At 44.7% G+C, this 288,358-nt stretch overlaps 1 protein-coding gene across 2 annotated transcripts; it reads right to left on the bottom strand.

The window, feature by feature from the left end:
- Positions 1-80,052: 80,052 nt before the first annotated feature.
- Positions 80,053-236,868, bottom strand: cfap161 (cilia and flagella associated protein 161). 2 transcript variants are annotated; one of them, XM_068017589.1, is made up of 7 exons: positions 236,765-236,868; positions 108,777-108,866; positions 103,108-103,343; positions 94,948-95,029; positions 94,515-94,673; positions 83,490-83,563; positions 80,053-80,618 (listed from the first exon to the last, which is right to left on the bottom strand). In XM_068017589.1, the coding sequence occupies exons 2-7, from the start codon at positions 108,819-108,821 to the stop codon at positions 80,408-80,410; spliced, it is 807 nt and encodes a 268-aa protein (XP_067873690.1). In that variant the 5' UTR covers positions 108,822-108,866; positions 236,765-236,868; the 3' UTR covers positions 80,053-80,407. The 2 variants fall into 2 exon arrangements, with proteins under 2 accessions (XP_067873690.1, XP_067873689.1); XM_068017588.1 differs by lacking the exon at positions 236,765-236,868 and adding an exon at positions 150,957-151,421.
- Between the last annotated feature and the right edge of the window lie 51,490 nt (positions 236,869-288,358).

Genomic DNA, 288,358 nt, shown 5'->3' with positions numbered 1-288,358 from the left:
ATGTATTACAGGAGTTGAAGTTATTTAATTTTGCATTTTAACATTGACTGCACCTACAGTACCATTAATAAGTAGAAGCTCTGTTCAATGGAGATTATATTCTTCAACCGTAACTCAGTGATCAGACAGAGTGAATTGGATGAAACAGAACAATAAGTGAAATGTGTACTCCGTAAAATAGACCTGGGTCTTTCAATAGACTTGATGCTCAGAACGTCTAAACATTAAACAGCAGCAATCAATGAACCAAGAGGATGTTGAACTATATAGTCCCACTGTTACGAGACAAGTCAGAGGAAGCCATGTTCCAATGGCATCTGGTCAGGCCACACCTTGAGTACTGTGTCCAGTTTTAGTCATAAAGTAGATATTCCACCAGGAGGCTGTGCAGACAAAAGTTGTGAGGCTTGTGGAAGGAGCAATGCATTTATTGTGGCATTTAAAGTCACGGTAATTACTGCAGGCGTCAAGTTTATAAATCTCAGTATCACATGACTTTTCAGCTTCTACCCTGCATTAAGACTGGAGCCCTAACTGCATCATAACTGTAACAGGAGCCTATAAAATAACTAATGATTCATCCAGTCACAAGCTCACTGCTGTCTCAATGAAACACTCTGGTTGCTTAGGCTTGTCTCCACCCAAAATTGTACTTCCTGGAAAATTCTACTTTGATTTATTTAAGGAAACACACATCAGCATTCCATTTCAGGTATGTTCCATTCAAAAGAGAGGGCTGCCTATTGAAAGCAAGGCTTGTGTTTCCAGTTTAAAAATAGAAGTGCCTTTTGCCTGCGATATAACTTTGCTGATTCATTGAGCTGGAGAATGTGTTCTTCTCTCACAGTTAGCAATTGTGTGTCCTGGATGTTAAGTTCACTTTCATGATTTAATGTGTTGTGGGACACTTTTCAACTGTCAATGTCTGCAACTGCACAGTCACCTCATATCACTGGGGGTGCCTTTGGGTGCATTTTGAAAACAAAGCATAGACATGTATTTATATGCTGCCTTATCACGTCTCCCAGAGATGTCTCAAGGCACTACAATGTTGTTACCTAGGCAAAACATGGCAACCAACTTGTGCATAGCAAGATCCCAGAAGGTAAAGTGAGATGAATAACTGTGCAATCCATTTTGTTTAAGAGATAAATGGTATCGAGAACAAAAGCAGCAGAACTACTCAAGAGTCAACTCCTGATCCATCTTTCAGATGAGGCATTAAACCAAGGCCCCGCCTGCCCTCTCAGGTGGATGTAAACGATCCCAGGGCACTATTTCGAAGAAGAGCAGGGGAGTTCTCCCCAGTGTCCTGGCTAATATTTATCCCTCAACCAACATCACTAAAAAGCAAATTAACTGGTCATTTGTTTTATTCATTCATGGGATGTGGGCATCGCTGGCTAGGACAGCATTTAATGTCCATCCCTAATTGCCTCATTATCACATTGTAGCTGTGCAAATTGTTTCCTACCTTACAACAGTGATTGCAAGTCAAAAATACTTTGTTGGCTGTAAAGCACTTTGGGATGTCCTGAGGTTGTGAAAGGTGCTATCTAAATACAAGCTATTTCTTCTTTCTTTTCTGATCCAACCCCAGAACATACTAAAGTCAACTTGTCTGCTGTTGCTTCACAGAGGCTATCTTACTCAAGTTTGGTCCTGTTTGCAGTGTAACTAAAGTTTACTGTGATGGGAAAATAGATGCTGCCACCTTCATTGCCCGAACTAATAAGTTAGCCACGGGGATGAGTGGAGCTGTGTTTGTTTGTGTATGACACATAGACATGGCCAGGTACAACCCACAGTCCATGGAGTGTGCTCCCAGTTATGCCATTTATTCCACAGCTCACTGTTTCACTCAGTCTTACATTGTTTGGGGTAGATTTCAACTTGCTGCACGGGTGAGGAACTGGCTTTACAGATCGGCCACCCCTTACAGAAAGCAACAATTTTCCTTCCCATTGATTCCAATGGAAGTGAAGATCGGGCAGTTCCTGTAACAGGTGGGCAATTTGCAGTGCGAACTTCACACCCGGGCATTAGGATGAACACAATCCCGTAGTGTAGCAAACTGTAGTCTTTCCTAAAGTCTTGTTAGTTGCTTAGTCCTATCAATTAACACTTGCACTCATCTTATTACAGTGCTTCCTCTCAATTAAAATCTTTGTCGCCTCCAGACTTGATTACTTCAATGCTGTCCCGGCTAGCTCCATTCACCACCCTCTTGAGCTTATCTGAAACTTTGTTGTCCATATACTATCCTGCTCAGCAATCCTGTTCTTGTTGATTTACATGGGAACCCCTTCCCCCAATGCCTTAAATTAAAATTCTTGTCCGTGTTTTTGTGTCAGCCCTGGCTCAGTTGGTAGCACTTGAGGTTCTGGGTTCAAATCCCACTCAAGGGCTTGAGCACAAACATAAAGGTTAACTCTTTAATGCAGTACTGAGGGAGTGCTGCACTTTTGGAGGTGTAGTCTTTTGGATGAGACATTAAACTAATGCCCCACCTTGGGTGGATGTAAAAGATCTCACGGCACTATTTTGAAGAAGAGCAGGGGAATTATCCCAGTGTCCTGGACAATATTTATCCCTCAACCAACATCACATAAACTGATTATCTGGCCATTATCATGTGGGTGTTTGCTGTGTGCAAATTTGCTGCTGTGTTTCCTCCAACAAAGAACAAAGAACAAAGAACAGTACAGCACAGGAACAGGCCATTCGGCCCTCCAAGCCTGCGCCAATCTTGATGCCTGCCTAAACTAACACCTTCTGCACTTCCGGGGCCCATATCCCTCTATTCTCTTCCTATTCATATATTTGTCAAGATGTCTCTTAAACGTCGCTATCATATCTGCTTCCACCACCTCCCCTGGCAGCAAGTTCCAGGCACTCACCACCCTCTGTGTAAAAAACTTGCCTCGCACATCCTCTCTAAACTTTGCCCCTTACACCTTAAACCTATGTCCCCTAGTAACTGACTCTTCCACCCTGGGAAAAAGCTTCTGACTATCCACTCTGTCCATGCCGCTCATAACTTTGTAAACCTCTATCATGTTGCCCCTCCACCTCCGTCGTTCCAGTGAAAACAATCCGAGTTTTTCCAACCTCTCCTCATAGCTAATGCCCTCCAGACCAGGCAACATCCTGGTAAACCTCCTCTGTACCCTCTCCAAAGCCTCCACGTCCTTCTGGTAGTGTGGCGACCAGAATTGCACGCAATATTCTAAGTGTGGCCTAACTAAGGTTGAGTACAGTGATTATATTTCAAAAGTACTTCATTGTAAAGTGCTTTGCGCTGTCTGAGGGTTGTGAAAAGCAGTATATAATTGCAAATATTCCTTTTTATAAAATCACTACATGTCCTCCCCCCTAACTCTTTAACTTCCTGCAGCTCTACATATCTCCCCTCCCCTCAAACTTCCCATTCCTTTGAATCGGTCCTCTTATGCACCCACATCTCCCCTCATGCTGACCCCCTTTTAGCTGTCTAGGCCCCACGCTCTGGAATTCTCTCACCAAGCCATCCCATCTCTCTAATTCTCTCTCCTCCTTTGAGACCCTTCTTAAAACCCACCCCTTCTTGGCTTAACATTGTTTTTTGCTTCAGCACCTTGGCACACTCTTCTATACTGAAAGTTCCATAGAAATACAAGCTGTCATAAAAAGTAAACACACAAAGTTAACACAATGTAGAGTGGAAATTTAAGTTCAGTCCCTGCTATGAGCACAGCACAGCTGCAAGTCCCATTTCTCTGTAAACTGCATATCATTTTGGAGTATTGACATGATAACCAGCTGAATTCAAATTTTGTTTCTGTCAAGTGTAAATAATGCCAGTTCTGAGTGTAACATATGTAACGTAGATTAAACATGGCTATAGTACCGTGATAGTTTTTGGCTAGACTAGTAATCCATAGGCCTGGACAAATAATTCAGAGAATATGAGTTCAAATTCCACAATGGCAGTTGGTGAATTTGAACTAAATGTTAAAAATCTGGAAATAGAAAGCTGGTGTCAGTAAAAGTGACCATGAAACTGTTGGAGTGTCAAAAAATCCCAACTGGTTCACAATTTTCCTTTAGGGAAGGAAACCTGCCGTCCTTACCCGGTCTAGCCTATATGTGACTTCAGTCCTGTATCAACATGATTGACTCTTAACTGCCCTCTGAAGTGGCCTAGTAAGCTACTCAGTTGTACCAAATTGCCTATCAGGCTAACTAGGGATGGGCAATAAAGCCACCCTTACCAGTGATGCCCAATCCTGGGAATGAATAATACTCAGAGTCATTTATGGCAGAGAAGGAGGCCATTCAGCCCATCGAGTCCATGCCGGCAATCATATGGGATCTTGAGCTTCATAAATAGAGGCATGGAGAACAAAATCAGGGAAATTATGCTGAATCTTTATAAAGCTCTGGTTAGACCCCAACTGGAGTATTGTGTCCAGTTCTGGTCAACACACTTCAGGAGGAATGTGAGGGACCTTGAGAAGGTGCAGAGGGGATTTACCAGAATGGTTCCAGGATTGGAGGATTTTAGTTACAAGGTTAGGTAGGAAGAGCTGGATCTGTTCCCCTTAGAACAAAGGAAATTGAGGGGAGATTTAATAGAAGTGTACAAGATTATGACAGACTTAGATACGATAGTCAAGGAAAAACTGCTCTCATTAACTAATGGTACAAGAACTAGGGGACATAGATTGAAAGTTTTGGGCAAAATATGAGGAAGCACTTTTTTACGCAGTGGGTGGTAATGATCTGGAACTCACTGCCCACAAGGATAGTGGAAGCAGAAACAATCAATGACTTTAAGAGGAAGTTGGATGGCCGCTTGAGAGAAATAGACTTGCAGGGCTACGAGGATTGAGCTTAAGGGGTATATCTTGACTTTGTGTGATGGGTTATTTCCATTGGCTTGATGTAAAACATAGTCAAGATTTACCCCTATTAGTTACACTCTAACAAATGGTGTCCTGGGTTGTATGTTAATGTTTGCTCAGCTGTGCTTATCCATCAGTTGGCTGTGATTTGAATAATGAACATGGTAACCAGTTGTGATTCAGTAAACATATGTTAAATATCAATTTGAAAAGTTAAGTAAGATAAAACCAAATGATCCTGCAATAACTTATAAAGATTTTCTATTCCATGTTACTTCAATGATGGCATTAACAAATTTAAAACCAATGGTTTATTGCCACTTTTAAACCAACATCAAACATAAGTTGATTAAAGGATTTAATAGGGTAGATAGAGAGAAACTATTTCCTTGGGTGGTGGAGTCCAGAACAAGGGGGAAAAAAACCATAAAACTAGAGATAGTCTTTTCAGTGGTGATGTCAGGGAGCACTTCAAGAAAATGGCAGTGGAAATCTGGAACTTTTTCCCCCAAAAAGCTGTTGGGGTCAACTGAACATTTTAAAACTGAGATTAATGGATTTTTGTTCGGCAAGGGTATTAAGGGATATAGAACAAAATCAGATAGATGGAGTTAAGATCAGCATGTTCTAATTGAATGGTGGAACAGACTCGAGGGGCTGAATGGCCTACTTCTGTTCCAATGTACCCCAGAGATCGGTTCAAAATGAAGAGCATGCAAGTTCCTCAGTCACTCAAAGAGTAAACATGAACATACAAACATATGAAAACTGTCAGACATGAAAAAAGCAGCTGGTCCTGTACAGTCATGAGGCCAGTGCATAATGATACAAGCACTCTCTACCCACAAAACATAGTGTGGGTGGTGCTGATCCACACCGATGAAAAAGAAAACACGACAAGCATTTATATAGCGCCTTTCACAAGCTCAGGGCATCCAAAGGAGCTTCGCAGCCAATGAAATACTTTTGAAATGCAGTTCCTGTTAAGCATGGAAAATGTAGCAGCAAATGTGTGCACAGCAAGAGTCCACAAATAGCAAAGAATGAAAGACTGGTCAATATGTTCCTAGTCGCGTTGATTGAGGGATCAATATTGGCTGGGGCAGTAGGAGAACTCCCTCCTCCTTAGAAACCTTTTGTGGAATCTTTTATATCCAGCAGAACAGGTAGATGGGGCCTCAATTTAACAAATCATCTGAAAGACAGAAGAGAAGCAGAAAAGATTGCAGGGGGAGAGAGCAAAACAGTGCAATTCAATATCTGAAAAGAGAATGATTATATTTAATTTTCATTGAAAGCACTGAAAACAATTCTTGGATAGACAGTTAAAAGAATCAGGAAAGTGCTTGGTGCAGCCTTTGCTCCTAACTTAGACTCAATACATTTACACAGGCATCAGTTACAAGAAAGCAGACGTTGAAATCAGCCTTTCTGACCCAGTCCAATCCTATTGCTCATCTGATCTGTAAATCTGCCACTCATACCACATTTGTACAGTTTACAATAAACCAGTTTTGCGCACTCAGTTTCCACAGCAAATAGCTCACAGTAAATATAATACAATAACATTGAGAAATGACTTACCCTCACAGAACTTGAACTTAACCAGCTCCTCTCTTTACCATCGTTTGGATAATCTCATCGACTATCAGCAGTAATTCCTCTCCTGCTTCTGTTTGGCCCCCGTTGCAGCAGATCTGAGGGCAACGCTAAAACTTGCTTTTCTCTGGCCAAACTCCAGTTAAGAGTGATGGTTGCAGAAGCCAGTCTCACGCCTGAACAGAAATTGAGGCTTTTTTTCCTAGTCAGAGGTCTTGTATGATTTAGATTGGGCTGTTCCAATTTCCACCCTCCCCACTTAACAGCTGTATATGAAAGAGCTCTGTTATTTTACAGTTCCTGGGCTGAATTGTGGCCCTGTTTCTACAACACAAACGAATGGGAGACCACAGTCTCTGCCTGGAACTTACCTTAATGTATATCTGACTCCAAAATATCAAATGCTTTAAGTCTGTATTGTCAGATCGGGAAAAGTTTCTCAACCTTCTCAGAATAATCCTAAACTTTCTCTCCTGTGCATCAGTCACTCCCCATGTTGGAGGGGGTGTAAAAAGCTCACCTACGTTCCTGGCTTAGAATCATTCACCTGGGAATTTGAAACACTCCCATCAACTGGGCTTGTTTCACACACAAGTAAATAACGCCTTTCATAGAGTTTGCCAGAGCACTTCTGGGCAGATATTTCTGAATAAATTCTATGTAGTGGTACGCCTGCTGTGAATTACAGCACAGAAAGACAGCCCAAAGCAAACAGACCCGACACAGAGGTGTGATTCAGTCAGCCTGCCACATGCAGAGGGGAACACTAAAGCTAATCATGTACCCTTAGTGGAAAAATGTCAAAGTATTGAGAAGGCAAAATGATGTGCCATTGCTAACCTAAGACACAATTTGTGATGTATTATTCCTTGGAGATGTAATTTTAAAAAAGTTATTTCACGGTGTACAATATTATTTAAATTTACATCAGTGGCATACTGTACCTTATAAATTCAACCACAATTAACACGATATTCTTGTCATATTTAAAATACAAAGGTAGACAGGGCAGCACAGTGGCGCAGTGGTTAGCACCGCAGCCTCACAGCTCCAGTGACTCCGGTTCAATTCTGGGTACTGCCTGTGCGGAGTTTGCAAGTGCGCCCTGTGTCTGCGTGGGTTTTCTCCGGGTGCTCCGGTTTCCTCCCACAGCCAAAGACTTGCAGGTTGGTAGGTAAATTGGCCATTATAAATTGCCCTAGTATAGGTAGGGAATATAAGGAAGGTGGGTATGTGGTAGGAATATGGGATTACTGTAGGATTAGTATAAATGGGTGGTTGATGGTCGGCACAGACTCGGTGGGCCGAAGGGCCTGTTTCAGTGTTGTATCTCTAAATAAATAAAAAATTAAATAAATAGATACAACATCAACATTTTTTTCCCTGCACATATTTAAGTTTCTGCAGGCCAAGGGTTATCCTTAAGAGGAGCTCACATAGAAATATATAGAAGTTATGTCATGGATACAGGCCACTCTGCCCAACCAGCTCATTGTTCACCCTCCATGTGTGCAAATGGTTCCAATCATATTTACCTCCCTGTTTCCTATCCTTTCAACCCTTTTTCCCTTATCCATTTATCCAATCTAATCTTGAATGCTGACATTTGGGGGTGAAATTGATGTTGCCAGTAGAGTAAATTGGTCTCATAACCTGAATTGGCTTCAATGGGTAAGAGAATGGAATGCAGTGTAAAACTGGCGGTGATTCATTATTGTTCCAATTCACACTACTGTTGAAAGTCAATTTCCCGCCAGTTTCTGCCTCAGCTGCTAACCCTGGAAGTGAATTCCACAGCCTCATGACTCTCTGTATAAGGAAATTCTTCAACAGCTTGGGATGTTTCCTAGGTTATGCTTTTTAAATGCAAGTTGCTTTTGTTGTTGTTTCTATTCCAAACCTCTTATGTTTAATCTTGTATCTATGGTCCCTCATTCTTCGCCCTTCAACCACTGGAAATAATCCACTTCTGGCTATCCTGTGCCATTCTTTTCATAACCGGTTTGATTGCTTTTGTGTCCTATATTTAACCTGGTGCTATGACAGGCCAGACAACTTGTGGGTTGCCCAAAGCTCACTTCAAGGATGCTTGCAGGCATGACATGAAGGCCCTAAATGTCAACTATCACACATGGGAGTCACTAGCTGGTGAAAGAGGGAAATTGGAACATATCCTATGGACTGGTGTGCACTACCATGATGACCATTTGCTACAGCAGCTTGGCAACAGGTGCCAACATCAAAAACAACAACTCACAGTGTCATTTGACAGCTTCACGTGCAGCACTTGTGGCAGAACCTGCCTCTCAAGGATTGGCCTTCACAGGCATCAGTAAAGGTGCAGCAAGAGAAGACACCCCACCTAAATGGATTGTTTGCAGCGTGACCATCATCTTTCATAGATGGAAGAATGTCAACCAACCATGACTGTCAACTTCTTTATCTGAGGTCTCTAGATATCTTGCCTGTGCTGGGCCATAGAGGTGTCAGCCATGGAGTTGCGAGGGCCATATAAAAGGGGTGAATCTCAGACTCTGAGCTCCTGGCTGGGAGCCTCACCACTGGGACAGCAAAGCACAAATTCAGGTATACACTGCCAACAACTGCCTGACCTTATGGGGCAGTCAGCTGCCCAATTTCTATAAAGATTCTCAGCTGGAAATGTTATCTTTAGAATTTTAATCCAACGTTTACCACAAATTTTCACATATGTTCACAACCTGGTAACCTTGGGGTTCTGATTTAGGATTTATCCACCAATGAGGCAATTACACTAAGAACAACCAGGCTCACAGCATTTAAACAGGTCAGTCAATAAGAAATAGGAGCACACATAAGGTTAAAAAGGCTGGATTTCCAGGGTCATAACAATAACAACTTGCATTTATATAGCACCCTTAACATGATAAACAATTCCAAAACACTTCATAGGAGCATAATGAGACAAAAATTGACCCCAAGCTATAGAAGGAGATATTAGTAGGAGTGTTTGATCAAAGCGGCAGGTTTTAAGGAGCCTCATACAGGAGGAAAGAGAGGTGAAGAGGTATTGGGAGAGATTTCCAGAACGTAGGGCTTTAATGGCTGAAGGCTGGGCTGCTAGTGTGGGGTGAAGGGAATGGGGGATAGACAAGAGGTCAGAATTGTAGGAACACAAAGTTCTCCATATGTGGCTTACAGGTCTCAATTAAGAAATCCCTGCACTATAAATATTTCACTATAATGTGCTGATGGAAAAATTCTGCAACAAGCTAATGACTGACCTATGATTATTTTGGGGGGGAATAGCCAAGCAACAGGAAGTAGACCTTATCGATAAAATGCTTTCACTAACTCAGTAACCCTGTTAGAAGAAGGAATGTACAGAGCAGTTCTGTGTGTTATCATTGTCGAGATTGGGTACCTTGCATGAGTGAGCAACAGTCAAATTGGGGAATAGACTTGCTGCTTATCTAACGTTCACTGATTATTCTGTAGCTGCTCTCACATGGCAATGAACATGGACTGGTTGGGGGCATCTAAGTTTTCCTAATCAGTTGCAGCAGTGCACAGTTAGGGTGCTGGAATCATTCCAGAGGTCATGAGTTCAAATCCTAACTATGCTAAGTTGTGAAATTCAATAAATTCAATAAATCTGTGGGCTGGTGCCAGGATTAAAGGCCATGAAGCTGCTGGATTGTCATTAAAAACTCAACTGGTTCACTAACGTCCTTCAGGGAAGGGGACCTGCCATCCCTACCCAGTCTGGCCTACATGTGACTCCGATCCTATGGCAACAAGGTTTTCTTTTTCTGCCCTCTGACATGGCTCGATTATGCATGAATTCATAAAAGAAAGCCCACCTTCAGATATGGGCAATAAATGCCAGCCTAAACAGCGATGCCCACATCCTAAGATTATTTTTTTTTAAACTGGTATGAGTTACTCGGTGCATTAAATTTCATAATCAATTCCTTCGACAGCCTTTCAAACCTGTGACCTGTACCACCTAGAAGGACAAGAGCAGCAAATGCATGGGAACATCACCACCTCCAAGCTCTCTTCCAAGCCGCACACCATCCTGACTTGGAACTATATCATCGTTCCGTCACTGTCACTGGGTCAAAATCCTGGTACTCCCTTCTTAACAGCACTGGTTGTTCCTGCACCCAAAGGACTGCAGCGGTTCAAGAAGGCAGCTCACCACCACCTTCTTATGGGCAATTAGGGTTGGGCAATAAATGCTGGCCTAGCCAGTGATGCCCACATCCCCCAAACGAATAAAAAAAACATACGAGCATACAAAACAGATAAAAAAAGGCTTGCATTTCTATAGCGCCTTTCACGAACACCAGACGTCTCAAAGTCCTTTGCAGTCAATGAAGTATTTTTTTGAAGTTTAGTCGCTGTTGTCATGCAGAAAATGTGGCAGCCAATTTGCACACAGAACGCTCTCACAAATAGCAATGTGATAATGACCAGGTAATCTGTTTTAGTGAAGTTAATTGAGGGATAAATATTGACCAGGACAACTCGCCTACTCTTCTTCTAAATAGTTCCATGGGATCTTTTAGGTCAACCTGAGAGGGCACATGGGGCTTCAGCTTAACGTCTCATCCAAAAGACTGCACCTCCAACAATGTAACACTTCCTCAGTACTGCACTGGAGAGTCAGCCTTGATTTTTATGATCAAGTCTGACCCAGAGGTGAGAGTGCTACCCACTGAGCTATGACTGACACACTGATGGCCAGGAAAAGACCAGCTAGCCAAGTAAGCCTGCCCCCTACACCATGGTAGCCAGAACATCACCACTGGCTACTTCTTCCCTTCTCTTCCCACACCTCTCACTTGTGCCCGCTTTCCCCATCCACTGTAACCATGTAATCTCCTGAGAGAGGGAAAAAAAGTGGGAAAAATCCCAAGGCCAATAAGGGAAAATTCCTACTTTGGAAAATTCCTCACTGTCCCCCTCTGGCAAAGGAAACCAGTCCAGGAGAACACATAAATCAAGAGTTTTATATATATATAATTGATCCGGATGAAACTGACGAGCACAGCTGCCGATACTTTAATCTCCGATCCTGCTGTCTTCACAGTCCAGAGTGTCTGCAGCCACGGCATGCGGTAAGTCCATTGAGGTGAAGAAGGAGCTGCGGGACCCGAGAGAAGTCCTGTGAAAAGGTGCCCCGAACACCCAAAACATCCACGAGCGGCCCCCCCCGGCCGCAACTTCAAAGCGCCCGCGGGAGATGGCTCGGAGAGCATCTGCAGCGCACTGTCGGCAATGCTGCATGCCTTTATTTAAACCACTGCAAAAAAAAAAAACCCTTAGCAAATGTAACCACCTCTAAGTCTGCCAAATGATGCTTCACCTCCCGAAGGACGTAGATGAGCTTTCCGGACGTCGATGGTGGGCACTGAGGAAATGGCTTATTACCTGCACCAGATTCCACCCCCCCTCCCCCCCCCCTTTACCCCCCTTCCACCCCCCCCCCCACCCCCGTCCCCTTCCCTGCTCCACCCTCTCAGCTCACCCCCTCACAACCCCGTCCCAGCCCGCCACCCCCCGCACCATCTTCACCCCGCACCCCCTTCCCCTGCACCCCCCCCCCACCCCCTCCCTCTACCCCTCCCCCTTGCATCCCCTCCTCCCACCGGCACCATCCTACACCTGTGTAGGGGCCCCAACAACCCCACTGCCTTGTGGGCGTCTCGGGAGAGACCAAGGCTAAGGGAGTAAACCCTAACAGAAAATCCAGAGCGGAACCCCGTAGGCGGTCATGTGTCACCTTTGGCATGTTTCCGGCAGTTCCTGCAGCCATACTGGTGCCAAACGTCGTGTCCTGCACTCCTTTGGACCCCACCAGAAAGGCCGAGAGGGGGGTTTTGACGACTGGGCAACTCTCAACCTCCATAAATTTGCCCAGGCATGCGCCATGGAGAGGTCACTCCATAGTTGCCTCACAGCGACTGAAACAACACGGAAGGCAGCAGTTACGGGTTATAAGTCCAGATAAATTGGCGTAGAAACTGGGCACCACGGGTTGCCTTTGTCGGTGGGAGAGGTCGTTGCACCTCACTGGACAGCTACCGCCCGCCTCAAACCGGGCAGCCCCCGGTCAATAAGGTTCTGTCCCGCCACAGTCTGCCTGCTTCAATGGGTGCTTGGAGCTCAGGGTCATTGCCCGAAAGGTGGACTGATACACCGCACCAAACAACATGAAAAAAGGAAAGAAGGTACCAGCCCTTCGCTTTGCAAGCTGGAACGTCAGAACTATGTGTCCTGGCCTGTCGGAAGACCTTACACAAATCAACGATTCTCGGAAGACCGCCATCATTAACAACGAGCTCAGTAGACTCAATGTGGACATTGCAGCACTTCAGGAGACTCGCCTCCCCGCGAGTGGCTCTCTAGCAGAGCAAGACTACACCTTCTTCTGGCAGGGCAGGGATCCTGAAGAACCAAGACAGCATGGAGTGGGCTTCGCCATCAGAAACTCCTTGCTCAGCATGATAGAGCCTCCCTCAAATGGCTCGGAACGCATACTGTCCATCCGACTGCTCACCACCTCTGGTCCAGTACACCTACTCAGCATCTATGCTCCAACACTCTGTTCCGCACCTGAAGCTAAAGACCAGTTCTATGAACAACTCCATAACATCATTAGCAGCATCCCCAACACCGAACACCTATTCCTGCTGGGGGACTTTAATGCCAGGGTTGGGGCCGACCATGACTCATGGCCCTCCTGCCTTGGGCGCTATGGCGTTGGAAGGATGAATGAGAACGGGCAGAGACTGCTTGAGTTGTGTACCTATCATAACCTCTGCATCACCAACTCGTTCTTTCACACTAAACCCTGTCACCAGGTTTCATGGAGGCACCCAAGATCACGTCGTTGGCACCAGCTAGACCTCATTGTCACAAGGCGAGCCGCCTTAAACAGTGTTCAAATCACACGCAGCTTCCACAGTGCGGACTGCGACACCGACCACTCCCTGGTGTGCAGCAAGGTTAGACTCAGACCAAAGAAGTTGCATCATTCCAAGCAGAAGGGCCACCCGCGCATCAACACGAGCAGAATTTCTCACCCACAGCTGTTACAAAAATTTCTAAATTCACTTGTAACAGCCCTTCAAAACACTCCCACAGGGGATGCTGAGACCAAGTGGGCCCACATCAGAGACGCCATCTATGAGTCAGCTTTGACCACCTACGGCAAAAGTGCGAAGAGAAATGCAGACTGGTTTCAATCTCATAATGAAGAGCTGGAACCTGTCATAGCCGCTAAGCGCATTGCACTTTTGAACTACAAGAAAGCCCCCAGCGATTTAACATCCGCAGCACTTAAAGCAGCCAGAAGTACTGCACAAAGAACAGCTAGGCGTTGCGCAAACGACTACTGGCAACACCTATGCAGCCATATTCAGCTGGCCTCAGACACCGGAAACATCAGAGGAATGTATGATGGCATGAAGAGAGCTCTTGGGCCAACCATCAAGAAGATCACCCCCCTCAAATCTAAATCGGGGGACATAATCACTGACCAACGCAAACAGATGGACCGCTGGGTTGAGCACTACCTAGAACTGTACTCCAGGGAGAATGCTGTCACTGAGACTGCCCTCAATGCAGCCCAGCCTCTACCAGTCATGGATGAGCTGGACATACAGCCAACCAAATCGGAACTCAGTGATGCCATTGATTCCCTAGCCAGCGGAAAAGCCCCTGGGAAGGACAGCATTACCCCTGAAATAATCAAGAGTGCCAAGCCTGCTATACTCTCAGCACTACATGAACTGCTATGCCTGTGCTGGGACGAGGGAGCAGTACCCCAGGACATGCGCGATGCCAACATCATCACCCTCTATAAAAACAAAGGTGACCGCGGTGACTGCAACAACTACCGTGGAATCTCCCTGCTCAGCATAGTGGGGAAAGTCTTTGCTCGAGTCGCTCTGAACAGGCTCCAGAAGCTGGCCGAGCGCGTCTACCCTGAGGCACAGTGTGGCTTTCGTGCAGAGAGATCGACTATTGACATGCTGTTCTCCCTTCGTCAGATACAGGAGAAATGCCGTGAACAACAGATGCCCCTCTACATTGCTTTCATTGATCTCACCAAAGCCTTTGACCTCGTCAGCAGACGTGGTCTCTTCAGACTACTAGAAAAGATCGGATGTCCAGCAAAGCTACTAAGTATCATCACCTCATTCCATGACAATATGAAAGGCACAATTCAACATGGTGGCTCCTCATCAGAGCCCTTTCCTATCCTGAGTGGTGTGAAACAGGGCTGTGTTCTCGCACCCACACTTTTTGGGATTTTCTTCTCCCTGCTGCTTTCACATGCGTTCAAATCCTCTGAAGAAGGAATTTTCCTCCACACAAGATCAGGGGGCAGGTTGTTCAACCTTGCCCGTCTAAGAGCGAAGTCCAAAGTACGGAAAGTCCTCATCAGAGAACTCCTCTTTGCTGACGATGCTGCTTTAACATCTCACACTGAAGAATGCCTGCAGAGTCTCATCGACAGGTTTGCGTCTGCCTGCAATGAATTTGGCCTAACCATCAGCCTCAAGAAAACGAACATCATGGGGCAGGATGTCAGAAATGCTCCATCCATCAATATTGGCGACCACGCTCTGGAAGTGGTTCAAGAGTTCACCTACCTAGGCTCAACTATCACCAGTAACCTGTCTCTAGATGCAGAAATCAACAAGCGCATGGGTAAGGCTTCCACTGCTATGTTCAGACTGGCCAAGAGAGTGTGGGAAAATGGCGCACTGACACGGAACACAAAAGTCCGAGTGTATCAGGCCTGTGTCCTCAGTACCTTGCTCTACGGCAGCGAGGCCTGGACAACGTATGCCAGCCAAGAGCGACGTCTCAATTCATTCCATCTTCGCTGCCTTCGGAGAATACTTGGCATCAGGTGGCAGGACTATATCTCCAACACAGAAGTCCTTGAAGCGGCCAACATCCCCAGCTTATACACACTACTGAGTCAGCGGCGCTTGAGATGGCTTGGCCATGTGAGCCGCATGGAAGATGGCAGGATCCCCAAAGACACATTGTACAGCGAGCTCGCCACTGGTATCAGACCCACCGGCCGTCCATGTCTCCGTTATAAAGACGTCTGCAAACGCGACATGAAATCGTGTGACATTGATCACAAGTCGTGGGAGTCAGTTGCCAGCATTCGCCAGAGCTGGCGGGCAGCCATAAAGACAGGGCTAAATTGTGGCGAGTCGAAGAGACTTAGTAGTTGGCAGGAAAAAAGACAGAGGCGCAAGGGGAGAGCCAACTGTGCAACAGCCCCAACAAACAAATTTCTCTGCAGCACCTGTGGAAGAGCCTGTCACTCCAGAATTGGCCTTTATAGCCACTCCAGGCGCTGCTTCACAAACCACTGACCACCTCCAGGCGCGTATCCATTGTCTCTCGAGATAAGGAGGCCCAAAAGAAAGAAGAAAGAATATATATAAATGGATTATTCATCCATTGTAACAAATACAGAATACTTCCACTGATTCTCACTCACCTGAGCAATCTGGTTACCATTCGTGTGTCATCATCGAACAATCACTGGGAATATCCTTGGAGCTTCTCCTGATCTGTAACTGGAACTTTGGCAGAATTTCAATGCAATACCCATTTCCAATGCTGTAGCAAAATATTCCCAATGTATTTTAGCCCCATGACAGACTATGAACAGCATAATAATGGACCAATTTCAATGCCCTGTCAATAGGACTGCAGGACGGTAATGCATAGTGTTTCCATAGGAAATGATGGCCAGGAAAAGACCAGCTGATCCATCAAGCCTGCCCCACACTCGTGACAGCTGGAGTTGACTAAACACACTGGCTGCATAATTTGGATGAATAATGCCCGGTTTCTCGGCACTACAGGCACCATTTTGCCTCAAAATAAAAGCAAAATACTGCGGATGCTGGAAATCTGAAACAAAAACAAGAAATGCTGGAATCACTCAGCAGGTCTGGCAGCATCTGTGGGAAGAGAAGCAGAGTTAACGTTTCGGGTCAGTGACCCTTCTTCGGAACTGACAAATATTAGAAAAGTCACAGATTATAAACAAGTGAGGTGGGGGTGGGGCAAGAGATAACAAAGGAGAAGGTGCAGATTGGACCAGACCACATAGCTGACCAAAAGGTCATGGAGCAAAGGCAAACAATATGTTAATGGTGTGTTGAAAGACAAAGCATTAGTACAGATTAGGTGTGAATACACTGAATATTGAACAGCAGCAAGTGCAAACCTGAAAAAAAACCTGAAAAGAACAGTGGGTAAGCAAACTGAACAAACTAAGATGAAATGAAATAAATGCAAAAAAAATTGTAAAAAATGTAAAAAAGAATGTAAAAAAAAGGAAGAAAAAATAACTAAAAATGAAAGTAAAATGGGGGGCTGTCATGCTCTGAAATTATTGAACTCAATGTTCAGTCCGGCAGGCTGTAGTGTGCCTAATCGGTAGATGAGATGCTGTTCCTCGAGCTTGCGTTGATGTTCACTGAAACACTGCAGCAATCCCAGGACAGAGATGTGAGCATGAGAGCAGGGGGGAGTGTTGAAATGGCAAGCAACCGGAAGCTCAGGGTCCTGCTTGCGGACTGAGCGGAGATGTTCCGCAAAGCGGTCACCCAGTCTGCGCTTGGTCTCCCCAATGTAGAGGAGACCACACTGTGAGCAGCGAATACAGTATACTACATTGAAAGAAGTACAAGTAAATCGCTGCTTCACCTGAAAGGAGTGTTTGGGGCCTAGGATAGTGAGGAGAGAGGAGGTAAATGGGCAGGTATTACACCTCCTGCGATTGCAGGGGAAGGTGCCCTGGGACGGGGATGAGGTGGTGGGGGTAATGGAGGAGTGGACCAGGGTGTCGCGGAGGGAACGATCCCTTCGGAATGCTGACAGGGGAAGGGAGGGGAAGATGCGACTGGTAGTGGCATCACGCTGGAGGTGGCGAAAATGGCGGAGGATGATCCTTTGGATATGGAAACTGGTGGGATGAAAAGTGAGGACAAGGGGAACCCTGTCACGGTTCTGGGAGGGAGGGGAAGGGATGAGGGTAGAGGTGCGGGGAATGGGTCGGACACGGTTGAGGGCCCTGTCAACCACAGTGGGGGGAAATCCTCGGTTGAGGAAAAAGGAGGTCATATCAGAAGCACCGTCATGGAAGGTAGCATCATCAGAGCAGATGCTTCGGAGACGGAGAAACTGGGAGAATGGAATGGAGTCCTTACAGGAGGTAGGGTGTGAAGAAGTGTAGTCGAGGTAGCTGTGGGAGTCGGTGGGCTTATAATGGATATTGGTAGACAACCTATCCCCAGAGATGGTGACAGAGAAGTCGAGGAAGGGAAGTGTCAGAGATGGACCATGTAAAGGTGAGAGAAGGGTGGAAATTGGAAGCAAAGTTGATAAAGTTTTCTAGTTCGGGGCGGGAGCAGGAAACGGCACCAATACAGTCATCAATGTACCGGAAAAAGAGTTGGGGGAGGGGGCCTGAGTAGGACTGGAACAAAGAATGCTCGACATATCCCACAAAAAGACAGGCATAACTAGGACCCATGCGGGTACCCATAGCGACACCTTTTACTTGAAGGAAGTGCGTGGAGTTGAAGGAGAAGTTGTTCAATGTGAGAACAAGTTCAGCCAGGCGGAGGAGGGTGGTGGTGGATGGGGACTGGTTGGGCCTCTGTTCCAGGAAGAAGCGGAGAGCCCTCAAACCATCCTGGTGGGGGATGGAGGTGTAGAGCGATTGGACGTCCATAGTGAAGAGGAGGCAGTTGGGACCAGGAAACTGGAAATTGTCAAAATGACGTAGGGCGTCAGAAGAGTCACGGATGTAGGTGGGAAGAGACTGGACCAGCGGAGAAAAGATAAAGTCTAGATAGGAAGAAATAAGTTCAGTGGGGCAGGAGCAGGCTGACACAATGGGTCTGCCGGGACAGTCCCGTTTGTGGATTTTGGGAAGGAGGTAGAAGCGGGCTGTCCGGGGTTGTGGGACTATGAGGTTGGAAGCCGTGGAGGGAAGATCTCCAGAGGAGATGAGGTCAGTGACAGTCCTTTTGCCTCAAATTGGGCATCCACAGTGCATGGGCACACCAGGCACTATTTTGGCAATGGCATCATCCCGTGCACAGGCAATATCTATGGAAATATGCAGAGTAAGCAAATCATGACATCAATCAGTGAATAATGCTGATTTGATGCCAGCACTGCCATTTTGGAGCTCAACGCACCAGCTAATACCCTCTCTTAACCTCACACAGCTGAACACACATTCAGCAACAGGAAGGACCCCTCACCAACACTACTTTAAAGGGATCACCAACATTGCATACATAGGGTTACATAGGATTTATGGCACAGAAATAGGCCATTCGGCCCAACCAGTCCATGCTGCCTTTTATGCTCCACTCGAGCCTCCTCCCATCTTTCCTCATCTAAATCTATCATTGTAACCTGCCATTCCCTTCTCCCTCATATGCTTGTCTAACTTCCCCATTAAATGCATCTAGAATATTGGCTTCAATCGTTCCCTGTGATAGCGAGTTCCACATTCTCAACACTCTTTGGATAAAGACGTTTCTTCTGAATTCCTTATTGGATTTCTTGGTGACTATCTTATATTGATGGCCTCTAGTTAGGTTCTTCCCCACAAGGGGAAGCATATCCACTCTATCACAACCTTTCATCATTTTAAAAATTCCAACAGGTCACACCTCAGCCTTCTTTTTTCAAAAGAGACCCAACCTGTCAATCCTTTTTTTCTCCAAAAATATACTTTATTCATAAAAATTTGCAAAAATACATTACAAAACATTTAAACAATTCAAATCTCACATTTCGGAAAGTACAACAGAGATATATTCTTCGATACAGAAAAACATGAAGTGCCTCACAATTCTTGCCATTCCATTTTAAATGCAGTTTACATTGGCATTGCATAGTAAAAAAAAGCATTTTGGTGCATATGGCCCGAGGGGTTTTACACAGGTTCCAGCCCCTCAGTTCACTATGGCGGGAGGACCTTACACAGTGGTCTTTCCCCATTTAGCCTTTGCGGCGTCTGCCCCAAGCTTTAGTGCATCCCTCAGCACGTAGTCCTGGACCTTGGAAGGTGCCAGTCTGCAACAATCGGTTGTGGACAACTCTTTTCGCTGGAAGACCAGCAGCTTTCAGGCAGATCAAGTTCTTCACCAAGTTCTGGTCCTCCAGCAACAGTTGGTGTTTATCTCGGTGTGCGTCCCTGGGAACAGCCCGTAGAGCACGGACTCCTGTGTTACAGAGCTGCTTGGGATAAACCTCGACAAGAAACACTGCATCTCTTTCTACACCTGCTTTGCAAAGGCACATTCCAGAAGGAGGTGGGCAACAGTCTCTTCCCCACCACAACCACCTCGAGGATAGTGTGCGGAGGCGGTGAGATGCCGGGGGTCTAGGAAGAATATGACGGGGAGGGCCCTTTTCACCACCAGCCAAGCTACATCTTGGCGCATGTTTGAAAGTTCTGGTGATGAGGCATTCTTCCAAATGACTTTGACAGTCTGCTCAGAGATCCGACACGATCCACCGTCTCCTTTTCCTGCAGGGCCTTGAGGACATTCCATGCAGACCACTGCCTGATGGATTGGTGATCAAAGGTGTTTTTCTGCACAAACCTTTTCATGACAGATAGGTGGTGCGGCACGGTCCAACTGAATGGAGTGTTCCGCGGCAATGTGGCCAGACCCATCCTCCGCAACACCGGGGACAGATAGAACCTCAGCACGTAATGACACTTGGTGCTTGTGTACTGGGAGTCTACGTATACCTTGATGCAGCCACACACAAAGGTGTCCATCAGGATGAGGGCTATGTTGGGTACATTTTTTCCCCTTTATCCAGAGGTTTAAACATTGCATCCCTCCGGACATGGTCCATTTTCAATCTCCAGATAAAGCGGAAAATGGCTCAGATGACCGCTACGGCACAGGAGTAGGGTATGGGCCAGACTTGTGCCACGTACAGTATCAACGTGATCGCCTCACACCTGATGACCAGGTTCTTACCTGCAATGGAGAGAGAAAGCTGATCCCACATGCTCAGTTTATGGTGTAACATTGCTATATGCTCCTTCCAGGTTTTGCCACATGCCCGGCCACTCCGAACCAGATCCCCAGCACATTCAGGTAGTCTGACCTGACAACAACGGGTCCCAAAGAACATGGCCTTGCTGTGGCCACGATTTACTTTGGCTCCCAACGCCAAAGATGGCTCAACAGCCTGCGAACGGACAGCAGATCCAACCAGAAGACAGCGACATCTTCCATGTACAGGGGGCTTTGACCTGAGTGCCTCCACTGCCTGGGATTGTCACTCGTCTAGTGCCCACATCGTTCCTAATGGACTCAGCAAAAGGGTTCGATACAGCAAACAAACAAGACAGGGGAGAGAGGACAGCCTGTCTGACTCCAGATTGGATCGGGAAATATTCTGATTCCCACCCATTGATTGAGACTGCGCTATTGATGTTTGTGTAGAGCAGTTTGATCCAATTGCAGATTCCCTCCCCAAACCCCATTTTGGAAAGCACGTCCATCATGTAGGTGTGCGATATCCTGTCAAAAGCCTTCTCCTGGTCCAGGCTGATGAGGCAGGTGTCCACCCCTCCCCCCCCCCCCGTCCCGTACATAGGCGATCGTATCCCTGAGTAGCACGAGACTATCAGAGATCTTCCTGCCGGGTACAGTACAGGTCTGATCGGGGTGAATCACTAATTCCAGAGCAGACTTGACCCGACTGGCGACGACCTTGGACAGTCTTCATTAAGCGGTGAGATGGGCCGCCAATTTCTGATTTCCTCCTTCTCCTCCTTCCGCTTGTAAATGAGGGTGATGATGCCTTTCCTCATGGATTCTGACATGCTGCCGACCAGAAGCATACTCTCGTATACTTCCAGCAGGTCCGGGCCGACCCAGTCCCACAGTGCCAAATACAACTCAACCGGTAAGCTGTTACTTCCGGGAGTTTTACTTGTCTCGAAGGACCTGATGGCCTTTGTCAGCTCGTCCAGAATTAGCAGTTTGTCCAGACTCTCCCACTTTCTGTCACCTCCATGATAGATGACAGGAAGGACTGGGAGGCCGTGCTGTCCGTGAGCTTCATGAAATACAGCCCAGTATGAAAGGATTAGCTGATCCTTAGTATGTCAGACTTCAATGATGTTACCGAGCCGCCCTCTTCCTTCAGGCTGCTGATCACAGAACTCTCTGTGTGTACCTTTTGGAAGAAGTAACACGAGCACGTCTCATCCTGCTCAACAGAGCAGACACTGGACCGGAAGATGATCTTGGAGGCTTCCGTAGCAAAGAGCGAGGCCTGCTGGCACTTCACCTCTTGGAGATCCTCCTTGACCTTGACCCCATCGACTTCAGCAGGCGCAGATTCTGCATTCTTTTCTGGAGTCGGGACATTTCCCTCTGTCTCTCTCTCACCTTCTGAACACCTTTAAGAATAAAGAACCTCTTGATGTTCACCTTGATCGCTTCCCACCAGTGAACTGGAGACTCAAAGAGGAGTTTCACGGTTCTCCAACCTTTGTAATCCCTTTCGAGTTCCTCAGTGTTCTCTGGGGTCAGCAGTTTTACATTCAGCTTCCATGTGCCCCTGCCAACCCGCTGGTCATCCTGTAGGTGACAGTCAGCCAGCAGGAGGCAGTGGTCAGAGAAGAACATCGGCTTGACGTTGGTGGATCTGACTGTGAATCACAGGACACAAACAGGAAATCAATTCTGGAACGGGCAGACCCATCCGATCTCTACCAGCTGTATCTACGCTGCGCTCCGTCTGCAGGTTTGCTGAAGACATTGTGCAGCTTGGCATCTTTTGCTTTTTCCACTAGGAATCTGGATGTAACATCCAGTTTTCTGACGTCACTGCTGGATCATCCAGCTGCATTGATGATGCAGTTGAAGTCACCGCCTAGAATTACCAGCCTGGATGTCGCCAGCAGCAGTGGCAGCTGCTGGAGGATGGTCAGCCGCTCGCTGTATTGGACCGGGGCGTACACGTTGATTAACCGGAGTTGAGCATTGCTGTACATTACGTCTGCTACAAGGAGGTGACTGCCCACCACCTCCTTAACTTCGGAGATGGTGAAGTTGTCTCATCGCAGCAGAATACCCAGGCCAGTGGAATGGGAATCATTTCCCCCTGACCAGATCGATGGCCTGTGGGATCACCATTGTGACCATTGCCTATAAATGCTGAGGTGCAGTATCCCACACTCCTGCAGAAACAGTAGGTCGGCTTTGACCTTGGAAAGGTAACCCAATGTCAAAAAACATCGCGTAGTGGATTTAACGCTACGCACATTAATGGAAGCACTCTTTATACCCATTTAAAGCTGGATGTTGCTTACCACACGAGGTGTCCTTACTAGTTCCAGTCCTTGGGGGTATTTTCCTGTATACCCATAGTGTACACAAGCTGTTGCACATACGTTGGGCTCAGAAAAAACTCCCGGTCACTCACCGGGGTTTGATCTGCTGGGGTGACATCGGGGGGGGGTCTTGTAGGCAGCAAGGTTTGGTCTGTCCTCTGCTGGTGGTGTCTTTCCTCTCTGTTCCTCCTCGATGACGTTTCTGCTCCTGGCTTCCCGGAGCTGGAGTGCGCTGGATGCTTCGCTGCTCTTGGTCTCCCGGAGCTGGGGTGCGCTGGGCATCTCGCTGGGTTCAGGACATGGGGTTGTGTCGCGCTCAGTCCATCGCTGCTTCCAGTGCCACGGAGCTGGGGGCTTTCTCTTCCAGCTTCTTTGCGTTCTGTTGTTTCTTTTGAAGGTGCTGTCCTTCCAGCCCTTCCTCGTCCAATGAGGAGCAGCTGCCGTACTCTGTCTCAGACAATAGCCTCCTCTTGCCACTGGTTTGGGAGGTGACCTGTTCTGTTTTTTGGGGGGCCTCTTCTTTGTGGTTTTCCTTTTGACCACTTCCCACTCATCCGATTGCCCCTCTGCTGCCTCCTCCTCCATTGATTCTGTCTGTTGAGGAGGAGTTTCCGGGCACAGGGTAGGTGTTGGTTTGCTTGTTGCAGCTACCTCTCCTTACCTCTCCTTCTTAGATGGATTTTCCTCGCTGAGGGGAGGGTTGCTAATCTCCTTCGCAGCACGAGGTGTGTTCACCGTTCCTTCTTCCAGCCTTTCCTATGACCTTGCTGCCTGAGCATAACTGAGGCAGCGTTTGGAGCAGGTCTTGTAGAGGTGGTCTGCCCCACCACAGAGGGTACAGCAATTGCTCTGTTTACATAGAACATAGAACATTACAGCGCAGTACAGGCCCTTCGGCCCTCGATGTTGCGCCGACCTGTGAAACCATCTGACCTACACTATTCCATTTTCATCCATATGTCTATCCAATGACCACTTAAATGCCCTTAAAGTTGGTGAGTCTACTACTGTTGCAGGCAGGGCGTTCCACGCCCCTACTACTCTCTGAGTAAAGAAACTACCTCTGACATCTGTCCTATATCTATCACCCCTCAACTTAAAGCTATGTCCCCTCGTGTTTGCCATCACCATCCGAGGAAAAAGACTCTCACTATCCACCCTATCTAACCCTCTGATTATCTTATATGTCTCTATTAAGTCACTTCTCCTCCTCCTTCTCTCCAACGAAAACAACCTCAAGTCCCTCAGCCTTTCCTCGTAAGACCTTCCCTCCATACCAGGCAACATCCTAGTAAATCTCCTCTGCACCCTTTCCAAAGCTTCCACATCCTTCCTATAATGCGGTGACCAGAACTGCACGTAATACTCCAGGGGCGGTCTCACCAGAGTTTTGTACAGCTGCAGCATGACCTTGTGGCTCCGAAACTCGATCCCCCTACTAATAAAAGCTAACACACCGTATGCCTTCTTAACAGCCCTATTAACCTGGGTGGCAACTTTCAGGGATTTATGTACCTGGACACCAAGATCTCTCTGCTCATCTACACTACCAAGAATCTTCCCATTAGCCCAGTACTCTGCATTCCTGTTACTCCTTCCAAAGTGAATCACCTCACACTTTTCCGCATTAAACTCCATTTGCCATCTCTCAGCCCAGCTCTGCAGCCTATCTATGTCCCTCTGTAACCTACAACATCCTTCGGCACTATCCACAACTCCACCGACCTTCGTGTCATCTGCAAATTTACTAACCCACCCTTCTACACCCTCATCCAGGTCATTTATAAAAATGACAAACAGCAGTGGCCCCAAAACAGATCCTTGCAGTACACCACTAGTAACTAAACTCCAGGATGAACATTTGCCATCAACCACCATCCTCTGTCTTCTTTCAGCTCGCCAATTTCTGATCCAAAGCACTAAATCACCTTCAACCCCATACTTCTGTATTTTCTGCAATAGCCTACTGTGGGGAACCTTATCAAACGCCTTACTGAAATCCATATACACCACATCCACTGCTTTACCCTCATCCACCTGTTTCGTCACCTTCTCGAAAAACTCAATAAGGTTTGTGAGGCACGACCTACCCTTCACAAAACCGTGCTGATTATCGCTAATGAACTTATTCTTTTCAAGATGATTATAAATCCTGTCTCTTATAACCTTTTCCAACATTTTACCCACAACCGAAGTAAGGCTCACAGGTCTATAATTACCAGGGCTGTCTCTACTCCCCTTCTTGAACAAGGGGACAACATTTGCTATCCTCCAGGCTTCCGGCACTATTCCTGTCGACAATGACGACATAAAGATCAACAACAACGGCTCTGCAATCTCCTCCCTGGCTTCCCAGAGAATCCTAGGATAAATCCCATCTGGCCCAGGGGACCTATCTATATTACAGTCCTTGGTCTGCTGGCCTTCCTGCTTACAGTTCTTGCAGACGACCGTGCTGCAGTTGGCTGCCACGTGACCAAACTTGCCACAGGCACGACAAACTCTGGGCTGCCCTGCGTAGACCAAGAAGCCTCGACTTCCCCCGATAGCGAAGCTGGAGGGAGGATGGATGATGGCTGCATTGGCATCGACCTTCAAGGTGACCTTGACTTGCCATTTGCTGGTTCAAATCCCAAACCGGTCTTTGACCTCGGTGCTGCTCCCGGCCACCTTGACCTACCTGGCGGGGAAAGTGAGTGCATCCACGACAGGAACATGGGGGTTGTAGAGGTGGATTGTCACCACCCAGTTCTGTTGTGACGGCAGCATAAAGAGCAGCTCTGCCATGAGGATTGACGGTGGCGCCTGGTTTCCTCTCTCCTTGAACATCTTCAGGAACTTGATGCATCCTGCCATGTTCTTAAACATCGAAATATCCACTGCTGGGGAAGTCCTGCAGGCAGCAAATGTCCGCAGCTTGGAATCCACAGCAATCAATCAGGATTTTCTTAATGAAGAAAGCACGGTCAATGGGTGCTCCTCCTTCGCTATCTTTCACCGCCACCCTAATGGTGTTACGCACCGCCTGGCCTGGAGCTTTGATGTTGACCCTGCAGCCATTTTTTGCTTGAAGCTTTCCTGGGACAGGTACTAAAACCCCAACCAACAGGAAAACAACAACCACAGTAGATGTACAATCCCAAAGGGTGAAATGCCACAAAAACAGCGCTGAAATCCCTCCAAAAGAACCCCCCCAAAAAAACTCAAAAAATGCCACCTGCAGGGTCAAAGCCCACTGATCATGTTCTCTCGCCAGCCAGGTAAGTAACCTGTCAATCCTTTCCTGATATGTATACCCACGTTTTTCTGGTATCATCCTTGTAAATCTTTTCTGCGTCCTCTCTAGTGCCTCTATATCCTTTTTATATGGTGACCAGAACTACACACACTACTCCAGGTGTGGCCTAACCAAGGTTTGAATCAGGTTTCGCATAACTTCCCTGCTTTTAGTTCTATCCCTCTAAAAATAAAGCCTAGTGCTTAGTTTGCTTTTGTTAAATGGGCTTGCCATAAGGCACAACTTTTAGTGATTGGTGTATTTGTACTCCGAGATCCCTTTGTTCTTCTATCCCACCTAGACTCGCACCTTCCAAGTAATAAGTGACCTCCCTATTGTTCCTACCAAAATGTACTACCTCACATTTATCCATGTTGAACTTCATTTGTCAATTATTTGCCCATTCTGCAATGTCCTCCTGTAATTTGCATCAGTCCTCCTCGTCATTGACTATCTCCCCCACCCCCACCCACAATTTGGTGTCATCTGCAATTTTAGAAATTGTGTTTTGATTCCAAAGTCCAAATCATTAATGTAAATTGTGAACAGCAGTGGTCCCAGCACTAATCCTTGTGGAACACCACTTCCCACCTTCTTTCACTCAGCAGGCACAGTGGCGCAGTGGTTAGCACCGCAGCCTCACAGCTCCAGCGACCCAGGTTCAATTCTGGGTACTGCCTCTGTGGAGTTTGCAAGTTCTCCCTGTGTCTGCGTGGGTTTTCTCTGGGTGCTCCGGTTTCCTCCCACAAGCCAAAAAGACTTGCAGGTTGGTAGGTAAATTGGCCATTATAAATTGCCCCTAGTATAGGTAGGTGGTAGGGAAATATAGGGACAGGTGGGGATGTGGTAGGAATATGAGATTAGTGTAGGATTAGTATAAATGGGTGGTAGATGGTCGGCGCAGACTCGGTGGGCTGAAGGGCCTGTTTCAGTGCTGTATCTCTAAAAAAAAATAACTACCCTTTACTCCCACTCTCTGCTTTCTGTCTTGAAACCAGCTAGCAATCCATTCTGCAACTTGTCCCCGACCCCACATTCTCTGACCTTATTCATTAGTCTATTATGGAGCAACTTATCGAAGGCCTTTTGAAAATCCAGATAAATTACATTTCCTGAATTACCATTGTTTACTCTCTCTGTCACCTCCTCAAAAAATTCAATAAATTGGTCAAGCAAGATTTTCCCTTTTGAAATCCATGCTGTCTATTCATTATCATATTATATTATAACTACTTACTATTAGCTGCTGATTGTTTTCTCCTAGCTCCTGCTGTGATTGTAGAAGTGTTTGATGGTTCCAGAGTTCTTTAAAGTTGTTGAAGTTTACAGGGAGTGGTGTGGCACTTGCTGAAGGACTTTGTCCTGACTTCAAGCATTCTGCACAGATCAGTTGTTCATAGGTGCACTTGTTTGCATCCTCCTTGGATGACAGCAAGACAGGGAGAATGAGTGGAGGCAATACAGAGCAGGACAAGAGGGAGGAAGAGGAAGGGAGATGGCTCTCAGCGGAGATACTTTATGCCCAGAGTGCTCAGGGTGCAATTCTCCAACCTCAACTTCAGCAAGGAACAGTGTGTCTGATGCTTCCATTTCATTAAGGATGTCCTCACTAAAATCTGCCACCTGCTGCAGCCACAACTGCAACCTTAGAGCAGGGTGAGGACGGTATTGCCAGTGGTCGTGGAAGTGACCGGGGCCATGAACTTTTATGCCATCCACTGTTGCCTAAGGGAGGTTACTGAGGGTCCGTATTCCAAGTGAGCTAAATACATTTTCACTCTCTCTTGTCAGAAAGAAGCAGGTGGAGCCAGCTTGCAGCTTCACAAGGATTGCAGGCTTTCCCATAATGCAGGGTGCCCTTGACTGCATGCACATCGCTTTGCAGGTGCTGCATGTCGACTCGAAGATGTATCACCACTAGAAGAGATTCCATTCCCTCAATGCCCAGTTGATGTGTAACCATATTCACTATTTCAATGCCTGGTATCCTGGCAGCTGTCATGTTGCCTTATCCTGCAGCAATCGCTGTGCCATCTGCCTTTGAGACACCATAAGAAACACAAGTGGCTACTGGGAGACAAGGGCTATCCACTGACCACATAGGTCATGACTCGAATGCACAACCCACACACACATGGGAAGCATATATATAATGAAAGCCACGTCACCATGAACAGACCATTGGGGTGCTTAAGCAACTCTTCCACTGCCTGGATCGCTCTGGAGGAGGCCTGCAGTAATCTGTGGAAGGTGTGTCCAGGTTTGTGGTAGTGTGCTGCATGCTGCACCATGTCACTATCATGAAGGCACAGGTCTTGTCACTAGGGGTAGGATGACCAACTGAGCAGGGGGAGAAGGCAGAAAGGAGAAAGCAACCAACATATTCTGTTCACTGCAGATGCTGGAAATCTGAAACAAAAGCAGAACTTGCTGGAAATATTCAGCAGGTCAGACAGCATCTATGGAGAGAAAAACAAAGTTCACGTTTCAGGCCGATGACCATTCATCAGAGTATTTCCAGCATTTTCTCTTTTTGCAACATATTCTCTTTCTGGCCTGGCAATCCGTGATTGACTCATTCCACTATGGTACCAGTGCAGGCAATCCCTATTCCCCATTCAACAACAGACCCACACCTATCTTTCCTCTGTCACTGATCATCACCACGTTCTCTTGGCTACAATGGTGAAATAAAAGCCACGACAAAACAGACATTGAAAACGTAATTTATAAATCAAACATACAAGAATCAACTAATCACCCTTGTGCATGCCCTTAGTGCTGGTCTTCCGTGGGCCTTTGCCTGCCCTAATTCTCCGAGGCACTGCTGCCACAATGGCTGGAGTATGGCTACGACTGTGAGAGTGAGTGTTTCTTCTTCATCACTCTTTTCCTGCCATTCCACCACTACCTGGCCAGGTTGTAATTCTTGGCTATTTGAAAAGATAAAGGCACAAGTTGTGCTGAGGGGCAGAGGGGCAAGCAAGAGGTGTATGCTTACACTGTCTGTAGCCTGTAAATCAGAAGAGATTGTGGAATGGAGAGGGAAGTGGGATGTGAGAAGAAGGATTAAGTATGAGACTACTGTCATTTTCGATAGTTTCAGCCCACCGCTGGTTATGGCCTCAACAATGGCCACTCCAATGATTTCTAACACCATCTCCTCCGTGGAGGTAAGGACATGCAGCCCTGCCTGTCCCCAGCTGGTTAGCTCCTGCTGCCTCTTGTTATGTATCACCTTGTCCTACAAAAGAGAGGGAAGTGTGTCAGTGAGTGTAGTGCAATGTTTGGGAGATGTGGCTTTTGTGGTTGAATAGCTGGCAGTGTGGGCAAGCTGTGAGATGTGCTAAGGGTGTCAGGATGAGGTGAAGCTATGAATGTTGGGTATGAATCATGATTGATATTGTTTGTAAGCAAGTGATGTGGATATGGTGCATTGAGCACTATATGAGGCTAGTGATGCAGTTGGTATGATGTGACATTTGAAGATACATTCACTGACCTTGACCATTTGTGTGAGGTCATTGAACTTCTTGCAGCTCTGCATCCAGGCCCTTGGGGTTAGATTCTTAGCATTGATCGCTGCAACTATCTGGTCCCATTACCTTCTGAGAGTTTGTCTGGAGAGTCTCCCGGCCCCTTGTGGATAGATGACATCTCTCATCCTCCACACCTCATTGACAACGTCAGAAAATCTTGGAGCCTGTTCTCTGCCATGTGGTGCCCTTCTTGTGTCTTTCCCAGGTCAAAATCACTTTTACAATTCTGGCACATGCTCCAGCCAAGATGTACCTTACCTTTAAGAGATGCAGGCTGGGTTTGAGTAGTGCAGGGCAGCTTGAATTCATGCTCGCCTCTCACAATTTTGCATCCCCTGCTCAAGCATGCAGCTACTCAACAACATGCTTAACACAGGCTGCATGCTACAATCATTTAAATAGGCAGGCAGAGGTTTGCGAGCTGACTGCATCAGAAGCAACAGCTGCCCATTTTTGGATCTTATCGGATTTCATGGACTTTGTATCTATCCTGTTGAATCCTTCATTTGACCACTCCTCAACCTTCTAAACTCATGCAAACACAAACCAAGTTTATTGCAATCTTGCAAACAAATTGGACTCCTTTTGTGGAAATGTTGCAGAAGGGGAAGAGTAAGACTGTGTGCTGGAGTGATGTAATTAAAATTGCATTTGTATATTTCCAAAAAGTGACTAACTCAAGCCTATGGTTTTCTTTCACAGATCTATGGATCAATGTAGCTAATAAACCTGTTGTCCAGCCTTTACCACCATTTCCTCTACCTCACCACCACCTCTCTTGATCCCTCCACTGTCTGTAAACTGTCAGGCTAATTGTCTGCTATCCAGTATTGGATGAGCAGAAATTTCCTCCAACTAAATATTGGGGAAAAAACAGAAGCCATTGTCTTCAGCCCCGTCACAAACTCTGTTCTCTAGCCACTAACTCCATCTTTCTCCCTGGTAACTGATTGAGGCTGAACCAGACTGTTCGCAAGCTTGCTCTTATATTTGACATGGGAGATGAGCTACCGACCACATATCTGCACCATCGCTAAGACAATCTAATTCCATCTTCATAACATCGCCCAACTCTGGCCCTGTCTCAGCTCATCTGCTGCTGAAACCCTAATGCATGACTTTGTTAGCTGTAGTTTATTCTACCCCTGGCTGGGCTCCCTAGTTTTACCCTCCATAAACTTGAGGTCATTCAAAACTCTACTGCCCATGTCTTTAATCGCATGAAATCTCACTGACCCATCTTCCCTGTGCTCACTGACCGACATTGGCTCCTGGTTAAGCAACACCTCGATTTTCAAATTCTCATGCGTATTTCCAAATTGATCCATGGCCTTGCCCCTCCCTATCTCTGTAATCCCCTCCAGCCCTACAACCTTCCGAGATATCAACGCTCCTTCAATATTGGCCTCCTAAGCATTTACAATTTTAAATGCACCACAATTGGCGGCCGTGCCTTCAGCTGCCTAGGCTCCAAGCTCTGGAATTCCCTCCCTCAACCACTGCTCCTCTCTATAATAAAAGCAAAATACTGCGGATGCTGGAAATCTGAAACAAAAACAAGAAATGCTGGATTCACTCAGCAGGTCTGGCAGCATCTGTGGAAAGAGAAGCAGAGTTAACGTTTCGGGTCAGTGACCCTTCTTCGGAACTGACAAATATTAGAAAAGTCACAGATTATAAACAAGTGAGGTGGGGGTTGGGCAAGAGATAACAAAGGAGAAGGTGCAGATTGGACCAGGCCACATAGCTGACCAAAAGGTCACAGAGCAAAGGCAAACAATATGTTAATGGTGTTTTGAAAGACAAAGCATTAGTACAGATTAGGTGTGAATATACTGAATATAGAACATCAGCAAGTGCAAACCTGAAGAAAAACAACCTGAAAAAAACAGTGGGTAAGCAAACTGAACAAACTAAGATGAAATGAAATAAATGCAAAAAATGTAAAAAGGAATGCAAAAAAAAGGAAGAAAAAATAACTAAAAATGACTAAAAATGAAAGTAAAGTGGGGGGCTGTCATGCTCTGAAATTATTGAACTCAATGTTCAGTCCGGCAGGCTGTAGTGTGCCTAATCGGTAGATGAGATGCTGTTCCTCGAGCTTGCGTTGATGTTCACTGGAACACTGCAGCAATCCCAGGACAGAGATGTGAGCATGAGAGCAGGGGGGAGTGTTGAAATGGCAAGCAACCGGAAGCTCAGGGTCCTGCTTGCGGACTGAGCGGAGATGTTCCGCAAAGCGGTCACCCAGTCTGCGCTTGGTCTCCCCAATGTAGAGGAGACCACACTGTGAGCAGCGAATACAGTATACTACATTGAAAGAAGTACAAGTAAATCGCTGCTTCACCTGAAAGGAGTGTTTGGGGCCTGGGATAGTGAGGAGAGAGGAGGTAAATGGGCAGGTATTACACCTCCTGCGATTGCAAGGGAAGGTGCCCTGGGACGGGGACGAGGTGGTGGGGGTACTGGAGGAGTGGACCAGGGTGTCGCGGAGGGAACGATCCCTTCGGAATGCTGACAGGGGAAGGGAGGGGAAGATGCGACTGGTAGTGGCATCACGCTGGAGGTGGCGAAAATGGTGGAGGATGATCCTTTGGATATGGAGGCTGGTGGGATGAAAAGTGAGGACAAGGGGAACCCTGTCACGGTCCTGGGAGGGAGGGGAAGGGGTGAGGGTAGAGGTGCGGGGAATGGGTCGGACACGGTTGAGGGCCCTGTCAACCACAGTGGGGGGAAATCCTCGGTTGAGGAAAAAGGAGGTCATATCAGAAGCACCGTCATGGAAGGTAGCATCATCGGAGCAGATGCTTCGGAGACGGAGAAACTGGGAGAATGGAATGGAGTCCTTACAGGAGGTAGGGTGTGAAGAAGTGTAGTCGAGGTAGCTGTGGGAGTCAGTGGGCTTATAATGGATATTGGTAGACAACCTATCCCCAGAGATGGAGACAGAGAAGTCGAGGAAGGGAAGGGAAGTGTCAGAGATGGACCATGTAAAGGTGAGAGAAGGGTGGAAATTGGAAGCAAAGTTGATAAAGTTTTCGAGTTCGGGGCGGGAGCAGGAAACGGCACCAATACAGTCATCAATGTACCGGAAAAAGAGTTGGGGGAGGGTGCCTGAGTAGGACTGGAACAAAGAATGCTCGACATATCCCACAAAAAGACAGGCATAACTAGGACCCATGTGGGTACCCATAGCGACACCTTTTACTTGAAGGAAGTGCGTGGAGTTGAAGGAGAAGTTGTTCAATGTGAGAACAAGTTCAGCCAGGCGGAGGAGGGTGGTGGTGGATGGGGACTGGTTGGGCCTCTGTTCCAGGAAGAAGCGGAGAGCCCTCAAACCATCCTGGTGGGGGATGGAGGTGTAGAGCGATTGGACGTCCATAGTGAAGAGGAGGCGGTTGGGACCAGGAAACTGGAAATTGTCAAAATGACGTAGGGCGTCAGAAGAGTCACGGATGTAGGTGGGAAGAGACTGCACCAGTGGAGAAAAGATAGAGTCTAGATAGGAAGAAATAAGTTCAGTTGGGCAGGAGCAGGCTGACACAATGGGTCTGCCGGGACAGTCCCGTTTGTGGATTTTGGGAAGGAGATAGAAGCGGGCTGTCCGGGGTTGTGGGACTATGAGGTTGGAAGCTGTAGAGGGAAGATCTCCAGAGGAGATGAGGTCAGTGACAGTCCTTTGGACGGTGGCTTGATGTTCGGTGGTGGGGTCATGGTCCAGAGGGAGGTAGGAAGAGGTGTCTGTGAGTTGGCGTTGAGCTTCTGCAAGGTAGAGGTCGGTACGCCATACAACAACAGCACCACCCTTGTCTGCAGGTTTGATGACCATGTCGGGGTTAGACCTGAGAGAACGGAGTGCCTCAAGTTCAGAGGGGGACAGGTTAGAGTGAGTGAGGGGGGCAGAGAAATTGAGACGACCAATGTCTCGCCGACAGTTTTCAATGAAGAGATCAAGAGCGGGTAAGAGGCCAGGGTGAGGGGTCCAGGTAGAGGGAGAATACTGGAGGCGGGTGAATGGGTCTGCTGGTCGGGGGGAGGACTCCTGGTCAAAGAAGTGAGCCCGGAGGCGGAGGCGACGGAAGAAGAGCTCAACGTCATGCCGAGCGCGAAATTCATTGAGGTGGGGGCGTAAGGGGATAAAACTGAGTCCTTTGCTGAGTACAGAACGCTCAGCATCAGAGAGGGGGAGGTCAGAGGGTATAGTGAATACACGGCAAGGGGTCAGATCAGAAGGGGTGGGGTCAGAGGGAAGTGAAGCGGAAGGAGGATCTGGAGGGGCATTAGTCCCCATCAGCTGCTGGAGCTTGCGATCCTTAACACCTGAAAGGAAGAAAAAAAGTTTTTTGTTAATGCGTCGGATGAGACGTAAGATGAGATGAAACTGCGGAGTAGAACAGATTTGAGATAAGGTGAGACGGTGCTGCTGGAGAGAGAGGTCCAGTGTGTGCATATGGCGGCGCATAGCACTGAGTGTAGATCTCAGGATGCGGCGAGAGTAGCAGTCCGAGGAACGTTGTATTTCTCGGAGATACCTGTGATCCTGGGTGGTTTCAAAGCATGATGGGTGAAACTGCAGTTGGAATCCACGTGGAATCAGTCGGAGCCGGAGACAGTCACTGAGGAAGGAGATGTGGCTGTGAAAACGAGTTTTGGTAGATACCTTATCAAACACCAGGAGGGAAATAGAAAGCAATGAAGGTGAACAAGGTAAAAGAGACAAACGAAAATCCCGTCGGAGAGAAGAGCAGAACTTCTTCAAGGTAGGCATTCCTGGAAGAGAAGTGGCAGTGAATTAAACACTAAAATAAAAGCAAAATACTGCGGATGCTGGAAATCTGAAACAAAAACAAGAAATGCTGGATTCACTCAGCAGGTCTGGCAGCATCTGTGGAGAGAGAAGCAGAGTTAACGTTTCGGGTCAGTGACCCTTCTTCGGAACTGACAAATATTAGAAAAGTCACAGATTATAAACAAGTGAGGTGGGGGTTGGGCAAGAGATAACAAAGGAGAAGGTGCAGATTGGACCAGGCCACATAGCTGACCAAAAGGTCACGGAGCAAAGGCAAACAATATGTTAATGGTGTTTTGAAAGACAAAGCATTAGTACAGATTAGGTACTGCTCCTCTCTATCTCTCTTTCCTCCTTTATGACGCTTCTTAAAATCAACCTCTTTGACCAAGTTTTTGATCATCTGGCCTACTATCTTCTGATGTCGCTCAGTATCAAACTTTGTTTGATAATGCTTGTAAAGCACCTTGGGAAGTTTTATTACATTAAAGACACTATGTAAATGCATGTCAGTGTTGTTGTTCTGAAGATGCCACCTTCCATACCAGTGCTTCCAGTATGTCTTCTTTTTTTCCTCAACCGAGGATTCCCCTCCTCCATGGTTGGCAGAGCCCTTGACCATATAAGTTCCATTTCCCATACTTCTGCTCTCAACCCTTTCCCTCCCATAACCACAATAGTGTTCCTCGTATCCTCACCAGCCTCCAGATACAATGGATCATCTGAAGGGATCGTTCACTTTGCGACTCCCTGATCCACTCCTCAATCACCTCCAATATCGCCTTCCTTTCCCACAGCACCATCCCACACAAGCGCAGGATATGCAACAGCAGCCCTTTTACTTCCTCCCTTACAACCGTCAAGGCCCAGACACTCCTTTCAAGTGAAACAGCAATTTATCTGTAGTTCTTTCAATTTCGTATACTGTATTCATTGCTTACGATGTGATCTCCTCTACATTGAGGAGACCAAACGCAGATTGGATGATTGAACATAAAAACATAAGGAATACCAGCAGGATCAGACCATACAGCCTCTCGAACCTGCTGCACCACTCAATATGATCATGACTGATCTTCTGCCTCAACCTCACTTTCCCACCTGCTCCCCATATCCCTTGATTCCCTGAGCGACCAAAAATCTGTCTATCTCAGCCTTATATATACTGAACGATGGAATATCCACAACGCTCTGGGGTAGAAATTTCTCCTCATCTCAGTCCTATATAACCAACCCAGTACCCTGAGGCTGTGTCCCCGTGTTCTAGATCTTGCATTCAGGGGAAGCAACCTTTCAGTGTCTACCCTGTCAAGCCCCTTCAGAATTTTTAACGTTTCGATGAGATTACCTCTCATTCTTTCCTTTAATTTGTTCATAGGATGTGAGCATCGCTGACAAGGCCAGCATTTGTTGCCCATCTGTAACTGCCTTTGAGAAGGTGCTGATGAGCCACCTTCTTAAACTGCTATAGTCTGTGTGGTTTAGGTACACCCTCAGAGCTGTTACGGAGGGAGTTCCAGATTTTTGATCTAGCGACCGAAAAGGAGTGACGATATAGTTCCCAGTGAGGATGGCGTGTGTCTTGGAGGGGAACTTGAGGTGGGGGTGTTCCCATGCTCCTACTGCCCTTGGCTTTCTAGGTGGTAGAGGCAGGTTTGGAAGGTGCTGTTTCGTGGCTTGGTGAGTTGCTGCAGTACATCTTGTAGATGGTATATGCTGCAGCCACTGTGCGTCAGTGGTGATGGGAGTGAATGTTTAAGGTGGTGGATGGGGCGCCGTTCAAGCAGGCTGCTTTATCCTGGATGGGGTCGATCTTCTTGAGTGTTGTTGGAGCTGCACTCATCCATACCTGCATGCTAACTTTGTATATTCCTTGTATGAGTACGGCCAAATCTCTCTGAATATCAACATTAGAAGTTTCACGCCTTTTAAAAAATATTCTTCTTTTCTATTACTACCTCATACTTTCCCGTATTATACTCTATCCGCCATCTTGTTGCCCACTTATTTAACCTGTCCTTATCTCTTTGTATCCTCCTCACAGCTTACATTCCCACCTAGTTTTGTATCAACAAACTTGGATATATTACTCTCAGTCTCTTTGTCCAAGTCATTAATATAGATAGTAAATAGCTGAGGCCCCAGCATTGATCCTTGCGGCACTCCACTCGTTACAGCCAGCCAACTTGAAAATGCCCCTTTTATCCCTACTCTCTGCTTCCAGTCCGTTAACCAATCCTCTATCCATGCTAATATATTACACCCAAATCCATGAACCCTTATTGTGCATATTAACTTTTTGTGTGACACCTTATTGAATGCCTTTTGGAAATTCTAATTTATATTACATCTACTGGCTCCCCATTATCTACCCTGCTAGATACGTCCTCAGAAAAACTCTAATAAATCTGTCAAACACGATTTCCCTTTTGTAAACCCATGTTGGCTCTGTCTAAGATGCATTGTTAAGACTTGCTTAACGATAAATTCCAGTGTTTTCCTGATGATTGATGTCAGGTTTACTGGCCTGTAGTTCCCTGTTTTCTCTCTCCCTCCTTTCTTGAATAGCATTATTACGTTCGCTAATTTCCAATCTGCTGGAATTGTTTTAGAATCTAGGGAATTTTGGAAAATCATGATTAATGCATCCACTATCTCTGCAGCTACCTCTTTCAGAATCTTAGGATGTAGGCCATCAGGTCCTGGGGATTTGCTGACTGTTAGTCCTTTAAGTTTCTTTAATGCATTTTCCTTGCTGATATTAATTACTTTAAGTTCCTCACTCTTATTGGCTCTTAGTTATCCTTTATTTCTGATATGTAATTAGTGTCTTCTACGTGAAGACAGACACAAAATATTTGTTCAACATCTCTGCTATTTCATTATTTCCCATGATAGTTAAGTATTAGTAGGGTTTATCAGTATTAGTAAGGTTTATTAATAGTAGGAAGATTTATTAATAGCAGTAAGATATATTGGTGTTGGTAAGGTTTTTCAGTCGTAGCAAAGTTAACTAATAAAGAAATGGCAGGGCTGCTCCAACCTCTGCAGTGCACAATCTGTGCTGTGTGGGAACTCCAGGATGCTTCCCGTGTCCTGGATAACCATTTGTGCAGGAAGTGGCATCAGTTACAGCAGTTTGAGCTCCGGTTTTCAGAACTTGAGCAGCAGCTGGCATCACTGCGGTCCATCCATGAGGTTGAGAGCTTCGTGGACAGCATGTTTATAAATGTGCTCATCCCACAGCTTAAGAATATTCAGGAAGAGAGGGAATGGGTGACCACCAGGCAGTCAAAGAGGAACAGGCAAGTAGTGCAGGAGTCCCCTGAGTATATCCCACTCTCCAACCAGTATTCAGTTCTGAATACTGATGAGAGTGATGGTTCATCTGGGGATTGCAACCAGAGACAAGTCTATTGCACCACAGGTAGCTCAGCTGTACAGGGAGGTTCAAGGAAGACTGGAGGAGTGATAGTGATCGCTGATTCAATAATTAGGGGAATAAACAGGTGTTTTCAAGACTGTAAATGTAAATCCAGGATGGTGTGTTGCCTCCCTGCTACCAGGGTCAAGGATGTTACTAAGCGGCTGCAGAGCACCTTGAGGGGGGAAGGTGAACAGCTAGCAGTCATGGTCCACATCGGTACAAACGACATAAGTAGAAAGAGGGATGTGGTCCTGCAGTCAGAATTCAGGGATTCTAGGTAAGAAATTAGCAAGCAGGACCTCAAAAGTAGTAATCTCCGGATTACTCCCAGTGCCATGCACACATGAGTATAGAAACAGGAGGATAAAGCAGATGAATGCGTGGCTGGAAAGATGGTGCAGGAGGAAGGGCTTTAGATTCCTGGGACACTGGGGCTGGGTCTGCAGGAGATGGGACATGTAGGTGGAGAATAGCACGTGGTGAATTGCTCATTCGGAGAGCTGGTGCAGACATGATGGGCTGAATGGCCTCCTTCTGTGCTGTAATAATTCTGTGATTATATGATTTTAAGTGATTTTGGTTGGGGGATAAATATCAGCCAGGACACCTTGGAGAATTCCCCACTCTTCTTTGAGATAGTGACACCTGTCTACCTGATAGGGCAGATGGGGCCTTGGTTTAACTTCTCATTCAACCACGTGTATTATTTGTTAGCTGGTTGCAGCAGACTATAGCCCACAGATACCAGTCATATCACTTTGCTCCATGGTAGGTTTTGGAACTGCAGAGTACAGTTACATCATTTTTCAGTATATTTATGGGTTTAACTGTGTTGTGATGTTATGTCACTGCCAGACCACACTTGGAAAACCATATTTCTATCAAAATGTTATTAACACTTGCTTCTGCTCTGTTAAAAGTTCATTATCCTTTGCCCAGGTGGTTCCTCTCACATCAGCCCCTCTGGTACCGATTGCACAACGTTGTCCACCAGACATTCTGAGGCTCTCAGCCTCCTGATTTACAGCCTAGTTTTGAGCCTCCTCATTATTCATTGTAGGAATGTTTCTACAGCCTGACTGTACACTTGCAAGTGTAAATTTGGCAGTAAAATAGCATGAAATGCCTGTCCCTGCACTAATATTTATCCCTGTGCTTCAGGTTAAAATCACATTTAGGTGGGCTTGCTGTCACTGTCTGTGGGGTCTATATACTGTGAGACTCTCCAGTCAAAGAGAAAGCATTTCACACTTCAGGACGAAGCAAGACACATTCCTGTTTCTCACTTGCTGTCTGTAGTGTGTTAATGCCAGGCCAGCTTCATCTCAGTCTGAATAGAATTAGATTTAGAACAATTAGAACATTACAGTGCAGTACAGGCCCTTCGGCCCTCGATGTTGCGCTGAACTGTGAAACCATCTGACCTACACTATTCCATTTTCATCCATATGTCTATCCAATGACCACTTAAATGCCCTTAAAGTTGGCGAGTCTACTACTGTTGCAGGCAGGGCGTTCCACGCCCCTACTACTCTCTGAGTAAAGAAACTACTTCTGACATCTGTCCTATATCTATCACCCCTCAACTTAAAACTATGTCCCCTCGTGTTTGCCATCACCATCCGAGGAAAAAGACTCTCACTATCCACCCTATCTAACCCTCTGATTACCTTATATGTCTCTATTAAGTCACCTCTCCTCCTCCTTCTCTCCAACGAAAACAACCTCAAGTCCCTCAGCCTTTCCTCGTAAGACCTTCCCTCCATACCAGGCAACATCCTAGTAAATCTCCTCTGCACCCTTTCCAAAGCTTCCACATCCTTCCTATAATGCGGTGAACAGAACAGGTGCGGCCTCACCAGAGTTTTGTACAGCTGCAGCATGACCTTGTGGCTCCGAAACTCGATCCCCCTACTAATAAAAGCTAACACACCATATGCCTTCTTAACAGCCCTGTTAACCTGGGTAGCAACTTTCAGGGATTTATGTACCTGGACACCAAGATCTCTCTGCTCATCTACACTACCAAGAATCTTCCCATTAGCCCAGTACTCTGTATTCCTGTTACTCCTTCCAAAGTGAATCACCTCACACTTTTCCGCATTAAACTCCATTTGCCATCTCTCAGCCCAGCTCTGCAGCCTATCTATGTCCCCCTGTACCCTACAACATCCTTCGGCACTATCCACAACTCCACCGACCTTCGTGTCATCCGCAAATTTACTAACCCACCCTTCTACACCCTCTTCCAGGTCATTTATAAAAATGACAAACAGCAGTGGCCCCAAAACAGATCCTTGCGGTACACCACTAGTAACTAAACTCCAGGATGAACATTTGCCATCAACCACCACCCTCTGTCTTCTTTCAGCTAGCCAATTTCTGATCCAAAGCTCTAAATCACCTTCAACCCCATACTTCCGTATTTTCTGCAATAGCCTACCGTGGGGAACCTTTTCAAACGCCTTACTGAAATCCATATACACCACATCCACTGCTTTACCCTCATCCACCTGTTTGGTCACCTTCTCGAAAAACTCAATAAGGTTTGTGAGGCACGACCTACCTTTCACAAAACCGTGCTGACGATCGCTAATGAACTTATTCTTTTCAAGATGATTATAAATCCTGTCTCTTATAACCTTTTCCAACATTTTACCCACAACCGAAGTAAGGTTCACAGGTCTATAATTACCAGGGCTGTCTCTACTCCCCTTCTTGAACAAGGGGACAACATTTGCTATCCTCCAGTCTTCCGGCACTATTCCTGTCGACAATGACGACATAAAGATTAAGGACAAAGGCTCTGCAATCTCCTCCCTGGCTTCCCAGAGAATCTTAGGATAAATCCCATTTGGCCCAGGGGACTTATCTATTTTCACACTTTCCAAAATTGCTAACACCTCCTCCTTGTGAACCTCAATCCCATCTAGCCTAGTAAAATGACAGCCAAGATACAAATCCTTATGATTCCTTGACTTGCCTTTGCTAAATCTGACAGGACACTACCTCTTCCCTTTCACACTCCTTCTTCTCTTCCCTCTCCTGCTCCAGAGGTAGGGTCACCAACTCTAATTGGACATAGTCCTTGAGGTGTCATCACATGACCTCTCACCTCCCACTGGCCCACCCCCATCTTCCAGCCATTGGTCACCCAACATGTTGATCCACGTGACACTCTGTCTTCCTATGGTCAATTGGACAGTGAACAGATTCTTCAGTATCCGATTGGATGATGCTTGATTATCAGTCAAACAGCCTTTATTCCCATCTCCAATATTTTTAAACCTGTAGTCTGAGTGCCCATGACTGTTCGAACTCGGCGATCTAATATTTTGCTCCTTTTTCATCCTGAACCCAGCCATACTGTTCCCTTCTGTCTCACGCCTAGCTGGGCTCTTCATCTGCTGGCCAGGCCTTGCTGCTACCGACATACATTGGAGAACTCTATAGACCTGGATTTTGTGATAGTGATGACGCCAAAACTATCAGCGTTCACTCGGTGTTAAATTTTGTTTGATAACTCTCCTGTGAAGTGCCTTGGGAAGTTTTATTATATTAAAGACATTATATAAATGCAAGTTGCTATTGCTGTTAAATATCCAATTAGGTGAATAGAGCTGAGGACTGCTGCCTCATTCAGACCATACACATTTACCGTTTTAAATTGTGTTTAATGGTGTAAGATTGTAGCAGAAAAATAAACCTTTTATTTCACCCTTTAGAATCATACATAGATACAGCACAGAGGGAGGTCGTGCAGTCTATCATGCCTGTGCTGGCTCTTTGAATTTGTTCAAGTATATCACAATCCCCCTCCCTGATCTCGACACCTACATCGTCCTTCTCCATAGTGAACACAGATGAAAGTAATCATTTAAAACCTCACCTATGTCCTCTGACTCCACATACAGATTGCCACTTTGGTCCCTAATGGGCCCTACTCTTTCCCTGCTTATCCTCTTGCTCTTTAGATACTTATAAAACGCCTTGAGATTTTTCTTTATCTTGCCCGCCAGTGTTTTTCATGCCCTCTCTTCGCTCTCCTAATTACTTTTTTAAGTACCCCCCTACACTTTCTATACTCTTCTAGGGCCTCTGCTGTTTTCAGCGCTCTGAATCTGCCATAAGCCTCCTTTTTATTCCTTATCCAATGCTCTATATCCCTTGACATCCAGGGTTCCCTGGACTTATTGGTCCTACTCTTCACCTTTACAGGAACATGTTGGCCCTGAACTCTCACTATTTCCTTTTTGAATGACTCCCACTGATCTGATGTAAACTTTCCTACAAGTCGCTGCTCCCAGTCCAATTTGGCCAGATCCTGTTTTATCATATTGAAATCGGCCTTCCCCCAATTCAGTACCTTTATTTCTGGTCCATCTTTGTCCTTTTCCAAAACTACCTTAAATCTTACAGAGTTATGGTCACTATCCCCGAACTGCTCCCTCACTGACACTTCCACCACTTGTCCGGCTTCATTCCCTAGGATTAGGTCCAGTACTGCCCCTTCTCTTGTAGGACTTTCTATGTGTTGGATCAAAAAGCTCTCCTGGATGCACTTTAAATATTCTGCTCCGTTAATCCTTTTGCACAAAGACTATCCCAGTTAATATTGGGGAAGTTGAAATCCCCTACTATTATTACCTTATTTTTTTTACACCTCTATGTGATTTGCCTACATATCTGCCCCTCCATCGCTCCCTGACTGTTTACAGGCCTGTAGTAAACTCCCAGCAAAGTGATTGCCCCTTTTTGTTTTTAAGTTCTACCCATATGGCCTCATTTGAGGAACCTTCTAAGATATCATCCCTCTTTACTGCCGTAATTGTCTCCTTGATCAACAGTGCAATGCCACCTCCTCTTTTACAGCCCCCTCTGTCACGCCTGAAGATTCTATACCCTGGAATATTGAGCTGCCAGTCCTGCCCTTCCCTCAACCATCTCTCTGTGACAGCAATAATATCATATTCCCATGTGTTAATCAATGCCCTCAGTTCATCTGCCTTACTTGTAAAACTCCTTGCGTTAAAATAGCTGCAATCCAGCCTTGCACTATTCACTTGTGCCTCAACAGGTCTATATTTGCTCTGCCTTCCACACTTAATTAATTTCTCTTCTGTGCATCACCGCCTACTGTACCTCCACTCTGTATCCCACCCCCCTGCCAAATTAATTTAAACCTCCCCGCCCTCCCCCGAACAGCAGTAGCAAACCTCCCTGCCAGGATATTGGTCCCGTTCCAGTTCAGGTATAACCCATCCAACTGGTGCAGGTCCCACCTTTGCCAGTAAGAGACCCAGTGATCCAGGAAACTAAACCCCTCCCTCCTGCACCATCTCTTCAGCCACGCATTCATCTGCTCTAACCTCCTATTCCTATACTCACTTGCACATGGCACCGGGAGTAATCCAGAGATTACAACCTTTGAGGTCTTGCTTTTTAATCTGATACCTTGCTTCCTAAATACTTGTTGCAGGACCTCATTCCTCTTTCTACCTATGTTGTTGGTACTAATGTGAACCACAACCTCTGACTGTTCATCTTCCCCCTTCAGAATGTCCTGCAGTCGCTCTGAGACATCCTTGACCCGAGCACCAGGTAGGCAACATACCATCATGGAGTCACATTTGCAGCCACAGAAATGCCTATCTGTACCCCTGACGATAGAATCCCCTATTGCTATAGCTCTCCCACTCTTTTTCTTCCCCTCCTGTGCAGCTGAGCCACTCATGGTGCCACAGACTTGGCTCTTGCTGCATTCCCCTGAGAACCTATCTCCCTCAACAGTATGCAAAGTGGAAAATCTGTTAGAGAAGGAGATGGACCCAGGGGACTCCTGCACTACCTGCCTAGTTCTTCTACTCTGCCTGGCAGTCACCCCTTCCCTTTCTGCTGAGCAGTCTTTACCTGCAGTGTGACCACCTCCCTGTTCATACCATCCATGATGATCTCAGCCTCGCGGATGCTGCGCAGTGTCCCCAGCCGCTGCTCCAGATCCGAAATGCGGATTTCGAGTAATTGCAGCTGGAGACACTTCCTGCACACGCGTTCGGCCTGGACACTGGAAGTGTCCCTGACTTCCCATATTGCACAGGCGGAGCACTCCACATTGCTGAGCTGCCTTGCCATGTCTTACCCTTAATTTACTCCCTTAAATTACTCAAAAAGTAGAGATTATTTACACTAGGGACCTTGATTCCCTAAAAAAAAACTACATACTATATATATAAAAAAAACTGTAGACCTTACCTTTCTCTTTACTTTAGTTACTAACCCAGCTATGGGGTGGCACAGTGGCGCAGTGGTTAGCACCGCAGCCTCACAGCTCCAGGGACCCGGGTTCGATTCCGGGTACTGCCTGTGTGGAGTTTGCAAGTTCTCCCTGTGTCTGCGTGGGTTTTCTCCGGGTGCTCCGGTTTCCTCCCACAAGCCAAAAGACTTGCAGGTTGATAGGTAAATTGGCCATTATAAATTGTCACTAGTATAGGTAGGTGGTAGGGCAATATAGGGACAGGTGGGGATGTTTGGTGGGAATATGGGATTGGTGTAGGATTAGTATAAATGGGTGGTTGATGTTCGGCACAGACTCGGTGGGCCGAAGGGCCTGTTTCAGTGCTGTATCTCTAATCTAATCTAATCTATTCACAGTTACTTACCAACCAATCACCTTGCAGCTTTCCTGTGATGTCACTGTTCAAATTTTCTTTTCCAAACTCAAACTCAGTCAGTGCGCGCTAACTCCTGAAGAGGTCCGACTGCTGTCCGCTCCTGATTAATCTCTCCTTGAAATTTAACCCTCGGAGTCCAGTATCATTCTGGTAAATCTGCGTTGCACTCCCTGTAAGGCCAATATATCCTTCCTAAGGTGTGGTGCCCAGAACAGCTCACAGTACACCAGGTGTGGTCTAATCAGGGCTTTGTATAGCTGAAGAATGACTTCTACCCCCTTGTAGTCTAGTCCTCAAGATATAAAATCCGGTATTCCATTAGCCTTTTTGATTATTTTCTATATCTGTTCATGCCATTTTATTAATCTATTTACATGGACCCTTAAATTTCTTTGGACCTCCACTCTTTCTAGATTTTCTTCATTTCGATAGTACCCTGTTCTATCCTTTTTAGGTCCAAAGTGGATGACTTCACCTTTACCTACACTGAAATCCATTTGCCACAGTTTTGCCCATTTACTTAATCTATTTGGCCTACTCATGCTCCTATGTCTCTAAGTTCCTATTAATATCTCTCTGTAATTTTATGCTTCCATCTATACTGCTTATAATGCCACCTAGCTTTGTGTCATCTGAAAACTTGGATATGTGGCTCCCTATCCCATCATCTAAGTCGTTAATAAATACAGTAAATAGTTGTGGCCCCAACACAGATCCTTGCGGGACACCACTAGTCACATCCTGCTAATGACAGTATCTGACCATTATCCCAACTCTCTGTCTCCTGCCGCTCAGCAAATTTCCTAACCAGGTCAATGATTTGCCTTCAATTCCATGACCTTTAACTTTAGCTAACAGTCTCTTATGAGGGACTTTATCAAATGCCTTCTGGAAGTCCATATAAATAATATCCATCGACATTTCCCTGTTCACTACTTTAGTCACCTCTTCCAAAAATGTAATCAGATTCTTCAAACATGACCTACCCTTTACAAATGCACGCTGGCTCACTCTGATTCTGTTCCGACACACTATCCTTAATTATAGATTCTAATAATTTCCTGACAAGTGATATTAGGTTAACTGGTCTATAACTCCCTGGTTTCTCTCTGTCACCTTTCTTAAATAGCAGAGTGACATGTGCAATTTTCCAATCTAAATGAATGGTTCCTGAATCGAGAGAATTTTGGAAAATTATAGTTAGAGCATCTGAAATGTTCTCACCTTCTTCCTTTAAAGCCTGGGGTGGAAACCATCTGGTCCTGGGCATTTGGCAGTCTTTCTTTCGTGGGAAGTGGGTGTCACTGGCAAAGCCAGCACTTGTTGCCCATCCCTAATTGCCTTTGACAACTGAGTGGCTTGCTATGCCATTTCAGAGAGCAGTTAACCACATTCCTGTGGGTCAGGAGTCACCTGTAGGCCAGACCAGGTAAGGACAGAAGATTTTCTTCCCTAATGGAGATTAGTAAACCAGATGGGTTTTTACGACAATCGATGATAGTTTCATGGCACCATTACTGAGACTAGCTTTCAATTCCAGATTCTTTTTTTCTTTACTTAATTGAATTTAAATTCCACCAGCTGCTATGGTGGGATTTGAACCTGCATCACCAGGACATTAGCTTGGGCCTCTGGATTACTAGGTCAGTAAAATTATTACTATGCCATCGTCAACCCCCTGTGTCAAGTGCCATTATCTTCTTCATTACTGTCATTTTGCTAACGTTATTTTGGGTGAGTCCCCTTCTTTGGGTCTCTGGCTATTCGTCTACCATAAATACTGATGCAAAATATTTTTCAACATATCTGCTATTTCCCTATTTTCATTTATAATATCACAATAATCATTTTTAAGTTGTCCACATTGCTCCTGGCCACTCTCATTTTTGCTAAAATAATTGTGAAAAATTTTGTGTTGATATTGACATCCCTTGCAAGTTTATTTTCATACTTCCTTTGTGTAGCTCTTACTATCTGTTTTGTCACCTGTCTGTAAATCTCCTGTGCACCCTCTCCAAGGCCACAACATCCGCTTTCAAGTGTGGTGCCCAGAAATGAACACAATACACGAGCTGAGGCTTAACCAGTGTTTTATAAAGATTTGGCATAATTTCCTTCCTTATGGATTCAATGTCTCTATTTGTAAAGCCAAGGGTTCTGTATGGTATGTTGTATGTGAGCAAGGCTATAGTGGTCGGGAGGGGATGGATTTAACTCTTTCTGCCCAGTGGAAACTAGGTGGAACAGGAATTAATATCTAGGAGCTATTCTTGCAACTCGTTTCCACCCCTTAGGAATATAAGAGCATAAGAAATAGGAGCAGGGGTAGGCCGTTCAGCCCTTCGAGCCTGCTCCACCGTTTAATAAGATCATGGCTGATCTGATTGTGGCCTTAACTCCACTTTCCGGTCTCCCCCCGCACCCACCCATGCCCCTGCCTCCATAACCCTTGACTCCCTTGTCGATCAAAAATTTGTCTAATTCAGCCTTGAATGTATTCAATAGCCCAGACTCCACTGTTCTCTGGAAAAGAGAATTCCAAAGATTAATGACCCTCCGAGAGAAAAAATTCCTCTTCATCTCCGTCTTAAATGGGAGGCCCCCTATTTTGAAACTGTGCCCCAAGTTCTAGATTACCCCACAAGGGGAAACATCCTCTCAGCATCTACCCTGTCAAGCCCCCTCAGAATCTTAAATGTTTCAGTAAGATCATTGCTTATTCTTCTAAATTCCAATGAGTATAGTCCCAACCTGTTCAATATTTCCTCATAAGACAACCCTTTCATCCCAGGAATCAGCCTAGTGGACCTTCCCTGAACTGCTTCCAATGCAAGTATATCCCTCCTTAAGTAAGGAGACCAAACCTGTATGCAGTATTCTAGGTGCGGTCTCACCAATGCCCTGTACATTTGTAGCAAAACTTTCCTACTTGTATACTCCATTCCCCTTGCAATAAATGCCAACATTCCATTTGCCTTGGTAGTTACTTGCTGTATCTGCATGCTAACTTTTTGTGATTCATGAACAAGGACACCCAGATCCCTCTGTACTGCAGCATTCTGCAGTCTCTGCCCATGTAAATAATATTCTGCTTTTCTATACTTCCTGCCAAAGTGGACAACCTCATATATTTCCACATTATATTCCATCTGTCAAATTTTTGCCTACTCACTTAACCTATCTATATTTCTTTGCAGACACTTTTGGGTCCTCCTCACAACTTGCTTTCCTACCTATCTTTGCATCATCCTCAAATTTGGCTGCAATACACTCAGTCCTTTCATCCTAGTCATGAATATAGATTGTAAATAGTTGAGGCCCAGGCACTGATCCCTGTGGCACTCCACTACTTACAGTTTGCCGACCTGAAAATGCCCCATTTATCCCGACTCTGTCTCCAGTTAGCTAACCAATCCTCCATCCATGCTAATATATTACCCCCAACAACATGAGCTCTTATCTTGTGTAGTAACCTTTTTATGTGGCATCTAATCGAATACCATTTCGAAATCTAAATACACTACATCTACTGATTTCCCTTTATCCACCCTGCTTGTTACATCTTCAAAGAACTCTCATAAATTTGTCAAATGTGATTTCCCTTTCATAAAACCATGTTGACTCTACCTGATTGCAATTAGATTTTCTAAATGTTCTACTATTACTTCCTTAATAATGGATTCTAGCATTTTCCCAATGACAGATGTTAGACTAACTGCCCTAATGTTTCCTGCTTTCTGTCTCCCTCCTTTCTTGAATGGAGGTGTTACATCCTGAATACTGAAGACAGGTGACTGAAGCGCCCCTGACAGCCCACTGGGTGGGGCATCTGTTGTGGACACTCTACTCAGTAAAAGCTAGTGGCTTTCCAAAAGAGGTTAAGTGCAAATTTTATTTTTATGGGATCAGAAAGAGCAGGATTTGGGCTACTCCCACCCTGGAATCTTCCCCTTCTTCAGTCCTGGTCCCCTCTCAATCACCTCTTACCAATTTACCCGACTGCTGGTCAGGCATGTTCCAGGCCACCCAATATTGCATAGGTCGGAGCCCAGTGAGTGGCTATGGATGCCTGCTTTGGGCAGGCAGCTTATTGACTGCAGTCAAATGAAGCCCAGCCATTAAAATGGGTTAAGATATCATAGAAATAACTCTCAAGCAACTGGTCAGCTGAATGCCTGGACAGATTGTCTGGGGGGTGTAGTGGGAAGCCCAGCCATTAAAATGGACTGGCTTTCCACCCCCCCACCCCCCAGACAATCTGTCCGGGCATTCGGCTGACCAGTTGCCTGGGAGTTATTTCTATGATATCTTAAGCATCTTACATCTGTGCGCACTTACTGTCTGCTTAAAGTGACTTCCTGTTGTCATGTTTTGGCAACACTTCCTGGTGTCAACTTCCTCCCATTATAAATTCTAATGTGATCATTAATACTGGGTTGGTCCTATGTAAACTTTATCCTGCCATTACACAATCTAACCACTGGGCTCCCACAAATCACTCAAAATGATTTCTGAACTTTTTTTTAAATTACCATTTCTTCTCCCAGTAAGTGAAAGTAATTTAATGCCCAAAGCAAACTAAAACAAGAAAAAAAAATCATATTTCACAGAAAAATTATTACATTTATCCACTGCCCTTTCTCTTGTGTATTTTAATGCTCTCTTTAATGTTTTTTAATTGAGGGCCTCAGCCTCTTCCAAAACCCTTGGCCTGGACATGATGCTTTTGTTCAGAGCTGTGAGTCTGTGAGCTGAATTTGGTTTGTTCAGTCTGCGCATGTGCAGTCTACTTCATTTCCAAGGACTCAATTAGCACATCTAGGCTGATATACTAGACCTAATCCCCCACATCCCCCATTCACACAATCTCCTAGGTCTCCACACAGAATTTATTCCCATCATCATTCTACAACTTCAATCAAATCTCTTCTAAGTATACAGTTCTCCAATGTAAGAGCCTCCATACCTTTTATCCTGATACCCGAAGGCCCTAAGACTTGAAATCATTTTGTTTGCCTTTCTCTGGATGTTTTCCAGGGTTGATCCCCCATTCCTCCTGCTGATTACCATCTACCACCCTCCCTCAGCTGATGAATGAGTGCTCCTCCATGTCGCACACCACTTAGAAGAAGCACTGAGGGTAGCAAGAGCACAAAATCTACTCTGGGTAGGGGACTTCAATGCCCGTCACCAAGAATGGCTTGATAGCACCACTGCTTGCCAAGTCCTGAAGGACATATCTGCCAGACTGGACTTGCGGCAGTCGTTGAGAGTACCAACAAGAGGGAAAAACCTAGTTGACCTCGTCCTCACCAATCTACATGTTGGAGATGCATCAGTCCACATCAGTATTGGTAGGAGTGACCTCTCCACAGTCCATGTGGAGACCTTCCATCGTGTTGTGTGCCACTAACACCATGCTAAGTGGGATAGATTCAGAACAGATCTAGCAGCTCAAAACTGGGCATCCATGAGGCCCTGTGGACCATCAGGAGAAGCAGAATTGTATTCAACCACATTCTGTAACTTTGTGGCCTGGCAGATCCCTCACACTACCATCAAGCCAAGGAACCAATCCTGGTTCAATTAGAAATGTGGGAGAGCATGCAAGGAGCAGCACCAAGGGTACCTAAAAATGAGGTGCCAACCTAGCAAAGCTACAACACAGGACTACATGCTTGCTAAACAGTGGAAGCAGCATGCTATAGTCAGTGATCCCACAACCAGTAGATCAGATCAAAGCTTGGCAGTACTGCCACATCCATATCGTGGAGCCTTGATGGTTATGTGCAAAGTTTAAATCATTGCTCACAATAAATTCCCTAAGTTCTGATGCTCGCAGATCTTGGTGTCTGATTTATGAATTAACCTTCAATACTGCTATATACAGCCTATTTCAAACCTCCCAGCCCATGAAACTCAAACATGGAAAACCAGCATATAAGATATATAAGAACAAATAGGACTTCAAAGGTCAGAGGTTCGGCCTCCTACAGAATGGCTCCTGACCTGTAGGGCTCATTGACGTGTTGTCTGTGGTGTACAATAGGTCTGAGTTTAATAATGCTGGTTGTAAGATTAAATTATCACTCTTTGAGTGAGGGGGCAGTGGAATTTCAGAGTTTTCATGCATGGCTATTGCCTCTCTGAGGAAGGTAGAGTGGATTGGCTATCATTAATGAGAGGGCAAACTGTACATGCTCTGGGCAGAGAATGCGATTGCCAGGCCACGTTGCACTTTCTGGTCAATTTGATAGAAATGCTCTTAAACAAGTACAGCATGAAGTCTGCTTTTATCTTTTTTGTGGAAAAGATTGCCCAAGGGAAATTTTCCAGATTCTTGTTTTCCCTTATTGGTCCTAGTTTTTCTCTGTTTTCCCCCCTCTTTCAGAAGATTACATGGTTACTGGGGTAGGAGCTTTACAGTCATGATGCTTCAGCCATCATGTGAGGCAGGCTTGATAGACCAGCTGATTGTTTCCTGCCCATCATTTTCCTATTTTCGTAAATTAGGCACCAATGTGGATGGGCGCGTGAATTTCCTCATGGTGATTTACACCACTTTTACATCAGTGGTAAAAGACTTCGAGCTGCTGTTGTTCTGGAGAGGTAGTTACATGGGTTTTCTGGGCAGTTCATTTGCGTATCCAATTACAACGGTGATTGGCGTAAATTCCATTTAAATAGTTGTAATCTGCTGGATTGTGTGGAAATTAGAGCTCGGCCTTTACAAAGATAGGTCAGCCTTCACACGTTACTAAAAGCAGACTGGGGGACAAACAAGTAAGGAAGGAGCAGAGCTTGTTGCATCCACCTGACTCTCAGCTAACTTTGCTGCATGTCTCGTCAATCTTTTAATCATACTTTTCAAAAATATCAATGGAAATGCTGGAAAAAGCAGCCAAATAAGACAATAAGAGAATGCACCCAGCAGAAGACTGAGTGAGACCGGCAATGTTTAAAAAGAGCAGAGACAGCAGGAAAGAAGGAGACTGAGTGAGACCGGCGGTGTTTAAAAAGAGCAGAGACAGCGGGAAAGAAGGAGGCTGAGTGAGACCGGCGGTGTTTAAAAAGAGCAACGACAGCGCGCCTGAGTTTTGAAAAAAAAAGCCAACAGTGACATCACAGGAGAGCTGCAAGGTGATTGGTTGGTGAGTAGCAGCTGTTAGAATATCTTTAAAAAATAAGGGGTAAGTTTTTTTTGTTGAAAAAAAACCTCTGGTGATAAGGCGAGTACTACTAAAGTGTTTTTTTTAAGGACTTTAGATTGGTGTGAGTAGAACAAGGCCCCTCGTATAATTAGTATTTTTTTAATTAAGGGAGTAACGAATTAACCTAAGGGTAAGTCATGGCAGGAGAGCTCAGCCCCGTGATCTGTTCCTCCTGTGCTATATGGGAAATCAGGGACGCTTCCAGTGTCCCTGATGACCAGGTGTGCAGGAGGTGTATCCAGCTGCAGCTACTGTCTACCCGCATTACGGAGCTGGAGCTGCGGGTGGATTCACTGTGGAGCATCCGCGATGCTGAGGAAGTCGTGGATAGCACATTTAGTGAGGTGGTCAGACCGCAGGTAATGGCTGCACAGGCAGAAAAGAGATGGGTGACCACCAGACAGAGTAGTAGGTGCAGGCAGGTAGTTGGCAGGAGTTCCCTGTGGCCATCCCCCTCTCAAACAGATATACCGCTTTGGATACTGTTGGGGGGTTGACCTCCCAGGGGAAAGCAGGAATAGCCAAGTTCGTGGCACCACGGAGGGCTCTGCTGCACAGCAGGGGAGGAAAAGGGTTAGAAGAGCTATAGTGATAGGGGATTCTATCGTAAGGGGTGCAGATAGGTGTTTCTGTGGCCACAAATGAGGCTCCAGGATGGTATGTTGCCTCCCTGGTGCTCGGGTCAAGGATGTCTCGGAGCGGCTGCAGGACATTCTGAAAGGGGAGGGTGAGCAGCCAGAAGTCGTTGGCCATATTGGTACTAATGACATAGGCAGGAAAAGAGATGAGGTCCTGCAAAGTGAATATAGGGAGTTAGGCAGAAGGTTAAAAAGCAGGACCTCTAGGGTTGTAATCTCAGGATTACTCCCTGTGCCACATGCTAGTGAGGGTAGGAATAGGAGGATTAGGCAAATGAATGCGTGGCTGGTGTAGGCGGGAGGGTTTCAGCTACTTGGATCATTGGGATCTATTCTGGTGCAGAGGTGACCTGTACAAGTACAATGGGTTTGCATCTAAACTGGAGGGGGACCAATATCCTTGTGGGGAGGTTTTCTAGCACTACTCGGGAGGGTTTAAAGTAGTCTTGCAGGGAGGTGGGACTCAAAGTAGTAGTCTCTCAGATGCGATAGTTGAGACAAATGTAGAGGTTAAAGCAAGCAAGTCCAGTAGGCAGACCGGGCAGGGGCAGGACAGGGAGCATGCAAGGTCTGGTAGGCTAAACTGCATTTACTTTAATGCAAGAAGCTTTACAGGTAAGGCAGATGAACTCAGAGCATGGATCGGTACATGGGATTGTGATATTATAGCTATTATGGAAATGTGGTTAAGGGATGGGCAGGACTGGCAGCTCAATGTTCTGGGGTACCGATGCTTCCGGCGTGACAGAGGTGGAGGTAAGAGAGGAGGGGGAGTTGCACTATTGATTAGGGGAGACATCATGGCAGTACTTAGAAAGGATATCCCGGGGGGAATGTCCAGCGAGGCCATATGGGTAGAACTTAGAAATAAGAAAGGGGTGATCACTTTGATGGGATTATACTATAGGCCCCCCAATAGTCAGAGGGAAGTGGAGGAGCATATATGTAGGGAAATCACAGATAGGTGTAGAAATTATAGGGTTGTACTATTAGGTGATTTTAACTTCCCTAATATTGACTGGGACTGCCTTAGTGCTAAGAGATCAGATGGGGAAGAATTTGTTAAGTGTGTCCAGGATAGTTTTCTGAAGCAGTATGTGGATGGCCCTACTAGAGAAGGGGCTACACTCGACCTCCTCTTAGGAAATGAGGATGGGCAGGTGGTTGATATGTCAGTGGGGGAGCACTTTGGGACCAGTGACCATAACTCTATTAGCTTCAAGATAGTTATGGAAAAGGATAGGACTGGTCCTCAAGTTGAAGTCCTAAATTGGGGGAAGGCTGATTTCAATGGCATCAGACAGGATCCCTCAAAAGTTGAATGGGAGAGGCTGTTTACAGGTAAAGGGATGTCTGGCAAGTAGGAGGCTTTTAAAAGTGAGATAGGAAGAGTTCAGTGCCAGCATGTTCCTGTTAGATGTAAGGGCAAGGCTGGCAAGTTTAGGGAACCTTGGTTGACGAGGGATATTGAGGGTCTGGTCAGGACAAAGAAGGAGGCATATGTCAGGTATAGGCAGCTGGGATCGAGCGAGTCCCTCGAGGAGTATAGGGGATGTAGGAGTACACTTAAGAAGGAAATTAGGAGGGCGAAAAGGGGCCATGAGATTTCCCTGGCAGATAAGATAAAGGAGAATCCTAAAAGATTCTATAAGTATATTAAGAGTAAAAGGGTAGCTAGGGAGAGAGTAGGTCCCCTTAAGGATCAGTGTGGCAATCTATGTGTGGAGTCACGGGAAATGGGCGAGGTCTTAAATGAATATTTTTCGTCTGTATTTACTGTGGAGAAGGTCATGGAAGCTAGTGAGTTCAAGGGAGGGAACAGAGATATCCTGGAGCATATCAACATTACAAAGGAGAAGGTGTTGGAGGTTTTGAAGCGCATTAAGGTGGATAAATCCCCAGGGCCTGGCCAGGTGTATCCTAGGATGCTATGGGAAGCAAGGGAGGAGATTGCTGGGGCCCTGGCAGACATTTCTGTATCATCGTTAGCCACGGGTGAGGTACTGGAAGACTGGAGGATAGCTAATGTTGTGCCTTTATTTAAGAAGGGCAGCAGGGATAAGCCAGGGAACTACAGGCCGGCGAGCCTTACATCAGTGGTGGGAAAGTTATTGGAAGGGATTCTGAGAGACAGGATTTATATGCATCTGGAAAGGCATGGTCTGATTTGGGATAGTCAGCATGGTTTTGTGTGTGGGAAATCATGTCTCACGAATTAGATTGAGTTTTTCGAGGAGGTGACCAAGAGGATTGATGAGGGCAGGGTGATGGACGTTGTCAACATGGACTTTAGCAAGGCCTTTGACAAGGTCCCGCATGGTAGGCTGGTCCAGAAGGTTCGAACACATGGGGTCCAGGGTGAGCTGGCAAATTGGATACAAAATTGGCTTGGAGATAGGAGGCAGAGGGTGGTAGTTGAGGGGTGTTCTTCAGATTGGAGGCCGGTGACCAGTGGTGTGCCGCAGGGATCGGTGCTGGGCCCTCCATTTTTTGTCATATATATTAATGACTTGGATGTGAATGTAAGGGGCATGATTAATAAGTTTGCAGATGACAGCAAAATTGGTGGTATAGTGGACAGTGAAGAAGGTTGTCTAAGGTTACAACAGGATATAGATCAACTGGGAAAGTGGGCAAGGGAGTGGCAAATGGAATTTAATGCAAACAAGTGTGATGTGATGCATTTTGGGAAGTTAAACCAGGGCAGGACATACACAGTGTATGGCAGGGACCTGGGGAGTGTTGTTGAGAAGAGATATCTTGGGGTGCAAGTACATAGTTCCCTGAAAGTAGCAACACAGGTAGACAGGGTGGTGAAGAAGGCGTATGGCATGCTTGCCTTCATCGGCCCAGGCATTGAGTACAAGAGTTGGGACGTCATAGTACAGTTGTACATAACGTTGGTTAGGCCGCATTTGGAGTACTGTGTGCAGTTCTGGTCGCCGCACTACAGGAAAGTTGTGATTAAGCTAGAGAGGGTGCAGAAAAGATTCACAAGGACGTTGCCTGGTTTGGAGGGCTTGAGTTATAAAGAGAGATTGGATAGACTGGGTCTGTTTTCCCTGGAGCGAAGGAGGCTGAGAGGGGACATGATAGAGGTATATAAAATTATGAGAGGCATAGATAGGGTAGATAGCCAGAGTCTGTTTCCCATGTTAGGGCTGACTAAAACTAGAGGGCATAGATTTAAGGTGAAAGGGAGGAGGTTTAAAGTGGACCAAAGGGGTAAATTTTTCACACAAAGAATAGTGGGTATCTGGAATGAGCTGCAAGAGGAGGTGGTGGAGGCAGGAACAGTAGCAACATTTAAGAGGCATCTGGACAGGTACTTGAATGGGCAAGGCATAGAGGGATATGGAATTAATGCAGACAGGTGGGATTAGTTTAGATAGGCATTATGGTCGGCATGGACGCAGTGTGCCGAAGGGCCTGTTTCTATGCTGTACTACTCTATGACTCTATGACTCTAAGAGCACACCATGTTACTGATTCTGACTTGCAATGCTCCCTGGAAAAAACTGAGCTAAGGAAACAAAGACACCTGAGTATCTGTGCCAGCAAAACTGCCAGAAATATCATTTATGTCACCTGAAGGGAGGTGGTACTGGCACAGAGTGCTAATTCGATCACCCCCTAGGACTGCAGCCCAGTGCCGTAAGAAGTTCAATAACCTCACTAGAGCAGGCAAGGTAACACCATTGGGCACTCTCCCTTTCCTTTGTTGACCACCGGGAGCAGCAGTGCACTCTTCAGCCTCGTAAAGGAGAATTTGAACAAGTAATTTTTCACAATGAAGGCAGGTTAAGAGGAGCTTGAACTCAGAATCTTGCATTAAGGTTATCCATCTTCCCGTCGCACATGACCCTAAAATCCATTCCTCCACTTTAACAGCCACATCACTTACTTCCACGCTCCCATGTCACTTGGCAAACACTGCTCAAATATTAGCCTTCACCTCATTTACTCTACCTTCTTGCAGAAGAAATTGGTGCTCAATGCTTGAGAAAGGTAGGTCAGCAGAGGGACAAACCCACCTTAAAACTCATGCCCTCGGAAAAAGCTCACTGCAAGATACTCTGCTCTTACCATTCGAGAGTTCAGCAACATATTGCTGGCACCAACACCTGCACTCTCACTCTGGCATCCCTGTGGAGATCCATACTGGCTAAAGCTTATTCAATGAATGGCCTGACACTGGGAAGTTCCGAGGAACAAAGGGACCTTGGCGTGTTTGTCCATAGATCTCAGAAGGCAGAAGGGCAGGTTAATAGGGTGATGAAAAAGGCATATGGGACACTTGCCTTTATCAATCGAGGCATAGATTACAAAAGCAGGGAGGTCATGTTGGAGTTGTATAGAACTTGGTAAGGCCACAGCTGGAGTACTGTGTGCAATTCTGGTCGCCACATTATAGGAAGGATGTGATTGCATTGGAGGGGGTGCAGAGGCGATTCACCAGGATGTTGCCTGGGATGGAACATTTAAGCTATGAAGAGAGGTTGGATAGGCTTGGGTTGTTTTCACTCGAGCAGAGAAGACTGAGGGGTGACCTGATCGAGGTGTACAAGATTATAAGGGGCATGGACAGGGTGGATAGGGAGAAGCTGTTCCCCTTAGTTGAAGGGTCAGTTACGAGTGGTCACAAGTTTAAGGTGAGGGGCGGGAGGTTTAAGGGGGATTTGAGGAAGAACTTTTTTACCCAGAGGGTGGTGACGGTCTGGAATGCCTTGCCTGGGAGGGTGGTGGAGGCGGGTTGCCTCACATCCTTTAAAAAGTACCTGGATGAGCACTTGGCATGTCATAACATTCAAGGCTATGGTCCAAGTGCTGGCAAATGGGATTAGGTAGACAGATCAGGTGTCTTTAATGCATCGGTGCAGACTCGATGGGCCGAAGGGCCTCTGCTGCACTGTATTATTCTGTGATTCTGTGATTCTGTGAAAGCTTCAGTCCCCTTCTCTGTCCCCTTAATCCAAGGGGGTGATGCTCACCAGTTCTTGGCTTGCGCACTCCTTCCTGCAGATCCATCACTGCAACTGGAGGAAGATGAGGAGGAACAACAGCACAGACATAACTACCACCTCGCCAACTCTGATTCTGATGAGGAGGAAGACAAAGAGGATGATGATGAGATTGAGGAGAATGTTACCACTGGCTTCAGAATTGTGGTGCCCTGAATTCCTGTTTACTCTCCTGAAAAAGAAAGATGCTTGAGGAACAGTGGGGCCAAATTTAATCTAACCAGACCATTGGAAAACTGAAGAGATTGGGTATAACACTGGCTTTATATCTCACCCGATTTTACTTTCCATTAAAGTCAACAGAAAGTAATGTTGGGTGAGGTGTAAAACAGGCATTCCATCTGGTCCCATGGGTTTCCTGCCCAGAAAGGTAGGTTAAAATGATGCCCATTATATCTATATACAGGCTCTGAGCTCAGTCTCCAGGGATATGCAGCAACTGGCAGCTGTGACTGTTGCCTCTACAGCTCCCATGTTTTGGCAACTACAAGTAGGATTTGCCTCCATTGTAGGCACTAGTACAGTGTGTGGCAGCTTCATTCAAATCTGCAGCAAATTGCCATTCAACCAGCAGCCAGACACTAACTGGTGTCTTCACCTCTGCAGAATCACTGATGGCAGCTCTGGTGGCACAATAGAGAGAATAGAAAGCAGTCCGCATGGCTGATTCCAGGAAGTGGTGGCTCATGACACACGCTAATGTCTCTTCGGGCATTCAGGATTTGATAGATGTTGTTTGACCAGTCAAAACGCTGATTAGTGGGGATGCAGATCCAGGGACCTGTGGTAGGTGAGTGCTGGAGTCAGCACCATGCCTGAGGATCCTGGTGGCTGATACCAGGCGCAGGAACAAGCTCCAGGGATGCAGCAGCTCCCTACCATGAGCAAGCTGCCATGAAGAAAGGGCCACCCTTTCCTATGGCCATCTGCTGAGCATGAACAGCCAACTGCCTCTCACAATCCTGGCCCTCCGGTTGTACCTCGGAGAAGTACGAGAATAGGTGATAGAAAGTACAGTGTTAGGAAAGAATAAGTTGGCTTCTGTTAGCTTTGGCCTTCATTGTACTAATGTAGCATGTGCTCTGACATGCCACCATGTAATTCGTGAAGGTTAGAGTTATACCAGATAGTTATCACTTATTTTGTGCTGAGTTGTTCACTCAACGATGATCACTGGCACCTATATAAAGATAAAGAGTTCTGATATGTTGTCATGGGTACTGGATTGATGTCTAAATGGGCACGAAAGATGTGTGGCACTGGTATCATAGATACACTTTGTTATACAGAAGGGAACACAACAGGTAACCTAATGGCTTAGCATATTCCTGATGCTACCATTACCATCAAGGCAGGGGATCAACCCTGGTTCAATGGGGAGTGCAGGACTGCCTGCCAGAAGTAGCACCAAGCCTAAAATTGAGGTGGCAACTTGGTGAAGTTACAACACAGGTCTACGTGCATGCTAAACAGCAGAAGCAACACGCTATAGACAGAGCAAAGCGATCCCACAATCAATGGATCAGAGCAAAGTTCTGCAGTCTGGCCACATCCAGTCATGAATGGTGGTGGACAATTAAACCACTAACCAGAGGTGCAGGCTCCACACACAACCCATCCTCAATGATGGCCGAACCCAGCACGTGAGCGCAAAAGTCAAGGCTAATATATTTGCAACCATCTTCAGCCAGAAGTGCCGGGTTGGTGATCCATCTCAGCCTTTTCCTGAAGTTGCCACCATCACAGATGTCAGTCTGCAGCCAATTCAATTTACTTTATGTGATATCAAGAAATGGCTGCAGGCGCTGGATATTGCAAAGACTATGGGCTCTGACAACATACCATCTGTACTACTGACGATTTGTGCTCCAGAAATAGCCACGCTCTTAGCCAAGCTGTTCAAGTACAACTACAACACTGGCATCTACCCAACAATGTGGAAAATTGCCCATGTATATCATGTTCTCAAAAAGTAGGACAAATCCATTCCAGCCAATTACAGCCCCATCAGTCTACTCTCAATCATCAGCAAAGTTATGGAAGGTGTCATTGACAGTGCTATCAAGCGGCACTTACTCAGTAATAACTTGCTCACTGATGTTTAGTTTGGGTTCCTCTCAGATCCAGACCGCATTATAGCCTTGGTCCAAAGATGGACAAAAGAGCTGGATTCAAGAGGTGAGGTGAGAGTGACTGCCCTTGACATCAAGGCAGCATTTGGCTGAGTGTGGCATCAAGGAGCCCTAATAAAATTGAAGCCAGTGGGAGTCAGGGAGAAAACACTCCACAAGCTGGAGCCATATCTAGCAGATGGTTGTGAATTTTGGAGGCCACTCATCTCAGCCCCAGGACATTGTTGCCAGAGTTCTTCAGGGTAGTGTCCTCGGCCCAACCATCTTCAGCTGCTTCAACAATAACCTTCCCTCCGTCATAAGGTCAGAAGTGGAGATGTTCACTGATGGTTGCTTAGTGTTCAGTACCATTAGCGGCTCCTCAGATACTGAAGCAGTGTGTGCCCGCAAGTAGCAAGACCTGGCCAGCATTGGGCTGATAAGTTGCAAGTAACATTCATGCCACACAAGTGCCAGGTAATGACCATCTCCAACAAGAGAAAATCTAACCATCTTCCCTGGATATTCAACAGCATTACCATCATTGAATTCCCCACTATCAACATCCTGGAGGTTATCATTGACCAGAAACTTAACTGGACCAGCTATATGCAAGTGCAGGTCAGAAGCTAGGAATTCTGCGGTGTTACCTCCTAACACCCCAATGTCTGTTCACCATCTACAAGGCACAAGGGCAGAAGTCAGGAATGTGATGTGAATGTGACTTTCCATTTGCCTGGATGAGTACAGCTCCAACAACACTCAAGAAGCTCAACACTATCCAGGACAAAGCAGCCCGCTTGATCAGCATCCCATCCACCACCTTAAACATTCAGTCCCTTCTACCATCAGCACACACTGGCAACAGTGTGTACCATGTACAAGATGCACTGCAACAACTCACCAAGCCTCCTTCGACAGCACCTTCCAAACTTGTCACCTCTACCACTAGAAGGACAAGGAAAGCAGACACATGGGAACACCAACACCTGCAAGTTACCTCCAAGTCACTCATCATCCTGACTTGGAACTATATCGCTGTTCCTTCACTGTCGTTGGGTCAAAGTCCTGGAATTCCCTTCCTAAAAGCACAGTGGGCGTAACTGCAGTGGTTCAAGGCAGTGGCTCACTACCACCTTCTCAAGGGCAATAAGGGATGGGCAACAAATGCTGACCTAGGATGTGATGCTGACATCCCATAAACAAATTAAGAAAAAGCGGTGCTGAGATGTACTCTGATGTCACTTTGTAACAGTTACTGAGGATTCCTCTGAGTGATGTTCATTGTGATGTTCTCCTTCACTTAGTTTTGGTTCTAAGAGCAGTTCACCTTGCCAGAAATATCAATCTATCCTTTCTGAATGGAAAAGTTCTGAAGGGCGTGATAGATTGCAACTACCTGTTAAACATATATTGCAAAGCCCCTCCCATCTGTGCAAGCATTCAAGACCCCATGGTATTTTTGATAATCAGATTTCCACTAAACATTTTCAAAAGGTTCCTCTGAAATATCCTAGCTCCAATTTTAAGTTTGTACCCATTTGTTCTGGATTCCCCACCAGATGAAATTGATAATCTGTATCTACCCTATCGAATGCCTTGAATAATTTAAACATCTCATTCAGATTGTCCCTGAACTTTCTAAACTCAAAGGAATACAAACCAAATTCCTGTAATCTGTTCCCATAATTTAATTCTTTAAGCCTCTGGATTATTCTCATGAATCTGAATTGTACCCCAATCCAAGGCTAATATATCTTTCCTGACATGCAGTGTCCAAACTGAACACAGTTGTTCCATATGAGGTCTGACAAAACCATGAACAATTGAGGCACCATTTCCTCACTTTTATATTCCAGCCCCTTGAGATAAAGGCTAGCACTTCCTTGGCCTCTTTGATTATCTTTTGTACCTCTGCATGAGCTTTTATTATTTTGTGGAGCTCCCCTGCATCATTTTGGGCCACTCAGTGAGGATATTGTCCATGGGAGCCAGGGATATCTTTTGACACTCAGTTCCTCTATTGACCTGTATTTTCCCCCATAAAGAATTTAAGGAAGGTTGCACTTTGAAGGATAAATGTAGCACCAGCATACCAGGCATTGACCTGCAGAATCTTTTGCATATTGTCACACATGATCTGACTTTGAGGAAGCCCCGCCCATTGAACTAGTTGGGGTGTTTCTGCGGGAGTTCCCAAAGCATCATGACTGCTATCAATTGCGCCCTTTGCCTTGGAGATGTTTGCAACTCCTAAAACTGGACAGGCACTTGCACTGTTGCCTTGCTGTGGTGCCAAAGGTGATGAAGTCCCCATCTCTCCGGTAATGTGCAACAATGACCTGATAAATGATTGAACATACTGCAGATGTTATAGTGATCCCTTGTGACTGTCTGAAATGAGCCAGTGTCATTAAGGTGGAATGAGGTGCTCGCCTTAATAGCCACAGAGAGCACGGTTGGTGGATGACCAAAGCTGCAGGTCCTCATGCAGTAGGTGACAGTATTGTCCTATTGCCTTTTTGGTGATGCGTACTCATGCATAGGACAAGTGTAGGCCATCCCACCCTTGAACCTGTCCCACCATTCAATTTGATCATGGCTGATCTGTACCTCAACTCCATTCCCTGTTATTGCTCCAGATCTCTTGATAACTTACTCAGCAAAAAACGATCGCTCTCAGTCTTGAAAATTGCAATTGACCCAGAACCCATACTCTTTTGGTGGAGGGAGTTATAGTTTTCCACTACCCTTGTTGTGAAACAGTTTGCTTCCTAAATGACCTAGTTGTAATTTTAAGATTGTGCCCCCTTGCTCTGAATTCCCCCACAAGAGAAAACAATTTCTATGCACCTACCCTGTTGATTCCCTTATTAATTTAAACACCTCAAATGGCTCATCCCTCAAATATATAAGCACAAGGAAATATAAACCAAATTTATGCAAACTGTTCTCATAGTTTAACCCTTTAAGCCTTGGTATCATTCTGATGAATCTGTGCCGTACCTCCTCAAAGGCCATCATATCCTTCCTGAGGTGTTTTACCCAAAACTGAACACAGTCCTCCAGATGGAATCTGACAGAGGCTTAGCACAAATGAAGCATTACTTTCTCTCCTTAGTATTCCAACGTCCTAGAGAAAGGCCAACATTCTTATTGAGCCATTTTTTTGATTACTTTTATTACCTGTGTACTAGCTTTTAGTGATCTGTCTACATAGACATCTATGTTCCACCACTGTTCCTACTCTCTCACCATAAAGAAAATATTCCAAATTGTCTTTTTCAGATCCAAAAGTGGATGACCTCACACCTCCCAACGATGAACTCCATCTGACTTAGTTTTGCTCACACACTGGCCGGAATTTTATTGGCCCCCCACCCCCACAAGTTGTAATGAAAGGCGGGGGTGGGGGACAGTGGGTTGGAGGGCCCGTCACCCAGCGATATTCCGACAACGGCCTTCCTGCCCAGAGGCCAATTGAGGCTCTGAAGTGGCCTATTAAGGGCCAATTAAGGGCCTCTTCCCGTCACCGCTTGGATTTTACCAGCAGCAGGGGGACCGGCCTCCACCAAACAGGGTGTATGCTTTATAAAATGAGGCGCCCTCACGTGGGGCAGGGGGGGTCCCTCCTTTGTGGGCAATTTGAGGCCCATGGAGGACACCCACCGGGAAACAATTCAACCCTTCTCCCTGGACCACAAGATCACACCCCCACCCCACCTTGCCAGGGTCTTCTAGACTGGCCCCAGTGACACTGTCTCACCTATCTCTTCTCCGGGGTTCCAGTTCTGGGCCTGGGTCCAAGGCCACTGTAGTACCGTCAGTCTCCAGCACTCCCAGTGGCGCTGCCAATACTGCTAAGCTGCCGGCCCTGTGATTTGCCGGCAGCTCTTGGAGGCAGGATCCCCGTCCCTTTAAAGATTTGTAGAGTTCAGTGCAGGGGGCCATGTGACCACTACTCTATTTTGACTGTTGTATAAGTGTCCATGTTTTGTTGAACAGTTGTCTTTTTAAATTCATTATTCTTCCATTTCATTATTTATTTCATCACGATTCCTTCCATGCACACAGGGAATGCCAAACCTTCTCCTGAGAAAAACAGACTTGCACTTATACAGCATCTTCCATGACCACCAGATATCTCAAAGCGCTTTACAGCCAATGAAGTACCTTTTGAGGTGTAGTCACTTTTGTAATGTAGGAAACATAGCATCAATTTGCACACAACAAGCTCCCACAAACACAATGTGATTATGACCAGATAATCTCTTTTTGTGATGTTGATTGAGGGATAAATATTGGCCAAAACTCCAGCGATAAATCCCCTGCCCTTCTTTGAAAATAAGGCCATGGGATCTTTTACATCCACCTAAGAGGGCAGGTGGGGCCTCAGTTTAATGTCTCCATCTCCAAGAGTGAAACACTCCCCCAGTACTGCACGGGAATGTCAGCCTTGATTTTTGTGCTCAAGTCCTGGAGTGGGTCTTGAACCTGGAACTGTGTGACTCAGAAGCAAAGGGCTACCAGCTGAGCTGCAACTCTTATTGTATATAGGGGTTGAAGGAGGGGGAAAGATATGGATAAAGCTGTCAGTGATCGAACTGATCAGAGGCAGTGTGAAGCAGCTCCAGAAGTGTGTGGACAGAATGCAAAACAATTGCTGCCAATATCTGAGGCATGCTCTTCACCTCACTTCCAACTGTCAGCTGACCCTGACAGCAGTTGTGCCTTTGAATTCTCAGTCTAAGTTACCCTGATTACATCACAAAAGCAGGAAAGTTGCAGCTGCAGTACCACTGAGCCTCAGTGCCATATAAGTAAATGAGGACACTCAGGACTCAGTAAGCGGATTGCAAGAAGGGCCAATGGTGCAAACAGCTTCTGCCTGAGTTTGCTGCCACAGAATTTATCTTGCCCTGATTATAGACCAAAAATGCACCATGGAAATTCACTCCCCAAATGTAGTTCTTGCATATTGATTGGAAACAAAGCACCATTTATCATAATATGGTACTTTGTCAACCTTTTCCTACATGATAATTCCCTACATCATTTATAGCCCATTTCTAGTTGCTCTGAGAGCATTTAGAGTCAATCACATAGGGTTGGACTGAACCTACATGTAAGCTAGACCAAGTAATGGTGGCAGGTTCCTTTCTCTGAAGGACCTTAGTGAACAAATTGGCCCTTTATTACAATCCAGAAGTTTTCAATGGTCATTTTCTGACACAAGTCTACAAATTTATTGGGTAACATTTAAATTCACGATGGGTTCTTAGTCCAATACCATAAGCACTAGGCTACCACAACTTTATGTTTAATAAATTTAGCCAGAAGAAAGTTCACTCCATACAGATAAAAATATTTAGGTAATAATGAATTCTTATCAAAGAATCAAAGCCCTTTTCAAACAAATTTAATTAACTATTACAACAACAATGCATATTTATATAACTTCTTTAACATGGAGAAATTACACCAAGGCGCAATCAGACCGAAGTAAACACTGAACCGAAGATAGAAAGATTAGGAGTCAACAAAAAAGTTTGGTCAAAGAGATGGGTTTTAAGGAGAATCTTAAAGGGGAAGAGGGAGTTAGAGAGGTGAAATAAGAAGATAAAATGCTGGAACTACTCCGCAGGTCAGGTGGTATGTGTGGCAAGAGAAACAGAGTTAACCTTTCAGGTTGATGACCTTCCATCAGAGTTCGAAATGTTATCTCTGTTTCTCTGTCCACAAATGTTGCCTGGCATGCTGAACGTTTCGAGCATTTTCTGTTTATATATCAGACTTCAAATCTGCAGTATTTTGCTTTTGAGTTGGAGAAGGGGAGGGGGTTTGGGGAGAGAATTGCAGAGCAGTGGGCCAAGATGACTGAAAGCACAGTCACCAATGGTGGGATGAAGGGAGTGAGCATGCACAAGGTGGCAGAGGCAGTGTTTAGGAGATTTGTAGGACTGGAGGAGGTTACACAGGTGAGGAAAGGGCAAAGCCATAAAGGGATTTAAACATGAAGCTAATAGTTTTAACTTGGAAGCATTGGGGAACTGGGAGCTAAAGTAGGTCAGCAAGAACAAGTGTGATGGAGATACAAGGTGCAGAATAGGATATGGGCAGCAGAAGTTAATTACACCTAATTTAAAGATGCCTTATATAATGAACAGCACAGGATGATCATAAAGACTTCACTGTTTAAAAGTACAAAAAGTGCCTCAGGTGAAAGTTAACATATGGCCTTACTTCATGTTAGTTTTCAGCATCATGTGTGTTGTTTGTGATAATATTCTTAGAGCACTGTGTGGATCTTCATGTACTGAAGCAAGCGCACAGTGTAAATCGTCACACACAATGTTCCACTTCTTAAAGGAATGACGAATTTTAATTTATAGAATAAAGCACACAGTCAAGTGGAAAAATGTCATTTCCTCTGAACTCCTTTCATTGGTAAATTTACATTCTGTCTATAGAAATGCTTATGCTAGCCAAAGGTTTATAAAGGAACAGTATTGTGTAGTACAGAGAAAGAGAGGACCAGTACGGTGTAGTGGGGAGAGAGAGTGAGGAACAGTATTGTGTAGTACAGAGAGAGAGAGGACCAGTACTGTGTAGTGGGGAGAGAGAGTGAGTAACAGTATTGTGTAGTACAGAGAGAGAGAGGAATAGTATTGTGTAGTGGAGAGAGAGAGAGGAACAGTATTGTGCAGAGGAGAGAGAGAGTGAGGAACAGTATTATTTGTGGAGAGAGTGAGGAACAGTATTGTGTAGTACAGAGAGAGAGAGGACCAGTACTGTGTAGTGGGGAGAGAGAGTGAGGAACAGTATTGTGTAGTGGAGAGAGAGAGAGGAACAGTATTGTGTCGTGGAGAGAGTGAGGAACAGTATTTATAAAGGTTTAACTGTTATTAGATTTCTGAATAAGCTGTATCATGTAATTAACCCCTTGAACACCAAATCTCTTTCGATTGCCATTGCTCTCAAAAATATGCCAGCCCTGGCTCACTCTCACCTCTGAGGCAGAAGGTTGTGGGTTCAAGTTCCAGGCAAGATACTTGAGCGTGTAATATAGAACATAGAACATAGAACATTACAGCGCAGTACAGGCCCTTCGGCCCTCGATGTTGCGCCGACCTGTGAAACCATCTGACCTACACTCTAGGCTGACACCACAGTGCACTACTGAGGAAGGGAAGTGGTGGCAGAGAAGCAGTCTTTTGGATGAGATATTAAACCAAGGCCCCAACTACCCTTCAGGTGTACGTAAATGATCCCATGCCACTATTTTGAAGAAAAGCAGGGGTGTTTCCCCCAGTGTCCTTGACAATATTTATCCCTCAACACACATCACCAAAACAGCTTATTATCTCATTGCTGTATGTGGAACCTTGCTGTCTGAAAATTGGCTGCTTTGCTTCCATACATCAAAAGAGTGATTTCACTTCAAAAGTACTTAATTGCTTGTAAAGCAAATTGGAATGACCCAAGGCACTGTATAAGTGCAAGTTCTTTCTTTTATCTATTCTTAGCAAGTGTTAGACTTTGGTTATAAATACTCGAGTGGGAAGCCAAGGGCAAGTTCTCATATGATTGTACCACTATTCTGTGTCTTTCTGGCAAACTCTGAATATAACTCACTCAGTCTGAGCCTGTTTTTTCCCCCCAAAAAATGTCATAGAATGGTTACAATGCAGAAGGAGGCCATTCAGCCCATCATGTCCTTGACGGCTCTCTGTGAAGGCAACTCAGCTAGTCCCACTCACCTGCTTTTTCCCCATAGCTCCGCAAATCTTTTCTCTTCAGGTAATTATCCAATTCCCTTCTGAAAACTATGATTGAATCTGTCTCCATCACACTCTCAGGCAGAGCGTTCCAGATCCTAAACACTCATTGCTGGAAAAAGATTTTCCTCATGTCACCTCTGATTCTTTTGCCAACCATCTTAAATCAGTGTCTTCTGGCTCTTGGCCCTTCTCCAATAGGGAGCAGTTTCTTCCCAACTACTCTATCTAGATGCCGCAGAATTTTGAACATCTCTATCAAATCTCCTCTAAGTAGAACAACCCGAGCTTCTCCAATCTATCCATGTAACTGAAGTCTCTCAACCCCAGAACCATTCTCGTATATCTTTCCTTGACTCTCTCCAATGCCTGCACATCTTTCCTGAAGTGCGGCACCCAGAATTGCTCACAATACTCCAGCAGGGTCCACAACAGTCTTTTATACTACTGGAACCTTCCAGGCTGCCACAGGTGGTACCAATTACAAATCACAATCCTCTGCACTTCTGCATGAGGGAGATCTCTGAAGATCAGTAAAGCGAGGAAGGTTAGGGCCACTGCAACAGGGTGTGTTGCTGCCTAATATTGTTATAATTAGCCTTCCCCCAATTTAGCACCTTCACCCGAGGACTACTCTTATCCTTATCCACAAGCAGTTTTAAAACTTACGGAATTATGGTCACTGTTCCCGAAATGTTCCCCTACTGAAACTTCGACCACCTCGCCGGGCTCATTCCCCAGTACCAGGTCCAGTACGGCCCCTTCCCTAGTTGGACTATCTACATATTGTTTCAAGAAGCCCTCCTGGATGCTCTTTACAAATTCTGCCCCATCCAAGCCCCTAGCACTAAGCGAGTCCCAGTCAATATAGGGGAAGTTAAAATCACCCACCACAACAAACCTGTTGCTTTTACATCTTTCCAAAATCTGTCAACATATCTGCTCCTCTATCCCCCGCTGGCTGTTGGGAGGCCTGTAATAAACCCCCAACATTGTGACTGCACCCTTCCTATTCCTGAGCTCTACCCATATTGCCTCGCTGCATGACCCCTCCGAGGTGTCCTCCTGCAGCACAGCTGTGATATTATCCTTAACCAGTAATGCAACTCCCCCACCCCTTTTACATCCCCCTCTATCCCGCCTGAAGCTTCTAAATCCCAGAACTTTTAGCTGCCAATCCTCCTTCCCTCAACCAAGTCTCTGTAATAGCAACATCATAGTTCCAAGTACTAATCCAAGCTCTAAGTTCATCTGCCTATACCTCACATTGAAACAAATGCACTTCAGACCACCAGTCCCGCTGTGCTCAGCAACATCTCCCTGCCTGCTCTTCCTCTCAGTCTTACTGGCCTTATTTACTAGTTCCCCCTCAGTTATTTCACCTGCTGACCTACTGCTCCGGTTCCCACCCCTTGCCACACTAGTTTTAACCCTCCCGAGTGACGCGAGCAAAACTCACAGCCAGGATATTTGTGCCCCTCCAGTTTAGATGCAACCCGTCCTTCTTGTACAGGTCCCACCTGTCCCGGAAGAGATCCCAATGATCCAGATACCAAGGGGCGGCACAGTGGTGCAGTGCCTAGCACCGTAGCCTTATAGCTCCAGTGACCTGGGTTCAGTTCTGGGTACTGCCTGTACGGAGTTTGTATGTTCTGCCGCGTGGGTTTCCTCCGGGTGCTCCGGTTTCCTCCCACAGCCAAAAGACTTGCAGGTTGATAGGTAAATTGGCCATGGTAAATTGCCCCTAGTGTAGGTAGGTGGTAGGAGAATTGAGAGAAGGTGGGGTTGTGGTAGGGAATATGGGATTAATGTAGGATTAGTATAAATGGGTGGTTGTTGGTCAGCACAGACTCGGTGGGCTAAAGGGCCTGTTTCTGTGCTGTATCTCTAAATAAAATATCTGAAACCCTCCCTCCTACACCAGCTGTTCAGCCACATGTTTAGCTGCACTATCTTCCTATTTCTAGCCTCACTGGCACGTGGCACAGGGAGTAATCCCGAGATTACAACCCTAGAGGTCCTGTTTTTTAACTTTCTACCTAACTCCCTGAACTCCTCCTGCAGGACCTCGTCACTCTTCCTGCCTATGTCATTAGTACCAATGTGTACCACAACCTCTGGCTGCTCACCCTCTTTCTTCAGAATGCCCCCTGTCCGTTCAGAGACATCCTTGACCCTGGCATCGTGGAGGTAACATACCATGTTGGAGTCTGTTTCACGTCCACAGAAGCGCCTATCTCTGCCCTTGACTGTAGAGTCCCCTATAACTATTGCTCTTCTGCTCATGCCCCTCCCTGCTGAACAACAGAGCCAGCCTTGGTGCTAAACATGCAGCAACTCACCACGCCTTCTTCGACGTCACCTTCTAAATCGTGACCTCTTCCACCTCGAAGGACAAGGGCAACAGGCACATGGTAACATCTCCATCTGCAAGTTCCCCTCCAATCCAAACACCATCCTGACTTAGAAATATATTCTCGTCCTTTCACTGTTGCTGGCTCAAAATTCTGGAACTCCCTCCCTAACAGCACAGTGTGTGTACCCGCATCAGATGGACTGCAGTGGTTCAAGCCAGCGGCTCACCACAACCTTCTGAAGGGCATTGAGGGATGGGTAACAAATGCTGGCTTGGCCAGTGATTCCCATATCCGATGAAACAAATAAAAAAAGTGCTGTCACCTCCTGGGCGATCTCACCCTACATGTGCCACATTAGCTGCATTTCTGGCTTCCTTCCCCCTTGAGGTACAAGATATCCCTTCTAGAGTCATGGGAAACAGACTCTGGCTATCTACCCTATCTATGCCTCTCATAATTTTATATACTCGATCATGTCCCCTCTCAGCCTCCTTCGCTCCAGGGAAAACAGACCCAGCCTATCCAATCTCTCTTTATAACTCAAGCCCTCCAAACCAGGCAACATCCTTGTGAATCTTTTCTGCACCATCTCTAGCTTAATCACATCTTTCTTGTAGTGCGGCGACCAGAACTGCACACAGTACTCCAAATGCGGCCTACCCAACGTTATGTGCAACTGTAACATGACGTCCCAACGCTTGTACTCAATGCCTGGGCCGATGAAGGCAAACATGCCAAACGCCTTCTTCACCACCCTGTCTACCTGTGTTGCTACTTTCAGGGAACTATGTACTTGCACCCCAAGGTACCTCTGCTCAACACTCCCCAGGGCCCTGCCATTCACTGTCCTGCCCTGGTTTAACTTCCCAAAATGCATCACTTCACACTTGTGTGTGTTAAATTCCATTTGCCACTCCCTTGCCCACTTTCCCAGTTGATCTATATCCTGTTGTAACCTTAGACAACCTTCTTCACTGTCCACTATACCACCAATTTTGCTGTCATCTGCAAACTTACTAATCATGCTCCTTACATTCACATCCAAGTCACTAATATATATGACAAACAATAGAGGGCCCAACACCGAACCCTGCGGCACACCACTGGTCACCGGCCTCCAATCTGAAAAACAACCCTCCACTGCCACCCTCTGCCTCCTATCTCCAAGCCAATTTTGTAACCCATTAGCTAGCTCACCCTGGATCCCATGTGTTCGAACCCTCTGGACCAGCCTACCATGCGGGACCTTGTCAAAGGCCTTGCTAAAGTCCATGTGGACAACGTCCATCGCCCTGCCCTCATCAATCCTCGTGGTCACCTCCTCGAAAAACTCAATCAAATTCGTGAGACATGATTTCCCACGCACAAAGCCATGCTGACTATTTCTAATCAGACCATGCCTTTCCAGATGCATATAAATCCTGTCTCTCAGAATCCCTTCCAATACCTTTCCCACCACTGATGAAAGGCTCACCTGTAGTTCCCTGGCCTATCCTGCTGCCCTTCTTAAATAAAGGCACAACATTAGCTATCCTCCAGTCTTCTGGTACCTCACTCGTGGCTAACGATGATACAAAAATGTCTGCCAGGGCCCCAGCAATCTCCTCCCTTGCTTCCCATAGCATCCTAGGATATGCCTGGTCAGGCCCTGGGGATTTATCCACCTTAATCCGCTTCAAAACCTCCAACACCTCCTCCTTTGTAATGTTGATATGCTCCAGGATATCTCTGTTCCCTCCCTTGAACTCACTAGCTTCCATGACCTTCTCCACGGTAAATACGGACAAGAAATATTCATCTAAGAGCTCGCCCATTTCCCGTGGCTCCACACATAGATTGCCACACTGATGCTTAAGGGGACCTACTCTCTCCCTCGCTACCCTTTTACTCTTAATATACTTATATTCTACTTTGTAACTTTTCCACCAAAACCTTCAGTGCCATGTCTGGAACCTGTGTGCCCTCTTCCTTGGTCCCTGAGCATTCCTGAAAGCTCTTTAGCAGGCAGTGCACTCCACATCTTTAGTGTAAGTGTGAGCATGGAGGATACATATACTGCTACAGGAAAATTGCTCCGAGTCAGCACTTGAGTGCAAAATGCGTACATGTCCATTTTAGTGCCTGCAAGCACATTTAAATCACAGTAATCATCAGTTAGACTCAAAATCCATACTTTCAAACAGGCGCATCTTATAAATGCAGGGCCCATTTAGTGCCTGTTTTCTCCCTTTCACCAATGCAACCCACTGCCCCCTCCCGCCAAGGCTATTCAACAATTTGCAGCATCACAGCAGAGCAAGTTTATATCCTCATCTAATGTTCATACATGCACCCTTCCACCAGGGGTCACTGGATGGTGATCAGACCTGTTCTTTCTTTTTCTTTTTTCTTTTGGGCCTCCTTATCTCGAGAGACAATGGATACGCGCCTGGAGGTGGTCAGTGGTTTGTGAAGCAGCGCCTGGAGTGGCTATAAAGGCCAATTCTAGAGTGACAGGCTCTTCCACAGGTGCTGCAGAGAAATTTGTTTGTCGGGGCTGTTGCACAGTTGGCTCTCCCCTTGCGCCTCTGTCTTTTTTCCTGCCAACTACTAAGTCTCTTCGACTCGCCACAATTTAGCCCTGTCTTTATGGCTGCCCGCCAGCTCTGGCGAATGCTGGCAACTGACTCCCACGACTTGTGATCAATGTCACACGATTTCATGTCGCGTTTGCAGACGTCTTTATAGCGGAGACATGGACGGCCGGTGGGTCTGATACCAGTGGCAAGCTCGCTGTACAATGTGTCTTTGGGGATCCTGCCATCTTCCATGCGGCTCACATGGCCAAGCCATCTCAAGCGCCGCTGACTCAGTAGTGTGTATAAGCTGGGGGTGTTGGCCGCTTCAAGGACTTCTGTGTTTGAGATATAGTCCTGCCACCTGATGCCAAGTATTCTCCGAAGGCAGCGAAGATGGAATGAATTGAGACGTCGCTCTTGGCTGGCATACGTTGTCCAGGCCTCGCTGCCGTAGAGCAAGGTACTGAGGGCACAGGCCTGATACACTCGGACTTTTGTGTTCCGTGTCAGTGCGCCATTTTCCCACACTCTCTTGGCCAGTCTGGACATAGCAGTGGAAGCCTTACCCATGCGCTTGTTGATTTCTGCATCTAGAGACAGGTTACTGGTGATAGTTGAGCCTAGGTAGGTGAACTCTTGAACCACTTCCAGAGCGTGGTCGCCAATATTGATGGATGGAGCATTTCTGACGTCCTGTCCCATGATGTTCGTTTTCTTGAGGCTGATGGTTAGGCCAAATTCATTGCAGGCAGCCGCAAACCTGTCGATGAGACTCTGCAGGCACTCTTCAGTGTGAGATGTTAAAGCAGCATCGTCAGCAAAGAGGAGTTCTCTGATGAGGACTTTCCGTACTTTGGACTTCGCTCTTAGACGGGCAAGGTTGAACAACCTGCCCCCTGATCTTGTGTGGAGGAAAATTCCTTCTTCAGAGGATTTGAACGCATGTGAAAGCAGCAGGGAGAAGAAAATCCCAAAAAGTGTGGGTGCGAGAACACAGCCCTGTTTCACACCACTCAGGATAGGAAAGGGCTCTGATGAGGAGCCACCATGTTGAATTGTGCCTTTCATATTGTCATGGAATGAGGTGATGATACTTAGTAGCTTTGGTGGACATCCGATCTTTTCTAGTAGTCTGAAGAGACCACGTCTGCTGACGAGGTCAAAGGCTTTGGAGAGATCAATGAAAGCAATGTAGAGGGGCATCTGTTGTTCACGGCATTTCTCCTGTATCTGACGAAGGGAGAACAGCATGTCTATGGTCGATCTCTATGCACGAAAGCCACACTGTGCCTCAGGGTAGACGCGCTCGGCCAGCTTCTGGAGCCTGTTCAGAGCGACTCGAGCAAAGATTTTCCCCACTATGCTGAGCAGGGAGATTCCACGGTAGTTGTTGCAGTCACCGCGGTCACCTTTGTTTTTATAGAGGGTGATGATGTTGGCATCGCGCATGTCCTGGGGTACTGCTGCCTCGTCCCAGCACAGGCATAGCAGTTCATGTAGTGCTGAGAGTATAGCAGGCTTGGCACTCTTGATTATTTCAGGGGTAATGCTGTCCTTCCCAGGGCCTTTTCCGCTGGCTAGGGAATCAATGGCATCACTGAGCTCCGATTTGGTTGGCTGTATGTCCAGCTCATCCATGACTGGTAGAGGCTGGGCTGCATTGAGGGCAGTCTCAGTGACAGCATTCTCCCTGGAGTACAGTTCTAGGTAGTGCTCAACCCAGCGGTCCATCTGTTTGCGTTGGTCAGTGATTATGTCCCCCGATTTAGATTTGAGGGGGGCGATCTTCTTGATGGTTGGCCCAAGAGCTCTCTTCATGCCATCATACATTCCTCTGATGTTTCCGGTGTCTGAGGCCAGCTGAATATGACTGCATAGGTGTTGCCAGTAGTCGTTTGCGCAACGCCTAGCTGTTCTTTGTGCAGTACTTCTGGCTGCTTTAAGTGCTGCGGATGTTAAATCGCTGGGGGCTTTCTTGTAGTTCAACAGTGCAATGCGCTTTGCGGCTATGACAGGTTCCAGCTCTTCATTATGAGATTGAAACCAGTCTGCATTTCTCTTCGCACTTTTGCCGTAGGTGGTCAAAGCTGACTCATAGATGGCGTCTCTGATGTGGGCCCACGGTCTCAGCATCCCCTGTGGGAGTGTTTTGAAGGGCTGTTACAAGTGAATTTAGAAATTTTTGTAACAGCTGTGGGTGAGAAATTCTGCTCGTGTTGATGCGCGGGTGGCCCTTCTGCTTGGAATGATGCAACTTCTTTGGTCTGAGTCTAACCTTGCTGCACACCAGGGAGTGGTCGGTGTCGCAGTCCGCACTGTGGAAGCTGCGTGTGATTTGAACACTGTTTAAGGCGGCTCGCCTTGTGACAATGAGGTCTAGCTGGTGCCAACGACGTGATCTTGGGTGCCTCCATGAAACCTGGTGACAGGGTTTAGTGTGAAAGAACGAGTTGGTGATGCAGAGGTTATGATAGGTACACAACTCAAGCAGTCTCTGCCCGTTCTCATTCATCCTTCCAACGCCATAGCGCCCAAGGCAGGAGGGCCATGAGTCATGGTCGGCCCCAACCCTGGCATTAAAGTCCCCCAGCAGGAATAGGTGTTCGGTGTTGGGGATGCTGCTAATGATGTTATGGAGTTGTTCATAGAACTGGTCTTTAGCTTCAGGTGAGGAGCAGAGTGTTGGAGCATAGATGCTGAGTAGGTGTACTGGACCAGAGGTGGTGAGCAGTCGGATGGACAGTATGCGTTCCGAGCCATTTGAGGGAGGCTCTATCATGCTAAGCAAGGAGTTTCTGATGGTGAAGCCCACTCCATGCTGTCTTGGTTCTTCAGGATCCCTGCCCTGCCAGAAGAAGGTGTAGTCTTGCTCTGCTAGAGAGCCACTCGCGGGGAGGCGAGTCTCCTGAAGTGCTGCAATGTCCACATTGAATCTACTGAGCTCGTTGTTAATGATGGCGGTCTTCCGAGAATCGTTGATTTGTGTAAGGTCTTCCGACAGGCCAGGAAACATAGTTCTGACGTTCCAGCTTGCAAAGCGAAGGGCTGGTACCTTCTTTCCTTTTTTCATGTTGTTTGGTGCGGTGTATCAGTCCACCTTTCGGGCAATGACCCTGAGCTCCAAGCACCCATTGAAGCAGGCAGACTGTGGCGGGACAGAACCTTATTGACCGGGGGCTGCCCGGTTTGAGGTGGGCGGTAGCTGTCCAGTGAGGTGCAATGACCTCTCCCACCGACAAAGGCAACCCGTGGCGCCCAGTTTCTACGCCAATTTATCTGGACTTATAACCCGTAACTGCTGCCTTCCGTGTTGTTTTAGTCGCTGTGAGGCAACTATGGAGTGACCTCTCCATGGCGCATGCCTGGGCAAATTTATGGAGGTTGAGAGTTGCCCAGTCGTCAAAACCCCCCTCTCGGCCTTTCTGGTGGGGTCCAAAGGAGTGCAGGACACGACGTTTGGCACCAGTATGGCTGCAGGAACTGCCGGAAACATGCCAAAGGTGACACATGACCGCCTACGGGGTTCCGCTCTGGATTTTCTGTTAGGGTTTACTCCCTTAGCCTTGGTCTCTCCCGAGACGCCCACAAGGCAGTGGGGTTGTTGGGGCCCCTACACAGGTGTAGGATGGTGCCTGTGGGAGGAGGGGATGCAAGGGGGAGGGGTAGAGGGAGGGGGTGGGGGGGGTGCAGGGGAAGGGGGTGTGGGGTGAAAATGGTGCGGGGGGGGCGGGCTGGGACGGGGTTGTGAGGGGGTGAGCTGAGAGGGTGGAGCAGGGAAGGGGACGGGGGTGGGGGGTGTGGAAGGGGGGTAAAGGGGGGGGGAACATCTTGCAATTAAACCATAAATAATTTTCTCTTCCCCCAGACAGCTGCAGAAGCCAATGTAGTGCCCTACGTGTATCATAACTGAGATTGGTAATGGTGCTTGGAACCTTTTTGATCTTCACTGGACTACTCTGAGCTTTCTGGCCTTTTCTAATGCATAATATCAATTAGAAAAAATTGAGAAATGTTTAAAAACTGTCAAATATTTTACTGCACAAATTACTCGAGGGCAATTTGTTTTAACTGTATCGTTCTCCTCCTGTAACTGTCTCTTTGCTTCTTTCCTAGTTCATGACACATTCTCTCTATTTTTCTTTTTGTCTTCCTATTTTTTTTTTCTCTCTATGCCTTCAGAAATGGTCTCATTTCCATCTTGGAATCATAAAACAAGAAACTGGCAACATCCTGTGGCGAGCAGCAGAAACTGCAGGAAGCATTTCCACCCTGGCCATGTTTCTTGGCCTGTATTGTAACCTTAGCTGTGACTTGTTTTGGTGTTCGGTGTTGGTGCAAAGTGAGACATGAACCATCACCATTCAGGTATTTTGACCCCATTAACAGTAAAATGAGTAAATCTTGCAATTAAACAAAGCTTTCCTCATTTCCTATTATTTGTAATAGGAAAAAGTATAGAAGAAGTGTTACCAGCATTATTAGTATAACTGTTACCACAGTTTCGTTAATCAGTTGTTTGCTATGTCGCCCGAGACGGACAGTTATCGGTTCAAATACCACTCCAGAAACGTCAGCATATAATCTAGACTGACACTCCAGTGCAGTACTGAGGGAATGTTCCCCCTCTTGCGTGGGAGACCAAATCTTGCAGCCATAAATATTAGATAGTTACTGATAAATCCAATAGTGAATTCAGGAGAAACCTCTTTACCCAGATAGTAGTGAGAATGTTGAACTTGCTACTCCAAGGAGTAGTTGAGGCAAATAGCATAGCTGCATTTAAGGGAAAGCTGGATGAGACAGAAAGGAATAGAAGGTTATGGAAGGGTTGAATGAAAAAGGGTGGGATGGTGCTCGTGTGGAGAATAAAAACTACCACGGATCTATTGGGCCAAATGGCCTGTTTTCAGGCTGTACATTCTATGTCATTCTATGCAACTGGGAATGCAGGATCGATGGATCAGGCAGTGGGATTCTTATTTTGTCTTTGTTTCTCCCAGTCAATTCTACCTTCATCTGAGACTGATGCAATTTCCATCAGGGGGAGGGGCTATGTTCACTCAATAGCAATCAGTGGTGGGGAACATAATTGATTATTTACTCTTAAGAGCTCAAGGCATCCACACTGACAGGTCATTACCGATAAAGTCAAATCCCACAACCAGGACTGAATTTTACTGACCCCCCCGACATCCGATTTTGTGGCGGGGGATGGGGGGGGTGGAAAATGCCTCCAGCAGAGGACCGCTATGCATCCCGATGCTGGGAGGGCCTAGCCCGATGTTACTGACAGCAGTGAGGCTTCGTGGTGGCCCCCTGGCCGCGCGGCGACAGGACCCAATTTGAATATTTAAATAAATTAAAATGTTGATTCAATTAAGCTCACGTTGCCACCTGATGTCCCGCTGCGATCTTCGGCCCGGTGGCCGGCACTCCCACTCCTTCAGATCCCTGTTCAGGGAAACAAGGTGCAACATTGTTGGGGGGGAGGGGTCGGGGAGGTCAGTTTATGAATGCGTGGGTGGGGAGGTTGGGGTCAAACTAACTTCATGGGTGTAGGGGATGGTGGGAAGGGTTGTAGTTTAAAGTTTCTGCAGCATGGTGGGAAGGTCAGATGGTAAAGGTAAGTGTTTTGGAGGGAAGAGCAAATAATAAATGTTATTGTTATTGCGGGGTGGGAGAGGAGCAAAAGAAATGTATTTATTTATTTTAATTCAATTGCCCTTTAAATATTTAAAGTAGCCGGTAGGGCTGACAGTCTTTTATAAATGGTATTACGACTAGGTGTGAAAGGTGTCTAAGAGTCTTTTGCTGTCTTTACCTGGTCTTATTGTAACAGGGTTTCATTTTAAACACACTGTGTTTTGAACTCCCCCTTTGTGAATCCTTGTTCACAACTTTCCAATCATAAGGCAAAGAAATGAGCACAAGATTAAAGTTTAAAGAAGAAAAGTGAAATTTATAAAACCTTAAACTTAAACTCTAATACGGTTCACGCCTACGGATATATGACGCACCCACGCTAGCATGCACACGCAATATGAACATGTAGACAGGGACAGAAAAGAGTAGAGGAAAAGATAAGTAGAACAGTTTGAGGCAATTTCTTGTTACTGTTGCGCAAGCTGTCTGTAGTCCTTGATCTTGCGTTTCATTGGGGCCCAGTAGTCTTCTTAAAACCTTGTTCACGTAGGAAACCTTTCTCTCTTTGAGTTTCACGTGTTTTCACAAGATTCAGTTCTGTGGGAAGAGATGGAGGCAGGCAGACAGGAGAGATGTTCTCAGTCCATGAGCACACAGTGTTCTCTGTTCAAAGAACAAAGAACAGTACAGCACAGAAACAAGCCATTCGGCCCTCCAAGCCTGCACCAATCTTGATGCCTGCCTAAACTAAAACCTTCTGCACCTCCGGGGACCGTATCCCTCTATTCCCATCCTAGTCATGTATTTGTCAAGATGCCTCTTAAACGTCGCTATTGTACCTGCTTCCACCACCTCCCCTGGCAGCACGTTCCAGGCACTCACCACCCTCTGTGTGAAGAACTTGCTTCGCATATCCCCACTAAACTTTGCCCCTCGCACCTTAAACCTATGTCCCCTAGTAACTGACACTTCCACCCTGGGAAAAAGCGTCTGACTATCCACTCTGTTCATGCCGCTCATAACTTTGTAAACCTCTATCGTGTCGCCCCTCCACCTCCATCGTTCCAGTGAAAACAATCCGGGTTTATCCAACCTCTCCTCGTAGCTAATGCCCTCCAGACCAGGCAACATCCTGGTAAACCTCTTCTGTACCCTCTCCAAAGCCTACCCATCCTCTGGTAGTGTGGCGACCAGAATTGCACGCAATATTCTAAGTGTGGCCTAACTAAAGTTCTGTACAGCTGCAGCATGACTTGCCTATTTTTATACTCTATGCCCCGACCGATGAAGGCAAGCATGCCGTATGCCTTCTTGACTACCTTATCCACCTGCGTTGCCACTTTCAATGACCTGTGGACCTGTCCGCCCAGATCTCTCTGCCTGTCAATACTCCTAAGGGTTCTGCCATTTACTGTATACTTCCCACCTGCATTAGATCTTCCAAAATGCATTACCTCACATTTGTCCGGATTAAACTCCATCTGCCATTTCTCCGCCCAAGTTTCCAACCGATCCTGCTGTATTCTTTGACAATCAAATCTGTTCAAATCCCTTCGTTGGGAGTTCAAATTCAAAAAAAACTCCCAGGTCGCCCAGCAGCTTAGTCATGTGACTAGCTCCTTATATGAAACAGTCTCTTCAAAATCCTTTGTTGGAAGTTCAAATTCTCTGCAACAGCCAGTTAGTCATGTGACTAAAACTGGCCTGACCAGTTCTGTGTATTGGGGAAGCAACTGCTGGCTCCCCATTGTTTCACCATTGTCTGGTACTATGCAAATGTCCTTCCAGTCAGGTCTTGCAATTTTAAGTTTTTGTTCATGTGGCGAAATAATGTGTGCCTCAGTCTTGGCAGGTGGGGGGGTTTCCTGATAATGGTGTCAGCGCCTGCATATAGGCTGCTGATGCAATTGCCGGCGACGGAGGGACAGCCCGCCCCGGGGATACAAATGAGCTGCCGCACGGAAGATTGCAGTGGCTCTCTGGTGCGCAGCCTGTGTGGGCCGGCTGCCGTTTTTTCATGAGATTATAAAATCCAGCCCCCAATCCCATTTTACTCCATTTCCTTGGTGTGTACATAGCTATTCAATTTGCATAGAATGAAGAATGCAAAACAAACCACAATTTCTCTTGACAAACTAGCTGATTTATTAAAAGAATAAGTACAATCATACACTCCTACATTGGTCAGTATTTAATCTTTGCCTGTCATTCCCTGTATTTTGCTGCATTTCAATTATTTTATAAATGTTTTACATTGAACACGATGACATTTTGCAAGAAACTGCAGAAGTTTCAGAAGTTACAAATATTTTATGATTGATAATATTCCTTGCTAGGTGCAAACGAGGCTCATGTATGGAACTGCCAATGTTGCTTACAAACTTTCAGGCTGGGACAGTGAGGAGGAGGAATTGATGTTTTTCTATTTAGATCAGAAGGTGCATTAGCTATAGCTTGTTAAATTAACAAGTGGTCTTCACTTTTGAGTTAAGCAGTCAGGTGAAGCCGTTCTGTGCTTTTTCTCTGATTCTTCATCTTCGCAAATAGGTGGAGGTGCCTGAAACAAGGTGCCATTTGGGACACTGGGATCACCAGTGACAATAACCCAGTGGTTCAAGTCTACTTCAGCTCGATGGCTATCATAGAAAGTGTTGGCAGCGATTTCATGCTCTCTTCCAAATGCTGTCCTGCAAATAGTACATAAAATATTTTTGAACAAAGAACAGTACAGCACAGGAACAGGCCATTCGGCCCTCCAAGCCTGTGCCGATCTTGATGCCTGCCGAAACTAACACCTTCTGCACTTCCGGGGACCGTATCCCTCTATTCCCTTCCTATTCATATATTTGTCAAACGTTATTTTAAACGTCGCGATCGTATCTGTTTCCACCACCTCCCCCGGCAGCAAGTTCCAGGCACTCACCACCCTCTGTGTAAAAAACTTGCCTCGCACATCCCCTCTAAACTTTGCCCCTTGCACCTTAAACCTATGTCCCCTAGTAACTGACTCTTCCACCCTGGGAAAAAGCTTCTGACTATCCACTCTGTCCATGCCGCTCATAACTTTGTAAACCTCTATCATGCCTCCCCTCCACCTCCGTCGTTCCAGTGAAAACAATCCGAGTTTAGATTGGATCATTCAGTCCTCTATCGTGAGCTCAATGGCACTGATTTTCTTCTTCAGCAAAACATTAACAGGGATGAAGCCTTTATCACAAAATTGGGCTTGCGTGGCTCCTCCATTCATTTGAATGAATGGACAATCAGGAGCAGTCCGGGACAGATCATTATTTTCTGGATTTCTGCCCCGTCAAGCTGTTACACCCCATGCTGAAGAGGAAAACCTACCTGTAAATTATATCCATCAGACTTCAAAGTGTTGAAAGTGTAGTTAGAAAAGAAAAAGTTAATTATCCAGGGCCTGATATCTAGGTCAGCGAGTGCATTTTGCACATGCGCCTGCCCCCACTACTGCCCATTGCAAGAACTGCCGCTCCCCCCCCCCGCAAACTCCACCCACCTAAAACTCATTCCCAGTTAAAATTAACATCTAAATGTTAAGAGTAATATTACAGACAGAGTGACTGAGCATTTGGACATACATGAGCTGATCAGGGAGAACCAGCATGTATTTATAAAAAGTAAGTCATGTCTAACAACCTAGATGAATTTTTTGAGGAGGTAACTAACATGGTAAATAAGGAGGCTGCATTTTGTGGACGACATTGAAGTCCAGCCACCAGAGCCAAAAGCGGGAGCCAGCCCCACCTGGGCCAGCAGCGGGACACAGGGCGGCATATTGCAGCAACAGCCAATTAAATCTGCCATCCAAATAAGGACAGCAGCCCACCTCCAAGAGCTGCTGGCCCAATCAGAGGGCTGGCAGCTTGGCAGCCACACCGGCACCACTGCAGTCTAAGGGAACAGGGAACCTCAATGGCAGGGCACCCTTGATGACAGGTGAGTTGGAAAGGGGGACACAGGGCCAGACAGGCTGGCCCCGACTATCGAGAGTGCCTTTGACGTGAGGGCAGCTATTGCTGCTGGGCAAGGGGGGAGGGGCGGGACAATGGCCCTCCATGGGCTATGGATTGTTAATGAAAGAAGGCCCACCCCCACCTCCAGAACCCACTGACAGACACCAGGTTTTATGCCCACGGAGGTGGGAAATGGCCCTTAATTGGCCACTTAAGTGCCTCAATTGGCTGGCTGTGGGGGGTGTCTGAGCAGTCAAGTTTCCCATTGCTAACAAAATTCCACGGTGGTGGGAAGAAGTCAGGCTCCCCTCCTGATACCTTCCCCCACCATTTTGCCAGCACTCCCTCTTCCCAGCCCATCGCTAATGGGCTGGGAAAATTCAGCCCAGTAAGTGTCTATGGATGTTATTCCAGAGGCATTCGATAAGGTTACACACGAGACTGGTAGCAAAAATGAAAGCACTTGGAATTGGAGGTAACCTGTTGACATGGGTAGGGAATTGGCTCGAGATAGGAGGCAAGGAGTAGGGATAATAGGTATATACTCCAATTGATAGGATGTGACTGGCAGTGTCCACCCAGGAATCTGTACTGGGGCTTCAGCTTTTCACGATGATGAAGGAGAACTGTATATCATGACGTTGCAAAGGGAAATTGATAGATTCAGTGAGTGGGCAAAACTGTGGCAGATGGAGTTCAGTATAAGGAAACGTGAGGTCATCCACTTTGGATCTAGATAGATCAGAGTATTTTCTAAATGGTGAAAAGCTAGGAACTGTGAATGAGCAGAGAGATTTCAGATCCATGTACAGAAACCATTAAAAGCTAGTGGGCAGGTATAAAAAAATATTTTAAATGCTAATGGTTTGCTGGCCTTTATCTTAAAGGGACTTGAATACAAAAGTGTAAGTTATCTTACAGTTATATAAAAGTCTTGTTAAACCCCATTTAGAGTATGATGTTCAGTTCTGGGCACTGCACCTTAGCAAGGATAGAACTGGCGGGGGAGGGTGTGAAGCACAGATTCATCAGAATAATGCTGGGGCTAAAAGGGTTAAATTATGAAGAAAGGTTTCACAGGCCAGGCTTGTCGTCCCTTGAGCATTAAAAAAAAATTAAGGGGTGATTTAGTTGAGGTGCTTAAGGTGATTAAAGGAGTTGACAGGGTAGTTAGAGAGAAACCATTTCCCTTGGTGGGGGAATCCAGAACAAGGGGCATAACCTTCAAATCAAGAACTAGGCCGTTCAAGGGTGATGTCTGGAAGATTTCTTCACATAAAGGGTAATGGAAATCTAGAACTCTTACAACAAAAAACTGCTGAGGTTAGTTCAACAGAAAGTTGCAAAATTGAGATTGATGGATTTTTGATAGCTTAGGGTTATGGAATCAAGGCGGGTAGATGGAGTTAACAGACAGATCATCCATTATCTAATTGAATGGTGGAACAGGTTTGAAAGGCTGCATGCCCTACTCATTTTCTTATGTTCTTATTGACACTGCCAGTTAATGCAAATGAATTTATAATGGAAACATCACGAAACTATTACTTATCATTTGGTCTTTAATAAACAAATACTTACCAGAAGGCATACTTCAGAAGAGCTGCTAAAGCCTGGTTCGTACGGGTATGGTTGATAAGTACTTTTACATTTGCCTTGAAAAGTCAGAAGTAATACAATCACACAGGTTAATAAGGACATAACAAAAGCAAACACAACCCTGTGGTTCATTTTTGGAGGGATAGAACTGAAAAGCAGAGAAGTTATGTAAAAGTTATACAGAAGCTTGGTTGAACCACACTTAGAATTATAGAATAGAATAGTAACAACACAGGAGGCCATTCAGCCGATCGAATCTATGCCAGCTTTCTGCAAGAGCAATTTTGCTAGTTCCACTTGGAGCACTGTGCATCATTCTGGTCTCCCTGCTATAAAAATGATATAGAGGCATTGGAGAAGATTTACAAGGATGATATCCAAACTTAAAGGTTATTCCCATCAGGAAAGGTTCAACAGGCTGCAGCTGTTTTACTGAGAAAAGAGAAGGCTGAGGTGTAACTGAATCGAGGTCTTTAAGAATATGGATGTGTTTGATAAGGTAGAGGTAGAGAAGACGTTTCCACTTGTGGGGATGGCCAAAACTAGGGGCCATAAATAAAGTAACTAATAAATCCAACAGGGAATTCAGGAGAAAATCCATTATCCAAAGAGTAGTTAGAATGTGGAATGTGCTACCACAAGGTGCAGTTGACATGATTAGCATAGATGCATTCAAGGGGAAGCTGGGTAAACACATGAGGGAGAAAGAAATAGAAAGATATACAGATAGGGTTAGATAAAGTAGATGACAGAAGGCCAATGTGCAGCTTAAACACCGGCATGGATGAGTTGGGCTGTGAGACACTCTATAATAAATCTAATATATAGTACATTGTGTACTGACAACCAAGTAAGATATTTTCTTATTCGCAGGAGATTATCCATTTAACTGAAACCATGAGCATTTCCCATAATAATGAGTTTAGAAAGGCATTTCTTCATATATTCTATGAGACCTTGAAACTATGTCAATACACTGCATGTCTTAGATGGGATGGTATTTTTATTTCTTTTAAATTAAGGGATCTTAATAAATCCTTTCATGACATAGCATCTCAAGTGTTAGATTAGCACACTTGCCAGCATACTCTCTCAAAGTAATGTGGGTTCAATCCCGATCAACACATACAATCTACTCTTCTTCAATAATGCAATTCTTTTGGCACTAAATTCCAACTCTACTCTGCTATTTGCAATGGTTAATTCAAGTTACTGGATAATTCCATTTTTACCACAAAAATGATTTTGAATTATCATAAGTAGACTGTAAGCTATTCTTCATAGGGAAGATGTTAAAAGCTATTATTAAAAACGTTATAGCAAGGCACTTAGAAAAGTTCAAGGTAATCAGACAGTCAACATGGTTTTGTGAAAGGCAAATTATGTTTAACCAATTTATTGGAGTTCTTTGAAGAAGTAACATGTGCTGTGGATAAAAGGGATTTCCAGAAGGCATTTGACAAGGTGCCACATCAAAGGTTATTGCGGAAAATAAAAGCTCATGGTGTAGGGGGTAACATATCGGCATGGATAGAAGATTGGCTAGCTAACAGGAAACAGAGAGTAGGCATATTCTGGTTGACAAGATGTAACGAGTGGTTTGCCACAGGGATCAGTGCTGGGGCCTCAACTTTTTACAATTTATATAAATGGCTTGGATGAAGGGACTGAAGGTATGGTTGCTAAATTTGCTGAAGACACAAAGATAGGTAGGAAAGTAGGTTGTAAAGAGTACATAAGGAGGCTACAAAGGGATATCGATAGGTTGAATGAGTGAGCAAAGATCTGGCAAATGGAATATAGCATAGGAAAATGTGAAATTGTCCATTTTGGCAGGAAGAATAAAAAAGAAGCATATTATCTAAATGGTGAGAGACTGCACAGCTCTGAAATGCAGAGGGATCTGGGTGTCAAAGTGCATGAATCGCAAAAGGTTAGTGTTATGATCGAAATATTTTTTTTTCAGGGAAGAATGCAGTGTGCCTTTTAAGGCTGGGAAAAGAAGCCATACTGCTTTAAGGCAGCAGGCTCCAGAAGCTGAGTAAAAGAATGCATTTTTGTTGCGATTGGTTACAGCAATTCAGAGACTGCGATTCAAAGGGTGCACTCTCGTTGCCTTGGATATAGCCACTCAGACTGAGCATCAAAAGATACATTTGTTACAATTTAATTTTGAATTGGCTTATAGTGGGAAAACAGCCTGCTCAAATAGGTCACAGACAGACAGCTGTGTTTTAGTACCTGAAAGGAGTGCTCTCAGAGCATTTAAACTGATGGAAGAGAATTTAGTCTGCTTATTTTAGGGCAGCACAGTGGCGTGGTGGTTAACACCACAGCCTCACAGCTCCAAAGACCTAGCTTCAGTTCTGGGTACTGCCTGTGTGGAGTTTGCAAGTTCTCCCTATGACTGCATGGGTTTCCGCTGGGTGCTCCAGTTTCCTCCCACAGCCAAAGACTTGCAGGTTGATAGGTAAATTGGCCATTGTAAATTGCTCCTAGTGTAGGTAGGTGGTAGGAGAATGGTGGGGATGTGGTAAGGAATGTAGGATTAGTATAAATGGATGGTTGTTGGTTGGCACAGAGTGAGTGGGCAAAAACTTGGCAGATGGAGTTTAATGCAGGAAAGTGTGAGGTCATGCACTTTTTTTTTATTTGGTAGGAAGAATCAAAAGGCAGACCATTATTTAAATGGAGAGACTCCAAAAAAGTGCAGCACAGAGGGATCTGGGAGTTCTTGTGCATGAAACACAAAAAGTTAGCATGCAGGTGCAGCAAGTAATTATGAAGGCAAACTGAATTTTGGCCTTTATTGCCAGGGATTGGAGTTTAAAAATAGGGAAGTCTTGTTACAACTGTACAGGGTGTTGGTGAGGCCGCACCTGGAGTACTGCGTACAGTTTTGGCCCCCATATATAAGAAAGGATATACTGGCATTGGAGGCAGTTCAAAAGAGATTCACTAGGCTGATTCCTGGGATGAAGGGGTTGACTTATCAAGAACAGTTAAACAGGTTAGACCTTTATTCATTAGAGTTTAGAAGAATGATGGGTGATCTTATTGAAATGCCCAAGTCTCTGGGGGGGCTTGACAGGGTAGATGTTGAGAAGATGTTTCCACTAGTGGGGAAATCTTGAACTAGGGGACATAGTTACAGAATAAGGGGACATTCATTTAAAACTGAGATGCAAAGGAATTTCTTCTCTCAGAGGGTAGTGAATGTCTGGAATTCTCTATCCCAGAGAGTTGTGGAGGCTAGATCACTGACGTGGAGGTAGATAGATTTTTGAAATATTGGGGAGTTGAGGGCTATGAGGAGCTGGCACGAAAGTGGAGTTGAGGTCTGGGTCAGATCAGCCACGATCTTATTGAATGGTGGGGCAGGCTTGAGGTGCCGAATGGCCTACTGCTGCTCCTATTTCTTATGTTCTTATGTTCTAAAACTGAGACCTCTGATAATTTAAACTTAAGGAAGGGAAGTTAGATGTGACAATCTTTTATCCCTCAAAAATTCTAAAGCCAAATTGATTCATGAAGAAGTGTTTGCAAGTTGTTAATTGTTGAAATCCATCACTGGAGAAGGAAAGCAACAATTTCGACCTCTGGATTAGACTACGGACTGTTCTACTGTTGAAGGACCTTTTTTCCCCATCGGATGGCTGTGAGGTCTTCAAGCAACCTTGGACTGTTCCACATCTGGCAGGAGCGTAAATCTGAAAGGACTTTAATTTTTTCTATTTTAGATGTTGCGTATATCTTCGTAGTGTTTAAAAATTTAGTTTTTCTAATTAAACAGTTAATTTGTTGATTTAAAGACACCCGATTTGGTTAGCCTCATTCGGAGGTTAATAGATGGTGCAATTTGGCTGGGTCCTTCTTTAATTTGCAAAGTTTAAAATGATATGATAGGCGATCTGTGGAGGAACAGGATTGAATTAACAGTGCGTTTCTCCCACCATAATCAGAATCATATATTTTGATTGGGGGCTTTGGCTGGAGCGGTCGGTCATAACAGTTAGTATGCAGGTACAGCAGGTAATTAGGAAAGCTAAAAGAATGTTAGCATTTATTGCGAGGGGAATTGAATATAAAAGTAGGGAGGTGATGCTTCAGTTATACAGGGCATTGCTGAGACCACATCTGGAGTACTGTGTACAGTATTGGTCTCCTTATTTAAGGAAGGACGTAAATGCATTGGAAGCAGTTCAGGGAAGGTTTACGAGACTAATACCTGGAATGGGTGGGTTGTCTTATGAGGAAAGGTTGGACAAGCTAGGCTTGTATCCGCTGGAGTTTAGAAGAGTCAGAGGCAACTTGATTGAAACATATAAGATCTGGAGGGTTCTTGACAGGGTGGATGTGGAAAGGCTGTTTCCTCTTGGAGAAGAATCTATAACTAGGAGCTCACTGTTTACATATAAGAGGTCACTCATTTAAGACAGAGATAAGGAGAAATTTTTTCTTTCAGAGGATTGTGAGTCTTTGGAACTCTCTTCCTCAAAAGGTGGTGGAAGCAGGTCTTTGAATATTTTTAAGGCAGAGGTAGATAGATACTTGTTAAGCAAAAGGGTAAGAGGTTATCGTGGGTAGGCGGGAATGTGGAGTAAAGGCCTGCTACCTGACCCGAACCCAACGGGACCGGGTTGGGTCGCTCTTCCGGGTCCGGCTTTCAGGCTTGGGTCGGGTCGGGCCGGGTCCAGGTTGGGTCAGGTCCGGGTCAGACACACAGCAAGAAGTGTTAAAAGTAAAACACCTATCTGAGCTGGGAGTCCAGGATGTCAAAGAGGGAAACTCTGAGTCTGCGCAGTGAGCGAGTGAGCGTCTCTATGACGCCATTACACTCATGCTGCAGCTTCCTACAGATTGGGAGTCACAAGGTAGGTAAAGGGAACATTCCGGTGGTCGGGTCGGAATCAGGTCGGGTCGGGCTCGGGTCAGGTCAGGCGCGGGAAAAAAATGGAGGGACTCTGGCCAGGTCGGGCTCAGGTGCGATGTGGTTCTGACGGGTTTTCATTTTCATTGACCTGAGCAGGCCTTTAATGTGGAGTAGTCAGTTCAGCCATGAACGTATTGAATGGCAGAGCAGGCTCGAGGGGCTGACTGGCCTACTCTTGCTCCGAGTTCATATGTTTGTATGTAACACATAGTGCAATATTGAGGGAACAGTGCATTGTCAGCTGCTGTCTTTTGCTGAGACATTAAACTGAAACTTCATCTGTCTGTTCAGGATGTAAATGTTCGCACAGCATTATTTATAAAAGAGCAGGGAGGTGTTCTGGTTAATACTTAACCTATCATCATCAAAACCAGCTCAATTGGCTGTTCATTTTATTTGCTGTTTCAGGGACCTTGCTGTGTGCAAACTGGCGGCTGTGTTTGCCGACATAATAGTGACTACACTTCAAAAAGTAATGCACTAGGTTCGATGCTGAAGATACAAGTGCAATATAATTTTTTTGCCTAAAGATGTTCGGTCTGAGCATGTGCAGTCTACCTAATTTGCCAATGTGTATCAGTGCTGTTCAGTCAGCTGTACTGATGGGATTTTCATTTTTTGCCTTTTCTACTCAATAGATTTTCTTCAAATAATTCTGTAAACAAGATTTCAAAAACTTTATTGAGCTATTTTAAAAAAACGTTTGTGTTTATTTGTGTGTGAGACAGATTCAAAAATTAGAACGTACTGATCACACACATTTTAGCTTTTGTTTGGTGTTGCATAAACTTGAGAATGTGTTAAAATTGAGGAGAGGATGAACCCAGGCAGAGGTGTTCTAACTATTCCGTGTGGGAGCAAGAAGAGCAGAAGAGAGGCAGTTCCTTTGCTCACTCTAATTTGATTTTTAAATTATGGAAGTAAACAAAGCATCTGAGCTAATGGATAAGAAGGCGGGGAGGAGGGATAGGTGAGGCTGAAAAGTGGCTGAGGATGAAGGGGCCCCTGGCCTTTAGCCATTTCCATGGGGGGAAGCAAATTGAATTTGGCAAAATCAGCCAACAGCAGCAGCGCAAAATAGGTACGATGAATCAGCACCCCAACTTGCAATGTGCACAATTGTCTTTTCCATTAAATCATGCCAAGGTATAGGAACATATAGGACCATAGGAGCAACAGTAGACCATTCAGCCCATCGAGCCTGCCCCGAAATTCAATATGATGATTTCAATGCCTTTTTCCCACACAATCTTCATATCCCTTTATGTCATTTGTATTTAGAAATCTGTCAATCTCTGCTTTAAACATACACAATGACAGAGCTTCCACAGCTCTCTGGGGTAGAGAATTCCAAAGATTCACAACCCTTTGACTAAAGACATTTCTCCTCATCTCAGTCCTCAGCTGCTTCTCCATTATTCTGAAGTTGTTCCCTGATTCTAGACACCCCAACCAGGAGAAACATCTCAGCTGCATCTACCCTGTCCATCCCTTTAAGTATTTTGTAGATTTCAATGAGATCACCTCTCATTCTTCGAAACTCTAGAGAGTACAAGCCCAGTTTCCCCAATCTCTCTTCATAGGATAGTCCCACCATCCCGTATGATCTAATTGCCATAACAGAAATGTGGCTACAGGGTGTCCAAGTCTGTAAACTGAATATTCAAAGATATTCGACATTTAGGAAGGACAGGCAAAAAGGAAAAGGAGGTGGTGTTGCTCTGATAATAAAGGTTGGGATTAGTACATTAGTAAGCGAGGATCTCAGATCGGAAGGACAAAATGTGGAATCTGTTTGGGTGGAGCCAAGAAACAGCAAGGGGCAGCAATTGGTAGGAGTTGTTTATAGGCCACCAAACAGTAATAGTAGTGTGGGGCATGGTATTAATCAGGAGATTAGAGAAGCATGTGGCATGGGTAATACAGTAATCATGGGTGACTTCAATCTGTATATAGTCTGGGTAAACCTAATGAGCACTAATGCTGTGGAGGACGAGTTTCTGGAGTGTGTTAGGGATGGTTTTCTAGAGTAGTATGTTGAGGAACCGACGAGAGAACAGGCTATTTTAGATCTAGTTTTATGTAATGAGAAAAGGCTAATTAATAATCTTGTTGTAAAAGAATCTTTAGGGATGAGTGACCATAATATGCTAGAATTTTACATTATGTTTGAAAGTGAGGTAGTTCAACCTGAAGCCAGGGTGTTAAATTTGAACAAAGGAAATTATGAAGGTATGAGGGGCAAACTGGCTGAGGTGAATTGGGAAAATACATTAAAAGGTATGGCAGTACATAGGCAATGGATAGTCTTTAAGGAAATATTACATAGTTTACAGCAACTATACATTCCTTCATGGCACAAAAACCCCAAAAGTAAAGGCAGTCAACCATGGATAACAAAGTAAGTTAAAGATTGAATAAGATTAAAAGAAAAGGCCTGTAAAGTTGCCAGAAATAGTAGTAAACCTGAGGATTGGGAGGATTTTATAACACAGCAAAGGAGGATAAAGAAACTGATAAAGAAAGGGAGCATAGAATATGAATGTAAGCTAGCAAAAAATATAAAAACGGACTGTAAAACCTTCTACAGGTATGTAAAAAGAAAACATTTGGCTAAGACAAGTGTGGGTCCATTACAGGCAGAGTCAGGGGAATTTATAATGGGGAATAGAGAAATGGCAGAGAAGCTAAATGATTACTTTGTGTCTGTCTTTGCTGAGGAAGATACAAGAAATCTCCCAGAATTAGAGATCCAAGGGATTAGGGGAATGAGGAATTGAAGGAAATTAGTATTAGTAAGAAGATTGTATTGGAAAAATTAATTGGGCTGAAGGTTGATAAGTCCCGAGGACCTTATATTCTACATTCCAGAGTGTTGAAAGAGGTAGCTATGGAGATAGTGGACGCATTGGTGATCATCTTCCAAAATTCTATGCATTCTGGAGCAGTTCCTGCAGATTGGAAGGTCGCAAATGTCACCCCACTATTTAAGAAGGGAGGGAGAGAGAAAACAGGGAATTACAGACCTTTTAGCCTTACATTAGTCGTTGGGAAAATGCTAGAATCTATTCTAAAGGATGTGATAAATGGACACTTGGATAATAATGATCTGATTGAGTATAGCTGACATAGATTTATGAATGGGAAATCATGTTTGATGAATCTGTTGGAGTTTTTTGAGGATGTTACTAACAGAATTGCTAAAGGGGAGTCAGTGGACGTGGTATACTTAGATTTTCAAAAGGCCTTTGATAAAGTCCCCCACAGGAGGTTGGTTAGCAAAATTAAAGCACATGGAATAGGAGGTAATATACGGGCAATGATTAAGGATTGGCTAACAGGCAGAAAGCAGAGAGTAGGAGTAAACGGGTCATTCTTGCGTTGGCAGGCTGTGACTTGCGGAGTGCCGCAGGGATCAGTGCTTGGGCCTCAGATGTTCACAATATATATCAATGATTTGGATGTAGGGATCAAATGTAGTATTTCCAAGTTCGCAGATGACACAAAGCTAGATGGGAATGTGTGTGGTGAGGAAGATGCAAAGTGGCTTCAAGGGGATTTGGACAGACGTAGTGAGTGGGCAAGAACATGGCAAATGGAATATAATGTGGAAATATGAGAGATTATCCACTTTTGTAGGAGATGTGCAGAGTATTTCTTAAATGGGAAGAGATTAGAAAGTGTAGATGTACAAAGGGACCCAGGTGTCCTTGTCAATAAGTCACTGAAAGCTAACATGCAGGTACAGCAAGCAATTAAGAAGGCTAATGGTATGTTAGCCTTTATTGCATGAGGATTTGAGTACAGGAGTAGTGAAGTCTTGTTTCAATTGTACAGAACCTTGGTTAGACTGCACCTAGAGTACTGTGTGCAGTTTTGGTCCCCTTACCTTAGGAAGGATATTATTGCCATAGAGGGAATGCAATGAAGGTTCAGCAGACTTGTTCCCAGGATGGTGGGACTGTCCTATGAAGAGAGATTGGGGAAACTGGGCCTGTATTCTCTAGAGTTTCGAAGAATGAGATGTGATCTCATTGAAACCTACAAAATATTTAAAGGGATAGACAGGGTAAATGCAGGTATGATGTTTACCCTGGTTGGGGAGTCTAGAACCAGGGGACACAATTTCAAAATAAGGGGGAAGCCACTTAGGACAAAGATGAGGAGACATTTCTTTACTCAGAGGATTGTGAGTCTTGGAATTCTCTACCCCAGAAGGCTGTGGAAGCTCAGTTATTGAGTATGTTTAAAGCAGAGATTGATAGATTTCTAAATACAAATGATCAAAGTCGATATGAGGATAGTGTGGGAAAAAGGCATTGAAGTGGATGATCTGCCATGATATTGAGCAGGCTCGATAGGCTGAATGGCCTACTGTTGCTCCTAGGTTCCTATGTTCATATGAGAGGGCTCATCTACAAGCAAAGATAGAATGGGCCTATATTCGCTGGAGTTTAGAAGAATGAGAAAGATCGCATTGAAGTGTATAAAATTCTTAAGAGGGCTTGACAGGCTAGATGCGGAGAAGCCGTTGCCCCTGGGTGGAGAGCCTAGAACTAGGGATCAAAGTCTCAGGATAAGGGTTTGATTATTTAGGACTGAGCAAATGAGGAATTTCTTCATTCAGAAGATTGTGACTCTTTAGAATTCTCTACCTCAGAGTGGTCTGGATACTCAGTCATTTCATATATCCAAGACTGAGAAGAATAGATTTTTGGATACTAAGGAAGTCAAATGATATGGGAACAGGGTGGGAAAGTGGAGTTATGTAGAAGCTTAGTCATGATCTTATTGAATGTTGAAGCAGGCTCAAGGAGCTATACAGCCTACTCCTGCTCCTTGTTCTTATGTTCTTATTAGCTTTGGATCACTCTTAGAATCAGCATAGATCCCTTCTATGGTTCTAAGTGCCTGACATTATATCCCTATAATGTTCATTTCAAAAGCATTTGGGAGATCTAGAAATTTTTTTTATTCATTCATGGGATGTGGACATCGCTGGCTAGGCCAGCATTTATTGACCATCTCTAATTGCCCTTCAAAAGGTGGTGGTGAGCTGCCTTCTTGAACCGCTGCAGTCCTTGGGGTGTAGGTACACCAAGAGTGCTGTTAGGAAGGGAGTTCCAGGATTTTGACTCAGCAACAGCGGAAGGAACGGCGATATAGTTCCAAATCAGGATGGTGTGTGGCTTGGAGGGGAACTTGCAGGTGGTGTTGCTGCCCTTGTCCTTCTAGGTGGTAGAGGTTGTGGGTTTGGAAGGTGTTGTTGAAGGAGCTTTGGTGAGTTGCTGCAGTGCGTCTTGTATATGGTACACACTGCTGCTACTTTGCGATGGTGGTGAAGGGAGTGAATGTTGAAGGTGGGGCTGCTTTGTCCTGGATGGTGTCGAGCTTCCTTAGTGTTGTTGGAGCCACATCCAGGCAAGTGGAAATATTCCATCACACTCCTGACTTGTGCCTTGTAGATGGTAGACAGGCATTAGGGAGTCAGGAAATGAGTTACTCACTGCAGAATTTCCAGCCTCTGACCTGCTGTCGTGGCCACAGTATTTATGTGGCTTGCCCAGTTCAGTTTTTGGTTAATGGTAACCCCCAGGATGTTGATAGTGGGGGATTCAGTGATGGTAATGCTATAAAACATCAAGGGGAGTTGGTTAGATTCTCTCTTGTTTCAGATGGTCATTGCCTGGCACTTGTGTGGTTCGAATGTTACTTGCCACTTATCAGCCCAAGCCTGGATGTTGTCCAGATCTTGCTGCATCTGGACACGGGCTGCTTCAGTATTTGATGAGTCGCAATTGGTGCTGAACATTGTGCAATCATCAACGAACATCCCCACTTCTGACCTTACGATGGAGGGAAGGACATTGATGAAGCAACTGAAGATGGTTGGGCTTATTATGATTGATCACCTATTATCAGAGCATCTTATAGAATAATCTACTTAGGAATCCTAAAATACAAATTGCAAATCATAGAAAATGATTACTCTTAATAATATTGGAGCGAATTATAAAGATTAATTTAAAGAACAATCCTCAGTAAAACACAGCACAATTTTAAAAGGTCCATACTTGCACTGGGTATCCATCATATTCAAGGCGCATCTGTGGTTCCAAGTATAGAACCTGCCAACAACTTAGGAATGAGAGCTGGTCAGTCAAATTCACTAGCTGCATCCGAGATCTTTTGGCAAACTTCAGAAACAATTTGATATCACTCGTCAGGTACAGCTGTTAAAGGAAACCATATATGGGTTAGTGCAATGATCATGAGGATAAGTAATGAAGCAAACATCCACAACTGGATTAAAAACAAGAAATGCTGGAAATACTCAGCAGGTCTGGCAGCATCTGTGGAGAGAGAAGCAGAGTTAACGTTTCAGGTCAGTGACTCTTCTTCAGAAGGATTCTCTGTTTATTCTTACAGGCAACAATCAGTTTGTTGTAAGAATGATATATTTTGGAAACAGATCAGAAATCTACTGTAAATCATGAGTTAATGTACCTGCCCAGTAACTCCTTCCAATGTTCTGAGGGCAAAGCTCTGTCCATATCGGAGAGGATCACCAACACAACTGCCATCAACACTAACAAAAAGAATGATTCGTGTGAGTGAATGAAATGTAAGCATTGTGCAAAATATTTCATAAAGCCAATAAAAGTATGATGTTACGATGAATTCCGACACACTCTTAGCTGGCATTACACATTCTGTAAACTTGGGGTCATCGAAATCTCTGCTACATCTCTGGAGCTACGCAGATTTTAATTGCTCCTCCAATAGTGACCATGCCTTCGGTTGCCAAGGCCCTAAGCTCTGGAATTCCCTCCCAACCTCTCCACCTCTGTTACTCTTTTTTCTCCTTTAAGATGTTCCTTAAAACCTACCTCTTTGACCAAGTTTTTGCTCACCTGCCCCAATACCTCCTTATGTGGTTCAGTGTCAAATTTGGTCTGGTAACATAGTTGTGAAGTGCCTTGGGATGTGTTACTATGTTGAAGGCTCTATGTAAATGCAAGTTGTTGTCGATGTTTATCAGTTAGCTCAGGATTTTACTTAAAACTATTATAAACTAAGCAATATTATTCTACAATCTAGAATGTTTCTGCTGTTATACACACCACAAATATGTTTTCATTTTAAAAAGTGACAATGCAACTCACAGTGGACTGATCAATACTGACTCACTTATCCAGTTTGCCCAATGACTGTTGAAGCCAAGAAAAGTACATGCCCTGTAAGTAAACCTGGATAGCACGTTTATAGATGTGGTCACCTCACAGCTTAAGAGTATGTAGGCAGAGAGGGAATGGATGACCACCAGGCAGTCAAAAAGAATCAGGCAGGTAGTGCAGGAGACCCCTGAGTGCATCTTACTCTCCAACAGGTATTCAGTTCTGAATACTGAGGAAAGTGATGCTTCACCTGGGGAGTGCAGCCAGAGCCAAGTCCATGGCACCAAGGGTGGCTCAGCTGCACAAGGGCGTACAGGAAAGACTGGAAGAGCCATAGTGATAGGTGATTCAATAGTCAGGGGAACAGGCAGGTGTTTCTGTGGCCGCAGACGTGAATCCTGGATGGTGTGTTGCAACCCTGGTGCCAGGGTCAAGGATGTCACTGAGCGGCTGCAGAGCATCCTGAAGGGGAAGGTGAACAACCAACAGTCGTGCTCCACATGGGAACCAACGACGACATAGGTAGAAAGAGGGATGTGGTCCTGCAGTCAGAATTTAGGGAGCTAGATAAGAAATTAGCAAGCAGGACCTCAAAAGTAGTCATCTCCGGATTACTCCCAGTGCCACATGCAAATGAGTATAAAAATAGAAGGATAAGACAGATGAATGCATGGCTGGAAAGATGGTGCAGGAGGGAGGGCTTGAGAATCCAGGAACATTGGGACCAGTTCTGGGGGAGATGGGACCTGTACAGGCCAGATGGGTTGCACCTGAACAGATCCTGGACTGAGTTCCCTGCGGAAAGTTTTGCTAGTGCTGCTGGGGAGGGTTTAGACTAGTTTGGCAGAGGGATGGGGACCTGAAGGCAGGCTCAGCTGGGACAAAATCAGAAATGAAAATGGAAGGCAGAAAATTAATGGATGAGTCTTGAAGACAGAGGAAACAAAGAACTTGGTAGTGCTCAAGGATATCTATTTCAATGCAAGGAGTATAGCAAATAAAGCAGATGAGCTGAGAGCACAGATAGACACTTGGGAGTATGATATCATAGCTATTACAGAAACATGGCTTAACGAGGAACAGGAATGGCAGCTCAATGTTCCTGATTACAGGGTTTTCAGGCGCGATAGGGAGAGGGATAAGAAAGGAGGGGGAGTGACAATTTTGGGCAAGAAAACTATTACAGCTATGAGGAGGGATGATATGTTGGAAGGTTCATCAAATGACGCCATATGGATTGAGCAAAAAAGGGATAATCACACTGCTGGGAGTGTACTATAGACCCCCAAACAGTCAGAGGGAGATAGAAGAGCAGATATGTAGGCAAATCTCTGAGAAGTGCATGAACAATAGGGCAGCGGATTTTAACTACCCCAATAATAACTGGGATAGTTTTAGTGTGAAAGGAATTGAGGGAGCAGAATTCTTGAGGTGCATTCAGGAGAACTTTTTTGCCCAATAAGTAGCAAGTCCAACAAGAGAGGGCGCAGTTTTAGACTTAGTTTTCGGAAACAAAGATGGGCAGGTGGAAGGAGTGGCAGTGGGAGAGCATTTTGGTGGTAGTGATCATAATTCAGTCAGTTTTAACATAATTATGGAAAAGGACAGAGATAGAACAGAAGTTAGAGTTCTCAATTGGGGCAAGGCCCATTTTACTAAACTGAGGAGTGATTTAGCAAAAGTGGACTGGAAACAGCTACTTGAAGGTAAATCAGTGTCAGAACAGTGGGAGGCATTCAAAGGGGAGATTCAAGGTGTTCATGGTAAACATGTTCCCACAAAGAAAAAGGGTGAGACGGCCAAATCTACAGCGCCATGGATGTCAAGGAGCCTACAGAGTAAGATAAGGCAGAAAAGGAAAGCTTATGTCCGACACCGAGAACTCAATACTACAGAAAGCCAAGAGGAGTATAGAAAATGGAGGGGTGAAATCAAAAGGGAAATTAGGAAAGCAAAGAGAGGGCATGAAAGAATATTGGCAAGCAAAATCAAGGTGAACCCAAAGATGTTTTATCAATACATCAGGAGTAAGAGGATAGCTAAAGAGAGAATAGGGCCCATAAGAGACCAAAAAGGTAACCTATGTGTAGGGCGGAAGATGTTGGAATGGTTCTTAGTGAATACTTTGCGGCACAGTGGCGCAGTGGTTAGCACCGCAGCCTCACAGCTCCAGCGACCTGGGTTCAATTCTGGGTACTGCCTGTGTGGAGTTTGCAAGTTCTCCCTGTGTCTGCGTGGGTTTTCTCCGGGTGCTCCGGTTTCCTCCCACAGCCAAAGGACTTGCAGGTTGGTAGGTAAATTGGCCATTATAAATTGCCCCTAGTATAGGTAGGTGGTAGGGAAATATAGGGACAGGTGGGGATGTGGTAGGAATATGGGATCAGTGTAGGATTAGTATAAATGGGTGGTTGATGATCGGCACAGACTCGGTGGGCTGAAGGGCCTGTTTCAGTGCTGTATCTCTAAACTAAACTAAACTAAACTTGGCGTCTGTCATCACAAAAGAGGGGACAATGCAGATATTATAGTTCAGGAGGAGGAGTGTGAAGTATTGGATGTGATAAGTATAGGGAGAGAGAAAGTATTAATGGAATTAGCATCCTTGAAAGTTGATAAATCACCAAGGCCAGATGAAATGTACCCTAGGCTGTTAAAAGAAACAAGAGAGGAAATAGCAGAATGTCTGACCATCATTTTCCAGTCCTCACTGCATACAGGTGTGGTGCCGGAGGATTGGAGAACTGCCAACGTTGTACCTCTGTTTAAAAAGGGAGCGAAGGATAGACACAATAATTACAGCCAGTCAGTCTAACCTCAGTAGTGGACACATTATTGGAATCTATTCTGAGAGACAGGATAAACTGTCACCTAGAAAGGCACAGGTTAATCAAGGATAGTTAGCATGGATTTGTTAAGAGAGGATCTTTGTTTGACCAACTTGATCAAATTTTTTGAAGTAACAAGGAGGCTAGATGAGGGTAGTGCAGTTGATGTGGTCTACAAGGATTTTAGCAAGGCTTTTGACAAGGTCCCACATGGCAGATTGTTTTTTTAAAAAATCCCATGGGATCCAGGGAAATGCAGCAAGGTGGATACAAAATTGGCTCAGCGGCAGGAAACAAAGGGTAATTGCTGACGGGTCACTGACCCGAAACGTTAACTCTGCTTCTCTTTCCACAGATGCTGCCAGACCTGCTGAGTGATTCCAGCATTTCTTGTTTTTGTTGTTGGTAATTGTTGACAGGTATTTTAGCGACTGGAGGGCTATTTCCAGTGCCGTTCTGCAGGGCTCAGTACTGGGTCCCCTGCTTTTTGTGGTTTATATTAACGATTTGGACGTAAATGTAGGGGACATGATCAAGAGGTTTGCAGACGACACAAAGATTGGCCGTGTGGTAGATAATGAGGAGGATAGCTGCAGGAAGATATTGATGGTCTGGTCAGATGGGCAGAAAAGTGGAAATTGGAATTCAAACTGGAGGAGTATAAGGTAATGCATCTGGGGGAGTCAAACAAGGCAAAGGAATACATGATTAATGGGAAAATACTGAGAAGTGTAGAGGAAGTGAGGGACCTTCCAGTGAATGTCCACAGATCCCTGAAGGTAGCAGGACAGGTCGATAAGGTGGTTAAGAAGGCATATGGAATCTATTACAAACAAAAACAAGAAATGCTGGATTCACTCAGCAGGTCTGGCAGCATCTGTGGAAAGAGAAGCAGAGTTAACGTTTCGGGTCAGTGACCCTTCTTCGGAACTGACAAATATTAGAAAAGTCACAGATTATAAACAAGTGAGGTGGGGGTTGGGCAAGAGATAACAAAGGAGAAGGTGCAGATTGGACCAGGCCACATAGCTGACCAAAAGGTCACGGAGCAAAGGCAAACAATATGTTAATGGTGTGTTGAAAGACAAAGCATTAGTACAGATTAGGTGTGAATATACTGAATATTGAACAGCAGCAAGTGCAAACCTGAAGAAAAACAACCTGAAAAAAACAGTGGGTGAGACTAAGATGAAATGAAATAAATGCAAAAAAATATTGTAAAAAATGTAAAAAGGAATGTAAAAAAGGAAGAAAAAATAACTAAAAATGACTAAAAATGAAAGTAAAGTGGGGGGCTGTCATGCTCTGAAATTATTGAACTCAATATTCAGTCCGGCAGACTGTAGTGTGCCTAATCGGTAGATGAGATGCTGTTCCTCGAGCTTGCGTTGATGTTCACTGGAACACTGCAGCAATCCCAGGACAGAGATGTGAGCATGAGAGCAGGGGGGAGTGTTGAAATGGCAAGCAACCGGAAGCTCAGGGTCCTGCTTGCGGACTGAGCGGAGATGTTCCGCAAAGCGGTCACCCAGTCCGCGCTTGGTCTCCCCAATGTAGAGGAGACCACACTGTGAGCAGCGAATACAGTATACTACATTGAAAATATGGAATCTATTCCTTTATTAGTCGAGGTATAGAATACAAGAGCAGGGAGGTTATGTTGGAAATGTATAACTCATTGGTAAGGCCACAACTTGAGTACTGTGTGCCGTTCTGGTCACCTCATTACAGAAAGGATGTAATTGCACGACAGAGGGTACAGAGGAGATTTATAAGGATGTTACCAAGACTGGAAAAATGCAGCTATGAGGAAAGACTGGATAGGCTGGGGTTGTTCTCCTTGGAACAGAGAAGGCTGAGGGGAGATTTGATTGAAATGTACAAAAGTTTGAGGCACCTGGATAGAGTGGAGGTCAAGGATCTATTCACCTTAGCAGAGAGATCAGTGATGACTGGGCATAGATTTAAAGTGATTGGTAGAAAAAGTAGAGGGGAGATGAGGAAAAATGTTTTCACCCAGAGGGTGGTGGGGGTCTGGAACTCACTGCCTGAAAGGGTAGTTGAGGCAGAAACCTTCAACTCATTCAAAAGGAGTCTGGATATGCACCTCAAGTGCCGTAATCTGCAGGGCTACGGACCAAATGCTGGAAGGTGGGATTAGAATAGGTGGATCGTTTTTCGGCCGGCACAGACACAACGGGCCAAGCGGCCTCTTTCTGTGCCTTAAACGTTCTATTATTCTATAAGTCAGTACAATGTGAGCATCTTTAATGATACATACCATCAGCAAAAGAAATTATACCAAAGAGGAAGCAACTAATATATTCACAAAATACCTGCACTCATAGATCCCATTATGTCATTCTCGACTTGTTTATCTAGCAGTATTCTGTGGAATTGTCATTGATGGGGATAAATAAGTGTTACACAAAATCTCTACACCTAACAACTTGAATCTTTTTTTATATATCCATTGATGCACCCTCCATGGCTAAGGAAGTTAAGGCTGGTATCAAATTGAAAGAAAATGTGCACAATGCTGCAAAGATTAGTGGTAAGCCAGAAGATTGGGAAATTTTTAGAAACCTGCAAAGGATGACTTAAAAAAGAGAAATTAGAGTATGAAAGTAAACTAGCAAGAAAAAAAAAGAGTAAAAGCTTCTACAAATAGATAAAAAAGAAGAGAGTAGCTAAAGTAAGTGTTCGACCTTTTGAGGATGAGACTGGGGAATAAATAATGGGAAACAAGGAAATGGCAAAGACTTTGAACAAGTATCTTGTATCTATCCTTACAGTAGACATAAAAAGCATCCTAGGAATAGCAGAAAATCAAGAGGCAAAGGGAGGGAGAAAAAGTACTTGGAAAACTAATGGGAATAAAGGCGGACGAGTCCCCTGGACCTGATGGCCTGTATCCTAGGGTCTTAAAAGATGTGGCGACAGAGATAGTGGACGCATTAGTTGTAATTTTCAAATTCCCTAGATTCTGGAAAGGTCCCTGCGGATTGGAAAACCGCAAATGTAACACCATTAATCAAGGAAAGGGGGCAGGGCACAGAAAGTGGGAACTATAGGCCATTTGTCTGAACATCTGTCATTTGGAAAATGCTAGAATCCATTAAGAAAGGAAGTAGTAGCAGGACATTTAAAATATCATAATGCAACATGGTTTTATGAAAGGGAAATCATGTTTGACAGATTTATTAGAGTTCTTTGAGGATGTCACAAGTAGGGTGGATAAAGGGGAACCAGTAGATGCAGTGTATTTGGATTTCCAAAAGGTATTCGATAAGGTGTCACATAAAAGGTAACTACACAAGATAAGAGCTCATGGTGTTAGGAAATAGAGGCTTGGCTAACTAACAAGAAACAGAGTCGGGATAAATGGAGCATTTTCAGGTTGGTAAATTGTAACTAGTGGAATGCCACAGGGATCAGTGCCTGGACCTCAACTATTTACAATCTATATTAATGACTGGGAAGTAACCAAATTTGCAGACGATACAGATAGGTGGAAAAGCAAGTTGCGAGGAGGACACAGAATGAGTATAATGTGGAAAAATGGAAGGTTGTCCACTTTGGCAGGAAGAATAAAAAAGCAGAATATTAATTACATGGAGAGAGACTGCAGAATGCTGCAGTACAGAGGGATCTAGGTGCCCTTGTACATAAATCACAAAAAGTTAGTATGCAGGTACAGCAAGTAATTAAGAAGGCAAATGGAATGTTGGCATTTGTTGCAAGGGGGATGGAGTATACAAGTAGGGAAACCTTGCTACAATTGTACAGGGCATTGGTGAGATAACACCTAGAGGGCTGTGTACAGTTTGGTCTCCTTACTCAAGGAGAGATATACTTGCATTGGAAGCAGTTCAGAGAAGGTTCACTAGGCTGATTCCTGGGATGAAGGGGCTGTCTTATGAGGATAGGTTCAGCAGGTTGGGCCGATATTAATTGGAGTTTAGAAGAATGAGAGGTGATCTTACTGAAACATATAAGATTCTGAGGGGGCTTGACAGGGCAGATGTTGAAAGGATGTTTCCCCTCCTGGGGGAACCTAGAACAAAATAAGACAGAGATGAGAAGGAATTTCTTCTCTCAGAGGGTGGTTTATCTTTCAAATTCTCTTCCCCAGAGGGCATTGGAGGCTGGGTCATCAAATATATTCAAGGCTAAGTTAGACAGATTTTTGATCGACAAGGGAGTCAAGGGTTATGGGGAGGCAGGCAGGAAAATGGAATTAAGGCCACAGTCAGATCAGCCATGATTGAATGGCGGAGCAGGCCCGAGGGGCCAAATGATCTACTGCTGTTCCTATTTCTTATGTTGGGCATCACTGGTAAAGCTAGCATTTATTGCACGGCCCTAACTGTCCTTGAGAAGGAAGTTGTGAGCCACCTTCTTGAACCATCTGGCTTCTAAAATTTTTAAAAATTGTCTGGATCAAACCAACAAAGAATTAAATCTAATGCATCGGATTTGGACAGAACTGGCTTACAGTCTATTCATTATATCCATATATATTTCTTAAATTTAAAGAAGAAAAGTGTAAAAAGATTAATAATATGTTAATAAAATAGCAGATTTTCTTAATAGCAAACAATTGTATGACATTCATTCAGAAGAAATTCTCTTAAAGCAAATTAATAACCAGGTCTCCTTACCTCGTAATAACAAAAGTATTTCTAACAGTGGGGTCTAAGTCCTGGCTGCCACACACTTCACACGGTGCATCAACTTTTGTACTTGCCATGAATCTGCTTTGATCGACATTCATAGTCAATGCCAAGGGGTGACGAGGATGGCTGTCAGCTGAATATTTGTTCACAGTACCAGGATTAATAAGTAACACTGAGTCACCAAAATGAACATATCCATCGCAGCTTTTGACAAGCTCGGTCTAAATAAGTTAGAAGAAAACTACTTGTTAATGCAAGCAATAATGTCTAATGTGAAGCAAATCTAAAATAATTGCTGCCTGGAACTTATTACAAAGATTTAATGTCACATGAAGTTAGGAATTGTAGAAGTTCAACCTGGGCTGTTCATGGGGTTATTTTATTCACTTCTGAATCCTTTGATTCCCTGGTTGCAGTGGGAATGGTAGAAAGTGATGGACCAGTAAGTACCCTTGTGCTATTGGTGCATGATAATGTCGGCCATGAAGGATTAATGATTGTGATCATTGCAAGTTTATTTACTTTATTTATCATTTAACAGTCAATTACCAGGTAATGCTACTACAGCACAAATAATTTGCATTGCATTTAAAAGGTGCTTATAAAAGCAGAAAAACATCCAACACACTTCACAGAGACATAATAAATAATTAATCAGTCTTCCATGACAATGCTCCCCAATAGTCTGCAGTATGGAACCTGCAGTTGGCAGGAAAAAAGACAGAAGCGCAAGGGGAGAGCCAACTGCGAAACAGCCCTGACAACCAATTTTATCTGCAGCACCTGTGGAAGAGTCTGTCACTCTAGTATTGGCCTTTATAGCCACTCCAGGCGTTGCTCCACAAACCACTGACCACCTCCAGGCGCTTACCCATTGTCTCCCGAGACAAGGGGCCAAAGAAGAAGGAACATGGTTACAATGCTTAAAGTTAATCCTTTGAGATCATGCTCAGGTAGTCTCTGTGGGCTAATAGGCCCTGAGTCAATTGTAGAATACCCAGTCTCTGATCTGCTTGAATAGCCATGGCATTTGTACGGCTGGTCCAGTTCAGTTTCTGGTTAATGGTGACCCCCCTAGGTTGTTGATGGAGTGGGGCCCAGTGATGAAAAAGCCATTGAACGTTAAAGGGAGGTGACTGTACCCTCTATTGTTGCAGACGGTCACTGCCCAAATACTGTGTGCCATATGTGCTACTTACGTCACTTATCAGCCCAAGACTGGATTCTGTCCAGGTCTTTACTGTGTGCTGAAGAATGGTGAATGGTGAACACTGTACAATCATCAGTCCCCACTTTGGACCTTATATAATAGAGTGAAGGTCATTGGGGAAAATTGTTGGACTCGGGCGCTGCCCTGAGAAACTTCTGCAGCAATGTTCTGGGGCTGAGAAAATTGGCCTCCAACAACCTCAACCATACTCCTTTATGCCTCCAATCGTTGGAGAGCTTTCCCTCAATCCTCACAATTTTCCTAGGGCTCCTTGATGCCATACTTGGTTGAATGCTGTCTTGATGTCAAGGGCAGTCACTCTGACCACACCTTTGGTCTCTACTAACCTAGCTAATGTCAGCCATGATGATACAGCCACTACAATTAGTCTCAGATAGGAAGGGGTAAAATAGCCATGTTTACCATTCCTGATTTGCCATCTAATAATGTATGTGGATACTTGTAGACATTGGGCAGGACCAAGATCAAGCTTGGTTCTAATGCTTGATGGGTATGCTGACCTTCATTGTCATTTGGACAGGGTACCTAATAGTCAATGCTCACAGAACCAGATCAAAACATGCCACAAAGGGCAAGGAGATTCAATTCTATCAGCATACCCTCTTTGATTTGGCTCCTGGTTTAATTCTTCGTGTTCTCTAAGCTCCCGAATGCACCAGTGTCATTTTGCAGATAGGGTTCCCCAAAGCATGGTGTTAGCATGGTGTAAACATGTTCACTCATCTGTGCCATGTTCTCCATCTGCAGGCCAGCAGAGATTGCACAGGCACTCATGATTTTCCACAGTGCTTCACAGCCAATTGATTCTTTTGGAAATGTAGTCACTGTTGTTACATAGGCAGATTTGGCAGCCAACATACACACAGAAATGTTCCATAAACAGCAATGACTTAAATGACCAGTTAATCTGTTTTTGACAGTGTTAGTTGAGGAATAAAGTTATTCAGGACACTGGAAGACCTCCCATGCTCTCATTCAGAATCTTTTATATCCATTTGATTAGACAGACAGGGCTTCAGTTCAATATCTCATCTGAAAGGTCATGGGAACTAAATCGGGATTTACCCTGCAATTGCCCTGTGCTTGTTCAAAATGATGCAAGCAGTACACAAACAGAAGGTGAGCATGCCCAATGGTCTCAGATGCTATCCTCGAGGACCTGGTGCCGGAGTGGACAGAAAGAGAGAGGTTCTCTTCCCTCAAGGGGGGCAGAAGGCACTCTAGACAAGTGCTGAGATGGTAGTGGGACCAGATAGCTGTAGTGGTGAGTGCCAGCAGTCTAGCCCTGAGGACCTGGATGCAGTGTCAAGAGAAGTTTAATGACCTCACATGAGTGGTCAAGATCAGCCATATCCTAACAACTGCACAACATTGCTCCATTCACCACACCCATAACACTCACCTATCAACATTTTATGGCAACCATGACTGATACCTCACATTCATATGCTTCACCTCACCCTCACACTCCTTGGTGCCTGTGATTTAAAATTGCAGTTGGTAGGAACGGGACAGGAGGCTAGCGGGTAAGTCGCCTGTTCCATTTTAACTGTCTCCCTGTCCAGTTTCCGCAGTGTGGAGTTAAAATCCACTTCCCATGCCTACCACCACCACTACACCAGCAGTGGAAGACACAACTGATGCATCCTCTTCCTAACCCAAGGATGGAAAGTCCAATTTTAGCATCCTGAGACAAGTCGTCTTGGCATAGAGCATTGATTGAACCTGGGGCCTATCTGGTCTGTTAGCTTAGTTGCTCACACTTCTTTACACAGTTGAGCTATCAAAACAAAGAACAAAGAACAGTACAGCACTGGAACAGGCCATTCGGCCCTCCAAGCCTGCGCCGATCTTGATGCCTGTCTAAACTAAAACCTTCTGCACTTCCGGGGTCCGTATCCCTCTATTTCCATCCTATTCATGTATTTGTCAAGATGGCTCTTAAATATCGCTATCGTACCTGCTTCCACCATCTCCCCTGGCAGCACGTTCCAGGCACTCACCACCCTCTGTGTAAAAAAACTTGCCTTGCACATCCCCTCTAAACTTTGCCCCTCGCACCTTAAACCTATGTCCCCTAGTAACTGACTCTTCCACCCTGGGAAAAAGCTTCTGACTATCCACTCTGTCCATGCCGCTCATAACTTTGTAAACCTCTATCATGTCGCCCCTCCACCTCCGTCGTTCCAGTGAAAACAATCCGAGTTTTTCCAACCTCTCCTCATAGCTAATGCCCTCCAGACCAGGCAACATCCTGGTAAACCTCTTCTGTACCCTCTCCAAATCCTCAACATCCTTCTGGTATGGCGACCAGAATTGCACGCAATATTCCAAGTGTGGCCTAACTAAGGTTCTGTACAGCTGCAACATGACTTGCCAATTTTTATACTCTATGCCCCGACCGATGAAGGCAAGCATGCCGTATGCCTTCTTGACTACCTCATCCATCTGTGTTGCCACTTTCAGTGACCTGTGGACCTGTACACCCAGATCTCTCTGCCTGTCAATACTCCTAAGGGTTCTGCCATTTACTGTATACTTCCCACCTGTATTAGACCTTCCAAAATGCATTACCTCACATTTGTCTGGATTAAACTCCATCTGTCATTTCTCCGCCCAAGTCTCCAACCGATCTATATCCTGCTGTATCCTCTGACAATCCTCATCACTATCCGCAACTCCACCAATCTTTGTGTCGTCCGCAAACTACATTTTCCTCCAAATCATTTATATATACTACAAACAGCAAAGCAGCAGTCAAAAGGCTGTCAAAAGGGCTTATCTTTGTTTCCCATTGTCTGCCTTCAAATAAAACTACATCTCAAAAGGACAAGGAGGCTGACCTTTTTGGCATAAACACAAACCACTTTAACGGTCATTCTTATGAACACTGTCTTATTTATGAACAATTATGGTAAACATTTCATCCTTTTATGGTGTGTCGTGTGCTTTAATTATGCCATTCTTCTCTATTCCCTCATAAAATATATTACAACTTCAAAAAAACCATGTTAGATCCAGATGTAAGATGTCATCTATCTAAAACTTAGGAGATCCTTTGCATGATATAAGCTAATTCTAAAATATAGATATAAGACACAGATGGCTGAGTTCAATATAAAGTAAACAAAAGGTTTATGATCATAAAATTTCATGCTTCATCTTCTATTAGACAATAGGAAGGGGTAAAGTTTGGAACCGAAATTGCTCCAAGTATTTCAAAAACATCTGAAATGACTCCCCACCTCCCCCCACTCTCCAATTTGGCATATGGCACCTATTTTTCCTCCTACATCAAATAGGAAATATTTCTGTATTTTTTATATATATTTTTTAACCCCATGTGAACCGATTCAGTTTTTGTTGCTTTCTAAGTATTTGTACCATTAGTAACTTGTTGGGACAGAAAATCTTTGACCCCAACAGGAAATTTCTGGCAGAGGTTGTGCAGAGGAAGCCCAATGACCTAAAAACAGCAGGTTTCTGCCACAAGTGCTCTGTGTCAGTAATTCCCAGAGGGGATTGTGGTGAACATAACCTCATCTGCCCCAAACATGGCCCATGATATTGGACAAGGCAGGCGGAAGGTTGAGGAACTTCCAAAACTATGAATTTCCTTGGCCTAAGCATCCCAATTGCCAAGTAATCTGAACACTGAGATGAAGCATGAACGGCAGCCCAATGACAGAGATGGGACCCTCTGCTGGGCCCTGGGGAGTGACCTCGAACGCAGTAAGAATATTGGCATTGTGAATCATATCACCTTTCACCTTTATAATTCTTCAAGCCTGTGGCATCAGCCGATTAATGAGTGGCTTGCCAGCACCACTTTCCTGTTAATGTTAATTCCCAGGCAAGTGCATTGAAAGTCTACAACAGTGTGCGTATTTACACCTTTTGGGCAGGAGAGGAGGATGGGTGTCCCATGTGGTGTTTGGTATACTGTACTGCAAATTAAGGGTGAATGTTAGTTATGGGATGGTATATCTTTCATGGCACAGGTTTCAGTTCACAAGACTTTTGATCAGCTCAGAAAACTGCCTTTGTGCTGTGAACACAAGCTTAAACTATTGGGAGGAAGCCCAAATTTTAAAAAGGGGCACAATCATGCTATTTAGGATAAATATAGACTGATCTTAAACATTTTAAAAATATAGGCATTCATCTTGGACCTGCCAACCTATAATGCCAATCAATGGCCAGCTGGTAAATAACTGCCTATTTTAATACCTCCAAACCTAAATGGATTAAATAACAACTTGTTTCAGTGAATATTACTGAATCATACAAACTGTGCAGTTACAAAGTACAATATAGATTATTTATGCTGTATTTGATACAGGTACCAAGAGATGATTCTACAGCAACTGTGGTCAATAGCTGATGGAAACAAAAATCTTAATGTTTGGAACAGATAATTCACCTTCTCCAGTAGAGATTCTTTATAAGATCCCATCTTCTGTATCATAAGCTCTCCACGTTCTTTCCTCTCAATAAAATCTTTAAGTACATCCTGTAAGATAAAAGAAAAGTTGTATTTTGAGTTTTATGGACTCACTTGGATTTCTTCGCATAACTTTGCACACCGTGCCTGGATTTCTCTCCCATTGGCAGGTTTGTGGAGCACCTGTCCATTTGAAACTGCCGCTAATCCCTCCCAAATCTTCATTAGCCATTCAGGGTAGTTTGGGGACCGTGTTGAATGAGGAATTGAAGGAAATTAGTATTAGCATTAGTAATAAGGTTGGATTGGAGAAATTAATTGGGCTGAAGGTTGATAAGTCCCTAGGACCTGATATTCTACATCCCAGAGTGTTGAACGAGGTAGCTACAGAGATAGTGGATGCATTGGTGATCATCTTCCAAAATTCTATGCATTCTGGAACAGTTCCTGCAGATTGGAAGGTCGCAAATGTCATCCCACTATTTAAGAAGGGAGAGAGAGAGAAAACAGAGAATTACAGACCTGTTAGCCTTATATCAGTCGTTGGGAAAATGCTAGAATCTATTCTAAAGGATGTGATAAAATGGACACTTGGATAATAAGATCTGATTGGGCATAGTCAACATGGATTTATAAATGGGAAATCATGTTTGACAAACCTGTTGGAGTTTTTTGAGGATGTTACTAACAGAATTGATAAAGGGGAGTCGGTGGATGTGGTATACTTGGATTTTCAGAAGGCTTTTGATAAAGTCCCCTGCAGGAAATTGGTTAGCAAAATTAAAGCACATGGGATAGGAGGTAATATACTGGCATGGTTAAGGATTGGCAGGCTGTGACTTGTGGGGTACCACAGGGCTCAATGCTTGGGCACCAGCAGTTCACAATACATGTCAATGATTTGGATGTGGGGACCAAATGTAGTATTTCCAAGTTCGTGGACAACACAAAACTAGGTGGGAATGTGTGTTGTAAGAAAGATGCAAAGCGGCTTCAAGGGAATTTGGACAGACTTAGTGGGTGGGCAAGAACATGGTGGATGGAATACAATATGGAAAAATGTGAGGTTATCGACTTTGGTAGGAGGAATAGATGTGCAGAGTATTTCTTAAATGGTAAGAGATTAGAATGAGTAGATGTACAAAGGAACCTGGGTGTCCTTGTCAATAAGTCACTGAAAGCGAACATGCAGGTGCAGCAAGCAATTAAGAAGGCTAATGGTATGTTTTGAGAGTTTTGAAGAGTGAGAGGTGATCTCATTGAAACCTCCAAAATACTTAAAGGGACAGACAGGGTCGATGCAGCTAAGCTGTTTCCCCTAATTGCGGAATCTAGAACCAGCAGACACAATTTCAAAATCAGGGGGAATCCACTTAGGACCGAGATGAGGAGAAACTTCTTCACTCAGAGGATTGTGAATCTTTCGAGTTCTCTACCCCAGAGGGCTGTGGAAGCTCAGTCATTGAGCATGTTTCAAGCAGAGATTGACCGATTTCTAAATACCAATGACATAAAGGGATATGAGGATAGTGTGGGAAAAAGGCATTGAAGTGGATGATCAGCCATGATTTTATTGAACGGCGGGGCAGGCTGAATGGCCCAATGCTGCTCCTATGTATCATAAGGTTTAGGTTGGCTATGGAAAAGGAGAAGGAACAATCCAGAGTGTAAATAATTAACTGGCAGAAAGCCAACTTCAATGGTGTAAGAATGGATCTGAGCCAGATAAATTGGAATCAAAGGTTGGCAGGTAAAACTGTAAATGAACAATGGGCTACCTTCAAAGAAGAGATAGTTTGGGCACAGTCAAGGGACATTCCCACGAAGGGGATATGTAGGACAAACAAATCCAGAGCTCCCTGGATGACAAAAGAGATAGAGATTAAGATGAAGAAAAAGTATGCTAATGACAGATATCAGGTGGATAATACAAGCGAGAACCAGGCTGAATATAGCAGGTTCAGAGGGAAACTGAAAAAGTAAAGAAAAGAAGCAAAGAGAAAGTATAAGAGACTGGTAGCTAACATAAAAAGGAATCCAAAAGTCTTCTATAGGCATATAAATAGTAAAAGTGTGGTAAAAAGAGGAATGGGGCTGATTAGGGATCAAAAAGAGGATTTACGCACGGAGACAGGGGCATGGGTGAGGTATTAAATGAATACTTTGCATCTGGCTTTACCAAGGAAGATGATGCTGCACAGGTCATGGTCAAAGAGGAGGTAGTTCAGACGCTTGAAGGGTTTCAAATGATAAGGAGGAGGTATTGGATTGGCTGTTAAAGTTGATAAGTCATCAAGACCAGATAAGATGCAGTCAAGGATACTGAGGGAAGCGAGATTGGAAATTGCAGAGGCACTGGCCATAATTTTCCAATCTTCCTTAGACTCGGGGTGGTGCCAGAGGACTGGAGAATTGCAAACGTAACACTCTTGTTCAAAAAAGGGTGGATAGGTAAGCCCAGCAACTACAGGCCAGTCAGTTTAACCTCGGTGGTGGGAAAGCTTCTAGAAATGATAATGCAGTACCAAGTTAACAGTCACTTGGCAAATGTGGGTTAATTAAGAAAGCCAGCACAGATTTGTTAAGGGCAAATCGTGTTTAACTAACTTGATTGAGTTTTTTGATGAGGTAACAGCTAGGTTGGATCAAGGTAAAGCTATTGATGTGGTGTACATGGAGTTCCAAAAGGCATTTGATAAAGCGCCACATAACAGGTTTGACAGCAAAGCTAGAGCCCAAAAGGGACAAAAGGGACAATAGCAACATAATATAAAATTGGCTGAGTGACAGGAAACAGAGTGTAGTGGTTAATGGTTGTTTTTCAGACTGGAGGAAGGTTTATAGCAGAGTTCCCCAGGTGTTAGTGTTAGGCCCATTGCTCTTCTTGATGTCTACTAATGACATTGACCTTGGTGTACAGGCACAATCTCAAAATCTGTGGACAATACAAAACTTGGAAGTATTATGAATTGTGAGGAGGGTAGTGTAGAACTTCAAAAGCACATTGTCAGGTTGGTGAAATGGGCGGACAAATGGTAGATGAAATCTAATGCAGAGACATGTGAAGTGATTCATTTTGGCAGAAAGAACAAGGAGAGACAATATAAAATAAAAGGTTCAATTCTAAAGCGCGTGCAGGAGCAGAGGGACCCAAGTGTACATGTGCAATAATCACTGAAGGTGGCAGGACAAGTTGAGAGAGTAATTAATAAAGCATACAGCATTCTAGGCTTTCTCAAAAGGGACACAGAGTACAAAAGCAAGGAAGTTATGTTAAACTTGCATAAAACACTGGTTTGGCCTCAACTGGAGTATTGTGTCCAGTTCTGGGCACCACACTTTAGGAAGAATGTGAAGGCATCAAACGGTGCAGAAAAGATCCACGAGAATGGTTTCAGGGATAGGAACATAAGAACATAGGAGCAGGAGTAGGCCATTTATCCCATAGAGCCTGCCCCGCCATTCAATATGATCATAGTTGATCATTCACTTCCATGCCTATTTCCCACACTATCCTCATATCCCCTTATGTCATTTGTATTTAGAAATCTGTCAATCTCTGCTTTAAACATATCTAATGACCGAGCTTCCACAGCACCTCTGGGGTAGAGAATTGGATGAGAAACTTCAGTTACGTAGATAGATTGGAGAAGTTGGGACTGTTTTCCTTGGAGAGGAGAAGGTTGAGAGGGGATTTGATAGAGGTAGTCAAAATCATGAGGAGTCTGGACAGAGTAGATAGGGTGAAACTGTTCCCATTGCTGGAAGGACTGAGAACCAGAGGGCACAGATTTAAGGTAATTGGCAAAAGAAGAAATGGCGACAGGAGGAAAAACTTTTTCACGCAGTGAGTGGTTAGGATCTGGAATGCACTGCCTGAGAGTGTGGTGAATGCAGATTCAATTGAGGCATTCAAGAGGGAATTCGATCATTATCTGAAAAGAAAAATGTGCAGGGCTACAGGCAGAAGGTGGGGAGTGGCACTAAGTGAATTGCTCCTTCAGAGAGCCAGCACAGACATGACAGGCTAAATGGCCTCCTTCAGTGCTGTAACCATTCTATGATTCTAAGTTACTCTATCAAAATCTATCGGAATTGCAAACACCTTTATTAAATCATCCCTTAACCGTCTCTTCTATAAGGAGAACAATCCCAGATTCTTTCATCTCTCCCTCTTTTCTTCTTAGGCAGTCCCTCGGGAACGAGAATGACTTTCTTCCACTCTAGGGTTGTGGGTCCTTAGATGATTGAATAATCCAATTCTGGATCCGCACACTCCACCACAGTTGGGGCAGGTGGTGTTTGGTGAGACGAGCAAATGGGATGCTTGAAATTCCAAACTCTCCTTCCGCTGTTTGCACTTGATCGCTGCCTGGGCATGAGAACGTTGTTCGAACTGGCGAGCACCGTCGCGGGTGCTTCTTCTCCATTTTGGGTGGTCTCAGGCAAGAAATTGCCACGAATTGGTGGAGATGTCACATTTTTTCAGGGAGGCTTTAAGGAGATCTTTGTAGCATTTCCTCTGCCCTCCTGGTAGCCTCTTGCCGTGACAGAGCTCGGAGTAGAAAGCTTGTTTTGGGAGTCTTGTGTCAGGCATGTGGACGATGTGGCCTGCCCAGCGTAACTGACTAGCTATGTCCAGTGTCTCGATACTGGGGATGTTGGCCTGAGACAGGACACTGATATTGGCGCACCTGTCCTGCCACTGACTTTACAGGATCTTGTGGAGGCACTGCTGGTGATATCTCTCCAGGGCTTTAAGATGTCTGCTGTACAGTGTCTATATTTCCGATGTATACAGGAGGGCGGGTAACATTGCGGCCCTGTAAACCATGAGCCTGGTGCCAGGTTTGAGGTCTTTGTCGTCAAACACTCTTTCCCTCAGATGACCGAAGCCTGCGCTGGCAAACTGGAGGCGATGCTAAGTTTCATCTTCATGTTCAATGTCTGCCCTTGCTGAGGCTTCCAAGCTTTGGAAAGTGATCCACGTTGTCCAGTCATTTGTTGGGGGAGGGGCGGTGTTGCACTGCGGAAGCAGGCTGGTAAAGAACCTTTGTCTTCCGGATGTTTAGCTTAAGGCCCATTCTTTCCGTGAATGCATCGACAAGGGTTGGAAGTTCGGCCTCTGAGTGTGCTCATATGCAAGCGTCGTCAGCAGACTGCAGCTCGATGACAGAGGTTGGAGTGGCCTTGGTTCTGGACTGGTGGCGACGTAGGTTAAATAGTTTGCCACTCATCCTGTAGAGTAGCTCGACTCCGGCAGGGAGCTTCAAGGAGATGAGATGGAGTGTTGTAGCGCGGAAGATGGAAAAGAGCGTTGGTGCAATGACACAGCCTTGCTTGACCCCAGTTTGCACTCGGATTGGGTCAGTGGCAGATCCGTTTGCAAGGATTACAGCTTGCATGTTGGCATGCAGCAGGCAGAGGATGGTGATGAATTTCTCTGGGCAGCCAAATTTGAGGAGGGTGTTCCATAATCCCTCCCGGTTGATAAGAATCAAAGGCCTTTGTGAGGTCAAAGAGGCCAAGTATAAAGGTTGCTGCTGCTCCCTACATTTTTCTTGGAGTTGTCTTGCTGTGAAGATTATGTCCACTGTGCCTCTTGATGGACGGAATCCACACTGTGATTCCGGTAGGAGCTCTTCATCCGAATGGGGAGGCAGTTGAGAAGGACTCTTGTGATGACCTTCCCTGTGACAGACAGCAGGGATACCCCTCTGTAGTGAAGTAACCAAGATCCCTCATAGCTGGTATAATTCTGGTAAATCTCCTCTGTACCCACTCCCATCTGAGGAGTGAGGAGGACCTCATGGAGATATAAAAATTAACAGTAGACTAGGTGAACCTAGAATATTACTCTTAGGTAAATCAGGCCAATGGGACCTCAGGACATAAGTTGAAATTAATGGAAAGGAACATTTCAAAAATGTTGGAAAGATTTTCCTTTATTGTCAGCTTGGTTCAGTGGTTGTGTTTTTGTCTTTAAGTCAGAAGGTCATAGGGTTAAGCTCCAGTTTAGGAGCAAAGCATCGAAACTCAATTGACCAGTGCAGTATTGAAAGGGTGCTGCATTGTCTGAGCTGCATTCTTTTAGATGAGACATTAAACTGAAGCCAAATAAGCTTGTTCAAGTATTTATAAAAGATGTCATGCTCATTTTCAAAGAAGAACAGGAAGCTCTCCTGATGTCCTGACAATATTCCCTCTAATAATCAACAACGCCAACATAAATGAACCGGTCATTTATCCCATTCGCTTTTGCAGAATCTTGCTGTATGCAAATTAGCTGCTGCATTTGCCTACAAAACAAAAGTAACTACATTTCAAAAGCAACCCACTGACTGGAGTACTTTGGGATGAGCTGAGGATGCAAAAGGTGCAACAGCCAAGTTCGTCGCACCATGGAGGGCTCTGCTGCACAGCAGGGGAGGCAAAGGGGTGGAAGAGCTATAGTGATAGGGGATTCTATTGTAAGGGGTGCAGATAGGTGTTTCTGTGCCCGCAAACGAGGCTCCAGGATGGTATGTTGCCTCCCTGGTGCTAGGGTCGAGGATGTCTCAGAGCGGCTGCAGGACATTCTGAAAGGGGAGAGTGAGCAGCCAGAGGTCATAGTCCATATTGATACTAACGACATAGGCAGGAAGAGAGATGAAGTCCTGCAAAGTGAATATAGGATGGGCAGGACTGGCAGCTGAATGTTCTGGGGTACCGATGCTTCCGGCATGACAGAGATGGAAGTAAGAGAGGAGGGGGAGTTGCACTATTGATTAGGGAGGACATCACGGCAGTACTTAGAAAGGATATCCCGGGGGGAACGTCCAGCAAGGTCATATAGGTAGAACTTAGAAATAAGAAAGGGGTGCTCACTTTGATGGGATTATACTATAGGCCCCCCAATAGTCAGAGGGAATTGGAGGAGCATATATGTAGGGAAATCACAGATAGGTGTAGAAATTATAGGGTTGTAATAGTAGGTGATTTTAACTTCCCTAATATTGACTGGGACTGCCTTAGTGCTAAGGGATCAGATGGGGAAGAATTTGTTAAGTGTGTCCAGGATAGTTTTCTGAAGCAGTATGTGGATGGCACCACTAGAGAAGAGGCTACACTCGACCTCCTCTTAGGAAATGAGGCTGGGCAGGTGGTTGATGTGTCAGTGGGGGAGCACTTTGGGACCAGTGGCCATAACTCTATTAGCTTCAAGATAGTCATGGAAAAAGATAGGACTGGTCCTCAAGTTGAAGTTCGAAATCGGGGGAAGGCTAATTTCGATGGCATCAGACAGGATCCCTCAAAAGTTGAATGGGAGAAACTGTTTACAGGTAAAGGGACGTCTGGCAATCGGGAGGCTTTTAAAAGTGGGATAGGAAGAGTTCAGGGCCGGCATGTTCCTGTTAGATTGAAGGGCAAGGCTGGCAAGTTTAGGGAACCTTGGTTGACGAGAGACATTGATGTCAGGACAAAAAAGGAGGCATATTTCAGGTATAGGCAGCTGGGATCGAGCGAGTCCCTCGAGGAGTACAAGGGATGTAGGAGTACACTTAAGAAGGAAATTAGGAGGGCGAAAAGGGGCCATGAGATTTCCCTAGCAGATAAGATAAAGGAGAATCCTAAAAGATTCTATAAGTATATTAAGAGTACAAGGGTAGCTAGGGAGAGAGTAGGTCCCCTTAAGGATCAATGTGGTAATCTATGTGTGGAGCCAAGGGAAATGGGCGAGGTCTTAAATGAATATTTCTTGTCCGTATTTACTTTGGAGAAGGTCATGGAAGCTAGTGAGTTCAAGGGAAGGAACAGCGATATCCTGGAGCATATCAACATTATCAAGGAGGTGGTGTTGGAGGTTTTGAAGTGCATTAAGGTGGATAAATCCCCAGGGCCTGACCAGGTGTATCCTAGAATGCTATGGGAAGCAAGGGAGGAGATTGCTGGGGCCCTGGCAGACATTTCTGTATCATCGTTAGCCACGGGTGAGGTACCGGAAGACTGGAGGATAGCTAATGTTGTGCCTTTATTTAAGAAAGGCAGCAGGGATAAGCCAGGGAACTACAGGCCGGTGAGCCTTAAATCAGTGGTGGGAAAGTTATTGGAAGGGATTCTGAGAGATAGGATTTATATGCATTTGGAAAGGCAAGGTCTGATTAGGGATAGTCAACATGGCTTTGTGCATGGGAAATCATGTCTCACGAATTAGATTGAGTTTTTTGAGGAGGTAATCAAGAGGATTGGCGAGGGCAAGGCGGTGGAGATTGTCTACATGGACGCAAAGTCTTTGACAAGGTCCCGCATGGTAGGCTGGTCCAGAAGGTTCGAACACATGGGATCCAGGGTGAGCAAGCCAACTGGATACAAAATTGGCTTGGTGATAGGAGGCAGAGGGTGGTAGTGGAGGGTTGTTTTTCAGATTGGAGGCCCGTGACCAGTGGTGTGCCGCAGGGATCGGTGCTGGGCCCTCTGTTGTTTGTCATATATATTAATGACTTGGATGTGAATGTAGGGGGCATGATTAGTAAGTTTGCAGATGACACCAAAATTGGTGGTATAGTGGACAGTGAAGGAGGTTGTCTAAGGTTACAACAGGATATAAATCAACTGGGAAAGTGGGCAAGGGAGTTGCAAATGGAATTTAACGCAGACAAGTGTGAAGTGATGCATTTTGGGAAGTTAAACCAGGGCAGGACATGTACAGTGAATGGCAGGGCCCTGGGGAGTGTTCTTGAGCAGAGAGACCTTGGGGTGCAAGTACATAGTTCCCTGAAAGTGGCAACACAGGTAGACACGGTGGTGAAGAAGGCGTATGGCATGCTTGCCTTCATCGGCCCAGGCATTGAGTACAAGAGTTGGGACGTCATGTTACAGTTGTACATAACGTTGGTTAGGCCGCATTTGGAGTACTGTGTGCAGTTCTGGTCGCCGCACTACAGGAAAGATGTGATTAAGCTAGAGAGGGTGCAGAAAAGATTCACAAGGATGTTGCCTGGTTTGGAGGGCTTGAGTTATAAAGAGAGATTGGATAGGCTGGGTCTGTTTTCCCTGGAGCGAAGGAGGCTGAAAGGGGACATGATAGAGGTATATAAAATTATGAGAGGCATAGATAGGGTAGATAGCCAGAGTCTGTTTCCCATGGTAGGGGTGACTAAAACTAGAGGGTATAGATTTAAGGTGAGAGGGAGGAGGTTTAAAGGGGATCAAAGAGGTAAATTTTTCACACAAAGAATAGTGGGTATCTGGAATGAGCTGCCTGAGGAGGTGGTGGAGGCAGAAATGGTAGCAACATTTAAGAGGCATCTGGACAGGTACTTGAATGAGCAAGGCATAGAGGGATAGGGAATTAATGCAGGCAGGTGGGATGAGTATAGATAGACATTATGGTCGGCATGGACGCGGTGGGCCGAAGGGCCTGTTTCTATGCTGTACTACTCTATGACTTGATATATAATTCTTTATTCTTCTTAATCAAAAGGTGACAAATGCTTGGAATAATATACCAGGTAAAACAGTGGATTAAAATACATTACAGGTGTTCAAAGTGGAGTTGAATGCTAGGCTAGGTGAAGCACTGAAGGCGACTTTAGGTGGGCCAAATGGTCTTTTCTCTGCCTTTGCTCTACAATTTGTTAAATGAATCACATGAGCAATTGTGCTCATAGTCTACAGCTCAATATTTTCATTAACAAAGGCCAAATTCAGTAGTTATTCAGAATGTTAATAACAGTCCTCAGATAGCTGAGGGCTCATCACACCTCACCTGAATGTAACAGCTTTCAAAGCTGTAATGATGTAATCAAAACCCACCACACAATGTGGTTGAACTTGACTTTGTGTGATAGTGTAAAACTGGCGATTGCGAGTCAGCAGCTAGTTTTGCAACTGTCTCAATCTTTTTTCATTGATAGGATACAGGCAGCACAGTTTTGGTTGAGCTGACATTACAGAGGATGGGAGGGCATTGGAATCATCAAATTTAGAGGTGACAAAGGCACAGGATAGGGTTTCAGCAGTAGATGGGCTGAGGTCAGGGCAGAGAAAAGAAGGTAGAAGTAGAAGCATCTCAATAACACAAAAATGTCTTTCCCAGAACAAATCATAGTGGAAGGTGGATTTGTGCTCTGAGTAGCCCAGTCCAAAGCATTGACCTCTCTGCTCTCTGCATAGATGCTAATTGACCTGTTGTATAATTCCAGCATCGTCTGTTCCACTTTTCAGATTTCTAGCATTTACCGGGTTATGTTTTGCTTTTTGTATGGAAAAAATAATAAAACAGGCAATTTTAAAAGGGTACCATTTCATCTCAAGAGAGTTCATGCAGTTCAAAGGCAGTGATACAACAGTCACACAAAGGGATTCACTATGAACAGAGGAGGTAACAAGTATAAAGGGGGGGGGATGAAAAAGTTCAAAGGAACATTTTGAAGTGATCAATCTATCCATAATTATTCAAGCAATCTCGCCAGTTGATGATGATAGACTTTCTTGCTTCTATCATTCTTGGATTATGCATATCCTTGTATTGTGATTTAAGAATGTCAAAGAAGTACCATTGTTCACAAATGCAGCCAGAGGCCTTCATTAAAGAGTCTGTTCTTTTTTGGCTTTTCATCAGTAGAAGGCTGTTCACAAATTAAATAATAGCAGCACATTTACATTTAAAAGGCTGCATTTCTATCCAGACTCAGATGAATGACTCGTGAGATTTTCCTCCAAGGAAGAAATGCAATCAATAATCAGAGCATTGTCAACTTCCACAGAATTTGGTTTAATAGTGAGCAAAGACTAGCTCAAGTAGGTATTTTTACAAGGCCTCAATTTCATCAAGACAGACTTGTCGGGAATGCATATCTGCAAAAAGAGAGATTCTGAATATCCAGAAACACTGGCCTGGAAATTGGATGATGCTGTAATTGGACACACGTAAACTGCCTAATATAGTGGAAGGTTACACACATTCTGAGACGGCAGTGCACCTATAGTAATATAGGCATCAAAAAAGGTGCCCAGGGCCTGCACCTGAAACAGGCGTTAGGCCTTTTGCATGCGCCGGTTGCACTCAGGAAAGCCAGTTTACATTCGGCCTAACCTGTGGTCCTTAAAGGGACCACTGCAGTCCGCACCCAAAAAGGTATTTGCTCCTTCCAGCTCCACATTAAAACCACAGGACACTGCAGGCCCACCACCACCCCCATGCCTCCCCCCCCACCCTCCCCCCAACATTTGTCTCTGTGTCATCCATGGCTCAGTTGGTAGCACTCTCACCTCTGAATCACAACATTCTGGGTTCAAATCCCACTCCAGGGCTTCAGCACAAAAATTGAGTCTAATACTCCAGTGCAGTGCTAAGTGTTGCGCTGTCAGAGGTACCCTCTTTCAGATGAGACGTCATACCAAGGCCCCCATCTGCCTGCCTGCTTGGGTGGATGTAAAAGATCCCATAGCACTAATTCAAAGAAGAGCAGGGGAGTTATCTGCAGTGTCCTGGCCAATGTTTATCCCTCAATCAACATCACAAAAACAGATTATCTGGTCATTATCACATTGCTGTTTGTGGGAATTTGCTGTGTATAAAATTGGCTACCACAGTACTTCATTGGCTGCAAAATGCTTTGCACTTTACATCTCAGAGTCTTATATAAATGAAAGTCTTATTTACCTGTTCACTACCTCCAACCACACACTCCCCCCTCCCCCCTCCCGTTAGCTGCCCTAATACCCCCTCCCGAGCACTGTACCAAACTCCTCCTGGCCACTGCCTCCCACCCTGATCACTACCTTGATACCCGACATTCCGGTCACACCCAAATGCCCCCAAATTACAGCCTTTACATCCTCCGATCACTGCCTTGTCCTCAATCCCCTCTGATCAGCTTGACCCCATCTCCCAGTCATTACTTCGACTTGGATTCAGAAGCTCACTAATAATTGGTTAAATTTACAGACAGGATTAAACTGGATGAGAGCAATCAAGTTGGAGGAAGCAGTCAGGGCCCAACAAAAGGAGCTAAGATAAAATTTGTAAATAGGTGGAATAGAGAAAATGATAGCCAACTAGATATGTCCACTAATGATTTTTATTTTTTATTTTATTTAGAGATACAGCACTGAAACAGGCCCTTCAGCCCACCGAGTCTGTGCCGACCATCAACCACCCATTTATACTAATCCTACATTAATCCCATATTTCTACCACATCCCCACCTTCCCCCTACCTATACTAGGGGCAATTTATAACGGCCAACTTACCTATCAACCTGCAAGTCTTTGGCTGTGGGAGGAAACCGAAGCACTCGGCAAAGACCCACGCAGTCACAGGGAGAACTTGCAAACTCCGCACAGGCAGTACCCAGAATTGAACCCGGGTCACTGGAGCTGAGAGGCTGCGGTGCTAACCACCGCGCCACTGTACTGATGGGGTTTTTCTTTTGGGCCTCCTTATCTCGAGAGACAATGGATACGCGCCTGGAGGTGGTCAGTGGTTTGTGAAGCAGCGCCTGGAGTGGCTATAAAGGCCAATTCTAGAGTGACAGGCTTTTCCACAGGTGCTGCAGAGAAATTTGTTTGTCGGTTCTGTTGCACAGTTGGCTCTCCCCTTGCGCCTCTGTCTTTTTTCCTGCCAACTACTAAGTCTCTTCGACTCGCCACATTTTAGCCCCGTCTTTATGGCTGCCCGCCAGCTCTGGCGAACGCTGGCAACTGACTCCCACGACTTGTGATCAATGTCACACGATTTCATGTCGCGTTTGCAGACATCTTTATAGTGGAGACATGGACGGCTGGTGGGTCTGATACCAGTGGCGAGCTCGCTGTACAATGTGTCTTTGGGGATCCTGCCATCTTCCATGCGGCTCACATGGCCAAGCCATCTCAAGCGCCGCTGACTCAGTAGTGTGTACAAGCTGGGGATGTTGGCCGCCTCGAGGACTTCTGTGTTGGAGATACGGTCCTGCCACCTGATGCCAAGTATTCTCCAGAGGCAGCGAAGATGGAATGAATTGAGACGTCGCTCTTGGCTGACATACGTTGTCCTGGCCTCGCTGCCATAGAGCAAGGTACTGAGGACACAGGCCTGATACACTCGGACTTTTGTGTTCCGTGTCAGTGCGCCATTTTCCCACACTCTCTTGGCCAGTCTGGACATAGCAGTGGAAGCCTTACCCATGCGCTTGTTGATTTCTGCATCTAGAGACAGGTTACTGGTGATAGTTGAGCCTTGGTAGGTGAACTCTTGAACCACCTCCAGAGCGTGGTCGCCAATATTGATGGATGGAGCATTTCTGACATCCTGCCCCATGATGTTTGTTTTCTTGAGGCTGATGGTTAGGCCAAATTCATTGCAGGCAGCCGCAAACCTGTCGATGAGACTCTGCAGACACTCTTCAGTGTGAGATGTTAAAGCAGCATCGTCAGCAAAGAGGAGTTCCCTGATGAGGACTTTCCGTACTTTGGACTTCGCTGTTAGACAGACAGTGTTGAACAACCTGCCCCCTGATCTTGTGTGGAGGAAAATTCCTTCTTCAGAGGACTTGAACGCATGTGAAAGCAGCAGGGAGAAGAAAATCCCAAAAAGTGTGGGTGCGAGAACACAGCCCTGTTTCATGCCACTCAGGATAGGGAAGGGCTCTGAGGAGGAGCCACCATGTTGAATTGTGCCTTTCATATTGTCATGGAATGAGGTGATGATACTTAGTAGCTTTGGTGGACATCCAATCTTGTCTAGTAGTCTGCTGACGAGGTCAAAGGCTTTGGTGAGATCAATGAAAGCAATGTAGAGGGGCATCTGTTGTTCACGGCATTTCTCCTGTATCTGACAAAGGGAGAACAGCATGTCAACGGTCGTTCTCTCTGCACGAAAGCCACACTGTGCCTCAGGATAGATGCGCTCGGCCAGCTTCTGGAGCCTGTTCAGAGCGACTCGAGCAAAGACTTTCCCCACTATGCTGAGCAGGGAGATTCCACGGTAGTTGTTGCAGTCACCGCGGTCACCTTTGTTTTTATAGAGGGTGATGATATTGGCATCGCGCATGTCCTGGGGTACTGCTCCCTCGTTCCAGCACAGGCAAAGCAGTTCATGTAGTGCTGAGAGTATAGCAGGCTTGGCACTCTTGATTATTTCAGGGGTAATGCTGTCCTTCCCAGGGGCTTTTCCACTTGCTAGAGAATCAATGGCATCACTGAGTTCTGATTTGGTTGGCTGTATGTCCAGCTCATCCATGACTGGTAGAGGCTGGGCTGCATTGAGGGCAGTCTCAGTGACAGCATTCTCCCTGGAGTACAGTTCTAGGTAGTGCTCAACCCAGCGGTCCATTTGTTTGTGTTGGTCAGTGATTATGTCCCCTGATTTAGATTTGAGGGGGGCGATCTTCTTGATGGTTGGCCCAAGAGCTCTCTTCATGCCATCATACATTCCTCTGATGTTTCCAGTGTCTGAGGCCAGCTGAATATGACTGCATAGGTGTTGCCAGTAGTCGTTTGCGCAGCGCCTGGCTATTCTTTGTGCAGTGCTTCTGGCTGCTTTAAGTGCTGCGGATGTTAAATCGCTGGGGGCTTTCTTGTAGTTCAACAGTGCTATGTGCTTAGCGGCTATGACAGGTTCCAGCTCTTCATTATGAGATTGAAAGCAATCTGCATTTCTCTTCGCACTTTTGCCATAGGTGGTCAAAGCTGACTCATAGATGGCGTCTCTGATGTGGGCCCACTTGGTCTCAGCATCCCCTGTGGGAGTGTTTTGAAGGGCTGTTACAAGTGAATTTAGAAATTTTTGTAACAGCTGTGGGTGAGAAATTCTGCTAGTGTTGATGCGCGGGTGGCCCTTCTGCTTGGAATGATGCAACTTCTTTGGTCTGAGTCTAACCTTGCTGCACACCAGGGAGTGGTCGGTGTCGCAGTCTGCACTGTGTGATTGAACACTGTTTAAGGCGGCTCGCCTTGTGACAATGAGGTCTAACTGGTGCCAACGACACGATCTTGGGTGCCTCCATGAAACCTGGTGACAGGGTTTAGTGTGAAAGAACGAGTTGGTGATGCAGAGGTCATGATAGGTACACAACTGATGGGGTAGAACCAGTTAAAGATAATGTTGCAAAAAATCTGGGATTGATAATACGTTAGCGCTGATTTTCCAGGGGATACATTACTCAGGGCAATGTGAGTGGAAAAAACTGGCACTCGTTGGGATGGAAGGATGGACTTTGTGCACTTGTGAAGGCACACAAATGGAGCAGGCCACTGAGGTGACAGGAACTTTAAGCACACCTCAGGCCTTAAATGTTTCCAGGCTGATTAAAGCGGTGCGGAGCAGAAGGCAGCAGCAAGAAGGTACAGCAGAACAATCTTTGCTGAGTGGTCCTGTGATTCCTGCAAGAAGTTAAAGGCCTGTTTCGACTGCAACTGTTATTTTTATACTTTAAAACTTTTTGTACTTAACTAAAAGGTTAGCATAAAATGTTTCCAATGTAAACAAATTCTTCCCTGAATGTAAATGCTTCCACTGTTTTTCATGTTGCATCTCTTGGTAACATTTTTCTGCTGGGTCCTGGAATTCTTCTTGCTCAACTCCAGATAGCCCCACAAGCCAACGTTCTCATGGCGGGTGATGCTAACTGGCAAGCGGAGAGCTGTCAGTGCTTTCTGATGGCTAGGAGCACACAGTTAGCTGGTTAAATCCCAGCAGTACCCATGCACTTATTTAGTGGTCCCCCAGCCTTGATTTTTTTGCAAACCAGCACCTAACACATCTGGGCTTCAGTTGGTTGGAGTGTGTTCCCCTGAGGTGACAGTGTGCTCCATAATGAGCAAACAGAAATTCTTCCTATGTAGATTTCACAGTCGATCGGTTTGAAGATGCAGTGTGTATCTGCAGCCCAGCTGACCGAAACAAATTAGGATTAAGGAATTGCTCTGTTTGAATTTTCTATCCCAATAGGCATTCAAGATCTCTCACTTAAATCACAAGTGCTTATAGATTCAGACCAGCAAAGGTATTTGATTGGTTCCCTCGCTGATCGGAAACAAGTTAGACAGGCATCAGCATGAACATTACAGTAAGTGATGTTACGTTATACGCACTTAATGTATTGCTATCAAATTCCTCTTTCTACTAATTTACCGTAAGCATAATATATCCATTTTCAATGGAATTATGCCTCTGTTAGAACAGTGGAGAGAAAAATTTAATAGGAATATATTAAATATTTGTCTGATAATGGTAGTTTCCAGGCTGTAGTTTCTATAACACTGTCCAGCTGGAAACCGTTCTGAATTACTTCTCCCAGTGTGGATATCAGTAATCATTGGTTATATTCAATCTTCAGACAAATCATAATCAAGTATGTGTAATGTACACATCAGTTGTGTATCAAAAGCAGATGGGGAAGTTTTCCAGAGTACCTGGGGGCAGTGGGAACCTTGGCTGTACCAGCGCATATTGGAATATCTGGGGCAGCGGACCTGAAAGATTCCGCTAACTGTTGGCAGATAGTAAGGTTCCTATCTGGCAGTAAGTGCAGTTGGAGGTGCTGCCGTTGGAATGAGACATTAAACCGAGGGCCCATATGCCCTCTCTGGTGGGTGTAAAAGAACCCATGGCACTATTTTGAAGAGCATTGGAGTTATCCCTGGTGACCTGACCAATATTTATCCCTCAATCAATGCCACAAACACAGATTATCAGGTCATTATCTCATTGCTGTTGTCATGCTAGACCCCCACCTGCCAAGAATGAGACATATTAATTTTGCCACATGGACATTAAATTTCAAATTGTTGCTGGGAATAAGAGAAGGCCTGTTGCAAGGGCTGCCAGAGACTTGGCTGCAAGACATCTACATACTAATAAGGACAAGAGAGGTAACTCCCTTTATCCATTTAACCCACAATGGACTTTGAGCACCAGACATTGAAGGCAGGGAAGTGCATTCCAGGCCCTTCTAGGATGATACAATCAGAGCCAAGATGCGGTCAGACTAGTTAGTCACATGATTAACCTGCAATGGCAACCTCGGGTTTTCTAAATGGTACGAACAGTTTGAACTCGAAAAGACTATTTGCTCCTGAGAATATCTCTCCTGCATGCTCCCATCTCTTTCTCACAAGCCTCTGAGTCCACTGAAGACACATGAACCCAAAAGAGAAAAGTCTCCTCCAGCGAACAGGGTTCAAGAAGAATACTGGGCCCCAACGAAAAGCAAGATCTACCTACAATCATGGACTCTACAGTGAGCTCAAAGAACTGGAGCAAAAACTCTTCAGATATTGACTCAAACTTTTCCAATTTGTTTTTCTTCTGCTCTTTTCTGTCTCTATCTGCATGTATGTATCGTGTATGCATGCTAGCGTGGGTGCGTCGTGTATCCGTAGGCGTTAACCAAATTAGAGATTAAGTTTAAGTTTAATAAACGTCAACCTTTCTTCTTTAAACCTAAGAAAACCTGCTTGTGCTGGTTTCTTTGCCTTATAATTGGAAAGCAGTGAACAAGGATTCACCAAGGGGGAGCTAAAAACACGGTGTGTTTAAAATTAAACCATTTTACGGTAAGACCAGCTGAAAGCTGAGAGGGAACCCTAGACCCCTTTCTCACCTGGTCGTACCACTGTTTGTGGGAGCTTGTTGTGCGCAAATTGGCTGCTGCATTTCCGACGCTGTAATAGTGACTACACTTCAAAAGTATTTCATTGACTGTGAAGCACTTTGGAATATTCTGTGGTCATGAAAGGCACTACATTACACAAGAACACAAAAACAAGGAGCAGAAGTAGACCATATGGCCCACCGAGCCTGCTCCGCTATTCAATATGATCAAGGATGATCTTGGGCTTCAATTCCACTTTCCTGCCCATGTCCCTTGAATCCCTGCGAGACCAAAAATCTATCTATCCCAGCTTTAAAAGTATTCAATAATGGAGCATACACAACCCTCTGGGGTAGAGAATTCCAAAGATTCACAATCCTTTGAGTGAAGTGATTTCTCCTCATCTCAGTCCTGAATGATTGACCCCTTATCCTGAGACTGTGTTCCTGAGTTCTAGATTCCCTGACCAGTCGGAACAATCTCTCAGCTTCTACTCTATCAAGCCCTTTCAGAATCTTGCGTGTCTCAATTAGATCACCTCTCATTCTTCTAAACTCCAGAGAATATAGGCCCAATTTACTCAGCCTCTCATCATAGTACAACCCCCTCATCCCAAGGACTAATTTAGTAATTCTTCGCTGCATTGCCTCCACTGCAAGTATATCCTTTCTTAAATGTGGAGACCAAAACTGCACACAGTATTCCAGGTGCGGTCTCACCAAAGCCCTGTACAATTTTAGTAAGACTTCTTTATTCCTATACTCCAATCCCCTTGCAATAAAGGCCAACACGCCATTTCCCTTCCTAATAGCCTGCTGCATCTGCATATTAACTTTGTGCGTTCCTTGTACGAGTAGCCCCAAGTCTCTTTGAACATCAACACTTAACAGTTTCACACCATTTAAAAAATATTCTGCTTTTCTATTTTTATGACCAAAGTGAACAATTTCACACTTCCCTACATTATACATCATTTGCCATCTTGTAGCCTACTCACATAACCTGTCTATATCTCTTTGCAGCCTTTCTACATCCTCCCCGCAGCTTACTTTTCCAGCGAGCTTTATATCATCAGCAAACTTAGATACATTACTCTCTGTCTCTTCATCCAAGTCATTAATACAGAGTGTAAATACCTGAGGCCCCAGCACTGATCCTTGTGGCACCCCACTATTCACTACCTGCCAGCTTGAAAATGCCCCATTTATGCCCACACTCTGCTTCCTGTCTGTTAACCAATCCTCTATCCACACTAATACATTACCCCCAACACCATGAGCCCTTATCTTGCCTATTAACCTTTTGTGTGGCACCTTATCGAATGCCTTTTGAAAGTTCAGGCATACTACATCTACTGGTTCCCCTTTATCTACTCTACTAGTTACATCCTCAAAAAACTCTAATAAATTTGTCAAACAGGAGCTCCCTTTAGTAAAACCATGCTGACTTAGATTAGATTAGAGATACAGCACTGAAACAGGCCCTTCGGCCCACCGAGTCTGTGCCGAACATCAACCACCCATTTATACCAATCCTACACTAATCCCATATTCCTACCAAACATCCCCACCTGTCCCTATATTTCCCTACCACCTACCTATACTAGTGACAATTTATAATGGCCAATTTACCTATCAACCTGCAAGTCTTTTGGCTTGTGGGAGGAAACCGGAGCACCCGGAGAAAACCCACGCAGACACAGGGAGAACTTGCAAACTCCACACAGGCAGTACTCAGAATTGAACCCGGGTCCCTGGAGCTGTGAGGCTGCGGTGCTAACCACTGCGCCACCCTTAGAATTAGAATTAGAACATTACAGCGCAGTACAGGCCCTTCGGCCCTCGATGTTGCGCCAACCTGTGAAACCATCTGACCTACACTATTCCATTTTCATCCATATGTCTATCCAATGACCACTTAAATGCCCTTAAAGTTGGCGAGTCTACTACTGTTGCAGGCAGGGCGTTCCACGCCCCTACTACTCTCTGAGTAAAGAAACTACCTCTAACATCTGTCCTATATCTATCACCCCTCAACTTAAAGCTATGTCCCCTCGTGTTTGCCATCACCATTCGAGGAAAAAGACTCTCACTATCCACCCTATCTAACCCTCTGATTATCTTATATGTCTCTATGAAGTCACCTCTCCTCCTCCTTCTCGCCAACGAAAACAACCTCAAGTCCCTCAGCCTTTCCTCGTAAGACCTTCCCTCCATACCAGGCAACATCCCAGTAAATCTTCTCTGCACCCATTCCAAAGCTTCCACATCCTTCCTATAATGCGGTGACCAGAACTGCACGCAATACTCCAGGTGCGGTCTCACCAGAGTTTTGTACAGCTGCAGCATGACCTCGTGGCTCCGAAACTCGATCCCCCTACTAATAAAAGCTAACACACCATATGCCTTCTTAACAGCCCTATTAACCTGGGTAGCAACTTTCAGGGATTTATGTACCTGGACACCAAGATCTCTCTGTTCATCTACACTACCAAGAATCTTCCCATTAGCCCAGTACTCTGCATTCCTGTTACTCCTTCCAAAGTGAATCACCTCGCACTTTTCCGCATTAAACTCCATTTGCCATCTCTCAGCCCAGCTCTGCAGCCTATCTATGTCCCTCTGTAACCTACAACATCCATCCACAACTCCACCGACCTTAGTGTCATCCGCAAATTTACTAACCCACCCTTCTACACCCTCTTCCAGGTCATTTATAAAAATGACAAACAGCAGTGGCCCCAAAACAGATCCTTGCGGTACACCACTAGAAACTAAACTCCAGGATGAACATTTGCCATCAACCACCACCCTCTGTCTACTTTCAGCTAGCCAATTTCTGATCCAAAGCTCGAAATCACCTTCAACCCCATACTTCCGTATTTTCTGCAATAGCCTACCGTGGGGAACCTTATCAAACGCCTTACTGAAATCCATATACACCACATCCACTGCTTTACCCTCATCCACCTGTTTGGTCACCTTCTCGAAAAACTCAATAAGGTTTGTGAGGCACGACCTACCCTTCACAAAACCGTGCTGACTATCGCTAATGAACTTATTCTTTTCAAGATGATTATAAATCCTGTCTCTTATAACCTTTTCCAACATTTTACCCACAACCGAAGTAAGGCTCACAGGTCTATAATTACCAGGGCTGTCTCTACTCCCCTTCTTGAACAAGGGGACAACATTTGCTATCCTCCAGTCTTCCGGCACTATTCCTGTCGACAATGACGACATAAAGATCAAGGACAAAGGCTCTGCAATCTCCTCCCTAGCTTCCCAGAGAATCCTAGGATAAATCCCATCTGGCCCAGGGGACTTATCTATTTTCACACTTTCCAAAATTGCTAACACCTCCTCCTTGTGAACCTCAATCCCATCTAGCTTAGTAGTCTGAATCTCAGTATTCTCCTCGACAACATTTTCTTTCTCTACTGTAAATACTGACGAAAAATATTCATTTAACGCTTCCCCCATCTCCTCTGATTCCACACACAACTTCCCACTACTATCCTTGATTGGCCCTAATCTAACTCTAGTCATTCTTTTATTCCTGATATACCTATAGAAAGCCTTAGGGTTTTCCCTGATCCTATCCGCCAATGACTTCTCGTGTCCTCTCCTTGCTCTTCTTAGCTCTCCCTTTAGATCCTTCCTGGCTAGCTTGTAACTCTCAAGCGCCCTAACTGAGCCTTCACGTCTCATCCTAACATAAGCCTCCTTCTTCCTCTTGACAAGCGCTTCAACTTCTTTAGTAAACCACGGCTCCCTCGCTCGACAATTTCCTCCCTGCCTGACAGGTACATACTTATCAAGGACACGCAGTAGCTGCTCCTTAAATAAGCTCCACATTTCGATTGTTCCCATCCCCTGCAGTTTCCTTCCCCATCCTACGCATCCTAAATCTTGCCTAATCGCATCATAATTTCCTTTCCCCCAGCTATAATTCTTGCCCTGCGGTATATACCTGTCCCTGCCCATCGCTAAGGTAAACCTAACCGAATTGTGATCACTATCACCAAAGTGCTCACCTACATCTAAATCTAACACCTGGCCGGGTTCATTACCCAGTACCAAATCCAATGTGGCATCGCCCCGGTTGGCGATGCCAACCAGGTTCTTGTTCTAATCATACTAAGCTTTTCCAAGTGCAATGTTAAGACTTCTTTAATAATAGTTTCCAGCATCTTCCCAACAACTGATGTTAGGCTAACTGGCCTGTAGTTCCCCGTTTTCTCTCTACCTCCTTTTTGAAGAGCGGTGTAACATTTGCCATATTCCAATCTGATGGGACCATTCCTGAATCTAAGGAATTCTGGAAAATCATAACCAGAGCATCCATTATCTCTGCAGCTATCTCTTTTAGAACTCTAAGCTCTAGGCCATCTGATCCCGAGGACTTGTCAGATTTTAGTCCCTCAAGTTTCTCCAATACTTTTTCTCAACTGATATCAATATCCTTAATTTCCTCACTCTTTTAGCCCCTAGGTTGCTGCCTATTTCTGGTATGGAACTTGTGTCTTCTACTGTGAAGACAGACACAAAATATTTGTTCAATGCCTCTGCTATTTCCTCATTCCCCATGATGATTTCTCCTGTCTCTGCCTCTCAGGGACCAATGTCGACTTTAGCTACTCTCTTCCTTTTTATGTACATTTAAAAGCTCTGACAATCTTTTTATATTGCTGGCTAGTTTACTCTCATAGTCAATTTTTTCCCTTTTTATCAACTTTTTGGTGGCCCTTTGCTGGTTTCTAAAACACTCCCAATCCTCAGACTTACTACTATTTTTTGCAACTTTGTAAGCCTCTTCTTTTAGTCTAATACTCTCCATAATTTCCTGAGTGAGCCACAGATGGGTCTTTCTGGACGAGTTTTTGTTTTTGAACGCAATGTACTTCTGTTGAACCCTTTGAATTGTTTTTTTAAATGTTTCCCACCGTTCATTTACCGCCATACCTTCCAGTCTATTTACCCAATTAACCTTAGCCAGTTCTCTCTTTATACCTTCGTAATTGGCTTTGTTTAAGTTTAAGATTCTTGTTTGTAATTGAAATGTGTCACTTTCAAACTTAACATGAAATTCAATGGTATTATGATCACTATTTCCCAGTGGATCTTTTACTATGACATTGCTTATTAACCTTGCTTCATTACACAGTATGAGATCTAAGATAGCTTTATCCCTAGTTGGTTCTACAATGTATTGCTCCAAGAAACTGTAATGAAAGCATTCTACAAATTCATCTTCTCGACCACTGTTGCCAATTTGATTGTCCCAGTCTATATGCAGATTAAGGTCCCCCACAATTAATACATTGCCTTTTTATATGCTCCAATAATTTCCCATTTAATGTTCAGTCTAATAATATAACTGTTAGGGGGCCTGTAAACTACTCCCACCAGTGTTTTCTGATTCCTGCTATTCCTAATTTCCACCCAAACTGATTCTACTTCATGATCTTCTGAGGCCAGATCCCTTCTATTAATGTCCTTATGTCATCCTTTACTACCAGGGCTACTCCTCCTACTTTGCCATTCTGTCTGTCTATAATATTGTGTACCCTGGAATATTTATTTCCCAACCTTGATCTCCTTGTAACCATGTCTCAGTAAAGGCAATTAGATCTAGATCATTTACCACTATCGTGCCACTAGTTCATCTATCTTATTAAAGATCATTCATGAATTCAGATAAAGGAACTTCAATTTCATTTTTTGCCTCTATTCCCTGCAATGACCTTATTTGCCAATGTACAATTTTTGTTTAACTCTCTGTCCCTTCCTGTGCCATTCTGCTGGGAGTTACCCACATCACTATCCTGCTCTTATGCCCTGACCTCTCTCTTTGAATTTCTAAATTTCCCTTTACCCAAACCCTCCCCCCACCCCCAACTCTGTTAGTTTAAAGCCCTGTCCACACCCCTAGTTATGCGATTGGCCAGGACACTGGTTCCAGCCTGGTTCAAGTGAAGCCCATCCCAACGGAGTAGTTCCCTCTTCCCTGAGTACTGATGCCAGTGCCCCAAGAATCAAACGTCCTTCTTTTCACACCACTATTTGAGCCACACATTTAGTTCTCTAATCTGCTTGACCCTGTGCCAATTTGCGCATGGCTCAGGTAACAATCCTTGAGATGATTACCTGGATCCGCCCCCTCCCACTCCAGGTTCCTCTCCAGTCACGAGGAGGTGTCCTTAACCCTGGCACCGGGCAGGCAACACAGCCATCGGAACTCCTGGTCGTGACTACAGAGAACAGTATCTAAGCCCCTGACTATACTGTCTCCTATCATGACCACATTTCTCTTCACTCCCCCAACAGGAATGGCATCTTTCACCATGGTGCCATAGTCAGTCCGCTCATCCACTTTGCCGTCCTTGACTTAATCCACATAGCACCTCGTACCTGTTGAACAAGGTCAGGAGCTGAGGCTCCTCCATCACTACATGCTGATTCCCCTACCTTCCTCACTTGCAGTCTGTCCCTCCTGCCCTGACCATTGGCCATCTCTAATGTTCTCCCTACTCTAAGGAGTGTGACTGCCTCCTGGAACAAAGTGTCCAGGTAACTCTCCCCCTCCCTGATGCTCCGCAATGTCTACAGCTCAGTCTCCAGCTCAGCAATTCTGAGCTGGAATCGTGCAAGCTGCAGTCACTTGCTTGCCCGGGATTGCAGTGCATTCCACAGATTCCCACATGCTGCAGTTGCAGCATTCCACCAGCCCTGCCATCTCTGTACAATCTTTTTTGAGTCAATTAGTTAATAATACAAGCTGAAGTAATGGAAAGTTGCACTTACCTACCTTAGAGTGAGAGGAAGAAGACTCACCAACTGCTGGAGCTGAAAAAGATAGGAAAAGGAGCCCCTCTTCCCCCTCTGCACCGAATTCCCACATGCACCAAATTTCCAAATGCGCTCTGGCAAATGTCTCACTAAGGCAAACTGTCTCTTCTCAACTGCGTACCCTCACTGCAGGTCTTTCTTGTTGCTTTTAAGTGCTCAGAAAATGACTCCCACTAAATCATTTTTCATGATGCTATAATGTAAAGTAACAACAGCCACTAGATGGAGTCTGTGTGCAAATCATTAAATTCTGATTAACTGCCACATATGAAAAAGTTTTAAACAACTTAAAAGATGCGCAAACATTGGTGATTTTAAAAGTTTCTATGCACAAGAAAAAATGGCATGGATAACATTTTACAGAGAGCATCTGCTAGTTAAAACTAGCCATTAAGCTGGAAGTGCAGCTTTGATCAGTTAGACAGGTGGCAGATGAAGTTCAATGTAGAGAAATGCGACGTGATTCATTTTGGTAGGAAGAACATGGAGAGACAATATAGAATAAGGGGTATAATTCTACAGGGGGTGCAGGAGCAGAAGGACCTAGGTGCAAATGTGCATAAGTTATTGAAGGTGGCAGGACAGGTTGAGAGAGCGGGTAATAAAGCATACAGTATGAGCGAGAGTATTAGCGAGAGGCAGCATGGTTTTGTGAAGGGGAGGTCATGTCTCACTAATTTGATTGAGTTTTTTGAGGAAGTGACAAAGATGATTGATGAAGGAAGGGCCGTGGATGTTGTCTATATGGACTTCAGCCTTTGACAAGGTCCCTCATGGCAGACTTGTACAAAAGGTGAAGTCACACGGGATCATAGGTGAGCAGGCAAGATGGATACAGAACTGGCTTGGTCATAGAAGACAAAGGGCAGCAGTGGAAGGGTGCTTTTCTGAATGGAGGGCTGCGACTAGTGGTGTTCCGCAGGGATCAGTGCTGGGACCTTTGCTGTGTGTAGTATATATAAATGATTTGGAGGAAAATGTAGCTGGTCTGATTAGTAAGTTTGCGGATGACACAAAGGTTGGTGGAGTTGCGGACAGTGATGAGGATTGTCAGAGGATACAGCAGGATATAGATCGGTTGGAGACTTGGGTGGAGAAATGGCAGATGGAGTTTAATCCGGACAAATGTGAGGTAATGCATTTTGGAAGGTCTAATGCAGGTGGGAAGTATACAGTAAATGGCAGAACCCTTAGGTGTATTGACAGGCAGAGAGATCTGGGCGGACAGGTCCACAGGTCACTGAAAGTGGCAACGCAGGTGGATAAGGTAGCCAAGAAGGCATACGGCATGCTTGCCTTCATCGGTCGGGGCATTCAGTAGAAAAATTGGCAAGCCATGCTGCAGCCGTACAGAACTTTAGTTAGGCCACACTTAGAATATTGCGTGCAATTCTGGTCGCCACACCACCAGAAGGATGTGGAAGCTTTGGAGAGGGTACAGAAGAGGTTTACCAGGATGTTGCCTGGTATGGAGGGCATTAGCTATGAGGAGAGGTTAGATAAACTTGGATTGGTTTCACTGGAACACCGGAGGTGGAGGTCTACAAAGTTATGAGCGGCGTGGACAGAGTGGATAGTCAGAAGCTTTTTCCCAGGGTGGAACAGTCAGTTACTGTGGGACATAGGTTTAAGGTGAGAGGGGCAAAGTTTAGAGGGGATGTGCGAGACAAGATCTTTACACAGAGGGTGGTGAGTGCCTGGAACTTGCTGCCGGGGGAGGTGGTGGAAGTAGGTACGATAGCTTAAGAGACATCTTGACAAATACATGAATAGGAGGGGAATAGAGGGATACGGACCCCAGAAGTGCAGAAGGTTTCAGATTAGGCAGGCATCAAGATCGGCGCAGGCTTGGAGGGCCAAATGGCCTGTTCCTGTGCTGTACTGTTCTTTGTTCTTTGTAGTATCCTGAGCTTTCTTAATAGGGGCATAGAGTACAAGAGCAAGGAAGTTCTGTTAAACTTGTATAAGATACTAGTTCGGCCTCAGCTGGAGTATTGTGTCCAATTCTGGGCACCGCACTTGAGGAAAGACGTGAGGGCATTGGAGAAAGTACAGAAAAGATTCATGAGAAATTTCAGTTATGAAGATAGATTGGAGAAGTTAGGACTGTTTTCCTTGGCGAAGAGAAGGCTGAGAGGTGATTTGATAGCGGTATTCAAAATCATGAGGGATCTGGACAGAGTAGATAAAGAGAAACTGTTCCCAATTGTGAAAGGATCAAGAACGAGAGGGCACAGATTTAAAGTATTTAGTAAGAGAAGCAAAAGTGACATGAGGAAAAACTTTTTCATGCAGCGGGTGGTTAAGGTGTGGAATGCGCTGCCTGAGAACTTGGTGGAGGCAGGTTCAATTGAAGCATTCAAAAGGGAATTAGACAGTTATATGAAAAGGAAGAATGTGCAGGGTTATGGGGAGACGGCAGGGGAATGGAACTGAGGGAACTGCTCTTTCAGAGAGCCGGTACAGACACAATGGGCCGAATGGCCTCCTTCTGCACTGTAACGATTCTGTGAATAGCATCTCCACCGTCAAATTGAAAGCATATGAGTTCGAACCCCACTCTAGATTGCCCTGGCAAACAGAGACCAGAGATGCAGCCTCTGAATACTGGGGTGACATTTAGTGGAGAACTCATGCCTGATTGGTGTAGAGTGGCAATACCCACATGGCACCCAGCTGGAACTAGCACGTTGAGTCAAGCAAACAACCTGCCCACATAAAAAAGGGTCTTTGTTACAGAAAAGCCTAGAGCACAGTCTGCTAGATGTAGACGAAATGGGTTGTCTCAATGTGCCATGGGCATGGAAAAGGAAGAAGCTCTGACGGAGAACTTCCAATATTGTACAGACGCTCTAGCTGAGCAAAGTGCTCTGGTTCCATGTGGCATTTGTATAAACACTGGGCACTCTGCATGATGTCACAATCCTACTTAAATGAGTGTGCATTCAGTCAAACATCCCAAATTGAACTTACACAGGGAAGCACACTCATACATTGATTATGTACATTACCAAAATTTAAAACATACAAAGTATATCTTGGCCCGACAACTACAGACTGAGGCTTTACATTCCATCAAGTGCTCTCTTGTTTCTGTAATCAAATACCCCATTATGAAAATTTGATGATTTGAACATTTGGTAATGGGTGTGTTCCTTCAATATTGTGTGGTTGGTGCAAACAACTGTTTTCTGTTTAAATTCTTTAACACATTCCTAAAAGCTGAAGTGAAAAATTAAATGTGTACTGGTGGATTTGACTGAATTGCATGTGATGAGGTTGAATAATAATTGGATTGAACATTTTCTCCCGTGTGCTTTTTGTTAAAACAGAATTGAATTAAGAAAATCTCACTGGAGTTCAAAATAGATTAAGGACAGTGATCAAAGTAACATCATAATGATGATGATGGCAAAGACACTTATTCAAAGTACCAAAATTAATAGTCAGTTCTGTTCTTAGTATAGGGACCATCTACATTAGTAAAATAAATTGCTTGATTCCTGAAATTCAAAGCACCAGCAGCTCACCGTATTGTAAAACTACTTCTAAAGGTTCTGTAGTGTGGTGTGGCTGCTGGTGAATTAATTTCCCCTGTATAATTCACCCCTGCCCCCTCCACCCTCACCTCCAATGACAAGAGTGAGGAGACCATGGACTTCATTGTCACTAAGATTGAGATCATCTATTCAGCTGCCTCTGCTGCATCTCTCTCTTCCCCTTGTCCATCAAACCAAGCTTCTCCCAAGTTTTCTCCCTGCTCTAGCCCTGAACCCAGATCTTTCTCTAGTTTCATCCTATTTCCCTTCATGCCCTGTCCAAGCTTATGTTGTCCATGACTCTCAATTACGTTCTCTCAACTCTATTGCCACCAAACTGCTGAACACACAACTGCCCTTACTGGTACCCAAGCTAGTGGGCATTGTAAATGGTTCCCTTGCCTGAGGTACGGGCCCCCTCCCCTCCCTTCCTTTTCAAAACTGCCATCATTACCCCCTCCACCTCTTCAAAAGAAAACACGCTTGACCCTGCAAACTGCCTCCCCATTTCCAACCTCCCTTTCCTTTCCAAAATCCTTGAACCTGCTATCGCTTCTCAAATCTGCGTCCATCTTTCCCTCAACTCCATGATTGAACCTCTCCAATTAGATTTCAGCCCCGCCACAGCACTGAAGCTACCCTAATCAAAGTCACAAATGATATCCGATGTGGCTATAACTGGGGTGCATTATCCCTCCTCATTCTTCTCAAACTGTGTGTATGCAGTCTTTGGCACTATTGATCACACCATCCTTCTCCAATGCCCCTCCTCCTTTAACCAGCTGGTTGGGGCTGCTGCTACCTGATTCCACTCTATCCAATCGCATTCAAAGGCTCTCCTGCAATGGCTTCTCTTCCCACTCCCACATCTCTAGATTGCCCAAGGATCTATCCTTGGCCCCCTCCTACTTCTCATCTGCATGCTGCCCCTCAGCGACATCATGACGTCAGGTCCTACATGTACACCGAATACATCGAGCTCTGCATCACCACCACCACCATCATTAACTCCTCAACTGCTTCCGTGTTGTCAACCTGCCTGATAAGCCACAATTTCCTCCAATTAAACACTGTCTTCAGCCCTTGCCACAAACTCTGTTCTCTCGCTATCAATTCCAAACCATTCCTGGCCACTGTCTGAAGCTAACTGTTTGCAACCTTGGTGTTCTATTTTATGATCGCCCTCTTCCTTTGGCCCACCACGTCCGCCCATGCCTTCAGCCATCTAGTCCTTAAGCTCCAGAGTACCCTGCCTAAACCACTCTTTCTTTAAGACCTTACTTAAAACTTAACTCTTTGACAAAGCTACTTTCTGCTTTTGTCAATTTTTCATCTGATTGTGCTCCTGTGAAGCACCTTGGGATATTTTCCTATGTTAAAGGTGTTTTATAATGTTAACTACATTACGGGTTAGATCGAGAGCATTGGTACCAACACTAAAACTCCTGCAAAAGGGCAATTTAAGATGCAAAGTAGCTCTAAGGTTTCGATAAAAACTTTGCTGACTACACATTTTCCCATTAGATGTGGTGAGAAATGCACAGAGGTCAGCAATTCAAAAAAACTGAGGCACACAAGCAGAGAAAATGGCCACCAAAAGCACATAGCTTGCCACAGGCAGCCAATTACATTTGTCTCAGGAGTACCTTGCCTTGTGAGGAAACCCAGTGAAGTGAAACACATTAACTTCATAGGAATTAGGACCCCTGACTTATATTAAAGCACCATTTTATATTGCTGGATATTGAAAATGCAGCCAGCATCATCGATGATGCCACAATGACTATTGGCACCAGGTGATTTATTGTTTGGGTTGAGTGGTTAAGGTTAGAAACCACTATTGGCAGTGCTATTACCAGCATTTATTGTCCATCCCTAATTGCCCTTTAGAAGGTGGTGACAAGCCACCTTCTTGAACGGCTGCAGTCCACGTAATGTAGGAACACCCACAGTGCTGTTAGGAAGGGAGTTCCAGAATTTTGATCCAGCGAGAGTGAAGGAACAGTGATATAGTTCCAAGTCAGGATGGTGTGTGGCTTGCAGCAGAACTTACAGGTGGTGATATACCCATGCATCTGCTGCCCTTGTCCTCCTAGGTAGTAGAGATCAAGGGTTTAGAAGGTGCTGTTGAAGGAGCCTTGGTGAGCTGCTGTAGTGCAGCTTGCAGATGGTGCACATTGCCGCCACTGTGCATCGGTGGTGGAGGGAGTAAATGTTGAAGGTGGTGGATGGGGTGCCAATCAGGCAGGCTGCTTTGTCCTGGATGGTGTCGAGCTTCATGAGTGTTGTTGGAACTGCATCCATCCAGGCAAGTGGAGAGTAATCCGTCACACTCTTGACTTGTGCCTTGTCGATGGCGGACAGGCTTTGGGGAGACAGAAGGTGAGTTACTTGCTTCAGAATTCCCAGCCTCCAACCTGCTCTTGTCACCACAGTATTTATATGGCTGGTCCAGTTCAGTTTCTGGTCAACCCCCAGGATGTTGGTAGTGGGGGATTCGGCATTGGTAATGCCAAGGGTTGGATTCTCTGTTGAAGATAGTCATTGCTTGGCACCTGTGTAGCATGAATGTAACATGCCACTGTCATAGAAGTGTTTTTTTTTCCTCTGTTTAAAAACTAAAGGGGGTCTGTGTGCCTTTAAGACTGAATGCAGTTTTTGTATTCTCTGGGAACATTGTATGAGCTGCAATGCCTGGTTCCTAAGCAACAGCAAGAGAGAAAGGTCACATGCCACATTGTATCAGTTTGAGTGTGTGTAAAGACTGGCAAGAACTGGTTTGAACTGGCAGACCGGTGAAGCGTGCTCTCTTTGAAGGAACAAAGAATTTGTCTCTCTCAGCAAACCACCTACATTGGCATACAGGCTGTGTTTCTCCTAAAGAGGAAAAGACCCCTGGGAAGGAATTTTTGCATTATTGGAGGTAGCAAATTCATTTTTTCCTCCCATCTCTAAGAAGTCTCTACCCCAGACTAGCAGCTATGTCCTTTAGGAGTCGGCCTGCTCAGTCAGTAATACTGCCAATCAGCCACTCTTGGTGATAGACATTAAAGACCCCACACAGAGTACATCTACGCCCTTGCCACCCTCAATGCTTCTTCCAAGTGGTATTCAACATGGAGGAGTACTAATTCATCAGCTGAAGGGGGGCAGGGCACAGTAGTTGGTAATCAGGTTTCCATGTCCATGTTTGACCTGATGCCATGAGACTTCATGGGGTTCGGAGTCAATGTACAGGACACCCAGGGGAACTCCCTCCCAACTGTATATCTTTTTTCACCACCTCTGGTGGGCCAGTCCTGTCGGTGGGACAGGACATACCCGAGGATGGTGATGGTGGCGTCTGGGACTATTTTTTAATTCATTCATGGGATGTGGGCGTCACTGGCTATGCCAGCATTTATTGCCCATCCCTAATTGCCCTTGAGAAGGTGGTGGTGAGCTGCCTTCTTGAACCGCTGCAGTCCATGTGAGGTAGGTACACCCACAATGCTGTTATGAAGGGAGTTCCAGGATTTTGACCCACTGACAGTGAAGTAACGGCGATATAGTTCCAAGTCAGGATGGTGTGCAACTTGGAGGGGAACTTGCAGGTGGTGATGTTCCCATGCATCTGCTGCTCTTGTCCTTCGAGGTGGTAGAGGTCGCGGGTTTGGAAGGTGCTGTCTAAGGAGCCTTGGTGCGTTGCTGCAGTGCATCTTGTAGATGGTACACACTGCTGCCACTGTACATCGGTGGTGGAGGGAGTGAATGTTTGTGGATGGTGTGCCAATCAAGCGGGCTGCTTTGTTCTGGATGGTGTCGAGCTTCCTGAGTGTTGTTGGAGCTGCACCCATCCAGGCAAGTGGAGAGTATTCCATCACGCTCCTGAATTGTGCCTTGTAGATGGTGGACAGGCTTTGGGGAGTTCAGGAGGTGAGTTACTCGCCGAAGGATTCCTAGCCTCTGACCTGCTCTTGTAGCCACAGTATTTATATGGCTACTCCAGTTCAGTTTCTGGTCAATGGAAGCCCCTAGGATGTTGATAGTGGGGGATTCAGCGATGGTAATTCCATTGGATGTCAAGGGTAGATGGTTAGATTCTCTCTTGTTGGAGATGGTCATTGCCTGGCACTTGTGTGGCGCAAATGTTACTTGCCACTTATCAGCCCAAGCCTGGATATTGTCCAGGTCTTGCTGCATTTCTACAGACTGCTTCAGTATTTGAGGAGTCGCGAATGGTGCTGAACATTGTGCAATCATCAGCAAACATCCCCACTTCTGACCTTATGATAAAAGGAAGGTCATTGATGAAGCAGTTGGGCCTAGGACACGACCCTGAGGAACTCCTGCAGTGATGTCCTGGAGCTCAGATGTTTGACCTCCAACAACCACAGCCATCTTCCTTTGCGTTAAGAATGACTCCAACCAGCAGAGAATTTTCCCCCTGATTCCCATTGACTCCAGTTTTGCTAGGGCTCCGTGATGCCATACTCGGTCAAATGCTGCCTTGATGTCAAGGGCAGTCACTCTCACCTCACCTCTTGAGTTCAGCTCTTTTGTCCATGTTTGAACCAAGGCTGTAATGAGGTCAGGAGCTGAGTGGCCCTGGCGGAACCCAAACTGAGCATCACTGAGCAGGTTATTGCTAAGCAAGTGCTGCTTGATAGCACTGTCGATGACACCTTCCATCATTTTACTGATGATTGAGAGTCGACTGCTGGGGCGGTAATAGGCCGGGTTGGCCGTGTCCAGATTTTTGTGTACAGGACATACCTGGGCAATTTTCCACATTGCCGGGTAGATGCCAGTGTTGTAGCTATACTGGAGCAGCTTGGCTAGGGGTGCGGCAAGTTCTGGAGCATAGGTCTTCAGTACTATTGCTGGAATATTGTCAGGACCCATAGCCTTTACAGTATCCAGTGCCTTCAGTCGTTTCTTGATATCACGCAGAGTGAATCGAATTGGCTGAAGTCTGGCATCTGTAATGCTGGGGACTTCAGGAGGGGGCCGAGATGAATCATTAACTCGGCACTTCTGGCTGAAGATTGCAAATGCTTCTGCCTTATCTTTCGCACTGATGTGCTGGGCTCCCCCTTCATTGAGAATGGGGAAATTTGTGGAGCCACCTCCTCCAGTTAGTTGTTTAATTGTCCACCACCATTCACGACTGGATGTGGCAGGACTGCAGAGCTTAGATCTGAGCCGTTGGTTATGGGATCACTTAGCTCTGTCTACTGCATGCTGCTTATGCAGTTTGGCATGCAAGTAGTCCTGGGTTGTAGCTTCACCAGGTTGACACCTCATTTTGAGGTATGCCTGGTGCTGCTCCTGGCTTGCCCTCCTGCACTCTTCATTGAACCAGGGTTGGTCTCCTGGCTTGATGGCAATGGTAGAGTGGGGGATATGCTGGGCCATGAGGTTACATATTGCGGTTGAGTACAATTCTGCTGCTGCTGATGGCCCACAGTGCCTCATGGATGCCCAATTTTGCATTGCTAGATCTGTTCGAAATCTATCCCATTTAGCGTAATGATAGTGCCACACAACACGATGGACGGTATCCTCAATGTGAAGGCGGGACTTCGTCTCCACAAGGACTGTGCGGTGGTCACTCCTACCAATACAGTCATGGACAGAAGCATCTGCGGCAGGCAGATTGGTGAGGACAAGGTCAAGTATGTTTTTCCCTCGTGTTGGTTCCCCACCACCTGCCGCAGACCCAGTCTCGCAGCTATGTCCTTTAGTACTCGGCCAGCTTGGTCAGTAGTGGTGCTACTGGCCACTCTTGGTGATGGACATTGAAGTCCCCCACCCAGAGTACATTTTGTGCCCTTGCCACCCTCAGTGCTTCCTCCAAGTAGTGTTCAACATGGAGCAGTACTGATTCATCAGCTGAGGGAGGGCGGTAGGTGGTAATCAGTAGGAGGTTACCTTGCCCATGTTTGACCTGCTGCCATGAGACTTCATGGGGTCCGGAGTCTATGTTGAGAACTACCAGGGCAACTCCCTCCCTACTGTACACCACTGTCCCGCACCTCTACTGGGTCTGTCCTGCCGGTGGGACAGGACATACCTAAGGATAGTGATTGCAGTGTCTGGGACATTGTCGTTAAGGAATGATTCCGTGAGTATGACTATGTCAGGCTGTTGCTTGACTAGTTTGTGGGACAGCTCTCCGAAACATTGGCACAAGCTCCCAGATGTTAGTAAGGAGGACTTTGCAGGGTCGACAGGGCTGGGTTTGCCGTTGCCGTTTCCGGTGCCTAGGTCGATGCCGGGTGGTCCGTCCGGTTTCATTCCTTTCTATTGACTTCTTAGCGGTTAGGTACAACTGAGTTGCTTGCTCGGCCATTTCAGAGGGCATGTAAGAATTAACCACATTGCTGTGGGCCTGGAGTCACATGTAGGCCAGACCAGGTAACGACAGCAGATTTCCTTCCCTAAAGGACATTAGTGAACCAGATGGGTTTTTACAACAATCGACAATGGTTTCATGGCCATCATGAGACTAGTTTTTAAATCCAGATTTATTAATTAAATTCAAATTCCACCTTTTGCTGTGGTGGGATTCGAACCTATGTCTCCAGATCAATACCCTGGGTCTCTGGGTTACTAGTCCAGTGGTAATACCACTACGCCACCACCTCCTCTAAGGTATGGTCAGGTATGATACCATGAGTATGACTATGTCAGACTGTTGCTTGGCTAGTCTGTGGGACATCTTTCCCAATTTTCCGACAAGTCCCCAGATGTTAGTAAGGAAGATTTTGTAGGGTTGACAGGGCTGGGTTTGCCTTTGCCTGTTCCGGTGCCTAGGTCGATGCTAGGTGGTCCATCCGGTTTCATTCCTTTTAGACCTTTCTCTAGTGGTTTGGTACAACTGAACGGCATGCTAGACTATTTCAGATGGCATTTAAGAGTCAACCACATTGCTGTGGGTCTGGAGTCATATGTATGCCAGACCAAGTAAGGACGGCAGATTTCCTTCCCTAAAGGACATTAGTCAACCAAATGGGTTTTTATGACAATCGACAATGGTTTCATGGTAATCAATACTGAGACCAGTTTTTTAAATTCCAGATTCATGAATTGAATTTATATTCCACCGGCTGCCACCCATGTCTCCAGAGCTAGATTGCTCGTCCAGTCACATTACCACTATGCCACAGCTTTTCGGTAAATAATTACGTAATTTTAAGCACATATTACGTACAGCGCAAACTCAAGTTTCCACGATCTTTCGCACTGATTTTTTTTAAAAATCGCACTAGAAGCAGGCCCCACTCACAAAACTGGCCATGCCCTCTGTATAAATTAATCTCCATTGGGAGTTTCCACTACTTGTGCTCACTTGTACACTTTTAAGGGAGTACTAAATATTAAGCTAGTTCTTTTGGGTGCAAGGATACTAATATAAAGTTTTGAAAACAATTGAATATTCTTTTTAAATTTATTAAGAAACTGACTACTGTACTCCAATATACATAACCAGTTTATAGCTATAAATTTAAAATCAATTTTCAATCATTTAAATTTAGGTTACTCACAGGTGGTACATTGACACTGTGATTTAAAACGCTTATTTTTTTGTGATAAACCATTTTTCAGCTGTATTAATCAAACAGCACCAAGTTTCCACTCTTAAAATAAGTCAAAGAATATTTTTAAAGCAAAATTTTTTTTTAAATAATTATCTTCAAACATTGTCTGATTGTTCTACTTCATGGCAGATTTCCTGTTCTGTGATATGCACCGAGTTTGAGCAGATAGCAAGCGGACAGCAAGAGCTTCTAGAGGTATTTAAAAAGGAAAAAAGGAAAATTAGTGTTGGTCCTCTTGAGAATGTGGAGTTAATAGTAGATAATAAGGAAATGTTGGATGAAATGAACAAATATTTTGCTTTTGTCTTCAATACAGAGGATACAAAAAACATTCCAGTAATAGCTGCAAATCAGGAGGTGGAAGGAAGAGAGGAACTTGGTGAAATTACAATCACCGGGGAAGCCGTATTGAGCAAACTGATGGAGCTGCGGGCTGACAAGTCCCCGGGTTCTGATGGGCTTCATCCTTGGGTCTTAAAAGAGGTGGCTAATGAGGTAGTAGATGCGTTGGTGTTAATTTTTTCAAAATTCGTTAGATTCTGGAAAGGCTCCATCAAACTGGAAAGTCGCAAATATAACCCCGCTATTCAAGAAGCGAAGGAGGCAGAAAACAGGTAACTATAGGCCAGTTAGCTTGACGTCTGTCATGGGGAAGGTGTTAGAATTGATCTTTAAGGAGGCTATAACTGGGCACTTAGAAAAACTCAAGGTAACCGGGAATAGTCAGCATGGCTTTGTGAAAGGGAGATCATGTTTAACCAATTTATTGGAGTTCTTTGAAGGAGTAACCTGCACCGTGGATAAAGGGAAGCCTATTGACAGAACTAGGCGGCACTGTTTCAAAATTAGGGGTCAGCCTTTTAGGACAGAGATGAGGAGAATTTTTTTCTCTCAGATGGTTGTGCGACTTTGGAACTCTCTGCCTCAGAAGGTGGTGGAGGCGGGGTAATTGAATAATTTTAAGGCGGAGGTAGATAGATTCTTGTTAGGCATGGGAATCAAAGGCTATCGGGGGTAGATGGGAGTGTGGAATTCGAAACACAAACAGATCAGCCATGATCTTATTGAATTGTGCAGCAGGCTAGAGGGGCCGAATGGCCTACTTTCTGCTCCTAATTCACATGTTTGTATGTAGAAACTCAAGGAAAAAAACACTTCTCAAAACAAGTGCAATTCTGAACGCAATTTGCACTAATTTCGTCCGAAGTGGAAACTTTACCCCATGTCACATGCTCCCTGCCTCCTCTTCTCCCTTGCTTATAACATTGATGGCAGAGCTTTCAACTGGTTTTGCTGCCCAAAACTCCCTTCCTAAACCTCTACAGTTCCCTTTGCCTTTAGAAACCTTTTCAAGACAATTACGACAGAGGCGGGAGGAGTGCACTATCAATTCAGTCCCACTTCTCCACAGGTCACAATACATCAATAAATTTTCCCACTTACCAAAATAGCCATTTAGATATTCTATTTGTCCCCAGAATAAAGCACACCAACCAGGTTTCTTTAATAGACAACAAAATTATCCGTTTATTATAAAACCAAGTCTTAACCAATAATGAAATAAATATATTCAGGAATTGAAATATTAAAGCCCCGTATTATTTATCCTAGTCCTCGCACACACTCACATACATCCAAAAACTGGTTAACCGGAAAAAAAAAGATTTTCATTTACAGCTGTTTCAAGGGAATAAAAGGAATAAAAAGAACTTTTACTGAAGAAGAGATGAAAGTCCTGGTTTTTGGTGAGGTGTTCCAAAGTCAAATAGTTGGATGCCACTCGGAGTCTTTCCAGGCAAGTTTGATGAACAGTCTGTTTTGGATAGGCATTCAGTGCAGAAGCTTCACATAGGTCTTCCGTCAGGTGTGCAGCAACAAGGATCTTCTTAGGTCTTACAGCAGCAGTATAGCAGTAAAAGGTTTCTTCAATACAGGAGGCAACAGGAACCACACTTGATACAAGATTTTTGCTTTTCAAGAGAAAGACAGGCTGGCTGAGTCTCCTGAATCCTGGCAGGTCAATAAGCAAACAACTTCTGCCTTTAGCCAAAACAACTGGCTTTTTTAACAGTCCAAAATGAAACTAACTGTTCAGCAACAATCCTGTGGCAGTCATAAATTGTCAAGTCAATAAGCAACTGGCTCTTGAGGTTAAAACCCCCTGTGGTTTACTTGAAATTACCTGGTTTCCAGTATTTATTTACTGGTCAAAACCAGGAATCTATTGCTGACCTCGTTTTTTTTTTAAAGCATCCATAAAGTTCAGCTATCTCCAGATGTTTCAATGTCCATGAAATCCTTTTTTAGTTTTTAAAATATAGATTCCCAAGTTTTAACAAAAAATAGAACTCTCGTAACAAGACCCATCTCCTGAACCAAGATTTTGCTCCACCCTTAAATTGTCCCACCCTGGGTTAGCTGGCCTCTTCGGGACTCCTTTTTGCAAAGCACAATGGGACTTTCTATAACTTAGGTGCGACATAAACACAAGCATTGGTACAACTAAAACTTGAATCAAAGCACTAACAATGACACTTTATATACATATAAAAAAACAGTGACAGTTGATAGTGTGATCATCGGCCATGTCATAATGACTATTGACATAAAATTTTAAGGATTAGATTGGGGTTAGGAGTTGTGATTAAGGGCTGGTGTTAGGTTTAGGAATTGGGGTTGGGGATGAGGTTAGGGTTAGTGGTCAAGAGTTAGGAGTTGTGTGAGGGTTGGAGAATAAGGTTACTGGTTAGGAGTTGGTATCAGTGAATAAGGTTTATGCGACAGGGATTAAGGATGTGGGTTGGGTTAGAGTTAGTGGTTAAGGTTATGAGATAGAGTTAGTGGTTAAGGTTATGAGATAGGGTTAGTGGTTAGGTTTGCAGATGGAATTAGGCTAATGATTACAGGTTAAGGGGTGGATTAGTGATATTGGGTTGGGGGTGAGTGTGAAGTTTAGTGTTGGGGTTGGGAATAGCTTTGGGAAATAGGGTTAAGGGATAGGCTTAGGTTTATTGTTGGGGATAAGGTTAGGGGATCCTTCTTCTTCTTTGGCCTCCTTATCTCAAGAGACAATGGGTAAGTGCCTGGAGGTGGTCAGTGGTGTGTGGAGCAGCGCCTAGAGTGGCTATAAAGGCCAATTCTAGAGAGACAGGCTCTTCCACAGGTGCTGCAGAAAAATGTGTTTGTCGGGGCTGTTACACGGTTGGCTCTCCCCTTGCGCCTCTGTCTTTTTTCCTGCCAACTGCTAAGTCTCTTCGCCTCGCCACACTTTAGCCCCGCCTTTGTGGCTGCCCGCCAGCTCTGGCGAACGCTGGCAAATGACTCCCACGACTTGTGATCAATGTCACAGGACTTCATGTCGCGTTTGCAGATGTCTTTAAAGAGGAGACATGGACGGCCGGTGGGTCTGATACCAGTGGCGAGCTCACTGTACAATGTGTCTTTGGGCATCCTGCCATCTTCCATGCGGCTCACATGGCCAAGCCATCTCAAGCGCCGCTGACTCAGTAGTGTGTATAAGCTGGGGATGTTGGCCACCTCGAGGACTTCTGTGTTGGAGATACGGTCCTGCCACCTGATGCCAAGTATTCTCCGGAGGCAGCGAAGATGGAATGAATTGAGATGTCGCTCTTGGCTGACATACGTTGTCCTGGCCTCGCTGCCATAGAGCAAGGTACTGAGGACACAGGCTTGATACACTCGGACTTTTGTGTTCCGTGTCAGTGCGCCATTTTCCCACACTCTCTTGGCCAGTCTGGACATAGCAGTGGAAGCCTTTCCCATGCGCTTGTTGATTTCTGCATCAAGAGACAGGTTACTGGTGATAGTTGAGCCTAGGTAGGTGAACTCTTGAACCACTTCCAGAGCGTGGTCGCCAATATTGATGGATGGAGCATTTCTGACATCCTGCCCCTTGATGTTTGTTTTCTTGAGGCTGATGGTTAGGCCAAATTCATTGCAGGCAGCCGCAAACCTGTCGATGAGACTCTGCAGGCACTCTTCAGTGTGAGATGTTAAAGCAGCATCGTCAGCAAAGAGGAGTTCCCTGATGAGGACTTTCCGTACTTTGGACTTCGCTGTTAGACAGACAATGTTGAACAACCTGCCCCCTGATCTTGTGTGGAGGAAAATTCCTTCTTCAGAGGACTTGAATGCATGTGAAAGCAGCAGGGAAGAGAAAATCCCAAAAAGTGCGGGTGCGAGAACACAGTCCTGTTTCACGCCACTCAGGATAGGAAAGGGGTCTGATGAGGAGCCACCATGTTGAATTGTGCCTTTCATATTGTCATGGAATGAGGTGTTGATACTTAGTAGCTTTGGTGGACATCCAATCTTTTCTAGTAGTCTGAAGAGACCACGTCTGCTGACGAGAGGGGATAGGGTTAGGGAATAGGGTTAAATCATAGGGTTGGAGGGTTAGCAAGAGCGATATGGTTAGGGAGTTAAGGTTGGGGATAGGGTCAGGGGATCGGGTCAGGTTTAGGGTGATAGAATAAGGGCAAAGTCTGTGGTGAGGTCAGGGCTAGGGAATAGACTCAGGGTTAGTGAATGCATTTGGGGGACAGAGTTACTGGGATAAGATCATAATAAGATCATAAGAACTAGGAGCAGGAGTAGGCCGTCCGGCCCCTCGAGCCTGCTCCGCCATTCAATAAGATCATGGCTGATCTTTTCGTGGACTCAGATCCACTTACCCGCGCTCTCACCGTATCCCTTAATTCCTGAAGAAGCGTCAACTACTTCACTGGGCAAGGAATTCCATAGATTAACAACCCTCTGGGTGAAGAAGTTCCTTCTTAATTCAGTCCTAAATCTGCTCCCTCTAATCTTGAGGCTATGCCCTCTTGTCCTAGCTTCACCTGCCAGTGGAAACATCCTCTCTACTTGTATCTTATCTATTCCCTTCATGATTTTATATGTTTCTATAAGATCCCCCTCATTCTTCTGAACTCCAATGAATATAATCCCAATCTACTCAGTCTCCCCTCATAAGCCAACCCCCTCATCTCCGGAATCAACCTAGTGAACCTCCTCTGCACCCTCTCCAGTGCCAGTATATCCTTTCTCAAGTAAGGAGACCAAAACTGCACACAGTACTCCAGGTGCGGCCTCACCAGTACCTTATACAGCTGCAACATAACCTCTCTGCTTTTAAACTCAATCCCTTTAGCAATGAAGGACAAAATTCCATTTGCCTTCCTAATTACTTGCTGTACCTGCAGACCAACCTTCTGCGATTCATGCACAAGGACACCCAGGTCCCTCTGCATAGCAGCATGCTGCTACTTTTTACCATTCAAGTAATAATCCTTTTTACTGTTACTCCTACCGAAATGAATGACTTCACATTTATTAACATTGTATTCCATCTGCCAGACCTTTGCCCACTCACTCAATGTATCTATGTTCCTCTGCAAAGTTTCACAGTCATCTGCACACTTTGCTCTGCCACTCATCTTAGTGTCATCTGCAAACTTTGACACCTTACACGTGGTCCCCAACTCCAAATCATCTATATAAACTGTAAATAATTGCGGTCCCAACACCGATCCCTGAGGCACACCACTAGTGACTGATTGCCAACCAGAATAGCACTCATTTATCCCCACTCTCTGCTTCCTGTTAGTCAACCAATCCTCTATTCATGCTAATACTTTACCCCTAACGCCATGCATCCTTATCTTATGCAGCAGCCTCTTGTGCGGCACCTTGTCGAAGGCCTTTTGGAAATCTAGGTACACCACATCCACTGGGTCCCCATTGTCCACCTTGCTCGTAATGTCATCATAGAATTTCAAAAGATTTGTCAAGCATGACCTGCCCTTCATGAACCCATGCTGCGTCTGCCCAACGGGACAATTTCTATCGAGATGCCCTGCTATTTCTTCCTTGATAAGAGACTCAAGCATCTTCCCCACTACAGAGGTTAAGCTAACCGGTCTATAATTCCCCATCTTTTGTCTACCTCCCTTTTTAAACAGTGGTGTCACATCTGCTGTTATCCAATCAGCTGGGACTACCCCAGAGTCCAGCGAATTTTGGAAAAGAGGGTAAGGGGGATAGGGTTGGGGGCTAGGGTAAGAATAGGGGGCTAGGATTAGGGGGTAATAGGGATAGCGGGCTAAGAGGATAGAGTAAGGAGAATAGAGGATGGGATTCGGGGTTAGGGATAGGCAGAGAGGGATGGGGGATAGGGTAAGGGGAATTAGATAAGGGGGATGGGGAATAGGGTAAGGGGGACAGAGGAATAGTGTTGGAGATAGGATAAAGGGGATAGGGATTAGGGTGAAAGGGAATAGGGATGGGGGATTGGGTAAGGATACAGTTAGGGGGAATAGGGTAAGATGGTTAGGGGATAAGGTAAGGGAGATAGGGTAAGAGGGTTTGGGGGATAGGGAATAGGGTAAGAGGGCAAAGGGCATAGGGTAAGGGAGATACGGTTAGGGGATAGGGTAAGAGGGATGGGGTGAGGAGGAAAGGGTTAGGGGGATACGGTTAGGGGGAAAGGGTTGGGGGATAGGGTTAGGGAGATACAGTTAGGGGGATAGGGTTCGGTCAGTGTCGGGGCGTTCGAGGTTTCCACCGGAAAGCCGAGCCGGGATTCCCCATACACTCAGTTCCTCACCTGATCCAAGACGAGGTCTTCAAACCAGTTATGGAGCAGGACCGAGGAGTTGTAAGTTCTCTCGCCCATTTCAGCAAACTGTGCAGCGGCTGCAGCAAATGTGGTGATGCCGCAGCGTCCGAGCAACAGCCCGTTCCCCTGGCAACCGGCAGCCGTTTGACCCTCCGCCGGGAAACTTCCGGCGTTGCCAATGGTAACGAGCGGAGCGGCGGCTGAGTGAGTTCGAGCTGGGAATGGGGCCGCGGCGTGAGTTAGCCCGGGAGCCGGGGCTCCGAGGAATAGAGTTAGGCTCAGCCAGGGAGCCGGGCATTAGGGTTAGGCTCAGACTGGGGCTCCGGGGTTGTGGAGCCGGTGCAGGGCCCAGGTTTTCTGCGGTGTCTGGGAACACTCTCTCCACTGAGTCAGGAAATTGTGGCTTCAAATCCCGATCCAGAGCCTTGAGCAGATGCATGGGAACACCACCACCTGTAAGTTACCTCCAAGTCACACACCATCCTGGAACTATATCGCTGTTCCTTCACTGTCACTGGGTCAAAATCCTGGAACTCCCCCCCCCCCCCCCCCTCCCCCTCTCACTGCACCAGATGGACTGCAGTGATTCAAGAAGGTGGCTCACCACCACATTCTCAAAGGCAGTTAGGGGATTGGGCAACAAATGCTGGGTTAGCCAGCGACACTCATATCCGTAAAAGAATCTTTTTAATCCAGGCCGACGTTCCCAGTGCAGTACTGAGGGAGTGCTGCACTATCGGAGGGTCACCACTGAAGGAGCACTGCACTGTCAGATCAGTACTGAGGGAGTGCCACGCTGTTGGAGGGTCAGTACTGAGGGAGCACTGCACTGTCGGAGAGTCAGTACTGAGGGAGCACTGCGCTGTTGGAGGGTCAGTACTGAGGGAGCACTGCACTGTCGGAGAGTCAGTACTGAGGGAGCACTGCGCTGTTGGAGGGTCAGTACTGAGGGAGCGCCACACTGTCAGAGGGTCAGCATTGAGGAAGTGCTGCACTGTCAGAGGTGCCGTCTTTCAGATGAGACAGTAAACTGCCTGCTCGCATGGTGGGTTGCTGGTTGAATATATTCCTGTAGGTGTTGTCACGTGAAGTTAAAATCCATTTACCATTACTTTCTGCTTCCTATCCCTAAGCCAATTATATGCCACGTTACCACTGTTTCGTTAATTCCATATGCTTCTATTTTCTTAATAAGCCTGTTATGTGGTACTTTACCAAGCCTTTTCCAAGTCGATATATATAAGATTTACAGCACTACCTCCATCAATCCTTACTGTTACTTAATCAAAAAGTTCCATCAGGTTAGTCAGCCACGGTTTGCTCTTAACAAATCTGTGCTGGCTGTAACTATGTAACCCATGCTTCTCCAAGTGAGAATTAATTTTATCCTTGACAATAGTCTCTAGCAGTTTACCTACCACCAACGTTAGACTTGGCTTGTAGTTACCACATTTATCCCTCTTCCCTGTTTTGAACAAAAGTGTGCAGTGTGGTCCCCTATGGAATCAGTATTGGGGCCATTTTTTTTTTGTGTATATATATATATATAAATGACCTGGACTGGGTATGGGAAGTACAGTTTCAAAGTTTGTGGATGATACAAAAGTTGGCAACATAGTAAATAAGCGGGATAAGTAGCAGGCTTCAGGCGGACATATACACATGGCAGATGCAAGTTAAGGTGTACAAGTGTGAAGTGATGCAATTTGGGAGAAACAACATGAAGAATCAGTGTAATCTGAAAGGTACTATTTTGAGGGTGGTGCAAAAGCAGAGGAACTCGGGGATGCATATACAACAATCCATGATGGTGGCAGAGCAAGTTAATAAAGCAGTTCTGAAAGCATATGAGATACTTGTAAATAGGGGCATTGAATATAAAACAAGGAAATCATGCTAAATTTTTAGAAATCACTTGTTAGGCTTCAGCTGGAGTAATGGTCTGGAATGAAGCAATGGCACTCACCGCTGACCTCAAAAAACGTTTCCACAAAGATCTAGCGATCTCTGTGGTGTGAACTTCCCTATCCTGATGTCAGTTTGAACCTAACACCCAGTCAAGGGGATCTCCAGGCATCCTGTAACAGTTATATTATTAAGCAGGGTAAGCAGCCAATCACATTGAAGTATTCTCATGGACAGCAAACCAGGAGGGAAAAACCCTTACTTTTAATTTTTTAATTTTATAGGTCGTGAAATAAATGGGGCATACAGGTGGGATTAAGGTAGAAGCTAAAATGTCATTTAAAAAACTTTTAAAAATTTTAACAGATTTGGAATTTCTTATAAAGGAGACATTTGACATTCTACAAATGACGTGGTGAAAGGGTGGGAAAATCAGATTCCATAGGAAATTTCAAATGGTGATACACACACCATCCTGACTTGGAACTATATCACCGTTCCTTCACTGTCGCTGGGTCAAAATCCTGGAACTCCCTTCCTAAGAGCTCTGTTGGTGTCCCTACCCCACGTGGACTGCAGCAGTTCAAGAAGGCAGCTCACCACCACCTTCTCAAGGGCAGAGATGGGCAATAAATGCTGGCCGAGCCAGCGATACCCACATCCCATGAATGAATAAAAAAAACAATAACATATAGCGCCTTTAATGTAATAAAACATCCCAAGGCCCTTCACAGGACATTAATAAAGCAAAATTAGACTCCAAGCCACATAGGGCAATATTGGGGCAGATGGACAAAACCTTAGTCAAAGAGATAGGCTTTAAGAAGTGTCTTAAAGGGAAAAAGAGAAGCAGAGAGGTTTAGGGAGGGAATTCCAGAGCTTAGGGCCTAGGCAGCTGAAGGCACAGCCAGCAATGGTGGAGCAATTAAAATTGAGCATGTATGTGAAGGGACCTAATTTGTAGGGTTATGGGGAGAAAACTTGGATGTTGGACTAAATTGGACAGATCTCTTAAAGAGCCATCATGCCTTGCTCTCCCAAAGTGCCATCACGGGCATGATGGTGCACTTTTGTGCTGTAAGATTCAATGATTCTCTAGAAACCAGTAGTATAAATTGACTCTGCCAACTCTGTTACGTTAGTATAATAATGCCCTTAGCGACATGTATTTTGATATGCCTGCTTAGCAGTCATTACAGTAGTTCATAAACGTTACTTGAACAACTGACTTTATGGCTTCTCCATCACGTTTTTCAGTCCTGTTCATAAATTTTAAGGGTGATCAGCATCACTGTCAAAACCATTTACAGGTTTGAAAAGACTTTGACCTGAGGTAATGTACAAGGGTACAGAAAACAAAACACCTATGACAATAGTAATCTAAATGTAATGGAAGTTGACATGGAGGAAAATAGCATTTGTTTAAAAATAAATTCATTGTGTAATGGTCTTTGACTTTCTACTTGCATTTAGAAAGTGTGGTAAGTTGTTTTGGGAAAAATGAATATGGCGAGCAAGTAACTGAAAAACATTAATGTTAATCCTGCTTTTTATCAGAACAGGGTCATAATGTCAGCATTACACTGGAAACCTTGTGCTATAACTATCAAAGCTTTCTAAGGCATGAACTCAGTGACCACTGTATTAATTTTTACTGGTAATATTGACTATGTACCTGGTTCCTATGGTGTAGTGTTGAGCATCTTGAAGATGTGTTCAAAAAAAGGGAGAGAGATAAATCAGTTAATGTCAGGCCAGGCAGCCTAACATCAGTGGTTGTGAAAACTTCTAAAGACAATTATGTGGGACAAAATTAATTGTCACTTGTAAGAACATGGGTTAGTAATGACAGCCAACATGGCTTTGTTGAAGGCAAATCGTGTTTGATTAACTTGATTGAGTTCTCTCGTGAAAGAATGAAGAGGGTTGATGAGGGTAGTTTAGTTGCTGTGCATGTATGGGCTTTCAAAAGATATTTGAGAAAGTGCCACATAATAGACTTATTAGCAAAATTGAAGCCCATAAATTTGAAGGAACAGTGACAGTGTGGATAAAAAATTGGCTGGGCAAAAGAAAACGAGTATTCGTGAATTTTTTACAAAATGGAAGGAAGTATACATTGATGTCCCCAGTTGTCAGTATTAAGATCCCTGCTCTTTTCATTACATATTAATGACCTGGACTTGAGTATAGGCAGCATCTTTTCAAAATTTGCAGATGACACAAAGCTTGGAAGCGAGGGGGATAGTAGCAGACTTCAGGAGGGTGTATACAGACTGGTGAAATGGGCAGACACATGACAGATGAAATTTAATGCAGAGAAGTGTGAAGGATGCATTTTGGAAGTAAAACGGTAAAAGACAATATAAGCCAAAAGTGGCGCAGGAACAGAGAGACAGGGGTGGTGGAGGTAGCGGGTTCACATACACGGGGGTGGGGGGGGGGCTAGCATAGGCGAGATGGGCCGAATTGCATCCTTTCCTGCAAGATTCTGTAATTCTTTAAGGGTAGGATGCAGCAGAAAAAGGGGCCATTTGACCAATGGCAGCTTGATAATACAAGGGAGAATCAGGCCAAATATAATAAGTAAAGAGGACAAGTGAGAAAGGAAATAAGAGGGGTAAAGAGACAATATGGGAATAAATTGGCAAATATCATAAAATGGATTCCAAAGGTCTTCTGTGGCATAGCTACAGTAAAAGGGTTGTCAGAGGAGCGGTGGGGCTGATTAGGGAACAAAAATGGAGATCTGTTGGTGCAAGCAAAAGATATGGGCTGAGGTACTAAATAAGTACTTTGTATCGAGGCTAACCAAAGAAGAGGATTTTGCCAAAAGTATAATAAACAATGAGTTTACCAGATGTTACGATCACCTGGTTCATGTTTTGTATTAATTTTCTAGCAGTAACTTTTAATTTTGGAATCAAATTTTTTTAATGCAAGACAAATGAAAACACCTGGCAAACAAACCTATGGTGGTTACAAATCAAAGGGTGGCCCATGTTTATTTTGTAAGGTCATTATGGGATTGGGAAGACTAAACAATGGGAACCTCTCTGAACTTCTTGATGGAGATGGTGTGTCTGCAGCTGCCTCTATTAGGGATTTAAATTCTTCATTTGATTCCCAGAACAAAGAGAAGATTTGGAGTTGGAAATAATTAGCTTTAATTGCTATCTGGGACGTCCATATTGCTATGGAGATAGATGATGCAGGGGTTGCCAGTTGGTGTTTTGATCTGTGTACTTGCTGATAGATACGCTGCTGGCTTTTGGAAAGCTGTTGGCTGCAGACAGGTTGTTGGTCACAGAGAAAGCAGTTGGCTTTTGGATGTCAGTTGGAATCAGGAGCAAAAAGGCTATCAGGAACCAGGGGTATTTCTGTTTTGAGTAAGGCCCGTGCTCAAGCTGGGAAGTCCAAACCCAGGAGATCTTATACCTCGGAAGGCAGCTGATAGATTAAGGAAATCAAAGTGAAATTCTAAGATCTGTCGTACACAAGAACGCAAGAAATAGAAGAAGTAGACCATATGCCCCATCCCGCCTGCTCCGCTATTCAATACGATCATGGCTGATCTTGGGCTTCAATTCCAATTTCCTGCTTGCTCCTCATATCCCTTGTTTCCCAGTGAGACCAAAATTCTATCTATCCCAGCCTTAAATGTATTCAATGATGGAGCATACACAACCCTCTGGGGTAAAGAATTCCAAAGATTCACAACCCTTTGAGTGTAGTAATTTCTCCTCATCTCAATTCTGAATGATCGGCCCCTTATCCTGAGACTGTGCCCCCGAGTTCTAGATTCCCTGACCAGTGGAAACAATCTCTCAGCATCTACCCTATCGAGCCCTTTCAGAATCTTGTATGTCTCAATTAGATCGCCTCTCATTCTTCTAAACACCAGAGAATCTCGGCCCAATTTACTCAGCCTCTCATTATAGGACAATCCCCTCAGCCCAGGGACCAATTTAGTAAATCTGCATTGCACTGCCTCCAGTGCAAGTATATCCTTCCTTAAATGTGGAGACCAAAACTGCTCACAGTAGTCTAAGTGCAATCTCACCAAAGCCCTGTCTTTTAGTAAGACTTCTTTTTTCCTGTATTCCAATCCCCTTGCAATAAAGGCCAACATGCCATTTGCCTTCCTAATAGCCTGCTGCACCTGCATGTTAACATTGTGTGTTCCTTGTACAAGTACACCCAAGTCTCTTTGAGCATCAACACTTAACAGTTTCACACCTTTTAAAAAATATTCTGCTTTTCTATTTTTATGACCAAAGTGAACAACTTCACATGTTCCTACATTATACTCCATTTGCCATCTTGTTGCCCATTCACTTAACCTGTCTATATCTCTTTGCAGCTTCTCTATGTCCTCCCCGCAGCTTACCTTTCCACCGAGTTTTGTATTATCAGCAAACTTAGATACGTTACTCTTTGTCTCTTCATCCAAGTCATTAATGTAGAGTGTAAAAACCTGAGGCCCCAGCACTGATCCTTGCAGCACCCCGCTATTCACTGCCTGCCAACTTGAAAATGCCCCATTTATCCCCATTCTCTGCTTCCTGTCTGTTAACCAATCCTCTATCCATGCTAATATATTACCCCCAACATCTTATCTATTAATCTTTTATGTGGCACTTTATCAAATGCCTTTTGGAAATCCAGGTGTACTACATCTACTGGTTCCTCTTTATCTACCCTATTAGTTACATCCTCATAAAATTGTAATAAATTTGTCAAACAGTACACTTTGGCTTGGTCTTAGGAGAAGTGAACAAACTGCCAAGATCCTATCATGTATAGAGGAACTCAGTCAAACAGGAGAGATTAGAATTTAAAGTATTCATCTTCATGTTCTGTTAAGATTTTAAGTTTAAAATATGTGTTTCCAAATTGTAGTGTTGTTAGTGTTTTGCTTTGTTTAACTCTTGTACAGTAATGTTTTTGTTTAAAATGTGAAATCTTTTGGCATATTTCTCTCAGTAATAACTGGGAATTTGACTTTCTCTTTTTAAAAGTTAGCAGTTCCTAACAGGATCATAACATGGGATACTGGATTAGATAAAAGTAAAGAAGAGATACTTGGAAGGCTGGCAGTGCTTCAAGTAGATAAATTGCCCAGTCCGGATGGGATGCATCCTAGGTTGCTAAGGGAAGTCAAGATAGAAATTGTGGCATCTTCTAATCCTTAGATACAGGGGTGGTGCCAGAGGACTGGAGATTTGCAAATATTGCCCCCTTGATCAAAAAAGGGAAGAAGGATAAACCTAGAAATACTGGCCAGTCTGGGAGAAAATCAACTGCCACTTGGATAAGCATGAACTAATAAAGGACTGCCAGCATGCAGTTGCGGTGACTGTTTGTCAGACTGGAGGGAGGAATACAGTGGAGTTTCCCAAGGTTCAATACTAGTACCACTGCAATTTTTGATGAACATTAATGACTTGGACTTGGGTGTACAGGACAGACATTCAAAGTTTGCAGATGCCGCAAAATTTGGAAGTGTAAACATTGAAGAAGATAGTAATAGACTTCAAGAGTATAGGGAAATGGATGGATACATGGCAAATGAAATTCAATGCAAAAAAGTGTGGGGTGATACATTTTGGTAGGAAGAATGAGGAGAGACAATATATGCTAAACGGTACAATTTTAAAGGGTGCAAGAAGAGAGACACCTGGGGGTGCTTGTGCATAAATCTCTGAAGGTGGCAGGACAGGTTAACAAAGCAGGTAATAAAGCATATGGGTTGCTGGGCTTTAGAAATAAAGACATAGAGTACAAAAGCCAGGAAATTATGCTAAACCTATATAAAGCACTAGTTTGACCTGAACTGAAACATGTACCACACTTTTGGACGAATGTGAAGACTTTGGTGAGGGTACATAAGAGATTTTTTAGAATGGTTCCAGGGTTGAGGGATTAAAGTGACATGGATAGATCGGAGAACTTGGGGTCGTTCTCCTTAGAGCAAGGAAGGCTGAGGATAGATGTGTTTAAAAATCATGAAAAGTTTAGGTAGAGTAAATAAAAAGAAACCATTTCCAATGACTGAAGAATCAATAACTGGAGGGTACAGATTTAAAGTGACTCGTAAAAGAACCAGAGGTGACTTGAGGAAATGAATTTTTATGCAAGTGGTTAGGATTTGGAATGCACTGCCTGATTGGGTGGTGGATACAGATTCAACAGTAGCATTCAAAAGGTAATGGAGTAAATAATTGAACAAGAACAAATTGCAGGAATGGAGGAAAGAGCGGGGGAGTGAGACTAACTGGGTTGCTCTTTGAAAGAATCGACACAGACTTAATGGGCTGAATGACCTTTTTCTGCATTGTACTGTTCCATTAATGCCAGGGTTGGGGCCGACCATGACTCATGGCCCTCCTGCCTTGGGCGCTATGGCGTTGGAAGGATGAATGAGAACGGGCAGAGACTGCTTGAGTTGTGTTCCTATCATAACCTCTGCATCACCAACTCGTTCTTTCACACTAAACCCTGTCACCAGGTTTCATGGAGGCACCCAAGATCGCGTCGTTGGCACCAGCTAGACCACATTATCACAAGGCGAGCCACTTTAAACAGTGTTCACCTCACACGCAGCTTCCACAGTGCGGACTGCGACACCGACCACTCCCTGGTGTGCAGCAAGGTTAGACTCGGACCAAAGAAGTTGCATCATTCCAAGCAGAAGGGCCACCTGCGCATCAACACGAACAGAATTTCTCACCCACAGCTGTTACATAAATTTCTAAATTCACTTGTAACAGCCCTTCAAAACACTCCCACAGGGGATGCTGAGACCGTGGGCCCACATCAGAGACGCCATCTATGAGTCAGCTTTGACCACCTACGGCAAAAGTGCGAAGAGAAATGCAGACTGGTTTCAATCTCATAATGAAGAGCTGGAACCTGTCATAGCCGCTAAGCACATTGCACTGTTGAACTACAAGAAAGCCCCCAGCGAGTTAACATCGGTAGCACTTAAAGCAGCCAGAAGCACTGCACAAAGAACAGCCAGGCGCTGCGCAAACGACTACTGGCAACACCTATGCTGTCATATTCATCTGGCCTCAGACACCGGAAACATCAGAGGAATGTATAATGGCATTAAGAGAGCTCTTGGGCCAACCATCAAGAAGATCGCCCCCTCAAATCTAAATCAGGGGACATAATCACTGACCAACGCAAACAAATGGACCGCTGGGTTGAGCACTACCTAGAACTGTACTCCAGGGAGAATGTTGTCACTGAGACTGCCCTCAATGCAGCCCAGCCTCTACCAGTCATGGATGAGCTGGACATACAGCAAACAAAATTGGAACACAGTGATGCCATTGATTCTCTAGCCAGCAGAAAAGCCCCTGGGAAGGACAGCATTACCCCTGAAATAATCAAGAGTGCCAAGCCTGCTATACTCTCAGCACTACATGAACTGCTATGCCTGTGCTGGGATGAGGGAGCAGTACCTAAGGACCATGCGCGATGCCAAGATTATCACCCTCTATAAGAACAAAGGTGACTGCGGTGACTGCAACAACTACCGTGGAATCTCCCTGCTCAGCATAGTGGGGAAAGTCTTTGCTCGAGTCGCTCTAAACAGGCTGCAGAAGCTGGCCGAGCGCATCGACCCTGAGGCACAGTGTGGCTTTCATGCAGAGAGATCGACCGTTGACATGCTGTTCTCCCTTCGTCAGATACAGGAGAAATGCCACGAACAACAGATTCCCCTCGACATTGCTTTCATTGATCTCACCAAAGCCTTTGACCTCGTCAGCAGACGTGGTCGCTTCAGACTACTAGACAAGATTGGATGTCCACCAAAGCTACTAAGTATCATCACCTCATTCCATGACAATATGAAAGGCACAATTCAACATGGTGGCTCCTCATCAGACCCCTTTCCTATCTTGAGTGGCGTGAAACAGGACTGTGTTCTCGCACCCACACTTTTTGGGATTTTCTTCTCCCTGCTGCTTTCACATGCGTTCAAGTCCTCTGAAGAAGGAATTTTCCTGCACACAAGATCTGGGGGCAGGTTGTTCAAACTTGCCCGTCTAAGAGCGAAGTCCAAAGTACGGAAAGTCCTCATCAGGGAACTCCTCTTTGCTGACGATGCTGCTTTAACATCTCACACTGAAGAGTGCCTGCAGAGTCTCATCGACAGGTTTGCGGCTGCCTGCAATGAATTTGGCCTAACCATCAGCCTCAAGAAAACGAACATCATGGGGCAGGATGTCAGAAATGCTCCATCCATCAATATTGGCGACCACGCTCTGGAAGTGGTTCAAGAGTTCACCTACCTAGGCTCAACTATCACCAGTAACCTGTCTCTAGATGCAGAAATCAACAAGCGCATGGGAAAGGCTTCCACTGCTATGTCCAGACTGGCCAAGAGAGTGTGGGAAAATGGCGCACTGACACGGAACACAAAAGTCCGAGTGTATCAAGCCTATGTCCTCAGTACCTTGCTCTATGGCAGCGAGGCCTGGACAACGTATGTCAGCCAAGAGCGACGTCTCAATTCATTCCATCTTCGCTGCCTCTGGAGAATACTTGGCATCAGGTGACAGGACCGTATCTCCAACACAGAAGTCCTCGAGGCGGCCAACATCCCCACCTTATACACACTACTGAGTCAGCGGCGCTTGAGATGGCTTGACCATGTGAGCCGCATGGAAGATGGCAGGATCCCCAAAGATACATTGAACAGCGAGCTCGCCACTGCTATCAGACCCACCGGCCGTCCATGTCTCCGCTTTAAAGACGTCTGCAAACGTGACATGAAGTCCTGTGACATTGATCACAAGTCGTGGGAGTCAGTTGCCAGCGTTCGCCAGAGCTGGCGGGCAGCCATAAAGGCGGGGCTAAAGTGTGGCGAGTCGAAGAGACTTAGCAGTTGGCAGGAAAAAAGACAGAAGCGCAAGGGGAGAGCTAACTGTGTAACAGACCCAACAAACAAATTTTTCTGCAGCACCTGTGGAAGAGCCTGTCACTCTAGAATTGGCCTTTATAGCCACTCCAGGCGCTGCTCCACATACCACTGACCACCTCCAGGCGCTTACCCATTGTCTCTCGAGATAAGGACGCCAAAGAACTGTTCCATTATTCTATGGGGCAGATAGGGCTCCACTGATGGCTAGCAACGTCTAGCACCTTTTATGCCTTTATGCCTTCTTTGACCTCACAAAGGCCTTCGACTCTATCAACCGGGAGAGATTATGGAACATCCTCCTTAAATTTGGCTGCCCAGAGAAAGTCGTCGCCATCCTCTGCCTACTGCATAACGACATGCAAGCTGTAATCCTTGCCAACGGATCTGCCACTGACCCAATCCGAAGACCAACTGGGGTCAAACAAAGCTGTGTCATTACACCAACGCTCTTTTCCATCTTCCTTGCAACACTCCACCTCATCTCCATGAAACTTCCTGCCAGAGTAGATCTACTTTACTGGATGAACGGGAAACTAACCTATGTCGCCTCCAGTGCTGCAGTACTCTGACGACGCTTGCATATGCGCACACTCAGTGTCTGAGCTTCAAATCCTCGTTAATGCATTCATGGAGGCATATGAAAGAATGAGCCTTAAGTTAAACATCCGGAAGACAAAGGTCTTCTACCAGTCTGCTCCCACAGCGCAACACTGCCCTTTTACTATCAAAATCCATTGCGAACCACTGGACAATATGGATCAATTCTCATACTTTGGAAGCCTCCTCTTAGCAAGGGCAGACATCAAAGATGAAATTCAGCATTGCTTCCAGTGTGCCAGTGCAGCCTTCAGTCGTCTGAGGAAAAGAGTGTTTGACGACAGAAACCTCAGATCTGGCACCAAGCTAATGGTCTGCAGGGCCACAGTGTTACCTGCCTTCCTGTATGCGCCGGAAACATGGACACTATGTGGCAGAAATCTCAAAGCCCTGGAGAGATATCACCAGCGGTGCCTGCACAAGATCCTGCAGATTCAGTGGCAGGACAGGCGCTCCAAGATCAGTGTCCTCTCTCAGGCCAAGCCCCCAGTATTGAGACAGTGGTCATGGCTAGTCAGTTATGTGGGCGGGCCACATTGTCCACATGCCTGACACAAGACTCCCAAAACAAGCTTTCTACTCCGAGTTCCATCATGGCAAGAGGCTACCAGGAGAGCAGAGGAAACGCTACAAGGATGTCCTTAAAACCTCCCTGAAAAAATGTAACATCTCCACTGATTCATGGGAATCTCTTGCCCGAGACTGCACAAAATGGAGAAGAAGAATCCGCGAAGGTGCCACCCAGTTTGAACAACGCCGACATGCCCAGGCAGCAACCAAGTGCAAACAATGGAAGGAGCGTTCGGAAATTCAAACATCCCATCCATTTACCTCATCAAACACCACCTATCCCACTGTGGCAGTGAGCGGATCCAGAATTGGACTATTCAGTCACCTAAGGACCCACAACCCTGGAGTGGAAAAAAGCCATCCTCGTTCCCAAGGGACTGTGGATTTTAAGGTTCTCTGGCAACTGGCATATTCGTTATCAGTTGCTATTGTTAAGGATTTTGATGTTAGGGAATTCACACTTACAATCTGAGTTAGCATACAGAACAACAATGGAGGCCAGCTGTGCATGCACCAGATTGAAACAGCTGCAAGCAGTGCCAGTTTTTAGGCAAAGGTCTTGTTGCAGGTCATAGTGCAGCACTGGGTTTACACTGACACCAGATACTTGATAATGCAGCAGATCAGCATAATTTAAAAGTGTATTTCGTATTTAAGTTCCCAGACTTTAAATCATAATGATATCAAATTTGGAATCTAATTTTGAGCATTACTTGACAGTAGAACCTAATGTAGAATCTGCAATTTTGGAATAAAATGGAAACAAAAGAGCCTCCCCACCTCTATATATCTGACCAATAAAGTATAGCTAAAGGGACCAAAAAAGCTAAGGTGACTACTAGACTTAGACTCACTCAAAGTTTGAACCAGGGTGTTTGCAGGGAAATAAAAATTGCTCCCAGTAAGGGACTGGGTGGCTCAAAAAGTTAGACACTCTGAAACTTCAGTTCAAATCCAGCCTAGACTCAAGATAAACGTCTCCTCTTTGTCCTGGAAGTAAGGGTGCTGCATAAACTTAGTTTAGCCAATATTTTGCAAAGTTGCATAGAGGAGGCTTATATTCCCTTGAATATAGAAGATTAAGGGGTGATCTAATTGAGGTGTTTAAAATGCCAGCCAAGAGCGACGTCTCAATTCATTCCATCTTCGCTGCCTCCGGAGAATACTTGGCATCAGGTGGCAGGACCGCATCTCCAACACAGAAGTCCTCAAGGCAGCCAACATCCGCGGCTTGTACACACCACTGAGTCAGCGGCGCTTGAGATGGCTTGGCCATGTGAGCCGCATGGAAGATGGCAGGATCCCCAAAGACATATTGTACAGCGAGCTCGCCACTGGTATCAGACCCATTGGCCGTCCACGCCCCCGCTTTAAAGACGTCTGCAAACGCGACATGATATCCTGTGACATTGATCACAAGTCGTGGGAGTCAGTTGCCAGCGTTCGCCAAAGCTGGCGGGCAGCCATAAAGACAGGGCTAAAATGTGGCGAGTCGAAGAGACTTAGTAGTTGGCAGGAAAAAAGACAGAGGCGCAAGGGAAGAGCCAACTGTGCAACAGCCCCGACAAACAAATTTCTCTGCAGCACCTGTGGAAGAGCCTGTCAATCTAGAATTGGCCTTTATAGCCACTCCAGGCGCTGCTTCACAAACCACTGACCACCTCCAGGCGCATATCCATTGTCTCTCGAGATAAGGAGGCCCAAAGAAAAATGAGTAAAGGATTTGATAGGGTGGATGGAATCCATTTACATGGTGGGGAGTCCAGATTAGGGGGCATAATCTTAAAATTAGAGCGAGCCTGTTCAGGCGTGATGTCAGAAACAACTTATTCACATAAGGGGTAGTGGAAATCTGGAACTCGCTCCCACAAAAAACGGCTGATGCTGGGGTCAATTGAAAATTTCATACTAAGATTGCTAGATTTTTGTTAGGTAAGGGAACTAAGGGATGTGGAACCAGCGAGTAAATGGAGTTAAGATCCAGATCAGCCATAGTCACGCAAAGAAAAAAATTTAAAAACACTCCATGTACAATAGAGTGACAGCGTCTTGGAATGTCTGGAACACACCAAAACAGAATAAAATGACAGCAGTTTGCTTACCTAGAGTGCCTGAAGATTCCTCAGCAGTGCAGTTGGCAGGAGACCCCACAATAGTGTAGAAAGCTGGGACTGCAGACAAGACCCCCGGAGGTGTTGGAACTCTTGAGTAAAGAAGGCAAATTGCCACGGGATCGGAGTTTTCAACTGATCTGGCAGTGGGCCAGAAATCATGAGCGAAAGTAATATAGTCATTACTGCATCAATTTTCCTGGGCTGACAGTTTCATGGCTGGGGTCTAAGCTACAAGAGCGGGAAAAGCTCAACAGCATCATTGGAGGTCCCCAACACTGAGTAAAAAAGTTGGCTGTGGCAGCTACTGGTACTGCAAGCTGCAGCACCCCGCACACAGAGAGAGCAGCTGTGTAAAAAAGAATGAGCCTGTGAAAAAAGTCTGCCTGCTAAAAAGAAAACCAGTGAAAATAGCCTATATTTGTAAAGAAGCAAGATATCAAGAAAATGGCATTCAGGTATCCAATCATGAATTGGAAGGCGTCAGACCTGGGGCTGGATTTTGTTCCCAGCCCGACTTTGGGCTCCATGGCAGGGGGAGGGCCAGAGAATCGGAGCAGCAGTGACCTGCCACAGAATTGATGTCGGGATTGCTGGGTCCGATCTTCCCGGCGGCAGGGAAGCTCCGTGGCAGGGAACCTCCACTGCAGCCCCTCCACCACTCTGCGACGGGACCCAAGTTTGCATATTTAAATTACATCTTTGCATTATTTAAAATGTAATCCGCAGCAACCTTACCTTCAGTTCCCAATCTTCAGTGCGACATGCGGCACTGGGATGAGGGAGCAGTACCACAGGACATGCGCGATGCCAATATCATCACCCTCGAGAAGAACAAGGGTGACCACGGGGACTGCAACAACTACCGTGGAATCTCCCTGCTCAGCATAGTGTGGAAGGTCTTTGCTCGAGTCGCTTTAAACAGGCTCCAGAAGCTGGCTGAGGCACAGTGTGGCTTTCGAGCAGAGAGATCCACCATTGACATGCTGTTCTCCCTTCGCCAGCTACAGGAGAAATGCCGAGAACAACAGATGCCCCTCTACGTTGTTTTCATAGATCTCACCAAAGCCTTTGACCTCATCAACCGACGCGGTCTCTTCAGATTACTAGCAAAGATCGGATGTCCACCAAAGCTACTAAGTATCATCACCTCATTCCATGACAATATGAAAGGCACCATTCAACATCAGACCCCTTTCATATCCTGAGTGGCGTGAAACAGGGCTGTGTTCTCGCATCTACACTGTTTGGGATCTTCTCCCTGCTCCCTGTCTCACATGCGTTCAAGTCTTCAGAAGAAGGAATTTTCCTCCACACAAGATCAGATGGCAGGTTGTTCAACCTTGCCCGTCTAAGAGCGAAGACCAAAGTACAGAAAGTCTCATCAGGGAACTCCTCTTTGCTGATGATGCTGCATTAACATCCCACACTGAGGAGTGTCTGCAGAGACTCAGCGACAGGATTGCAGCTGCCTGCAGCGAATGTGGCCTAACCATCAGCCTCAAGAAAACAAACATCATGGGACAGGACATCAGAAATGCTCCATCCATCAATATCGGCAACTATGCTCTGGAAGTGGTTCAAATGTTCACCTACCTAGGCTCAACTATCGCCAGTAACCTGTCTCTCGATGCAGAAATCAACAAGCGCATGGAAAAGGCTTCCACTGCTATGTCCAGACTGGCCAAGAGAGTGTGGCAAAATGGCGCACTGACACGGAACACAAAAGTCCGAGTGTATCAAGCCTCTGTCCTCAGTACCTTGCTCTATGGCAGCAAGGCCAGGACAACGTATGTCAGCCAAGAGCGACGTCTCAATTCATTCCATCTTCGCTGCCTCCGGAGAATCCTTGGCATCAGGTGGCAGGACCGTATCTCCAACACAGAAGTCCTCGAGATGGCCAACATCCCAGGCATATACATGCTACTGAGCCAGCGGCGCTTGAGATGGCTTGGCCATGTGAGCCGCATGGAAGATGGCAGAATCCCCAAGGACACATTGAACAGCGAGCTCGTCACCGGTATCAGACTCACCGGCCGTCCATGTCTCCGCTTTAAAGACGTCTGCAAACGTGACATGAAGTCCTGTGACATTGATCACAAATCGTGGGAGTCAGAGCTAAAGGCGGGGCTAAAGTGTGGCAAGTCAAGACTTAGCAGTTGGCAGGAAAAAAGACAGAAGCGCAAGGCGAGAGCCAACTGTGTAACAGCCCCGACAACCAATTTTATCTGCAGCACCTGTGGAAGAGTCTGTCACTCTAGAATTGGCCTTTATAGCCACTCCAGGCACTGCTTCACAAACCACTGATCACCTCCAGGCGCTTACCCATTGTCTCTTGAGACAAGGAGGCCGAAGAAGAAATACTCACATATTCTTCATATTATTTGTGTTCCTGTGAATCTTATAATAATTGTCATGTAGGCCCCACCTGCCAAGAATGAGGCATATTAATTTTGTCATATGAACATTGATTTTTAAACTGTTGCGGGAGTGAAGAAATGACTTGTTTGAAGATCACCAGGCACTGGGTTGGAAGGACATTTGCATACTAAGAGACGCTGCTTGTGGAGACAAAGGGCTATTCCCTGCTCCAATTTACCCAAATAGATTTTGATCAGCAGTCATTGAAGATGTAAGGAAGCGCATTCCAGGCCCTGTCGAGCTTGTTGCAGCATTCATTCAGATCATCGCTGATCTCTAGCTCAGCTTCCTTTACCCACCTTTGCTCCATACTTAACAAAAATCCATCGATCTCCAGCCTTGAAAATTTTAATTGATTTGGCATCCGCAGCCTTTTGTGGGAGGTTTCCAGATTTCTACCATTTGTGTGAAATATGCTTCCTTATTTCACTCCTAAAAAAACTTAGCTCTAATTTTAAGGTTATGCCCCTGTGTTTTCAGAGGATATAGTTTCTCTACCCTGTCAAATCCTTTTATCATTTTAAACATCTGAATTACATCACTGCTTAACCTTCTAAACTCGAGAGAATACAAACCAAGTTTATGCAACTTGTCTTCATAATTTAACCCTTTAATCCTTGTTATAATTCTGGAGAATCTGCTCTGTACTCCCTCCAAGTCCAGTTTATCATTCCTGAGATGTGGTGCCCAGAACTGCGCTACTCTAGATGGGATCTGACCAAGGCTGTGTACAATTGAAGCGTAACTTCCTCTCCTTTGTAAACCATTCCACTTGTGATAAAGGCCAACATTCAATCTTGCAATCTTCATTGTATGCAGGAGTAGTGCCAGAGGGTCTTTAGGAAAGTGGAAGCCCGTGTAATTAAGGCGATCATGGTGGTATGGATACAGAATTGGCTCAGTGACAGGAAGCAAAAGGTGGTGGTGGATGGATGTTTTGTTAGACTGGGAAGTGGTTTGCATTGCTGTACTTCAAGGATCAGTTTTCATAGAATCATGAATGGTTACAGCACAGAAGGAGGCCATTTGGCCTGTCATTTCCATGCCCACGCTCTGATAGAGCAACTCATCTAGTCCCACTCCCCTGTCTTTTCCCTGTAGCTCTGCAAATTTTTTCTCATTATTTTTAATTTTTGTAAATGGTCTAGACTCAGGAGTAGCAACAAGTGTTATAAAGGTTGCAGATGATACAAAACTTGGCAAGGCAGTAGATCGTGATGAGCATAGTTGTGGTCTCCTGGATGACATAGACAGAATGGTCAAATGGGCACAAGTGTGACAGATGGAGTTAAATACAGAGAAGTGTCAGCAGTGGCTTAGTTCGTAGTACTCTCGCCTCTGAGTCATAAAATTGTGGGTTCAAGACGGGAGCACTCCAGTGCAGTACTGATTGAGTGCTGCACGGTCAGAGGTATATTCTGTCGCATGAGACGTTAAGATAAGTCCCTGTCTATGCTCTCAGGAGGATGCAAAAGATCCCATTGTTCTAATCTGAAAAGCCAGTTGGTGAAGTTTCGTACTGGAGGCAATCTTTACTCAGTTTTACATTTACTTACAGAGTGAATCATTACAGCGTACACCTCCTAACTTAGCCACAGTTTCAATAAGTGTCTCTTTATATGTGCCAAGTGAAACCCCAGTTAATGCCCACCACCTGCATACAACTAATATGCAATTAACACCCATGTCACTATATCGAGGGAGAGCAGGGGAGTTATCCACAGTGTCCTCGCCAATATTTATCCTTCAACCAACATTACTAAAACAGATCATCCAGCCACTTGTTTCATTATTGGCTGTGGGAGCTTGCTGTGTGCATATTGGCTGCAGCGTTTCCTACATTACAAAAGTGATTGCATGTCAAAAGCATTTCTTTGGCTAGAAAGTGCTTTGGAACATCGTGAAAGGTGCTATATAAATTTAAGCCTTTTTTTCTAATATGGAAAGACAGAATTTTATAAATGGCAGTTTTGAAAAGTGTACCGGAGCAGAGAGACCTCAGTGTCTTGATACACAAATTCCTAAAGATGGCAGGACAAGTTGATGAGGATAAAAATGCAGATAGGTCACTTGGGTTTATAAACAGAAGCCTAGAATCGCAAAGAGATCACACTAGAACTTTATTAATCACATGTTAGGCTTGAGCTGGAGTATTGTGGACAATTCTAGCTACCACAGTTCTGGGAAGATATAAAGGCCTTAGAAAGGGTGCAGAGGAGGTTTACCAGGATGAGGACTTCAGTTATGGGGAGATGTTTGAAAAGTTAGGACTATTCCCCTTGGGACAGAGAAGGTAATGAGGTGGCCTAATAGAGGTTTACAAGATGAGAGGTTTTGATACAAATTGGTCAATAACCAGAGGTCATATATTTAAAATAACTGGCAAAAAATCTAAAGGGGTGATGAGAATGTTTTTCGCCCGAGAGTTGTCAGGATCGGGACCTCCTAATTACTTTTTGTACCCATGCACTAGCTTTTAGTGATTTCTGTACCTGGAGACCCATATTCCTTTGCCTATCTACAGTTCCTAGTCTCTCACCATTCAGAAAATATTCCAATTTGTCTTTCTTGAATCTGAAGTGAATGACCACACACCTTCCCCCATTGAACTCCATCTGCCACAGTTTTGCCCATTCACATACTCTATCCCCTTGTTGCTTCCTGTTCCCCTCTACGCAATTTCCTATGCCTCATAACTTAATGTCATCTGCAAACTTGGATACATATTTATATGGTGAAAATCTGAGGGTGCAGTATAGATCCCTGGGGAACACTATATATCACATTCCATCAATCAGTGTGTATTCTTTATCCCTACTTTCTGTCTGCTACCTCCCAACCATTTACCAATCAATGTCACAGTGTTACCGCCTATGATTCCGATTATGGCAGCAATTTACTTAAGCCTTCTTTATCAGGAAGAGTGAATCACAGAGCAGGAACAGAAAATATGCACCAGTTTCTCAATCTGGCTACAGCTTTTGGCGCATGTATTTGGGAATGGAGAGATGTTTCCCTTACATAACTGCAGCAGCATGATGAAAGCATTGCAGAATCTTGGCTTCATCTCTTCTAAGTGATTACTTGCTGTCAAGAGGTTGGAACTGTACATATGGTTTCCCTTTGTTCTTCTGTAATGTCAACATTTGGGATTTGATTCCCAGCATCCTTTAAATGATTGGGCACCGGGATCATGGAATAAAAGAAGGAGGTTGGTTTCTTATCCACTGTATTCAAAGGCAGGAAATCCACTGGTGTTGTTCAAGATCTGGTAGTGTGGGACATGACCTTTTCACTAAAGAGATGTATCAAGAGGTATTGGAAAATGTCAGCACTTTCAAAGTGACATCTTGTTCTGCAAAACCTCATGGTTAGAGTTCCCTGCTATTAAACAAGTATACAAAGACCTTAAGACTTTATTTTTTGAGCCCAGGAAACCCTATCTCATCATTGTGGGAGGTTTATCAGCATTCTTGCAAAGTAGCAAATTAGCTAACGGCCCCAGGGCAAAGTAAAAGAAGTGGCAGGCATCCTCGGAATAGTCCAGATCAGCACTAGCCTTACAAATCACTAAGGACACTGCCGTTGGATTCAGAAAGAAGGATTTTGCTCCAACATGCCTTCTCCATTCCAAGCCAAAAATGATTTGCAGCAGGGAAAATAAATTTGCATATAGCATGAATTTCAGGAAAATAAATTGACATACAACACAAATCAAGCAGCCCTCGAGTTAATAATATAACTGGCTGTGGCAATACCTGCTTGTTGTGTGGGGGCTGTTGATATTTACGTACAAATCTATTAACTATTTGCAAATTAAGTGCATGTGGGACAGAATACATGGATATCTTTATTATTTGCTTATGAAATGAGTGCATATCTTCATTATCAGGACTTTGAGCGATTTAAACAGTTAGTACTATGCAGTATTTTTAAAGAAGGAGTAAGGAAAGGATTCTTCAGTGATATTTTTATGCTGCATTGAGCAGTTGTAGTAGAAATGGAAATTGGTCTGCAATAGCAAGGCGTATGTATACTGCTTGTGATGTCAGACCAGTCTTGTTAATTCCCACTCAAATTTTGCTTTTGGCTCCGAGAGATAGGACACAAACAGCAGAATGTTGAATGAGCTCAGGTTTATGGAGATCATTGGAATTTTCAAATCTAGAGGTGACAAAGGTATGGATGAGGGTTTAAGCAGTAAATGAGCTGAGGCAGGGATGGAGTCAGACAATGTTATGGAAGTAGGCAGTATTGGTGGTACAGATATGCGGTTGGCAACTCATCTCGAGGTTAACAGCAACACCAATATTGTGAAGAGCTATCAGATTGAGCTGAATAATGCTATGATGTCATCACATAACCAATTGCATATTGTGAAAAGTCAAATGAAAACTAAGAAAATTACTCACAAAATGCATTACAAAAGTTTAAATGACAGCAGATGTGAGACATATTTTCTCAGCAGCTAACTTATTAATCTTCCACTTAAAACTTTTCAGGAGCAAGCTAGCAGTGATTAACTGTTGCCAATTAGGGATCACAACAGTGTGTTGAAATGGAAGTCGTATTGGTGTTTCCAAGGCTGGAATTAAAATTAAACAGGAAATTGTATCTGACCCAGGAATTTAACTATATCTGACTTGATGCTGACCCTGGAGCGTGAGTGAAAGAATGCCCATTTGTCTTTAGCACAAGTGAACTTACAAACATCAGTAATGCTGTACTTTTTCTGTACTTTTTTCTAGAACACAGAGTTAATTAGCCTCAGATAATGTTAGCAGGATCCGATGGTTCTGGTTTTTGAATTATTGCCTCCCAGGGGTATCATTCTTTCTTCCTATTCTCCCTTTCCCCCACCCAAATGTTTTCCACTTCAACTCCTTCTCTGCTAAAGGCAATGATTCATGCTCGGGTTCATTTCAAAAAGTGCCTATAACTTGCCAGCAACATACTCAGGGAAGCCTAGACACTGAGGCAGGATAGTTAGTCATTTGGAATGTTACAGTCAAGCCAATCCATGTATATGCTTTGTGTCTGGATAGTGATCTGGTTGATTTCCCCATCTGCCCCTAACCGACTTTCACCCGCCCCAGAGAGGCCAATTAAACTTCCCACTGTTGTCCCACCTGAAATGTACTCGGCACAGATCAAGGACCTCCTGATCTGCATGGTTCAATACCATACTGGACAGTGCATTTGGCGACTAAGTCATCAGGAAGTGTTATGCTGTTTTTGGGTGGTGGTAATGTAATTTAGCTATTTTAGTGGAAATACATTATTCTTTATTTAGCATCCTCTTTACACCATAGGAGTTATACCTAGTGTGATTTGTTCAATGACAACCAAATTTGAGCATGTGACAAATGATATCAGAGATGTCACAGGTGTCATCTCTGCAAGTATTTGGTCTCCTATTCCCGTATATCTCAGATCCAATGCAGTAGCATTGGTTCATTTTCCAACAGTTGAAAGGTTGGTTTCTCTGCGCTCCCCAATTTCATATGAACGTCGGAGCGGAGTAGGCCATTCAGCCCATCGAGCCCATTTAATATGATCGTGGCTGATTATCCACTTCAATGCTTTTTTCCCACACTATCCTCATATCCCCTTAGGTCATTGGTATTTAGAAATCTATCAATCTCTGCTTTAAACATACTCAATGACTGAGCTTCCACAGCCCTCTGTGGTTGAGAATTCCAAAGATTCACAACCCTCTAAGTAAAGAAATTTCTCCTCATCTCTGTCCTAAGTGGCTTCCCCCTTATTTTGAAATTGTGTCCCCTGGTTCTAGACTCTCCAACCAGGAAAAACATCTTAGCTGCATCTACCCTGTCTATCCCATTAAATATTTGTAGGTTTCAATGAGATCACCTCTCATTCTTTGAAACTGTAGAGAATACAGGTCTAGTTTCCCCAATCTCTCTTCATAGGACAGTCCTGCCATCCTGGGAACAAGTCTGGTGAACCTTCGTTGCACTCCCCCTATGGCAACAATATCCTTCCTAAGGTAAGGGGACCAAATCTGAACGCAGTACTCCAGGTGAGGTCTAACCAAGGTTCGATACAATTGAAGCAAGACTTCACTACTCCTGTACTCAAATCCTCTTGCGGTAAAGGATAACATACCATTAGCCTTCTTAACTGCACCTGCATGTTAGCTTTCAGTGACTTATTGACATGGACACCCAGGTCCCTTTGTACATCTACACTTTATAATCTCTTACCATTTAAGAAATACTCTGCACATCTATTCCACCTACCAAACTGGATAACCTCACATCTTTCCACATTATATTCCATCTGCCACCTTTGTGTAAGTCTGTCCAAATCCGCTTGAAGCCACTTTGCATCTGCCTCACAACACACATTCCCACCTAGTTTTGTGTCATCTGCGAACTTGGAAATATTACATTTGATCCCCACATCCAAATCATTGATATATATTGTGAACAGCTGGGGCCCAAGTACTGATCCTTGTGATACCCCTCTCTTCTGTACCCTCTCCAAGGCCTTGATATCCTTTCGAGAGTGTGGTGCCCAGAATTGAACACAGTACTCCAGCTGCAGCCTAACCAGTGTTTTATGCTGTTGAAATTAAATTAGTTCTTCAGTTTTATTGCTGTTTATACGTAAGATTAGATTGACCTTCACAATTTGCATGTTTAATTTTTTAAATTGCCAAATCATATTTATTTTTTATTTAGAGATACAGCACTGAAGCAGGCCCTTCGGCCCATCGAGTCTGTGCCGACCATCAACCACCCATTTATACAAATCCTGCACTCATCCCATATTCCTGCCACATCTCCACCTGTGCCTATATTACCCTACCACCTACCTATACTAGGGGCAATTTACAATGGCCAATTTACCTATCAACCTGCAAGTCTTTGGCTGTGGGAGGAAACAGGAGCACCCGGCGAAATCCCACAGGGAGAACTTGCAAACTCCACACAGGCAGTACCCAGAACCCCGGTCGCTGGAGCTGTGAGGCTGCGGTGCTAACCACTGCACCACTGTGCCGCCCTCTTTTCAGGTTTCTAGTTTGGAACTTTGGCACTTGTCAACACCCTATGTACTTCAAAAGAACAACCTGGTTCTCATTAAGATTCAAACATTGACACTGATTAATACCTGCAACACACTTCAAAAAACAAGTGGTCAAATTACCATCCTTTTTAGGTCACAGTACAAGAAAAAGCATTGGTGCTGGCATACATTTTAGACTCAGTTTAGCTAGTGCTTAAAATTGACATCTTGGCCACACGGTCAGCCGAATCACATGACCTATAAAACAGCCACAAAGACAGGAAGTAACAAAAAAGCAGTGAGCAGAAATGAAAACAAAGGAGGCTTTTTTTTTGTTCGTTCAAGGGATGTGGGTGTCGCTGGCTATGCCTGGCAGGGGAGATACAATGATCAGTGGCCTTTGATCCTGCAGGTGCTGTTTTTGTACTTTTTTTGGTTTTATTTGGGGAGTTTCAGTGCCGTTTTTACGGCATTTCGCCCTTTGGGATTGGAAATTGAACGTGGTTGTTGTTTTCCTGTTGGTTTGGGTTTTAGTACCTGTTCCAGGAAAGCTTCAAGCAAAAAATGACTGCAACCAACACTAGAGCTCCAGGCCAGGGAGTGCGTAACACCATTAGGGTGGCAGTGAAAGGTAGCGAAGGAGGTGCACCCATTGACCGCGCCTTCTTCATTAAAAAATCCTGAATGAATGCTGTGGATTCTTAGCTGCGAACAGCTTCTGCCTGCAGGACTTCCCCAGCCGTGGATATTTCGACATAACTTTCAAGAGTGTGGCAGGATGTATCGATGTTGCGCCGACCTGTGAAACCATCTGACCTACACTATTCCATTTTCATCCCTATGTCTATCCAATGACCATTTAAATGCCCTTAAAGGTGGAGAGTCTACTACTGTTGCAGGCAGGGCGTTCCACGCCCCTACTACTCTCTGAGTAAAGAAACTACCTCTGACATCTGTCCGATATCTATCACCCCTCAACTTAAAGCTATGTCCCCTCGTGTTTGCCATCACCATCTGAGGAAAAAGACTCTCACTATCCACCCTATCTAACCCTCTGATTATCTTATATGTCTCTATAAGTCACCTCTCCTCCTCCTTCTCTCTAACGAAAACAACCTCAAGTCCCTCAGCCTTTCCTCGTAAGACCTTCCCTCCATACCAGGCAACATCCTAGTAAATCTCCTCTGCACCCTTTCCAAAGCTTCCACATCCTTCCTATAATGCGGTGACCAGAACTGCACGCAATACTCCAGGTGCGGCCGCACCAGAGTTTTGTACAGCTGCAGCATGACCTCGTGGCTCCGAAACTCGATCCCCCTACTAATTATAGCTAACACACCATATGCCTTCTTAACAGCCCTATTAACCTGGGTGGCAACTTTCAGGGATTTATGTACCTGGACACCAAGATCTCTCTGTTCATCTACACTACCAAGAATCTTCCCATTAGCCCAGTACTCTGCATTCCTGTTACTCCTTCCAAAGTGAATCACCTCACACTTTTCCGCATTAAACTCCATTTGCCATCTCTCAGCCCAGCTCTGCAGCCTATCTATGTCCCTCTGTAACCTACAACATCCTTCGGCACCATCCACAATTCCACCGACCTTCATGTCATCCGCAAATTTACTAACCCACCCTTCTACACCCTCATTCAGGTCATTTATAAAAATGACAAACAGCAGTGGCCCCAAAACAGATCCTTGCGGTACACCACTAGTAACTAAACTCCAGGATGAACATTTGCCATCAACCACCACTGTCTTCTTTCAGCTCGCCAATTTCTGATCCAAAGCACTAAAAAACCTTCAATCCCATACTTCCGTATTTTCCGCAATAGCCTACCGTGGGGAACCTTATCAAACGCCTTACTGAAATCTATATACACCACATCCACCTGTTTGGTCACCTTCTCAAAAAACTCAATAAGGTTTGTGAGGCACGACCTACCCTTCACAAAACCGTGCTGACTATCGCTAATGAACTTATTCTTTTCAAGATGATTATAAATCCTATCTCTTATAATCTTTTCCAACATTTTACCCACAACCAAAGTAAGGCTCACAGGTCTATAATTACCAGGGCTGTCTCTACTCCCCTTCTTGAACAAGGGGACAACATTTGCTATCCTCCAGTCTTCCGGCACTATTCCTGTCGACAATGACGACATAAAGATCAAGGACAGAGGCTCTGCAATCTCCTCCCTTGCTTCCCAGAGAATCCTAGGATAAATCCCATCTGGCCCAGGGGACTTATCTATTTTCACACTTTCCAAAATTGCTAACACCTCCTCCTTGTGAACCTCAATCCCATCTAGCCTAGTAGTCTGAATCTCAGTATTCTCCTCAACAACATTTTCTTTCTCTACTGTAAATACTGACAAAAAATATTCATTTAACGCTTCCCCTATCTCCTCTGATTCCACACACAACTTCCCACTACTATCCTTGATTGGCCCTAATCTAACTCTAGTCATTCTTTTATTCCTGATATACCTATAGAAAGCCTTCGGGTTTTCCTTGATCCTATCCGCCAATGACTTCTCGTGTCCTCTCCTCGCTCTTCTTAGCTCTCCCTTTAGATCCTTCCTGGCTAGCTTGTAACTCTCAAGCGCCCTAACTGAGCCTTCACGTCTCATCCTAACATAAGCCTTCTTCTTCCTCTTGACAAGCACTTCAACTTCTTTAGGAAACCACGGCTCCCTCGCTCGACAACTTCCTCCCTGCTTGACAGGTACATACTTATCAAGGACACGCAGTAGCTGCTCCTTGAATAAGCTCCACATTTCGATTGTTCCCATCCCCTGCAGTTGCCTTCCCCATCCTACGCATCCTAAATCTTGCCTAATCGCATCATAATTTCCTTTCCCCCAGCTATAATTCTTGCCCTGCGGTATATACCTGTCCCTGCCCATCGCTAAGGTAAACCTAACCGAATTGTGATCACTATCACCAAAGTGCTCACCTACATCTAAATCTAACACCTGGCCGGGTTCATTACCGAGTACCAAATCCAATGTGGCATCGCCCCTGGTTGGCCTGTCTACATACTGTGTCAGAAAACCCGCCTGCACACACTGGACAAAAACTGACCCATGTAAAGTACTCGAACTATAGTATTTCCAGTCAATATTTGGAAAATTAAAGTGCCCCATAACAACTACCCTGTTACTCTCGCTTCTGTCGAGAATCATCTTCGCTATCCTTTCCTCTACATCTCTGGACTATTCGGAGGTCTATAGAAAACTCCCAACAGGGTGACCTCTCCTCTCCTGTTTCTAACCTCGGCCCATACTACCTCAGTAGACGAGTCCTCAAACGTCCTTTCTGCCGCCGTAGTACCCTCCTTGATTAACAATGCCACACCCCCTGCCTCTTTTACCATCTTTACCATCAGCTCCGGGAGACCGAGAGCAGCGAAGCATCCGGCGCACTCCAGCTCCGGGAAGCCGGGAGCAGAAATGTCCTTGAGGAGGAACAGAAGGGAAAGATACCACCAGCAGAGAACAGTCCAAACTTTGCTGCCTACAACAACCCCCCCCCCCCCTTCCCCCACCGCCCCCATGTCACCCCAGCGGAACAAACCCCCCCATGAGTGACTGGGAGCTTTTTCTGAGCACAGCTCATGTGCTACTGCTTGTGCACACTATGAGTTGTATTCGACTTTGTGGAACTGGATCGGCCCAGACCTGCTGGATATGTACGAAAGTATGCTACTGGCCAGCAGCATGTCAGAATCCATGAGGAAAGGCATCATCACCCTCATCTACAAGCAGAAGGGGCAGAGGGCAGAAATTGGTAGCCCACCTTACTGCTTAATGTTGACTCCAAGATTCTATCCAAAGTCATCGCCAGTCGGGTCAAGTCTGCTCTGGAGTTGGTGATTCACCCCGATCAGACCTGTACTGTACTCAGCAGGAAGATCTCTGATAGCATTGTGCTACTGAGGGATACGATCGCCTATGTACGGGACAGGAGGGTGGACAGCTGCCTCATCAGCTTGGACCAGGAGAAGGCTTGTGACAGGATATCGCAGACATACATGATGAACATGCTTTCCAAAATGGGGTTTGGGGAGGGAATCCACAATTGTATCAAACTGCTCTGCACAAACATCAGTAGCGCAGTCTCTGGGAATCAGAAAATTTCTTGATCAAATCTGGAGTCAGGCAGGGCTGTCCTCTCTCCCCTGTCTTGTTTGTTTGCTGAATCAAACCTTTTGCTGAGTCCATTAGGAACGATGCGGGCATAAGAGTGGTGACAATCCCAGGCAGCGGAGGCACGCGGGTCAAAGCCTCCCTGTACATGGATGATGTCGCCGTCTTCTGCTCGGGTCCGCCGTCCGTTCGCAGACTGATGAGCATCTTCAACCAGTTCGAACTGGCCTCGGGAGCCAATGTAAATCGCGGCAAGAGCAGGGCCATGTTCGTTGGGAAGTGGGCCGACTGATCCTTTGTCCCCTTCACCATCAGGTCAGATTACCTGAAGGTGCTGGGATCTGGTTCGGAGAGGCCGGGGCATGCGCCAAAACCTGGAAGGAGCGAGTAGCCATGGTACACCATAAACTGAGCATGTGGGAGCAGCTTTCTCTCTCCATTATGGTTAAGAACCTGCTCATCAGATGTGAGGCACTCACATTGTTGCTGTACGTGGCGCAGGTCTGGCCCATACACCATTCCTGCACCATGGCGGTCACCCTAGCCATTTTCCGCTTTATCTGGAGATTCAAAATAGATTGTGTCCGGAGGGACACAATGTTCAAACCTCTGGAAAAAGGGGGAAAAACGTACCTGATGTCACCCTCATCCTGATGGCCACCTTTGTGTGCAGCTGCATCAAGCTGTGTGTAGAAGCCCAGTATACAAACACCAAGTGTCACTATGTGCTGATGTTCTATCTGTCCCTGGTGTTGCGAAGGATGGGTCTGGCCACATTGCAACGGAACGCTCCATCCAGTTGGACCGTGCCCTACCACCTATCTTTCGTGGAAAAGTTTGTGCAGAAACTTTGACCACCAATCCATCAGGCAGTAGTCTGCATGGAATATCCTCAAGGCCCTATGGGAAAAGGAGATGGTTGATCCTGTCGGATGATTCCCTGAGCACACTGCCAAAGTCATTTGGCAGAATGCCTCATCACCAGAAGTTTCAAACAAGCACCATGACGTAGCTTGGCTAATGGTGGGAAGGGCCCTCCCCGTCAGATCCTTCTGCTCACCTGGAATCTCACCGCCTCCGCACGCTACCCTCGAGGTGCTTGTGGTGGGGAAGAGACTGTTGCCCACCTCCTTCTGGAATGTGCCTTTGAAAAGCAGGTGTGGAAAGAGATGCAGTGGGTTTTGTTGAGATTCATCCCAAGCCGCTCTGTAACACAGGAGTCTGTGCTCTACGGGCTGTTCCCAGGGACGTAAACCGAGATAAACATCAACTGCTGCTGGAGGACCATCAATTCAGTGAAAGATGCGCTTTGGTCTGCCCAAAACTTGCTGGTCTTCCAGTGCAAAGAATTGTCCATGACCGAGTATTGCAGACTGGCACATTCCAAAGTCCAGGACTTCGCGCTGAATGATGCACTGAAGCTTGGATCAGCCGCCACAAAGGCTGGAACCTGTGTAAAACCCCTCAGGCTGTATGCACCAAAATATGGTTTTGCTGGGTAATGCAAATGTACATTACCTGTAAAATGGAATGGAAGGGTTGTGAGGCAACTCGCATTCTGTATTGAAGAAAACTGATTTCTTTTGCACTTTCTGGATTGTCAAATTGGAACTTTTGTAATGTATTTTTTACAGATTTTTATGAATAAAGTATATTTTTGGAAAAAAAACTTTATTGCCCATCCCTAGCTGCCCTTGAGAAAGTGGTGGTGAGCTGCCTTCATGAACTGCTGCAGTCCATGTGGGGTAGGATCACCCACAGTACTGTAAGGAAGGGAGTTCCATGATTTTGACCCAGCGATAGTGAAGGAACAGCAATATAGTTCTAAGTCAGGATGGTGTGTGGCTTGGAGGGGAACTTGCAGGTGGTGGTGTTGCCATGCATCTCCTGCTCTTGTCCGTCTAGGTGGTAGAGATCACGGGTGTGGAAGGTGCTGTCTAAGGAGCCTACAGTGCATCTTATAGATGGTACACACTGCTGCCACTGTGCATCTGTGGTGGAGGGAGTGAATGTTTTTTGTGGATGGGGTACCAATCAAGCAGGCTGCTTTGTCCTGGATAGTGTCAAGCTTCTTGAGTGTTGGAGCTGCACCCATCCAGGCAAGTGGAGAGTATTCCATCACACTCCTGACGTGTGCCTTGTAGATGGTGGACAGGCTTTGGGGAGTCAGGAGGTGCGTTACTCCTGCAGGATTCCTAGCCTCTGACCTGCTCTTGTAAAGCCACGGTATTTATTAGGTTACTCCAGTTCAGTTTCTGGTCAATGGTAATCCACAGGATATTGATAGTGAGGTAATGGTAATTCAGCGATGGTAATACCATTGAATGTCAAGGGGAGATGGTTGGATTCTCTCTTGTTGGAGATGGTCATTGCCTAGCATTTGTGTGGTGCGAATGTTACTTGCCACTTATCAGCCCAAGCCTGGATATTGTCCAGGTCTTGCTGCATTTCTACACGGACTGCTTCAGTATCTGAGGAGTCGCGAATGGTGCTGAACATTGTGCAATCATCAGCGAACATACCCACTTCTGACCTTACGATTGAAGGAAAGTCATTGATGAAGCAGCTGAAGATGGTTGGGCCTCGGACACTACCCTGAGGAACTCCTGCAGTGATGTCCTGGAGCTGAGATGATTGACCTCCAACAACCGCAGCCATCTTCCTTTGCGTTAGGTATGACTCCAACCAGCGGAGATTTCCCCCTGATTCCCATTGACTTCAGTTTTGCCAGGGCTCGTTGCTGCCATACTCAGCCAAATGCTGCCTTGATGTCAAGGGCAGTCACTCTCACCTCACCTCTTGAGTTCAGCTGTTTTGTCTATGTTTGAACCAAGGCTGTAATGAGGTCAGGAGCTGAGTGGCCCTGGTGGAACCCAAACTGAGCATCACTGAGTAGGTTATTGCTAAGCAAGTGCCACTTGATCGCACTGTCGACGACCCCTTCCATCACTTTACTGATGATTGAGAGTCGACTGATGGGGCGGTAATAGGCCAGGTTGGACTTGTCCTGATTTTTGTGTACAGGACATACCTGGGCAATTTTCCACTTTGCCAGGTAGATGCCAGAGTTGTAGCTGTACTGGAACAGCTCAGCTAGAGGCGTGGCTAGTTCTGGAGCACAGGTCCAGGTCAGGGCCCATAGCCTTTGCATTATCCAGTGCCTTCAGTCATTTCTTGATACCACGTGGAGTGAATCGAATTGGCTGAAGACTGGCCTCTGTGATGCTGGGGACTTCAGGAGGAGGCCGAGATGGATCATCCACTCAGCACTTCAGGCTGAAGATTGTTGCAAATGCTTCAGCCTTATCTTTCGCAGTGATGTGCTGGGCTCCTCTATCATTGAGGATGGGGATATTTGTGAAGCCACCTTCTCCAGTTAGTTGTTTAATTGTCCACCACCATTCACGACTGGATGTGGCAGGACTGCAGAGCTTAGATCTGATCTGTTGGTTGTGGGATCGCTTAGCTCTGTCTGTCGCATGCTGCTTATGCTGTTTTGCACGCAAGTAGTCCTATGTTGTAGCTTCACTAGGTTGACACCTCTTTTTGAGGTATAACTGGTGCTGCACCTGTCATGCCCTCCTGCACTCTTCATTGAACCAGGGTTGATCCCTTGGCTTGATGGTAATGGTAGAGTGGGGGATATGCCGGGCCATGAGGTTACAGATTGTGGTTGAATACAATTCTGCTGCTGCTGATGGCCCACAGCGCCTCATAGATGCCCAGTTTTGCGTTGCTAGATTTGTTTGAAATCTATCCCATTTAGCATGGTGGTAGTGCCACACAACACGATGGACGGTATCCTCAATGTGAAGACGCAACTGCGTCTCCACAAGGACTGTGCGGTGGTCACGCCTACCAATACTGTCATAGACAGATGCATCTGCGGCAGGCACATTGGTGAGGCGGAGGTCAAGTATGTTTTTCCCTCTTGTTGGTTCCCTCACCACCTGCCGCATACCCAGTCTAGCAACTATGTCTTTTAGGACTCGGCCAGCTCGGTCAGTAGTGGTGCTACTGAGCCACTCTTGGTGATAGACATTGAAGTCCCCCACCCAGAGTACATTCTGCGCCCTTGCCACCCTCAGTGCTTCCTCCAAGTGATGCAATAGTTTAAATTTAAACACTCAGCACAGAGAGTGTTCCCTCAGCAGACTTGCATTAGAAGTTCCCACAAAAGTTGCAATGAATTGCCCACACCAATTTCTGCCAAAGTCTTTTAGCATTATACAAAATGTGCTTTCTCATCCACTGTTGGGTGCAATTAATGCCTCAGATGTTTCTCACCCAAACATGATTGCCCCAGTTCATTTGATATTTTTAAGCTGAGTATTGCCACAAACTTACCATCATCAGTTGGTACTGATATCATGAAAAACAAGAGCAGAGCACAATATTAGTGTAACAACAGCAACTTCATTTCTACAGAGTCTTTATTGTAGACAAGCATCCCAAGGAACTTCACAGAGGCACGAGGAAATCAGATGCTGAGGCAAGGAAGGCGAGATTATGGCAGGTGATGAGAAGCTGTGTTTGAAATACCTCCAGCTTTTTCCTTTGGAGGCCCTTATTCCTCTCTGAAATCTGAGAATTGAAGTTGCAGGGATTTCTAGAGGTGTCGCTGCCAGTTTAGAGACTTAAAACAGGTAACAAACCATGAATTCCATGTGCAACCTATCGCACCCAGAAGTCTTTTCCTGATTGATAGCAAAACTGGCTATTTATGGTATGCACCTAGGCTTGCTGTTTGCAAGATTTACTCCCTTTGCCATTCCTGTGTGTTGATCAGAAATTACGGAAAGTGGAAGCCCTCAGGAAACAGTAAAAGTAATCGGAATTCTTTTCCCCATGAAACATTTAAAGCTATCTAAAATATGAACTGTTCAACTTTTTCTGAGGTAATTTTGACAAAGCATGTAAGTTACTTTATTCTAGTGCTTGTCTGGTATGTTACATGTGACAGGAAAATATGATTTTGGTATTGTTTAATTCTTTATAATTGTACTATAATTGGTGCTATATCTACATTTCTTTTATTTCTATGTGCTTGAGAGAGTACTCAAAGCATTCTGGAAAAAAACAAAACAAAATAGTCAGCAAGATTCTGATTAAAAGTTCCAAATTTAAACCTAAGAAGCACTTTTCCAGGAACCATTCCAAAAGCACTTAATTTATTGTCTCTGAGCAAAATTCTCACAAATTTCTTTCCAAGCTTCTCAGTGGAGATGTGCACGACTCACCCACATACAACATTTGCCTAAATTATTTTTCTGTTGTAAATTGTTTAATTATAAATACATTTAATAGTATTTTACCCTATACAGATGTGGATGAACATGTGATATCATCCATTTTCTTAGAAACTGAAGGCATAGTAGAAATCCTCCCTAAAATCTAATAAGTTACCACAATTAAGGATAATTGTTACATCCAAGCTGTTCTACTTCTACAAAGCTGAAGTGAAAGAGGCAGATTTCAGATCTTGTGAGGGGCATATCAACAAGAAAATATTACAAAAGCTTGAACTGTGACAGATGGCTGTGCAGCAACTTCCCCCAGAGCTAATAACGATAGACACATCCCTATCACAGAGGGATGACCAGTCTCAGCTGGTATGGGCACAGTGCGGATGGACATGGGAACAGTTTATCATATTAACTGCCTACAATTGAAGTGGATGATAGTGCAGGGCAAAGCTGTATATCTGGAAAACAGCACAACAGTGATCTGACATGCCAACAAACAGGAAGGGAGTCTCTCTTAATTTTTCTGCAGGATGTAATCTAACTGACTCGCTGATGCCTGAACCATGAAGTGACACTCTTGGTTCAATACTTAGCAGCATTTAGTCATATCCTGACCCACCCTCCCAAATGGAAGATTCTTAAGCAATTCATTAGATACTGAAGGTAGGAGGATAGCTAGAGATTGGTCTTTTACCTCACCGGGCAATCATCAGCTTCTGTAATTTAATCTAGCATTGAGGGCTTTTCAGCTGCAAATTGGAAGGTGCCTCCATTTTCTGAACAGGCAGGTTTCTGTATGCATTCCTACCATTTCCTGATTCCTGAGGTGAAGCAAAAGTCACTGGAGAATCCCTATTAGCCAAGCATTGTTTCTTCAACAATCTGGTTCGGTTTCCACAACTATTATAGCAGACAGGCTTCTGCCACTGTTAACTGGCCAAATATTGATTGCATTCAAACACAAGGGTTTTCCAGGTGATGACCTAGATACTGAAAGAATAATTCTTGAGCCAGTGTCTATACTGGCAGTGAATATTTTGACTAATTCATGTAAGGCATCCAATATTGTGGCCTAAATTGCCATGTTGTCATCTGCATATCCTCTGCCATATTGTGTTGCTTATCTATAAGAGAACTTTGTCACTTCTAGCTTCTTCAAAATGTCAAGGCTTAGGGCTTTCACTAGTGCCTCATAGGCATTAAGGCCCGTGCAGTTAACGAGCACTTTAATGTTGTCATTCCATCTTGTCGAGGTCTGCCTCGTGATCTGTCCCATGCTGTGAATGCTCTGGCACAGTCAGAGTCAGGGTGATGTATGAGTTGTTCATACCAAAGGAATTGGTAATGGTCAATCAAACGAGGTAATGGTGGTTGATTAGTTAGCGATTTGATCCTGAGGCTTAACCTTCAGTGACGTGTGAAGAGATAGTGAATAGAATTCATTACGTGGAATATTTTATTCAGTGCATAAGTATTTGAAGCAGATGAAGATACAATGCTTTGTGGAGTGTATGGCAATGGAATTAATTAAGGACTGCTTTAACAAACGGCAGAGACACAATGGACCAAAATGGCCTCCTTGTGCTGTGAAATTGCTATGATTCTAAGGTAGCTCTACCTTGTGAGACATCCATCGACATCTCTAGAAAAATAAAAGATTGTAATGGAGGTGCTGCAGGACACATGGGGTGGTGCTCTGTACTTGATTTGTCAATGGTCATGCAAAGGCAAATGCCCTAATCGAGGATCTCCACATCACTGCTCAAATCTAAACAGAAAGTGCTAGAAATACTCACAGACCTGAAACGTTAACTGTTTCTCTCTCCACAGATGTTGCCAGACCTCCTGAGTATTTCCAGCACTTTCTCTTTTTAGTTCAGATTTCCAGCATCCACAATATTTTGCTTTTATATTATTGCTCAAACCTATATTTTTTATATAAATAAAAACAAGAAATGCTGGAATCACTCAGCAGGTCTGGCAGCATCTGTGGAAAGAGAAGCAGAGTTAACGTTTCGGGTCAGTGACCCTTCATCGGAACTGGGTGATTCCAGCATTTCTTGTTTTTATTTCAGATTTCCAGCATCCGCAGTATTTTGCTTTTATTTTTTATATAAATGTTGGCTGTCTGGTAAGAATATGATTTCCTTCTACAAAATGTGAATTGAAACAAAACAAAATGTGTTTTCCCTTTACTTTAGGAACAAATGCTGAATTTTAGGGAGAGTAACAAGTTTAGATTTTTGTGTGAAAAGGCTGAAAATTTACTTTGTATTAAAATTCTGAAAGGTATGACCCTTTCTATTACATGTGTGGAATTCAGAAAGCCAGATAGGCATGAGGAATACTTTAGAGCAGTTCTTTTGAACTAGCTAATTAGGCTACCTACATATCAGGATTGCTTCACAAACCACTGACCATCTCTAGGCACTTACCCATTGTCTCTCGAGTCAAGGAGGCCAAAGAAAAAGAAGAAGATATCAGGATTGGCAGCACAGCTGAAATGCTGTATTCAGCATCATGTGATTATAAATAAAGAAGTTACCTTGCATTCATTGCTGCTTGGTTTCTGAAGCTGTTAATAATGTACATGTAATGAAAAGGTGACAGACTTTAGCATGTTCTTATAAATATTTACTCCAGAATTATAAAAGGAACCACTTAAACACCCAAAATTTGATTTATTTCTCTCTCGTATCCAAGACACTGTTAGATACCTGTGAATTTTTACCCTTTAACTTACTATGAAAAACACAAAATTGTAAAGAGGTACTTTACTATAGGTACTTGATCAGTTTGTGTGTTTTTAAAAAATTATGTGTTATACAATTTTTGATTTTCAAAAGTTTCTTTAGTGAGCAGCTGCTAATCTCCGAAAAGATATGTACAAAAGGAGCCACTTCCTGCTTTTAGAAATTCACTTGACATTGAAAACAGCTTCTGCTGTTGAGATTTTGTCATTACTGGCATAAGGAAGGGGGGAAAAAGTCTCGAAATAACCTGGATGCTTTACATACTAAGTAGTGCCACAGTTGTTTCTTATTAATATTTATGAGGGTGTTTCAGCACTGAATACAGGAAAAGCTATAGGCCATTGATGTTTCCAGCCTTTGGATTAAGTAACTGGTACTGCATAAATAGCGTCCACATGATTCCTGAACAAAGGGTGAGAAAATAGTCCATTTTACATGAGCTTTTTGTTATGTTATTCTGTTGGAAGTTATGAACTGGGTGGTAACACTTTTAGGGAGAAGATTTTTTCCTGTTTGCTATTTATAGTCTGTAAGCACGTTTACCATGTTGCTATCAATGCCAACATTGGAAGTCTTCCCTCAGTGTTTTGAGAAAATAGTTGTTTTCCAAATTCTTCCAAATTTAAGAGGACAGAGAAAAATTAAATGTCACTAGTGCCCTTTAAGCCAGCATAATGGGTAGATCACGAGAGGGGCACCTAAGAACAGCGCTGTGTGTGGCAGTGTCAGCATGTTTTAATTGAAACATAAGGAAAGCATTTTTAAGTTTGTGGTAGATTTATTGCTCATTTAAAAGAACAGATGTCATCTTTGATAAATGGGCATTTTCCTCATTTTCATCCGCTGTCAGCATGGAAACCTTGTACTAATGTAAATTCTAAGAAAAATGCAAAGCTTACACTAGGCAACTCAAATGCTGTGTTTCAACTCCAGCTTCTGAACAGCAATTCCTACTGCACCAGCAGAATATTTCCTTTCCCTGCTTCTCCTGTGATGTTTTCAGGCTGAAAGGGAGGTGTCTGAGAGGTGATATTACAGAAGTGTATAAAATAGTTAAGAGAATGGAATGGGTAACACTACAAAGCTAAATTGCGAGAATAGGACAAAGTTACAAACTAATAAAAGGCAAATTTAAAACTAATATCAGGAATTCTTCATACTATGAGAGAAAAAAGACTGGCATTTACATAGCACCCTTTCACAACATTCCAAAGTGCTTTACAGCCAATGAAGTGTAGTCACAGTTGTAATGTAGGAAACGCAGCAGCCAATTCATGCACAGTAAGCTTCCACAAACAGCAATGTTATAATAAAGATTTTCATTTATATAGCACCTTTCACAACCGCCGGACATCTCAAAGCACTTTACAGCCAATGAAGTACTTTGATTTGAAGTGTAGTCACTGTTGTAATGTAGGAAAAGATGTTAGAATAACTATTATTTAGCTATAATTTGCCAGAAGTAAGATCTCCCAATACCCTCTTCCATTTTGACCTCACACAGGATATAACATCAGGATCAGAATATCCACGATATAGCTTAGTGGATGTGATCTCACACAGGAGATTATATGAAACGTGCGATAATCTGGTTAGTCAGACTTGGTTGGGGGGGTGCTTGGTGAAAGGACGATAGAGATTATCATCATTTGAAATCGTCCAGATGCATTAATGTAAAGAAGTTATCAAAGGCACAATCAGAAATTCATTTTAATTGTTAGCAACTAATAGAAGAATAGAAAGGTTTGCATTTATGTAACACATTTCATGATCTCTGGTCCTCCCAAAACACTTAACATTCAAGGAAATACTTTTGAAGTGAAGTCACTGTTGCAGGAACACCCTTATGGGTTGAAGGACAGTGGTGGCAACTCAAATAGTCTATCTTGCACCTTCCCCCAAAGAGAAGCAAAAAAAACCAAAATATAAAACTTACCTCCATTGATATATCAGAGCTAACAAAACCTCACAACTTAAAACCATGCTCCAGATTTACTTTTTCCATCTATTTCTAAGATAGGACAGGGGTAGGCCATTTAGGGTCTCAAGTCTGTATTGCCTTTCAATGAGATCATGGCTGATCTGTGACCTAACTCCAGAACAACAACTTGTATTTATACAGTGCCTTTAACATCATAAAATGTCCTAATGTTCACATAAGCATTGTAAAACACTGAGCAACATAAGGAGATCTGAGGACAGCTGACCAACATTTGATCAAAGAGGTAGGTTTTAAGGAGCATTTTAAAGGAGCAAAGTGAGGTAGAGAGGTGCAGAGGTTTAGGGAGGGAATTCCAGAGCTTAGGGCCTATGCAGCTGAAGGCCCAGCCACCAATGGTGGATCGATGGAAATCAGGGGATGAGCGAGAGGCCAGAATTGGAGGAGCTTGGATATTTCAGAGGTTTGTGGGGATGGAGGAGATTACAGAGATAGGGAGGGGCAAGACCACTGAGGAATTTCAAAACAAGGTTGTGAATTTTAAAATTGAGGTGCTGGAAGCCAATGTAGGTCAGCGAGCACAGGGGTGTTGGATGAATGGCACTTGCTGTGAGTTAGGACACAGGCAGTAGGGTTTTGGATCACTTCAAGTTTATGGAGGGTAGAACGTGGGAGGCTGTCTAGGAAAGCATTGAAATAGTGAAGTCTAGAGGTGACAAAGGCATGGTTGAGGATTTCAGGAGCTGAGGCAGGGACAGAGTTGGGTGATGTTTCGGAGGTGGAAATAGACGTTCTTAGTGATGGCATGGATATGTGATCAGAAGCTCATCTTAAGGTCAAATATACATATCACATTTAACGATCACAGGAAATTTCAAAGCACTTTACAACCAATGAAGTACTTATTGAAGTATAGTTAGTGTTGTAATGTAGGAGACACAGCAGCCAATTTGCACACAGCAAACTCCCATGGACAGGAATATGATAATGACAAGATACTTGTTTTTGTGATGTTGATTCTACAAGCTTCTATAGGTATGTAAAAAGGAAACGTTTGGCTAAAGACAAATATGGGTCCATTACAGGCAAAGTCAGGAGAATTTATAATGCAGAAAAGAGAAATAGCAGAGAAGCTAAATAATTAGTTTGTGTCTGTCTTCACTGAGGAAGATACAAGGAATCTCCCAGAATTAGAGATCCAAGGGATTAGGGGGAATGAGGAATTGAAGAAAATTAGTATTAGTAAGAAGGTTGTATTGGAGAAATTATTGGGGCTGAAGGTTGATAAGTCCCCAGGACCTGATATTTTACATCCCAGAGTGTTGAAAGAGGTAGCTATGGAGATAGTGGATGTATTGATGATCGTCTTCTAGAATTCTATAGATTCTGAATCTGCAGATTGGAAGGTAGCAAATGTCACCCCACTATTTAAGAATAGAGGGAGAGAGAAAACAGGGAACAACAGACCTGTTAGCCTTACTTCAGTAGTAGGGAAAATGCTAGAAGCTATCTAAAGGATGTGATAAATGGACACTTGGATAATAATGATCTGATTGGGCACAGTCAACATGGATTTATGAATGGGAAATCATGTTTGACGAACCTGTTGGTGTTTTTTGAGGATGTTACTCCCAAAATTGGTAAAGGGGAGTTGGTGGATATGGTATACTTGGATTTTCGGAAGGCTTTTGATAAAGTCCCGCACAGGAGGTTGGTTAGCAAAATTAAAGCAGATGGGATAGGAGGTAATATTCTGGCATGGATTAAGGATTGGTTAATAGGCAGAAAGCAGCGAGTAGAAATAAACAGATCATTCTCGCATTGTCAGGCTGTGACTCGTGGGGTACAAAGAACAGTACAGCACAGGAACAGGCCATTCGGCCCTCCAAGCCTGCGCCGATCTTGATGCCTGCCTAAACTAACACCTTCTGCACTTCCGGGGCCCATATCCCTCTATTCCCTTCCTATTCATATATTTGTCAAGATGTCTCTTAAACGTCGCTATCGTATCTGCTTCCACCACCTCCCCTGGCAGCAAGTTCCAGGCACTCACCACCCTCTGTGTAAAAAACTTGCCTCGCACATCCCCGCTAAACTTTGTCCCTCGCACCTTAAACCTATGTCCCCTAGTAACTGACTCTTCCACCCTGGGAAAAAGCTTCTGACTATCCACTCTGTCCATGCTGCTCATAACTTTGTAAACCTCTATCATGTCGCCCTCTATCAGATACCAGAAGGATCAGTGCTTGGGCCCCAGCTGTTCACAATATATATCAATGACTTGGATGTGGGGACCAAATGTAGTATCTCCAAGTTCACGAATGACACAAAACTAGGTTGGAATGTGTGTTGTGAGGAAGATGCAAAGTGGCTTCAAGGGGATTTCAAAAGACTTAGTGAGTGGGGCAAGAACGTGGCAGATGGAATACAATGTGGAAAAATGTGAGGTTATCCACTTTGGTAGGAGGAATAGATGTACAGAGTATTTCTTAAATGGTATGAGATTAGAAAGTGTAGATGTATGAAGGGACCTGAATGTCCTTGTCAATAAGTCACTGAAAGCTAACATGCAGGTGCAGCAGCAATTAGGAAGGCTAATGGTATGTTAGCCTTTATTGCAAGAGGATTTGAGTACAGGAGTAGTGAAGTCTTGCTTCAATTATATAGAACCTTGGTTAGACGGCACTTGGAGTACTGTCTGCTGTTTTGGTCCCCTTTCCTTATGAAGGATATTATTGCCATAGAGGGAGTGCAATGAAGATTCACCAGACTTGTTCCCGGGATGGCAGGACTGTCCTATGAAGAGGGATTGGGGAAACTAGGCCTGTATTCTCTAGAGTTTCGAAGAATGAGAGGGGATCTCATTGAAACCTACAAAATACTTAAAGGGATAGACAGGGTAGATGCAGCTAAAATGTTCCCCTGGTTGGAGAGTCTAGAACCAGGGAAGACAATTTCAAATTAAGGGGCAAGCCACTTAGGACAGAGATGAGGAGAAATTTCTTTACTGAGAAGGTTGTGAATCTTTGGAATTCTCTACCCCAGAGGGCTGTGGAAGCTCAGTCATTGAGTATATTTAAAGCAGAGATTGACAGATTTCTAAATACACATGACATAAGGGGATATGAAGATAGTGTGTGAAAAAGGCATTGAAGAGGATAATCAGCTATGATCATATTGAATAGTGGGGCAGGATCGATGGGCTGAATGGCCTATTCCTGCTCCTATGATAAATATTGGCCAGCAGGACACCAGGGATGACTTCCTTGTTCTTCTTCAAAATAGTGCCATCGGAACTTTTACCTCCACCAGAGGAGGCAGATAGGGCCTAGGGTTAGAGTCATAGAGTCACAGAGTTTTACAGCACAGAAACAGGCCCTTCGGCCCAACGCGCCTGCACTGACCATCAAGCACCCGTCCTAACTAATCCCATTTCCCCGCACTTGGCCCGTAGCCTTGTATGTTATGGCTTTTCAAGTGCTCATCTAAATACTTCTTGAATGTTGTGAGTGTTCCTGCCTCTACCACCCCTTCAGGCAGTGTGTTCCAGATTCCAACCACCCTCTGGGTGAAGAAATTTCTCTTCAACTCCCCTCTAAACCTCCAGCCCCTTACCTTAAATCTATGCCCCCTAGTTATTGACCTCTCCGCTAAGGGAAAAAGTTTCTTCCTATCTATCCTTTCAACGCCCCTCATAATTTTGTATACCTCAATCAGGTCCATCTTCAGCCTTCTCTGCTCCAAGGAAAACAACCCTAGCCTATCCAGTTTGTCTTCATAACTGAAATGCACCAGGCCAGCTGAATATCCTCTGCACCCTCTCCATTAACTTCTCATCCGAAATAAGCACCTCCAACAGTGCAGCACTCCCTTAGTACTGCATTGGCGTGTCAGCTTTGATTTTTGGGCTCAAGTCCTGGAGTGGAACTTGAACCCACAACCTACTGACTCAGAGGTCAGAGTGCTAACAACAGAACCACAGCTGACATGTGATACCAATATGACAGTAAAGTTGTGAATAGACTGTTCAGCCTCAGACAGTTGCTAGTTAAATCCTACCTCCCTGTGTTATGTGGGTCATAGAAGAAACTTTCTGGTCACCTCAGTGTTGCAGAAATGTAAACAATTAATGCAGTGTCAATTACCTCCTTCAAAAAGTCTGGATAAATATTTGGCCAGGAATAGGAACATAGGAACAGGACTAGGCCATACAGACTCTGGAGCCTGTTTTGACCATTCAATTTAACCATGGCTCATCTCTATCTTAACTCCATCTACCCGCCTTAGTTCCATAACCCTTTCTACCCTTGCCTAACAAAAATCTATCAATCTCAGTTTTGAAATTTTCAATTGACCTAATCGCAGCAGCTTTTACAAGGAGAATTCCAGATTTCCACTACTCTTTGTGTGAATAAGTGCTTCCTGGCATCACGCCTGAACGGCCTAGCTCTAATTTTAAGATTATGCCCCCTTGTTCTGCACTCTCCCACCAGAATAGTTTCTCTCTATCGACCTTATCAATTCTTTTAAGCATCTTAAACAAGATCACTCCTTAATCTTAAAATAGAGTTTATACTCTAGAAAATGCAGGCCTTGTCTGTGCAACCTGTCCTTATAACTTAACCTTTTTAGCACAGCCACCATTTTGGTGAGTCTGTGCTAAAGGCCAAGGCCTCACTCAGGTGCAGTGCCCGGAACTGAACACAGTACTCCAAATGGTGACTAACCAGAACATTATATAACCGTAACATAACTTCCACTCCTTTGTATATGATTGAAGGTGCAGGCACTGTGATAGCCCAGTGGGTACATGCACCGCACAGTGTGGTATTGAGAACATGCAGACCAGAAGCTTTTGACCCCCCATCTGTGGTGCTGTCAGCTAAGGTGGAAAGTGAATACCACAATTGGCTTTGGTGTACCCAGAGCTAGATTGGCAATAGCCAACAGCCCCAATTGCCTTTCATAGAACCCCTGCTAGAAAGTAAATCAGAAGAAAACAGGATCAGGCTCCAATGTGAACTGGGAATGGTGGTCTAAGCTATATATACCCTGGATACATCATCAAGGCACTGGGACAATCAAGGAAGAATCTTTGCCTTCCTCTGCTTTATTGATGTGCAAAGAGATTGTCTTCAGTGTATTTTCTTCTATCAATCATTAGATTGCATCTGTCTTAGTGAATCATTTCCAAAACGATACAGATTTTTGGCACTTAGGTTTTAAACTTTTGTTAAAACTCTGGAGTAAGTTTTGAAACTATTTACTGACAGTTTAAAGTTCTACATCAAGAAACCCTTTCTGTTTTCTCACTGCAATGGCTTGCTACTTTCCTTTGGCATTTCCTCTGATTCTAAATCCTTGAGACTAGGATAGATAAGATTTAGGCAATTTTTATGATATATTGGCTGCAGAAACCTTGTCTTAGCTCTCCAACTATGAAATGCTCCTGTGAATATGTGCTTAAACTTTATTACACCAGTATAAACCAAGGTATTTATTTTTGTCTGTCTCCTACCCACTGTCACAAAAGATAACTATATCTAGTTAGTGAAAAGAACCATTTCCTAAACCCCTGAATTCCACACTAGGGTCTTGTGAAAGAAAGTGCTTTCCAGCCACTGAGGGACTTTTGAAATGTGGAAAACGTGGCTGTCAGTTTCTACACTGTAAGTTTCCACAAACAGCAAGGTGAGAATAACCAGATCATCTGTTTTTATTGCTATTGGTTGAGGGATAAATATTAGCCAGGACATCAGAGTGAACGCCCTGCTTTTCTTCAAAATAGCGCTATGAGATCTTTTGCATCTCATCTGAAGGACAACATCACCAACAGTGGTCCACTGGAGTCAGACTAGATCATGTGATTTAACTCACTGAAATGGGATCTGACCCCACAAACTTCTGACTTAGAAAAAGAATATGTTACCCATGGAGCCAACTTACGCAGCTTTCCATTAAGTTTGCAGACTTAAAGCATTTGTCATTGACAATTGTGCTATTCTCAGTTCTAGTTCTGAAAGGAGTTACTGCAGAAAAAGTAATTTGGCAAATATTTTGTTTGAGAAGGGAAGAATCATGCAAAAATTCATCCTAATTGTGTTATGTTTGTGTGCTGCCATGGTGCATTTTGGTACACCCAATCATAGTGTGTTGACAAATCCTGAAAGGTTTGGCAGATATTTTATGAAGACTGCCCGTTTAATTAATCACTGCCTTTTGTCACGTGAGGAGGAAGGGGAAGATCACATGACTCCACCCAAAATGTCTGTGAAAGGAATGGGTGTCATTGTTATTTTTCCTGGTTGGGCAGGCAACCAGATATTTTTCTTCTGTTTTTTTTCTGTCTTTAAATTTCTGCATAATAATCTCATCAACTGGCTGTTGTGCCTTTGGAGTGGCCAGTTACATAAGAATAGCATGGATTGCCTGGTTTTGGATTAGCTGTCTCTGTGTTGATGTTCCTCATTGTTACTGCCAGACTGAACTGGAACATTACTGTGTATACAATTGCAGATGTTGCCCTGCCACAGAGACAGACAATGGTTGTCTATGTACCAATAAGTTAAACCTCTGGATCACATTCTCCCTGATTTACATGTCAGACTAATACCTTGGTCTGAAGTTTCAGACCCCCACCAGGACAGGAATGAAGGTGGGGCGGCACCCAAAAATACCAGCACTGGCCAACATGTCGGTTTTGAGGTGCGGTTCCCGCATCGGCAATGTTCAGTAGAGCAGGAGAAGGGCAGGACAGTGATCCTGCCTGCTTCCCAACTGAAGCTAACCAAAGTAGTTAAGCAGCTCATTAAGAGCTTGTTCAAGGGGGATGTTGAAGTTTTGGTGGGTGCACAAAGGTCACATGTGCTCTGCATTGCTGACCAGTTGAAGGAAGGCGGGTAGAGAGTGGGGAGCCAGTCATGGTTCCTCTTGGGAATTACCCTGCCCCCAGAAGGGGGTCAACGGGCAGAGGGGGACTCAGCCTTTGGAAAGGAGGTTCCCTTGGCACTGCAGGTGACAGGGAGATTAGGTAGTCAGCGCTCATGCATTGTACAGGGTCATCACCCCCTTGGCATCACAGGGACAGAAGAGCAGAGGGCAAGGCTGCCAATCACAATAGGGCAGCCAACTGTCCAAAAGGAAAGCTGCAGCTGGCAATGGGAGCACGACTGTCAGATTTTGGGCCTAGTGGCAATGAGGGGCAACACACCCCCCACAGGATTGGCTTCTGCCAAGCAGCAGGAGGACACAGGAGAGGAAAGAGGGGCAGGAAGGCAACAAAGGCCATACCCTCAACACAGGATCTACCACTAAAGATGGAGCTACCTGGAGATGGCCAAGACCCAGTGGCGCAGGAGACTGTGACTCTGCAGGCAGATGGTCACAGACGTCTGTGCTCTCATCACCAAAGGCCTCACACCACGCAATACTGGCTGCCATGCCCTGCCAGTAGCCATCAATGTCACTGTGGTCTTGAACCTCTTCGCTTCTGGCTCCTTCCAGAATCAGCTGCGGACCTTAATGGTATCTCACCAACAGCTGCACACCCCTACATATTGCAGATCACTGATGCCCTGTTTGCCAGAGCTGGAATGTACATTCATTTCATGACAGACGTGGCCTCACGGGACAGAGGGCATTTGATTTCTCCTGTCACTGGATTCCTCCAGGTGCATAGCATCATCGATCACACCCATGTGGCCATCCAGGCACCCAGTGAATACCCAGTCAGTTTCATCAATAGGAAGGGCTTCCACTCCCTCAACATCCAACTGGTCTGCAACCAGAACAAAAGCTGCCTCCATGTGTGCGTTCGCTTTCCTGGCAGCTGCCATGACTCCATCATCCTCCGCCAGTCCACGCTGCTTCAGATTTTCACTCCAACCCCCAAACTGTTGGATGGATCTTAGGGGACAAGATATATCCATTGAAGACATGGCTACTCACCCCACTATGGGAGCCCCAGACAGAGGCACAGATGGGATACAACCAATGCCACCTATTGAGTAGAACAACAATTGAGTAGACCATCGAGTTTCTGAAGATGCGATTCCAGTGCCTGGACCAGTTGTGGTGGTGCCCTCCAATACCCTCCCGCAAGGGTCTCGGTCACTGTGGTGGTCAGTTATGTTCTCTATAACATGGCTGTCCACAGAGGTGTGGACCTTGAGGACGATGAGGCCCTGGAAGGAGACAGCTCATCAGGAGATGAGTAGGAGGTGAGAGAAGAGGAGGAATTGGAAGCCGAGGAAGATGTTGCTGAACAGAGAGGTGCCCCGGCTGCACAACAAGGTGGCTGGACATGGCTTGGGGCGCAAAGGGCTTGTGAGAAGTCAGGGATTTCCCAATTCAGGAACATTTCAACTGAGCCCCTCTGACCAAGGGTGACACACCCCAGTGACCCAAAGTGCGCTGCACTTGGCCACTTTGACACAATGCTCTCCTTGTGGCATTGGAGGAGGTGGAGGCAGCCTGCTCACTCATTTTGGTGTGCGGCAGAGGTACATGTGGTGATTGTCCTCGTCATGGAGGTGCCCATGGGTGCATTTCCAGAGGCTGCTGCACCTGCATCATTGTAGGGGCAGCCTCCATCACTTGGCCTTACTGCACAAATGCTCCTTCAGCCAGAGAGGCCAAGGAGGCTGAGGATGATGAGGCACCCCGTGAGGGGTGGCACCCTTATCATCCTCGGTGACATCCTCAGCCCTTCCCGGTACTCTAGATGCCTGGATGTGCTCATACAAGAAACACAGAACGTGAGCATTCAAGTACAGCCAGCAATTAGGAAGGCAAATAGCATGTTGGCTTTTATTGTAAGGGGATAGGGTACAAGACTAAATAAGTCTTGCTACAATTGTACAGGGCTTTGGTGAGACCACACCTGGAATACTGTGTGCAGTTTTGGTTTTCATATTTGAGGAAGGAAAAACTTACATTGGAGATGGTACAGTGAAGGTTCACTAGATTGGTCCCTGGGATAAGAGGGTTGCCTATGATGAGGGGCTGAGTTAATTGGACCTATACTCTCTGGCATTTAGAAGAATGAGAGGTGATCTCATTGAAGCATACAAGATTCTGAAGGGGCTTGACAGGGTGGACACTGAGAGGTTGTTTCCCCTGGCCGGGAAATCTAGAACACGGGGGCACAGTTTCAGGATAAGGGGACGATCATTTAGGACTGAGATGAGGAGAAATTTCTGCACTTAGAGGCTTGTGAGTCTTTGGAAATTCTACCCCAGAAGTTTGTGAATGCTCCATCATTGAATATATTTAAGGCTGAGATAGACAGATTTTTCGTCTTTCAGGGAATCAAGGGATAAGAGGAGCAGGCAGGAAAGTGAAGTTGAAGCCAAAGTTCAGCCATGATTGTATTGAATGGCGGAGCAGGCTCAACGGGGCATGTGGTCTACTCCTGCTCCTATTTCTTATGTTCTTAGGACACCAGCTGGGGTGCAGTTGGCACCCCCTCCAATGATTTCTGTGCCACACATGCCACTGACCTGTCAATGCTACTCAACATCTCATGCATCCTGTGGATGTCAGTGCACAGACCCTGCATGCACTCCGAGTGATATCGCATCAGTTTCTCTAAGAAGTTGACCACGCTTTCTATAGAGGAGATCATGGGTTCATAGCCCTGAGCCCTTGTGGCACACATGAACTGGGTAACTCCTCCATTCTTTGCCCAAGACCCTGCACTACTTCAGGGAGCTCCAACATGCAGAAGCACATCTCCTGCTGCTGATCTAGGTAGATCCTCCTTTCTAGTGACTCCTTAGACCCCGCACTTGTGCCTAGCTGAGCAGGCCAGTGTATGTCCTCCCTCCTCCAATGTGGACTCACCACAACTCCCTCTGGCACCTCCTCCTGCACAATAGTGCCCTGATCATTACCTTGTACCACCCTTTCTACACACACACACACACACACAATGACCCACAAAGATGAGAGTACATGCGCTGGTAGATGGTGCACTTGTAAGGTGTGATGGTGCTTCTTCATCTCCTTCTTGGTGTTCTGAGCCCACAGAGGAAGAGGGTACCATGGGTTGGACATCTGCACCTGTGGGAGGCACAAGAGATGATGAGAGCGAGCCTAGGAGAGTAGAAACCACTGCAAGGTGAGGCTGCCCTGTTAAATTCCAGAAAGTTTGTTGTGGAAGGATGATGCTGGAGCCTATCTTTACTCAGTTTCACATTTATTATACAGAGTGAAAGGATTACCAACAAGTTATTCCTCACTCAAAACCTCAACAAGTCTCAGTGTCTCCTTATAAATGCACCAGTAAGACCCGAATTAACACCCTCCACCTGCATATAATTAAACAATTGATACACAATTAACAGCCCAATGTTACTCAGTGTGCAACACACTATCAGATGGGGTGGTGTGCACTGCACCCCTTAATGACCTCTTCACTTTCTGTAATCACTAGGTCCACCGTGAGCTCAACTGTCTCCTCTTTCACTATCCTGGCTATCTCCATCGCTGTCTGCTCCATTGGGGTGATGCGGTAGAGGAACGGCACCCCTCCTCCCGCCTGGGCTGTCTCCTGGACATTGTGTGGTCATTTCACCTGCAAGGACAAAAGAGAGTGGGACAAGGCACTGTTGTCCTTTGTGTCCAATGTCATCTTCCCATATCTATTAGGAGCTGCATATCTCAGTAATGACAGGTCCTCAATAGCACTATGGCTCTGAGCAATTCTGAGGGGTCAGTAACTGCCCTGGGCACGCACTCCTCCCATGTTCAGGAGAAGTATGCGCACTGAGGCTCCTCCACTTGTGTGTCTGCTGGAGCGTGCAAGCCCTGAGACCTGTCCAGAGGGTTGGGGGTTGCACTCAGCTTGCCAGAACATATGAGGTTGTTGAACCTTTTACGGCACTGAATCCAAGTTCCTCTCGTCTCGCTTCGTCTGCTGACGATGGCAGAAATCTGCACCGAGGCCTCTTTGGTTTTGGCTGAAGGCCTCTTCCTGCCTCCCTCCTCTCCCTCACAGTCTCCAACATTAGATCTAGGTCAACATCGATGAAGCGAAGGGCAGCCCAGCCCCAGGTGCCAGGCCTTCGGCTCTCCTGTGACATCTCACTCTCCTCTGGCACTGTGAAAGGTTTTGGCGCAATCAGTAGATTTCTCCCTTAGGACAACCAGCAGCGTCAGTAATTGCTGCCTTGGGGTGTCTAAATCAGTCCCACACTTGCATTCTAGCCCCAGGGGCTCCTATTGGACAGGGAACCCGTCTCCATATCAATTAAGCGCTCAAGCCAGTGAAAATTGTGACTTTAATTGGAGACGGGTTCCTAGCCGGAAAACAATCCAGTCTTCTGTTTCCCACCTCCATGGTGAACATTCAGCCCCCTGACTTTGCACATTTTCACAAGTGCAAAAAGTGGTAGAAATCTGAAACTTTCTTCCCTCAAAACTCTGTGGATGCAGGGGGACAATTGGAGCTTTCAAGATTGAGATTGATAGACTTGTTGTTTGTTTAGTGTATCAAGGGATATGGAGCAAAGGCAGATAAATGGAGTTACGGGACAGATCAGCCATGATCGAATTGAACAATTTTCTCACCTTCTCAGGATATCCCAAAGTGCTTCACAACCAGTGAATTCCTTTTAAAGTTATATAAGCAAATAGAACATAGAAACATAGAAAATAGGAGCAGGAGTAGGCCATTCGGCCCTTCGAGCCTGCTCCACCATTCATTATGATCATGGCTGATCATCCAATTCAGTAACCTGTTCCCGCTTTCGCCCCATATCCTTTGATCCCTTTAAACCCAAGAGCTATATCTAACTCCTTCTTGAAAACATACAATGTTTTGGCCTCAACCACTTTCTGTGGTAGCGAATTCCACAGGTTCACCACTCTCTGGGTGAAGAAATTTCTCCTCATCTCAATCCTGAATGGTTTACCCCGTATCCTTAGACTATGACCCCTGGTTCTGGACTCCCCCACCGTTGGGAACATCCTTCCTGCATCTATCCTGTCAAGTCCTGTTAGAATTTTATAGGTTTCTATGAGATCCCCCCTCACTCTTCTGAACTCCAGCAAATATAATCCTAACCGACTCAATCTCTCCTCATACGTCAGTCCCGCCATCCCAGGAATCAGTCTGGTAAACCTTCGCTGCACTCCCTCTATAGCAAGAACATCCTTCCTCAGATAAGGAGACCAAAAGTGCACACAATATTCCAGGTGTGGCCTCACCCAGGCCCTCTATAATTGCAGCAAGGCATCCCTGCTCCTGTACTTGAATCCTCTCACCCTCCCACTCAGTTTTGTGTCATCTGCAAATTTGGAGATATTACATTTAGTTCTCTCATCTAAATCTTTAATATATATTGTGAATAGCTGGGGTCCTAGCACCGATCCCTGCGTTACTCCACTGGCCACTGCCTGCCATTCAGAAAAAGACCCATTTATCCCTACTTTGTTTCCTGTCTGCCAACCAATTTTCTATCCGTCGCAATACACTACCCCCAATCCCATGCGCTTTAATTTTACATGCTAATCACTTATGTGGGTCTTTGTCGAAAGCCTTCTGAAAGTCCAAATAAACCACATCCACTGGCTCCCCCTCATCAACTCTACTAGTTACGTCCTCGAAGCATTCTAGTAGATTTGTCAAGCATGATTTCCCTTTCGTAAATCCATACTGACTCTGTCCGATTCTACCACTGTTCTCCAAGTGCTCTGCTATAAAATCTTTGATAATGGACTCTAGAATTTTCCCCATTACCGACGTCAGGCTGACTGGTCTGTAATTCCCTGTTTTCTCTCTACCTCCCTTTTTAAATTGTGGGGTTACATGAGCTACCCTCCAATCTGTAGGAACTGCTCCAGAGTCCATAGAATCTTGGAAGATGACCACCAATGCATCCACTATTTCTCGGGCCACTTTCTTAAGTACTCTGGGATGCAGACCAGGCCCTGGGGATTTATCAGCCTTCAATCCCATCAATTTCCCCAACACCATTTCTCTACTAATACTGATTTCCTTCAGTTCTTCTCTCTCACTAAACCCTGTATTCCTCAACATTTCTGGTATGATATTTGATGTCCTCCTTTGTGACGACAGAACCAAAGTATGCATTTCATTGGTCAGCCATTTCTTTGTTCCCCATAATAAATTCCCCTGTTTCTGACTGTAACGGACCTACATTTGTCTTCACTAATCTTTTTCTCTTCACATACCTAAAGAAACTTTTACAGTCAGTTTTTATGTTCCCCGCAAGCTTGCTCTAGTACTCTACTTTCCCCTTCTTAATCAATCTCTCAGTCCTCTTTTGCTGAATTCTAAACTGCTCCCAATCCTCAGGTCTGATGTTTTTTCTGGTGAATTTGTATGCCTCCTCCTTGGATCTAATGCTATCTCTAATTTCCATTGGAAGCCATGGTTTGGCTACCTTTCCCATTTTACTTTTGCGCCAGACAGGGATAAACAATTGTTGCAGTTTATCCATGCGCTCTTTGAATGTTTGCCATTGCCTATCCACCGTCGTCCCTTTAAGTGACATCAAATATCCACACAGCAAATCACACAAATAGCAGATAAAACCAATGATCTGCTGTTTTGATGGCATTGGTTGAAGGGGGAATATTGAGAATGACACCCAGTGAACTCCCTGCTCTTCTTCAGATAGTTGCACAGGATCTTTTAAATCCACCGAACGAAGTGGATGGGGCTTTAATCTTGTGTCTCATCCCCGAAGAATACACCGAAGATGCAGGCATCACTCAAAACTACAATGGAGTGTCATCCTAGATTATGGCCCCAAAATTCTTGAAAGCTGTATCTGCATCAGTTGTGCCATAGGGATAGGCTGAGATCCCACTGGTGCTGTGTGCTACTGACTCCACTGGGATTCATAGGGAGACCAAGTAGGGTCCGAGAGCACGTTTGAATAATGTGGCACTTTTAATTAGCCTTAGTGTTCAATAAGCTCATGAGGTATATCAAGGTTTGGCTGGGATGAAGTGGCACATTTTAGTGAAAAAGATGTCGAAAGGTCAGCGTAACATAAAAGTTTCGGGCATGTGATGATGGAAGTTTTCAAAGGGAAAAGCTTCAATATAATTAGCGAAATACAAGAAAGACTTGTAATTATATAGCAAATTTCCTAACCTCAGGACATCCCAAAGCAGTCTACAGCCAATTAATTACTTTTGCAGTGTAGTCGCTGTTGTAATGTAAGAAACACAGCAGCGAATTTGTGCACTGCAAGCTCCCACAAACAGCAACATGATAATTAAAAATGTCCCTATAATCTGTTTTTCAGTGATGTTGCTTGAAGGATAAATATTGTTCAGGACCAGGCAGAACTCACCTGCTCTTCTTTGACTAGTGTTGTGGAACATTATTCATCCACCTGAAAGGGCAGATGGGGCTTTGGTTTAATGTCTCATCTGAATGACGGCACCTTCCTCTGTGCTGCATTGAACAGTCAACGTAGATTCTGTGCTCAGCTCTCTGCTGGAATGGGATTTGAAAACACAACCTTCTGCCTCAGAGGTGAGAGTATTAATACCGAGCCATCACTGACACCTAATTTATGTATTATTCATAAACTGCTTGTGAATTTTCCTGGCATCCAGAGCAGAAGATTATTCCAAGCCTCAGTCCTCCTGAGACTGAGTTCCAGGTTCCACAGCAGCCATCCTCCAGGTACTAGATTCCCAGTCCTTTCTGAATAATGAATTTGTGAAAGGCAGAGCAGGCATCCACGATATGAGAGACCTGCTTAAGAACACGCTGCACTGGCCTTTCCTGATCTATCAAGGCAATGAAACCATCCAACAGAATCCCATTTTAAATGCCCATTCCAGTGTGACAATGAGCTTCATTGTACCAATGTTCAGCTAATGAGGTTGGGACTTGGAGTGGGAGCATGAGCCATAGAAGCAAAGGATGTGCCAAAAGCCATTGTAACATTTCACTGCCTTCCCCGAATAAAACTAGGAAGCTGGACTATCGCATGACAGAAGGGTTGTGACAAGTCTCTGCAAATCTGGCATCAATATAAACAATTCATTGTAGCTGGCCACAGTCTGAGATATGAAGTAGTGGAATCTCGTTTCTATTCAGGAAATTCAATGGGCCCACATTAACAGTCTGTAGTGTAACGTGGGTGTGCCACATTTTTCTCCCTGAACTTTGGGGGAAAACAGCAACAAGATAAAACTGAATAATCCTGTTGTGCTGTGGCCTGGGAGTCATTCCAAAATGAATGGATAACCCAGTGCAATTGAAGATGGACTAATACAACCAGTGGTGGAGCACTTCAAGCACGTGAACATTTTAAAGCTGCCTGCTAACAGGTAAATTGTATTGCAACGGGTAGCACACTCACTTCTGGATTCAAATCCCACTCCAAAGACTTGAGCATACATATCTGGGCTGACACTTCAGTATAGTACTGATGGTGTGTTGCTCTTCCAGATGAGATATTAAACCACAGCCCTATTGCCCTCTCAGGTACATGGAAAAGATTCCAAGGCACTATTTCAAGGAAGAACAGGGAAATTCTCCCTGTATCCTGGCCAATGTTTATCCTATGCTCCTTCAACAACGTTACTATAAACCATTTATCTCATTGCTTTTTGTGGGATCTTGCTGTATGCAATTGGTTACTGTGTTTTCCTACATTACAACATTACACTTCAAATAAAAAAGTACTTAAGTGGCTGTATATTTAGCAGGTTAGGTTGTGAAAGGTGCTATATAAATGTAAGTCTTTCTATTTGCCTGCCTGGACAACTGATGGAATTAGAGACTCAATTGTTACCAGCAAATTTCCAACTATCCTATATGAATTCCTTGTTTACAATCTTGATGGAGGAGAAGGCCAGAAAGGGGCAAGCAGCTTAAAGGCAGTAGGCTAAACTATGATTATGCCTCACAATGAATGTGTAGATCCTGGAAATCTTATGAGGGGATGAGAGAGGAGAGATCTGCCTTTTCAGGCTTTGATTCACTAAGGAAATCTTGAATGACCTCTGCCAGCTTCTGTACATTGACCTGAAGCCCATATTAAGTGTCTGTACAGCTTTGCCAGTGGCTATTTTTGGTATGAGAGGGATGTATTTGTGGACATGACTTTTTTCAAGAATGCATTTTAGGCTGGGTGCACTTTTTTGTATCCACTGCGATTTCCTGTCTCGGTGGGGGCTATTGGCACTACATCTGCCGGACAGTCAATCCTGAAAAGACATTTTTATCTGATCGCAAGTTACACCGTGTAACTGGAGGGAAAATGGTGGGAATTATGATGTTTCACGCTATCGCACTCATAAGTAGCGCTGCTGAAGAAAAGAGGAAACTGCTTCCTCCGCACCTGGACTGGCTATTTCAATGGGCCCAAAATAGAGCAGCAACCCAGTGGGAATAAACCTCACCCCAAAATCCGCCCCTGAAATATGATCTGCACTCATTACTTTCCTCTCTTGCTAACAATAGCAAAGAAATTCAAGGCATCTTTGCTTAAGCCCTGGAGTCGGGCTTGAAGGCACTGCATTCTGAGATCTATTACATGATGAGCATTTGTACAGTTTGAATAAAACTACTTGACATTCTTCTATTCTCTTCTCACAAAGCTTGCCATTAAGAATTAATGTATGTCAAGACATTGATTATTCTTTATTTTAAAGAAATAATCTCTATTTTTTATTACTACACTTGAGTGAAGTGCGGGCGAAATTGTGTGCATTGAAGGCTATATAAACAAGCACAAACAATTGAAATTCTTATCAGCTCACTGAGTGTGATACCAATCTCTTACATTTATACATTGACTCCCAAAGGAAAAGTGTTACCGTTGTGTTCATAATATGCTTCTATCCATGGCCAATCAGAAAGAAGCATAATTGTGGATTTAATAGAATGTGAGTTTGCAACTATTGGAAGTCGCATGCTGTGGTCTTTTTATAAGGCAGTAGTCCTTCACAACTAATCAACTCATTTGGACACCCAGCAAAATTATTGTAATCCTTTTTCATGCATGTAATACATTTAGAATGTTAAGTAACATCTTGATTTCAAAATTTGCATCCTTATTTTCAAATCCCTGCATGCTCTCGCCCTTCCCTCTGTAATCTCCTCCAGGCCCACAACCCTCGATATATCAGTGCACCTCTAATTCTGGCCTCTTGAGTATCCCGATTTTAATTGCTCCACCATTGGTGTTGCAGTTTCAGTTGTCTAGGCTCTAAGGTCTGGAATTCCCTCCCTACACCTCTCTGCCTCTCTATCTCACTCGCCTCCTTTAAGACACTCCTTAAAACCTATCTCTTTGACCAAGCTTTTGGTCATCTGACCTAATATCTCCTTATGTGGCTCGGTGTCACATTTTGTTTTATAATCCTCCTGTGAAGCATCTTGGGAAGTTTTATTACATTACAGGTGCGATCTAAATATACGTCGTTGTTGCACGTGTGCTACATTAATTTTTTTATAAAAGGTTTGTAATTTTGTGAGAAGTTTGAATGGATAAATTCAGATCCCACACCATCATTGAACTAAATGTGGGGACATGTCTCCAGATATTTGCCAGTATCACTGTGAGCTGATTGGTCGACTCTCTCTGACATACCTCTGCCCTCCGCTTGGATAAGGCTGTCATTTTTCTTAGTATTTACTGCAACAGCATGCTGCGATTTTCACCTCAGCAGCACAGGAATTAAAGTCATTGTTATTGCCACCTCACAATCATGTACCACCATGCCACCAGACGCTATCTTCTCTTTTACCCTTTTATGAGTATTGAAAGAAATCTTTGCATTTTTATGCAGCACCTTTCATGGCCCCCAGGACATCCTAAAGCAATTTACAGCAACTTTTAAAGTGTAGACACTGCTGTAATGTGGGAAATGCAGCAGCCAATTAGTGCAAAGCAAGGCCCCACAAATAGCAATGTGCTAATAACCAGATAATCTGTTCTAGTGATGTTGATTGAGGGATAAATATTAGCCAGGACTGCTGCATTTGCCCACATAATAACAGTGACTGCACTTCAAAAGTAATGCATTGGTTTTGAAGGGCTTTGGGACATTTCTGACAAGGTTTTAGATAAATGGAAGCCCTTTCCTTCTACTATCATGAGATCAAGTCACAATGATTATGTCACTGTCATGATCTGTCCAAACAAGTGTTTTCATGGAAAGCAAAATACTGCAGAATCTGGAACATTTTCATGGAACAGCCACTGACATTCTCCACTGATGTTCACCAGTGCCAGCAAAAGAACAGAACAAAAAATGCAATGAAAGAATACTTTTCATTAAAGTTCACTGAGCAAAGATCCCATGTTAGATATTCTTGTAATATCCCTAACCTGGAAATATGATCTTAGTGTTTTTAAAAAACTGCTATGTACTGGGTACTTTGATGGCAATGAATAGCAATGTTAAACATTTGACAATGACAAGATATGAACTCCAGTGGAAAAGCTTAAATACAGCAGAAAATAAAGTGAAAATGAACAACAATGCAAAGGAAGTCTAGGTGTTTGTTCACAACTGAATTACACTCAGAGTCCACATAACAGGACCAATCCACAATCCAGCTCCTGACTTGCATATTATATCAATCTAATCCCTTGAGTGTGCAACGATGGTGTAGCACCCTGTCAATTAGAATTCTTAAAGATATAAGTGTTACTCTTCATGTTTCTAAAACATAATAAAGTCTTTCCACTATGCAGCCTCAGTTCTAAATCTCTGAATAACTCTCATAAAGGCTGATTTAATGAGTTTAGTGTGTGTGTCTTATATATTCATTGGTGCAGTGGAGTATTCTTTTTTCTTCTTTCTTTTGGGCCTCCTTATCTCGAGAGACAATGGATACACGCCTGGAGGTGGTCAGTGGTTTATGAAGCAGTGCCTGGAGTGGCTATAAAGGCCAATTCTAGAGTGACAGGCTCTTCCACAGGTGCTGCAGAGAAATTTGTTTGTTGGGGCTGTTACACAGTTGGCTCTCGCCTTGCGCCTCTGTCTTTTTTCCTGCCAACTACGAAGTCTCTTCGACTCGCCACATTTTAGCCCTGTCTTTATGGCTGCCCGCCAGCTCTGGCAAACGCTGGCAACTGACTCCCACGACTTGTGATCAATGTCACAGGATTTCATGTCGCGTTTGCAGACGTCTTTAAAGCGGAGACGTGGACGGCCGGTGGGTCTGATACCAGTGGCGAGCTCGCTGTACAATGTGTCTTTGGGGATCCTGCCATCTTCCATGCGGCTCACATGGCCAAGCCATCTCAAGCGCCGCTGACTCAGTAGTGTGTACAAGCTGGGGATGTTGGCCGCCTCGAGGACTTCTGTGTTGGAGATATGGTCCTGCCACCTGATGCCAAGTATTCTCCGGAGGCAGCGAAGATGGAATGAATTGAGACGTCGCTCTTGGCTGGCATACGTTGTCCAGGCCTCGCTGCCATAGAGCAAGGTACTGAGGACACAGGCCTGATACACTCGGACTTTTGTGTTCCGTGTCAGTGCGCCATTTTCCCACACTCTCTTGGCCAGTCTGGACATAGCAGAGGAAGCCTTTCCCATTCGCTTGTTTAATTCTGCATCGAGAGACAGGTTACTGGTGATAGTTCAGCCTAGGTAGGTGAGCTCTTGAACCACTTCCAGAGTGTTGCCGATATTTATGGATGGGGGAATTTCTGATGTCCTGTCCCATGATGTTCGTTTTCATGAGGCTGATGGTTAGGCCAAATTCGGTGCATGCAGCCACAATCCTGTCGATGAGTCTCTGCAGACACTCTTCAGTGAGATGTTAATGCAGCATCATCAGCAAAGAGGAGTTCCATGATGAGGACTTTCCGTACTTTGGTCTTCGGTCTTAGACGGGCAAGTTTGCCACCTGATCTTGTGTGGAGGAAATTTCCTTCTTCTGAAGCCTTGAACGCATGTGAGAGCAGCAGGGAGAAGAAGATCCCAAACAGTGTAGGTGCGAGAACACAGCCCTGTTTCATGCCACTCAGGATAGGAAAGGGGTCTGATGAGGCGCCGCTATGCTGAATTGTGCCTTTCATATTGTCATGGAATGAGGTGATGATACTTAGTAGCTTTGGTGGGCATCCAATCTTTTCTAGTAGTCTGAAGAGACCACGTCTGCTGATGAGGTCAAAGGCTTTGGTGAGATCAATGAAAGCAACGTAGAGGGGCATCTGTTGTTCACGGCATTTCTCCTGTAGCTGTCCTACAGACAGTATTATTCGATTTATATGCTGAAAATAATTCCCCCCTCCGTATTCTGCTAATTCAGACACACTCACACTCTCACAAACACACATTCACAGAAACACAGGACTGATTTTTGCCATGCAGTCAAAGGCAGTTTTGGAGGCAGAAGGAGGGAAAGTTCAGACAGTTCCGTGTCAGGATGGCTGCCCAACACTGTCCCACCTCCGAGCGTGTTTACCAGGAGCGGACTGTCATGTCAATCATCTCAGCTCCAGGACATCACTGCAGGAGTTCCTCAGGGTAGTGTCCCAGGCCCAAACATCTTCAGCTGCTTCATCAATGACTTTCCTTCAATAATAAGGTCAGAAGTGGGGATGTTCGCTGATGATTGCACAATGTTCAGCACCATTTGTGTCTTTTCAGATACTGAAGCAGCCAGTGTAGAAATGCACTAAGACCTGGACAATATCCAGGCTTGTGATGATAAGTGGCAAGTAATATTTGTGCCACACAAGTGCCAGGCAATGACCCTCTCCAACAAGAGAGAATCTAACCATCTCCCCTTGACATTTTTTGGCATTATGATCGCTGAATACCCCACAATCAACATCCTAGGGGCTACCATTGACTAGAAACTGAACTGGAGTAGCCATATAAATACCATGGCTACAAAAGCAGGTCAGAGGTTTGGAATCCTGCAGGAGTAACTCACCTCCTGACTCCCCAAAGTCTGTCCACCATCTACAAAGCACAAGTCAGGAGTGTGATGAAATACTCTCCACTTGCCTGGATGGGTGCTGCTCCAACAACACTCAAGAAGCTTGACACCATCCAGGACAAAGCAACCTGCTTGATTGGCACTGCATTCACAAACATTCACTCCCTCCACCACCGACGCACAGTGGCAGCAGTGTGTACCATCTACAAGATGCACTGCAGTAATGCACCAAGGCTCCTTCGACATCACCTTCCAAATCCGCGACCTCTACCAACTAGAAGGGCAGCAAATACATGGGAACACCATCACCTGCAAGTTCCCCTCCAAATTACACACCATCCTGACTTGAAACTATATTGCCGTTTCTTCACTGTTGCTGAGTCTAAATCCTGGAACTCCCTCCCTAACAGCACTGTGGGTGTACTTACACCCCAAGGGCTGCAGCGTTTCAAGAAAGCAGCTCACCACCACCTTCTCAAGGGCAATTAGGGATGGTAATAAATGCTGGCCTAGCCAGCAACACCCACATACCATGAACGAATAATAATAAAAAAAATTGCCTCCACAGAGGCAGATAGCCAATTCGATCAATGAAGGCCCCACTTCGGAGCCGTTTTTAGTTTCCCAGCATTGGACCAGCACCCCCTGCTGAGTCCGGAACCCGGAAGTTACTTGGTGGCCTCCCGCCGGCAGGCAGAGAGTCATTGGTGCCTGATCTCACTGGTCCAATGAATGAACCACAAGTATGAAAAGGCCACAGTTTCGGCCAAGACCATTCCTGTGGAGGGGTTTCCCCTCCACACAGATGGCCCTAACAATGGTGGGCCTTCTTTAATTTTAAATTTTCAGCAGGTTTCTGAAAATGCCTCCATTTTGAGGCACCCTCAAGTTGACCTTTCTGCTTCAGCAGCACCCACCTTTCCCAGTATATCTGCCAGCTAGCCAGTGCTGTGGCTCTTCTCATTGGGCCTCCCACCTTAATTGGATGGCGAACACAGAGGCAGCCAATTAGGAGCCCACCTCATGTAAAGTTGCGTCGGCGGGGGCCTTGACAACAAGCGCTGATTTGTCCACATCGGGTTCGCAACATCCGCAGGGAAGTTCAGCCCACACACTCACAAACACACACAAACATACACACACACACTCACAAACACACACAAACATACACACACACACTCACAAACACACACACACAAACATACACTCACACACATACACTCACACACATACACTCACAAACACACACAAACATACAATCAGAAACACACACAAACATACACTCACACACAAACATACACTCTCTCACACACACAAACATACACTCACAAACACACATGCACTCACAAACACACATACAAACATACACAAACATACACTCACACACACAAACATACACTCACACACATACACTCACACACATACACTCACAAACATACAATCAGAAACACACACAAACATACACTCACACACAAACATACACTCACACACACTCACACACACTCACAAACATACACTCACAAACACACATAAACATACACTCACAAACACATACGCAAACATACACACACACACAAACATACACACACACACAAACATACACACACACACAAACATACGCTCATTCACACACAAGCATACACTCACTCACACACAAACATACACACACACAGACACTTCCACATTTCGCTAGTTTAATATCATCATTACGAACAATTTTAAACCATTTTGCACAAAATTTTCTAAAAACATTCGCAGCATCCTCTGAGAACTGCCCAAATATGGTCAGAAATGGTGACTTGTTTGTCAAATACTGGAAAGCGACATCTTTAAGTGGGCAAGTCATTATTCTCGACAAACCCACTGGTCAGTAATAAACTCCAACTAACTGGTCAGAAATGTGAAATTTACCAATAAGAAATATGTAGCCTAATTTGAATGAAGGTTTAAATAGATTAAAAAGAGAGTGCCATGCTCTAACTGCTAAAACAAACCTAATATGATATTCATTTATAATTTAAAAATCCATAGACACACAGTACAAGAAAGAAAGGATTTGTTGTAACTGATTCTGAACAGTGTAATATAACCTAATCAAAGAAACCAATGGAGGGAAACCATGTGGTGCCTCTAGTTAACTGGAATGATATCAGCTCCAGACTGATTTGATTCTTCCCCTGCTGCAGCGCATGTTATAAGTGCACTGTGTTCAAGCCAGGTCATCATAGGGAAGTGGCCTTACTACAAAACTCTTCATAGTTTGAACTAAGTTGACAGTCTAATTCAGAGAGGCCACACTGATGTGGAAAGAATACACTGGCGAGGTAATTTTGGTGTTAAGAACAGACAGAAGAAGGAGTTAACCCTTGATGATGATTCCATTTCCCCAGACCTCAATTTACTGAGCACAAATGTCAAAGAATATATGTATTTTACAAATCCTCCTCCAAATGTGATGTAAACATAACCAGACGAGCATGAATGACAAACAGTGGTTGACATTTCAAAAAAGAGGTATTTGGGGCCAGAATTCTAGTACTGTATTTGATGTACTGTCAACTCCTGATGTAAGTAAATCCTTATTAAAAATAAACCTTAATACCACCGTGTTGATCTACCCAGTCTTAGAATAAACGAGTCCATTGGGAAAGAAAGTACAATTTGATCTTCCCTGGTAGCATAATAACATCACAATGTTAGTTTTTCTCTGCCAACAATATTTTGCATCAATAATGCACATTGTTGGTGAGGTATTGAATCAGACTGACCAAGGGCCCAAATTTAATCTGTAGTCTCTCCTAAAGCCTGGCTCGGGTAGAAAATTAAAACCTGACCCAGGCTCAAGTCCTTTAATTTTTTTAAACGCTCGACCTGACCCAAGCCCAACACAGTGCAATCTGCACGTTTCCCGCCTTGTCGTCCTGAATGTTCATTTGAAGATTACTTCCCAGAGCAAGGCAGCACTGTCCACATCCAGCCCGACCCGACCCGAGCCCGAAAACTGGACCCGGAAGAGAGACCCGATCGGACCCGAACTCGACACTTGTCGTCGGGTCTGTTCGGGTCGGGTAGCCATGCTTTAGTCTCTCCCAAGATGTGCTTCCGACAACATTACTACTCCATCACCGACATCGCCTACTTCCACCTCCATAACATCGCCCGTCTCTGCCCCTGCCTCAGTTCATCCACTGCTGAAATCCTCATCCATGCCTTTGTTATGTCTAGACTTGATGATTTCAACGCTTTTCTGATCTACCTCCCATCTTCCACTCGACATAAACTTGAGCCTATTTAAACCTTAACTCACACTAAGTCCCATTCACCCACCTCCGCTCTACTCCCTGACCTACACTGGCTCCCAGTCTACCAACACCTTAATTTTAAAACTCTCATCCTTGTTTTCAAAACTCTCCATTGCCTCTCTTTCTCTATTTCTGTAACCTCCTCGGACTGTAAAAGCTTCTATAGGTACATGAAAAGGAAATATTTGGCTAAGACAAATGTGGGTCCATTACAGGCAGAGTCAGGAGAATTTTTAATGGGGAATAGAGAAATGGTAGAGAAGCTAAATGATTACTTTGTGTCTGTCTTCACTGAGGAACATACAATAAATCTCCCAGAATTAGGGATCCAAGAAATTAGGGAGAATGAGGAATTGAAGGAAATTAGTATTAGTAAGGAGGTTGCATTGGAGAAATTAATGGGGCTGAAGGTTGATAAGTCCCCAGGACCTGATATTCTACGTCGCAGAGTGTTGAAAGAGGTAGCTGTGGAGATAGTGGACGCATTGGTGATCATCTTCCAAAATTTTATAGATTCTGGAACAGTTCCTGCAGATTGGAAGGTAGCAAATGTCACCCCACTATTTAAAAAGGGATGGAGAGATAAAACAGGGAATTACAGACCTGTTAGCCTTACATCAGTCATTGGGAAAATGCTAGAATCTATTCTAAAGGATGTGATAAATGGATACTTGGATAATAATGATCTGATTGGTCATCGTCAACATGGATTTATAAATGGGAAATCATATTTGACGAACCTGTTGGAGTTTTTTGAGGATGTTACTAACAGAATTGATAAAGGGGAGTCGGTGGATGTGGTATACTTGCATTTTCAGAAGGCTTTTGATAAAGTCCCCTACAGGAGATTGGTTAGCAAAATTAAAGCACATGGAATAGGAGGTAATATTCTGGCATAGATTAAGGATTGGTTAACAGGGAGAAAGCAGAGGGTAGGAATAAACAGGTCATTCTAGCGTTGGCAGGCTTTGACTATTGGGGTACCGCAGGGATCAGAGCTTGGGCCCCAGCTGTTCACAATATATATCAATGACTTGGATGTGGGGACCAAATGTAGTAGTTCTAAGTTCGCGGATGACACAAAACTAGGTGGGAATGTGTGTTGTGAGGAAGATGCAAAGTGGCTTCAAGGGGATTTCGAAAGACTTAGTGAGTGGGGCAAGAACGTGGCAGATGGAAAAATGTGAGGTTTTCCACAGGAGGAATAGATGTGCCGAGTATTTCTTAAATGGTACGAGATTAGAAAGTGTAGATGTACAAAGGGATCTGGGTGTCTTTGTCAATAAGTCACCGAAAGCTAACATGCAGGTGCAGCAAGCAATTAAGAAGGCTAATGGTATGTTAGCCTTTATCGCAAGAGGATTGTGCCGCTGGTCCTAGACTCCCCAACCAGGGGAAACATCTTAGCTGCATCTACCCTGTCTATCCCTTTAAGTATTTTGTAGGTTTCAATGAGATCACTTCTCATTCTTCGAAACTCTGGAGAATACAGGGGCAGTACAGTGGCACAGTGGTTAGCACTGCAGCCTCACAGCTCCAGCGACCTGGGTTCAATTCCGGGTACTGCCTGTGTGGAGTTTGCAAGTTCTCCCTGTGTCTGCGTGGGTTTCCTCCGGGTGCTCCGGTTTCCTCCCACATGCCAAAGACTTGCAGGTTGATAGGTGAATTGGCCATTAGAAATTACCCCTAGTATAGGTAGGTGGTAGGGATAAGGAATTAGTGTAGGATTAGTATAAATGGATGGTTGATGGTCGGCACAGACTCGGTGGGCTGAAGGGCCTGTTTCAGTGCTGTATCTCTAAATAAAAATTAAAATAAAATACAGGCCCAGTTTCCCCAATCTCTCTTCATAAAACAGTCCCACCATCCCGGGAACAAGTCTGGTGAACCTTCGCTGCACTCCCTCTATGACAATAATATCCTTCCTTCACTACTCCCGTACTGAAATCCTCTAGAAAATAATAATAAAAATGTGATTGTGTTCTGTCACTAATCACACAATCGTTTCCTTGATTTACATGATGGTGTGTCAGATTAGCCTTATGAATCATGCTGAAATTGGTAATAACACCTTTCAACAGTTTTTGTAAGAGTCAGTTAATAATTGCTAACTGTTCTATGTCAGGTGTAACATGTTAATGGAAATTATTATTATGAGACAACAAAATAGTGACTTTCCAAAGGGAATTGGATAAATATTTGAAGGGAAAAATAAAACTGCAAGGTTTCAGAAAGATCAGGGGAGTAAGACTAATTGGATAGCTCTTTCAAAGAACCAGCACAGGCACAATGGGCTGAATAGCCTCTTTTAGTTTTAAATATCTGGAGAACAGTGGGAGGAAACTGTGATATAAAGAAGGAATCTCCTTGTATAAATATATAAACCTTAAGTTTTCTAGATATACACACACAAGTGGAAAAATACTGAACATATTTTTATGATGTTCCTCTGTCTGTTATTTAGTTGCTGCCATTTGTTTGTTTATTTTAAATGGGTTTGTTCCTCAGCTAGAATAGCAGACAGTGGAAGGTCATATAAACAGCTCAATTCGTCCTCTTCTGTCACACATTTCTTGTTTATCGAGTCCCAGCAAAGGCAATTAATGTGCTCATTGGGGTAAGTTTTATGAATTTACACTCACAAATATGACAGGACCCCACATTGGGACTTATGCAGAACAATCACCCCGCCCCCAACCCGCACCATTTCCCGCCCATCAACTTTGGGTGCCTGAGTTCCTTACATGCTTCCTTTGTGCAGGTCAATGTGTGGTAGGCAGGTTAATTCATAAAATCTACCCAATTAACTCGCCAAAACAAATCCATGATTTCTCAATTTGGAGAAATATGATTCAAGGAATCATAGAATGGTTACAGCACAGAAGAAGGCCATTTGGCCCATCGTGTCCATGCCGACTCTCTGCAAGGGCAACTCGGCTAGTACCACTCTCCCGCCCTTTCTCTGTAGCCCTGCAAATTCTTTTCTCTTAATCACCTTAAAACAGTGTCCCCTGGTTCCCGACCCTATCACCAATGGGAACAGTTTCGCTCTCTCTTCTCTGACCCCTCATGATTTTGAACGCCTCTCTCAAACTTCTCTAAGGAGAACAATTCCAGCTTCTCCAATTTGTCCTCATAACTGAAGTCCCTTATCCCTGGAACCATTCGCGTAAATCTTTTCTGAATCCTTTCTAAAAGCCTTCACATCGTTCCGAAAGTGTGGTGCCCAGAACTGGACACAATACTCCAGTTGAGGCTGAACCAGTGTTATGTAGCTTGAACAAAATAATGCGGATGCTGGAAATCTCAAATAAAAACAGAAAATGCTGGAAATACTCAGCAGGTCTGGCAGCATCTGTGGAGAGAGAAACAGAGTTAAAAGGGCTAATCTTTAGGCCCCACCGGGGCCAGGAATGGAAGCAAGTGAGCACAAAAAATAGTGCCGCCAGATGTGTGATTGTTCCCCGGTTCCATCCCGTCCCCAGGCCATTTTCCGAGAAGTAGGATGGTGGGCTGGGTGGGTTGGGGGGGGTGGGGGGTAGCAGTAGGGCTCCCGGCCCACATGTGGTAGATAGCCAATTAAATCAATTAAGGGCTTATTAAGGCCTGTTAACGGAGGCCGACTGGGATTTTCCAGTTGACCTCCAGGTTCCCGCAGGCGGCAGGGGCCAATTTGCCTGCCTCGTGGCATTCTCCCATTGGCAGACCGGGGGGATGGCAGCCAGCGCTCCAGGAGGCCTAGAGGCTCTCCCTCCCTGCTTGGGTGCAGCAGCAGATGCAGGCTGCTCTGCTCCCCCTCCCCTGCCCCCACCCCCACCCCCCCCCCCACCAACACTTGTGGCCAGGCTGCACAAGCCATTTTTTATTTAAACTTTACAAAGGTTGGCGAGAGTGCACTTCCATTTTGAAGAACCCTCTCCCTCACTTACCTTCCATTGCATCGTGCTACTGCTTTCAGGCTGATTGGCCCGGCAGCTTCGAGAGCCCGCCCACTGTTCTTGATTGGACAGCAAGCCCGCCCTCTGGCAATTAATTGGCCACTCTGGGAAAAATCACGATGAGTTCTGATGAAAGGTCACAGACCTGAAATGTTGGGCTGAATTTTACCAGCCTCTTGATGTCGGGGGTCGTGGCGGAGGGGCCTGTAAAATACTTGCGGGAGCGGCCCACCACGACCGCCGATGCCGAGAAGACCCTGCCGCATTTTACCAGCAGTGGCGAGGCCTCGGTGCAGCCCCCTTACCCCTTGTATTACCTTGTCCTGACAGCTATCCCATGCCGATATTACAGCTGCCAAACGGAAGTCCCGCACCTTCGGAACTCTGTACTGAGTTCTCAGGTGTGACACTGGTGGGGAGGAGGGGGAGGAGTGAAAATTTCAGGGCAAGAGGGGGGAGAGGGGAGAACTATTGAAATTGGTTGTGAGGATGATGGGAAGGGATTGAGAGTCAAAGGTTCTGAAGTTAGGGGGGAAAGTTCACAAAATGAAAAGGTGCTTCGTTGGGAGGATATGTCACTGTAATGCACGATGACTCACTGGGGGGGGGGGTGGTGGGAGAGGGGAATCTAAATTGAAATAAAAGTGCTCGACAGGTTCTGATAAAGTGGCACCTTTAATTATTGAAATGAGAGTGAAGGGCTTGAAGTCCTTTAAAAATGGCGCAGGCATCGGCACAGTGGCACCGGCCACCGTTGTGGGGATGGAGCAGCCGCCTCCTTTACGTCATCGGGGGAAGCCGCCCCGCCCCTTCCATTCTAATGAGCCCCCGCACGAAATATCGCAGGGTCTCAGTGATGGCGCGTCCACGCAAGCGACCGCAGAGTTGAGAGGGCTCCGCTGCGAAATGCGGCGTGCTCATAAAATACAGCCCGTTGAACCTATTTCTCACTCCACAGATGCTGTCAGACCTGCTGAGTATTTCCAGCATTTTCTGTTTTTATTTCATCATAGCTTCCTTGCTTTTGTACTCTATTCCTCTATTTATCAAACCCAAGATGAAGAATGCTTTTTGAACAACTTTCCCAACCTTCAACCTATTACGCCCTTGTTCAAAAAGCAAATACAGGCCACTCAGTTTAACATGATAATCCAGGACAAAATTAACAGTCATTTGGGCAAGTGTGGATTAACTAGCGAAAGCCAGCATGGATTTGTTAAAGGCAAATTATGTTTACCCAACTTGATTGAGTTTTTTGATGAGGTAACAGAGAGGGTCATACGAACATATGAATTAGGAGCAGGAGTAGGCCACTCGGTCCCTCGAGCCTGCTCCGCCATTCAATAAGTTCATGGCTGAACTGCTTACTCCACATTTCCATCTACCCCCGATAACCTTTCACCCCCTTGCTTATCACAAATCTGTCCACCTTTGCCTTAAAAATATTCAAAGACTCTGCTTCCACCGCCTTTTGAGGAAGAGAATTCTAAAGACTCACGACCCTCTGAGAGAAAAAATTTCTCCTCATCTCTGTCTTAAATGGGCAACTCCTTATTTTTATACAGTGACCCTGGTTCTAGATTCTCCCACAAGGGGAAACATCCTTTCCACATCCACCCAGTTAAGACCCCTCAGGATCTTCTATGTTTCAATCAAGTCGCCTCTTACTCTTAATTCCAGCGGATACAAGCCTATCTTGTCCAATCTTTCCTCATAAAATAACCCGCCCATTCCAGGTATTAGTCTAGTAAACGTTCTCTGAACTGCTTCCAATGCATTTACATCCTTCCTTAAATAAGGAGACCAATACTGTACACAGTACTCCAGATGTGGTCTCACCAATGCCCTGTAAAGCTGAAGCATAACCTCCCTACTTTTGTATTCAATTCCCCTCACGATAAACGATAACGTTCTATTAGCTTTCCTAATTACATATTGTACCTGCAGACTAATCTTTTGCGATTCATGCACTAGGACACCCAGATCCCTCTGCACCTCAGAGTTCGACAATCTCTCACCATTTAGATAATATGCTTCTTTGTTATTCTTCCTGCCAAAGTGGACAACTTCGCTTTTTCCCACATTATACACCATCTGCCAGATTTTTGCCCACTCACTTAATCTATCTATATCCCATTGTAGCCTCCTTATGTCCTCTTCACGAGTCGAAGAGACTTAGTAGTTGGCAGGAAAAAAGACAGAGGCGCAAGGGGAGAGCCAACTGTGCAACAGCCCCAACAAACAAATTTCTCTGCAGCACCTGTGGAAGAGCCTGTCACTCCAGAATTGGCCTTTATAGCCACTCCAGGCGCTGCTTCACAAACCACTGACCACCTCCAGGCGCGTATCCATTGTCTCTCGAGATAAGGAGGCCCAAAAGAAGAAAAAAGAACAACCTACTTTCCTACCTAGCTTTGTGTCATCAGCAAATTTAGCAATCATACCTTCAGTCCCTTCACCTAAGTCATTTATTTAAATTGTAAAAAGTTGAGGCCCCAGCACAGATCCCAATGGCATACCACTTGTTACATCTTGCCAACCAGAAAATAACCCATTTATGCCTACTCTCTGTTTCCAGTTAGCTGGCCAGTCTCCTATCCATGCCAATATGTTGATGAGGGTAATGCAGTTGATGTGGTGTACATGCACTTACAAAAGGCATTTGTTATGCCACATAATAGGCTTGCCAGCAAAGTTGAAGCCCATGGACTAAATGGGACAGTAGCAACATGGATACAAAGTTGACTTAGTGACAGGTAAACAGTTGTTTTTCAGACTGGAGGACGGTATATAGTGGGGTTCATCAGGGGTTTGTATGAGGACCACTGTTTTTCTTGATATATATGAATGATCTAGACTTGGGTGTACAGGGCACAACTTCAAAATTTGCAGATGACACAAAGCTTGTGAACTGTGAGGAGGATAGAGATAGACTTTAAAAGGACATACACAGGCTGATGTAACATTTGCAATGTGTTGCTGGGAGTTCAGAAGTGTCATCTGTGAAAGTTAGCCAGTCAGATTTGAGTAATGGAGGTTGACCTCCCAGAATCTCGCTCAAGTAACTTTGCACATCAAGGAGAAATTATCCCCAAGAGTTTAAATGAGTGGAGCACAGCTCACGTTAGAGCTGAAGTTAGCCGGTCGCTGGGAGGAGCAGGGGCTTCTGTTGCCCCCTTTCGAATGTTCTGCTCTCTTCTAAACTACTCTATCACAATGCTCAGAGTACTTCCAACCATGGCAAGTACCACAGCTGGCATCAGTCCTCCTGTATCTTGCCAAAGGAGCTATTATGGACCTGCTGCCTGATGGCTCACTTGGTCAATGCACTGTCCAGTCCAGAGCTCAGCCACAATGATGAGGAAAGCTCCAGGCTTGTTGAGCAGTCAGTGCTGAGTTAATGGATTTCACTTGGTGTCATAGAATCATATAGCACAGTAGGAGGCTATTCAACCCTTCATGCCTATGTCGGTTCTTTAAATGAAGAATCCAATTAGTCCCACTCCCCCGCTCTTTCCCCACAGCCCTGCAAATTAATCCTTTTCAAGCATTTATCCAATTCCCTTTTGAAAATTACTATTGGATCTGCTTCGACCATCCTTTCAGGCAATGTATTCAGATCATAACACTCACTGTGTGAAAATAATTCTCCTCATGCCCCCTCTCGTACATTTGCCAGTTACCTTAAATCTGTGCCCTCTGGTTGCCAACCATCCTGCCTCTGAAAACAGTTTCTCCCAAGTACTTTATCAAAACCCCTCAAACTTTTTAACAATTCCAATTCTATTAAATCTCCCTTAACCTTCTCTGCTCTAGCAAGAATAATCCCAGCCTTTCCACATAATTGAAGTCTCTCATACCTGGTGCCTTTCCTGTAACTTTACTTTGCACCCTGTTCAAGGCCTTGATACTCTTCCTGAAGTGTGGTGCCAATATTCCAGCAGAGGCCTAACCAGTGATTTGTAAAGACTTGAACTAAGGAGATTTAATCCTTCCACTCACCATCCAGTGATTGCTGTGTGTGTGTCCACTTGCTGGTACTCATTGTAAAGGTCACACGTGAAGGTGCTGGGGAGGCAGGGTGCAGCCCATGGCCAGGGATCCATACTCAGGGAATCATAGCCATCAGAAGAGGATGACAGAAAATTAGAGATAAATAAGGTGTATGGGCCTTAACAGTAAGTGTCAGCAGCATATCCCAATCTAGAGTCTACAGCCCAAAATCTAGGCCGACACTCCAGTGCAGTGCTACACTGTTGGAGGTGACATCTTTTGGATGAGTTATAAACTGAGGCCCCATTTACCCTCACAGATGGACGTAAAAAAACACAGCACTATTCGAATAAGAGCAGTTAAGTTCTCCCCAGGGTTTGGTCAACCAACATCATTAAAATAGATTATCTGGTCATTATCACATTGCTGTTTGTGGGAGCTTGCTGTGTGCAATTTGGCTGCCATGTTTCCCACATTACAACAGTGACTACACTTCAAAAAAGTACTTATTTAGCTGTAAAGCGCTTTGGGATATCCTCAGACTGTGAAAGGCGCTATATAAATGCAAATCCTTCTTTCTTCTTTTGATTAGAAACTGGTTAGAAAGGAGGAAACACAGAGTAGGAGTTACAGGCAGTTTCTTACTGTGTGGAAGTGGGCAGTGGTATCCTACAGGATTCTGTTGCTGGGACCATTTGTGTTCTCTGTGTATATCAATGGTTTGGATATCGAGCTGGAGGAGCAGTGTGCAAATTTGCAGATGATACAACAATAGGAAACATATTAAATAATTCTGAGGACTAAAGGAAGCTACAAGAGGATATTGATATGATGATGGAATAGCCTTAAAAGTGGCAGATGGAATTCAATCTCAGTAAATGTCAGGCAATACACTTTGGTAAAAGTGATAAAAATAATGGGTGATGTGGAAGAGCAGAATGATTTGGGAGTTCGGGTTCACAAAACATTAAAAGGAACACCCCAAGTGGATAAGGCCATAAAAATATATGCCAAGATATACAGCATATAGCAGCAAAGAGGTAATGCCTATAGGAACACAGGAACAGATGTAGGCCATTCAGCCCCTCGAACCTGTTCCACCAATCAATGAGATCATGGCTGATCTGCGACCTAACTCCATAAACCTGCCTTTGCCCCCATATACCTTAATAACATTGGATCACAAAAATCTATCAATCTCAGATTTAAAATTAATAATTGATTGAACATCAATTGCTGTTTGCAGAAGAGTTCCAAACTTCTACCACGCTTTGTGTGTGGAAGTGTTTCCTAATTTCACTCCTGAAAGGCCTGGCTCTTATTTTTAGACTGTGCCCACTAGTCCTAAACTCCCCAGCAGAAATTTCTCTCTATCTACTCCATCAGTTCCTGTTAATATCTTGAAAACTTCTATCAAATCACCCATTAACCTTCTAAATTCCAGGGATTACTACCCTATTTTGTGTAATCCTGCCTCACAATTTAACCCTTGGAATCCAGATATCATTCTGGTAAATCCATGCTGCACTCGCTCCAAGGCCAATATATCCTTCCTAAGGTGTAGTACTCAGAACTGAACACAATACTTGAGCTGTGGTTTGGTTTAACTAGGGCTTTGTATAGCTGCAGCATCACGTCTACCCCCTAGTATTCTAATGATGATGAACCTATATAAAACCTCAGTTAGACCACGGTTACCGTTTAGTGTTTAGTTTTACTCTCCACATTATAGGAAGGGTCTTGGAGCAATAGATAAGATACCATATAGATTTACTAGGATGCTGCCTGGTAAGAGGGAATGCAAACACAAAGAAAGATGAGAAGAATTGGTGCTGTTTTCATTAGAATGGTGGAGATTACAGGGTGATTTGATAAAGATGTTTAAAATTATGAAGGGACGGAACAGAGCAGATAGGAATAGACAGTTTCCAGTGATGAAACAGTTTAGAATGAGGTAACATAAGATTAATTGAAAGAGATTTAGGAAAGGCAGCAGAAGGCTCTTACACAGAGGGTCAAATGGGGGTCAGAGGCCTGCAGTGTGGGGGAAAATGTCACCAGCCTGTGATTTTCCCTGAATGGGCCAATTAATGGCCAGAGGGCGGGCTCTCAAAGCTGGAGGGCCAATGGGAGAGCCTCCAGCACTGAAGAAACAGCAGGCTGCCTTTTCAGGTAAGTGAGAGAGAGGGTGCCCCAAGATGGAGGCTCCCTCGCTCCAATTATTTTAACTTTAAAATAAAAAATCCCCTTGGCAGTGGGGCCACCGTGGTGGAGCCAGGAGGGCCTCAAAGCCCACCTGGAGCTCTGGTTCCCCTGGTCTGTTGCTGGGAATTTGCTTCCAGGTAGCTATACTGTTTCCCAACACCTCCGGGGATCTGGAGACCAACTGGGAAATTGCAGTTGGCCTCAGACAATAGGCCTTAATAGGTTTTTTAAAAAATCAATTGGCTACCTCCATATTGTGAGTGGATAGCCGTGCAGTGCCAACCCCCTCCCAGTCCCACCTCCGGGCAAATGGCCGGGAGTGGGGGTGCGGGATGGTGGTGGAAAACATGCACGCCAGCCAACGGCGTGATATTCCACACCCACTGCATCCTTTCCCGTCCCCACTGGGGCCTAAAAATTCATGTCAACTTTTAGGAATAGGTTGGATAGGTGATTGAAGGAAACGGGGATAAAAGGATTTGGGAATGTAGTGGGGACATGAGGTTAGGATACTGGTTATACGGGGAAAAGACACCACATGGACTGGTTGGTTTGGATGGCTGTCACAGTTGAGCTCTGATTCTATCTACAGGTGTATTGTCAGTAGATTCATTGGATCATGATCACGAGTAGGAACTGGTGCTGATTTGCCTGCATTTCCTTTCCCTGAGAGAGTAAGGGACATGATAGCATCCTATTTCCACACTGAGGCAGATTGAGCGTATTTATTTATAAAGTAGGGCATACATTGCAGAATCAGTGACAGCCACCCCAGCAGAATTGAATGGGATTGAGTTCCACAGCTCCCAGCCACTCAAACTAAGCCAAAACAGGCAGGTATCTATACTTCCGTCACCTCCAGACTCAACTATTCCAATGTTCTCCTAGCCATCCTACCATCGTCCACTCTCGATAAACTTGATCTCATCCAAAACTCTGCTGACCTTTTCCTAACACAGAGCAAGTCCCATTCACCCATCAACCCGCTGTTCACTGGCCTTCACCAGTCCAGCAACACTTTGATTTAAAAACTCTCATTCTTGTTTTCAAATCCCTCCATGGCCTCGCCCCTCTCTGTCTCTGTAATCTCCTCCAGCACCATATCCCTCCAAGAGTTCTATGTTCCTCCAATTCTGGCCTCTTGTACATTCCACAAATCCTCCGCTCCACCATTGGTGGCTGTGATTTCAGTCGCCCAGGTCTCAAGATCTAGAATTCTGTTCTTAAACCTCTCTCTCCTCTTTTAAGTCATGCCTTCAAAAGGGATTTCCAACCCCTGCCGAGACTGGGATTAGAGGTGGGCAAGAGCTAATGGTACCCCCGCCGGCTGGCATGCTGGTTCCCCAACTCCATGCTGCATGTAGGGCATTTTTGCAGAGGTGAGATTGGGGCAAGGGGGTTAGCAGGGCTAGCTGTCTGCACACGCAGGTAGCCAATCCGGCTCAGTAAGAGCCACTGGAGACCAATTAAAAGAGGCTGACTGGGATTTTGCAGTGGGGAGCAGTTTAGGTGCCTGGAGGTCCCCTCCCGGCATAGGCCGGAGAGCCAGCACTCCAAGCTGGCTGAGAAGTCCTCCTTGCCTGCCTGGGTGCAGGGGCAGCCACAGGATGCCCTGCAGAGGGTTGCCCCGCCCCCTTCCTACAGTGCAGTGCCTTCCTGGCTGCAGGATCCATTTTTTAATTTAAAGTTTATAAAAGTTGGAGACAGTTGAAGTGACTGTTTTCCCCTGGGGGCGGGTTTCGGACCCAGAAACAGTCTGTTTCTCACCCCCAGAGGGAAACTCCTGTCCTTTGTTCTTTGAACAAGCTCCTGTGAAGTGACTTCGGATGTTTTACTACATTAAAGGCACTATATAAATGCAAGTTGTTGTTAGCGCTGTGAAAATTAGGGGAAGAAAATCATCTTATAACCAGCACCATTGTAAATGCCTATCCTAATGCCTATCAGCTGATGCCCCAGTTGGAGGAACCTTTGGGAAGTACCTGTGAGGTTATAAGAAAGAAAAGCTTGCATTTCTATCGTCTTTCAGAACCTCAAGGTGTTCCAGAGTGCTTTACAGCCAATTAAGTAAGGGTCGTCACTGATGTAATGTAGGAAACGTGGCAGCAAATTTGCACACAGCAATATCCCGCACACAGCAATATGATAATGACCAGATAATCTGTTTTTGGTGACGTTGATTGAGAGATAAATATGGGCCAGGACACAGGGGATAGCTCCCCTGCTCTTCTTCGAATAGTGCCATGGGATCGTATATGTCCACTTGAAGGTCGGGATTTTACGAGCGTCGCTGAGGTGGGGAAGGAGGCATGGAGTATTGTGACAGGTGGCGGGGGAAGGGGAGTGGGTGTCAGGGCGGAGGGCCTGTTGCCTCCCCGTTGCCAAGCGATCTTCCTAGGGACAGTATAGGCCGATGACGGCATTCCCGCCCAGAGGCCAATTGAAGCCCTGACATGGACTATTAAAACTAATTAAAGGCCTCTTCCTGCCACTGCTGGGAACTTACCAGTGGCGAGGGGGCCTCCGCTGTGCGGGGAGGATGCCTTGCAACATGAGACGCCCTCCCTGAGGACGTGGGGGATTTGTGGTCCCCCCTTTCTGGGGCCTTCCGGACTGGCCCCGGCGTACCCGCCTCACCCACCTCTTCTCCATAGTTCTGGAGCTGGGCCTGACTCTGAGGCCTCTGCAGTACCAGCAGTGGCCATCGCTCCCAGTGGCGCTGCCGATACTGCAGATCTGTCAGCCCTCTGATTGGCCGGTAGCTCATGGAGGCGAGATCCCCGTCTTTAAAGGGACAGGGATCCCGGATCGGGAATCTTTAATTGAAAGACACCAGAGGATCACTCTGTGGGGGGACGTCCGCGAAAATGCAGAGGCGGGGCTTCCCCCCGTCTTTTCAGCCCGGCTCCGGGAGTCCTGCCTCCGACACAAAATCCAGCCCGAGAAGGAAGCTGGAGCCTTTGTTTAACGGTGGCGGTGGCGTAGTGGTATTATCACTGGACTAGTAACCCAGAGACCCATGAAATTCCTCTGGGGACATGGGTTCGAATCCCACCACAGCAGAAGGTGCAATTTGAATTTAATTAATAAATCTGGAATTAAAAGCTAGTCTAATGATGGCCATGAAACTATTGTCGATTGTTGTAAAAACCCATCTGGTTCACTAATGTCCTTTAGGGAAGGAAATCCGCTGTCCTTACCTGGTCTGGCCGACATGTGACTCCAGACCCACAGCAATGTGGTGAACTCTTACATGCCCTCTGAAATGGCCTAGCAAGCCACTCAGTTGTACCTAACCGCTACGACGTCAATAAAAAGGAATGAAACCGGACAGACCACCCGGCATCGACCTAGGCTCTGGAAACGCTAACGGCAAACCCAGTCCTGTCGATCCTGCAAAGTCCTCCTTACTAACATCTGGGGGCTTGTGCCAAAGTTGGGAGAGCTGTCCCACAGACTAGCCAAGCAACAGCCTGACATAGTCATACTCACGGAATCATACCTTACAGACAATGTCCCAAGCACTGCCATCACCATCTCTGGGCATGTCCTGTCCCAGCAGGACAGACCCAGCAGAGGTGACGGGACAGTGGTGTACAGTAGGGAGGTAGTTGCCGTGGGAGTTCTCAACATCGACTCCGGACCCCATGAAGTCTCATGGCAGCAGGTCAAACATGGGCAAGGTAACCTCCTACTAATGACCACCTACCGCCCTCCCTCAGCTGATGACTCAGTACTCCTCCATGTTGAACACTACTGAGGGTGGCGAGGACACAAAATGTACTCTGGGTGGGGGACTTCAATGTCCATCACCAAGAGTGGCTCGGTAGCACCACTACTGACCAAGCTGGCTGAGTCCTAAAGGACATAGCTGCTAGACTGGGTCTGCAGCAGATGGTGGGGGCACCAACAAGAGGGAAAAACATACTTGACCTCATCCTCACCAATCTGCCTGCTGCAGCTGCTTCTGTCCATGACTGTATTGGTAGGAGTGACCACCGTACAGTACTTGTGGAGACGAAGTTCCGCCTTCACATTGAGGATACCGTCCATCATGTTGTGTGGCACTATCAACGTGCTAAAGGGGATAGATTTCAAACAGATCTAGCAATGCAAAATTGGGCATCCATGAGGCGCTATGGGCCATCAACAGCAGCAGAATTGTACTCAACCACAATCTGTAACCTCATGGCCCGGCATATCCCCTACTCTACCATTATCATCAAGCCAGGAGACCAACCCTGGTTCAATGAAGAGTGCAGGGGGGCATGCCAGGAGCAGCACCAGGCAGATCTCAAGATGAGGTGTCAACCTGGTGAAGCTACAACACAGGACTACTTGCAGGCATGACTGCGTAAGCAGCATGCGATAGACAGAGCTAAGTGATCCCATAACCAACGGATCAGATCTAAGCTCTGCAGTCCTGCCACATCCAGCCGTGAATGGTGGTGGACAATTAAACAACTAACTGGAGGAGGTGGCTCCACAAATATCCCCATCCTCAATGATGGGGGAGCCCAGCACATCAGTGTGAAAGATAAGGCTGAAGCATTTGCAGCAATCTTCAGCCAGAAGTGCCGAGTTGATGATCCATCTCGGCCCCCTCCTGAAGTCCCCAGCATCACTGATGCCAGACTTCAGTCAATTTGATTCGCTCCGCGTGATATCAAGAAACAACTGAAGGCACTGGATCTGCAAAAGCTATGGGCCCTGACAATATTCCGGCAATAGTACTGAAGACCTGTGCTCCAGGACTTGCCGCGCCCCTAGCCAAGCTGTTCCAGTACAGCTACAACACTGGCATCTACCCTGCAATGTGGAAAATTGCCCAGGTATGTCCTATACACAACATCCAGGACAAGTCCAACCCGGCCAATTACCGCCCCATCAGCCTACTCTCTATCATCAGTAAAGTGATGGAAGGTGTCATCAACAATGCCATCAAGCGGCACTTGCTTAGCAATAACCTGCTTAGTGACGCTCAGTTTGGTTTTCGCCAGGGCCACTCAGCTCCTCACCTCATTACAGCCTTGGTTCAAACATGGACAAAAGAGCTGAACTCAAGAGGTGAGGTGAGAGTGACTGCCCTTGACATCAAGGCAGTATTTGACTGATAATGTCATCAAGGAGCCCTAGCAAAACTGAGGTCAATGGGAATCAGGGGGAAACCCTCCGCTGGCTGGAGTCATACCTGGTGCAAAGGAAGATGGTTGTGGTTGTTGGAGGTCAATCATCTGAGCTCCAGGACATCACTGCAGGAGTTCCTCAGGGTAGTGTCCGAGGCCCAACCATCTTCAGCTGCTTCATCAATGACCTTCCTTCAATCATAAGGTCAGAAGTGGGGATGTTCGCTGATGATTGCACAATGTTCAGCACCATTTGTGACTCCTCAGATACTGAAGTAGTCCGTGTAGAAATGCGGCAAGACCTGGACAATATCCAGGTTTGGGCTCATAAGTGGCAAGTAACATCAGCGCCACACAAGTGCCAGGCAATGACCATCTCCAACAAGAGAGAATCTAACCATCTCCCCTTGACATTCAATGGCATTACCATCGCTGAATCCCCCACTATCAACATCCTAGGGGCTACCATTGACCAGAAACTGAACTGGAGTAGCCATATAAATACCGTGGCTACAAGAGCAGGTCAGAGGCTAGGAATCCTGAGGCGAGTAACTCACCTCCTGACTCCCCAAAGCCTGTCCACCATCTACAAGGCACAAGTCAGGAGTGTGATGGAATACTCTCCACTTGCCTGGATGGGTGCAGCTCCAACAACACTCAAGAAGCTGGACACCATCCAGGACAAAGCAGCCCGCTTGATTGGCACACCATCGACTAACATTCACTCCCTCCACCACCGATGCACTGTGGCAGCAGTGTGTACCATCTACAAGATGCACTGCAGCAATGCACCAAGGCTTCTTAGACAGCACCTTCCAAACCCGCAACTCTACCAACTAGAAGAACAAGGGCAGCAAATACATGGGAACACCACCACCTGCAAGTTCCCCTCCAAGTCACCACACCATCCTGACTTGGAACTATATTGCCGTTCCCTCACTGTCGCTGGGTCAAAATCCTGGAACTCCCTTCCTAACAGCACTGTTGGTGTACCTACCCCACATGGACCGCAGCGGTTCAAGAAGGCAGTTCACCACCACCTTCTCAAGGGCAAATTAGGGATGGGCAATAAATGCTGGCCTGGCCAGTGATGCCTACATCCCATGAATGAATAAAAAAAAAGTCTCACCTAAAAAATGGCACCTCCAGTAATGCAGCATTCCCTCAGTACTTCACTGGGGTGTTTAGATTATGTGAAAGTAAAGTAATTTAGGTGACTAAGAGCTCGCTTCTCAGGCTATGTGCTTTGGCAGGTGACATCCCTACCCTTCATTGTTTTATGACAGTACTGTATATAATGTTAGTAACCTCTTGACTAGGCTATTTAAACAGAAAGTAGGGAGGAATTTTATGCTGCTGGCAGGGGTCTCAACATTGGGGGAAGCGACACTGAGATCCCCGCTTTGCCTCCTGATTTTATGCTCTCCCCACCTCAAAGTCCACCACGGGGGAGAGCATAAAAGTCCCCCTAAGGTTTTGCTCAGCTTAAGCAACTTTCTGTAACCTCTGCTTTAAGGTTAAGAAGGAGCAGTGCACATAAAGAGGCTGGATTGTTTTGATAGACTCTCTGCATTTTAACATTGGCTTCTAAATTTATTTTTAGCAAAAAAAACTTTTTTTGTTGTGTCATTATGCTTTTTTAAATATAAAAAAAATGTCTGCAGGGTTTGAGCATGCTCAGATCGGGCAGGATGCAAGGCAGACTGCAGCTCAGTTCTGCGTCTGCAGAGGAAGTGAACCACACCTCAGCTAAAATGGGCAAAAACATCTTTGGTAAACAGGCCATTGGGCAGAGCTGTTAAGCATCAATAGTTACCCTGAGGAACCTACGCTGATAGGCAGTGGTTGCTCCTTCACATGAGGTGAGCATGTAAAAAAACAACCATTAAAATGTCTCTGGGCAGTTGGTACAAATTTACTGACTCAGGTTTCTAATCTTCTCACACTTTTGAATCTGGATTAACCAATTTACAAACTTTGCACCATTTTTAACCTTCGAGATACAAAACCCATTTAAACCCAGCGTACAACCACACTCAGCTCTGTTCCCTATTCTGTACACAGTTGCTATAATGTGCTCATAAATTGTACCTGCTTAACAACTGGCTGCAAATCCTTTGGCTTGCTAGTTGTTTATGATTTCAAAGAATGTCAATTTATTAAACTCCTGTCAAAAACATTTGGTCTGAATGGGGATGGTTAGTTTAGATGTTTAGCCTATAAAATGAACATATTGGGATAGGTTGTATATAAAATTTGTTTCTAATCCTCGACCTGTGATAAGCCTCTCATTCTTTCTACAATATTCCAGTGCTCCAGCTCCTGATCACTATCCAATGGCCCTGATGAAAAATCAAGTTGGACATTGAATGAGGAGCAAGATTGGAGTTGATTGCAGCACCTACATTCTGCAGTTACAGGGTGAAGACTGGACAATTGGATGAGGTACTCTACCTCACTGTGAGTCACTGCCTTCAGGAGAAAGAAAGAACAAACTTGCATTTATGTAGCACCTCATCAGGATGTCCCAAAGGGCTGTACATACAATGTAATACAGTGCAGCCATGTGGGGAGTCTTACAGCAATGTCCTACAAAGAGCAAACAAGATGAATGACCAGTTTGTCTGTCTTTTGACGGTTATTAGTTGAAAGAGAAGTGTTGGCCAGGACACCAGGAGAACTCCCTTCACTTCTTCAAATACCAATACAGGGCCTTTTAAAACCCACCTGAACAGGCAGACAGGGCAGACATCTCCTCTAAAATCAATGAGCTGCTCAGCCTAGATTAACACAAGAACATAAGAAATAGGAGCAGGATTAGGCCATTTGGCCCCTCGAGCCTGCTCTGTCATTCAATGACCATGGCTGATCTGATTGTGGACTTAACTCCACCATCTTGTCTGCCCCCCATAACCCTTGACTCCCTTGTCAATCAAAACTCTGTCTACCTCAGCCTTGAATATATTCAATGACTCACCTCCACTGCTCGCTGGGGAAGAGAATTCCGAACACTAACAACCCTCTGAAAGAAGAAATTCCTCTCACCTCCGTCTTAAAATGGAGACCCCTTAATTTGAAATTGTGCCTCCTAGTTCTAGATTCCCCCACAAGGGGAAACATCCTCTCAGCATCTACCCTGGTAAGCCCCTTCAGAATCTTATTAAGCACTCAAGTTCTGGACTGGAGCTTGAACCCATAGGCCGGGAAATTCAGGCATGCCCATTCCTTGTACAACCTATGCACCTGAATGGTGAAGTCCCAGGCTCACCTGATAGTGAGCTTCGGGCCTCATTTCAATGGAGCTGGTGAGGTGATGAGAACCTGTGGAGGAGAGGAATGCAGGGAAAGATCCTCAGCTTAATAGGTCAGATAGCATACAGTGAGGAAGATAGTCTTAACCTTCAAGAGGACATAGGCTGGGGGAATGGGTGGACATTTGGCAGATGAAATTCAACATAGGAAAGTGTGAGGTGATTCATTTTGGTAGGAAGAATGAAGAGAGAGAATACATCCTAAATGTTATAATTTTAAAGGGGGTGCAAGAAGAGAGAGACATGGGGGTGTTTGTGAACAAATGTTTGAAGGTGTCAGGACAGGTTAACGGAGCAGACAATAAAGCATATGAGGTCCTGGGCTTTATTTAGAGGCAAAGAGTACAAAAGCCAGGAAGGTTTGCTGAACTTACATAAAACATTAGTTCGGCCCCAGCTGTGCTCAATTCTAGACACCACACTTTAGAAAGGAGATGGTAGGGAGGGGGTACAGAAGAGATTTACTGGCATGGTTCCAGGGATGAGGGATTAAAGCTACATGGATAGACTGGAGAAACTGGTATTATTCAGAATTCAGGGTTGTTCAAAAGGACCAGAAGTGACATGAGGAAAAACATTTTCACTTAATGAGTTGTTGGGATTTGGAATGCACTGCCTGATAGGGTGATGGATATAGATTCAATAGTTGTTCTCAGAAGGAAATTGGATGAATATTTGAAGGAAAAAAATTGCAGGAATGTGGGGAGAGAACAAGGGAGTTGGGGACGAACTGGATTGCTCTTCAAAGGAGCTGGCACAGCCTCAATGGGCTGAATGGCCTCTTTCTGTGCAATACTATTCTATGGTTCTAGGTGTATGCAAAGGGCCTAATGCTCATTTCAGGCATGACTTAATATGTCCTTATTCAATATGGTGGGCAACATACTTCTGGTTGGGAATGTGCATACCTTTCTTCCCTGCATTACTGGGGCTTTAGTAGTCTAAGCAGCGCTTGTGATTCTGTGATTCTGATTAATATTCTAGGCTATAACAACATGGGCTGTAATATTCTGACTCGGGCAAGAGTGCTGCCAACTGAGCCAAGCGGGCCTGTGGAAGAGGAGAGGAAAAGAGATAAAAACCAAAGGAATTTGTTTTATCATATTTCTGCCCGTGTGCTCTTTGAGAGTTGGTTTGCATTCTGTGCCATTATTCTGATCCCGTTTTGAGTATCAATTAGTTTTTTGACTATTATATTATTTGCATCTAAAATAATCAATAATATTCACCAGAAAACATTTGTTTGGAAGTCGACAGCTTGCATCGGTCTGCATCCTACTGTGAAATAAGTGACAGGGACAGTATAAATTCTTTCTTTTATTATCAGTGTCAACTGATTCATGCTATTGATGGTGTGAGTGCTTGGAATTCAGGAGAGATTTATTGGTGAGGCCATTGATTTTGTTTGCACAGAGCACGAGACAGATTGGCAGAATTTGATTCCCAAATTGCTTGTCAGAAATGCAGCATCTCACAAAACAAAGGCAGAATTACATTTATTCAGTTGATATGGCTCAATGGCCCTAATTGTAAATAGGTAGAATTGCAGAATATGATCTCGGGACATATAGTCCCCAGCCATGATAGTGGTGCTTTCTCAATCTGTCTGAATCAGCAGCCCAATCTATAGGCAGCACATCAGTTTTATTGAGTATTTTCAGAATTATAACTTCAATAGGAAATGAGAGCCTGAGAGAGGGTGCAGAAGTGATTTACTGGAATGGCAACGGGGATGAGGAAAGACAGGAGAAGCTGGGATTGTTGTCCTTAGAGCAGAGAAGCTTTAAGGGAGATTTAATAGAGGTGTTCAAAATCAGAAAGGGTTTTGATAGAGTAAATAAGGAGTAATTGTTTCCACTGGCAGAGGAGTCAGTAACCAGAGGACACAGGCTTTAGATAATTAGCAAAAGAACCAGAGGCGTCTAAGGTGAATTTTTAACACAGTGAGCTGTTATGAGCTGGAATGCTGCCTGAAAGGGAGGTGGAATCAGATTCAATAGCAACTTTCAAAAGGGAATTGAATTAACACTTCAAAGAGAAAAAATTGGTGGGTTATGGGGAAAGAGCAGGGGATTGGAACTACTTTCGAAGGGCCGAACGGTGTCCTTCTGGGTTGTATCATTTAATGATTTTAAAGAAGTGCGATAAAATAATAAAGCTGTTCTTTGTAAATTGATTTATGATTTTGTTGCACAGAGAGAGACCTGTGTGATAAGTTGTAGTGTCCAGACTCTCAGGAATTGTGCAGTGGTTGGCTGTAGGATCAATTAGTGCCCACGTACGTTAACCAATACCATTTCTTAGGTGCACAGGCTGTTGTCTGAAAGTTTAGCATGTGCCTCCACTGCAAAATCCCCAGCCCGTCAACAACTTGCATTTATATAGCACCTAAAGGTCCCCATGTGCTTCACAGGAGGAAATATCAGACAAAATCTGACACGAAGGTACACAGGGAGATATTTGAACAGGTGATCAAAAGCTTGGTCAAAGACGTAGATTTTAAGGAGCATCTTGAAGGAGGAGAGAGGGGTTGAGATGCAGAGTGGTTTATAGAGTGAATTCCAGAGCTTATGGTCTAGGTTGCTGAAGGTACAGCCACCAATAGTGGAGTGATGAAAATTAGAGATGTATAAAAGGTCAGAATTGGAGGAGTGCGGAAATTTCAAAGGGTTGGAGGATGTTACAGAGAGGGAGGGGCAAGGTCATGGAGGGATTTGAGCAAATAAGAATCAGACACACATGTTCACAAGGATAGTCATGGATTGCAGACTTGGTGTTTCAAAAATATAATAGGAATAGTTTCCAAACGCAGGAAGCAACAGGTCCTCACTGGTGATCCTGAAAAGATTATTAATTTAGAATAAGAAGATTTGATGAATTCCAATCCTCTACTGTGATACGGTTTAAGTCTCCATTTTCTTTCTAAATTGCGTTCTGTCTGTTTTCATTCTCACAGACTCTTGGACTGTTTGTTTTTATTATCTGTCTTGGATAGTCACCATATGTGTCCACTCAGATAGCAGTGTGAACTGCAGCTGGGAGCAATGGCCCAGAGCTGTAACGAATATACACAAATACAGCAATTCCTTAAATTCCCTGTTGGATCAACCCCCACACAAATACAAAAAACTTAGGTGCTCTACACTACACTTTCAAAGAGATTAAACCAGGGCCACGTGATTTGCAGAAGTTGCGATCTCCGTGGTCTCTTGTGAAGATTCACACAGGTTTATTATGTAGAATCTACAGCACAGAAGCAGGCCATTCAGCCCGACCTGTCTATATAGGTGTTTATATTCTGCATGAGACTCCACCCGCAATAATGACCTCTCCCCACCCTGCCTCCAGACCGCACCATTCCCTTCTCCCTCACGTATGCATCAAGCCCCCCTCTTAAATACATCAATGCTTCAACCACTCCATGTGACAGAAACTTCCACATTCTCACCGCTCTCTGTTTAAAGAAATACCCTTTAAATTTTTTTATTTGATCTGTTAGTGACTATCATATTTATGGCTCCTTTTTCTGGATTCACACATAGATCTCCTCCTAACTCTGCCTTTTCCAGAAAAAAGAGCCCCAACCTGTTCAGTCTTTATATACTGATAAAATTGCTGCATAAGAAAGAAAGACTTGCTTTTTGTGCCTTTCATGACCTCAAGACATTGAAAGGGCTTTACAGCCAATGTAGTACTTCTGAAGTGTGTTCACTGTTCTCGTGTAGGAAATGTGGCAGCCAGTTTATGCACAGTAAGTTCCCACAAATAGCAATGTGACAGTGACCAGATAATCTGTTTTAAAGATGATGGTTGAGGGATAAATTTAGTCCATGACTGTTCTTCTTAAAGGTCTTTCATGTCCACCTGAAGGAGCAGACAGGGCCTTGTTTAATGTTTTATGCAACAGAGGGGACTTCCAACAGTGTAGCACTCCCTCAGTGCAATGTCTGTGTAGATAATGGACGCCCTTTGAACTTGGCGGGGTGCCCCCATTTAGCGGCTGCCGAGGAGCCCCTGCGATTTTTCGCGTGGGGTCTAATTTAAATAGTAGGGGCGGGGTGACCCACCCCCGATGACGTGTAGGAGCGGCCTCCACGTTCCTGGCAACGGCGTCCGACGCCATTTTTAAAGGGCTTTGAGCCCTTAGAATTACATTACATTTTTAAACGGGCAGCAAAATCAAATTTTTATTAAGCAATGTGAAAGTTGTGGATGGCCCTACTCCAACCCCCTAATTGTCATTTCAATGCCCAAAATAACCAACACATTCCTTTTTCCCTACCCCAACTTTACCCCCTAAACTTATAACATTTGGCCTATAACCCCTTCCCTCCATCCCCACATCCAATAAAAATTGATTTCCCCGCTCCTCCACCCCTCCCTCCCTGAAACTTTTATTACTCCCCTCTCCCCACCAGGTTCTCGCCTCGGAACTCCAATCAGAGTACCAAAGGCGCGCGAATGCTTAATGGAGCCATAAAATCGGCGTGGGATGGCAGGTAGGTTCATTTGAATGTAATTAATGTCAATTTAAATATGCAGATGAAGGGCCCGCGGCCAGGCGGCTGGGGAGCCTCACCAAGGTCCTCCTGCCACCGGTAATATGCGGCGGGCCCTTCTCAATGTCGCAGGTGGAGGCAGGCCTCTCCCCGCAACATTTTACCGGTCCCCACGCTGCAGCTAGCAGCAACGTGGGGCCGGCAAAATTCAGCCCTATGTGTGCAAAATTCTGGAGCAGGACTGGAACCCATGAACCTCTAATTCAGAGACTACCACTGAGACACGGCTGATACATTCAAGACCCACTATGTGCTATGACAACCTTTCTCAGTGTCCTTTTTGCAGCACACAAACTGAAAGCAGTTATTATTAGAGATTAATTTCATGTAAACTGCATGGGTATTGCTGAAACTGCACCCTTTTCATTTATGTCACATTGAAAAATCTTCACTGGTTAATTTTGATCTTTGTATTCAAGTAAAATAAACAATTACAATAAACCAATCATGAAGAAAAGGTTTAAACAACTGGGAGAAGTCAAAAATAACTACACACTGTGTTGGTGCCACTTAAAGTTTGGTGTCTGATATGCGTCCATGAAATAAGAAGCAAGCTGATGTTTATCTCAAATGTGAAAGTTGCCAAGCAACCAATCAGTTAACAGTACTCAAAAAAATCCCCATTCAAAAAGAAAACAGAACCAAGCCTATCCCTGAAAAGTTTAATTTTCAAAGATCCTTTCAGCACCCATCATGTTCCCCAACCACTGTACCATGTATCCCGAAAAATAAAAATAACAACACAAACACTAATAGAGTCACAATTCTGAAAAAATGAAAATCCAAACTTACCCATCTTCAAATCTCTTTAACAACTTTCCCCAGCTCCGAGCTCCCTCTAATATAATATGTTCTTCCTTGAACAGAGACCCAACCAATTCACCTCCACCACTGCCCTCCTCCGCCTGGCTGAACATGTTATCACATTGAACAACTTCTCCTTTAACTCAACTCACTTCCTCTAAATAAAAGATGTTGCTATGGGAACCTACATGTCATGGCTATGCCTGCTTTGTTGTGGAGTACATGGAACATTCCTTGTTCCAGTCCTACCTGGGCCCATTCCCTCACCTCTTTTTCTGGTACATTGATGACTGTATTTGTGTTGTTTCCTGCTCTTGTCCTGAACTGGAAAACATCAGCAACCTTGCTTCCAATTCCCTTCTCTCACCTTCACAAGGTCCATCTTCAGTTCTTCTCTTCCCTTCCTTGACTTCTCTGTCTCCATTTCTGGAGATAAGTTATCAACAAATATTTATTGAAAGCCCACTGACTCCCACAGATACCTCGACAACATTTCCTCATATCCTGCTTCCTGTAAGGACTCCACTCCATTCTCCCAATTTCTCCATCTCCATCGCATCTGTTCAGACGATGCAACCTTCCACACCAGCGCTCCTGAAATGTCTTCCTTTTTCCTCAACCAAGGATTCCCCCCACCATGGTTGACAGGGCCCTCAGCCATGTCCGTCCCATTTCCTGCACTTGTGCTCTCTCCCCTTCCCTTTCCTTCCCTCCCAGAGCCACGAAAGGGTTCCCCTTGTCCTCACCTTCCACCCCACCAGCCTCCATATTCAACTGATCCTCCACCATCATTCCGGCCACCTCCAGCATGAAGCCACCACCAAACACATCTTCCCCTCTCCTCCCCTTCAGCATTCCAGAGAGACCCTCCATGACACCCTGGTCCACTCCTTAGTCACCCCCAACATCGTCTCCCCTTCCCAAGGCAGCTTTCCATGCAAGGACAGGAGATGTAACACCTGCTCTTTAACCTCCTCTCTCCTCACTGTCTAAGGCCTCCTTCCAGATTTACGTGTACCTCTTTCAATTTAATACACTGTATTCGCTGCTCACAATGCGGTCTGCTCTGCATTGAGCAGCCCAAACGCAGATTGGGTGACCACTTTGCGGAACAACTGGAGCTGGTGAATAATGCATCCGTTGTGTTTATTTTTGCTAGAGAATGAAAGAAATAAAAGAAAGACTTGCATTTTTATAGCAACTTTCACAACCACAGGATATCCTAAAGTCCTTTACAATCAATGAAGTTTTTTCAAAGTGTAGTCACTGTTGTAATGTAGGAAACATAGCAGCCAATTTGCACACAGCAAGATCCCACAAACAGCAATATTGTTTGATGACCTGGTAGTGTGTTTTTAGGTGTTGGCTGAGGGTTAGATGTTGTCCAGGACACCGGGTAGGATGCCTCTGCTCTTCTTCTAATAATGCATGAGAACTTTTACATTCACCTGAGAGGGCAGATGGGCAGACCTGGTTTAATGTCTCATCCAAAAGATGGCATCTCTGACAGTGCATCACTCCCTGATACTGCACTGGGGGTGTCAGCCTAGACAAATACTGAGGGCAGCAAACTGCTCAGTTAGATGAGAGTCTGCATCGTCATGCTGAGAGCACACTGTGTGCGGGATTACACTGACTGATGGAAACCTCTCTCGATGTTTGAACAGTGTGACACCAGAAGCATATAAGACTGACAGATGGGCATTCTCAATTCCGTTACAGCACTATTTCAGGGATTTTCTCTGTGATTTATGGCCTCAGAAAGGAAAACATACATAAAAATGCCACAACGCAAAGTTCAATTCGCTTCACAATTAGTAGTTTAAATATTCATGAGGCCTAGTTTGAATTCAAGGCGTTTTTTTTCCACACCTCTTCATTCTTTCCTGTAGGTGATAACTCATCCCATTCACAGCAGCTCTGATCTGACCTTTGGGCCAATGCAGTAAAACTTGGCTCTGTCCTCCATTCCGACCCGTGAGAACTTTCAGAAGATAGCAATCTGCAGCAGGAACCCTGGCTGATTCATCTCTCACTGAGGTCACAGCATGTGGAGTCAGAGACAAGTAGCAAGCCAGCTACAAAACAGAAAACAGAGAGTAGGGGCTAAGAGTAGCTACTCCAACTGGCATATGGTGTTCCACAGGGATTGGTGCTGGGACCACAGTTGTTGCTATTTACATAAATAATATAAACTTGGGAAGCGGAAGGATAATTTCAAAATTTGTGGATGACACCAAATTGAGGGTGCAGTTAATAGAGGACTTTGAAAGGTTTGATAGGGTAGATGTAGAGAAAATGTTCCCTCTTTTGAGGGAGACCAAAATTAGGGATCATGAATATAAAATAGTTACTAATAAATCCAATAGGGAATTCAGGAGAAACTTCTTTACCCAGAGAGTGTTGACAACATGGAACTCAATACCAAAGGAAGTAGAGGCGAATAGTGCAGATGCGTTGAAGGGGAAGAAGCTTGGTAAATACATGAGAGAGAAAGGACTAGAAGGTGGCACAATGGTTAGCACTACAGCCTCACAGCTCCAGCGACCCAGGTTCGATTCTGGGTACTGCCTGTGCGGAGTTTGCAAGTTCTCCCTGTGACCGTGTGGGTTTCCACTCGGTGCTCAGGTTTCCTCCCACAGCCAAAGACTTGTAAATTGGCCATTGTAAATTGCCCCTAGTGTAGGTAGGTGGTAGGAGAATTGTGGGGATGTGGTAGGGAATATAGGATTAATGTAGGATGAGTATAAATGGGTGGTTGTTGGTCGGCACAGACTCGGTGGGCCTAAGGGTCTGTTTCAGTGCTGTATCTCTATGATATGCTGATGGGATGGGATGAAGCGGGGTGGGATGGGATGAAGCGGGGTGGGGGGAGGAGGCATAGACCAGTTGGGCTGAGTGACCTGTTTCTGTGCTATAAACATGTTTAGGGAAACTTTAACTCCCTCTGGACTGCAGAGGAGAGAGTTTGGGGGGTGGTAAATGATTAAAAATAGAAAAACCTGACCCCAACTTACCAAGAACATGCCTACTTCCAGTTTTACTGAGCAAATTTAACTGGGGGGGGGGTGGGGGGTGGAGGGGTGCTGAGTAACCCCCTCTTGAGAGACAGGTCAGTAATTATAATATGTGAATGAGGCTCTGTCCCTCAGATTTTAGCGACCATGTGGATTTAACCACTGCGAGCTGGGTTTCCCAGGACTCTGGAAACCTGGCAGCTGACAGGAGATGGGAGATGCTGGATCCAGCAAGTAAGTGATTTTCCAGCACTGCTTGTGGGCCAGGAGGAGCGGGACTACTTCTTCCCGGCATCCCAAGCTTACCAGCCATGACCTATCCCTCCCCGTGATCCAATTCCTCCTGTGATCCAATGCCGACCCATAAATCTCTTCTATCTTCCCTATCAACCCCCGCAATCTCTCCCTCCCCTGTGATCCCCAGCAGCGGCCTACTACCATCGGCTTTCCAGCCCAATGGCTAATCAACCTCTCAATCTGGCTGGCTGCCAGGCAAGAACAATAATTCAGATGATGTCCTGCCTGTAAAATCCAGCCCTCCCACCCCCCTACTTTCATTAAATACCAGGACCTGTTCATAACACCAGCAGCCCCTGTTTCACAAGCCAGTTGTAGCATCCCTGCTGAGCATGAGCACAGGCCAGGGATTGAAATAGGGATCTTCTGATCTGTGCGGCTAAGAGACAGAAAACACCCACCCACTGAAGATTGTGGGGAGGGGGCAGGGAAGGAATCGCAGTGTCTAGCTTGAATGCTCCCTGAACTGGTGATCACTAACGCCATGTGGTGTTATTTCTGTCGGCAGAGCGGCTAATTACTTTCATTGGTCCATCAAGCCAGCTCTCCAATCACTGGTACCCAGATATAAACAGGGGATAATTATTTAAAACAGCTGTTACTTCACATTCATTCCATTCTTCTGACAACTCTGTACCCTAACCACCCCATTCCTGAGGTAGAAAGAGCAATCATTTTAAACATGTAGGTTTGTATGTTTCTGACCTAGAAAGAAACGAAAGTTTTTTTTTTGAATAAAAAGCAAAATGCTGGAAATCAGAAAAAAGAACAGAAAATGCTGGAGACCCTCAGCAGGTCAGGCAGCATCAGTAGAGAGAGAAACAAAAGGTTAATGTTCCTAGGTGTTCTAAAAAAAAGATTATCAAAATGAATAATTTGCAGGGCTATGGGGAGGGGCCTAAGTGGATAGAGTCAGCACAGGATGGGCTGAATGGTTTCCCTCTGTGCTGGAAGATTCTATGCAGTGACTGATTCTGGGGAAAGGCACAGTGTCAGCCTTGGCTCAGTAATAGCACTCTTGCCTCTGCGTCCAAAGGTTCTGTGGTTTAATCCCACGCCAGGCATACTAAGACAGATTATCCACTCGTTGCTGTCTGTGGGGCTGTACTGCCTGCAAATTGAAGTTATGCAAGGTGCTACAGAAATGTAAGCTGTTCTTGATTTGTCTTGGCAGTTTTATTCCCAGATGACCCCCTAGTGCCTAAGGTAAATCTTTACTTGTGAATTTAAAGCTACGACCTTGAGTCCTACCATCGCTGTCCACTACATTCATTGTGGGAAGAAGAATGAGAAAGACAATATAAATGAAATGATAAAATTATAAAGGGGTACAGGAACAGAGAGACCTGGGGTGAACGTACACAAATATTTAAAGGTGACAGGATGAGTTGAAAAAGCTGTTAAAAGGCCCAAGGGATACTTGGTTATATTAAATAGAGACATAGAGGACAAAATCATTATAAAACACTGGTTGGGCCTCACCTAGAATATTGTGGCCAATTCTGGGCACCACACTTTAGGAAGGACGTCAAGATATTGGAGGTGGCGCAGAGAAGATTTACTAGAATAATAGCAGGCTTGAGGGACTTCCGTTATGTGGAGAGACTGGAGAAGCTGGGGTTGTTCCCCTTAAGAGCTGTGAAGGTTAAGCGGCGATTTGATAGAATGTTCAAAATCATGAAGGGTTTTGATAGAGTAAATAAGGAGAAACTGTTTTCAGTGGCAGAGGGTCAGTAACCGGAGAACACAGATTTAAGATAATTGGGGAAAGAACCGGAAGCTGTATGAGAAAAAAAATTATGCAGTGAGATGTTATGATCTGGAATGCACTGCCTGAAAGTGTGGAATAGTAACTTTCAAAACAGAACTCGATATATACTTGAAGAGAAATAATTTACAGGGCTATGGGAAAACAGCAGGGCAGAGGGGCTAATTGGATTGCTTTTTCAAAGAGCTGGCACTGATACAATGGACCAAATGGCCTCCTTCTATGTCGTATCATGCTAGTAATTTATGGTGACAAACAACTAGACCGTATCTAACACGTCCTTTATATAATTCAGAAACATCAAACAGATCCCGTCTAAGCCTGTGTTTCTTGAAATATTATTAATATTTGGAGTTCATCTCATTACTAAGAGCCACAAGCTTTAGCACCATCCTAGATATTTTGCCTCTGCATCCTTTTTAGAGTCTCACTTTCCTTCGTTCTGAGATATCTTTAGTTTAGTTTAGAGATACAGCACTGAAACAGGCCCTTTGGCCCACCGAGTCTGTGCCAACCATCAACCACCCATTTATATACTAATCCTACACTCATTCCATATTCCTACCACATTCCCACCTATCCCTATCACCTACCTATACTAGGGACAATTTATAATGGCCAATTTACCTATCAACCCGCAAGTCTTTGGCATGTGGGAGGAAACCGGAGCACCCGGAGGAAACCCACGCAGACACAGGGAGAACTTGCAAACTCCACACAGGCAGTACCCAGAACTGAACCCGGGTCGCTGGAGCTGTGAGGCTGCGGTGCTAACCACTGCGCCACTGTGCCGCCCCTTTCATGAAAAGCATGAGGTATTATTGCCCTCATAGCTCAGTGAAATTACTTCATTGAAGCACACAGCCCTGGAAAGCCTCATGTTTGATACAAGGCCTGTCCTGTGTTTCCTGATTTCAGCCAGGGTGCTCCAATTGGCTTGAGGTTGAAAAGAAGGTTAAGAGAAGATTTGATAGAGGTGTTCAAAATCATGAGGGGTCTGGACAGAGTAGATAGGGAGAAACTGTTCCCATTGGTGGATGAATTCAGATCCAGAGGACATCGATTTAAGGTGATTGCCAAAAAACGGCGACATGGGGAAAAACTTTTTTAGTCCGCGAGTGGTTAGGATCTGGATTGCACTGCCTGAGTGTGTGATGGAAGCAGATTCAATTGTGGCTTTCAAAAGAGAATTGGATAATTATCTGAAGAGAAAAAATTTGCATGACTACAGAGAAAAGGCGTGGAAGTGGGACAAGGTGAGTTGAACTTGTAGAGAGCCGGTATGGATACACGGGCCGAATGGCCTCCTTCTGTTCTATAACCATTCTATGATTCCACAAATGCTACGGGCTTAGGGAGACAGGAATTGGCCAAGGTTATCACTATTGTTCACCAGTGACTCCCTGCGAGAAATGCATAGATGAGAAAAGAGGTAATGCAACTGTGACATCCATGTGATAGAATAGCATGGCGGGAAACTGGGAGTTCAGCTCAACAGAGAGTCAAATTGGGAAGGGTGGAAAACAAGAATCGTACCCAAATCCAGGTTAGATTAAAATTAGCCCTGACGGTCAAGGCCTAAACTTGGCCAACTTGGACAAGGTACGGGAGAGCAACCAGCCCCTGTCAAACAGTCATAGAGTTATACAGCACAGAAACAGGCCCTTTGGCCCATCGTGTCTGTGCCGGCTATCAAGTACCTATCTATTCTAATCCCATTTTCCAGCACTTGGCCCATAGCCTTGTATGCTGTGGCTTTTCAAGTGCTCATCTAAATACTTCTTAAATGTTGTGAGGGTTCCTGCCTCTACCACTCCTTCAGGCAGTGTGTTCCAGATTCCAACCACCCTCTTGGTGAAAAAATATTTCCTCAAATCCCCTCTAAACCTCCTGCCCCTTACCTTAAATCAATGCCCCTGGTTTTTGCCCCCTATGCTAAGGGAAAAAGTCTCTTCCTATCTAACCTATCAATGCCCCTCATAATTTTGTATACTTCAATCAGCAACCCCCTCTGCTCTAAGGAAGCCTTTCCAGTCTCTCTCCATAGCTGAAATGCTCCAGCATAGGCAACATCCTGGTGAATCTCCTCTGCACCCTCTCCAGTGCAATCACATCCTTCCGAAAGTGCGGTGCCCAGAACTGTACACAATACTCCTGCTGTGGCTTAACTAGTATTTTATACAGCTCCATCATAACCTCCCTGCTCTTATATTCTATGCCTCGGCTAATAAAGGCAAGTATCCCGTATGCCTTCCTAACCACCTTATCTACCTGTGCTGCTGCCTTCAGTGATCTATGGACAAGTACACTAAGATTCCTCTGACCCACTGTACTTCCTAGAGTCCTACCATCCATTGTATATTCCCTTGCCTTGTTAGTTCTCCCAAAATGCCTCACCTCACACTTTTCAGGATTAAATTCCATTTGCCACTGCTCCGCCCATCTTACCAGCCCATCTATATTGCCTTGTAATCTAAGGCTTTCCTCCTCACTATTTACGACACCACCAATTTTCATGTCATCTGTGAACTTACTGATCATACCTCCTATATTCACGTCTAAATCATTAATGTACACTACAAACAGCAAAGGTCCCAGCAGCGATCCCTGTGGTACACCACTGGTCACAGGCTTCCCCTCGCAAAAACAACCCTCGACCATCACCCTCTGCCTCCTGACACTCAGCCAATTTTGGATCCAATTTGCCTAATTGCCCTGGATCCCATGGGTTCTTACCTTCTTAACCAATTTCCCATGCGGGACCTTATCAAAAGCCTTACTGAAGTCCATGTAGATGACATCAACTTCTTTACCCTCATCTACACATCTAGTCACTGCCTCAAAAAATTCATTCAAGTTAGTTAGGCATGATCTCCGCCTGACAAAGCCATGCTGACTATCCCTGATTAATCACTGCCTCTCCAAGTGGAGATTAATCCTGCCCCTCAAAATTTTTTCCAATAATTTCCCTACCACTGATGTTAGATTCACCGGCCTGTAATTACCTGGTTTATCCCTGCTACCCTTCTTGAATAACGGTACCACATTCGCTGTCCTCCAGTCCTCTGGTACCTCTCCTGTGGCCAGAGAGGATTTGAAAATTTGTGTCAGAGCCGCTGCTATCTCCTCCCTTGCCTCACATAACAGCCTGGGATACATCTCATCTGGGCCTGGGGATTTATTCACTTTTAAGCCCACTAAAACAGCTTATACTTCCACCCTTTCAATGCTAATGTGTTCAAGTATATCACAATCCCCCACCCTGATCTCTACATCTACATCGTCCTTCTCCATAGTGAACACAGATGCAAAGTACTCATTTCAAACCTCACCTATGAACTCTGGCTCCACACACAGATTGCCACTTTGGTCCCTAATGGGCCCTACTCTTTCCCTGGTTATCCTCTTGCCCTTAATATACTTATAAAATGCCTTGGGATTTTCCTTTATCTTGCTCGCCAGTGTTTTTTCATGTCCCCTCTTCACTCTCCTAATTACTTTTTTAAGTACCCCCCTATACTTTCTATACTCCTCTAAGGCCTCTGCTGTTGTCAGCGCTCTGAATCTGCCATAAGCCTCCTTTTTTTTCCTTATCCTATCCTCTATATCCCTTGACATCCAGGGTTCCCTGGACTTGTTGGTCCTACCCTTCACCTTAATGGGTACATGTTGGCCCTGAACTCTCACTATTTCCTCTTTGAATGACTCCCACTAGTCTGATGTAGACTTTCCTTTAAGTAGCTGCTCCCATTCCACTTGGGCAAGATCCTGTTATGTCATATTGAAATTGGCCTTCCCCCAATTCAGTACCTTTATTTCCAGTCCCTCTTTGTCCTTTTCCATAACTACATTAAATCTTACAGATTCTTGTGTTTTTTTCAGGTTGTTTTTCTTCAGGTTTGCACTTGCTGATGTTCAATATTCAGTATATTCACACCTAATCTGTACTAATGCTTTGTCTTTCAACACACCATTAACATATTGTTTGCCTTTGCTCCGTGACCTTTTGGTCAGCTATGTGGCCTGGTCCAATCTGCACCTTCTCCTTTGCTATCTCTTGCCCAACCCCCACCTCACTTGTTTATAATCTGTGACTTTTCTAATATTTGTCAGTTCCGAAGAAGGGTCACTGACCCGAAATGTTAACTCTGCTTCTCTTTCCACAGATGCTGCCAGACCTGCTGAGTGAATCCAGCATTTCTTGTTTTTGTTTTAAATCTTACAGAGTTATGGTCACTATCCCTGAACTGCTCCCCCACTGACACATCTACCACTTGTCCAGCTTCATTCCCTAAGATTAGGTCCAGTACCGCCCCTTCTCTTGTAGGACTTGCTACGTGCTGGCTCAAAAAGCTCTCCTGTATGCACTTTAAGAATTCCGCCCCCTTCAAGCCTTTTGCACTAAGACTATCCCAGTTGATAATGGGGAAGCTGAAATCCCCTACTATTATTACCGTATTATTTTTACACCTCTCTAAGATTTGCCTACTTATCTGCTTCTGTATCTCTCCCTGACTGTTTGGAGGCCTGTAGTACACTCCCAAAGAATAAAGAAAGAATGAAGAACAGTACAGCACAGGAACAGGCCATTCGGCCCTCCAAGCCTGCACCGATCATGATGCCTGTCTAAACTAAAACCTTCTGCACTTCCCGGGTCTGTATCCCTCTATTCCCATCCTATTCATGTATTTGTCAAGATGCCTCTTGAATGTCGCTATTGTACCTGCTTCCACCACCTCTCCCAGCCAAGTGATTGCCCCCCTTTTCTTTTTAAGTTCTACCCATATGGCCTAATTTGAGGAACCTTCTAAGATATCATCCCTCCTTACTACAGTAATTGACTCCTTGATCAACAGTGCAATGCTGTCTCCTCTTTTACCCCCTCCCCTGTCATGTCTGAAGATTCTATACCCTGGAATATTGAGCTGCCAGTCCTGCCCCTCCCTCAGCCATGTCTCTGTGATAGCAATAACAGTCAGCACCTTCAGGAGAGGAGGAGAGGAAAATTGAAAACACAAGACATACATTTTTTTTTTAAATGAGTGTCAAGGTGAACAGAAAATAAACCTGAGGTGGATAATTGACAAAGTCACTTTCATGAACAGTCAAAAAAGTACAAGGAGCCAGGTTCTGAATGTCACGTTCACACTGGGGAGTAAATCACAACATGTGTCTAAAATTAGGCCAGAAGGAAATGGAGCATTTAAATGTAAAAGGGAAGGAATTTGCAGAAAGGACATCTCTCCCAAGTCAAACTTCACTGAAACAACAGAAATATGGAAAGTAAGAACATTTTATCCCTGCACTCCACCCTTCCCAGTAATGTAAAAGTTGCTACAATTGAAGTCTTCCTTACCCTCCAAGGGCCATCTCCTCTCACTGTCCCATTTCCCTCTAAAGCACCACCTGAATTTTCATTGTTTGCAAACTTGAATATGAGCCACAGAAACATAAAGCAAAGTGTCATTTGAAGACATTGTGTGGTTTATACACCTCATTGTGCTGTAAAAACATAAGTTTCAAAGACATTTTTGAGCCTTGTCCAGTACAATATTTTTGTCATTCCTAGAATTCAACAAACTCCCCAAAATGTGGGGAAAATGACATATACACAAAGCATCGTCATTTAATCTTTCCAGAAGCAATGTCATATTACTGGTGGAAAATATCAAAATGACCTATTTTTAAATTAAAGCGGTTAGGAGTAGGGTGAGGCAATAATGACTGGGACTTGGCAGATGAGAACAACTAAGGAAGGGTGAGAAAACACTCTACTTATAAACTTGAGAATGTCAACCCATCAATTATACCCAACAGGACACAAATAGAGGAGAGAGGTGAGCTTGGGAAAGAATACCTTCTTTTAACACTGTGACATGATAGCAATGCTGTGTTTAGTTAGAATGCACATGTTCAGTTATGATAACTGCAGTGTGGTGCATCAAATGAGGCAAATTCAGAACAAATTTGCCCAGAAATATCATGCTTGAAGTCTTATTTCTATTAAACTCTTGGGGGGCTAAAGTGGTACAGCTGCCAAGTCTTCATATCATAGTCCAGTTCATTTGAAACAATAAATTGAACTGGATATTTGTGAAAGGTTTGGGCTCTAGATGCTATCATGCTGGTCATACTGTGCAGACTCTGCAGATCTTCAAACATTAACAGGGTGGCAGACACGTAGCCCAGCTCTGCCAGTCTAAGTATGGCAGAATGGGCATCGCTGGCCTCGCCAAGGTATTCAGGGTCACAGTGGAGGTCATTATTAAAATTCAGTGACCCTAACCCTAACCCCTTTGCCAGTCATAGCACAGTTTGGTCATCCATTGGTGCCATGTCAGATGTTCGCTTGGAGACAGGCTCTCCCCCAAAAGCCCAGGCTCCCCCTGCATTTAACTGCAGCATTGAGGGAGTCTTCCAAGCTATGAAGACACAGGTGAGCCCCACTTCCAACTTGACACCTGGGTCATTCCAACATCCAGGTTAGTGGACCGAAGGGAGGCCCGGGCTATGGAAATTCCCAGCACAGCTTATCGCTCCCCTTGGCCCCAACCACTCCAAAATCAGGGGCCATATTAGGGGCGTTGGAGGGTCCATCAACAGCAGGTCCTGTCAGGAATTCTGCCAGGGCTGGGAGCCAGTGTATCCCGGCTTTGTCTGATTTTCTTCCCATTTCTCCCAATGAGTTTCATTGAGAGTGTGTCTCTGCCCTTGAGGAAATGTTTGAATGAATCACTGGAGTATTTCCACCAGGAGTGTGAATTGTGAAATTGTTGGTGCCCTTCGACTGTGTGCCTTGTGTTTTCCTTGATTTTCATTTCACTAATTTTAAGGGGAGTGCAGCCCACTATTGCCTGATGTTCAGTGCTGGCAAGCAAGGCTTTGTGTCCTCTTGTGTCAGTGAACATTTTAACCGTTACTTTGCTTTTGGCCAATAAAGATTGTCAGCATGTTCCATCCTGCTCCAGCAGTGTCGGCTTGAAATGGTTCTCTGTGCTACAAATAAAAGCAAAATACTGCAGATGCTGGAAATCTGAAATAAAAACAAGAAATGCTGGAAAACCCTCAACAGGTCTGGCAGCATCTGTGGAGAGAGAAGCAGAGATAATGTTTCAGGTCAGTGACCCTTCATCAGAACTGGCAAAGGTTAGAAATGTAATAGGTTTTAAGTAAATAAAGTGGGTGTGGGGCAAGAGATAATAAAAGTGAAGGCGTTGATAGGACAGGGTCACAGAGAATAACTGACCAGAAGATCATGTAGCAAATGGTATGTTAATGGTGTGTTGAAAGACAAAGCGTTAGTGCAGAGAGGGTGTTAATGGACAGAAAAATGAACAGCCCTGGCCCAAAGCACAAACATGAAAAAACAGTGGGCAGGCATTTGGTAAGAAAAATTAATGATGAAACAAACTAAAATAAAATAAAAAAAGAAAAAAATAACTGAATATAAAAAGCTGGGGCTGGGGGTGGCCATCATGCTTTGAAATTATTGAACTCTGTGTTCAGTCCAGCAGGCTGTAGTGTGCCTAATTGGTAAATGAGATGCTGTTCCTCAAGCTTGCATTCATGTTCACTGGAACACTGCAGCAATCCCAGGACAGAGATGTGAGCATGAGAGCAGGGCAGAGTGTTGAAATGGCCAGCAACCGGAAGCTCGAGGTCATGCTTTCGGACTGAGCGGAGTTGTTCCGCAAAGTGGTCACCCAGTCTGCATTTGGTCTCCCCAATGTAGAGGAGACCACATTGTGAGCAGCAAATACAGTGTACTAAATGAGTGAGGAGAGAGGAGGTAAAAGTGCAGGTATTACTGCAATTGCCTGGGAAACTGCTGTGGGAAGGGGACGAGATGTTGGGGGTAATGGAGGAGTGGACCAGGGTGTCATGGAGGGAATGATCCCTTCGGAATGCTGACAGGGGAGGGGAGGGGAAGATGTGTTTGGTGGTGGCATCACGCTGGACTTGGCGGTAATGGCGGAGGATGATCCTTTGGATGTGGAGGCTGGTGGGGTGGAAAGTGAAGACAAGGGGAAACTTGTTGCGGTTCTGGAAGGGAGGGGAAGGGGTGAGGGTAGAGGTGCAGGAAATGGCCCTGTCAACTACAGTGGGGGGAATCCTCGATTGAGGAAAAAGGAAGACATATCAGAAGCATTGCCATGGAAGGTTGCATCATCAGAGCAGATGTGCCGCAGACTGAGAAACTGGGAGAATAGAATGGAGTCTTTCCAGGAGGCAGGGTGTGAAAAAGTGTAGTCGAGGTAGCTGTGGGAGTCGGTGGGCTTGTAATAAATATTAGTAGACAACCTATCCCCAAAGATGGAGACAGAGAAGTCGAGGAAGGGAAGGGAAGTATCAGAGATGGACCATGTAAAGGTGAGAGAAGAATGGAAATTTGAAGCAAAGTTGATAAAGTTTTCCAGTTCAGGGTAGGAGCAGCAAACGGCACCGATACATTCATCAATGTACCATGCTACAAAGCTGATTCTATAATGTGAAAGGATAATCAGTTCCATTACAGTACCAGCTGTGGCTCAGTGGTAACACAGCCACCTCTGATTAAAGAGGTTGTGGGTTTAAGCCCCACTTGAGCACAGAATCCAGTTTAGAGCAATACTGAGTGGGTGCTGCACTGTCAAAGGTGCCATCCTTTGGATGAGACATTAAACCAAGACCCCATCTGCTCTCAAGTGGATATAAAAGATCCCATGGTGCTATTGTGAAGAACAACATCGAGTTCTCCCAGGTGTCCTGGGCAATATTTTTCCATCAACTAACACCAGTAAAAATAAATTATCTGGTCCTGATCTCATTGCTGATTGCGCAAATTGGCTGCTGCGTTTCCCACATTACGCAGTAAATACACTTCAAAAAGTATTTCATTGACTGTAAAACAGTTTGGGATGTCCTGAGGGCATGAAGAGTGCCATATAAATACCAATCTTTCCTTCTTTCTTACCATCAATAGTATAGAGATCACCCTGTGCTCATGTGGAGTCACTCTTTGCTGGTTATGTTTCTGGTGCAGTTCTCACTGTTTGAGATGTGGAATTCTATAGCCTGTTTACATCTTGGGGCTGCCCTCAGAAGCAGCAAGGTGAAGTAAACAAGCAACCCTCTCAGGGCCTGGATGCCAAAGGAGGTGGGTCCCATGGGCACTTCTAGAGGCACTGGTGCACCCGTCAACTACATAAACAGAGTTGGCATTTAGCTGTTGGAAATGGAAACAGGGCAGGTGTTCTGGCTGCTGACATGCTGAGGAGCCCAGTTTTTACAACAACAACTGTGACAACCTCCAATTTTACATCACACTTAACAGAAAAACATCCCAAGAAGCGTTCTCAAAGAAAAATAGAGACTGAGCCAAATAAGGAGATATTAGGACAGATGACCAAAAGCTTGGTGAAAGAGGTAGGTTTGAAGAAGTGTCTTATGGAGAAAAAAGAGGTAGAAAAGCAGAGAGGTGTAGGGAGCAAATTCCAGAACTTAGGGCCCAGCAGTTGGAGACACGACCATCAATTGAAGAGTGATTAAAATGCAAGATGTGCAAGAGACCGGAATTGGAAGAGCAAAGAGCTCATAGAGCATTGTAGGGCTGGAGGAGGTTACAGAGATACTGAGGGGCAAGGCCATGGAGGGATTTGAAAACAAGTATGATTTTAATATTGCGGCGTTGCTGGTCCAGGAGCCAATGTAGGTCAGCAAGCACAGGGATGATTGGTGAACAGGACTTGGTGCACATTAGGATACAGGCAGCCGAGTTTTGGATGAGCTGAAATTTATGGAAGGTTCAAGGTGCGAAGCCGGTCAGGAGAGCATTGGAATACTCGAATCTGGAGGGTTTCAGCAACAGTTGAACCAAGGTAGCAGGAGAGACGAGTGACAGTAGGAGGTGGAAATCAGACAGTCTTGGTGATGGAGAGGATTTGTATTTGGAAGCTCAGCTCAGGGTCAAAGACAACGCCAACATTGCAAATGGTCTGGTTCAGTCTCAGACAGTAGCCAGAGAAAGGGATGGAGTTGGTGGGTAGGCAACAGAATTTTTGGCAGGTATTAAAGACAGTGGCTTCACTCTTCCTAATTTTTAATCAGAGGAAATTTCTGATCATCCAATACTGGATGTTGGGCAAGCAGCACGACAAATCAGAGACAGTGGAAGGGTTGAGAGAGGCCAGTGAGGTAGTGTACATGTGAAACCTGGGGTGTTTTTGGATGATGTTGCTGAGGGGCAGCATGCAGATGAGAAATAGGAGCATGGCCAAGCTTGGGAGGGGTCAACAGAGGTATCAGTGCAGGAGCAGCAAGATAAGCCATTGAGGGTGATTGTCTTGCAATGACAGGATGGATAAGAATGGAACGAATGAGCGAATAATATAACAGTTGTATAACAACAACAACTTATATTTATATAGCACCTTTACCATAATAAAATGTTCTAAAATGTTTCACAGGAACATTATATAACAAAATATAGCACCAAGCTGCATAAAGAGATATTAGGTCAGATGACTGAAGGCTTGCTCAACGAGGTAGGTTTTGAGGAGTGTCTTAAAGGAGGAAAGCGAGGTAGAGAGGTCAAGAGATGTAGGGAGGGAATTCCAGAGCTTGGTGTCTAGGCAACTGAAGGGACAACCACCAATAGTGGAGCAATTAAAACTGGGGATGCACAAGAGGCCAGAATTATAAGAGAAAATATCTAAGTGGGGCTGGAGAAGATTACAGAGATAGGGAGGGGTGAGGCCATGGAGAGGTTTGAAAACAAGGATGAGAATTTTAAAATCAAGGCATTGCTTGACCAGGAGAAAGATTTGTATTTATACACTATCATTCTGACCCCTTGTTACAACCGAGGTGGGAAGAGTGCATTGTCTTTCTCAAGTTCCATTTCTCCATGTGTCACAACATATATTTAAATGTTTACCCAGTTACCGATACAACCAATTATATACCCTATTTTTATTTCAGAATAAAATTCTCCAATCAGGTTTCTTTAATAAACAACAAAATTATTAATTTATTATAAAACAGGATTTATTCAGTAAGATGCAAATCATTAACACACAGATTGAAATATGAAAGTTCCCTTCTAATTTAGCCCAACACACACGCACACACACACAACAGTTAAAGAAAAAATAGAGGTTTTCTCTGCAGAGATCTCTTTACAAAAAAAGACAAAAAAAATACTTTGGCTAAATACTTGTTAATTCTTGAAAGGAAAGGAGAAGATTTATTTATTTAGAGATACAGCACTGAAACAGGCCTTTTAGCCCACCAAGTCTGTGCTGACCAACAACCACCCATTTATACTAATCCTACATTAATCCCATATTCCCTACCACATTCCCACCATTCTCCTACCACCACTAGGGGCAATTTAGAACAGCCAATTTACCTACCAACCTGCAAGTCTTTGGCTGTGGGAGGAAACCGGAGCACCCGGCAGAAACCCACACGGTCACAGGGAGAACTTGCAAACTCCGCACAGACAGTACCTAGAACTGAAACTGGGTCACTGGAGCTATGAGGCTGCAGTGCTAACTACTGCGCCGCCCAAAGATATGGAATGATATCAGTTGTCTGTTTATTCTGGCGTCCCAAATACATGTAGATGGATGTCACTGGGATCTTTTTGGAGCAGTTCTCTTCAGGCGACGTTGAGAATTAGTCTGGAAAGCTTTCCAGGAGAAATGCGGCATCAGGCGTTTCAGCTATCACTCTGGATTCTCAGGGTTTCTCAGAAAAGTGAGAAAAGGATGAGCTGGTGGCTTCTCTCTTAGCAGGCTGACCCCCAACTCACTCAAAACAATCCAAAACAAAACCAACTCTTGATCACCATAAATTTTGACATGCCACTTCTCTGTAAACAAGTCCCCCGAGTCACCAAGGCTCCTGCTGTTTATTTAGCTTAAGACATGTGACATACAGTAAGGGTTGTTTTTAAACAAAAAGCTCAAGTCCTTCCAGTGACCTTTTTTTGAAAGAAACAAAGTCCAGCATCTATGGAATCACTTTAGTGTTCCAAATGGATCCATTTCCACAATTCTAAAACATGACTCCTCAAAAAATATTTTAAAATGGAAACACTTTCATCACACCCTGAACATCCCAAAGTGCTTTATAGCCAATGAAGGATCAACCCAGATTATGTGCTCAAATCCCTGGTGTGGAGCATGAAGCTATAACTTTATGAGGCAAGAGTCCTACCCACTGAGCCCTAAGATATCATACTTTGATATATTTACAACAGGAATTCTTTTATCTGACTTTTCAAAGAGACAAAATAACAAAGATTGTAATTCTAGAACTAATCTAATCTTTTACAAATGATTGTCAAATAGATACAGATGTTTAAATATTCCAGCAGTAATCCTTCAACACAATCTCTATATTAATGTAAGAATTAGACATTTATTTTATCATAAAGTACATATTAAGAGATTTCCAATATAAAATCTGTAGCTGATTTGAGGAGCTAGATGTTTCTATACTTTGTGACTTACTTACAGTGGGCTATTCCTACCACTCAGTAAATGTAATGGCAAAGGACTGACGGATTTTTCTTGGATCTGCACTAATTGTAAATCCATTAGTCCAGGCATTCCTTTCTTTGTATCAATCAGTCCTACAGTTTAGTTTAGAGATACAGCACTGAAACAGGCCCTTCGGCCCACCGAGTCTGTGCCGACCATCAACCACCCATTTATACTAATCCTACACTAATCCCATATTCCTACCACATCCCCACCTGTCCCTATACTTCCCTACCACCTACCTATACTAGGGGCAATTTATAATGGCCAATTTACCTACCAACCTGCAAGTCTTTTGGCTTGTGGGAGGAAACCGGAGCACCCGGAGAAAACCCACGCAGACACAGGGAGAACTTGCAAACTCCACACAGGCAGTACCCAGAATTGAACCCGGGTCACTGAAGCTGTGAGGCTGCGGTGCTAACCACTGCGCCACTGTGCCGCCTACAGCTCCACTAATTCCTAAAGGCTGCATGGAGAATCTCCTTAATGGCCTTGTAATAGTGTAGAAGCAAATTAGCAATATATCAATATAGACAGTAATTGGTAACTAATGATGTAGCCAATTATAATATGACTTTCAAAACTACAGCTCGGCACTTACAAGGCTTCTAAGTAACAATCTAACTTTCAAAATGCTGGTAATCTTAAAAACTGTTTTTAATGGGAATGTTTATATCCACCCAGATCTTACTGGATTTATGTTTTGGTCTTCCTCCCATCATTTTTGTGCTGAGTCTAAAACTTACTTCCTCGTACATGCCATGAGTGGGATTGCAAGCCTCCAATTAACAATGATCTCATTGTCTTCCTTTCTCCCATTACAGGTGTTACTGTCTTACTGCTTAACTATCAGCTTGGCTCAGTGGTTGCACTCTTGTTTCTGAATCAGGAGGTTGTGTGTTTAAAAACCACTCTGGGAATTTTACAAACTGAATTTTACAAGTGCGCCACTGATCACGGCGACGTGCTTTGAAGATCGGCTACCTGTCGCAGAGTCGCCGCGGTAGTCAACACGGCGGCTCATTATCATGGCTCTTAGCATTATGGCGACGTGTCGCCACCCCACCCCCCCCCCAAATTATGTGGCAGGGGGCGGGACATCCGGCACTGTGATCGGCATTGCCTCAGCTGAGGAGCAGGTGCTGGGGCCCTATTTAAAACTCCCCAACACCTGCTTCCTGACAGCGGCCAAATACTTAGCTCAGCACAGAAATACTGTGGACGCTGGCAATCAGGCAGAAAAGCAGAAAGTGCTGGAAATACTCAGCAGGTCTGACAACATCTGTGGAATGAGAAGCAGAGTTAACTTTCAGGTCTGTGAAAGTTACAGACCTGAAAGTAAAATCTGCTTCTCTTTCCACAGATGCTGCCAGACCTGCTGAGTATTTCCAGCACTTTCTGCTTTTCTGTTATGTACATACTCTGCTTTGTCCCAGTGTCCTGTGCAGTTGAGATTCTCTTCTTCCACTCAAGTGTAACATTTGTTCTTGTAGGCGTGCTGTACCTGGGTGAATAATCTTACTTTTGCACATGCCAGAAAGTGAGACTGAGTTGTATCATAAAAGGCAAATACACTCTCAGAAATAAAAGCATTATTTAATAATATCTACATGCTATGGGCTTTTAATTTCCTGAATGTGAAAAGCCGCAGACCAATATGCATTTGGAATCTGTATTCATTTCGTAGCTAACTGTTGTGTAAAAAGACATGTAACTGGAACTGAAACTATTTCTTAAAGAACCAGGAAATTATGTTTCTCTTCTAGTTGCATTGCAAACCTGAAATATATCATCAGTAATTATGATCAACTGGTGCGAAAGCAAAGTGTACGTGAACATATATATCTGTGTCTGTCAGAGATGCAAAACCAGGACAACAGCACAGATTTCCTCACTAAGGCAATCTGATGAGCAGCCTTCCTCCAGTCAAGCTGCTAGCACAGAATTGGCACCGCAAAGGAGCACCCGCAAGCATTTGCAAAAACCACCATGACACAAATGGGTCTGCACGGGTGACACAACACTATAAAAAGTTCAATCACTAAATCTTCTTCACTAACAAGTGCGTTGCTTTTACTGTGTGACTGAAGTGTGTCAACATGTACCGATCGTGTATCTTCCCATTACATCATTGGCCTTTCAGAACTGCCAATGTATGGAATAACATCATTGCCATGACAGTATCACTCATGTGTATCTCCATGGATGCAGTGACATGGACAATGGTTCAGTTTGCTGCTGCCAGTAATGGTGGACGCAAAGATGTTGCAGATGCCGACTGCTGCATAACAGGTGGACGAGAGTGCTATGTGGCTTGCAGAGCCCATGATATTTCCTATGGTGTGGAGAACCTTTGATCAATGAGGCATTGCCATGCATCTCTTGCTCGCTGCTCGCCTTGCATGCGGTGCCTGGGTGCTCTCTGTCTACCCATACGCCTTTCCTGCTGTAAGTCCTCAGCATCCTCATCGTCCGAGGGGGTGTCCTGCACATGCTCTCCTCATGCCTCCCCTCTATTGAGAGTGTAGTTGTGCAGAGCACAGCAAGCAGCAACTATATGTACTACCCTTTCCAGCTCGTATTGCAGAGCACCACCCGATCTATGCAGGTAGCGGAAGCGCATTTTCAACGTGCTGATCGCCTGCTCAATGGTGGCTCCTGTAGCTCCGTGGCTGGCATTGTATCTCTCCTCTGCAGCAGTGGTGGGGTGTCTCACTGGTGTCAGGAACCATGTCTGCAAGGGGTAGCCCTTGTCTTCAAGAAGCCACCCCTCCATCTGAGCCAGTTCAGTTTACAGCAGCACCAGCTGGGACTGGCACAGGATGAGGGCATTATGGCAGCTGCCTGGAAAGCGGCACAGATTTGCATAAAGCAGTTACGGTGATCACATACTAACTGTATGTTGAGCAAGTGGAAGCCCTTACGGTTTACTGGGCCTAGCTCTCAGGGTCCGTCATGAAGTGGACATAGTCACCAGCCCTCCGGTACAGGGCATCGGTGACCTCCCTGATATAGCAGTGCACTACTGACTGTGTGACCCCACAAAGATCGGTGGGCCCCTGAAATGATGCAGAGGCATAAAAGTTAAGAGCCGCTGCCACTTTGAGGGTCAACAGGCATAGGATGTCCACCGAAGCCCATGGGCTGCAAGTCATCATTGAGCAGAGCACCATTGAGATGTGTCACCGCCTCTCTCGACATCTGTAGTCGCCTCTGACACTGGCACTCTGACATCTGCAGGTATGTCATGCGGGACCTGTAGATGCGCAGTGATCTGTAGTGGCGAGCTCTCCTTGGGTGCTGCTGCTCACGATCAGGGATCTCGATGTGTGCTGCAACTGCCTGTTGGTTTTGCCTGCAGCACATAGGGATCTTCACAAGAAGCACAGCAATGAATATAGGGTGAACCATCCCCATCTTCAAGTGACAACTAAACTTGGTTCCTTCATTTCTTCAAAGGATCCTAACAGGACAGCCATTGATGTTGACTGGTACATCCGGTGCTTTCATGCATCAACAATGTGGCATGGCATGGCATTGCCTGTCTTAACTCCCACTAAGAGTGGCACAGCATGACCACATTCAGATTGTAACAGCTGCATCGATTGGCCCACCAGCCAGATAACCTTTACACACCTACCGTTTCTGGCACCCTCCCCACACACAGGGTGACTTGAGTGGCATTACTCCTTCACTTACACAAACAATGGCTCGGAGCGGCCACCATTTACAGAGGGAGTGTACGCAGTATCTCCCTTCATGCCTGCAGAGCTGTGCCCCAGTAATACCATCCCCCCGCCCACCTCCCTTCATGACTGCAGATCTGTGCCCCCAATAATACCATCCCCCTCCCACCTCCCTTCAAGAATGCAGAGTTGAGACCCGTCTATCCAGACTTACCTGCACTGTGTCCGATGACTCCTACTTCTGCTGTCCCATTGGCTTTTCTCAGTTGTGAATGCGACGGCACATGACAGTCGCCCATTCAGCGGAAAATGCGGAACTGTGGAGCGAGAGGTGGCAGTATGCATAATCAGGCAAGGTAAGTAGCGCTTTACATATGTTAATTGGGGTGCCGCCACCGAATGGCAGGGGAGCCGCACCAAGGTCCTGCCACCGCCGCTAAAATGGGGCAGGACCTACCCAGCATTGCGGATCTTGGCGGGCCTCCCACAGAAGTATTTTCTGGGTCCCCCCGCCATGACCCCCAATTCGGGGGGCTTATAAAATTCAACCCATAATCTCAGTTGGTGCTCCAGTGCAGTGGAAATACAGCATTGTTGAGATGCTTGTGCAGTAGAGTGCTGGCTACTAGTTGTGTACTCCATTGTGGAACTCAATATCAGATAGGCAATGTCATAATGCCCCACTTGTGCTACTCCCTCTCCAAGACAAATTTCAACGCCACTATCTTTCAAATGAAACATTAAATGACGCCCTTCTTGTCTGTTCAGGCAGATGTAAAAGTTCAATAAGGAATAGCCTGGCCTACATACATCCCTGAGCCAATTTCCCCAAACAGATTAACTGGTCTTCTGTCTCATTGCTGTTTGTGGGATCTTGTTTTGCACTAATTGGCTGCTGGGTTTTTCCAGGAAAGAACAGCACTTAGCTTCAAAAATAGTTTCATGGCTATGAAGTATTTTGACACATCTGGTGAATGTGAAAGGCACGATATAAATGCAAGCTGTTTGTTTCTAATTATGGTATACAATGCATCAAAGATCACCTGGGATTTCCACCACATTCTCCTGACTGCATCAAAAGGCACCACCAGTATAGAAAGGCTAAAACAAGTCAATTTATTACAGGTAGAATAATAGACAATCAGTAAAATGTAGTAAGATATAGAGAGTTAAATATGTAAAAACAGTAAACATAAAGTCAGCATGCAAGGGTTCAAAATATCCTTTATAAAACAGATTTATCACACACCATGACAAGCTGCAAGACTTTTGGATGGACACTCTTTCGTAGATCTGCGCAATGCACTGTTATATGTAGGGGATGCACTGCCAAGTTGACCCGCAGGGTTCGAATCTCCAATCAGAACTAAAACATATGCAATAAAAGCAAAATACCGCAGATGCTGGAAATCTGAAATAAAAACAAGAAATGCTGGAAATACTCAGCAGGTCTGGCAGAGTTCTGATGAAAGGCCACTGACCTGAAACGTTAACTCTGCTTCTCTCTCCACAGATGCTGCTAGACCTGCTGAGTATTTCCAGCATTTTTTGTTTTTATTTCACAATTTCTGACTGCTGCTTTACTCTTTTTCATTTTTTTTTGAAACGATTATCTATACTACATTTTACACCTGAACGCTTCCCCCATTTGCTAGGTTAAAGTCCTTGTGACTGCCCTATTTATCCTTTCCACTCATGCCCTGGCCCCAGCCTGGTTCAGATGGAGCCCATCATTCCTGTCCCAAATTCTGGTGCCAGTGTTCCATGAAATTGAACCCCTCTTTCCCACATCACTCCTTCACTTTTCATTTCCCTAATCTGCTTATCTCTCAGCTGTTTCTTCCAAATAAAATAAAATATTTCTGCCAAATAAAGTGGGGGAAATATACTCCTAAATATCACAAGAAAAAGGGACAATAATTGTTACAGTACACGGTACAGTGGGGGAGGGGAAGTGGGCAGACCCACACGGCAAGTTGAGAAATTCAATTACGGATACCTGTGAAAAGAGATAACAAATCATGGGCTATATCTACATCAGAGCTGCAGGAGAGCAAAGGGAGGGCCAATACACCCATGGGAATGTAACCAGCTCGAGGCAGCAGGAATACACAACATTCCCCAATTGGGCTGTTCCATAATCTCTCGGCTCATCTGAATGTCTTGTTGTCACATCAGGACCTGGGTAGAAGCATTGTTATTTGTAAAGTGTTAAATACTAAATTCTAATTCCACCTGAGACAGCTCAATCTGATGACAAACTAAAAGGATACTCGCAGTCCCAGGGAAAAAAAGAGGATAGGAAGATAAGCAGATTAGGGAAATGAACACATGGCAGAAGGAGTGGTTCCATTTCATGTGATATTGGCGCCAATATTGGGACAGGACCAAATTCTACCATTGGGATGGGCTCCATCTGAACCAGGCTGGGGCCAGGGCCTAGTAGAAAGGATAAATAGGGTAATCACACCAATTTTAAACTAGGAAATGGGACAAAGACTCAGATGGAAAATGTAGTATAGATAATAGTTCAAAAACAATGAAAGGTAAGTGAGTAACAGACTGAAATTGTGCTTTAGGCAGCACAGGTGAAGGGAAAACTAAACGATGTAAGGAAATTAAACCAGGAGATCAGTGGGAGGTGTTCAAAAAAGAATTTAATATGATACAGAACCAGTTTGTACCCTAAGAGGCAAGAGCTCAACTTGCCAATAAAGACAGGCATGGACAACTAAAGATTGAAGAAACAACATAGAATTAAAAGAAAAAACATACAAAAATGCAAAGAATTGCACAGATCCTGGTGAATGGTAACGATACAAAGAGCAGCAAAGAGTAACAAAACAAATAGAGCTACAAAAAGGAAGCATGAAAAGAAACTTGCAAGGGATAACAACATCAACACAAACATTTTTTACAATTATATTAGGAAGAAGAGTGTGGTCAGAAGCTAGGTGGGCTCCTTGAAAACTAGTAACAATGATATTGTCAATGAAAATAAGGAAATGGCGGACATGCTGAATAATTACTTCACATCTGTACAGTAGAGGAAGAGGTCAGTGTGCCAGAAATCCCAAGGAAACTAATATTGAATCAGGGACTCACCCAAAATTAACATAAGCAAAATAATAGTAATAAAGAAAATAATGGCACTAGAGAATGACAAAGCCCCAGGACCAGATGGTTTTCATCACAGGGCTTTAAAGGAAGTAGGTGAGAACATTGCTCATGCCCTAACTCTAATCTTCCAAAGTTCTCTCGATTTGGGAACTGTTCTTTTAGATTGGAAAATTGTGCATGTCACTCTGCTATTTAAAGAAAGGTGACAAGAGAGAATCCAGGGAATTATGGTTCAATTAGCCAAGAGTCTATAATTAAGGATAGGGTATCTGAACACCTTGAAAACTTTCAGATGATCGGAGAGAGCCAGTATGGATTTGTGAAGGGTAGGTCATGCCTGACAAACCTGATTGAATTTTTTGAAAAGGTGATTAAAGTAGTGGATTGCAGAATGTCAATGGATGTTATTCATTTCGACTTCCAGTGATGTGGGAAAGAGGGGTTCAATTTCATGGAACACTGGCACCAGAATTTGGGACAGGAATGATGGGCTCCATCTGAACCAGGCTGGGGCCAGGGAACTAGTGGAAAGGATAAATAGGGCAGTCACAAGGACTTTAAAGTCCCACATTACTGTCCACTCAATTTGAAGTCCGTGGAATTGAAGGAATTAATGACCTGGTTAAGTAGCTGGCTGAGCAGCAGGAGACAGAGAGTAGGGATAATGGCAGGTACTCTAATTGACAGGATGTAACTAGTGGTGTTTTGAGAATCTGGAACGCTCTATCTGAAAAGGTGGCGGAAATTAATTCCATAAGTAATTTTAAAAGGGAGTTTGACAGGGGATGAGGATGTGGAACTTACAGGTTTGCAAAGAAAAGGCGGGGATGTGGGACTAAGGATAACTGCTCTTTCAAACAGGCCGAATGATCGCCTTCTGTGGTGTATGTTTCTATGATTCTGTGATTATAGATCATATTAAACAAACTAGCACAACTTTCAAGTAAAGAATATCGAATCCACCATGATAAAAGTGATTAAGTTTTTAATCAGTGTATTGCTCATTCGATGGCTGTTTCATTCATCATAAATCTTTAGCACTATTCCTTACATTAAAAAGACGAACTCTACTTCAGAATTAGCTATGGACTAATAAAACTAACATATCAGGGGCTGGGAGAAAAATGTGCCTCACCCAAGTTTAGGCAGACATTCGCACCTCAACTCTAACATTTTTTCAAGAAATTCAAAATTAGTAAAACTTTCTTTTTCTATGTTGATTGACCTTCAGTAAGTTATGCTTTTCTAAATATTCACTTATGAGATCTCTCATGGTCATTTCAAAGATTATCTGCATAGTTAATCTTACATTTATTGTTTTAGTGTCCAGGTATGTGTCTTAAGCCTCTTCACAGAATCATAGAATTGTTACAGTGCAGGAGGCAGCCATTCGGCCCATCATGTCTGCACCAGCTCTCCGAATGAGCAATTCACCTAGTGACATTCCCCTGCCTCTCCCCATAACCCTATACATTCTTCCTTTTCAGATTACAGTCTAATTCCCTTTTGAATGCCTTGATTGAACCTGCCTGCACCACACAGACAGTGCATTCCAGACTTTAACTACTCACTCCATGAAAAAGTTTTTCCTTGTGTTGCTTTTGTTTCTCTTGCTACTTTAAATCTGTGCCCTCTCATTCTCCATCCTTTCACAAGTAGGAACAGTTTCTCCCTATCTACTCTGTACAGACCCCTCATGATTTTGAATACCTTTGTCAAATCACCTCTCAGCCTTCTCGAAGGAAAAGAGTTCCAATTTCTCCAATCTACCTTTATAACTGATGTTCCTCATCCCTGGAACCATTCTTGTGAATCTTTTCTACACTCTCCGATGCTTTCACATCTTTCCTAAAGTGCGGCACCCAGAACTGGACACTATGCTCCAGCCAAGGCCGAACTAATGATTTATACAAGTTCAACATAACCCTCCTTATTCTTGTACTCTATGCCCATATTAATAAAGCCTAGGATACTGTAGGCTTTATTAACTGCTCTCTCAACCTGTCCTGCCACCTTCAATGACTTATGCACATATACACCCAGGTCCCTCTGCCCCAGTACTCCCTTTAGAGTTGCACTCTTGATCTTATTTTGTCTCTCTAAATCCTTCCCACCAAATGAATCACTTTACATTTTCCACATTAAACTTCATCTGCCACTTGTCCGCCCATTCCACCAACTTGTCTGTGTCTTTTTGAAGTTCTACACTATCGTCCTCACAGTTCACAATGCTTCCATGTTTCATATCATTTGCAAATTTTGAAACTGTGCCCAGTCATTAATATACATTAGGAAGAGCAAGGGTCCCAACGCTGACCCCTGGGGAACTCCACTACAAACCTTCCTCCAGCCCAAAAAACATCACTACTCTGTTTCCTGTCACACAGCCAATTTTGTACCCATGTTGTTACTGTCCCTTTTATTGCATGAGCTATAACTTTGTTCACAAGTCTGTTATGCAGCACTGTATCAAATGCCTTCTGGAAGTCCATGTACACTACATCAACAGCATTGTCCTCATCAAGCCTCTCTGTTACCTCTTCCAAAAAAACTCCAGCAAGTTAATTAAACATGATTTTCCCTTGACAAATCTGTGCATGGCTTTGTCCATGTTGTTATTAATTTTGTCCCGAATTATTGTTTCTGCAAGTTTCGCCACCACCGAAGTTAAACTGCCTGTACTTATGGAATTAATTTCCGCCACCTTTTCAGATAGAGCGTTCCAGATTCTCAAAACTGAGTAGAAAAAAATTCTCATCTGCCTTCTGGATTTTTTTGCCAAGGGTTTGGATCTATGACCTTCAGTTAATAATATCCTTGTTTAATTATTTAGCTGCTTATGTGACGTTGACCATAATTGTAGTTGTATAAATTGTCATTTCCTCCAGATTGTCACTTTTTGCACTGAATTCAAATTTTTAAAGCAATTTTTAAAATAAAAGTAAATTTAGAATCTAGCGTTAATTTAAATTATCAGAAAATTTGAATTAAATTTTGATTTAAGATGAGTAGACTGTACTGGCCTTTTCAGTACCAGCAGGAACAAGAGCTTCCCAAGATGCTGGTCTAATGGCAGGTTAACTTTCTGTTCAGAGGTCCAAATTATTAATTGCATATTTAGAATAAGTGAGGTATAGCTAGTTTCATTTGCTTAAGCTGCAAAACGGCCTTATTACAGATTGTATATCTACTTATTTTCTGATCTTATTACTCTGATGAAGCTAATATTAATTGGTCTTGAACCATGCAACAAGTTGTTTTGTAGCCAATGTCCTGTGATGTAATGAATTCAGTGACATTAGGATTTCAGTCAAGTGTAATGACTGGTGATCATGTGAAATTTTTGTACTTTTATACACTTGAACTCTAGAAAAACAGTATAATTAGAATCCTGTTCTTCCTAACTTGGGTTGTGATTGGAAGGAGCTTTTTGAGTTGTGTAACATTTGAGTGAAGTGTTAGGATGGCAGTAATTGGAGCAATTTGGGGTGATGAGAGTACCACTTCAGGTTTATTAACATAATGCTAAGAAGTATTGACTTAAATTTCCAATTTTTCCTCTTGGTTTAAATTCCCCTGGCTCTTTAAATCAGTTCATTTTAGCCCTATCTAAAAGTTAACAGTTAGTTTAGTGTATGTTACCTGGGCCCACTGCCCTCCCCCAGCCACACCTGCTCTTTGTTTTCTCAATGAAATTGATCCGGATGAAACTGACGAGAACAGCTGCCGATACTTCAATCTCCGATCCTGCTGTCTTCACAGTCCAGAGTGTCTGCAGCCACGGCATGCGGTAAGTCCATTGAGGTGAAGAAGGAGCTGCGGGACCCGAGAGAAGTCCTGTGAAAAGGTGCCCCGAACACCCAAAACATCCACGAGCGGCCCCCCCGGCCGCAACTTCAAAGCGCCCGCGGGAGATGGCTCGGAGAGCATCTGCAGCGCACTGTCGGCAATGCTGCATGCCTTTATTTAAACCACTGCAAAAAAAAACCCTTAGCAAATGTAATCACCTCTAAGTCTGCCAAATGATGCTTCACCTCCCGAAGGACGTGGATGAGCTTTCCGGACGTCGAGGGTGGGCACTGAGGAAATGGCTTATTACCTGCACCAGATTCCACCCCCCTTCCACCCCCCCCACCCCCGTCCCCTTCCCTGCTCCACCCTCTCAGCTCACCCCCTCACAACCCCGTCCCAGCCCGCCCCCCCCTCGCACCATCTTCACCCCGCACCCCCTTCCCCTGCACCCCCCCCACCCCCTCCCTCTACCCCTCCCCCTTGCATCCCCTCCTCCCACCGGCACCATCCTACACCTGTGTAGGGGCCCCAACAACCCCACTGCCTTGTGGGCGTCTCGGGAGAGACCAAGGCTAAGGGAGTAAACCCTAACAGAAAATCCGGAGCGGAACCCCGTAGGCGGTCATGTGTCACCTTTGGCATGTTTCCGGCAGTTCCTGCAGCCATACTGGTGCCAAACGTCGTGTCCTGCACTCCTTTGGACCCCACCAGAAAGGCCGAGAGGGGGGTTTTGACGACTGGGCAACTCTCAACCTCCATAAATTTGCCCAGGCATGCGCCATGGAGAGGTCACTCCAAAATCACTGACCACCTCCAGGCGCGTATCCATTGTCTCTCGAGATAAGGAGGCCCAAAAGAAACTAGTGGTGTCCCACAAGCATCTGTGTTGGGGCCTCAACTATTCACCGTATTTATTAACAGGCTAGATTATGGAATAGAAAACCACATATCCAAATTTGCTGACAACACAAAGATATGCGGCATTGTAAGCAGTGTAGATGGAAGCATAAAATCAAAAGAAAGACTTGCATTTATATAGTGCCTTTAATGACATCTCAATGATCCTTACAGGCAATGAAGTATGTTTGAAGTGTAGACACTGTTGTAGTATAGGAAGCATGGCAACCAATTTGTGCATAGCAAGCCCCCACAAACAGCAATGTGATAATGACCAGATAATCTGATTTTTGTGATGTTGGCTGAGAGATAAATATTGACTAGGACACCAGGGATAATTCCCCTGCTCTTCTTCAAAATAGTGCCATGCAACCACATACATCCACCTAAGAGGGTAGGCAGGGCTTCATTTTAACATATCATCCAAAGGTCAACACTTTTACACTCAAGGCCTGGAGTGAGACTTGAACCCACAATCATCTAACTCAGAAGCAAGAATGCTACTAACTAAGCTAAAATACCACAAACTCATTTTGATAGATTAAGTGAATGGGCAAAGCTGTGGCAACTGAATTTCAAAGTAAGCAAATCAAAGGCCATCCACTTTAGACCTAAAAGGGATAGAGCAGGGTATTAATGTTGAAAAGCTAGAAACAGTGAAGGCCCAAAGAGACTTGGGACTCCAGGTACACATCGTTACAATGTCACGAACAGGTATAAAAAATAATCAAAAATGCTAATGGAATGGTTACCTTTATATCTAGAGGACTGAGAATACAAGGGCGTAGAAGTTATACTGCAGCTAAACAAAGCCCTGGTTAGACCACACCTAGTGCACTGTCAGCAGTTCTGGGCACCACACCTTAGGAAGGAGATATTGGTCTCAGAGGGAGTGCAGTGTAGATTTACCACAGTGAAACCTGTATTTACCTGAGTTAAATTACGAGGAGAGATGACACAAATTAGGGTTCTATTCCCTGGAATTTAGAAGTTAAGGGATGATTTGATCAAAGTTTTCAAGATATTAAGGGGACAAATAGCGTAGATAGAAACCATTTCTGCCGGTAGGCAACTCTAGGACCTAGGGGGCATAGTCTAAAAATTATGTGCAGACCTTTCAGGGGTGAAATTAGGAAACACTTCTACAAGCAAAGGATGGTAGAAGTTTGGAACTCTCTTCTGGAAGTGACAATGAATGTCAGATCAATTGCTAATTTTAAATCTGAGATTGATAGATTTTTGTTTACAAAAATTATTCAATGATATGGGGCAAAAGCACGTAATTGGAGTTAGGTCACAGATCACCCATGATCTCACTGAATAGTAGAACTGGTTTGAGGGGCTGATTGGCCTCCTCCTGTTCCTATGTTCCTATGACTTCTCCATCCAATGAAATAGTTTTTCTCCATCTACAATATCAACTTCTTTAATCATCTTAAACACCTCATGTAGGGGAATAGAAACCTAGTCTATGCAACCTGCCCTCGTAATGTAACACTTTTAACTGTGATATCATTCTGGTGAATCTTCATGCACCCCCACCAAGGATAATATAAACTTCCTGAGATGCAGTTCCCAGAACTGAATGCTGTGCTCCAGACAGTATCTAACCAGAGCTTTATACAGCTCTGGCATAAGACCCATGACCACCTCGATCACTTGATGGGGTGCTATCCAATAACCATCGCATCATATTGTTATTTACAGAAGGAAAATTCTACTCTGCTGATGGGATGCAAGATCCAATTTTTTGCCAGATGCCATGAGCAATTGTTGGATGTGTGGAGAGTGCAGGCTGAGTCACCAACTGGTCTAGCAGGGATTGATATCACACTGCTCAAAGGCTGTAGGTCTCTGCTTGATCAATGGTCTTCTGGAACCTAGATAGAAGTGCAGTAAGATTGCATGGTTATTGCCATCTCCAGTAGAAACAGTCCGTCATTGGAGTAAGGGTTTAAACTGTGACACCTCTCACCTGAACTAGCCAATCACACACATTCCTCACCACAAATAGCAGGGGCAATTGTGCTAGCACAGTTTGTTTGCTATACTGGGTGGACAGTCAAACCAGTGCAATGATATATCTCCCCAAGTCTCCATTTTCTGACTGTTTCCTGTAGTTTTTAACACAGTGTTATGACCAGGTGAGGGGGTCCCTCTCAGCTTTCACCTGGTCTTACCGTAACAGGGTTTAATTTTAAACACACCGTGTTTTTAGCTCCCCCTTGGTGAATCCTTGTTCACTGCATTCCAATTATAAGGCAAAGAAACCAGCATAAACAGGCTTTCTTAGATTTAAAGAATAAAAGTTGAAATTTATTAAACTGAACTTAAACTCTAATTTGGTTGATGCCTGCGGATATACGATGCGCCCATACTAGCATGCATACGCAATACACACGTGCAAATAGAGACAGAAAAGAGCAGAAGAAAAATAATGTGAAGTTTGAGGCAATATCTGAAGAGTTTTTGTTACGGTTCTTCAAGTTCACTGTAGAGTCCTTGATTGTAGGTAGATTTTGCTTTTCATTAGGGCCCAGTATTCTTCTTAAACCTTGTTCGTTGTCGGAGCCTTTTCTCTCTTGGGGTTCATATGTCTTCAGTGGATTCAGAGGCTTGTGAGAAAGAGAGAGAAGCAGACAGGAGAGATCTTCTCAGTCCAAGAGCAAACAGTCTTTCTGTGTTCAAACTCTCTGTGGCTTGTTCAAAAGACCCCTGGCATAGCCGGTTAGTCATGTGACCAACTGGTCCAACCAGTCCTGGCCTCTGTGGATTGCATCACCCCAACAGGCCCTGGAATGCGTTTTCCCACCCCCTCACTGCTGGTGATCAACGTCCTTTGTGGGTTGAATGTGTCAGGGAATGATCCTTTGTCTACATAAGCACCGTCTGTTAATATGCAAATGTTTTTTTCCAGCCACGGCTGATCTGTTCAACAAGTCATTTCTTCGCTCCAGCAACAGTTAGAAATCAATGTTCCTATGGCAAAACCATTGTTCCTCATTCTTGGCAGGTGGGGACCTGCATGACAACAGCAATCAGCTGATTGAAGTTCGTTGCTGACCTGACTTTGCATGAAATCGGTGTAACTTTCAAATCAGGTAAGTACTGAACTATCACAACATAGTCGGTGATTATAAATGGCACCTTTGTAATTGACACCTATGGTGATGGTAAGCATTCAGCACCATTTGCCCCATAGTGATACAGCTCATGATAAGCAGGGACAATGTAAGTGGCAGAGACTGCAATTGTATGGAATGGATTGATGGTCATTTTTAGACAGATTTACAATAAATCACAGTAAAAGAGTAAGGACCTGAACTTACATCTTGGGTTACTGGTGTATGAAAGCTTTGCTATTTAGTGGATGTAAAAGATCCCATGACACTATCTCAAAAAAGAGTAGGTGTCTTAACCGCGATGCCCTGAGCAATAATTATCCCTCAATCAACATTACAAAAAACAGAGTATCTGTTCATTATCACATTACTGTTTTTGGAACAATTTTGTGCACAAATTGGCTGCTGCACTTCCTACATTACAACAGCGACCACACTTCAAAAGCACTTCTGTGGCTGTAAAGTGCTTTGAGATGTCCTGTCGTCATGAAAGGCGCTATATAAATGTAAGTCTTTCTTTTCTTAGCAGCAGTGTTTTGCCCATTTTAGTTTACACTGCTGGACACCTCGGCTAAAATATCAGCGAGAGGAATGTCAGACTGATCTTTTGAGTATTCTAACATTAGAATCCCACGGGATCATTTGAGGTTCTGTGTTGAAGTGTGTTATTTCTGCAAATGTTGAGGGATGGATCTTGAGGACTTCCGCCCAGTGGAAACTGGGTGATTGTGCCCGGAAAATGGAGTCCCGTTCCCACCGTCACTGAAATCTCCCCATCTGTGTGCATTTAAAATTTATTTATAGAAGATTAGACAAAGAATTGTATCTTATTTTGTCTCTTTGAAAAGTCAGATGAAAGATTACCTGCTGTAAATGTGTAACATCATGTGAATGGATTGGGCTTCATATTGACAGTGAACTAATTGGGCCTGTATGGTGTTCAACTTCCACACCAGAGAATTAAATCTAGGTCGATCCTGCAGCGTAGTACTGAGGGAATGCTGCCCTCTCAGAGATGCTGTCTTTTGGATAAAATGCCACCGAAGTTAAACATATTCATATTGCACTGCACCACTTGAAAAAGAGCTGGAGAGATCTCCCAGTGTCCTAACCAATATTTACCCTTCAACCATCGCTGTTTGTGGGAGCTTGCTGTGTGCAAATTGGCTACTGCATTTCCCTACATTATATCAGTGAATACACTTCAAAAGTACATACTTGGCTGAAAAGTATTTTGGGACATCAGGCAGTGTGAATGCAAGCCTTTTTTATATCACTGTTAGATTATTTATTTGTTCATTTTTGTTGAAATGGCAAGCAACACTCCCCCTGCTCTCATGTCAACGTTTCTGTCTTTGGCCTGCTCCAGTTTCCAGTGAACATCAACGCAAGCTCGAGGAGCAGCACCTGGTCTTTCAATTAGGCACTCTCCAGGCTCGTGGACTCAACATTGAGTTCAATAACTTCAGAGCATGACTGGTCTTTTTTTGTTAAATATTTTATTTTTTAACCATGTGCCTGCTTTTCATGTAGTCAAAGCTGCTCATTATTCTGCTATTAACACTCTCTCTGGGCTAATGCTTTGTTTTTCACCAAAAGCATTAACACACTCTTTGCCTTTGCCAGAACAGCTTTGTTATTTAATCTCTCCTTCCCCTTTGTTCTCTCCCCCACCCCCTCCCCTTCACTTGCTTAAAACCTCATTCTTTTCTAAGCTTTTCCAGTTCTGATGAAAGGTCACAGACCTGAAACGTTAACTTTGCTTCTCTCTCCACAGATGCTGCCAGACCTGCTGAGTAATTCCAGCACTTTTTATTTTTATTTCAGATTTCCAGCATCTGCAGGATTTTACTTTTATGCTATGATACTCTCCCACTTTTGAAGACTGGAAATTTTATGAAAGCATAAGGTAGTCCAGTGCCTAAAGGCAATGACCAAACAGGGCTTGCTGTTTATTTACCCAAGCTTATTACCAACACTGTACCTTGATCTCAAATCACAAATGGATAGTGATTAGAGTTTGGGGACAAAAACAGGAAATGCTGGAAATACTCAACAGGTCAGGTAGCATCTGTGGAGAGAAAAGCAGAATTAATGTTTCAGGTCTGTGACCGATCATCACTGCGTTTTTGCTCTGTTTTTCTCTCCACAGATGCTGCCTAACCTGCTGAATATTTCCAGCATTTTCTGTTGTTGTTTTGGACTACCGGTATCTGCAGCATTTTGCGTTTGTATTAGAGTTTGGGAATTTGGGATTCACCCACAAGAGTAACCTACAGTATAAGAGCCACAATAATAAGCTTTAAAAAGACCAAACATAGAAACAGCCTTATATAAGGAAGAATGCGGAATTCTCCTCTTGTCTTGACCGATATTCCTCCCTTAGCCAACACCTCCAGAACCAGATTATTTGACCATTCATTCATTTGCTGTGCGTGGTGACATTAGCTGCCTTGTTTTCATATATAACAATAACCACACTTTAGAAAAGTAATTCATTGTCTGGAAAGCATTTTGTGATATCCTGAGGACTTGCTAAAGTGCTAAATAAATGCAAAGTTTTTATTTCTTGTGTGTGAGATGCCCTTGGAAAAACAACTGAAAACACCAACAAATTTAAGTCCATTTACGTTTCTAAGAATGCAAGTTTTGCATTTACTGCAGGAAGAGGAGAACGATCCTGAAACAGTGTTTGGAATTAATAACCTTGTCCAAAAATCACTGCTGGCCTAAATTAGTAGCTGCAACAGTTTGATCAGTGAACACAACGTATAAATGAGAAGGGCAGAAGCAGCTTAAAATCCATCCTAGTAAGGCACAGAATGCCTGTGGCAGTGGGGAGTTATCTGGAAGTGGTTATCCAGTTGATAAAGCAACTCCACAGGAAACAGGAACCCTACTCTTAAAAGGACAGGAGAATCCACTGTCTCTGCATGAGGCTGCAATTATGGTGAGCCACATCAGATGAACACTTTAATGAAAAGACCACAATGAACCCGAGACTTATGGACTGCAAAATACATTACCGCTGATTACAGTTATTGGGACAGGGAAATGGCAATCAGCAAGACCGAAATTCTAATTATTTAATGTACAACACCAGATTTGATTTCCTCCTTGTTCCTGCAGATAGACTGTGCAGTTTACAAAAGAGGCATATAAGCCACTACTTGTTCACAGAACATTTTAATTGTCATTGATCCGACACGATTTCGCACCACTTTGGTGACGCACTTTATTTAAAAATGGCAAGTTTGTATCCTTAATTTATATGAGACATGAAGCATCTGACAAAACATCACTGTCTGCTAATCAAAAATAATTTTTGAGCTAACTTATGAAAACATAAGTGATGTGCAGCTAAGGATGCTGCCACTTGGGAGCTTCTGGCTAATATGTATAAAAAAAAAGAAATATTTTCAGTTCTATAGTGACTTTCATGACCTCAGGATATCCCACAGCATGTTACAACCAATGAAATACTTTTGACAGGTAGTCACTGTTGTACTATAGGAAGCACGGCAGCCAATTTGTACACAGCAAAATCCCACAAACGGCAATGTGAAAATGGCCAGGTAATCTGTTTGTAGTGATGTTGGTTGAGGGATAAATATTGGCCAAGACGCCAGAGAGAACGCTCCTGCTCTTCTTTGAAATAGTGCCAATGGATTTTTTATAACACCTGTGAGGGCTGACAGGGCCTTGGTTTAGTGTCTCATCCGAAAGTGTAAGTACAATAATTCCTGAAGTTACTGACCAGCCGTTTCTCCCTGTACATTTGTTCTAATGGTATTGTTACACTAATTTGTTATTAATGGAGTCATTTCTGTCGTTAGCTTATGCCATTAAAAAAAGAACTGCATTTATATAGCACCTATCACAACATCCCAAAATGCTTTACAGCCAATGAATGACTTCTGAAGTGCAGTCACTACTGTACAATAGGAAATTATTTATTTATTTAGAGATACAGCACTGAAACAGGCCCTTCGGCCCACCGAGTTTGTGCTGACCATCAACCACCTATTTATACTTCTTTGGCCTCCTTATCTCGAGAGACAATGGATAAGCGCCTGGAGGTGGTCAATGGTTTGTGAAGCAGCGCCTGGAGTGGCTATAAAGGCCAATTCTAGAGTGACAGGCTCTTCCACAGGTGCTGCAGAGAAATTTGTTTGTCGGGGCTGTTACACAGTTGGCTCTCCCCTTGCACCTCTGTCTTTTTTCCTGCCAACTACTAAGTCTCTTCGACTTGCCACACTTTAGCCCCGTCTTTATGGCTGCCCGCCAGCTCTGGCGAACGCTGGCAACTGACTCCCACCACTTGTGATCAATGTCACACGATTTCATGTCGCGTTTGCAGACGTCTTTAAAGCGGAGACATGGACGGCCGGTGGGTCTGATACCAGTGGCGAGCTCGCTGTACAATGTGTCTTTGGGGATCCTGCCATCTTCCATGCGGCTCACATGGCCAAGCCATCTCAAGCGCCGCTGACTCAGTAGTGTGTATAAGCTTGGGATGTTGGCCACCTCGAGGACTTCTGTGTTGGAGATACGGTCCTGCCACCTGATGCCAAGTATTCTCCGGAGGCAGCGAAGATGTAATGAATTGAGACTTCGCTCTTGGCTGACATACGTTGTCCAGGCCTCGCTGCCATAGAGCAAGGTACTGAGGACACAGGCTTGATACACTCGGACTTTTGTGTTCCGTGTCAGTGCGCCATTTTCCCACACTCTCTTGGCCAGTCTGGACATAGCAGTGGAAGCCTTTCCCATGCGCTTGTTGATTTCTGCATCTAGAGACAGGTTACTAGTGATAGTTGAGCCTAGGTAGGTGAACTCTTGAACCACTTCCACAGCGTGGTCGCCAATATTGATGGATGGAGCATTTCTAACGTCCTGCCCCATGATGTTCGTTTTCTTGAAGCTGATGGTTAGGCCAAATTCATTGCAGGCAGCCGCAAACCTGTCGATGAGACTCTGCAGGCACTCTTCAGTGTGAGATGTTAAAGCAGCATCGTCAGCAAAGAGGAGTTCCCTGATGAGGACTTTCCGTACTTTGGACTTCGCTCTTAGACAGGTGAGGTTGAACAACTTGCCCCCTGATCTTGTGTGGAGGAAAATTCCTTCTTCAGAGGACTTGAACGCATGTGAAAGCAGCAGGGAGAAGAAAATCCCAAAAAGAGTGGGTGCGAGAACACAGCCCTGTTTCACGCCACTCAGGATTGGAAAGGGCTCTGATGAGGAGCCACCATGTTGAATTGTGCCTTTCATCTTGTCATGGAATGAGGTGATGATACTTAGTAGCTTTGGTGGACATCCAATCTTTTCTAGTAGTCTGAAGAGACCACGTGATGCTGACGAGGTCAAAGGCTTTGGTGAGATCAATGAAAGCAACGTAGAGGGGCATCTGTTGTTCGCGGCATTTCTCCTGTGTCTGACGAAGGGAGAACTATTTATACTAATCCTACATTAATCCCATTACCCTCTCACATCCCCACCTTCCCTCAATTCCCCTACCACCTACCTATACTAGGGGCAATTTATAATGGCCAATTTACCTATCGACCTGAAAGTCTTTGGTTGTGGGAGGAAACCGGAGCACCGGCGAAAACCCACGCGATCACAGGGAGAACTTGCAAACTCCGCACAGGCAGTACCCAGAATCGAACCCAGGTTGCTGGAGCTGTGAGGCTGCAGTGCTAACCACTGCGCCACTGTGCCGCCCTCAAAATTAGGCAGCTATTTGAGCACAGCAAGGTCCCACACACAGTAACTTGAAAAATTGTAAGATCTGTTTTCCTTGTGTTATTTTGGAGAATGACATTAGATAGTATAATAGGAAAACTCTGCAATGCTTATTCAAGTGTCATGGTATCTTGTACAACCACCTGAGGGGGTAGTTTAATATCTCATTCGAAGAAGACATCTCTGACAATTGAGCACTCCATCAATACTGCACTGAAATGTCAGCTTTCATTATGTACTCAAGGCTGTGAAGTGGGGATTGAATCCATGACTTTCAGTTGCAGAGGTGAGTGCGCTACCATTCAGTTAAGGCTACCATGACCAATTCAAATTACTTCAACAGAAAGTAGAGTGGGAGGATGGTGGTGCAGCTGGAATGATGGAATTACAGATGTTTAATTTGTTAGTTCTGGTACAGTTTGTATAGACACATCAGCAAGGTCATTGGACATCTGATTTACAAACCAGTTCTGATCCTCTGTGTGTCTATAAGGTACTCCTAAATAGCAATTATCACATGCTATCATATCAAACACACAACTTTCAATCTCCAAAATTATTTGTAAACGACACTGTCATGCAGGCCCCCACCTGCCAAGAATGAGGCATATTAATTTTGTCATATGAACATTGATTTTAAACTTGCTGGGAAGAAGAGAAGGGCTGTTACAAGGGCTGCCAGACATTTAGCTGAAAAAACATGTGCATACTAACAAACAGTGCTTGTGGAGACCAAAGGACCATTCCCTGACACATTCAACCCACAATGGATTTTGACCACCAGACACTGAAGGTGTAAGGAAGAGCATTCCAGAGACTACTAAGATGATACAATCCACAAAAGCCAGGACTGGTTAAACCAGCAGGTCACATGACTAACTGGCTGGTCCAGGGATTTTTGAATTAGCCACAGAGTTTTTGAACTAGGAAAGACAGTTTGCTCCTGGAGTGAGATGACCTCTCCTGTCTGCTCCCATCTCTTTCTCACAAGCCTCTGGACCCATTGAGGACACATGAACTTCAAGAGAGAAGAGTCTCCTACATCGAACAAAATTTAAGAATACTGGGCCCCAATGAAAAGCAAGACCCATTAACAATAAAGGACTTTACAGTGAGCTCGAAGAACAGTAACCAAAACCATCTTCAGATATTGCCTCAAACTTTTCCACTTTATTTCTTCTGCTCTTCTCTCTCTCTATCTGCACCTGTGTATCGCGTATGCATGCTAGTGTGGGTGCGTCACGTATCCATAGGTGTTAACCGAATTAGAGTTTAAGTTTAATAAATTTCAACCTTTTTTCTTTAAACCTAAGAAAATCTGTTTGGCTAGTTTCTTTGCCTTATAATTGGAAGTTAGTGAACAAGAATGCACTAAGTGGGAGCGAATAAAATGGTGTGTTTAAAATTAAACCCTGTTACAGTAAGACCAGGTGAAGGCTGAGGGGAACCCCAGACCCCTTTCTCTCTTGGTCATAATAATACTGAAATGTGGATCATTAAGTATTTGAATACTAGCTCTTCATTCACAAATTAAGGTTTCATAACAGTCTCGACATCACTGAAAGTGATACACCAGAAAGGACAAGCTCACTGAACAGATGTGCAATTGCACAGGGGCTAATAGTCAGCAGTAGGAAGCATGAGGCAACAGGCACATTTATTTAAAATAGTTTTGCTGGAAAGTTACAGGCAACAGAAAAATGTATTATTTCAATGTACCCATATCTACTCTCCGTATGCAGTACACCAGCACAGACTGGTACTTGGATAAGTTACTTATAAAAACTAAAGAGTAAGAATTGTGCATTTTTACTAGAATAGATTTCACTTTGACTAAACAATCTCAGTGGTCTAAAGAGGACAAAAGCACTTACAGAGGGTGTTGTGGTTAGTACCACACTGCAAGCACAGGCGGTGGAGCACCTACTGAGTGTAAAATGCATCAAAATTTAGGAGGGGAATATCTCCTAATAATGTATAAAATCAGAAATCATGTATTCCTCAGAAGAACAGCAATACTGGATGAAAGTGCTGACCAAATGTCCTGTTTACAAAAGTATGATTAAACTGGCCACATGTGGCACACTTAGAATTAAAACGTGGAAAAATTGGCAAACAGCTTAAAAAGTGCTAACAAGTCAAAAAGCAGCGTACAACAGAATAAATGCCATGGCCATAGTCTCTGCTTTAAGCTCACTGTATAAATGTAATTCCTTTTCATTACATTGGCTCTCAGGATTTCTATTTGTATTTTGGGACACATTTTGAAATTTAGTTTGTTTTGCTGTGAACACTTAAAACCAATGGCTTCAGGCATGACATACAAGATGTAGTTGCAAAGCGTGAACAGTGGGATATGAGCTTGCCATGACCGTACCAAGATTCTATCAATTGTATTATAGGGAAAACTAAAGTGCACAACAGTTGAATTCTTGGAGCTGGCAAATTTCACACCTTTTGAAAGGCAAAGTGAGTTCCGATGGTGCAGATTCTGATTTTTTGTTACATTTTGGGGCATAATATGATTCAGTATTTGCAGCCCAAGTAATTTATTCAAGTGGTTTTGTTTGTATATTTTAAATATAACAATAACAGTATTCTTAATTAATGACATAGAATTTACAACACAGAAACAGGCCATTCAGACCAACTGGTCCATGCCAGTGTTTATGCTCCACATAAGCATCCTCCCACCCCTCTTCATCTAACCCTATCAGCAGAACCTTCCTTTGCCTTTGCTCCATGACCTTGCCCCACCCCTGCTTTATTTGCTTAAAATCTATTACATTTCTGACATTTGCCAGTTCTGATGAAGGATCACTGACCTGAAACATTAACTCTGTTTCTCTCACCACAGATGCTGCCAGACCTGCCGAGTATTTCCAGCATTTCTTGTTTTTATTTCAGACTTCCAGCATCTGTAGTATTTTGCTTTTATTTACTTCCTTTCTCCCTCCTGTTCTTAGCTAACTTCCCCTTAAATGCATCTTTGCTATTTGCATCAACTACTCCATTTAGTAGCGAGTTCCACATTCTATCCTACTCTCTGGGTAAAGAAGTGTTTCCTGAATTTCGTCTTGAATTTATTAGTTAGCACCTTATTGTTATGGCTTCCAGTTTTGAACTCTAGTATTATTATGAGTCACAATTGATTCTTGAGTCTAAAGTTTTCATGTGTTGATATATATCTCTTTTACACCAATGGAGGAAGTTTTGTGCCGCAGATGGTCTGGAGAGGTATTTATGTGTCAGCTAATTGGCATAGCAATTGAAAGAGTAATTGACATAAATACCATATACAAATGGTGTAATTTGCTAGGCTACATGGAAATTAGAATCCAGCTTGGACTGATAAGTGGCCATTAACATTTATGCCACACAAGTGCCAGGCAATGACCATTTTCAACATAAGAGAGAATCTAACCATCTCCCCTTGACATTCAGTGGTATTACCATCGCTGAATCCTGCCCCCCCCACCCCCACAACTCCCCCCATCACCATCAACATCCTGGGGGTTACCATTAACTTTGACAGAAACTTACCTGGACCAGCCATCTCAATCCTGTGTCTACAAGAGCAGGTCAGAGGCTGGGAATTCTGCAGGGAGTAACTCACCTCCTGACTCGCCAAAGCCTGTCCACCATCTACAAGGCACAAGTGAGGAGTGCGATGGAATACTCTCCACTTACCTGGATGAGCGTAGCTCCATCAACACTCAAGAAGCTTGATAACAAACAGGATGAAGCAGTCCACTTGATCGGCACCCCATCCACTACCTTATACATTCACTCCCTCCACCACTGACGCACAGTGGCAGCAGTGTGCATCATCTACAAGATGCACTGCAGCAACTCATTATGGATCCTTCAACAGCACCTTTCCAAACCTACAATCTCTACCACTATCCCTAATTGCTCTTGAGAAAGTGGTTGTGAGCTGCCTTCTTGAGCCGTTGGACAAGGGTAGCAGACGCATGGGAACACCACCACCTGCAAGTTCCCCTCCAAGTCACACACCATCCTGACTTGGAACTATATCACCGTTCCTTCACTGTTGCTGGGTCAAAATCCTGGAACGGCCTCCCTAATGGCACTGTGGGTGTACCTACCCCACATGGACTGCACCAGTTCAAGAAGGCGGCTCACCACCACTTTCTCAAGGGCAATTAAGGATAGACAATAAGGAATAGGCAATAAATGCTGGCCTTGCCAGCGACACTCACATTCCAAGACCTAATAAATAAAAAAAATCCCAGCTGAACTCTTGAGCAGCAGGAGATTGAGGGCAAAGTAAGTGAGGAAGGAGCAGAGCTTGATTCAGTCATTTCATCTTAAATAACTTCACTGTGCATCTTGTCAATCTTTTTCAGGGATGTTCTCTCCAGTATTCTGGCCAACAGTTATCTCTCTATCAACAACTAAAAACAAATTATCAGATCAGCATTACATTGCTATTTGTGGAACCTTGCTGTCCACGTATTGCCTGTCACAATAAAACAGCAATTGCACTTCAAAAATACTTCATTGGTCGTAAAACACTTTGGGATGTGCTAAGGTTGTGAAAGAGGCTATAGAAATGCAAGTTCTTTCTTTTTTGGACATTTTTGAAGAATGTTTACCATAGGAACAACTGGCACAAACAGTCAAACAAGGCACCCAAGCAGAGTCTGACCATTGAGACAACTTTGAGAATTCCTGACCCACCTCGAGGAAATTGACACAGACTACTCAGTGCTCCTGGCAGAAAACCTTCCAGAAATGTCATGTGTCATTGGATGGAGGTGACTGGTCATCACTGGTCAACACTCTCACCTTCAGCAGTGCTAACCAGAGATCCAGATGTTTAATGACCTCACCAGGACAGCAAACAAACAGCCTGGCCATTCTCCCTTTTCTTTTCTTGGTGAACCTCCAGTCTAAGCCTCTCTGCCTCTGTACCTCTCTTTCCTCCTTTAAGGAGGACCTTAGAACATACCTCTTTGACCAAACTTTTAATATCTCCTTATGTGGCTAAGAGTCAAATTTTGCTTGATTATGCTGCTGTGAAGTGTCTTGGGATGTTTCACTATCTTAAAGGTGCTACATAAATACAACCTCTTGTTGCTGTAAATTACTGAAACTTCGACCACCTGGCCGTGCTCATTCCCCAATACCAGGTCCAGTATGGCCCCTTCCCTAGTTGGACTATCTACATATTGTTTCAAGAAGCCCTCCTGGATGCTCCTTACAAATTCTGCCCCATCCAAGCCCCTAGCACTAAGTTACTCCCAGTCAATATAGGGGAAGTTAAAATCACCCACCACAACAACCCTGTAGCTTTTACATCTTTCCAAAATCTGTCTACATATCTGCTCCTCTATCTCCCGTTGGCTGTTGGGAGGCCTGTAGTAAACCCCCAACATTGTGACTGCACCCTTCCTATTCCTGAGCTCTACCCATATTGCCTCGCTGCATGATCCCTCCGAGGTGTACACCCGCAGTACAGCTGTCATATTCTCCTTAACCAGTAATGCAACTCCCCCACCCCTTTTACATCCCCCTCTATCCCGCCTGAAGCATCTAAATCCCAGAACGTTTAGCTGCCAATCCTGTCCTTCCCTCAACTATGTTTCTGTAAAGCAACAAGTAGTCCCAAGTACTAATCCAAGCTCTAGGTTCATCTGCCTTACCTGTTATACTTCTCGCATTGAAACAAATGCACTTCAGACCACCAGTCCCGCTGTGCTCAGCAACATCTCCCTGCCTGCTCTTCCTCTCAGTCTTAGTGGCCTTATTCACCAGTTCCCCCTCAGTTATTTCACCGACTGACTTACTGCTCTGGTTCCCACCCCTCTGCCGCACTAGTTTAAACCCTTCCGAGTGATGTTAGCAAAACTCGCAGCCAGGATATTTGTGCCCCTCCAGTTTAGATGCAACCCGTTCGTCTTCTGCAGGTCTCACCTGTCCCGGAAGAGATCCCAATGATCCAGATATCTGAAACCCTCCCTCCTGCACCAACTGTTTAGCCATGTGTTTCACTGCACTATCTTCCTATTTCTAGCCTCACTGGCACATGGCACAGGGAGTAATGTTGAGATTACAGCCCTAGAGGTCATGTTTTTTAACTTACTACCTAACTCCCTGAACTGCCCCTGCAGGACCTTGTCACTCTTCCTGCCTATGTCGTTAGTACCAATGTGTACCACAACCTCTGGCTGTTCACTCTCCCCCTTCAGAATGCCCCCTGCCCGTTCAGAGACATCCTTGACCCTGGCACCAGGGAGGCAACATACCATCCTGGAGTCTCTTTCACGTCCACAGAAGCGCCTATCTGTACCCCTGACTATAGAGTCCCCTATAACTATTGATCTTCTGCGCTTTGTCCCTCCCTGCTGAACAACAGAGCCAGCCGTGATGTCACTGCTCTGGCTGCTGCTGTCGTTTTCCCCTGATAGGCCATCCCCCCCAACAGTATCCAAAACAGTATACTTGTTAGAGAGGGGGATAGCCACAGGGGATTCCTGCACTGACTGCCTGCCCCTTCTAGCGGTCACCCATCTATCTGCCTGCACCTTGGGTTTAACCACGTCTCTAAAACTCCTGTCTATGATGCTTTCCACCACCTGCAAGCTCCTAAGTGCATCCAATTGCTGCTCCAACTGATCCATGCGGTCTGTAAGGAACTGCAATTGGGTACCCTTCCTGCAGATGTTGTAGTCCAGAATGCTGGAAGCGTCACGGACCTCCCACATCTCACAGGTGAAGCATTTTACCCCTCTAACTGACATTTCTAGCACTAATTAATAAATTAAATTAAAATAAATACTTTTTATCCTTACTAAATTAAGTTACAATTAACTTTATGGTCCCTAGCACTAGATTTCTACTATAAATATCAAATGCTAAATACAGTAATCTCCTCCCTCCGGTTTAGTTACTTATTAATTAATGAGTTAATTAGGGTTAATTAGTTTATCAATGTTTTATTTTCAAATTCAGTGCAGATTCCCTACCAGCCAATTAGGTTACAGCTTTTCTGTGACATCACTTTTTCAGTTTTCTTTCTCTTTTTTTTCCACCTGAGGTAACTTACTCTATATACTTACCACTCCGGAACTCCGCCCTACGAGTCTTCTCCCTGGAATTTTCGATTTTTGATTTGCCTCCGAAAATCCCGCTCGAATCTCCGAGGATCCAGCACGCTTTTTGAATGCTCTCCTCTCCCCTGCTTCTCTCCCTATCAAGGACTTTGGAGAGGAAAGGGATGTTGGAGATGGGCTAGTAGTTTGCAAGGATGGTGGGGGTCAAGGGTTTTTTTTGAGGAGCGGGGTGATGCCGGCAGATTTAAAGGAGAGAGGGACAACACCTGAAGAGAGAGAACCATTTACAATATCAGCTAACAAAGGGACCAGAAGGGGAAGTTGGATGATCAGCAGTTTAGTGGGAATTGGATCAAGGGAACAGGGGGTGGGTCTCATAAACAAGATGAGCTCAGCGAGGGCATGAGAGGAGATAGGAGAGAAATTAGAGAAAGATGTGAGTTCAGGGCTAGGGCAAGGGGAGCATTATCGGAAGTTTGGCCTAGTGAGCTAGTAGAAGGGAAAGACGCGGTAGAGGCAGCTGATTGGATGGTCTCGATCTTAGTGACAAAAAAGTCCATGAGCTCCATGCACTTATTGTTGGAGGTGAGGGGGAGAGGGGTTTATGAAGACGGTGTGTAGAAAATAAGCTGGGGGTTATCTTTGCACTCCTAATGATCCTGCAGTTTTAGCAGAAGTCAGCAGGACCCGATAGTGTTTTAAGTGGTCCAGCCAAATCTGGCAGTGGATGGCTAAGTCAGTTGTCCACCATATCCTTTCACGTCTGCATTCCTTGGAGATGAGAGCCATACCAGAGGAAATGGCCAGGGTGAGAAGGATTTCTTTTTACCACCTGAAATGCACCAGAAATATGCCAAAAAACCATAAGGAAATTCACCTTGTTTACTTTTGCACCATAATCAGGAAGTCTTTCTGCAGGCTGATGTGTTGAAGAGGCTATTGCTGAATGAATGAGATAATAATGTAAACAGTAATGGTCTGCAGGCTTACTTACTCCATTAATCGTTGAAAGAGGCATAAATAAAAGAATATGTTTAATGCAAAAAGCATTGATGCAAAAAACAAAGCAGTTTGAATTTCAATAATGCTAGAGTGCAAGATGAGGTTTCATTGCATTTTAAATTAAGCAGAATGAACATAACAATTAGTCAATAAACGATGACATGGAAGCACCAAATGACCCATTAAATGTTTTCTGTGTTTACTCTGCCGCATCCAACCCATACTGTCCCACTTCACATAGACACTTAACTCCTTCTAAATCCAGCTCACAGAGACATTGAACCCCTCAATCCACTCCCCATGTTTCTCAGCTATCCAATAACCACTCCAAATCCTTCACTGCCGTCCATCTCTCCTGCCCGCTGGCCAATTTCTCCTCCTTCCTTTCCCAGGCGTTCTGCGCCATCCCTTCCATTCCTCTGTCCTCACCATGCATTCTGACCCTTACCTCCCCACTTGCCATGCATTTTGTCTCTTACCCGTGCCATCCCCCTCCCTCCCCTTGGTACCTGTTTCCCACTGCTCTCTCGCCAGTGGATTATGCATCAAATGAAGCCCTGCGATTTCCTCAACACACGCCTCCAGTGCTATTGGTCCCAGTTGTTGCCTCAGTACAATGGAGGGACACTCTCAAATTCTTGAAAGAGTTCTTGCCTCCAGTGTACAGAGGCAGCAGTCGAGGTCAGAAGTATAGGAAGAGGAGTGGGGCCATTCCTGGACATTAGCCACTGGACTTGGGAGAGGTGGGCTGGGGGTCTGGGGGAGGGGGGGGAATGGAACGGAGGGAGCAGAATGACTAATTATAAGAATTGAGCAGAGCAGAGGAAGGGGGCGGGGGAGAGGGGAATAATGGGGATCCAACATTAGTACATTAGTTTTGAGTCAGTAAGCATTAATTTTATTCCCAGCCCTCACAAAACAGACTGTCAGCGTGAAACATGGATAGAATCATTGAATGGTTACAGCACAGAATGAGGCCATTCAGCCCTTCACATCTATGCCAGCTCTCTGCAAGAGCAACTCAACTACTCCCACTCCCCTGCCCTTTCCCCATAGCCCTGCAAATATTTTCTGTTTGGACATTTATCCAATTCCCTTTTGAAAGCCACAATTGAACCTGCCTCCACCACACTCTCACGCAGCGCATTCCAGATCCTAACCACTCACTGCTTAAAAGAGCTTTTCTTCATGTCGCCTTTGGTTCTTTTGCCAGTCACCCTAAATCTGAGTCCTCTGGTTCTAGATCTTTTCGCCAATGGGAACAGTTTCTCTCTATCTACTCTGTCTAGACCTTTCATGATTTTGAACACCTCTATCAAATCCCCTCTTAACCTTCTCTGTTCTAAGGAGAACTATCCCAGCTTCATAATTTATCCACATAACTGAAATTCATCCTCCCTGGAACCATTCTTGTCAATCTTTTCTGCACCATCTCTAAAGTCTTCACATCCATCCCAAGTGTGTTGCCCAGAACTGGATACAATACTCCAGTTGAGGCTGAACCAGTGTTTTATCATACTTAAATACTAACACCTAGCATTTATGAAAATGTTTGTTTACTGAACCACTAGATTAAAAAAATATGAAATTGTGACAAAACAATTAGGAAATAAACATAGTCAAGAAACCTGCTCCTCTTCCTCCTGACGTGTCACAAGTCAGCGGGTTAGTTGGTGCTGCAGTGCCTTATGGGACTGTTCTGAGTTTTATTCTGTGATTTTGATCCACTAGCACTGACAGTGACCCCAGACTCTGACCAATGATCTGCACATGTGGTGATAGGGCGTCAAGACACTGGACCCTGGTTAGGCCACCACTCCTCCTTTATGAACCCAGACAGACAGTGGCAGCAGTCTTTCCAAAGATGGAGGGCACTGGAGAAGATCCCTATCCTGCCCTCACGCCCTTTCTCTGGCAGATTTTTCAGTTAGCGTTGTGGAACAGCAATCAGGAAAGGTAAATCCTGGATGATCACTTGACATTTACCAACAGTGTTAAAGGGCCACAGAAGCAGTTATTCCTTGACTATTTCAAATTGAGCCAATTTCAAATTAGGACCTCCTCTAGAATTCCCAAGTGAATTCCTAGATTAAACATGCATTCTGTCCTCCTCCCTCATTATGTACCCCACAAGCAACACAGGACAGAGATTCCTCAATATCATTCAGATCCGTTTTCTGATTATGAAAAAGGGCAGCAAGCAGCAAGAATAAAACTTAGGGCAATTTAGGAAAATAACTCAGATATTTCTCTTTGATCATGCCCCGCACACTCCACCCTCCATCCCACACCAATCTAGCAAACTCCAGGAAAACACAGTGAGCAATATCACTAGACCCTATTAGCCCACCTACCTCCTATGACGCAAAATGCCCTCCATGCACAGGAACAGCTCCCTAACTATTCTTTTGTAATTTGCTCTGATAACCCCTATTTTTCCCTGCCTATCTAGATCAAATAATCTGACCACTGAAATGGAATCTAATCCTTTCATTGTTTTCAGGACCTCTATCTCCTCCAAGGCTAGTAAAACTTCTGACTTCCTGAAGGCTTTCTTGCTAACTAAGGGTCCTTAAAATAGTTATCAAATTGTGTGGCCTTCCTCCAAAACATTCCCAGGGCCTCAATACCCTCCACCATGTATGGGATCAAATCAAAGAATATCTCAATGTGCATGAACCAAGACAAGAATAGTAATATATTTAATATTATGTTTATTTTATGTAATTGCCCTTAACCTCTGTAACCTCGACAACTCTGCATTCCTCCAATTCTGACCTCTGGTGCATCCCCAACTCTCTTCATTCCACTATTGGCAGCTATGCTTTCAGCTGTCTAGGCCCTAAGCTCCAAAATTCCCTCCTGAAACCTCTCTGCTTCTCTACCTCTTTCTCCTCCTTTAAGATGCTCCTTAAAACCTACCTCTTTACCAGGCTTTCAGTCACCTGTCCTAATATCTCCTTATGTGGCTTGGTGTCAAAATTTTGTCAGATTTTGTTGCTGTGTAGCATCGTGGGATTTTCTACTATAGGTGCTATATAAATGCAGGCTGTGATTTTTTGCCTGCTTTCTTCCACGGCTGAAAGTTAAAATCGTTCCCTGACAGCCTCGGATGTCATGTATAGCAAAACTGGGAATATATTGCTGAAGATTTCCTCATGAATTTGTAAATTAGGAGAGTGTTTGGCAAATTACTCACATTCACTGGTGTGATCCTTTCCCTTGTGTGAGATCAGCTGAAAATGTCATCCAGGCCTGACCTTTCCGCTGGCCGTGTGTAATTATTGTAACAGTATCTAATATAACATCCAGAATTTGAAGTCTCTGCCATATTTTTAAACTGGACAAGGTGAAAAGCGCTTTTATTTTTCGTTCAAGGATTTGGCACAGGAGAGAGAAAGGGGCAATTACCCTGTCCTCTATATATAACTCATTATATCATGAAAGGAGAGGATAACAAATAGTTGAGTGACTTGGATAAGCAAACTTTCCTCCTTTACCAGGAAATGGGCGAACCCTTACTTGAAATTATTACTCAGACATTTTGTACTTAAGGAAATGTCTCCTGGTATCACAAGCTATTGGTTTCCTGTTGTGCACTAACAATTTTGGCATCACCAGGAATGTACAGGAAGGGCAGATTATCGAAGGTCATTTAGAGACCCAATGTTTAAACTTATAAAGTTCAAAGCAAATATATTTTACTTGTATGCTATTGAATTTTCAGACACATAAATACTGAATGGGATATAGAGTGCCATAATTGGCCAATTATGGATAAACCATTGACAGTTTTGCTGAGAATCCAAATCTCTTCCATTATTCCTCATTCCGAAGTGCTGCTGCCCAGTCAACAGAATCAGACAACATGTAATGTTACTTTTAGCGTGACCAAATGTTTGGTCAAAGAGTTTGGTTTTAAGTACTTGGAAAGATCCGTCAGACACTGGATGGGGCAGTGAAATGGGTCGTTTCTATTCCAAGTGTGTACAGGGTGAAAGGTAAACTCCTTTCGAAGGTCTTAGGTCTTTCATTGAATAGCATCAGTAAAGGAACAAACTTTCACACCCCAATGTATTTAAAAATTTGAGATTGAGAATGAATTTCACATGGCACCAGTCAGTCTATAGATATCCCATTGGTTGCGTTTACTAGTGTGAAACCTTTGCTAGAGTATGGCAGTCTAACTTGTCTGGGGCTTGCTCACAGAACGTTGGCATGTTCCTATATCCTGCCTGGATTTGCAGGATAGCTGTATTAACAGCCATGTGCCAGTGGAATTAGCACTATCTCTGCTTAACCCGAAACATAAATTGCGTCTCCAGTGATCTGCACCATCTTCTGATTAGCTAGATCAGAATACCAATTCTAAAGAAAGAAAGACTTGTATTTATATAGCACCTTTCATGACCACCAGATATCTCAAAGCACTTTACAGCCAATGAAGTACTTTTGAACTATAGTCATTGTTGTAATGTAGGGAAAGCTGCAGCCAATTGGTGCACAGCAAGCTCCCACACACAGCAACGTGATAATGACCAGATAATTTGTGATGTTGATTCAGGGACAAATATTGGCCTGGACACTGGGGAGAAATCCCCTGCTCTGCTTCGAAATAGTGCCGTGGAATCATTTATGTCCACCTGAGAGGGCAGACAGGGCCTCAGTTTAACATTTCATCAGAGGACAGCACCTTTGATAGTGCAGCACTCCCTCAGTACTGCATTGGAGTGTCAGTCTTGATTTGTGTGCTCAGGTCCTACACTGGGACTTCAAACTACATCCTACCGTCTCAGAGGCAAGAGTGTTATCAACTGTGCCATGCTTGAAACTTTTCCTGTTCTGAATTTTCAGCTTATCTACATATAGTGGTCCGAATCTGAATCACCTTTTTATATTTGCCTGGGATTGGGAAGCATAAAACATACTGCAGGAATGCATATACTACAGACAGTAGGAGGAGGCTCATGTGGAGCATACACACTGACATGGATCAGTCGAGTCTAAGGGCCTATTCCTGTCCTGTACATTCCATGAAAACCCTTTTCAAGATTTATCATAGAATGGTTACTGCACAGAAGGAGGCCATTTGGCACATCAAGTCCATGCCAGCTCTCTGCAAGAACAATTCCACTAGTTCCACTCCACTGCTCTTTCCCCATAACCCTGCAGATTTCTTATCTTCAGGTGCTAATCCAATTCCCTTTTGAAAGCCACAATTGAATCTGCCTCCATCATCCTCTCAGGCAGTGGAATCCAGATCCTGAGCACTTTCTGCATAAAAAGTTACCTCATGTCGCCTTTGGTTCTTTTTCCATTCACCTTAAATCTGTATCCTCCATCGTCAATACCTCTACAAAAGTTTCTTTCTATCTACTCTGTCTAGACCCCTCATGATTTTGAACACCTCTATCAAATCTCCTCTCAACCTTCTCTTCTCTAAGGAGAACAACCCCAGCTTCTCCAATCTATCCTCATAACTGAAGTCCCTCAACCCTGGAATCATTCTCATAAATCTTTTCTGCAC

The sequence above is a fragment of the Heterodontus francisci genome, chromosome 38 (assembly GCF_036365525.1).
Source record: "Heterodontus francisci isolate sHetFra1 chromosome 38, sHetFra1.hap1, whole genome shotgun sequence".
Lineage (NCBI taxonomy): Eukaryota > Metazoa > Chordata > Chondrichthyes > Heterodontiformes > Heterodontidae > Heterodontus > Heterodontus francisci.
Note: the sequence above shows the minus strand (reverse complement) of the source record. Positions and strands in the feature narration are given on the sequence as shown.

Coding starts and splice junctions, on each gene's coding strand:
- cfap161 (XM_068017588.1), bottom strand. CDS start 151,025: ATGGGCGAGAGAACTTACAACTCCTCGGTCCTGCTCCATAACTGGTTT. Junction 94,674..94,947: donor TGGAAGGAGTTACTGGGCAG/GTACATTAACTC, acceptor TTCCTTTAACAG/CTGTACCTGACGAGTGATAT. Junction 80,619..83,489: donor CTTCTGAAGTATGCCTTCTG/GTAAGTATTTGT, acceptor TACTATTTGCAG/GACAGCATTTGGAAGAGAGC.